General features: G+C 38.5%; 6 protein-coding genes across 10 annotated transcripts; 2 read left to right on the top strand and 4 right to left on the bottom strand.

Moving 5' to 3' along the window:
* Positions 1-4,090: 4,090 nt before the first annotated feature.
* LOC136748140 (ribonuclease P protein subunit p25-like protein) lies at positions 4,091-9,502 on the bottom strand. Its single transcript, XM_066701637.1, has one exon. It carries the CDS (start codon positions 8,078-8,080, stop codon positions 7,385-7,387), a length of 696 nt encoding a protein of 231 aa, XP_066557734.1. The 5' UTR covers positions 8,081-9,502; the 3' UTR covers positions 4,091-7,384.
* Positions 9,503-61,465: 51,963 nt separating this feature from the next.
* celf6 (CUGBP Elav-like family member 6) lies at positions 61,466-172,856 on the bottom strand. 2 transcript variants are annotated; one of them, XM_066701635.1, is made up of 13 exons: positions 172,287-172,856; positions 163,874-163,956; positions 98,153-98,201; positions 91,037-91,165; positions 87,183-87,262; positions 82,489-82,656; positions 81,704-81,851; positions 80,454-80,603; positions 79,540-79,602; positions 78,802-78,882; positions 77,515-77,658; positions 70,074-70,222; positions 61,466-63,204 (listed from the first exon to the last, which is right to left on the bottom strand). In XM_066701635.1, exons 1-12 carry the CDS (start codon positions 172,534-172,536, stop codon positions 70,095-70,097), a joined length of 1,473 nt encoding a protein of 490 aa, XP_066557732.1. In that variant the 5' UTR covers positions 172,537-172,856; the 3' UTR covers positions 61,466-63,204; positions 70,074-70,094. The 2 variants fall into 2 exon arrangements, with proteins under 2 accessions (XP_066557732.1, XP_066557733.1); XM_066701636.1 differs by having other exon boundaries at positions 91,037-91,162.
* A 30,274-nt stretch (positions 172,857-203,130) lies between these two features.
* Positions 203,131-224,560, bottom strand: LOC136748138 (protein mono-ADP-ribosyltransferase PARP6). 3 transcript variants are annotated; one of them, XM_066701631.1, is made up of 23 exons: positions 224,279-224,560; positions 220,653-220,816; positions 219,747-219,910; positions 218,787-218,881; positions 218,618-218,678; positions 218,280-218,370; positions 218,103-218,169; positions 217,444-217,593; positions 216,913-217,063; positions 216,020-216,151; positions 214,988-215,083; positions 214,141-214,233; positions 213,625-213,750; positions 213,456-213,521; positions 213,290-213,357; positions 212,988-213,036; positions 212,227-212,339; positions 211,465-211,537; positions 209,412-209,481; positions 208,390-208,469; positions 208,174-208,237; positions 207,769-207,853; positions 203,131-207,573 (listed from the first exon to the last, which is right to left on the bottom strand). In XM_066701631.1, the coding sequence occupies exons 3-23, from the start codon at positions 219,858-219,860 to the stop codon at positions 207,471-207,473; spliced, it is 1,947 nt and encodes a 648-aa protein (XP_066557728.1). In that variant the 5' UTR covers positions 219,861-219,910; positions 220,653-220,816; positions 224,279-224,560; the 3' UTR covers positions 203,131-207,470. The 3 variants fall into 3 exon arrangements, with proteins under 3 accessions (XP_066557728.1, XP_066557729.1, XP_066557731.1); XM_066701632.1 differs by having other exon boundaries at positions 219,747-219,824; XM_066701634.1 differs by lacking the exons at positions 203,131-207,573; positions 207,769-207,853; positions 208,174-208,237; positions 208,390-208,469; positions 209,412-209,481 and having other exon boundaries at positions 209,488-211,537.
* Positions 224,561-229,277: 4,717 nt separating this feature from the next.
* Positions 229,278-250,585, top strand: pkma (pyruvate kinase M1/2a). 2 transcript variants are annotated; one of them, XM_066701629.1, is made up of 11 exons: positions 229,278-229,383; positions 238,545-238,732; positions 239,181-239,272; positions 243,889-244,020; positions 244,446-244,632; positions 244,813-245,083; positions 245,208-245,358; positions 245,487-245,639; positions 246,598-246,764; positions 248,535-248,716; positions 248,942-250,585. In XM_066701629.1, exons 2-11 carry the CDS (start codon positions 238,570-238,572, stop codon positions 249,046-249,048), a joined length of 1,605 nt encoding a protein of 534 aa, XP_066557726.1. In that variant the 5' UTR covers positions 229,278-229,383; positions 238,545-238,569; the 3' UTR covers positions 249,049-250,585. The 2 variants fall into 2 exon arrangements, with proteins under 2 accessions (XP_066557726.1, XP_066557725.1); XM_066701628.1 differs by lacking the exon at positions 246,598-246,764 and adding an exon at positions 247,221-247,387 and having other exon boundaries at positions 229,279-229,383.
* Positions 250,586-252,018: 1,433 nt separating this feature from the next.
* On the bottom strand, positions 252,019-257,399 carry dhdh.2 (dihydrodiol dehydrogenase, tandem duplicate 2). The gene is made up of 7 exons (XM_066701630.1): positions 257,243-257,399; positions 256,122-256,233; positions 254,817-254,980; positions 254,136-254,388; positions 253,815-253,939; positions 253,092-253,242; positions 252,019-252,589 (listed from the first exon to the last, which is right to left on the bottom strand). The coding sequence occupies exons 1-7, from the start codon at positions 257,330-257,332 to the stop codon at positions 252,480-252,482; spliced, it is 1,005 nt and encodes a 334-aa protein (XP_066557727.1). The 5' UTR covers positions 257,333-257,399; the 3' UTR covers positions 252,019-252,479.
* On the top strand, positions 257,331-268,938 carry LOC136748794 (tubulin polyglutamylase ttll6). The gene is made up of 16 exons (XM_066702839.1): positions 257,331-257,402; positions 258,050-258,068; positions 258,255-258,369; positions 260,759-261,046; positions 261,158-261,198; positions 261,573-261,691; positions 262,161-262,291; positions 263,078-263,234; positions 263,900-264,043; positions 264,367-264,452; positions 264,641-264,866; positions 265,252-265,436; positions 267,125-267,313; positions 267,647-267,782; positions 267,967-268,182; positions 268,540-268,938. The coding sequence occupies exons 1-16, from the start codon at positions 257,331-257,333 to the stop codon at positions 268,936-268,938; spliced, it is 2,523 nt and encodes an 840-aa protein (XP_066558936.1).
* The last annotated feature ends 19,420 nt before the right edge of the window (positions 268,939-288,358 follow it).

Genomic DNA, 288,358 nt, shown 5'->3' with positions numbered 1-288,358 from the left:
ACATTCCCATAATTTATTTAATGAAGACATAAGTGGGTGACTTCGATTTGCTCCTAGCAGCAGGGGAAAATACAAAAAGGATAATGTCAACTGTAAAACTTACATTTTGTTATTTCTGAAAGCTTTTTGTTTCAAAGGGACAACCCCTCTTTATTAGAGTTCATTTTCAGTTGCATACATTTAAATTCTTCCTTCCTTGAAATAAATTAACTAGACATTTCCAATCCATTAACTTGAGAGTTGCTATAAAATAATTAATTCTGTCTTTCTTCCCTCATCTGTGAAAGTATATATCATATATTCGCAGTGCAGAAATCATCAGAATTGCGTATGTGATTTTGTGCATTATTTTGAAAGAAACAAAATCACAGTGCAAGAATTCGGTCATACAGATTGGGTTGCTGAGAGAACAATGCACTGCTGTGTCTATTTTTTTTTTTTGTCATCATCACTGAGCGTCTAGCTGTATGGTCATTCATTTACTATCACAATGTTCCCAACTTAAGATAAATTTTTTCCACTTTTCCCCAGAAATTTGAATAATGAATCATTGCCTCTTTCCATGTGAAAAAATAAGGAAAAAACTCTTTCCCCTGACGTACAAAGGCACAAAAGGAGGGCTTTGCACGTCATCAGTGTTTTGCGGGTTGAAAACATTGATGGAATAAATATTCAATTTAAAGGATTTTTAGATAAGGGGAGTTGAAAAATGGAGGCCGTGCCCAGTCCATAAGATAAGAGAGCAAAGAACCATCTGGCATGAGTGAGATAGTGAACTCCCAAATGCAACATTGAAGAGGTCTGGCTTTCATCTGCTGCGTATTAGAAAAAATAAAGTATGCTTACTTTTAAGATAAGTTTCAAATTAATTTACTTCTCTCATTTTAGCCTCTGTGGGTTAGTAGATATTAAAAGAAGAAGAAGAAGAGGAGGAGGAAATCTGATCAGAAAAAGGAGATGGAAGACTTTGAGGTTCATTCTGTTTGGATTGAAAGCAGAGGGACTGAGTGAGATTCCCTTAAAGAAATGTATGTGTGGAAAAATGTGGATTTTCTAAATCATATTAATTGATTTATTTTTCAATCAAATATATGTAATTTATTGAGATACTGTGAAATTGTCATTTTAAGCATTGGCCATATCTAAGCCCCATTGCTGTCATCTTTGAAGTCTAGGTTAACATGGGACTTGTTTGAATACACCTCCTATGAGTATATAAAAAAGCATACACACTTCACATAATCCACCACCACTGCACACCACAGAACTGAAGACTGCATACATGAAGATTAATACATTGTCAAGCCCTTTCCTTCTTCTTGCAGTGATAAATGTGGCCATACTGTGGGACATAAGTGACTTGTGTCTAGCTAGTTATAACCTTCAGTGATAAAACTTAGACCTGCAGAGTGATACAGGCTATATTCTGTGGAAATACCTGGATCCCTGAGCTCACTCTACCACATTAGGTATGGCTTTCGTTTGCCAATTCTGTGTAGCTAGCAGGAACTCGAAGATCAGAGATGGCATTGTGACAACACACAGCTTGATGTTTCTGTAGATTTCAGTAAAAAAATATGTAACTACAACATATATATAATATATTGTCTCTCCCTAGCAGCGTTCAGTGTGACGGATATCCTTAAAATCCAAATCCAGTCAAGATGTTTCTACCAACTGCGTGCCAAATTGTGTAAGTTATCACAGCTCCCTGCAGCATGGAAATGCAACCAATCAGTGTGGTTGAGTCCTCCTTTTTTCAGGAAAGACCCTTGCAGGGAACATAAATCAGCTATTTTGATCATATGCAAAAGCAGTCTGAGCACATCGGAGGAGATAATTCAATAAGCCAGGCGTGACCACTTCATCTTAACAGCTCAAAGTGCTTGAGTTTAACCTCGGTAGTCCCTGAACGGAGTACTCCATTGTATGCAGCAAACTTAATTACAATCTGCATCTCCCTTGAAATAAAGCCTTGGAGCTCTGGCAAAAATAGGCCGCAATCTGGAAATGGAGGGGCATTGTGTTCTTGCCTTGCCATCTTTACTGCCATTAGGATAGCTGAGGACTCTCATTTACCATCAGTATAAAACGCAGCAGAATGTACTGAGTAAGCTCTCGGGAATTGTAATAATTTTAAGGCCTGTCAGCTGTGGACAAATCTGTCCTTTGAAAATAAGGTTTTAATTTAAAAAGAAAAATATATTAATGAGCAAGTAGTGTAACATCTACTCTATGCACTATATATATATATATATATATATATATATATATATATATATATATATATATATGAATAATGCTTATAGTATGTAGTTAACAAAATTCAAATGCAATTTCCTAACTTGGCTTTTCATGTCTTTAAAAAAACATTGCAGTAGTGAACAGTAGGGGCCAGTAGAGAGCTGTTCTGCTGTTCAATGGACTTAATTCTCTTGGGCAGCAATCAAGGTCAAAAAATATATTACAAAGAGGAAATGGGAACAAGTGTCCTTACAATTAATTGAAACAAAGAAGTCTATTGATTTCCAAATCTGTACTGCTTAATCTATACATATTAATACACTAGAAATATATATTGGTTTTTGCATCCATCTTCTGTAATATTGGTTGGATTTCCTTTGGAGATCCTAAAATCAATTTGACGGCAGATTGTATTTATATAGACAAAACACTATTATGCAATTATATATATATATATATATATATATATATATATATATATATATATATATATATACATATATATTTTATATCATTAAAGATATACATATATAATGAAATATCTTTACAATTGACAGATTAAATAGAAGGCCAATTACATATTGTACAGTTGTTTAATTCTAATTTAAACATCCCTCGAAGGAAATGTACATTTTGACACTTTAATTCTGGAATTAGAGATGGCAATTAAATATCCTCCTGATTAACCTTGATTAAAGTTATGCATTAGCTCTGAGTTCTTTGAGAATGTAGCCTTAGTTTGTAACAAGAATCCCGATTTAAATGACACTGGTTTATGGTCCAAAATGTAAATAGTCCTCTTTGTTTTAATCAGCAAAGATGTTGCTTTCCTGGTAATCCTCTTCTCACTCTGCTTTATCTGTCCTTTTTCCAAGATGGGTTATTGAGCTGTCCTTGATTACCCTTTCTGCATTTTCCATTAAGGCGGAATGCTTAAAGCTTAATAAAGAATGCAGGTCGATTAAGGTATTAAAAAGCAATGTCTATGCAAACTGCATTGGACAATCTCAGGGCCAATGTATTGAAAGCAGCACTTAAGCTCAATCATCAATCCACACGCTCCGCCCTGCCCTGTCCCTCTTGCACAATATGAAAACAAACCTCCTTTTGTTCACTATTCAAAACTTTTAAGTGAAACTCTGATGTTAATAGGTCTGCAGCACAGTGATAATGCTGACATACCCTCATGTGTCTAGTGAAAAATACTCCCCCCCCTTCATTTTTCAGGCTATAATAGGATGATAATTAAATACTTGCACCGTATAAACTGTTAACATGCACAGCCTTCCAACTTTATTAGAGACCTGTCTGCACTATTGGATTTAGCAGTGATGTGAACTGCAGTTGAAAATGAGGCTGGTAATGTGATCCTTTAACAGCACAATGCAGCCAGCGGAAAAGTATTAGATTAAGGAAATGCAAAGCCATATTATTATACATCATCACACACTTGTGAGAGGCTGTCATAAATAAGTTGGAAGGCAACTGGGAAGTCATCAGAGTTTGCCAACACTGGTAAAACAGCAGGAAAGTGGTTGCCAAGAAAAATCCGTGGCAACGAACATTTACTTCAGAACAAGAGAGGGAAAAAACGCCTAGAGAGGCTTGTCCACTGTCTGCTGCCTGTGATAAGCAGGGAATCCTACACTGGGGAAGGATTAGAGAAATCTGGGACCCATCTTGATATTATTGCTTAAATACACAAGGCAATGTATGAGTTTATGCAGGCAAAAAACACATCCTATTGGATTCGTCGCTTAATTTAAATAATATTGATTAATGCTTGAATACCTTTTGTGGAGGATTTATTTGATGTACATTACTGGAAAATGACCCCATTCAGACATTTTGCACACCTAGGAGAGACATCCTTGACAAAACGTTAAAACATCTGATATACAGTATATGAAATGCATTACAAATCTAGCAGACGTGTAAAGCTTGTCGGAAGTATCAACCTCATGCATATTTAATATACAGTAGTGGCAAACAAGTGTGATCTGCTTGCCTTACAAGTGAAGTAAAATCAATTTCATCCCAAGTACATTTCCTGATTAATTTATTTTTTATAGAGAAGCCACAAGAAAATGTAATTTATTTGATCATGATATCAATAGATATCATCTGTAAGCCACCCAAAGCATCAAGGGATCACTGGCACTTGTAGTTGTTCATGAAGTGTTCATGAATTGTCTGGGACTTTGTGTATTATTATTCTCCTGTCAATTGGTAGCTCACCTCAGAACTAACCCTGCTACCCCAAACCATTCAGTCTTGGACTAAGAGAGTCCAACAAATAGTGTGCCTGGTTTTCTAATCTCCATGGAGACCACAAAACTTAATTAACATTTGATTCATGCCAGGGATAAATAGAGGTGCCCAGGGAAGTGGAGTGAATTAAAGTTAGTTTTCACTATCTTTCAAGGACAGGATGGATTTGAGCTGTGTTAAGGAAGGTTTCTTGGTAATATTGGAAATATTTTTTATGTTGACCTAAAAATACTAAAATTCAAAACATTTGTATGTGATTCACATATATAAATTTGAATGTGAGAAGAACTAAAGGTATTAACAGGCATAATCTTAAAAAAAGTGACAATTATGATGTTTTAATTGTCTCAGACCCAGATTAGCAAGAGTCTTGGATTATTCAATTACATTTTAGGTAGGGAAGTCCAAGTCTAGGGTTAATCGAGGTCTGCGAAACCATCTGATAATGCCCCTTTATCTGTGTTTTCTCTTCTTTGAGCACGTGCCGACAACTTCCAATGGGTTTTTGCGAGACTGAGATAGTGATCTCTATTGAGATGAAGCCAGGAAAGCTGAAAGTTGAACAAATCGACTGGAATCTCCAGAAATGTTTATTTGAATGGACATCAGATTATAAGATTACAATCCTAATATTAGTCAATTCTAGAAAAGTGGAACAGTTCTAGTATTTGACACTGGCAGCATTTATAGGCAAATTTAATTATGGTGATTGTCACACTATTATCGTGCATTCATTATGTGTCACACACAATTGACATAAGCAGCATCTCTAAATTAAGCCATAGGCTCTGTGCTTCACCATATTGTATTCCTTTCAGAAATCCTGAATCCTTTGGGTCTAGAGTCCACGATGTTTTGTTTGATTTTATTTGCTTTATCATACATTGCTTCAGGCAGTGTTGTGAATACACTGCCTAATCCTGGTTAGATTGATTAAACACCCCCCCCCCCGCCACCCCAACAACCATTAGTAAGCAGGAGGTTTACATAGGTCTAACACAGCCAATACTATCAATGGAAAGAGTTCAGTGCTGTTTTTTTTTTATATATGCTACTAGTATTACTACTACTAATTAAAATAATACATATATTAAAAACAATAGTTATTTCTACTAACTAAAAAATAGTTTTGACTGCAAACTCTGCATCCAGCGGACAGGGGACGGGACTCTTTCATCTCTGTCCAGTGTAACACCTCATGCAAACTCCTGATCATTATTTGAACTACATTCATCACGCTCAATTAGCTTCTAAAGATTTGTGAAGTGTTTTTTTCTAGCACAGAGAGGTTGGAAGTTAGTCTATAATGATTCAGATTATGTAGGCTACCAGCCTTTAATAATGTAGCCCATCTTCCAAATGCTAGCTAATTTATCCGCCTCAATTGACAAATACAAAAATGTTCGTTAAAGCGGTCTTTTATATGTAAGGGTTTAAACTATTAAGTCCTGTAGGCTTCTTGCTGTCAATTTTCTGTAAGGTTTTTAATTAATCATTAAACTGAAAGGTAAGACATAATAAACAAATTCTACACAGAATCAAAACTGATAGCTTTTCTACAATGCATTTTTAAAAATGTTTATTAAAAATGTTTTACATGCTAAATGAAATAATTATAATCTAAACAAATTGGTTTAATTTAAGAAACATTATGATTTTGCTTTCTTAATATTAGAAGTACACATATTCCTCAATACCTCAAGAGAACACCAGTCTTTATGTTAAGATAATTCCTGCAAATAAGAGGTTCAGTAAGATCCTTAGAGAAATGTGGATTCTCTTTACTTTTGACTTCTTTAAAGGGACATGTTTATCTGAAACTGAAAAAAACTGCTGCTAAAAAGATGTCATAGCCTCCTCTACTTTTATTATTAATACCAATCAGCACAAAAATCTCAGAATGCTTGATCAGAGAAAATGGAAATGAAAATAATAAAAGGAAATAGGTACATGCAATAGTGTAGTGAACACTCAAATTAATAGGACAATACCAGTTTCAATGTACATACGGACTGAATTTGTCAACATTACTTCTAATGTTTCTAGGATTTTTAATTTTACCATTAAAATATTTTTGTGATGTAATTATATTTCACTCCAAATTGATCTAAATTGAAGGCAGTTTTGAATATCAGTTAATTGTAGCACCCCATAATGTTTAAAATAAAAGGAGTGATATATGCAGTGATTCCTTCAAAGATAATAAAATATATATTTAAATGTATGAATGACAAACCATTTATACATAATTGTGTTTGTTTCATTATGATATAAAACACAGAACCTACCTTACACAATGGAAAATATTACATGTAAGCATGTTTAAAACAGTTGAGTCAGCTGAAATGTAGGCATGCTAGAGGTGGACTCTATCTGGAATCCTTGGCACAAGGAGATTTAGGAATCCATCTGGCATTTGTAAACTTATATGACCATACAAAGCAGGCTCCCAAAGCATGACAAACAACTATTAAGATCCTTAGATAACAACAAGAATATTATTAATACTCCTACAAAGCATTTAATACAATGGGAGGACAACAAGTACACTGTTCTTATTAAAATCCTACTCCTGGAAAATGTAACTGAATTCCATTGTTTCTGTATTGCAGCCTGTGCTCATGTACATGGTCATGCACTCTCCAGTCATATCCGCATTGTTGTTTGGGCACTAAGCAGGCTAGTCAATTTAGTTGATTCCTTGGTCGATGTGTTTGTTGGGTTCATCAGATCTTGTGCAGGGTATGACATGCTCCTTATAGGGTTCTCTGCCATTTCACTTTAAAGGTTAATTTTAAAGTTAACCATTGAGAGGTGAATTTATAATCCTATGGGATTATCAAGTGGAGTGTGTGTGACGCTTTCACCATCAGTCAGTCATGTACCTCGAAGGGTCTCCCTCCAAACTGAGTCTCTTGCTTTCCGGCTCATTGACATCTGCTAGAAAGCTGAGCGGACGCTTGCCGCATTGTGGGGAGGGGCTTTCAGTTCTGATCTCCTCCTGTTTGGTTTCCCAGAGGGTGCTTAGAGACTCTGGGGGCTGGTATCCATGTTCCTGGGGGTCCAGGGGGTCTTTGGAGAGCAAGATGCAGACAGAGGGCACATTTCTGTGGACGGTCATCTCTGAGGCCTGACCAGGCCCTTCCTCTTGGCTCTCCCACACCTCCTGAAGGCCTTTGTACCTCAGCTTTGTGATCTGGTGGAGCCCACCCATCTTGCGCTTCATGATCTCCACGCAGGTGATGGTCTTCGTGACGGCGCGGCCTGAGCCACTGAACATGATCTGCCGTGACCCTCCACTCTCCATCCGCGTCATGGCAAAACCCATCAAGTTGCGGATTTTGCTGCCCTCCTTCACCCGCATCTCCACCACATCAGGGGGAAGTCCTGGGAACGGTGAGGGGCTCTGCTCCTCTGTCTTGCACACTTTCTTAAAGTTCCCTGGTGCTAGTTTGCCTATTCCCCCAGGTGGCATGTAACCAAAGCTGCCTGTGGAAAGAGGATCTTTATTTGTCTTGATGGAGAGTGGTAGGATCACGTCAGGGGTTACGCTGACTTCCATCATTAATCGAGTATTTATGCTGTCTTGTCCTGTCTTTTCAGTCAATTTGACATATCCCCCCGGCACCTATGACAGTGTTGACAATTGGCAGCTCCCTTCCTGCAACTGACTACATACATTTTAGACCTCAAGCAGACTGCAGTCCTCAGGACTCCTTCTTGTACAACAGACTGATGCTAGGTGTGGAATTAAAAGGAGTCCTGAAAAAATTGCATTGCAGCATTGTAAAGTTTCCCACAGCCTTGCTGGTTATGTCTTTGGGATTTTTAATTCAACTCTTAATCTGTCTTTTGATTGTATGTTCTGTCCTCAATCATTGGTTTATGGAATCAGTCTCATTCGTGAAACACAATCAACAGAAACCCAGCACATAACAGGGTGATGCCAAATCCAAAACAGTCTGTGTAGAACAGCGAAGAGTGCAAGGAGTTAAAAAGAGAAACCTACGCTTTAAAGAGCAGACACTCAATGGACCTTAAATTTGCAGACAGTCGGCACTTTCTCAGGAACACAGCATGAAAGGACATTTCAGTACCCTGTAAAGAACAATGCTTGGTAAAACCAGAAAGCCGTTTTCTTCAGCATTGTCCATCTCTCTCTGATAATGAGTTTATCCATTTGAACCAGATATTTCAGAGATCAAAACTTTTAATGTCCTTTCGAAAAATGTCCCATTTCTAAGCAGAAGTATTATCCCAGGATTTCAAAACTGCAGGTTAGTTCACACAATCCTGAAGCACTTCTCAGTTTGGGACAGTCAATGTTAATTGTCTGCTACTCTTCTTCTGTCTTATCTTTTCAGGGACTTTACCAGGGAGCACCATTCCTCTGTGCCTTCTCTCTCATCCATCGGGCTCTCACTTTGGCTCCTGGAAGTTTCTCCTGCAGGGACATTGGAAGCTCCAAGTCACAGCTGAGGGCATGCTCCCTGCTTGTCTCCAGTGATGCTCTGTCTGTCTGATGTGCATTGCCACAAAGAAGCGCAAGGACAGCTGCCGGCTTGCAAATGCTATAGGAGGAGTGTCTGTGTGCCTCACAGACAGAGCGAGAGTGAAAGAGAGAGAGAGTTAGAGAGAGGGAGTGAAGGGGGGGACTGCCCTCTTAAAGGCACAGCATCTAAGTACTTTATCATAAATTCCAATACCAGCTCTCCAACCTACAGTGAAAATCATATGCAGTTATTTTTTTGAAAACAAATGTAATGCAACACACAGGGAAGAAATGCAGTTCTTACAGATTTGTATTCCATGTTTTTATCAATGGCTATCAAGAGATCCTTGGAATCTAGTAGGTGTCTTAATTATATACTTACTAGATTTGTTTGCTTTGTAATCACCCATATAGATGTACATATACAGAAGGAAGACTTAAAAAACTTGATATCAGTATATGTCCATAACTTTTCTAGTGTAATTCAAAGACATACCGTTGAATTGGTGAACACTTCTTTGTTAGCTTGATTTTTTCAATAAATCAGACCTTCAAAATGTATTCTTTTGTTCAACACCATGAAGCAGGGTGACGAATAACATAATTCCAGAAAAAACAGAACCAGTCAAAATGTCAAGAATGTATACAGCACTGTACTTAACTTTTTCACCTGCCAAATGTTTTTGTCCATTAGGATTTTAATGAAGTGCTATAATGTCACCCTCAGTTAAGCAATTAAGCAATTCCATTAATTTGGCTAGAGTGCTCCCTCTTTCCCTCTCTTGGATGGCAGTCAATTTATTTCATTAGAGGCATTATTTTGTTAGTGTTAGGCTGGTTAAAAAAAAAAGCATCCTGTATTAAAGGGACCTGGGAATGTAAAAAACAGGTGGTGATGTTAAAAATAATAATAGGAGACTGGTTTCTTTATTTCTCGCTCCCTGTACTGTAGGATGGGACTGTTTTTGCAGAAGGGCTGGTGTACAATGACACGTGAAGGACTGGGGCTGACTCTGCAGGAACCAGGGCCACCTTCTGCTGCTGACTCAGGGAACAAACCCTTTCATTAGCTTGCCTCTCACACAGGCTGCATAACCCTCATTTAAAAAGACAAATCTGCTGTTCTTGGAACCTGGCAGCATAGCCAACACGCAACTCCAAATTTCCTAGCCAGAGACAGTTAATGCAGGCTAATGGTTTAATTTACAGTACAAAGCTCTGTCACAATATTTCTGTAAGAACTTGTTGTCCCTAGGCCCCTTTCCAAACAACAGACAGTCTATGCATTATTTAAAGCTTTTAATCCCAGTGTAAAATTCATCCTGCTTTCTCTGAGTCCATGCAAATACCAGCTACTTTTTCCAATCTTTGTTAATGTGGAAAAAATACAAACTTTGTTTTGCTTTTCCATATCAATGTTACTGCTATAGATTTGTACCATAAAGAAGTCAAATTTACAAATGTGAACTCTGGTATGGCCTGATGTTAAGGAGCTTAAAAATTATATTAAATGTACTGTCATTTTTTAAATGCTGTAACATGCTCAGCAATTAGAGATTATACATAATAGTCCATTGTTATCTAATGTGAGGTAGCACCTCCTCTACAACAAAATACAGTTTAATATTTTTAGTTTTAACAACCAAAAACAACATATTTGCTGAGCTTTTTTTAGCACAATGGAGACAGATAAACTTGTCTAACCTGAATCACATATCCAGAAATTTTATACACCAAACAAAGCAGACTGAAATGTCTTTTGGTTTTATTTTGCTGTTCCATTCACTCTCTTCTAACAGTAAGCAGGTATCATCTGTATTCAAATCTCACCTGCATGCCTACAAGCATCTCTCCCATCTAAGCACAGAAGCTGAAAAATACAGAGAACAGTCGCCTCCTCTCCCAGCATGATTTAAGTTCCAGGAAGTGTTAATAAAAGTACCCAAACAATCAGGATTGTGTCAAAAGTGAGATTGCAGTGATGGGCCTATCTCTTCCAATAGATACAGTAGGTGATGCAGAAGCTTAGCTTTAAAATCCACCAAGTTGTCATGTTTAGGGCAGGAGAAATAAAGAGCTCAGCTATATGCCACTTTGTAACTTGGTAATTGTTGTTATGGTGGTCAGGTACCCTTGAAAATGAACATACACAATGCTTTTGAATGCTCAGGAATTAAATCTACTTCAGCAATATTACATAGACAACAATGACATGAGATATGTATACTGAACAAAAAAACAAAACATATTAATGATCAATAATAGAGATTATTATACAGGCGCACCTTGTCCTGGGGACAACTAAAGGCAGTTTTGTCACACAACACAATGCCACAGATATCTCAAATATTGGCATGCTTACTGCAGGACTGTCCACCAGAGCTGTTGCCAGTTAATTAATTAACTTATTTCTCTGACCTCACAATTGCAGACCACGTGCCACCAGAGCCAACTTCTTCACCTGGTTCTTCAGCCACCTGGTCATCTGATGAAACTGTGGGTTTGCACAACCAAAGAATTTGTCAGAAACCGTCTCAGGAAAGCTCATCTGTGGCTCGTCATCCTCACCAGAGTCTTGACTCGACTGCAGCTCTGGTGGACATTCCTGCAGTCAGCAGGCCATTCAAAATTTGAGACTTTAAATCCATAGATTAGATTAATGAATTTATTTCAATTTACTAATTTCCTTATATGAACTGTAATTCAGTCAAATCTTTGAAATTATGCATGTTGAGTTAATATTTTTGTTCAGTATATATTATGCAGATATGTTTTTGCCTGTGGTGGATAGGTACTAACATGATAAATACAAATAATACTTGGATTAAAAAAGTGAGAGCCTGGGGTGGAAGTACATTTAAACAGAATCAAAATACATAATTCCAAGGTGATTTAAATCACCATTCTGAACTCTGAATGGGATTCACTGGTAAGGAGGAGGCTGGGGTGGTGCATGTTTGCATGTGTTTTAATAGCTATACAGTCTCCTGAGCAAGAGAGTTCATGGCCATCGAAAAGCAGATCAGTGGTTTGCTGCTGTGAGATCCACACGAGAATAAGGTTGTGGAGACTGATAACAACTCGGTTCACTATGAAAACAGCCCAATCCATTTTATAGTGTCACCAACATGTAAGCGCCCGGGCAACAGTGCATTCTCCAAGAACAGCAGCACGTGCATGAGAGCAAGGGAATGAGGCTGATCAACGCGGGGTGAGCTGGCTGGCAGTCTGTTGTTTTTTTCTTTTAAATGCAGGGAGTTTGCAGGCTCCACTGCAGGAGACTGGAAACAAATGGTACTAATTTCCACACACAGAGGGAGAACACAGAAACAACCAAAGTGATAATTTTGCTGTTTGGAGAAATTACTCTCATCAGTCATGTGGAGATGCACAGCTGCCTTGAGGGGGTATCTGCTGATGCAACAGAAGAGATAGAGATAGACTGAAATACAGAGGGGGGAAAGAGAGAGAGAGGGAGGGAGGGGGGAGAAAAAGAGAGATGAAGAGGGAGGGGAGAGTGTGAGAATGAGGAAGAGTGAGAAAATTAAACAGTTGGGCTTCTGCACTTTAGTGTCGGTTTTCTTTATAGCATCTTCTTTTAATGTTAGTAGAACTAACAAAAGTGCTGCTGCCTACTGACAAGGAAGTATCTAAAACTCAGCAGAAATTATAATTGCCTGAGTTGAATTGACTTAAATCAAATCAAATGGTCTTTCCTTGTTTGTGCTATATCTCAGGTTTCTTGGTGTGTTTCGGAAACAAAATCTGTCATTTTCTCTGAAAAAATTTAACAAATTAAAACACAAGCAATCAGGAGTTGTGAATTAATTTTTTAAGTGGAACTAATGCCCTTTCCTCTTCAATTGTAATGCTGATAATCTACTGACTTCCACAGTAAGGAAAAAAACTATTTTTAAACCAGCCACCCACTCTCTGCGAATACTCTTTCTGAGACAGTTCTCCAGACTCATCTGCTATTTGTAGCGTCTTAGCAAATTTCCTGGTGTTGGGGATCATGTCAGTTCCTTCAACTAAAACCACAGATAATAATCCCAATTTATAAATCTGAACTATTGCTGTTGTAAAAGGAAGTAAGGAGTAAGTAATGTTTTTTTCCCCTAAATTCCTGAACTGTTTGATAGACAGGATGTAATGATGGTGACAATAAAAAATATTAAATAAATTAATAAAAGAAACAACACAACTGTAACCTTCTGAAATCAGAATCTTAAACATCTACTACATTACAGGTAAGCAGCCCTGCTTGGTTAATTGCTAAAAACAAGATTCATTTTCGTGGTTTCAGATTTGTTCATGGCCCTCTGACTGGTTTGGGCCCTAGTTGTACCAGCGCTTTGCTCAGTTCATATAAGCTGCAGTTTTACGGTCATCAAACACTGCTTGCCTCATGGCTGTCATTGCATTCAAAGTGATGCCTGTCAGTGCCATTGTGGTTCTGCTCCATAGATTCACAATCTGCTGCTGTGTGAAATAGGGCTACAGATAAATAAAACTGAGAATATCTGTAAAGCAACCAATCTTGACACGTATCAAAGAAGGGCGAAAGATTTAATTCATGGAAAAAGCTTTCAAAGAGTCGGTTTACTTTAAGGAAAACAAAAATGAAAGATTTGGCTACACTTCCTTGTGCAGCAGGTTTTTTGACTGGGCAGCTTTTGCAAAAAGTGTTCCTCTACCAATGGAACTTCAGTACAATCATTTAATACACCCAATAGTAGTAGCCTACACATGTATTCAGACACTTGATGAAGTGTAATTAAAGCTGCAATGTAGTATAACAGATCAAGATTTAAAAAAATCCAAAGTAGAAAATTTGTGCAAGCTAAATGATGGATACAGATGAAGGTACAAATGGTTTTGTAGGTACAAAAGGTTATTTTGACAGCATTATTTTATTTTATTTAGATTTTACATTAAAATTACATTTAAATAACATTAGGGTTACATTTTGGTCCAGGCTAGGGTTAGAGTTAGAGTCAATTTAACATTTACTTAAGCTTAGAGTTGCTTTTCTACTGAGATGTATCAGTTTTTTTTTTGTTTATTTGTATAGGCCTAGCTTTAAATTGTAATATTGACTAGGGTTGGGGTTCAGGCTGCTGTTAGGGCCTAAAATGTGGCAGGTAAGGTCCCTTCAACACTGCACTTCAGTATCTTAGTCCAGGATAAAGATTGTGAATTGTTGTTAATCTAATGTCATGCCATATCTGCCATAACTGAAGATTTGGATCTTTTAGAAGAAAATCCTAAATTCTGATTATTTAGTTTTCATTTGATTATTACATTTTTATTATTATCTTTATTTGTCTTCAGTGATGTGTCTGTTTATGCCCGAATGCACAGTGGTTGAGAGACATTGACCAAACTAACATGTTTTCCAAAAACAGGGGGTCACAATTAATTTATTGTTACAAAAATATCCCTTTGAACGCGTATTGAACAAGACTCTTGTCAGAATACTGCAATGCAGATGTGAAGCCAGGAGACACTTTCAGTGTTTGTAAAAGGACAGAAGTCATTGTATGTGTTTCCACATGAACATGTCCTGCATCACTAATCATCTAGGGACAAAAGAAAACTGCTTTGCTCATAGATCTTTAGAATCAGGAAGAAAAAAAAATGTGTTTTGTCTCCTTTACAAGTCAAGTACTGAAATAAAACGAATTACTCTGCCACTATAGCCACAAAAATTGTGAACGATAGTAAAATAAATACACATGTTAAGGTTTATTTTATAACATTTCAATTATTTAATTATTTCTGGTACATAAAAACAACCTGTGACTTTAATAACATAAGATTTCTAGAAGATATTTCTGCAGGTACAATAATTACACTCATAACAGGTAAGCAGACTGTACTTTAAGCATCAACTTATTTTCCTGTTGGCTGAAAGTAAATGTGCATACAGATATAGTGTTGAAGTAGTGTCAGTTAAAACGTCTCCTTGATATTGACTATAAAACTGCTGTATAATATGCATTCAAAGTTTTTAATCATATTAGCTAATTATGCACCATAATAATAAGAAAACACCACCTCTGCTTCTACTTAACTGAAAGAAATATGCCGGTGGCACACGCTAATAGCTTTTTAATGTTTTTTTTTTGTAATTATTATTAATTAAATAAGATTAATTGAGATTAACATGAAAAATATTACAATAATGTAATTCTGGGGCCAAAGCATTCATAAACTAGATAAAATAATATAATAGAAATAGTCACCAAATAGTTTATCCTAAGCAGGAGTGAATTAGATATAGTAAACCTATTTATAATAATGATTTAAAAAGCTTAAGCCACAACCTATTGACCTCAGAAATAACTCTTCAGGCAAGTTTTTATAACTCAGAATCCGGGGAAAGTGTGCCGGTCAAAGTGCTGGTTTGGCTGTGCAATAACACACTGATGAAAGGGCTGCGTATTGTGTGAGGAATCAATGAGGCAGAGTTGGAAAAGGGCAGTGAGGGTGACGTATGATGCCCTCTGGGCATTGGGGGGGGGTTCGCAGATGGTGACAATCATTTTGTGGTTCAATCCAATGATTTATAAACTCTCTCATGACGGGTCAGTGCCCCCGACAGCACAGCACGTTCAGCAACTCAAACGTTTAGGTGAAGGCAAATGTGTAAAGATGTTTCTATGCGTGCTTTTGAATCGCTTTGTTTGTGTGTCAGTATGTGTGTCCGTGTGGGAGGGGTGGGGACTGCGAGAAAAGGACTGTACAAAGTCAAACCCCCCACGGTGGCCATCAGGGTTGGAATATTGTTTGTTTGCTTTATTTAACAGACACTTCAGTTTCGTCCTTGCCTATGTCCGTAATGGTATGGTTAGAAGCTGATGTATCCATATCCTACTGTGCTCAACGGTTGTTTTAATGAAATTACAATAGAATTCCGTTTATGCATGAATCCCAAACTAATAGCTACATTAAGCAATATTTGCGGGGTTCTAAAGGGAAGATAAGTGAAAACACTGCTTCTTGGCCTTATTCTCCAATGTATCATTGAATCCAGTCCCTGTGAAAGGAGTGATACAGTTTAGGCTACAATGAGGCTCAGCTTCTGCAGCAGCTGATCCATGAGTTATCATTCCAGTGAATAGGACCTCATCAAGAAATCGCTGTTTCAATAGGCCAGACTGTAAAACCTGGCATTCTAGCTGACTGGTCATTATTCACAAATCTGAATGTTTAATCATTGGAAAATAACCCCTGAACATATAGTGTGCACAGTTCTGAAGGCCCTTCACGCAAATCTGAGGATTTCTGAAAAACATTATTATTTATTTTTGTGGAAACATTTTTAAAATTCTGCACCTGATTCACCCATTTCAACTGAAAGCAAGTGACTACACACCCCAAAATCTTCTAAGGCTTGTTTTACAATAGCTGATAATTGGTTGCAATAATTGCTGCAAGTTAATTGCCTGCAATTTTTCTGCTCTCTATGCATGGTAGCTTTGAAGAGCTCAGTAATTAGATCTAGGAAATTAGGTGGCAATTTTGAACAAGCAATTATTATAAAGCAAGAAGTAGCACTGCTATTTCCCTAGTGGTAAATAACCCCAAGATACTTATGCTCACCCACTTCAAGTTCTCATAGTTGTACGAAGGCTAAATCTTGGCCTGTTTTGCTGCTGATTACAGCTTTGCCCACCACTTATCTAATCACCATTAATCCCTATTGTTTTTAGTTTTTTTAGATATCTCAGAAAGAATAAACTATGTTAATAGTTTTTGCATATTCTCACTAACTAATGAATGTGATATCATCCCCTTTGAAAACAAATTGCAGTAAAGTAATAAGGTAAAGCAGTTGCATGGATTTAAAGTACAAGTAGCAACAAATGTCTTTATAAAATCTTTCACTTTCATTATTATTATTATTATTACTACTACCACTTAAAATCTGTTCAGCAGTGAAAAAACATTTAGAAATTTTATTTTTTATGTATACAGTTAGGTCCATAAATATTTGGACAGTGACACAATTGTCATCATTTTGGCTCTGTACACCACCACGATGGATTTGAAAGGAAACAATGAAGATGTGCTTTAAGTGATGTCTATGGGTTCCAGACTTCAGGCAGTCATTGACTGCAAAGGATTTGCAACCAAATATTGAAACTCACAGTTCAATTCATGAATATGTTAGTTTGTCCAAATACTTTTGAACCCCTAAAATTGGGGGGACCACATATACAAATTGGTGTAATTCCTACACTGTTCACCTGATTTGGATGTAACTACCCTCAAATTAAAGATGACAGTCTACACTTAAAGCATCTTGTTTGATTCCTTTCAAATCCATTGTGGCGTACAGAGACAAAATGATGACAATTGTGTCACTGTCCAAATATTTATGGACCTAATTGTATATACACAACTTGGTGACAATTCTTAAGGAAAAGTAAAGAAAGTAACAAGACAGATTAAATCTAAGATCTGTCATTAGACTGGGGAACGACAGGCTTTTAGACCACTTTCATTCAAAAGACACCTTCATAACGCTATAATCTCTGCCAGTCTCTCTGATATCATTGTTTACATTCTGGCAGGGGACTCCTCAGGAGACAAAATACTATAAAAGGGGAGAAAAAATGACATTGGAAATTCAACAGTCTTTTACTCCGAAGGTTTACAAATTCTCATCGGCTCTGAGGTAATCAGTTGCACGGGTTATGAGAGATTTAATTGACATTTCTCAATTCCCAAGCAGGCTGAGTAATGTAAATGACTATGACTATTTTATAGAAAAGGAATTCACGGAAAGTTTAGAGGTCAAAACTGAATTTTCAGAATACCCACCCCCATACACTATACACACAGAGAGAGAATAAGAAAAAGGTTTGCACTATCATGAAACTGTAGTATAATTTAAAATGTAGTGTTTGTCAAGAAAACCCACAAGATAAAGCAGCCATTTAACATACATGAAATGATCAAATCAAAGTAATCGCTAATGATACTGGTGAAGGAATCATCAGCTAGTTATTTAGTTTACATCTTCTTGTTTTTCAAGAGCTGTAACTGGTACCAAGGTTAACTGAAGGTCACAGCACAGATTAATATAAACCTGAAGAACAAGTCATAGGAGTTTTTAGAGCGTCAGTTTATTGAATGACCTACACGTCTCCTCTGAGGGCATTTTGCTGATGAAATCTAAAATCTTTTGGCTATTTTAATCAAGTGTTTCTGCTGTGATTACTATTGGAAACACATTTGTTGGAATTGCACCCTAAAAGGATCCATAAATTCATGTCAATTGCTACTTCAATCTTAATACAGACCTCTGAAAAGAAACCTACCAAGGCAGCACAACAGCAGAGAACAGGGACCAACTGTCATAAATGGTAAAACCTTGATTTTAAAAAGGATTTTGATAGGTCTTTGTGATATTCATATACAGTAGATATAGCTGGGGAAATATTACAAATTTAAATACTTTTGCCATCCATACATTTTTTTATTTCAGATTGGAAGAGAAGCCTACATACTGGTAAACACAAAGTCAGTCTAGTATCAATACATTTCCATCTTTTCATACTGCAGTCATTTTCTCTCTATGTTTTTCTTTCAAGCTCTATGCTGAAAGAAATACTTTTAGCCTCAAGCCTTCTCTTTCAGAATGACACACTCAAATAGAAAAAAGTATGAGAATGAAAGCAAGAAGAAAAAATAGGCCTGATTCTACAGACCCTAAAAATCTATATTCTAGACTAGTTTAACTATGCCTGCTGTCTCTTGTTTTGGGATTCCTGTAATAAGTTGATGGAAAACATTATTATTCACATACAACTGAACTCTGTGCATGGACCGATACATAATATGTGAAAGTTTCAATTCATGAACATGTCACAATTCCCCACCCTTAGGTTTCAGTGGAACAGGATTGTGAAGGTGTTTGTGAATGTAAAAATATCACCTACAGATGTAAATGGGTCACCCTCTCCTGATTTGAATAATATTGAATTCATAAGCATTCAAAACAGACTTTTCAAACAAAATCAAATTAATTAGTTTAACTGCACTTTAGAAAGCACATAATGCTAAATAAATGACACTAAGAGCAACCCATTAATCTGCTTCAGTCTTTTCTCTAAATGCTTTTCTGTCCCTATTCAGCCAACGGGTTTACAGAATTGCCACCCACAGTACCTTCACTTTGGTTCTTTTGAAATTTCTCGATAACAATTTGCAAGAGAAATACTTCCCAGTTTAGTCCCAGTTTGATGTGAGCACTTACACACAAAACAGGATTGTTGTTTTTGAATTCCTTTACAACCAAACTGTGAGAATGGTTTTGGAGGGCTGAATGTAGCACCTTAATAACAGACAATCTCCCTTTCACATACACTCAGGGAAGTCAACCTGGTAATTTAGCCCTTAATTAGACCCTGTTGTGCTGCTGTATCTATAAAAAAGCTGCCTTTCCAAGTAACCACCCAATCCCCTCACTGTGTAATTCACATTCTTACCAGCGAGCACTTTGCTGATATAGGGTTAATTAATCCTTTATCTTTTGGAGCAGAAGGAGGAAAATGTATCTATTCTTTGGGATAGATAGTACAGGAGTTGAGTCCATTTAAGCACTGAACTCAGTAATCTTGGTTCAATTCCAAATCATTATTTATGGCAAATAACAAATAACTGTAGTTAGCTCATCTTTAGACATTTTTGGAAATTGGTCAACTCTGTTTTCCAATAAACAAATCTCTATTCTGCTTTCTCTTGCTTTTGGACATTTCTATTATTTGCTGACAAATAACACAAACACACACACACACACACACACACACACAGACATATACAGGCTGAAATAAATGTATAATGAAAAGAAAGCCCTTTTTGCTTAAGTCATGCAAAAGATTGTGTTAACGGATCCAAAAAAAAAAAAAAAAGGTTCTTCCTTTGGTTTTGCAACAGAATACAGATCAGCTTTTAAATGGTGTTTTTCAGTGTGTCTTAATAACCTGCCCAACGCCTTTCAAAATGTATTCTTTAACCGCATGCTTATGGACAAAATGTAGAACAACATTTACATAAAATGGACAGGTCTACTTATTATTTTCCTCTTTTACAACTAAATAGACTTGTGTGATTTGACTGGGTAAATTCATCACACAGAAATGTTTTGGTTGTTATTGTTGATAATACTTTGTGCCAAAGCTCTTTAATATGTAACAGAATGCCCCCTGTACCACACACACAAAGACCCTTGCGCATTAGAACTGGTGTGAAGTCACGGCAGCTCTAATCACTAAGCTCTGATGAGAACGCAGCCACTGAGGGAAGCAGAGTTGCTTTGAGAGCAGAGCGCACGGCAGGGCACATTTGAATAGCTTTATTTAAAAGCTTTGAATTATGTTATTTAAAAAATGCTGATTGCTGGTTTAACCTCCCTGACACCGGAGCCGCTCTTGCATTAATAATCTCCAAGACGCACAGCGGCGGAGGGCTGTGTTCAACACTATCTGGCGAAAAGGCAGAGGAAGTGTGCCGGAAAATTACAGGAGAAAAACGATCTTCTCAGCTGCCAACCTCTCAGTGCGTGTGTGTGTGTGTGTGTGTGTGTGTGTGTGTGTGGTGTGTGTGTGGTGGTGGTGGTCAAAGCGAGACTCGATATTTCAATGTTGTACCAAAGCATATTACAACCATTCAATAGGCAAACAATTCTCACATTTTAAGGTTTCGTTACAGAATTATTCTCCATATTTTACATACAGACAACACTAACAAAAATACAGTGCCAACAACTATTTTGCATAAAATATTCACCATACTCTCAAATACTGGCATAGGTTGAGAAATGTATGATTTTTTACAATTTGTGTAAGTTCTAAATCATATTTAATTGAAAGGATATTAAGTATAAGGCCATTATATATGGACAAGTACATTATGGGCATTGAGTATATTGTCAATTAAATTCCAAGACTCTCATCTTAGATTAGTGCTTTGAGAAACTATTTTTATGGGTATATTTAGGTACCACAAGAATCATATAGGGAAAATTAAGAGAAAACACAATTATTCAGATCTAAGATAATAGGATGTCAACAACCCAACAAGAGCCAGGTGTGCTAAAATCAAGCTAATTTATTTATAATCACTAATGGGAAGTTCTTAACAATCCCAATGAAGTTTATAACTGGTCAGGACTTTAGCATATGAGAACATTTTGAAAAAGGAAACACTGCCAGATTTTCTAAGCGTGATATCAATTTGTATTAATATTATTAGTATTATATTAGTATTATTATTAGTAATGGCAAGCATTTGTGTGGATTATTCTGGACGTCTGTATGCATGTATTTGTTTATTTATTTCCATACAAATTGAACAAGATATATTTTCTTTTAAAGACATAAATAATCTTTATTTGTTAGATAATAAAAATATCCTGTCTAGGCAGAGCTGGCGGGAAAATTGTGATAACCAAGAATGTAATGTGGTAAATCTAAACAAGATAAAAATGTTTACTGAAAGATTCATGATTTTTCATGCACATAGCGATTCTCTCTTTAGGCTTTACCTGCTCAGATAAAAGTAATTTAGGGTTGCTATGTCAACCTGCACACAGTCCCACTATATATATACACCGATCAGCCATAACATTATGACCACCTGCCTAATATTGTGTAGGTCCCCCTTTTGCCGCCAAAACAGCCCTGACCCGTCGAGGCATGGACTCCACTAGACCTCTGAAGGTGTGCTGTGGTATCTGGCACCAAGACGTTAGCAGCAGATCCTTTACGTCCTGTAAGTTGCGAGGTGGGGCCTCCATGGATTGGACTTGCTTGTCCAGCACATCCCACAGATGCTCGTTTGGATTGAGATCTGGGGAATTTGGAGTCCAAGTCAACACCTTGAACTCGTGATTCATCAGACCAGGCCACCTTCTTCCATTGCTCCGTGGTCCAGTTCTGATGCTCACGTGCCCATTGTAGGTGCTTTCGGCAGTGGACAGGGGTCAGCATGGGCACCCTGACTGGTCTGCGGCTACGCAGCCCCATATGCAACAAACTGCGATGCACTGTGTGTTCTGACACCTTTCTATCAGAACCAGCATTAACTTTTTCAGCAATTTGAGCTACAGTAGCTCGTCTGTTGGATCGGACCACACGGGCCAGCCTTCGCTCCCCACATGCATCAATGAGCCTTGGCCGCCCATGACCCTGTCTCCGGTTCACCGCTTTTCCTTCCTTGGACCACTTTTGATAGGTACTGACCACTGCAGACCGGGAACACCCCACAAGAGCTGCAGTTTTGGAGATGCTCTGACCCAGTCGTTTAGCCATCACAATTTGGCCCTTGCCAGACTTGCTCAGATCCTTACGCTGCCCATTTTTCCTGCTTCTAACACATCAACTTTGAGGACAAAATGTTCACTTGCTGCCTAATATATCCCACCCACTGACAGGTGCCACGATAATGAGATTATCAGTGTTATTCACTTCACCTGTCAGTGGTCATAATGTTATGGCTGATCGGTGTACATACATAAATATCATGATTATGTTCTGATGGTATTTTTAAAATGGTTTAAAGATGTATTATTATTAATAGTAGAAGTAATAATACTACTACTCCTCACCAATCTTTAGTAATATCTGAATGGAATCCAATTCATGGCCAAAACAAAAGTACGTTTCTGCATCTTTCTTTAAAAAACAAAGTTGTCTAACACACTGAAAATAAGCTGATTATATAAAACTTACAAATTATTAAAATATTTGAAATGGAGGACAGTTTCATCTGTAAAGATTTTTTATAGATGTCTTGAAAAGCTCACCTCATGCAATTTGCATTTTCACAATTTTACAGGTGATTCTTTGGACTTCTTGTATACCAACTTTCACAAGTATTGCCTGTTGAAGTCCTGCAAACCACTTACTTATACGATCAGTGTTTGTGACTACAGATAACAGACATCTTCTATCAAGGGGGGCAGTTGGATTACAAAGCTCATTCACTAATCATTGAAGTATTTTACTTGCGGAGCTTTGGAATTAATTAAAATCCAGCTCAGGCCACACTTGAAGTATGCTGGTGTCAAGCGGTCTTCAGGCAACGTTTCTCACAATCTCACTTTTCAGCTCAAACTCAGGAGCCAGCTTTATTGGGAATAAGGCCCCGGTTCCTTTCAAAACCTGAACAGATGGCCCCTCCAGGGCAGCGATCAGGCACTCTGGCAGGCTATCGGAGGCAAGTTCACACTGCAACCTTCAACGCTGGGGATAGACAGAAGATCTCAGTTTTAAATGCTAGCCAATTATAATGATTATTTCATTCTTAGAAGATGCTCCTGGGTGGCTAACAGTTTACACAATAAAGATTTCAAAGCATTACAAAGCGCAGTAATACAATCCTTACAAAATACAGTGCTGATGGGATTAGGCTAGTGTATTAGAGTATTATAAATGGGATTAGAAAGGTACAGTCTGAACAGATGTGAGTAATCTCTGGAAGGTGATCATTTCACCACTTATCTACTGTGCACCTTACCCAAAAGTCTAACACTATAATTAGTAGTAGTTTGGTTTATGTAATACTGGTGTACAGCTAAAGTTTGACACTACCTGGCTTACTCTTGCCGTTATATCCTGGCGTAATTTTGTTCTCACTACCTTTTATTCTAGACAAGCAACAGAATTGGGCTTATGAAGAAATGCACACACCAGGGTCCATGGTCGAAGGAAAGTGAATGGTGAGGGAGGACTTACTCTCTCTGAAGTCTGCACTGCTTACACTTCAAATGGAAAGCATGAACATCACCTCACTTGGGAAATTTGTCATGTTTTAGATCACTGAAAGGTTATTTAGTGGCACTGCATTGTTTTATAAAAAGCAAGATTTCTATTTCAGTGATAATCAATAAGTTGGCAATGTCTGTGTACCTTCTACAGTGTTTAAGAATGCAAGATATTACCTGATATACACATGTATATTATGACATTCCCACAGTCATTGGTTATCATCTGGTGGGAAAAGTGCAAAGCAAAAAGTCTCAGCTAAAGCTGACCTCTTACTCAATGCCTGGCAGGCCTTTGTGCGAACATTCAGAGGTGACCATATCTTAAAAGAGCTTTAAAAAACAAGCAATTTAGGCTATGGTGTAAAATACAGGACTGGCTGGATCATTTCCACCAATGCAATACTATGAAATCCTTTTAAATTCAGTAGCATTCAAAAGTCCAAATAAAAGTGGTAAACTGTAGTGAAACCAAATATTACTCTTCAGAATAATTGGCAAATGTACTAGAATATTTTAAACCCATTTTACGTTACATGGTTTTATAAAAGCGAGTATCTCATTCGAATTGCGTTTTATACAAACAGTGACTCCTTATGTATCATTTGGACATGTTGACTGTGCTTGCCCAGTGTTGTGGGTCATGCACAGCTAGAGACCCCATTGCGCAGTTAGCTCAGATTGTGTGCGCGTCGCAAGCGTAAGGCCTCTCGCCTCAAATTTAGTTTCGGGTTCATTAACGATCTTTTCCATCCAGCTGCCTCTCGCTGGGAGAACGAGTACTATTGATCTGCACTTTGCTATGCTTAGCTAAACCCCTCTAATTGCTGTGTGTTCCTCTATTTTCTTTGACTAATAGAACTCAAGTTGTTAAAATTGATTAGACGGTGCAATGCGGGTGTGCCTGGAGGGGTGTTGGAGAAAATGTACTGAATAAAACTCTGTACGTGTCGTGTGTGGCATCAGTTGTGCCTGAACTAGGGAGAATATAATAAAGAGTTATGCGAGGTTGCCCCTTGTCTACTGAGCAAAAAGACAAATAATAACTTTTTGTAGGTGTTATGTTCAAGGTAGGCACATTTTGGCTTTTCCCTAAGAAGCAACCTATTCATATTAAGATGGCTATAAAGCATTTTCTATCATCATGTCTAGTGATAGTGCTTTGCATTTTAAACCCATGTTTCAAGCTGGAGATGTAGAACAACCCTTTATAAAACCATTTTTGAAGGGACTATGAGCGCGGCCCAGCTTTGATTCTTAAATAGGGTTGCCAGTCCCTGCAGGAATGAAAGATTAATCACCAGGACATTGCTGAAAGCAATGAAGGAGAAGAATCATTCGGAAGAAAGTAATCTAAACATTTATTGAACAGTGATTTAGATTTATCCTGTTATACGCTTATTTGTAGCTTTATACACAGGTATTTGAAATGTAAGACTAGCGTCTTCTGTCTGGCCATGCTTTGAGTGATTTTAAGGTTCAGACAGGGACTGGACTGGTTATTGTTATATTTAAATAAGCATATATGTAAAGCAGGATTTGATCTTATGGTTTGAATTGTGTTGCTTCCTAGTAATATTCTGACAAGTATATTAAAAGTATAAGCTCTATTTTGAACATTAATGTGTTTGAGGGTTCAGACCAAGTTTACAGTACAAGTGGAAAGAAAGCCCAGCCATTTAACTTATATCCTACTTCTTTGCCAAAGGGGGAAGATGATTAGTTTTCTGATGACAAACAAGGTTGTGGCAGAGAGAGGGAATGGTCTGTCAAGATGAAAGAGTAGCAAGAGACAAGTGTTTGTATTTTGGCGCTTTCAGGCACACCTGCACTGTTTTAATTTACTGGCCTGATCCAAGTCCAGCAGAGGTTCATGGTTCATGTTATTCCAGCCCATCTCTAACTTGTCAGATATACCATGATAAACAAACCCACAAGGCTTTAAAAAACAAGATTAAAATAAGTACAGTTAAGGCCAGTTTGCTTTTTGTTTGGAATTTGCACATGAGGTGAAAATAACTTTTAAAATTAGGATGCAAATCTACAGCTCAATATACATTTATATGTTTATCTTTTATGAGTTAAACTTAATCCATTTAAAACAAAACATTAAGCCTTTGCAAATGTAATTTATTAAGAAGCCAATTAAATATTCAGACATTGGTCTCTATTGTACTTTGGTATTCAGTGTAAGAGGTAATATTAGGTTTGTCACAAATTTGGTGGTGTGTGGATCAGGTGCTCAGAGGTGTGCCTGGCACGGTGGTTCGAAATTGAGTACAGTCTGACTGTACACTCTCCCCTGGCGAGTCTACTGCTGAAAAGGTGTCAGGTTCCTGCCCTAATTCATTCGGTAGATTCTTTTCTGACTTATCCTTTAAGAGTGATAGCACTGAGATTGGGGCCACAATGTCTTGTGCCTTGTCAGCAAAGAGCACCCATTTGGAAGAATGTTCAAAAGACATCGCTCTGATTCTTAACCTTTGTGGAGAAGGATGTGCGAGGCTGAGCAAAAATGTACCTTTTTCCTGTGCAGTGGTTGTTCTCACTGTTAACATTGTGACAGCTGAACAATGGACGTGCATTCACATTTAGCGCTTGGGTGGAAACCAATGGAATGGGATGTTCCAGTGTGTTGCATTCAACATCTTAAGTCTAAAACTGATATGCAGAGTGCCTTCATGCTAATAAATAGCTGAGACGAGAACAGGCTGAGGAAACGCCTGCCATCACAGAGCTGTGAGCCGTGGAGTACAGCATGATGACCTGCCTAAGGCTCTGCCAGTTCGATCGAAGGTTTTTCAGTGATTCAATTTATTTTATTCACACATTACACAGGACATGCCATCTCTTGCATACAAATGCATATTTAGTGTTGCAGGCTGTCCAGAATTAGTAAAAGGCAAATATTGCAGTTGTATTGCAGGCAATCAAGAGTGAATTTTCTGACTACAGCATCCTACATCAAGGTAGGAGAGCCCATAACCCATTTAAAATGCAGATCTCTGGTGCAGAAACTAATGACTGACCCATAATCCCAGTTGGTTGAACCTAGTCATCAGAGTATGATATCGGTCTTTTTGTTCTGTTCTTTTTATAATTTTCTGATGTCTGATTACTTGTATTTATCTTAAATTATTATTAATTTACTTGAATTATCTGTATGCAGCTGACAGTGGTGTCAGATAAAACTAAGAAATATCTGTTTGCTTCAGACAGCCAGCTGAATAATTACTTATCACAAAATGTGCGCGCATTTTTTACACAATGACACAATGAAACCTGACGCTCCATTTCTGAAAAATGTAACTTTTGATATCCAGAATTCACATCACATTGTTAATGAAAAAATTAAATGATTCATAGATGCAGTTTCATACCCTCTGTTTCAGAAATGGTGAGGTTTATAGTTATAGTCAGAGTTAAATTCAGTTGAAAGAACTCTGATCACCAGTTAATCAACTTTGGATAACAAACAATCTGCAATTAAGTTTCCCCTTTAATACCTCTATCAGCAATCTGTTAATTGCTACTCAACCTAACCCAACATTGCAAGCCTGCAGTGATCTGGGAGAGTAATATGCAAGATGGATGAAATAGGATGCTTCTTTTGTTTCTTATTTGACTGAAAATGCTTGGTTTAACCAGTTCTACAGTTTTGAACCTCTGCTGGGAGTTTTTCCAGCAACAGTAGGCGAGTGGTCTAGCCTGGATAAGGATCAGCAATCTGCTGCTGTAGGGCACAGCCTGTACTGTAGTTAGAGGCTGTTACTAGATAAACCACTCAACCCCACAAACTCACTTTCTGCAATAGCAATGATACTGCCAAAAGTTTCAGGGTGTTTTGTTCCAGATCCAACACATCCTAGAATTGACATCAAACCCCATTTATACTCTAGTTCTTCACTTCCATATGGTGGGATACATGTGATGTTGCTGCAGTTACCATTAACAAAATTGTTTACCAAATAAATCCTGCCCAGAAGTCTTCGCAGATGCTGTTATTTGCTAAAAATGCTTTCTCTGCATTGCCAATAAAGCAGAATCAGCAACAATAACGAAAACATAATACATATAGTACAATGTGTATCCACTAAGATATGACATAAAAGGGAATTGCAAATAGTAGAAACTAATTTTAATATATTTAGGCATAAAAACTAAAGGAAGTATCTCAGAAGGCCTATTATCCCAGATGTGTGGGGCTCATATGCAGAGAGCAGCTTGTTTGCCTATGTAACTAACATCTGCATCACAGGAACTCACTGAGCAAAGTTAATGCTATATATAAAAAAACAACTAGCCCTTGGGATCATACAGCTGGCAAGACATCTTCTTCCATGTGAAAATAATAGCAATAAATAGCCAAATACAAACTCTGAAATGTGTTCACTCATCCATCCAGTGTGACACAAGGGTCCATATGGGGGTTCAGAATAGAATGGGTGGACAATGTTTTGCTGTAACATCATGATACCAGATAATTTAAAATGATAATGTAAAGTGTGTATGTAAAATCATTCCTTCATAGCATTTTTATTTAAGTAATAAAGAGCAAAACAAGTGAATCTCAGTTTCAAGGGTTTAGCTGTCTTTAATGAATGTCGACAATGGAACAACATTAGCAAGGATTCATAATGGAAAGGAGAGAAAAACTTTTTTTGTCAACTCTTTCGGCTTGAGGCCTGTTCTCCCTGTGGAAGTAGGCTCCTTTGGGAAGATGTTTTCTCATACCCAACTTGTCAGTCGTAATCAGGTGAACTTAAAGAAATCAACAGTACAATCTGCATCTCAAAATAAAGAACATCATACTTCCAGGAACACAGATTATGAAATAAAGTCTGAATAGATTCTTAAACTTGATATTTTCTGCTACATCAAGGCATTCACAGACATTGTTTTGATCTGCTTAGAAGAAAGCCTAATTAATGATAATCAGTGAAGATGTTTATGTCTATGAACTTGATATATTACTTTGTTCTCTGCCTGCCAACTTTAAAAACCTGCTGATGAATAGCATTCTTTGCATGTACCTGATGCAATTTTATAAGGGGAATTGGCCTCAACGTATGTCTAAAGGAGACCAGGGTGCACACTGCCCCATTGAGACCAAAACTGTATGGATAAAGCAAAGGGTGTCTTTTATAGCATATGGACTGCAGAAACAGCACATCGGCAATAAGTAGACAATGGAGCTGGAATAATGCAGCTCAAGAAATGTTTTCAGCATCAAAACAAAATGAGGGCTAATGAAATAAATATAAAATCTATGTAGGGACAAAAGCCAAGATACAAACAGCAATACACTCAATTGATACAGTAGCCAGTTGATGACAACAGCAAAATGAGCTGCAACATTTCAATGCATATAGCTGAATGTATTTCACATTTAGTATTATATAGTGTGTGTGTGTGTGTGTGTTTGTATTTTGATTTACAAAGAAATAGATTTCAGAATGAGCCTGGATATGATGTCTGTACCCTACAGGTATTCATGTAGTATATTAAAATGAGTAACATAACCAAGGTCATAAAGACTGCATTTGAATGAATTCCAAAAAGCAACCCTCCACTATTGACTTAAAAAGCTTTTTAGAGATACACCAACACACAGCATATAATAAAAAATGTCCCCATCTCTCAATCCCAGTAAGAACTGGATGTTTTACTTGGAAGATAAAGTAATGAGAAAGTGTATACTTAAAAACTGACCTCTGTAACAGCTTAAGAGGCCATTAATCAAGGCTAATGTGTTGACATTTTCATTATAAAGCACAAGGAAGGTGGGGAATTGCTTTTAGGCTGACCTAGGTCACCCGAGATCAAATCCAATTGTGCAGTAAGAAAATGTTGCCATTACTTGTTGACCCCACAGTTTTCAATGTTACTGGACTAAAGCTGTTTTATATTAAGTATGGTTACGTCATTTAAATTGTTCACTTGCATTTCCCTGCTCCAGTAAGAACACAATGGAAACACTGAAGCTGACAGGCTTTCCTGAATCATCAGAAAACATACTACATAAAAACAGACAAAGTAGGGAGCACACTTGCCAGCAGAGATAATTATGGTTGATAGGTGAGGTTTAAATTCCTTATGAATAACCAAAGCAAAAAAATAATAATTTCAATTTCCACATATGTATGGTGTTTCAATACTAGTTTTACATTTCAAATTCCAACGCATTTCCTTGTCAGGCATGAGGAAATGCCTGAAATCCCTCCATCATAATGAACTCAAACACACATTTTTTCCCCTGATAGCAGATACAGAACTGATTAAGTGGATCTGGTGTAAAATGTTTGCACCATCTGTCACTGTCATTGTCTGTTTCTTATTTTTCTTATCTCACATCTCTTTGAATGAAATTAGTTATTATTGCACTGTACATCACAACGGGTTTTATCTTGTTACCCGTTTAAAAGTTCTCTTTGTTGCAGTAAATATTCTCATGTAAGATAGCAAGACAGTGTGGGAGAGTGAGGGAGAGAGGGAGAGAGACAGAAAGAGAGGGGGAGTGATAGAAAGATAGGAAGTGAGAGGTAATGTCTGTTTATTGCAGCACATATGGGAAATGAAAACTTGTTAATAAAGTGTCATTTTTTTAATGAGGAGAGATGATAAAATACAAATAAAAATACAGAAAATGAAGAACTGTACTATTTTACTAGAGAATCATGTGTCTGTATTTCTTATTACAAATGACATATAAACAAAAGAAGTGTTGGATGAGTTTGGAAGATGTCCCTACTCAATTTTGTTAACTAACCTGGCACCATTCAAATCTTTAAGCAGGGAATGGTTCACGTGATCATAGATTTTAACCTCCATTGAGACTAGGGGCCATGAAACTCCAAACCAACACAGAAACAAATCTTATGTCTCTCTATGCATCATGCAGAACCAGACAGAAAGCTTGCTTAGCATGATGCTTCTTACTTTTGAAGGACTTTTGTAGATGCAAATGGGCTTTTCTCATTCACAGCCATTTTCTGAGGCTGTTGTGATTCTTCAGTTCAGCAGCCCAGCCGAGTGTTTGTGTTGGAGCACAGGCCGCTCATGCTGATAACAGGTTAGATGTCATTCTGTGGGGAACAAAAAAAAGATTGTTTTCTTATCAGCAAAACAGCATAGCCCTTATTTAGCATATCGCTTCTCTCCCTCTCACACCATCCATAGTGTTGTCAGTTCAGGCCTACAGAATTTTCTTAGAGGTGACTGGAAAATAAAGTGGAATCCAGATTGTGATATGTTCATGGATTTAGAACCCACTTTATCACTATGATGGAGCAAGGCCCATCCCGTTGTTATGGCTGGAAAAAACATTGTCAACAAACAAAGGCTTACCTTGGGTGGGCTTGTGGCACAGCCATCTTGGGAAAGTAGAGGAGGAGGGGTTAGGATTTAGGTTATAAATTATATCACCTTTTATTATAAGTTTGTTATTTTCATTGGAAACCTATTTTTGTAATGTATGTTTGGAGGTTATATGATTTTTGTGTCACCCCTATTTTTCGAATGGTTGGATCTAGGAGGGCGGGGCTAAGCTTCCCAAAGTACAAAAGCTGGATGAAGGGCTGGATAAGGGAGAGCTGGGTGGAGGTTAACACCTGCCCATTTGTGGTCCTGGTTTGAGGATTCATGTGTTTTTAATTTTCTTTTTTTTTATGTCTACAATTATTTATCCTGTGTTTCCAGTTACTACACTTTGTTCCTGTATGTTTAGTTTTTGTCCGAAAGACAATAAATGTCCTTGTTTTTGGAGACTTGCTGCCCTTGGTCTTGCCGTCCGACGCCGGGACCACTACAATCACATTTTGTGAAGCTGGTCATTTTGTGTTCTTGTTTTAAAATTCCACCGCAGTCATTTAGCGACAGACCCCCAGCATCCTCATGTGGATTTAGTGACATTCACAATGACCGCACTTAGAAGCATTTAACATAGTTTTTAATGCTTTGCCATTCTTAATCCTATTATGTTTTTTCAATATTTTGTTGTGGATTATCATAGTCTTTCCAGCTGTGTCCTGTGTATCTCTGTGTAGAACACACAGAACAATTAATTTAAGGTATTTGAAAAAATAATGTTGACTGGTTGAAATATAATACTGATTTAGACCTTGCAAAATACGTTCTAGAGAAAAAAAAAATAATAATAATAAAAAAAAAATATATATATATATATGACTATAAGAGGATATTTAATGATTAATGCTATATATTGCATTAGGGGCTGAATCAATGCACTCGTTTGCACAATGCTGGCAAACGTACACATTATAGAGCATCAAAATAAATTAATCATATTTTTACATTTTTATGATAGTATAAATCTCTTTTTCTGAATTTTATTTGATTATCTTTTTTATTTTACTTCAGTTCCTTATCTTATGATAATGATTTTTATAGGTTTGTTCTACACAGATGAAAAGGCCCTTTCAGAATTTGGTCAAAATACATAGGATACATTTGTATTCAACTATTTTTTCATTTTTGTCTCTGTTTGGTAAAAAGCTCTCTGGGATTCCTCTGAACTATTTCAAGACCCCTCCTTAAATTTATGATTTTGGAAAAAAATACAAAATTGAACCCAGGATTCAAAACTCAGGTAAGGCACTGAACTTTTTTCCCTCTTTTTTTTAAATTTATTTTTTAATTCCAAAGTCATGTTTGGTGAAGCGTTTGCCATTTCAGTGACAATAAACAGCTGTTCTGTATTCCCTGCTGAGGCTGAGACAGTGATGCGAAACAAAACCCTGCCATCCCGACACCCATTTAGGAGGCAATTAGCATAAATTATGCAAATCATTGAGGATGATGGCATCACCAGGAAACCTGGGCAACTGCTTGTCAGTCGTAGAGGTTGGCTTGTTAAGCTCCAGCAAACCCAACGGTGTAATCAAAATCTGGGTACAACACAATTAATGCATTTTCTGCTAATTCAGAGTTTCTAATCCATACAACAATAGACAATAGACAGTCAACATAATGGCTACCTTATTCACGCTCATAAACATATGAAATACAGAGGATCTCGAGCAAGCTTTTGGGGCTGATCAGACAGATGGTAGAAATGTGCTCCAGGATGCATTCTTTCTCTTTTATAATGTACCCTGTACTGCTAAACATTAGCAGCACACTATCTTTCTGGATCTTCAGTGCTGTTTACCTAATTGATCTATTAGCTGCCTCATAAGACTTGCCCGTCACAATGATTCCATTTACTGAGTAAACTGATGCTCTCCTTAATTGTGTTTCCCAAAATATTTACTGACTTACACACTTCAAGAGATTCATCCTCAACAGACTAATTGACCATCCCTGCCTTGAATTCTAATGCATTTCTGTTGATGAGCAATTTGTTTATTTATTGTCCTCGGAGCTCGTATTTGAATCAAACAAACTGTGCTATACCTAATATAAATCTGGAGGCCAGATCAATTCAGACATAAGATACTATGACAAAAATGGGTCTAATGAGTTCTTTGGGGGACCATCTAAGGTAAATTCATGTAAGTCTTTAAAATTTAGTTATTTACAAGATTTATGAAGTCTTTGAAAGCTAATGGTTTTCAAAAGGCACATACAACCTGTAGGATTTCAGACCTCAAGGACTTAATGTAAACACCTGTAATGGATGAAAATTAACTATATATTTAACCCAGTAGGTGGCACTCTTTCTTCGTAATACATTTAATTGAATGTCTATGGATGCTTAAGGCCAGTATTTTACTACACTACATTTGAAATAAGAGTATGATGTCTATGAAAATACATTTTGTCACCCCAAAGGGTGATTTGGTATAATATTCGAGTTCCTTCTACCCCACAACAACCTTTTATTGAAATATATGCCCAGCCATTTTACAGAGTGTTAATAAGATTCTCTGAATGTCTTGAATGTATGAGTGCATAAGGGCTATTTTCAGTCTTCTCCAACAGTTGCTGTGCCATAAAATGTGGTCTGCACTGCCCCCCTGTGTTACACAAATACAAAAACAGTTTTCTGCTGAAGATCTGTTTACAGTTCTGAAATGGAACATCCTGTGTCTTGAGAACAGCTAGAAATAATGTATGTCCCATGCTGCAACCAAAATGTATTGTAACTCTTTCTTTAAAATATCTGTTACCATGGTCCATTATGTGAGAAACAAATGCTGACAACAAAACTAACTGCACAAACAACACAGTGGTAAATGAGTTGTGAACATGGCTATTATACCTGATTATCTAAGGAGAATTAACAAAACCAAAAAAAGTGACACAATAGCTCTTTCCCTGTAGTTGCAATGCTGTCATCACCCTAGCCAACAACCACTAACTACCACAATTATTATAGACAAGATATTCATTAATCTAAGAACAATTAAGTAATCTAAAATGGAATACAATGGCTAATGGTTGCACATTATTTCCTGGACTATGGTAATAAACTTATTACAAATTACTTTTACTATTTTTCTATGACAGTGACAGTTGCTACAAGCCCTGGCTTTACCCATTTTTAAAAATGTGTTTTTGAACTCCCCCTCACATTGTACGGTACCCCGGCTCAGGTTTTTCTTTTATGCAGCCACTAGATGGAGTGAAAGTATCAGAGTTGACTGTGCATTTAGGATGGGAATCTGAGGGAAGAAAAGCAAATGAAATACTCCACAGATTTATTATTATTATTATTATTATTATTATTATTATTATTATTATTATTATTATTATTATTAACTAATAATAATTAAAACCTCATAATATTTTTTTAGAAATTACAGTTGCAATTTCTAATACGGTTTAATTGGTTGGGTCCTCTGGTATAACAAGCTGTCACTTTTATTAGAATCTGTGTCTAATGCTGTGATGGGCCTCTATGGGGATTAATCCCTGCTTGAATGCAAAATAGTTTGAGCAGTATAAGAATCGATGGTGAGAAAATCCATCTTAGATGAGATTCTTAACTGATTTTACCCTCTTTCTGTTTGCCACTCATGCATATGACTCTGATCCAACAAGCAAAGGATTAGTACAGGGATGTTTTATTGCACGCTCATTATATCACAACTCAGAGTGCAGTCAACAGTCAACAGCTTCCTAGACGATCAAAAAAGCATACAAAAATGTAAAACATATCAGTAAATGTGAACACAAAGAAAGGTCCCTAACAACCTGAAGCCAAAGAGGCCGAGCAAGTCTAGGCCTGTTGAAATACTAGTCTGGGAGGCGTTTAAGCCAAAAAAATAAATAAAAGTCCTCTGTTGGAGTAATGTGGATAGAGCAAAAGGTGATAAAATTGGACTTTAAAATTCTCTTCACCCCAATTAATTTTTGGGCAGACTCTGTTTCAGGCCTTCTTTCAAGTTGATTCCATTAGTTATTTCATTGTGTTACATGCAGGCTCTGAAAGCTGCCTGCATTTGACCTTAGAGATGGCTTCAATTCACTGTGTGTGCTGTAATTCAAAGTGTCCAATAGCAGAAGCACTTGAAGCTTTGTGGCTGTGAAGAAATAAAATGTTATAGGTTGACTTTTTGTGTGTGTGAGTGTGTGCGCGCGCGTGTGTGTGTGTGTGTTGTCTTTGAAAAGAAACGAGAAATGTAAAGAAAAATCTTGTTTCTCACAATTTCTAAGGAATGGTAATTATATTTTTACTACATGTTTGAATATAACTGCAGCCCCCTAAAATGGAGCAAAATATGAAAAAAATGAGTATGTTTTACATTTGATATGACTCAAGGACATAGGATATAGAGGGATATAGAGGGAATGGAGGACTGTGGAAGCAGGGAAACAAATGCCTTGAAATAAGTATGTTGTGAGATAGCTAATAGTTATAGACCTGTATTGAAGCCTATTCAATCCAATCACAGGTTAGCCATTCATTATCTGAGGCAGTGGTGGGCCGATTGTTCAACAGACAACGCTCTGATCCTGAGCTGCAAATTGACAGAGCACAGGAATTAGGAGAGAGGCTCAATAATGTGTTTCGAAGACCTTTATGAAGCAGCAGTTTGATGTTGGACATTACAGCACCGAAAAACTGGGAGTTTTGAGTGGGTTTCCATAGCAGGCTGTTATTAACACAGCTTTGAGTGCGAAGCGATGGTTAGGGAATTACAGGCTTTCATAATGTCAGCACTGAAAGGACCGAGGATGTCAAGTTGTATGTGCTGCAATTTAGTTGGGAAGGGGGGTGTTGTCTAATGAGCCGGTTGTGTTCCTCATGGAACAAGCACCCTTTAACTTTGGAGAATGGCAGTAGGAGAGTAGGAGGGGGGAGGGATGGCGAACAGTTGGCTTTGCAGATGGGGGTGGGATTCATCATATGCAAGAAAGTGAATGCAATCTGAGCAGAACAGAGATGAAGCTATTGTTTCATAATTCCAGCCGTTTGTGCTACTGAAAGGCAGCTGTGGAGTCATTTTATTTTCTTTGCTTTAATGCAGATAATCAGGCACAGTGGGACACAGGGTGAGTCTTGTCACATGACCCTATCAGCATGCTCTTTACGCGTCACCCACACGAAGGGCTGACAGGGTTTGTCATCATTCATCTATCTCTTTCATCACATGCCATGGCAGCCTTCAAATATGTCACATTCTCCCCAGCTGTGAGGCAGACTGACACAAACCACCATCGGATTCACCTGATACGGCACTGGGACCAAAACTCAAGACTCCAGATGTGAGAGCCTGACAGGATTATGGATTTACATGAATTGTTTGTTGTGTAAAATATGAAGTTTCACTTCTTGTGATCTTTTTATGCTTTTTCTGAGGGATGTTTCTTTTGTTCTTTCAGCTTTTTTGCAAGGATTCCTATTCTCACCCTATTAAGATGAAAGAGAGGGAATTTGTGATGTGTTGCCCCAGACTTAGTGAATCTTTGTTGTCCTTTATCTGTCTGTCCAACCTGGCAAAAAACTAAGACCAATATTTATCTTGATCATTTCCCAATACCTATGGTTCAGAGCACCGAGAATACCAGAGTGCAGCATAACCTAACTCAGAAAGGTTGCTTTGCTCGATCAGCAAATTGGAAAAGGAAACAAACAAACAAACAAACACAAATAAATAAATGAACATCCAAGAATTAGCATACAAAATACAGATTTAAAACAAGTATGGAATCCATATTAAAAATACCCCACTTGCAAGCACTTGACCTTTGATATGATAGGAAGAAAAATAAATAACTGAATTAGCTTATCCTCATGGATTTGACCCATGTAAATGTTCTCTTCTAAACTGCTGTGTACTTAGCCTGATTGCATCCTAGTGGGGAGGGGAGGAAGATAGCAGGTGTTTGTACTTCACCATTTTAGCTGACATATCTCCTCTTGCGTGTTTTAATATTCTATTATGATTCATCTTTGTCATTCTCTATTGTTGCAGCTGCTTTCATAATTACACACTGGGCTAACTAACATTTCTAGAAGCAATTATTATTATTTCTTTTTTTTCTCAACTACTGTGACTGCTTCGGCAAGGAAAATCGAAATAATGACAACAGGAAAGTGAACACTTTTTGAAATTGTTTTCAACAGCAACTTCAGGTTGTACGGCTCTTACCTTGCCAAGGGGTTTGACTTCACAAGGGGCTCCTGAATGGTTAATGTAATTTACAAGCATATTCCATGTTAAGACTGAAAACAGAAATGAACAACACCCCTGCACATTGCAGCGTTCTTTCTAAAGGCAACTTGGATTTCAGAGATTTTGTGAACACAACTCCTGCATAATGAATCTGGAGAACCTAATGCTGTAAACTATATAATGCTCCAGTGAAACGTGAAATACATACATTCAGAGAGTATACATCCACTTGTGTCAATCCTAAATCAGCTCAATTAGTTTCATGACCAAGTCTGAACAACAGATCCCAGCGTTACATCTGATGTAACACCCTTTCCTTCAAAGCAGGATCGTTCTTTGTAACTTCTTGCTTTTAGTTTGAGATTACCTTTGATATTTCTTTGTAAGTTGCTTTCCACATTGGAGTGCAAATGGAGACTATTTTTCTTTTCCCTTCTTTGATAAAATCCTTTTTACACAGGGTATACATGCAACTAATGACATAAAAGACACAGAACAGTTTTCCATATAGCTTGTACTTATTAAACTTTATATTGTCTGCTATTTTATATAAATATATATTTATTTACAACATGGCAGGATTGTACAGTACGGTTTTGCTAGTTCTTGGCTAAGGAAAATAACAAAATTGTGCCAAAGGTTCTTTTGACAAAGAAAATGTGTTGTAACAGCATGTGAAGAAAACCTTGGAGGCCATTTGGAATGGTGCAGGACTTTCACTGTATTAAACAAACATGATTTTACTTATGAAAAGTAAAGCCATCACCCCGTATTTGTATATTTACACTGTACATTTATATGAATGTGAACAGTACTCCTGCTTGCCTAAAATAAACAAGAATATTAAAACTTATATAAAGATTCCAGAGTAGGGCTTTTACATGGATTGCAGCAGTATTCATTCATTCATTTATTTGTGTCAGTCCAAAAAAACAGATATGAAATCAACAGTCCTTATTGCCTACATTATTGAATGGTATGCGCACAAGAGAATTATTTGAAAGGTCAAGTACTGGAAGGACACTCGACGGCACATATGTTGTCAGAAATCAGACCTGTATGATTGTTTGTTTTCCCTTGAGTTTTAAACCAAAATGTGTGTTCAGTGGAGAAACAGACCAAACCTTGCTGTATTTCTCTCTTAAACACTGGATAAACAGAGATATGGCATTGAGGAGAAAAATAAAAATAAATTTAAATTCTGGCTCCAGGCATATTTTTATTTCTAAAAATCAATCTCATCTCTTTGTCTCCCTTGGCAACAGGTTATAATCCATGGTTACGGGGAGTGGTTGCTATGCACGTTGCTCAGATACAGGACCTGCTTTTCAGCCTAGCTACGTGGGAGGCTGCGGGGTCCTTCATGTTTCTGGAGAGCTTAGTGGCTTTCAGAAAAATAAAATGGAAAAACATGTAAAAAAAAACAAAAAACAGAACAAACACCTTTTGATAAAACATACACTAGATATGTCTTTAAAAGCCATTGCTGTGGTGATGTGTCAGCATAAAGACATTCACTTAAGAAAGGATGACTGCCTGTTCCTGCTACCATGCCTGAATCATTCTCTGATACCACAAGTGTGTTCCCATAGTTCTTCTGTATAGTCTGCATGAATATAATTTTAATTAATATTATATTTAGCTTGTTTCCTTTGCCGTTGCCTGCTCACCACTTTAGACACGGTAGGCCCTTGAAACACAAACACGTTCTAAAAATATCGAGAACATGGTACACTGTGTCCTCCACGAGTCATGTGGCCACAACAACAAGGATATGTAGTGACAGTAAAGTTACAGATGATCATCTTCAAGTGTTATCAGCGCTCTCTGAAAGCACTGCACTGGTCCTCAAATCTCACATACTGGCTAATTGGAAATGAAAATAATTGGGGAGGGATACAGACGGGTGACAAATTAAAGGAAATACCTGAATCAATGAGCAGAGGAACATAACGAATGCAGATGCCTCCAAAGAGGTGTACTGCATGATATAATTAAGCAATTAACATCCTACCATGCTCTGTTTCATGTATAAAAATGCTGAGCAGGCCCAGCTGACCTGAATTTTGGATCAAGATGGCAAGAGGAAAGAATCTAAGTGACTTTGAAAGAGGGGTTATTATTGGGGCGCAAATGGCATGAGCTTCAGTCACAAAGGCGGCTCAACTGGCTAGTGTTCTCGACAAGTGGGCGAGTGCATGTGTGGGACACCAAGAGAACGGTACAGGCCTGACTGCTTGACCCCTACAGTGAGGGGGTCCGGAGGCTCTGTTATGCTGTGGGGGGCATTTTCCGGGCATGGTTTGGGTCCACTTGTCCCCTTAGAGGGAAGGGTCACTGCAAATAATTACACCTTCCTATCCTGATGGGAGTGGTCTTTTCCAGGATGACAATGCCCCCATCCACAGGGCACGAGGTGAATCATATTCTATGGCCTTTGCAGTCATCAGATCTCAACCCAATTGAACACCTATGGGAGATTTTGGACCGAAGTGTTAGACAGCGCTCTCCACCACCATCATCAAAACACCAGCTGAGGGAATATCTTTTGGAAGAATGGTGTTCATCCCTCCAGCAGAGTTCAGACACTTGTAGAATCTGTGCCAAGAGCATTGAAGCTGTTCTGGTGGTGCCCAACACCTTACTGAGACGCTTTATGTTGGATCTTCCTTTAATTTGTCACCCGTCTATATATATGTCACTGTTTGTTATCACTTGTGGTATAAAATTGGTGGCTACTGTGCACAACACATTTCTCTCACTTTAGTTGTTGCTATTCTGTAAACAGAAAAACACATGAAACGCGTTTCCTAAGCTGTATCACTGAGTATCAAATATGTTATAGTCCGCCCAGTGGGCAATGTGGCATGCATTCAAGGTTACCTGTCATGCATTGCGAAAGGAGGCAGCAGACTCATGACATTGAATCACAAGTGGTAGACAGCATGAAAGATGTTTTCTTTATGCAATGCCAGTGAACCTTGCGCCGTCTTACACTAGAGATTCTGAAATGCGCCTGTCTGACTATGCAGAATTAATCTAAATGAGTTTTGATAATCCCAATGTGGAACACAATACTGGCTCATAGCTACAACCGTGAATTTATACCAGTATGTAGCAGGCCTAGGTGTGTCACAGCATGTTAGTACATTAAGGTCATGCACTCAATGTACTTTTAATGCAAAGCTGTGCCTTCACAATGGTATATAATTGTGTTTTACATTTTCTGAGGCAGCATGCTGTGTTTACATTATACTCTTCATGCTCCAGTACAAGGGCCACAGAATGAAAGAAAAGTTCAGGGCTCTGAGGTAGAGGGGTCAAGACGGAGAAAGAGTTCAGTTACTGTTACAGAATTACACAGATTGAGAAATTCTGTAAGGTACATCAGTTATTCCCAACCATCCCTGGGAGATTCTCATTTGCCATGATCAATGTGTCCCTTTAGCTGTGTGTGTGTGCTTTGTCTGTCTGACACTGTGATTTGTACTGGCTTAATCTCCCATCCCACCCCATTATTGCAGCTCTCTTAAACATGCCTCAAACAGATAGCGTCATTATTGGGTCTCATAGACATACAGAGAGCCATTCTATAGGATGGCCTTTAACCTTCGTATACTTCAGCATTCTTGAGAAGCGACATCTCATTTGTTTCTAAACCTTAGACTGCCGCTGAATAATGCAGAGAGAACCTTCAGCTTTCACATCCTTTCTCATGGTGGGGATGTCAGCCTGCACAGGAATTGCAAACATGTCACGATTTTGGTAAACTAAAGAGGACCGGAATTAAAGGCTTCCAGGACAGCAGCAACATTTCTTTGAAGGACTGCTCCTAAGCCTTGTTATGACACTTAATGTGTCCAACAGCTGACAGATCATTCCTGTGCTCCAGAAAGAACAAGTTCATGCAATTGTGGATATTATACTGTATACTCTAATATATACTGGTATATGTGTATATATTATTATTTAAGATAATATTGGACCACTCATTTTACTTTTCAAAAATCCTGACATATTTATTTATGTATTTATGTATTTATTTATTAGCAGATGTCCTTACCCAGGGGGCAACATGCTACTGGAAGGTACTTCTGATGCAAAATAGATCCTTTCAGCTTTTTGAGTATGGAGCTACCCCCTACCTCTTTTTAACATTGACTGATATGCATATCTTCTTTTTTGATGATACTATATTTGTTCTTTCTAAATTACCATAGTCATGGCTGTATCACCCTTATTGCCTTCCCCACTAGGGAGCTAATCCAAAATGGGATGCAAATATTGGAAAAATAAAAAATCTTGTACACCCTACTGTGTTGTACAGTGCAAAGGGCCCTTTTGATCTCTGCCTTAGCACAAATAACTCAAATTCTAAGAGCCCAAATGAAACAGCATAGGGAGAAACTTGATTTATGCAGCAGAGCAATGCCTGACAATGTCATTGTTACGCCTGTGCTCAGTTCCCATCGATTAATACTTAATTCGGTTCTGTTTACTGTTTAAAATCATCTCACTCTTCGTTCTGCGACCTTGGAGTACATGTGTTTGCTGAATAGGGAATGAAACAGTTCAAGCTAAATGACTTCATCTCTCCAATTATCCATCACTGATTGGTCCTCTAAAAATGGCCTGTAGGTCTTTACTCCTGACTCTCAGTCATGTTTCAGGAAGCTGTCAAGGAAAAGACACTACTTTTCATAGCATGACCTCCCATTGATTTGAATTCATCATGGACCCAAATATTTATTTTGGAATACCTCCCCACACTTCCTTTCATTGTTAAGGTGATACACATGACAATTTACAAATATTTAATAACCAAATTATGTACATTACTCCAACCAATAACAAAGCATTTATGTATGGAAACAAGTGAACAACTTTATTTAAATACATGCAGTTAACTATCGATTACTTCTTGGATATAGACACTTTCATAATACTCCATTCATATATTCCAAGCTATAACAAATGTATCAAGAATATTTTTATAGTTTAATCTCATGTAGACTGTATAGATGTAATGAATGAATAAATTGTTCCTACAAAGATCTGCCCAGTTCATTTGGACTATTCAGTTAATGTCTACACATCATTTTGATATTGTATTATACTGTGTACAATATCAAAATGACACTTGTCTCCAATGAATTATTGAGTAATGAAGTATAACAAAGGTATTAACGTATAAGTGGATCTTTCTTTTAACATATTCCATTAGCCTTTATTTATATGATTTCACTTTTTGGAAATAAAGACTAATTTCTAAAGTTTAAATTACTTATTTTTGTCTTGTATTTCTAAAAATAAGCAAAAATAACTATATATGAAAGAACAAGCATTAATTCTAACATTGTAAATTGCTTTAATTGGGCTGAATTATTTAGCAGAATGAGGACTTGTTCAGGCCATTGTTTCTGAGGGTGAAGTGGAGTGCTGTTCGTCGGAGTGATCTGCAATATGATTATGAACACTGCATTTGAAAGATGGTGTTTCAAAGTAAATACTTCACATTTTCTGTGCCAAATCGAAATTGGTTTGATGTTCATCATAGACGTCTTCAGGGAGCTGTGACTGTTTGCTGCAACCAGCTCCATCCATTGAAAAGTAATGATCATTAATCACGTTTCTCAGTCACTATTCATGCCAAGTGTCTTGTGGCCTCCTCCCAGCCTATCTGAGCTAAAAAGAAACATTGTATCAAATCATTAAAAGGACTGCAGTTCAGAAAATGTTGAGCGCTAAAAGGAGAAAATACGTACTTTCTTCCACACCACTAACAAACCTGCTTCACGCTCTAGGTGGCAGTATGACAATATAGGTTGGTGGGGTACAGGTTTTGGAAGACAATATTTTCCTGAAATGAAAATGCAAAAATGTGTAGCCTTATTACCTTAACTGATGTTTTTTTTGTTTTTTTTTGTAGGGGGGCAGGGGGTGGCTATGATAGGGGGATAGTGTGTAGGGGCGCAATCTGTTTCCATTTTCCTGACATTTTATTCAGTCTAATTAGGATTAAATGTAAAGCTGGAAAGGCAGGCTGTTCTGTTGGGCGCTGTGAAAGCCCCTGCCCCATTCCAGGGACATATTGAATGCAGTCGGTACTTACTGTGATAAATGTGCAAATATTTATTCATTACAATCTACATTCACCTCATACTTCCCTGCAAGTGACAGGGATTGATTCCTGGAAGGGATTTTATTGTGTGAGAATCAATTGCTGTGATTGGTATGGGAGTGTGCAAAAGCGCAACTGGGATGCTGTTTGTGTGTCTGCCAGTTTCTATAGCCCTTGCGAGTGTGGTGGGAGATGGGGAGATAATTTCTGGAGCTTTGTGTTAATATGTTGGGAGCTCTTTCGGGCCAGAATAACAGAGGTATTTTCTTTTTGTCCTTTTATATAACATTTTGCTTACAATCCTAAATCAAACTGCCTGTAGAGTCTGTCGCAAAGAAATCTCATAGACAAATACATTTGCATCTACATTGTGGCTGTACAAGTGGCTTTGTTTCCAGTAATTATATTAATTCTTACCTGGCCTTGGTTTGTTCATACTTTTTGTGGTTACCTTATTACTTATTACTAAAATTGATATAATTTCCTATTTTTCAGTTGGAAATTCAGGCTGAAACTGAGAGATATGGGACTTTACAAATCTGGGTGCATTTATAACAAGTTATGTGAACACTGTGATTTGATCATTGATCCAAATCCATATCACATAATTCTCCAAACAAGAGGCTTAACAGGTGTATTGTTGCATTTCCAAGTGACATAATAATTCTGTATTGATTTCCACTATGTTGTTTTTTAATATTACTGTCCTTCTCATTGAAAATATTAATTTTCTTGAAAAACACTGTATTATTCTGCCACTTTATATTATTACATAATACAGAAGGAATGATTAATTAGATCCAGCTAGAAAAGATTGCACCCCTAACTGGCTTCAGTTTTTAATTGAAGTATAATAAAATGCATCACTTATTGAGACCTCCACAATGACTTCATGCAAATCTTATGAATTCACATTTGCACATAATTGCTGCTGTTAAAAAATGCATTGATTTTACTGAAGCAACTTCAGCTCATATAAGTTTGTTCTCACTTGAGATTATTTGCAGAAAGCATCTGTCACTGTTTTAAGCTGGAGCCATATTCTTGTCAAATGTGATATAAGCTTCAAAGTTCTTAATTAATCCACTAATTAAGTGGACTACAGAATAACTTGAATTAATGGCAGAAAATCATATATCCAATTCGGTCACAGTAAAAGTCATATTTCTGATTTGTTCAAACTGGTGCAACCCAATTCAGACTGGATTGGTAAATATTGAGAGAAAATACCGAAAGTTAGCAGCTAACATTGTACATTTCTTGAAGTATAACCTTTAGTTTACAGAGAGCCATTGATGGCTATACATTAGACACGGCAGCTTACATATTAGTTTACATCTGTAGAAGTTCTCATTATATCACATGATTTTTGCGTATTCATTAAAAAAATGTGTAGTACTCTAAAAGGAGGGCTCACATAGAAAAAATAAACAGATATAGAAGACTATGCTGTATAAAGACTATAATGGCATAATACATAACACTGCTATTTTGAGGACAATATTATACTGTAACATATCAGCCCCCAGTCACCCATTGTTGGGCAGGGAGGCAGAACAGATGTAAAACAACTGCCGCCAGGAAAGGGTTAAAATCCCGTGTGAGTTCTTTCCTTCCTGTCGTCATAGCAACAGGTTAATAAGCAGGTTCTCACATCTTCCTGTGTTGCTGTGCAGGTTGCTAGGATACGCATGGCGTTTTTGAGCTGAGAGACTGAGAGGTGTAAACTTGTACTAATAATAAAAATGAACTTTAAAAAAAGAAAAAAATATCAGTAGATAATCTTTTGAAATAAACTTCTGAAAGTACGCCCCCAAAAGAATATACTGAAAATTGCTTTTAACTATTGTGTGGCTAATGACTGTTATTATTGTCAATGCTTCTTTGTGCACGAAATTCTGATTATATTGCAGACGTGCACAGAAAATAAAACGTGTTTACTAAACAGATTCTGTTATACTGATATGTCATCCTTACTTTTGGATATAGATTCACCAGCTTCCTAACTTAAAAAAGGCCAGCTCACTCTCAGAGAGGCAAGCGAAACAAATGCATTTCCACATTATAAAACACATCCTTGGGAAAAAAATGTATTGCTCCTTGGTTGCATCATTCAGCATTGAGACACGCATTTCTTTTGTTTCCATTGCTGAAATACCTTATTCCAAGTTCCTCCGAGACAGCAGTAGAAATTGCCAAAATTACTATATTATTGCATGCTATATATTTAAGGTATAGCCTAGATTTTATAGGAAATGTTTATTTCTTACATGGTGCTATGTATACACTAGTAAACCATTGGCTGAAAAAAAAGTTGTCTTTCGTAAAATTGGTCAGAAAATGTTTTAAAATTAAATATTCTCATGTGTATGGTTCTGCAACTACATTGATTTAAAAGATAAAACATTTTCATTTGCAGATTCTTCGGTTTGTAACTATACTTAAAAAATATGACCAACCACCGTTAATACTTTATATAGAATTTATGTTTAATCGTGGACGAAAAAAAGGAAAACACAATTTAGTTTAAGTGATGTTGTGTTCCCCGTACTGCTAGTCTTTGCTTCCTCCCTCTCTCTCTAAAGAACTCTGCTATGAACGGCTGGACAGAAAGACTGGCTTTCAAATCTCAATTTGCTCACCCTGTTCCAGTATTCAGAATCTGTGTACAGCAGAGGGATGCGTGTGTGTGTGTGTGTATGTGTGATTAGAGCTAGATAATTAGAGAATAATAGGGCTTCTGTATGATTTATGGGAATAGATTAAGTGTCAGAGCTGAAAAGTGGCAGGTTAAATCGCACTGACCCGCAAAATACCAACACAGATTTTATCACAGTGCTTCCTGAAGGCCAGGGAAAGTGCACTAGTCATCTGATCAAGCTGTCTACTAATGGAGTGTAGCTACGAGGACAGACCACTGTTTATACCTTGATATGCCAAAAAAAGTGATTTGGTTGCTGCTCAGACTAATGCTAGAAAGCCACACCCTGAAAGGAAAATTGGGTTTTTGTTGGAAGTGGTGTTCCTGAACCTAGAACCACTCTTCAGTCGGGAGCGGGGATTTCATAGACAACCTTTCTGCAAATTATTTACAATGTTGTTCTCGTTTTTGGAGCTCATTAACAACCAACACAGTGTCTGATTGAATTTAGATAGAGCTGCTTTTAAAGAACTGTTCAGAAATTAAGTGCTCTGCTGTAGCACATGTAAAAGCTGCATACACAAACATAATTGCTTGCAATTGTCTGAAAGCCCATTTGGAAAGTTAAAGGCACAGAGAGGTTGACCAGCATGATTTGTCTTTACTTCACTAAGTGTCAGAGGTACATTGGTAACTTTAAGTGGCAATACCATTTAGTGCCACATTATGTATCTGAGTCTGTTTTATTCAAATATATATATTTATATACATGTTTTTGCTCTGTTGATTCATTTTAAGTAATCATGTGTGTATTATTCAAGTAAGCTCCGTTTTAATATATGTTCATTATTTTGAAATTTTGGGATTTCTAAAATTTGACCAATGTTAGGAATGAAGTAATGAAGAAAAGGTTTTCTAAATATAGTCCACTCCATTTAAACTAATCTAAATTACTATATATTACCTCAAGAACTATAAAGGCCTTATGTGCGCTATGTTATGACTAAGGTACTGAGAAAATAATGTGATAATGAGCAATATGATTAATAGTTAATTAAAAAAAAACATATTCCTGTAGTCATAATGATTAAAGTCACTAGGAACTCCTATTATACACCGGCCATTTGCAGAGTTACTCTCTAGGCCATCAATACCAGCAAATTTGTAAATAGTGCTTTATTTGTGGTCTTTAGCAGAACCATAAGTGAAATTCACTTTAAATGCAGGCTGTTATTATAGAAGTTAATAGTCATAGAATTCTGCACAATTGCATCATTATAACCCTTTATGCTGCCTGTGTGGGAGCGAAGCATTAAATCAGCTTCAATCTATATCTGTGTGCCTCTTGGAGAGGAGGATAATACAATCTACATACAGAGAGTGAATACGCTGAGAACTCCCCAAGGTTCACATTGACTGCTCCAATGACATTTGGAAGAAAAGGTGAGAAAAATGCCACGGCAATCTACACAGATCAATTAAAAGCATTTGCGCTCGACTCGTAAATGTTTTATAGAGAGCCTCCTAGGGCTGGAATGCAAAGTAGAACCGAGGGTCCCTGTGTTTTATTTAAATTAGATCCATATACATTTGTTAACACATCAAAGTGAGGAATGAGACATAGCCTGTTCCATGGAGTGGTTTGAAGACGTCTACCACCCAACACCAAAAAGAGAAGGCAGCATTATAAAATATCCATTGAAAACAAGAAGGCTGTTGAGGTAGTTTAATATCACTTATTTGTAATGTCCCAGCAAATTGAGGAACAGTTGGAATTTTTCAACTTGCATCTCAGCCTAAAACAAGTTTGTTTTAATCAGGATTGTAAAATGTAATTGCTGATTGTCAAACATTAAATTGTAGTCCATTGTCAGTCCTATCAAATATATGGTAAGGTTAATTTCTAAAATATATTTTCAACATATAAAATAAATAAATGCAATACAGAATAAACTCGATTTAAAATTCATCCCATATATTTTAAATAGACCAAAATGGGGCAATTTTGGCATATGAAAAATATAAGCATCAGACATTTCTAAAGTATATTCCATATTGCAGGAACAGGAAATGAGGATCCTACCATTGTATTTACTGATGAGGATAATGTTGTTCCCTGCTAACATCAAAATAATACAAATAAATAAAATAATGACTGGTTTCTATAGGGTCAATATATATTACAATAGATTTTCCTCAAATACATATACGCTTACTGTGATGAGTTTAATTCTATGTACGTGCAAGAAGCACACTGTCCTTCTCTTCAGTGTCTTGTGAGAATCTGTAATTGCCAAGTTTAACTGATATCCCCCCAGTTCGAGGTGAACAAGGCCATGGAAGCAGGCACCAACCAGCTCCTACATCCAGTTTCTAGATTAAGGCATAAAACAAGCTGAAGTAAGTCTAGTGGAATTTCTCCAGACTGACACCCCATATAAAATTGTGTAACTTTATGATTGGTTGCCTCTTGCTTCTGCATTACTGCTTGCTCTAATAAGAAGGGAGAGGACTTCTATCTCCCTCTGTGAAACACCCCTTCTGGTGGGTAATATAATGAAAAAGCGTCAGAAAAAGCTTCTCTGTGCTCACAGTCTGAAGCGATCTTGCAGGATGAATGGCAAAAAGACACTGTTCTGTATGTCATGGTCTTTATAAAAGCAGAGGAAGTTGCTTGAGTGACAGCGTACAGTAGCCAATAGGCAGATTTTATATACAAAAATGTATTAATCATGATCCCTTGTTAATGACATTAGGCTCTCCCCCTTTGGTTAGTATCCAGGAAATCAACAGGCTCTTCAGGTCTTAACCAGATGTAGGCTCTCCGTATGAATTCATTTGAATATAAAGCTGATCGACTGAAACTCCTGATCCAAGAATTCTTTACAACAGTGTCCAGTTATATTTGTAAAGAAACGTTTGTAAAAGCATCTTTGCCTGACATAATCAACAATCACACATGCCAAATACGGAGCTTAGAAGGCCAGACTTGACATAAGAAAAGGTCATGGAGGATTGAAAACGTATTGCGACCTATATATATAGACACGGCACGCACATTTCAAGGCACTTTTGGAAACATATTTCAAGAAAAAACTAAGGGAATATTTGGTATTGTTTGTTTCCTCTTCCAGAAAGCGAAGGAAAAGAACTAGGAGTTGCGTGTCTCTCCTATCTAAGGCTTGTCAATGCTTCTTAATTTCCGTCAATATCTCGAGAGACTGAGCAGCCAACACCTGTGTGGTCACTATGGAAACGTAACCTTTGACAACAAAGGGTTCTGTAAGACATGATTCCCTGTATTTCTCTTTTGATTAGATATTGATTAGGCTTTTGTAATACGCAATGAAAGTGGTGCTGGGCAGCTTAGCGGCACATTGCTGACCCAGGTTAGATCAAAATGCCATTCTGTGCTGTTTGCTATAATATCAAAATTTACAATCGAGTGACTGTATCACTCACAATCTGGAAATAAAGTCACACAGGGATGAAAAAAAACAAAAACATTAATTAAACCAACTGCAAGGAATTACAACACATTTGACATTTAAAACATGGTGCCACTAACTTGTACCAGAGCTTGCCAAGATTTTATATTGTATTTAATTGGGTAAATACTGAATAATATGCTAATATGCAAGTTTTAAAAAGCAATGTCATGGCAACAAAAGGTGAATATTTGTAAAGGAGGTGTGGACTTTCTATAGGCACTATGAATATATATTGGACGCAAGACTGTGGAGAAGAATAAAAAATTAAAGAAGCATAAAAATCCAGACTTGTGAGTGCTTCAGTGTAGCTGTGAGACTCAGTACATCAGCAGTACATCAGCAGCAACAACAAGATGCATGTAAGTAAATATTGGAGATAGGACCTTCCACAACGTTGTTCGGCCCTTCTTCTCAGTTAGTTTTTGATTTTCTATTAATTCTCCTCCTTCACTGTCACGTGCAAGCTCTCTCTGCTAAAAGTGAACCCCTCCTAACACCCTTCCGTGCTTCATTCTTCTTCTTCTCCACTTTGCAATTCTGGAAGTACCTCAGGCTCATTATCAACTCAATCGCACTCACAGCAGCACAACAGGAGTGGAAGGTAAGGAGTCACCTGCATTCATATCCTCAAAGTGTGAGATTTTCATGGCATGCTAGCACTTGGCTCCCAAAGACAAAGTGCTGCAGAATTCATGCTCTAATTAACAGATGGCCCAGGTGACATACAGTTAAAACAGTTAAAAAGACATGAATACAAATAGTGGTAACCATGAACACATCAATACAGTTTCACCCAGCCTAACCAAGTGTCAGTGTGTCTCGGTTTCTTTTCCTGTTACTTTCTGTACCCCTCAACAAAAACCCCAGTCAACTGCTTCGCATAGTGTAAGTCAATTTAACAATCAATTACAGTATACTTATCTGTTATCTATAATGACATTCTATACCAGATTCTCAAGTCCTCTCTAATAAGAATATTTGTCAATTTCATTAGATTTAATCTTTAGATTTAATTTATGTCTAAAAATCTAAAGTTAAATATGATTGAGTCTCACTCCCCTAAATTAACTGAAACATTCAAAAAGGCACATACATTATTTCTATTTAGATTCAATACAATTTTGATTATAATAATTATAATAATAATGAAGACATGAAATATAACTTTTAAAATATCATTTTTTTCCCCCTGAATTGTTTTTCTGTTCTGCACAAAGATTCTTGTAAACCTTCACAGTTTTGTTAAACTAGTAGGGGCATTGAGTATTTTTGAAACACAAAACAACTTTCTTTTGTTTCCACTCCTTGAAAAGGACGTAACAGATTAAATATTGACTGTGAGGTTGTGGGTTACGTTGTGGAAACTACAGTGTGATCTCTGGGGTAATTGCAATGATCGACTGGGCAATAATTCACTCAGCTTCGCTTCAGGAATTATTCAGCCCATTGTCAGAAATTGCAGGCTGCCTTTGGGACAAAAGCATGCCACAATAGCCCACAAATCAAGTCAATATTTGAATAATAAGTGTCAGACAAGCAATGATCCCTGATGAACTTCACTATCAGCAAAAGTACTATTTTTGACCTTTAACTGGGATACAGATTCATAGACTATACATGTTTAACCTTCTAACCGAATCCTGTGTAGTTAAGAAGTAGGTAACATTAAATATCCAGGAAACATGATATAATGATAAACCCAGGTCAAATATAGAAGGGATATTCCATTCAGGTTGATGGACTGGCTAAATCATGGTGAATCTAGGCTTCCACATAATGTCTGTAATTGAGGAAATCAGTCTGAAACTTGGTAATTATTAAGTAAAGGTCTCACAATATTTCAGTTTATTTAATATAAATGTTCTGAAATTCTGCTTTCTATGCCTTCTAAAAAGTTTCTGTCTGTAAAAGTTTTACAAACTGGGAACTTGACTTCAGTCTTGCCAAGGCAGGAATGATAAGACTTCAAGAAAAGTGTGAGCTAGTTGCTGAAAAGCACCACATCCCTCCTGTTCCTCTAATCCCTGGGCTCATCAGCTCGTTAGGATGATTGACAGGACGTCCCAAGTGGGGATTAGTGCAGTGTGCCCCCCTCCTCCACAGTGTTGGTACACATTACTTCCTCTCCCTGCATTCCAGCCACACTGAGGATGATGGGATATTGATCGCCTGCAGGACAACAACTCACCTGCTAATTGAAAGGCCATTCAGGACCAGACAGGGGCTGTAAAACAGCAAAAACACTGCATTAAAAGCCCGCTGTGACAGCTCTTTAAATCTCACATCTTTGAGTGTAGATCTGTGAAAAAAGCATTTAAGATGGGGGTAAATGGTTTTTTGTTTATTTTTTGTCCAACAAGTTCTAAAACTTTTTGTATTCTTTCCTTTCCTTAAACATTTGCAATATATTTTTCAAAACTTTGTTTTTGTTGGTTGGGATTTTGGAAAAGAAGTAGAATTGAATTCATATGAATTTCTTGATGATCATTGCCCATTATTATTATTATTATTATTATTATTATTATTTATTAATTAGCAGACACCCTTATTCAGGGCGACTCTTCTAAAGTAAAGAAACCTCTTCTAACCACCAGCATAGAACAGCCTTTGAACATCTTCCCTCACGATACTTTACAGAAGGAGCAGCTGTGTGGATTGTTTGGGATGTGGACGGTGCTGAACATCTGAGACTGTGTGGGATCACATTCAATCCAGGTTAATCTCAGTATTATGAAATGAACACACATAGGTAACTTAATGCTAGCCTGAGTATTTATTTCAATTTTGTGATTCTCAATATATCAGTCATATATTTATAAAACAATTAAATAAATTCATAATGTTTATATTTATTCTGTACAAAGCCCTGGTTCAGCCACATTTTTCCTCCTCTTTCACTCAAACTGCTTTGAGGAATTTAGATCTAAACATTTTCACAGCTGTAAAACTTGAAACGATATTGCTTTACAAATAAATAAATAATCAAAATCAAATTACTTATCAGGTTACTTAGTAGATCCTATTGAAAGAGATGCAAGAATAACCTTTAATTAAGCCCTTTAGCTGAATTGTTTTGATACTACAATCATGGTATCTCATAAAACCATTAATATTACAAAGCAATGTTCTTAAAGCATGCATGTTTTGCTCAATTTAGAAGGCTTGTATATTTGATATAGGGTTTACCAATGTCAGGTTTCAGTCACTTCACTGAATAAATAGCAGATGCTTGTTGTCTTCAAAGCCTCATGTCTGGCAATGTTTAAAAGCCTTGGCTCTGGCTGCGTTTGTCCAGAAGCAGAGAAACAGAAAGAGGGAACAAAAAGAGAGACTGATGTTTCTTGTGAGTGAGTCAACACAAACTCCATTGTGCAGGCTATGCTCTGAATGGTCCATTATCTTCTGACTTCGGTTTAGGAAAAAATATAAATAAATAATAATAATAATATGATATATATAAATCATCAAACAACCTCAGATTCATTACAGGCACCCGATTCCCAAATCAGCTTGATAATCACACTGAGCAGCAGCTGATAATGAAGGATATGGAGAGATGTCAGAGTTGATTTGCTGTAACGGGTTGTGAAAGCGAGCAGGGCCGGTCCCTGTACCTCTCTGTCATCACAGCCGTCTTGAAATGACTGACACAGAGAGGACAGCACATCTGCTTTCATTTGGCAGGCTCACGAAAACCTTGAAACACAAAATCGAATGGAACGGTTTTCCTTAATTTTTTTTCTTCTCTCAGGGTGATGCTGCTTTTTTGTGTTGTTTGCTTTTCATATTCTCTGCTCATTACACACTGCTTATTGCCTGCACACACACACACATATATGTATATAGTATGGTATATCATAAGCCCTGATATTCCTTAGGGATTGGAGTTAGACAAGTCTGGCCTTTTTAATATCATCAAGAACTTTTCATCTTCTAATAAGACAGTTAATTACAGACAGCACTAAGTACTGTTGAGAGTCTTGAGTTGTTATAGCCCCAAAGTGATCCGAAGTGTTTGCTCCCCGCTGCCTGCTATGTGTACATTGATTCAGTTAATGGAGAATAAATAAATGAACAAACCCATTCTGTGTTCTACAGGACTGTGCTTTATTTTAGTCTAAGCAGAATATAATTAACTAGAGAACTACAGAGTTCAGGAACACTACAGGAAAAATCTTTCCAAATCAGAGGGTAAAACAGGCTCTTACCACCACTAGTTCAAATTACTGCTCTGTTTCAAGAAAAAAAAAAAGTTAATTTGTCGTCATTAAATAATAAAAAAGATATATATTTATATCATTTAACTCAAAAACATAAATAAATAAATACATTGATAAATAATGAACAGAATTTAATTTAAGACAGATTAATACGGGGTTTAAAAAAACAAATAACAAAAACAAACAACCAATAAAAAAACAAAGCTGGGATTGTTTTCTCTTGTTGGCGTCGATCTTCTATTCATATATTTTGGTCACAATTGTACCTTCTGTTGAGTCTGCTGTAATGGCCTAGTTTGAACCTGCTTATATATATATATATATATATATATATATATATATATATATATATATATATATATATATACATATTTGCATATCTGAACAACCTATCCTAAAATGGTCCTTATAAGTGTAAAAGGGGAAGATTTAGTGCAGTCTCACTTGGTGTATAGGACTAAGGCAGGGAATGACTTTGTAAATCATCAAATAAATGAAGATTTCCCTCAAAACAATACAGAACAAACAAACACAATATTCTCACCACAGCTGTGCCGAAGAGATATATTTGTATCAAGATGCCTTAGGGAAAAAAAAGATTACCTTTACAATTACCAGGTAGTTATAATTAGCTTTCTTTTGTAGGTTTTCAAATGTGCATATTAATTCAGAAGACCAAAATCTCAGTAATTTTGTTTTAATTGAAGGCTGACCTCATTTGTTTGTTTGCTTTGCTTTGCTTTGCTTTGCAATTACCACTAGTTGAGTTCACCAACCATGGAGGCCATATTAGCAAAAAAGCATTTTCATTGTCTTTGTTATTGGCACATCATCTTTAGAGGCAGGTAAAAACACTGGCAACGACAGTTAAAAATGAGTAACAAATAAAAACATCAAAGTAAAATGAGTTGAAATTCCTCATGGAATATGTAATGATAGGTACCTAATGACAGCTAAAAACATTTCTTACTGTGGTTAATTCAATCCAGTAGTAATCATGCCAAACAATAAGAAAAAATGATAAGGCATATTATGGTAAAATGATCATTCATACAAGATGACCATTGAAGGTTCATGATTGTTTTTAACTGTATTAAAAGTCTTTGAAAAGCCCTGGAACAATATTTAAGCATAACGTTGTCATTCCATTCAGAATTGTTTTCTTTTTGAACTATTTAATTATCATTTCAATACATCTTGATACGTCTTTTCTTAAAAAAAAATCCTCTCTCTGTATTATGGTCTCACCCATATAATTCACTCTTTTGTGAGAGCTAGCTGTCCAAATGCAAAACAACAAACCACTTAAACATTGCTGACAAGCTTTCAGAAAGGATTTTACTGCAATTATCCCTTTAATTGATATCGTCAATGAACAGAGTGACAGTGTTTATCCCAGCTTCGTTAAAAAAAGGAAAAAGAATAAAGAAAATCATTCATCACCATAAATATAAAATAATTTAGACATTGGCGCATCAATATACAAGAAATAAAATCATTTTCTCTATTAATGTTTTCCAATAAATTATTTCATAGTCTCCTCTTAAACTCAGTGAAATATATTAACTATTAATTTCTTTATTTTTTTTATTTTATGTATTTATTTTTTTTACTTTTTATTGTACGGTCTATAAAGAAAGTTGATAACAGAATTAAAAAATAAGCTATATTATATATACACAAGTACTGAAGTTGGCATAACCTGAAAAGCAGAGGCAGGCTGGCACACTGGCTGAAGATACTTTGTCTTTTTTTTCATGGCACACTAAAATAAATAGATGGGGGACCCAGTATCAGTCCAGATCTTAAATCCAGAGATTTTACATGGATACGTTTTGTACTTTAAACAGCTTCCTGCTTTTGGTTTGGAGGAAATGTATTTTCAGTTCATGCATGATTCCCTTTTAAATCACTGATTCTGAACTCCACTGCTTGACATCTGTAAATACACTGTACTGGCGACAATAGGATCACTGTACTCCTTTTATCTTTGCTCACGGGATATTTTGGCATGTGGTTTTCCATTGTCATGCAACGGCAAGGATGAAGTTATTATAAACATGTACAAATATATAATGGCATGGTTTCAATCAAATACTAAAGTATGGGTATTCGGGGTGGGGTGGGGCGGGTTATGGGGTGAATTATAATACTCAGCACAAACTAAACCAAGTGCCAAGTGAGAATAAATCATAAATTGGTGTCACCCAATACAAAACACAACGTTTACATGTTAGAATACTTTATATGTACCTGTGAAGAAAGCCTGTTCTATTGCTATTGTCTTGAAAAGTGACTCTCATACACAGGTTTGTTTCTGCCAATTCAGTCATGATCAAATGGACTGACTAAGTATTCAAATTGTCATATATATTTCTATAGATAGAGCCTTTTAATTGACTGAAAAGAAATCCCACTAGAATACTAGTGTATTTGCAGCAATGAATGACATATAATTAATGAATTACAGACCATATACGCGCTGGCTATTCTTTAATGAATTCATTAATAATTAGCAACAAGCCTTCAGTTGGGGTACAGTGCAATACTAAACTGAATACCTGTGTGGAGTTCATGACAGAGAAAACAAGGTTCAGTAAAATAGCCCTAAATCCTCCAAAACCCTCTCAGGATGTCTGATTCTCTGTGGCTACATTTCATTTGACTGCACTGCATTGCACACACACACACTTTCCAGTGCTGTTCTCCATAGTGTTTGCAACCTGCCCCTGTTTTTTTGTTTAGTTTTTTCAGAATATGAGAGAAAAAAAATCTTTGTTATCACTTGGATATCTATTTCTCTTTTCTTTCTAACACATGATTGTATATGATATATTATTTTCTTTATTTAAATGACAACCTGATCTGAAGAAATGCAAGTTACTGCAGCCTCATGAAGCAAGGCAATGGTACAAGTTACCTGACTCGTCTACTGAACCGCCAAGACTTTCTATCACAAGTATGTCTACACCACTCTGTGATTCTGGAGAAGATCAAAAGAGCTGTGGCCACCCTTCATAGCTCCTCAGGCTGCTGTAGTCTCATGTGATTTCATGACTGAAGGCGTAAGGAATCACTGAAGATGACTTTCAGAACCTTGGTCCAGTGCCAAAAAATCCCTCCCGATTTTCTGAGGAAGCTGAGGTTGAATTTCTGAAACAAGTCACCACTAATCGTGACATCATCGTGCGTATTGACACCCTGAGCATCGAAAGATTTGTGGAGTTTCAGATTAACACCCTCCTTCTCCACTCCCTGCCCTCTCCCCTATAACTTCTTCACTTTTGGTGTGATATTTGAATGATTTGGAAATACCTTGATAACATCAGTAAAACTCCTGGTGAACTACTAGCTAAGAAGCATTCATTTTTCCTACCTAAATTTCCTTTCAGGTTTTCTCATGGAGCAACATCGGCAATGAGGAAATAAGTTTGAGGAATCGTCCTGCAATTCCTAGGCAATCACATTAGAAATTCAAACCTTAATCCATATCCCTACCTTAGTGCACAAGATTGTATTAGCAAATGTATAGCTTTAGCTGTGTCATGTATACCAGTGCCACATTTCCCAAAATAATCAAGAGAAGCAAGCGTTCATTCCCGTGAAATAGTGCACCACTGTTTGTTGTCTATCCAGTAAAAGCAAATACTTTTGTATGTGTGTGCAAACCTAATGTAAATATACAGGCCCATGCAGACAAATTGTTGGTTTGGTTTCAAAACGGTATAATTCCACTTTATGTCATTACATTTCCATGTGGTTATTTGTTTTTGTATTGTAATGATCATCTAATTCTGGGCCTATAAAAGATGCACTTAATTATCCACTTTCTTTCTTCATACATCTACCCAGTGTCACCATTTTGTATAAAAAATGCTACTTTCATGTTTCAATTCATACTAAGCTTACTAAGGAGTGGCCTAATAGACAAAGCAAACAAGTGTCCAGTTAGTACTATAATCAACATTACCAACAAGAAAGTTGCTTCTGTCGGTTAGACTCAGAAAATGGCCCGATATTTTCAAATTACTTGCTTCCTAGAGTCCACATACTACCACTATGTTTCAAAGCAGTTCACCTGGTATAATTTGTCTCCTTTGGTACACACGTCACTTCAAAAATCTAACGGTAGAAGAATTGCATGGTTTGATCTCAAAGTCTGCCTAAGTCTTGACACATAAGGGTGGACCACAGATCTTAGTATAAGAGATGTTTCTATTTAAGTACAAACCAGATCTGCCTAATGACACCAAAGGCAGTAATTCTGTAGTGTCTCTGGGTCTCGTGACATTAAGTACTATGACTCTTTGTAGACATTATATAGACTCTTTCTGTACACATGTTGATAGGAGGTGAACCAGTTACAGTACGCCATGTTTCCATTGAATTACCAACCAGAACGGGTTTAAGAGCTGTGGTGTTTCCATTACCTATAAGTTTTAGATTGAACTTCGGCAAGCATAGGAAATGGCTTTGAAACAGGACTCTGATTTTCGTAATAGCGACAGATGTGAGTCTTGGGAGGACCACAAAGATGCATCTTCATTTGTTGTAATTAAAAACAAATAAACAAATCAAGAGATGACTATAGGTAGTGTAAACATGAATTGTAGGAGTGATCTGATGTCTGAGCTTCACATACATTTGTTTAACAATGCTTTCACAAACACCAGGGCCCAATGGAAACACAACTCAGTGGAACAGTATGCTTGAAAAGATCTGTCAGTCACACACCCAGCCCAGAGATTTGCAGCAACTATTTGATACCCTGAATACAGTGTAAAACTGTGGACACCTGCACCACATTGGCACAAATTTCCTTCATGTGCACAAGAAACAGTTATATTAAAAGAAACTTAGAACTTAAAAGGTCCATAGATATCTTAAATTGAACACCTTTTTTTCAACACTTCATAGCAATCTATATTTAAAAAAATCTACTTTCACATCTACCTTGAGAGTACAGTTCACAATATGTAGCTCCATATGAGTCTTAATTACTCCTTATTTAAATAATGCCTCTTTAGCAATACCTCCCTTATTAAAATGGTCAATATAATTTGGTCCTCCGGGTCACTTTATCAGACCCCCGGTGCAGTGGAATGGCTATTTTAGTAGACTTGTCTTATGCAAGCAGAAGTGAACTGTGCTCTACAGATAGCTTTTTCCATCAGTGCAAGGGTAGCATTTTTCACATCTTTGGGAACTGAAAAGACACAGAGATACAGTGAGAGGGACATTAAAAGGGCAGATGTCTACCCTTCGAAGACCCGATGACCTAAATCCATCCAAGCACTGTATGTTTGTGTTTTTCCACACATCCCCTTATTTTAAATAATTACTGTGCTTTACCATTATTTATTACAGATCCCTCCTGCTGTACAATACTCTGTGCTTTAACAGACATTTCTATGTTTTGAGAAGCATTCACAATAGGAAAATCAACCCAAAAAAAATGGTATTTGATGATAACAGCCTTTAAAGAAATTGTTGCGCCACATTTATATACAAAAGCTTTTAAACAAGGCTTAAGTTTTTAATTTGAACAAACCACCATCTAGTGAAAGTGATTTGTGTTTAATTGGAAACTACCCTACCTAGTTTTACTGCTTCCTATTGGATTGATTGAATCTCTGTGCAGTTATAGGACACTCTGTTCTGCATCTGGCAATTCAGGTGCAGCAGCTTTTGACTCACTCCCTACACAGCTGCTTCACGCGCCTCTGGGCAGATGCGAATGTACCTAGAAAAGTATTCACTGTAGGGAAGGGTTAATACAGAGGAAATTCTATTGAGCGAAAACAGACAGAAGAACAGGTTTACATGATACATTGTCACCAGAAACAAAAACACACACTGCCCAAAACAGGAGACAAGAATCCTGAATATACACAAATATTCAGAGGCTTTTAGAAGGAAAACATGGCGCGACACTTTCCTTAAGTGTAATGTATCCAGTATTTCCGTTAATCAACATATTTGCTGCACAATAATCTGCATTTCAAGATGTATGGCTTGGCTGTCATACACTGCCATGATGGCTGGGAATGTGTCTGTTCAGTTTAGAAAGAAGTCCCATAAGAAAACAAGAGCAGGCTCTGTAGCTATAAGGCAGCAGGTGTCTAATATAAACCAATTGATTTTCTATTAACTCAGCGGTGCCGTCCCAAAGGCTCTGGCAGCATCATGCATTTGTTTGAGTGAAAAGCTAAGGCTGCATATGAGCTTTCTTAAAAAGCTAGCGGTTTGGTCCTGGGGTGTCCTTGAAGGAGCCCCTTGAAGAAGAGTGAGGCATTGGGGTGGCTAGGGATGGAGGGTCAACATTCCTCCAGTTTGCTTAGTCCTCAAAGTTATTGACATCTGTTCATTCAGAATCCCCTTTTCCCCTGATTAATTAAAAAAGAAAAAAGAAAAACAAATAGTCTGCTTCCAGCTCCATTCCCTGTTCAAGCTGTTGCTGTGCTGGGTTAGCAGGAGAATGGTATGTGTTGGTGTGGAGTGGCTGCCATGTCCAACTTTGGAGTTGGCCGCCCTTCACAATGTGATTGCGGTTACAAATGGGAAGCTGTAGGGAAATGCTCTTGGAATTGTTCCAGTCTTGAGGAGATTTTGTGATTGGTTTGGTATTCAAACTTTTCTGTAACGAAATACTGCAAATAAATACAATAAAGTAAAATAAAACAGTTGGATAGTTTAGGTTGTATTTTTGGTGCCCATGTAATTCCATGACAACTCAGAATCCAAACATTCCACTGCCTCATAAATCTACATATTCTAGATAAATAATATATAATCATATAAATAAAGTATGTTTGGTTAGTATCTAAAGTTATAATAAAGGGCGAATGGTTTGCATATGTGCCATACCATAGAATCTCTTTGATATGTAGATAGGGTTTTGGCGTTATCTCATTATAAATTGCTAGCACAACTAAGGTGTTTATTTTGACCCTTTATAATATCTCAACCGCATGTCTCATTAACATTTGTGTCTTCTGATTTGTCATTACACACCTGTAGATGCAAATGTGCAAATTATTTTATTTTTTCAACCAAACTATTCCCATAATGGGTATAATCTAAATTCACCGATTCCAAAAACAGTAGCCTCACACAGATCAGCATTAAACATGTGTTTTCCCTCTGTACTCGTGGCTGTGCTTGCTAAGCAGCACGGTGGAGCTATTTGTAGACTGCACTCTGAGGTTACTGTGCATTGAATTAGTTTATGGTCTCAATCGTGACTTAAAGGTGAAATTAGGCCACATTTTAAACAAGCACCACACAAAGCAACCCAATATTTGGCACAATCTGAAACCCTCACTTTTGAGAATGAAAATAAGGTCCTTAGCAGTGCTCCTGGGCCCTATTTTAACAGTAGCCAGCAGTATTGCCCTTCATTTCTCATTACTAGACTTCCCACCAGTTGAAAAACATTCTTTCAGGGTAAGAATTGTAATTAAATATGAGATGGGCAAAACTGGCCAAGACTGTCTGCGCACTGCAGATTATATATATATAATATAATATTGCAATTTATAAAACACACACGCACACATATATATATATATATATATATATATATACATACATATATATATGTGTGTGTGTGTGTGTGTTTTATAAATAGCAATATTATATTTAAAGGTGTGGAAAGCAGGTTTGGAAGTAGGTTTAGTCTGCAACTCAGCTGATAGCAGAAAATATATTTGACACCAAAATCTTGATGGCATGGCAAGGAGTGTATAAGATTTCCCTCTCTGCTGTCACTCTATTCAGTGGTGCTTAGGTTTTATTTTATTTTTACAGGTTAATATGAGCTTGATGGATGTAATAGATAAAATTGTAATTCTGGAATTTACTCAAATTTTGCCCTGTGCTTTCATAGCATGAGTGCACATCCTAGAGATATTTAGATAGATAGATAGATAGATAGATAGATAGATAGATAGATAGATATGCTGAGTACTGAAATATACAATTCCCTCTGAATCTCACCCCACAGCCTCATGCCATAGTTTCACAAATCAAAACAGCCATACAGAAAGTGATTGCTCTGCCTTTGGTAGCCATAAAATCCTGCTTTTGCTTCGTTAAGCCAAGTTTCACACAAGTGGCAGCAGTCAATTTTCTGTCCTGTTCTTTTGGCAGTTTCAGTAGCTCTCAAGACACTCCTACCATCTTCTCGTTCCGTCCTTTAACTCTACACAATCTGCTTCAAAGGAATAAGCTGTGGACTGCATACTCTCTGTAGCAGTGCAAAACAAAACAAAAACATTATGTCCATTTCGCTTGGTCTCTTCAGTAGATTGTCGCTTGAACACAAGGGCTTTTTGGAAGCCCCCAAATCGCACCCTGCCCCGCGTAGGCATCAGTAGATATTTTTTTAGATTCTTTTTCAGTTCGTTTTTTTTTTTTAACACAGTTCCATTTGTTGTCGTCAGATAAACGAGATGAAATGTACAACGTCATGATTAGAAAGATATCCAGTGGCCAGGTTATAACACCCTAAACATAGGTTTTCAATTTCGTTTCTTGTCACTTCGTTCTTGTTTTTTTTTTTCTCCATAGTTCAAGAAATAATAATAATAAAAAAGGCCAGCAATTTGCAAGTCTACTTTTCTATTCTACATTACTAAACTATCTGGTTCAGCAGAATGGCTACCAGAACAAGTGTTTTCAGACACTTTTTTTTTGTAGATACTTAGGCCACTGGATATTATTTAAATGACTTATTTTTTAAACTACTATTAAATAGTAATACTTGCAGCTACAAGATAAGAGTTTTTTAAATATTTTTTTAAAAAAGCATTTAGTCCTTTGGTCCCTATTTTCTAAGGAATGATGCGTGTAAATAATCCTGGATTCTCCTCGTCCACAGTTACAGTCTTTTCAGGGCATGTCCTTGAGCCCTGTGACGAGGCGTGTCCAACCACCAGTGTAGGCACAAAAACCTAAAAGCCAGCTGGCTAATGTGTGTGTGTATGTGTATGTGTGTCTGTGTGTATGTCTGTTGTGTGTGTGCGTGTGTGCGTTTCTTCATGTTTGTGTATCTGTTTGCTTGTGTTTGGAGCATACACATCTTTAACGATTTCAAATGTTTCAGAAAACAGCAGCAAAATCTTGGTCTCGGCAAATCCTCTCCCACATTGCGAAAGCAGAACAGAAAAATAGAGGAGATTTTTTTTTTAAAGAAAAAGGAAAAAACAAAAACCTCTCTGTTCCTTTTCTCCGTCACCCAATCTCTTGGTTTCATTCCCGAATGAACAAGGGACCCCGATTCTCTCATGATATGTAGCAGAGCAAGAAGTCTTTGTACTGATACTGCACTTGTGGAAATAAGAGTTTGTCGCCCCTTCACCCTGCAAGAGAAAGAAGATCAGCTGTAAGATTGGCGCAGGCTACAGTCAATAAGGTGTCTCCAGGTAAAGCAAAAACAAAACACCAAAAGAACAAAAAAGAACAAAATATATACAAATTAATTAAATAAAACTCAGCAGATGGATGTACTGGGGTGTGTTTTACCATATGGAACAGACATGTATGCTTTAAAGGTCTTGGAAATACAAATTCAAACAGGGGTCATTTAAAGCGACTGTATTGTACGTCTTGGTTTACATTTAAAGAGGGCATCACTACTGTAAGATTTCCTTTCTCTGAGGTGAGTCCCGGAAAAACAGAAGGAGGGGGGAGGGACAGAATATGGAGACACAGGGAGGTACACAAGGTGAAAACAATAAAAATTAAAATTAAAACAGGAAAGAAATATTTTAGAATCACTCACTGACTTTCTGTACCGCTTTTTCTAAGGTGGTTTGTAAATTGTGTGCCATTATCACCTTTTGTAACCTATAAAAAATATTGGATAAAATAGAAGTTTCCTATTCCTATAGCAATTTTAGAATGCAAAGATAATACCATATAATTAAGATGTTTTTTTTTCCTAAAGGTTTCACTGCAATGCAACTACTTTTTATTTTCATATAGCACCATGGGATATACCATTTAGTTTTAAGTAACAAAAGTAACATGCTTTGAGCATTTTTTTTATCAATGCTTTGATACCATCTTTTTTATTTACAAAAACAAAGGTTATGATAATAGCGCAACACATTTCAAGACCCTAATAGTAAGAGAGTGTTTTTCAAACTTATAATTAATGTTTACTTAGATACTAAAGTTAACTAAGTTAACTTAAGATAAGATGTTCCTATTTTTGGGGGAAACATCTGGTTAAAAATAGATGTTCAATTGCTTTCCATTTTAACTATTTATGAATTATTTGATTGCTGCAGAGCTGGTTGTATAAAGTATGATTCTATGATAAAGTGTAGAAAACTAGTGAAAGAAGCATAGTTCTTCTGTATGTGTAAACAAAAAGTATTTTTTGGTCAAAAATGTATATACATACTTGGAAGGAGTTGTTTTGTTCAGCAGCATATATTTAGATTTAACCTGTTGGTGTTTAGCTTTTAATATAAATAGTATTATTCTTGGAAATGTAACATTTGTAACATTCATATTAATAATTGGTTATATGCAACAAAACCTCACATATAGTTCTATAGGCTGAAACTTGTAACACCTATATAAGATATGTTTTTCTATTTTTTCTAAACAGAATCTCGGTCAATATATATATATATACATATATATACATATGTATGTATATAATATATATATATATATATATATATATGCATATGTACAGTATGTATATGTGTGTGTATATATATATATATATATATATATATATATATATATATATATATGCATATGTATGTATGTGTGTATATATATATACACACGGTTAGAAAAAACACAGTCGCTTTAAAATACATCAGCTCCAAATTTCCAGGATTTACTTTAATGAGGCAGCTTTTTTTTCTTTAAGGAAAATCAAACAAAAATAAACAAACAAAAATATATACTTTTTTCCCCAAAAGAAATATAAAGAAAATAGATTTTCAACCACATATATGTTCATTTCATATGGGTATTGATTGAGTTTCCAGTGGTGCATGCTGAGTCACGTTGAAGGAGCATGCTCATTGCAAGTTTTCCAGCAAGTTAAGGCACACACCTGAAGTGTATCTATGAGAGAGACCAATACAAGAGAGGCACAGGAGAGACAGGCGAACCCCGATAGACTGGCACCCGTGCGGCCATCTAAAGAGTCCTCATGTCAAACTTTGCTACTAGAAGGACCGGCAGGGCTTTTAGGAAATGGGGGGGAAAGAGTTCAATGAGAATCACGCAGTCTTATCAGGGTTGGCCTGTAGGAACGTAAAAAAGTGTAACTTGCATGAAAAGGACCTTTTTCCGTGACAATCTGAATCAGGAGGCTATGCAGCGTTTGTGGAGAGCAGCCCTTCAAACTGCAGCTTTCACTAGAAAACAAACCTTTTCATTGTGCAATAGTGATATTCGTTCAAAGCGCATGAAGAACGGACATTTTCCATAAGCTATTATCTGTTTTTTTATGTATTTCCACAATGCAGGACCTAATGAAATTATCATTTAAGGTTTAAATGTTACAATACAAAATTCCAATATGCTATTCATATTCATTAATAAGAGATGAAAAATAATGTACAAGAATACCCAGTAAATATGTGAAGTGGATAGGCACTCGGTATACAGAGAATTCAAAAGGGTTTAATGTTTTTGATGGGTCACCTATTTATTGAATAGTCAATAAGTTGTTGAAGCCTAATTTTAGATTGTAGAAATGACATTTAGTAAATTAATACATTGTATCTTTAGTTTAATTCCACTTACTCCAATTCATTTACTTTCATTTGGTTAAAGCTTCCTGCAAGTATAAATGACTTAAATTACTTAATTTGTGTGAATGGTAAAATCCATGTGTAATTGTAACTACTGTTTTGAATACCCAGTGTGGGGCTGAGAACACTTCTATTACAGTATAGTTCTCAATTGTGATATAAGTGGATATTTTCATTACTTCCAGATAGAACACATTTTTGTGTTGTTTTTGGTCTATATTGGGGCACCTGCTTTCCCAATGTTGGTTATAAAAAATAAAATATTTCTGCTTCCACAAACATAAGACCATCTACAAATCCAAGAGCCATGTAAGAGCTGGCGAATGAAAAAGGTCCTTTTTTGCAAAGAATCAAATTCTTGAGCCAACAAAAGCGGGCATCAGCTCCTTACATAAACAATAACGTTAGTACAAATTATAAGAATTTAAAAGCACTTTGTTGGTATATATATATATATATATAAATATATAGTAAATAATATCCATACACATCGAAGTCCACAAAAATAAAAAAACACACAAAGATCACGTTACAACAGCAAAAAGGGTCAAAGTTCACGTCCGATCATGATCAACCAATCAGCACTTCAGATTTACTTACAACAGCTATCAACTATTAAGGCATTAATCAACTGCACTTCACAAATTGCCAAAAAATATATAGATAAATATATATAGAAACGAATCGACGTCACGTCATGCAACGCAGTCACAGTCCCGCCACATGACGTCATCCAAAATAAAATGACACCATGGGTTCAACTTACAGGTCTGGGAGTTTGTCCCCCATGACAGGTAGGGTTGCTAGACAACGGGAAGGCCATCTTGAGCTATGATTGGCCCTGCCTGGTTTGCAGGTGGTTGGGTGCAAAAGAAGAAAAGATGCGGTGGAATTTCTTTTCCTTATGTTGGGAATATAATCTGCATTTATCCCTTCCCCATTAGTCACAGTCTCTCCCCTTCCTCAGCTGACAAATCAAATGAAGGCGTTATTGTCATCGAAAATCATAAACAAGAAAAAACTGGCCAGTAATTAAAATTACTCTTAAGATTTAGAGGTCCCCATACACAGAAAAACATTGCATTCTTTAATTCTCATAACGGCATATGGTATTCATAATAAAATGACCCTAATGCTTCAGGTACCAATTAAAGGCATACCGAGATTGGAGGAAGGCAGCTGGTACAACATTTTATTTATTTATTTATTTATTTATTTATGTGCTGCTCTACTTCTCACATACATTAAGTAAGTACTTTGGGAATCAGTCCAGGCTCACTACAGGAAAACCCATAGGCAAAACAGTAATTACTTTTCTTAAAAAATCGACTTGCTCCTTCAGAGTTTACAGAGATGAGAAATGGAGCTGTTCTATGCTGCTGCTTCAGTTCAACTTTCTCCTGAGGAGATGGACATATTATGGCTTTTAACTCATAAAAGGACATGCATACACTCATTTTAGAATGCAGCTCCATATCCCTATAGCTGACATCTTTGAAATTCAATGCAATTGCCAATAAACATCCTTTGGGTGTCGCAATGTCATCATAAATGTCAGAAAGGATAGTTTTATCACTTTTTTTATGAACTACTTAATGAGACATAGCCCCGTTAATCACCTCTTAACAAGAATATGAGACGAAGATCGCCCAGCTACAAATATAAAAATATCTCCTCCCTTGTCAAGATAACAATTTTCCATTCTGATCTGATTGTAAACAGAGCAAAGGTAAGAGCAGAGCAATGTATGCCTATGTATGAAGACCTTTAAAAATTCATCAAAATGAAACACTAGCAGAGTTTAGTTGGCCTCTCTGCCTCCAAACCAGATGTTAGCTCAGTGCACAGAGCTTGTACTCATTAACTTCAAGGATGTTTTTCCAATGTCAGTTTGGATGAATCAAACTGATGACTCCAAGGCCTTAAAAGTAAGAAACATTTTAAAACTGTCAATGAAGGAAATACAAGAATCTGGTCAGCTATCCTGCATATGTACATGTTCAGTCATCCAAACCGACTTTAAAAAGCAAACAAAATATCAAACATATCTTCTTCAACTATACTGCCCCAACCCAATTCTCAGAGTTGTTTCCTCCAGTTTGATGTCAAATTATTGAAATTACACAAAACAAAACATGAATTGTCAAAAGTAATACAAAAACTTGAGGCATCTGAATATCATATAACAAATAACATACAGATCAACATGGTTAGCAGTTCTGACTACATACACTATTGTTGAGCTCTGACATGATACTTCATTCCTATGTTGAACAAACCTTTTCCTTAAGTCACTTGTCATAGCAGGTATTCTATGGTATGGACAAGAGTTCACTTCTTTCGTACTTGGTCAAGCCACAATAATATTTTACACAACCAACCAATAATTTTCTCTTACTAATATTATTTTAGAAATTTTAGAACTCAGGGAGGCCAAAGTGGTCTAATGAAATTTCATTAGCTTCGTTACACTCTGTTTTAATACAGGAAATAACCATGGCATTAAAACAAGAGAAACAACAGACATATAGCAAAGCAACTCTACTGGAGATTTCAAACGGGAGGAAAAAAACCTTTCAGAATCATAACTACTAACAGTCCTGGCCCCCTGATCTATTTTCCAGGTGAAACTGGTTGTCTGTCTACAGATGGTAACAATTCAGAGGGGACAGTTCTTCCTTTGCTCTCAAATCTCGTGCATGAAGTACATTTAATGATGAAACAGTGCTGAGATGCCATCCGCACTTCTCTGGGTCTTGTACCATAGTACTTTTAACTCCCTCTCCTCCAAGGATATTTCCCAACCATAACTGTGCAGTCTTGCCAAGTGTAGCTGTTGAAAAAGCTCTATAAAAAGACTTCAGTGCTACACCTTTTAGTTGATGGTTGTAGTTAGACCCCCCCCCCCCCCCCACGAACTGATTAAAAAAAAGATTAGATGACAAAAACAGACACTAAAAAGGACATTTAAACAACAGACAGGACCAGACTGGAGAAAAATGGAATGAACACACTTACACCCAGTAAAGTTCTTGACAGACACTGGGCTTTCGAAATGACCGGGAAAACCTCAAAACATTAAGGCTGGCTCTGTATCCAGCCCAAACGAAACAGCCTGGCCTGGCTCTTGTCGGTTATGTGTTTTGGGTTCTGATATGACTGTCCTCACACCCAAGCTGTGTGTTTCAGGATGCTTCCCTGTTTCGTTTAAAATTATCATGACACTTTCCACATGCTCTTCCCTATGTGGTATATATTGTGTTGCTAAGTGACACAAAAGCCCTTTCACTTTGCTGGGGACCCTATTTATTTATTTTATCCCCAAAAGCATCTGTAAGTGGTCAATCATTCAACTTATACCTGGTTTAAGTTATAAACATTACATTTTGATGCTAGACCACAGTTTATATTAATATATTAATATATAAGCATAGTCCTCTAGTGCCCTTGTTCACAATCCTACGTAAGTGCACACCTTTAACAGAGGATGTTTATTAATATCTCTTATCTCTGTAAGGAATTCAAAATACTCTTTAGAGACTCCTGTCAAAATGGAATTATACATCTTTAAAAATGCTTACAATTTCCTATATACTTAATACACAATCGGATGCATAAGCAGTTTATTGTAACAGTCAGCAGAATGTGTGATTATTCATAAACTGTAATAATAAATCATGCTCACAATACCTTCTTAGCAGTGGAACATTTTTTGAATAAAGTCCATGTAACTTGTTCAATTGGTCAGGCAAAAAGCCTTATGCCCATTAAATCAAACCTTGAGCCAAGCTGCCCATCACCATGTCAAACGTGGTGTTTGATGGAAGGATTGGGTTATCAAGAAGCATCTTGTTTTCTTCCTAATGGAAACCTGTTATCAAGTAGTGTCTTTGTAATATATGGGCAGAGAATTTAATCCAATCTGTTTGTGAATTGTATTGCTTGTGAGAGGAAATTATTATTATTATAAATGTCCGCCTGTTTATAACATGTTTATAACACATATAAATATAAAATGGCATAACTTTAGTCTCATTTTACTTTTGGGTGTGTAAGTACATTAACAAATACCTTGCATTCATGAATTAGATTACATTGTTATCATTTCACTTGTTTTTAACACTATTCTTAAAGCTACTCACTGCTCATTACTGTGGACATGCCAGTTTCATATTGGTATAAAAATGCTTTAGAGTATAGAAGTCATTATTTCTAAAATCGAATGTTACCAGCTTGATAATCGCCAACTGTCAAACCAGCAGCGCAGGCAGATGTTTAAATATTTGACAGCAGTTCAAGATCTGTATATTATTGTGGATGTTTTACAAGTCAGAGATTTTTGGTAATAGTTTGCTCAAAGAGCCTGTTTTTTATAAGCATGAGTTAAACCATAAGAGCCTTCTATTACTTGCTGCTAGAAGTCCCTTGGCTCGTGACCTTACCTGGTCTGAATGGCAGAGGGGTCAGTAAGGTCGGTTAGCATCCTTTGGCCTCTTAAGTTGTACCTTCAGCCTCTTCATTCCTATCTGAAAACCGTTCATAGCCTGGATGGCGGCCTGAGCACTCGATGGATTATCAAAGCTGACGAAGCCTGAAAGGAAGAAACGGCTGAAGCTGAGTGACGCCTTAATGGAAAAGATTGTTTCTTTTCTCATGTTCACCACTGACCCCAGCTAATCCAGTAGCAGAGATTAACTTTAACAGTACAACCAAGTGCTGCATTCCTTCAATAAAAGCTGTTAACTGATGAGACGCGTACACTGTAAGATATATGGTAACTCTATATACATAAAATTTTAAATAGGTCAATGTTCTTTTTTTACTTTTTTCTTTAGGAAGGACATAAAAGAATTGTTAATCACATTATACACTGCAGAATTATTAGGTTAAATGCATGCATTCAAATGTTCTATTTCTATATATAGTTAGGTCCATAAATATTTGGACAGTGACACAATTGTCATAATTTTGTCTCTGTACGCCACCACAATGGATTTGAAAGGAAACAATTGTAGACTTTCATCTTTAATTTGAGGGTAGTTACATCCAAATTGGGTGAACGGTGTAGGAATTACACCCATTTTTATATGTGGTCCCCCCAATTTTAGGGGTTCAAAAGTAATTGGACAAACTAACATAATCATTAATTAAATTGTGAGTTTCAATACTTGGTTGCAACCCATAGACATCACCAGATACTATGCCGGAACTAAGCAGGTACTACAGACAGCTGCAGTGCAGGCCTGGCAGAGCATCACCAGGGAAGAAACCCACCATCTGGTGATGTCTATGGCTTCCAGACTTCAGACACTCATTGACTGCAAAGGATTTGCAACCAAGTAGTGAAACTCACAATTTAATTCATGATTATGTTAGTTTGTCCAATTACTTTTGAGCCCCTAAAATTGGGAGGACCACATATAAAATGGCTGTAATTTGTGCACCAAATATTTATGGCATAACTGTAATTTTTCCCTAACGGCATTATTTTAATCACAACTCCTATAGAAAGAAACTTCTGTGGACACATATGACTGGGAGTATAAAATAATCTTCTGTGTCCCCTCAAGTACCATATGTCAATATAAATTAATGTGCAATTTCAACAGGGGCACTAAGGAGAAATCAATTAATATTTGCAGGTCAAAAGACAATTCCTTATGGAAGCACATATATAAGTCCTAAAATGATTCTCATTAGAGATTCCACGGCTTTCTACCTCCAACATCTGTCTACATGACCACGTGGTTGGTGCTGGTAGTCTAATTTTAGTTGAGTTTAACATTCTTATATTCCTGCACTACAAATGTGAGAATATTTAGTAATTCATTTTGGAAACCAAACACACATTCAATCAGAAATTAACAATAAGAGATTTTGAGGATCAAAAGCACAATGATCCTGTAGAAACAGTTTTCTGAAAGCCTGCAAACTGCAAGGGAGGAGTCAGCCTGTTTTTGGGGTTAAAGTAGTATTAGCGCAGTGCTTTTTCCATTCGGCTCAGTGATGGCTTGATGGCTGGCGATGCCGACGAAAAGCCTGGCTCTTGGCTCTAAGTTATTACCTGGGTGTCAGAGCAGAATCAACGAGAGCTTTCCGAGCCTCGACCGCCCGCTCTTATCAGACACCTCCGTGATTGACGGCTTGAATTTTCCGCCTGCCAACTGATTTGATCACGCCGCTACGGGTCCAATTTAATTTGGGGGGAGAGGGCAGGCTTTGTCAGCTCCTGAGAGATAAGACTTACGCTTTACAAACCTTTACACAAACTGCTGCAGAGAGCTGTCAAACACCGTGAATCCCCCCAGCTCTTGCTTTAATAAATTTCACCTTTCATTTACATGGCCTCCAAAAGGTTATTGTGGAAAAAAAGGGAGAATGAAAAAGAAAGAAAAGGAACCGTTGCAAAAAAAGCCATCTCTGCCAGCTCTTGCCCCTTCCATGGGTGCATCAGTGGATGCAATCCATTTCTATTTTATATGGGGCCTCTGCGAAGCAAGTACTACCACAAAGTATTTTAGAATAAAGCATGATACAACAGGGCAAATTAAAACTACACTAAAAACGGAAGACCAAATCAAGTAACCCTCATGGTTAAAAAATAAATGACCAGATACTAACTTCTCATAGACACAAAACTCAATTCAAAGCACTTTGAATTCTGTGTTTACATAAATCTTGTATAGTGTATGTCACCTTTTATCTCATGCCTACATTTACCTTTTAGCAGATGCTCTTATCCAGGGCAACTTACATTTGTACCCATTTATACAGCAGGGCATTTTTACTGGAGCAATCTAAGTGAAGTACCTTGCTCAAGGGTACAACAGCACTGCCCCACCTGCCACTTGAACTCACAATCTTCCAGTTACAAGTCCAGAGCCCTAACTACTACTCTACAGTGCTTGCCATAGGATATATACTCAAGAAACGCAATAAACAGGAGAACAAACTTTGTCAAACTTCATCATTCAACAAAACAATGTACTGTGTTCCATATTGAGAGAGGGAAAAAAAACACGGATCTAGTTGCAGAAGAAATTTAGAGATTCAGAAAATTATGTTTACTTATCTGCAGTAATCTTTGTTAGCAGAGGCTCTCCAAAGATAAACCTAAAGTATATTAAAAGACTGCAGATGAGATGACTTAATTTATTTATTCTGCAATAGCTGAATCGTGTGGACCTTTGAGATACATGAGCAACCAGTGTGGGAATGATTGTTCCCATCAGAGTGCAGTCTTGAGCGCTGTAAGTAAAAATGATTGTGATAAGATTTGAAAGTGATCTTTCTGATGCAAGAAAACTGAGGTTGAAGGGAGCATTAAGAAACAGAGCACCAAACTACATCTACCTTCAGTCAAAACAAATCTTGCAGGTATGGTTAACGGTACCTGTGTTCTCATTATGACAGCCACAATTGTCCAGTAGAATTACCCCTCAATGCAGATTTATTTCCATTCAGTCTCTTTCAATTAGACGTGTAGCCACACACTACTGAATTTTACTGATTTTAATTAAACCATTGTCTTTTTTAATCAAAGTGTAAATGCAGAATTTACTACTGAAAACAATGTCACCCATAAAGACCAGGCATCTGCTTTTATACAATGTACTATACATGCTGTGTTGTATTATAAAAGACAAGTCTCAACAAGGTGGGATGAAATTTCAGTTGGAAATGCTTAGTGACAAGCATGAAATTCAACCTTCATTCAGACTCAAGTTTCTCATCATTCTAATTATGGTTATCAGATCCAGAATGTCGTTGTCACCTCTTTGACTCCTGCAAGATTGCTAACAGCTGCATCAGCCAATCATGATTAATAATTTTGGGCTTTTGTACATCTTTGAGATAAAAAAGAACGCTTTAAAGTCTACTTAATTTGTTCCATAGAATGTGTTATTATGAATCATCTTACCAACAGCTGTTTGATTGGGTGAATATGTAGTGTGAATCCTATTTGCAGATTTAGGCTCAGAATACATATAGAACAAAACGTGCAGTTTGCTGGTTTTGTCTTTTACAAGTGAATGCTGATGGTTTTGTGGGAGAAAACAAAATGTATATTACTTTTTTTTTTCAGATATACTAAGCATAAGCACCGGAGGTATAATTTCCATCTCTGCTATAGATTGTAAGGTAATGTAATTCCAACCTAAAGTGTATTTGCCCATCTTAATTTGCACTGTGTAATGCCATGTAATGCATTAACATTAGAAAGTGATCCTGAGAGTTGATGAGAATGACCTCAGCAATGAGAGGGGAATCGTTTTTTCCAAGGCATGCAATTATTTTAATGAGATTTACTATTATTTACAGTGGCTGTGCTGGCATTAAATAGGCTGCACTGTGCAGATTTTGCATTATGACCTCTAGCGCATTGTTTCTTGGTACTTGGATTGTTTAATTAGTTTATATATTTTACATATATATATATATAATACAAACACACATGCACCCTATTTTTAAAATACACAATTATTCCAGTGGACTGACTGCTATAAAACCTGCATACCAGCATTGGAGAGAGGAAGACAGTGGTCACGCATCCTCTGAAATGTTTGTTATCAAGCAATCTACTTCTACTTCTTATGTAAAGCTACAGCACAAACAGAAGAGCCCAGGTCTCCATTGAGCCAATTCACTTCTTACTGATAACAGCATGAGATTACAGCCCTCCAGCCAATTGGTGCATGCCAAGTGGAGGAAACTAAAAATGTCAATAAAGTAAATCCAACCCAAGCTGAGCAGTCTGTGCTGTGGATATGGAAACATAATGAAATAATTCAAGTAATGACCTTATCTGCAGTACATCGCATCAGGTGTAGTGCAGGTTTCTCTGTTTGCTGGTTATGTTTTGTGTTAAATTATCTAACAAGACTTTGAGTGAGGCTGTTGACATGTACTGACAGAAGGCAAGAGAGGATCTGCAGCAAATAACCACAGCCCATCCTGTTATGCATGGGTATATGCTTTTCTTTGTTGTATTATGTCTAGCAGCCCTGCTAAAAAAAAGAGTGTTGCTATGGTAGACTACTACTTGTAAAAGACTGTCTCTTTATTAAACAAAAGGCAAAGATGTGTCAAAGATGTCCACTGGCAGTAAGGTGAATCTGGTGGAACAATGCGTTAGGCAATATGGCTATTGAAGCCATTCTGTGTGTATCACTGCTTTTTCAATAACAATTGAAATTAAATTATAAGATTTATTTTGACTTGAGGGTTTCCTACTATTGCTAGGAGCACAATGCCCCCACTGAGATAGACTCAGTCATTTCACAAGCTTTCGTCTTTTTCATGTAAAGGCTTTAATGAAAACAGTTATCAGACAAATAAATTACACTGGCAGCAGAACAAAGGTCACATTCTAGCAAAAGAGGCCACACTCACATTCAGTGTATCTAGTTAAAAACAAACACAAACTGTGTGCTGCTGTTATTTTGGTTATAAAACATATGGTTTTTAAACTCCCTTTAACAATAATGCCATCATGAAACAAAATGTTTAGTCAGAATATTTTAAATAGTCACGGATGAAGTACTGCAGGGGTTAAAAATGTCTTCTCTTATCGCTCTAGAGTCATGATGTAGGTCACATTACACGGGGCAATTTGATTTTAATTTCATAATTCCTGCAACAGGCACCTTAGGGCAGATACAAAGAGGGATAAAACATAAACCTAAAAACAGAGGTTAAGCAATTATTTTTTAAAACCAAGACCTTAATTGATGGAAGTAAAAATAAGCTTGAACTAGAACGCTAAAGGTATGTCTTAGTCCCTTCCCCACCATTCGATTGTTCTCTCAAATACATTTTTATTAACCTTTTAATGGGAGTACATACAGTACTATGCAAAAGTTTTAGGCAGCTGTAAAGAATGCTTTCAAAAATAGACATGTTAATAGATTATATTTATCAATTAACTAAATGCAAAGTGAGTGAACAGAAAAAAAATCTACACCAAATCCATATTTGGTGTGACCAAATCAATTCTTCTAGGTACACTTGCACAAAGTCAGGGATTTTGTAGGCATATAGTCAGGTGTATGATTAAACAATTATACCAAACAGGTGCTAATGATCATCAATCCAATATGTAGGTTGAAACACAATCATTAACTGAAACAGAAACAGCTGTGTAGGAGGAATAAGACTGCGTGAGGAACAGCCAAACTCAGCTAACAAGGTGAGGCTGCTGAAGACAGTTCACTGTCAAAAGTCATACACCATGGGAAGACTGAGCACAGCAACAAGACACAAGGTAGTTATACTGCATCAGCAAGGTCTCTCCCAGGCAGACATTTCAAGGCAGACAGGGGTTTCCAGATGTGCTGTCCAAGCTCTTTTAAAGAAGCACAAAGAAACGGGCAACATTGAGGACCGTAGACACAGTGGTCGGCCAAGGAAACTTTCTACAGCAGATGAAAGACACATCATGCTTACTTCCCTTCGCAATCGGAAGATGTCCAGCAGGGCCATCAGCTCAGAATTGGCAGAAAACAGTGGGACCCTGGTACACCCATCTACTGTCCAGAGAAGTCTGGTCAGAAGTGGCCTTCATGGAAGACTTGCGGCCAAAAAGACATACCTCCGACGTGGCAACAAGGCCAAGTGACTCAACTATGTATGAAAACACAGAAACTGGGGTACAGAAAAATGGCAGCAGGTGCTTTGAAATATCTGACTGTAGCAGAAGGCAGTTTGTTCGCCGAAGGGCTGGAGAGCGGTACACGAATGAGTGTCTGCAGGCAACAGTGAAGCATGGTGGAGGTTCCTTGCAAGTTTGGGGCTGCATTTCTGCAAATGGGGTTGGGGATTTGGTCAGAATGAATGGTCTCCTCAATTCTGAGAAGTACAGGCAGATACTAATCCATCATGCAATACCATCAGGGAGGCATCTGATTGGCCCCAAATTTATTCTGCAGCATGACAGCGACCCCAAACATACAGCGAAGTCATTAAGAACTATCTTCAGCGTAAAGAAGAACTAGGAGTCCTGGAAGTGATGGTATGGCCCCACAGAGCCCTGATCTCAACATCATCGAGTCTGTCTGGGATTACATGAAGAGAGAGAAGCAACTGAGGCTGCCTAAATCCACAGAAGAACTGTGGTTAGTTCTCCAAGATGTTTGGGCCAACCTACCTGCCGAGATCCTTCAAAAACTGTGTGCAAGTGTACTTGGAAGAATTGATGCTGTTTTGAAGGCAAAGGGTGGTCACACCAAATATGGATTTGATGTAGATTTTTCTTCTGTTGATTCACTTTGAATTTGGTTAATTGATAAATATAATCTAGTAACATGTCTATTTTTGAAAGTATTCTTACGTTACAGCATTTTTTCATACCTGCCTAAAACTTTTTACAGTACTGTGGGAATTAAAACACACACAGGAGTGTTTTCAAATTTAATGCAAACAGATATTGTTTTTTAATTGGATTCTATTAAAAATAAAACATTATTCAATAGTTTAAATTGTTCTCAGTTTCCCTTTTAACTTGCTATTTACCAAAGGTAGAGCTGGGCAAAGCTGAGGTAAGATTATATACCAACTGACAAATTATAACTTGCTCTATTTATCCTATTCTTAACATGTTGCAATATTAAAGCCTAAATGGCAGGATTGGGTCCCCAAAGCTAAACAGATCAATACTATCTGCTGATGAGGCTCGCCAGGGGCAAGGAGGGCTCATCCTGGCAGTTTGTTTGCAGGTCTTCATCTGCCTACAGTCCTATTCAACCACATGATGCAGGGTTGAATATTCTTAATGAAGAAATCGAAACCAAAAAATTCTAAAGGAACAATATTTTTCTAACTTTCTTGTATGTTTCTTCCCTGATTCTCTTCTCAAAAAGATTTTCAGCAGGAACTCTAACTCACCAAAGCATTTGCTCTGATTGGTGGCCCGGTCTACAAAGACTTTGGCCGAGATGACGTTGCCAAAAGGCAGGAACATTTGCATGAGCTCGGCGTCTCCAAACTCCTGGGGTAGATGATAAATAAACAGGTTGCAGCCCTCTGGTCCTAGAGAAATTTGGAAACACAAAATGGAGAGAGACGGACACAAAAATCATCCAGTCAACCGAGTTTAACAGTTTCTCAAATTCTCAAACTATGGGGTTGTCCAGGAAATCACAAACGGTAGTGCTTTACAGCACTGGTGTTTCAGCAAAGGCCCTCTTGCTGGGAAATGACCGGAACATATTGCAGGGTGGGGAAAGATGAAGTTTCCACTCTATGCAAGCATCAAGTTGTCTCTTGTAAGGAAGAACATGGCCCCTGTCATACTCAACACATCAAATTTGATGTCAGCACAGATAACTCTAAAACAAGTTTGTTGCTGCGTGTGTTTTTGCTTCATATCCACATATGCTCTAAAACAGCTTATCTCCTATTTGCACCCTGTACATTTACATTGGGAATCAAATTATCAACTCAAATGGACAGTATAGCTAGGTAATTCAACTACCAGCTAGATATCCTATTTACTGATAACAAGGAATATTTTATTAACATTTTTTTATCATTAGTAATTCTGTATACTGACCTCCAGTATCACTTTATTCAAACAAGGTTGTGCTGTGCATATTCAGTTTAACACTTTGGATAGTCTTACACATACTTCTCATTAAATCTTGCCATAATTGGCCTTTTGCTAGTCTACATAAGGACACAGGCAAAGTCAATGATTTTCTTTTTAATTTCATCTGTCTAATATGCCCCTCTAGCAGAGTTCCTTCAGCATAACAGTGAGATTCAACCACATTATGAATAAAGCCTTAATAACATTAAACAGTGTTCAAGGGATTGGGCAGCTATTGCGCTGCTAGGGGTTAGTGCCTTTCACCAGAAAATAATCAAATATCAGTGAAGCAGACAACTGCAGGATAAAAAGTGCTTGCTTACATGCTGTAAAAACTAAGATATCTCTTAATGTTTGTAGTTTATTTATGGATCTAGCGACGACCCATCCATTTAAAAAGTAAGCATTACACACAAACACTTGTTCTAAACTGAACTGTATTAATAACCAAGCAATTTCTCCTGTTTAGTATAAAATATCCCATAGTATTTACACCTCTCTCATGAATATTCCTTCCTTAATATCTACAGCAACATGTAGGAGGCCTATACTGAAGCCTCTGCTGTAGGCGGGGGCTTGCTTACCTTCCCTCTGTTGCTGAGGAATGATGGTTGGTTGCTGCGGAAACGCTTGACTGATTGGCGCATAGGCGGCTGGATAGGCTGCTGTTGCAAGGAAAAAAAAACAAGGAGGCCCTATTAGAAGCAGATGATTGCACCACCATTGTTAGTTAAATACTCAGCCTAAATTATTTATTTTGTTTTCTAAACTAGAATGAAAAGAATGTGTAGCAAAAAAGTAGCAAAATCACTTGACAATGAATGGTGTGATACTGACACTGTGGAGTGGAATCCCAGTGTAATTTCAGACCAGACAGCCAGGAACTGTTGGCATAATTTTGTTGGGCACCCAGTTTGGTTTGATTCTTGAGTGTAGTTTGTTGTGGACATAATTTGGATTCTTAGCTGGTAGCCAGACAGGCATCACTGTTGTAAAAAAACTTCTTTATCTAGTATAACCCAATAATTTAGTGCCCGTTTTAGTGGCCCGTCAAGTGGTGATGATTTATATACACATTACTACATCATACACATAAACCTGTGCTGAAGCAATTTTGTAAGGTACTCTCTAATGCCTTCACAAACGTCATGCCTTTAGACACCAGTGAGTATGAAAATGACCTAGATTTTGTGCAACTTTTCTGTTAAGCTTAAGAGTCAAAGCAGAGAAGCTGGACTGGTAAAGATTTGGGAGCTTGGGGGGGTGGGGGCAGGTGTGTGCGAGAGAAACGAGAGCAGGAAGGAGCAGGAACGTGAGGAGACCTGCGTAGTGTTGCACGCCAGCGTAAGCCTGCTGAAGAGGGTCAGCCACAGTGGGACTTTGTGCTGTGGAGACAAAACAGAGAAACAGAGAGGAAGAGAGAGAGAAACAAGGGATGTTGAGTGAGCAATGAGGCAACTACACAGATGGTGAGGGGATCAGGGGAGCCCGTCCCTACAGTAACTGCAGTCATGAGTATTTGGAAATCAGCCTTCAACAAATTAAATTTCTGCCTCCCACCTTTCAGCTGATTAAATGTATATTAGTACTCACAAATCACCCCAGGCATTTTCTTTTCTCCTGAATTTGTAATCAGCGTAAAAATAAAATACTGCTGTTAATTTGAATCAGGGTCACTTCGGTTTATATTCATGTGTATATTGTCGAGTGGGATTCAATTAAACCAGCCAGAGACGCACTTAAAACAAAATATGGAGAGAAAGAAACCCTGGGTCAAATAAAGATTATCCCAGTCTAGATTGTTGTTATCACACTTAAAAATTCATCAAAAGTGCACCTCTGAAGTTTGAATAAAATATTAATGATGTGGCACACTACTCTGTTGTTCATTATCACTGCGGCCATCTCTTATAATGGACGCATCATCACAGTTTCATTTCCAGCTGTATCACAGCGGTGTGGAAGGGAAGGGAAGCTAAAGACAGGTTTAACCAGCAAACACACCACCCCCTCCGCCCCTACAGCACCAAAGACTGAAAATAGACCAGCCCAAGGTTTAAGGGCATTCACAGCCTTCTGCAGTGAAACACTTTCTCTTTCTTGTGATGATCTCTAAAAAATAGGTTTTTAAGTGGACGTTCATGCAATGATTTACTGAGCGGAGATATATACTCAAGACATTATTTCTGTCTTAAAGACTGTAGAGGCACACACAGCACACAGTCAGTCTTCTCACCTGGATAAGGGTGAATCCCATTGGTGTAGATGGGCTCAGAGGCAGGCTGCCCATTGCTCTGGGGAGGCAGAGTGCTGAAACCATTTACCCCAATAGGTGTAGCTATGCTAGGCACGGCTGTCGCACTAATGCCTGGGGGAGTGCTGGTGCCTGAAACACAAAGACCATTGATTTGAACAGATACACAAATATTGCCTGAATGGCTTTCAGACACATGAGCTACACACAGGCGACTTAACAAACAGTTTCAAGTTCAATGTCAAATTTTATCAGATCCATTTATATTATACCACAGACACAACAAAAAACAAATACTTTCTTAATGAAAACTGAAAGGGGCTTTGCATTGACGTTCATTCTATCATCTGCACTGTATTTCTTTTTAACGGTGATTAGTTAAGAGAAATAATGCATGTGGGTTTCATGCCCCCCAGTAAATCAACAAGATGTATTTACTGGTTTCTCCAAAGAAAATAACACAACCAATGGATGTTTCTTTGTTCTGTCATTGTGAAAGGAGGAGTTTTGAAAACTTCAAGCCTGCAGGGTTTTTTTTTGGTTTACGCTGGTGAGCTGAGAACAACAGGTGTTCAGTTCTTGTCTGACTGCACTCCCATCCGCGGTTCTCACAGGCATGCCAGAGGAATGCAAGTGTCTCCCTCAAATTATTTTTTATAAAAAATGATTTCTTTTTTGGAAACTGTAGTCAGCATCTGGCCTTTTCTCCCATCACAGAGACGTGACTCAGCCATTGCCCCAGTACATGACAGACAAGACAAAATAATCGCAAGCAAGCAATCCTTTTAATGCCATGTCTGGGAGACTAACTTTTGCCTTTTGCTTACATCTGACTATGTCTTTTTCTTGCCTCCATTTAAATCAGCTACGTAAGACAGTTCGTGCTTTTTGGAAACACAAATATATACTTCATGATTTAATGATTTATTGGCATCACACAGCTTTGATTGGATAAAGTTCCTTATCAGAAATGTGTCTGAAAAGAAGAGGGTCCCAATTCACCTAAAAAACACCTAAAGGCTCTGAATTTAACAACAGCCACACTTTTCATAAACACCTATATGTAGGTAAGTATGAAGAACAAATGTAAAAGGCTGTTCAAGTGAAACAGTTCAGCACACACAGAACACAATAATAATAATGTCATCATGAGATATGTAGGCCTCAAATAAGAGAATAAAAACATTCCCCATTTCCTTTTGACTGTGTATATGGCCAGGGGGGCACCGCACCTGAGGACGGTGTCATGGGAGCTGCCACCAGGCCGTTGACGTTAAAAGCTGCCATTTGCTGCATCTGTGCTGCTGCAATCGCTGCCATGGGGTTGAGATAGGAACCCTGGGCAGCTGCCATGAGGGCTGCCTGCTGCTGCATAATCTGCTGTGGAGAGAGAATGAAGGCACTTTCACATTTCCATCAGCCATCACAACCAGCGTGGACGCGGCACCACAGACTCAGATTCTGCATTTGCCGTTGTCATTCTTGTAAATGGTTTTCTTTGTGTAGTGTGACCCAAACAGGCTACAACTCGAGTGTCTGAATGTATACTTAAGTTAAGATAACATTCCTATGCATTGCTAGTCCGTGATAATAATAGTGTTTGTCCTTGAGTGTTGTGCAGTGTAATTGTACAAAACAAAGGGAGGACCATTGAAGTGATGTGTATTCTCACCAAAGCCCTATAATTATGCACAAAGAAAACAAGTGAAATGGCTATATTCAATCAAACCTAAGCATTCTTGTTCTACTACATACAGCAACTGAACCTCATTAAGGCTTCCGAATATCAGGATAGGTTCGAATTTATTGTATTTACATCTCCCTGTGATAGAGACATTGACACGGTGCAGACAGCACCACTGGACGCTTCCCATCATCTGTTACACACAATCAAGCAGCCATTGGGACTTGAACATGTCCCCTGGCAGTTTTAAAGAGGAACAACCCGAGTGAAAACATTTGCAATTGTGGTCTGTGGCTGTGTGGAATGCAGAGGTATTTGTGGGGGTTTTCTCACCTGGTAAGGAGAAATATCACTTACAGCGTGAGTGTAAGCTCCATAGGCTCCAAACTGAATTGTCATGGGGCTGAATATCCCAAGCTGCCCTGCCATCTGGTGCATTCTCCGCAATGTCCGCTCCTTGTCAGTGTCTGCGAATTTCACCACAAGGCTTGAGGAGGCCCCCTGAAAAGACAAAACACAGCTGTAGGTCCATTTCTTACCCAGGACAGATCTTAAAGACTAGCAAGAATATGCTGTATAAATGTCAATCTACAAATTGATATTTATGCAGACACCACACCACCTAAATACCATAAAACAATCGTTAAGATTCTCTGTACATACCAATGCAAGGGAATATTAACAGTGGCTGTATGCAAACTCATTCCAGGAGATGGCACTTGCTATGGACGGACGTAAGTTTGTGAAGACAAATCTTCATATTTGTAGGGCATAAGGAAAAAAAATACTTTTGTCTCAAAGCCATATTCAATCAGGGATGTCAGGCAACAAATGCTTTTCCCTTCTGCTATCTGTAACACCTTCAGATGTCTGCCTAGCATGGAACGCCCCTCTGCTTTTTGGCACACGTCTGCCTCCATAGGTTAGAAAGAGTGATGAGCAATGTCAGCAGAAGCTATTCCCCTTTCAAACCAGCTTTGCTCTGCAATGTTACAAGGGACATCAGAGCAATACAGTCCCACCAGTGCTTCTGCATCAGCCTCAGGTATATTCCTTGTGACTATTAAGAAAATTATTGCACGAAACTTTGTATTTTCTTTGGCACATACAATTAACCCGTTCTTTTCAGGCTTTTCGGGTCATCGATGCCACCTGATCTCAAACACTGTCCTTGCACTCTATTATATGACTACGGGCACAAAGATTACTATGCAGCTGAGCCCAGCCTTACACTAGCTAATGAAGGCAGGACAAAAAAGAAAAACCCAGAAGACATATTGCGTGTGAATAGCAAGTTCACAAAATCAAACACACCCGTAGATAAGAAAAGAACTGGCTTGACAATTATCTGGCATTTGTGTCTCATACAGATATTGGCAGAGCGAGTTATAGTCTGCTTTCATTCCAGTAAGCATCTTGTCATTGCTGCAGAATGGGAAATTCAAAGTATTAGACCTAAGGACACATATGCATTACACAGGGACAGAGAGAAATGAGACTGGCGAGTTATTGTTGTGCTGCCAAGCAACAGTAGGCAAGTCAAGACACAGGGCTGGAAATGTACCAAAGGAAAACTTTCTTAGATATTTCTCAAGCTGTAATAACTACCAGTCAGACATGTTCTCCAAATATAATGAATATAAGTGCAAATCAAGCAAAAAATACTGTTTAAAAGGAATCACATTTATTGAAACGATTTTTTTTTTCATTAAAATGATCAATTTGTTTGAGGAAAAAGAAGGGAAAAAAATCTAAACAAGTGTCAGTGAAAAATGAACACTGCATGAGATGACATGTATACTGGTGTCCATAACCCCAAGTATGGATTTAGTAGGACAGCTCAGGAGAGAAACATTGCTGCTATTTGAAATCTTTGTTTCAATCAATATCAAGATACATAACATAACATAAGGTATGTTTCATAAGGGTTTTTTCAACTTTCCTTTGTGGCCTTTCTTAGTTTATTTCAGACCTTTTAGGGTCACTTGGCTTTTACACTTAATGAGGTCATCTCTGAGAAACATCTCCCCCAGCACCCACCTCTCCCTCAGTAGAACAGTTGGCATTTAGATCGCATTAAAGTTTCGTTTTTTATTATTTTTATATATATATAACACTCCAGCCCAGAACTGCAAAGGCCCAAGGCAACTTTAATCTTCTGAGGCATGGCTACTGACCCCTCACCACCTTTCCATTCCATGAGCAAGAAGCGTCAAGGGCAGGGAGGGAGCAGAAATCATTTTAGTAATCTTAGGTTTTACTGCAAGGGTGGTATCATAGCTTACCTTATGCATAAGCTATCACATAATTGAAAAAAATGCATGAGATTGAGGAGTGGAGGGATATCAATTAATAATATTGTATACAATATAAAGTATACAAGGCACTTAAATGATCTGTTACAGCTTGTTTGTCATCAAATAGCTTAACATTCTGCAAGACCTGACATTCTAGTCATGACCTGGTATTTAACAATTTTTTCAGAAACAATTGTGAGATTCGTAAGAAGTGGGAAAAAATGTTATCTAATTTATACATAAAAATGATGAAAAGCATTTGTTCATTTTTGCAAATTATAGCCAAGAGGAAGGAAGCCATTTTAAAGGCTTGATAAAAGTCTTTGGAAAATTCTCACTAGAATGGAAATGTTTAACCCCCGACTCAATACTCTCAGAGACTGGATAACAAATACAAAATCTAAAATGGGAATTAAATGTGCTTGTATTCATAATATTATGATTACTGTTGGTATTGGGGAGGCTGTACTAACTGTGGCCATTTAGGAAGTGAAGGAACATATTATTTATGAACTGGGTTGTAGTGCTCTCTTATTTTGTATTAATGCATCCCCTACTTCAAGTATTCTTAAGACTGACATTTTTCAACTAGATACCTTTTTCAGATTCATAAACACTCCTTCAAAATTAGCCTGCTGTGAAATAGTTTTACAAACCAGTTCCACAATGTATGTGATTATGAATTATGCAAACATTTAATAAACCCCAGTTTGGCTGTGTTCCATTTCCTATAGATAGATATCAAGAACACTTTCATGAGACAGCAGAGACATTAAAGATGTTCAAAGGTTTTTACTACAAATCCCCAACGATACATTTTCGTCTTCTTTCACATACAGAAATCCATTCAATGCAGTTACCAGAGCACCAAGAAATGGAGACAATTAATTTCTGTCCCTGGAAGAATCGTATAGTGGCTTTCCTTTTGGTTGTATCATTTAATTAATGTTTTTTATCCTTCAAAGGGGAATGTCACAGTAACGAGCAGAAAAGCATTGAGAATTATGGCCTGTATTTTTTGCCAATTAATTAGTCAAATTCCAGAAATGCATCCAAAATGTTGTCTTGCAGAGTAACTGCAGTCGTGAGGCTGCACATGAATGATGTGTGGGATGTAACTGAAGCCGGGAGTTGGTGCTGTCAAAAACATTTAATGCTACAAAAATCAGGCATTACTTTATGTGCTACCACACAACCCAACACAAAGCATGTCTAATTTAATTGCCCCCCCACTTCCCAGTTCACATTTCAAATTGAATCTTAACACTGTCACCCACATGAGAATGCTAGTCATGAATGAATATCCGCCAGTCTCATTGATTGTACTCCGAATTATTACTTTTATCCACGTAACTGAAGCAAGACATGATGCCAAGCTAGTGAATGCAAGTAAAAACATGCTCATCTCAGCTGTGGTCCTGGCTTCACTGCCACTTTCTCATTTGAAGCCACTGTGGTGCTCAAAGGCAATTCAATCTCAGTTGACTCCCCAGTTCATTCAATACTGGCGTCGAAGTAATACTGCCTGCGGTCTTCTCCTATAAGACTAGTAGTCCTTGGCTTAGAACAATCACGAAGTGTCACTACAATTCTGGCAATGATTCGACTCAAGTTAACTGATAACATCAGAAATGGTAAGACTTCATATCATGCACATGTGGGTGCTGGTAGGTTATGGATCTCATCAAGACATGTCTACAGTTCAATGTGGAGATTTGTTGAAAATGTCCAACATTCGTCATATGAAATAACTCCAGTTTATCTGCCCTATATGTACATGATGAACATAAATGCAGAATCCCTTTGGAACATAATATTTTTCAGGATTTTTTAAGACAATTATCAAATATCCCTAAAGCAAAATCTTCATCTACTATTAAGCTATTGATTACACAATTTGCAAAAAGGGACCGGAGTAAGATGGGTCAAAATGTCTCCACCATTCAGCAAACTTTTATATGTTCATTTAGTTAGTTTGCTAGTTTAGCAACAAATAGATTTTATTATTATTCATAGGGACCTCTGAATGCCAGCCAATGCAGATGCTTGCAAATTAAAATAAACACCTAATATTGCCTGTAAAGCCTATTTACATAGCATATTTGGCACAAGATAACATTAATTCTGCAACCTTCCCCTTGTTGCCTGTATCAGGGGGCATGTGGCAGTGGTATTATCCAAATTGACTTGGAATCACACTTTGTATCCAAACCTTGTTTGCTAAGTAATGAGTGGGGCCTCATTTATAAGAACTGATTTGGTGCTGGATTCAAATAACGGGACTAACAGATTAAAAATATATATAATTTATTAACCAGCAATGGATTGCTCCAGATACACCCCTGGCTTGTTCGTGGCTCCATATGTTCTGTGATATTGTCCATCTGAAGCCGGCTTACTTGGCTTGGACCATGACCAAGGACCAAGGATTTGGTCTTCCATTTTAGACTTAGCTTTAAGTGGCACACCAGTGATAAATTATTAAAGATGCAGCTGCATTTTACTTCATTTTATGGTTGTTGTGGAAGTGCTCTGCATGTGGTGTTGAATATGAATATGAATTCTTTATGACTAGGCAGTTGGAACAGTTAATTCTGTTTATAATAGAAGTTTTAGAATATCTCATTGTTTACTAGTGATCGCACTTTATACTATAGATAACTTTTTGTTGTTTGTAAGACATCCATCAAAAGTGGCAACACCAATATGTCATCAGCAGCTAACACTCACTGGCATAGTCTGTCCACCGTGCAGATTGTTGATGGCGGCCTGTGCTTCTGCATGGCTGGAGAACTTGACAAAGGCACAGCCTGTGAAAAACAGAAGGAAAGAAAATGAGTTAGACATGGACAGCATCCAATCTGTAAGTTTCCTAAAGCCATTGTCAATGTTAATAATGGTGCTTAATGACAACACTTCAGATAATGCTGTGTGGGTTTTGCCGAAAGATGGACAAAAGACATTTGTGTACAAGTGGTTGAGTATGTTTACTAATTTATGTGCATTTGTGCTTTTGTCCTTGTGTGTGTGTGAAACACATGCATCATCATCTGAAGGGGTTTTGCTGTTCTGGACCCTAAAAAAGCACAGGGACTCAACATTCTGGAAAAGGAAGAATCCAAAGCCAAAAAGGATTAATGAATTGTGAAGAATATATGTTTTTTAAGTTGACAGTACAAAACATTACATTTCTTTCAACTGGGAACCCATGGTTGTCAGCTTGGAATTCCAGCAAATACACGAATCCCAGCAGATCTTCCTGGTAGCGTTAAAACATGACTTCATTATCAAGACTTAAAAACCATCACTGTATCATATTCAACATGTTCTCACACCAATTAACTTTGTCAGCAGGTATAGCACTTAGACTACACTAGGGGGATCTGAGCAGCTGTCTCAGATAACTACACCACAGTCCTTAAACCTTTCAGTTAATTGAAAGTGTTAACATTATGAAATGTCACGATCAGATACCCATCAGGTCTGGACCATGCTAAAGAAGAAAGGTTCCGTGGCCCCTCTTTTTTTGAATGGAGAAAAGGCTTGAGACACTTTAGAAGACATACTCATTTCCTGGAGTGAGAAATTAATTGCGTCTAATTAATATTATGAAATTAGTGTTAATCGCTGAAGCTACCTCACTGTTTATTTCTTATTACTGAGGCTACCTACTGTTTATTAGTATTATTTATTTTAATTCTGAAAAAGCAAATGGTGTATACCAAAGCTTTTAATCCATTCAGCTCCTTCATAATCAAATTGAACTGATTAAATGTGATTGAATATCAATTAAGAAAAGAGCCGTCGGTGGGAAAAATCCTATTAGAAACCCCTGCTGTAAATATACGTCAAAGCAGGATTTAAAAAGCCCCAAATAATTGGGATTTATTATTTTTATATTTTTTTAACGAGGCCGTGAATTAAGTAAATGTCAATAAGACTCATGTGTCATATGGACTGTGGATAGGATACGACTCTCTGGAAACCACACTTTTGTGAGCATCACTTCCATCTGACAGACTGGCACAGCTTTATTCATTTCATTTTCTGTCAATCACAGCCAAATGTGAACTAGACCAAGATGGAAAAGAACGCTTAAAGGAAACTAAAGTGTGGATGAGCAAAAACAAATACATCAATAAATACAGATGGGCCCATGGCTTGAATTTTTCATTATTTTTTTTTTTATTATTTTGTTTCTCATTCCACTAGATTTAGATTTTTCTATTTGGAATTACTATTTGAAATCCAAACCTGTTCAGGCACAACCTATGCTCTGCAGGAGTTTGCAGCTGACTGGCCACACGAGAAGGTCCCTAGTGATTCAACCCACCTCAGTCTAGGCGGTGTTTGGACAACTCAGAGACCCAGAGAAACATTTGGACACATTTCTTCTCACTGTCATCTAGCTCACCCTACAGTCATCTAGTCAGATGTGAATAATTTATTTTACAACTGTGTATATATATACATATATATATACACACACACACACACACACACACACATTATATATATATATATATATATATATATATGATAGAGAGAGCGAGAGAGAGAGAGAGAGAGAGATACAGTTCTGTGCAAAAGTTTTAGGCAGGTGTGAAAAAATGCTGTAAAGTAAGAATGCTTTCAAAAATAGACATGTTACTAGATTATATTTATCAATTAACTAAATGCAAAGTGAGTGAACAGAAGAAAAATCTACATCAAATCCATATTTGGTGTGACCACCCTTTGCCTTCAAAACAGCATCAATTCTTCTAGGTACGCTTGCACACAGTTTTTGAAGGAACACGGCAGGTAGGTTGGCCCAAACATCTTGGAGAACTAACCACAGTTCTTCTGTGGATTTAGGCAGCCTCAGTTGTTTCTCTCTCTTCATGTAATCCCAGACAGACTCGATGATGTTGAGATCAGGGCTCTGTGGGGCCATACCATCACTTCCAGGACTCCTAGTTGCCTGCAGACACTCATTCGTGTACCGCTCTCCAGCCCTTCGGCGAACAAACTGCCTTCTGCTATAGCCAAATATTTCAAAGCACCTGCTGCCATTTTTCTGAACCCCAGTTCTTGTGTTTTCATGCATAGTTGAGTCACTTGGCCTTGTTGCCACGTCGGAGGTATGTCTTTTTGGCCGCAAGTCTTCCATGAAGGCCACTTCTGACCAGACTTCTCTGGACAGTAGATGGGTGTACCAGGGTCCCACTGTTTTCTGCCAATTCTGAGCTGATGGCCCTGCTGTACATCTTCCGATTGTGAAGGGAAGTAAGCATGATGTGTCTTTCATTTGCTGTAGAAAGTTTCCTTGGCCGACCACTGTGTCTACGGTCCTCAATGTTGCCCGTTTCTTTGTGCTTCTTTAAAAGAGCTTGGACAGCACATCTGGAAACCTCTGTCTGCCTTGAAATGTCTGCCTGGGAGAGACCTTGCTGATGCAGTATAACTACCTTGTGTCTTGTTGCTGTGCTCAGTCTTGCCATGCTGTATGACTTTTGTCAGTAAACTGTCTTCAGCAGCCTCACCTTGTTAGCAGAGTTTGGCTGTTCCTCACCCAGTTTTATTCCTCCTACACAGCTGTTTCTGTTTCAGTTAGTGATTGTGTTTCAACCTACATATTGAATTGATGATCATTAGCACCTGTTTGGTATAATTGTTTAATCATACACCTGACTATATGCCTACAAAATCCCTGACTTTGTGCAAGTGTACCTAGAAGAATTGATGCTGTTTTGAAGGCAAAGGGTGGTCACACCAAATATTGATTTGATGTAGATTTGTCTTCTATTCACTCACTTTGCATTTAGTTAATTGATAAATATAATCTATTAACATGTCTTTTTTTGAAAGCATTCCTACTTTACAGCATTCTTTCACACCTGCCTAAAACTTTTGCACAGAACTGTATATATATAAACTCCTAATTAAATTGATTTCATGGAGGATCAGACTGGATTTAGATGTTGATTACAAGTGAATAATTAAAAAAATGGCTCTGTATCCAAATTTACTTTATAAATGAGGATAAGTGGAGGCAAGAAGGCATTATAAAACTTTATGGGAAACTGACCATCTTTATTTGTTCATACTATGACATTACATACTGGTTGACAATACTCCTTGTTTAAAGCGGATCTTATTCCCTTTCCTAAGCATATCTCATTGCTTAGTTTCTTAGACACAAGAGATTTTCATAACAACATTACAGTCCCATCAAACTGCATTTTAATGTTTAAAATCAGCTTCTCTTAGCGGGTATATTATAATTCTTAACGTACTCTTTCTCTGCAAAATGCTAAAATAATACAAGACTATTCTGGTGAGGAGAGAGATGTATTTCAAAGAAACAGCAAAAGGACAGCAAAGAGTACAAGAATAAACCCCCGAAACAAAACGTATAATAAAAACATAATTAAGTGCGTCTGCCTTAGCAAATTAGCAAATTTCACACTGCAGGGGGAAAAAGCTGAGTGTACGTTTTAGGGGCCAGTCTGAAAGGCAGATCTGTTTCAGAGTGCTCCCCCTGGAGAGTACAGGGACAATGTTTTGTGCTGTGTGAAGGGATGGGTGAGTTTGGCGCTGACCCTTACTGGCCCCATCAGGCCCTCTAAGGATGGTACACTCCTCGATCTGGCCGAAGGGCTCAAACAGCCGCCGCACATCCTCCTCACTCTGCTGCTTCCCCAGCATTCCCACAAACAGCTTCCTGTCTTCTGAAAAAAACAAAGAAAAACAAAACAAAAAAAACAAGAGATACAGCTGATGGAACAGCTCAACGAGCTGGGAACTGCAGAATACATTTCGGCTCTTTGAAAAAATGTACACTGCTGATCTTTTTTGGTACTTTCTGATTTTCCCTTAGCGTCTTTCTCTTTCTATAGCCATTATGATATTTGTTTAAAACTGTCTTATTAATAACAGTGTAATTTATACATAAGTATTGTTATTTGTAATGAGTAACGAGGGGAAAGAACAGCTGTAAAAAAAACTCCGGAACCTAAAGTGTATCTCTTATATCACAGTTTTAAAGTTCAATTTAACTATGGAAAGGGGTTCATGCTGACCGGCCTTGAGACCATCGCCCACTCTAATGAGGAGTGGCACAGAAGTGCCCTTATGAGACATGGCATCGCTGCCTGCCAAGGGGCTGTGGCACAGAGATGAGCCTGCAAGTCTGCTTCCCTTCTGTGAGTAAACACAGATATTTCTACAGTCAGGAAGGATTATCTTTTTCATTAATCTCCTATAGTTGCCAGCACTGCCGAATTTCTCAGCCTCCTCCCTATTTATTTAATGCAACCATGAAATACTATGTCTTAAGAGAAACTACTACAATTTATAAGCAAGTGGCCAAGAGAGGAAAGGAGTACATTAGGAGTGACACTGTAGATCTTTATCTTGAGTTATTTGACTATAAGAGGGGAAGAGAGAGAAAGAGAAAGAGAGGGAGGGAGGGAGAGAGAAAAAGAGAGAGAGAGCACTGGGGGGCACAATAGAGTCAGGGAGAGAGAGAGAGAAAGAGAGAGAGAGAGAGAGAGAGAGAGAGAGAGAGAGAGAGAGAAGCACACAGGGACCAGGGGGAAGGGTGTAAAGAGACAGGGAGAGAGTGAGAGAGAGGGAGAGAGAAAGAAAGAGCATCACTAGGGTCTCAACAGATGTGCTGCCTCCTGTACTCACCAGACCCCATTAGAGGGCGGCTGTAATGTTTTGTGTCACTTGCTATGAAAATAAAACAAAGGAGCCAGTTACAAGCAGTATCAAAGGCACACTAATCTTTCTGTTTTCTCTCTCTAATGTTTATTTTAAATTTTTAAGATACCAAAAAAACATGTGTGTTTGTGTGTGTATGTGTTTGTATGGATGCGTGTGACACTGGCAGGTATAATCTCCCTCACAAACTGGACGGTTTCCAATTCTAGATGGTCGTTTAGTCACGCTTCATCTGCCAGGGCTGAAAATTAGCCAATTTTTCATCTTGTTCATTAGTGCTTATCTCCCCTCGTTAGGGGCACCCGAGAGGCCTAGCGCATTGACGGGAAGGGGCCCGCTGTGCGCCGTGGTTCCAGGGACCAGGCCTTAATTAAGCACTATGCTTAAAGAGGGGAGGCTCACACAGGGGAGCCATCTCTTCGTCACAGTGTGAGCAAGTCATAGCCTACCTGAACAGAGGGTAAACAGAGGCAAAGTGTTTGTGTAAAGGCTTAACCTGAATCTCCAGGAATTCAGGGCTCTGAGGAATCAACTGTCAAAACCTGGCAGAGCACTCTGAATGAAATGAAATGAAATGAAACATACTGCTGGCTTCCAAGACCCTAATTAGCCTAATCTTCGTCTCCTTTACTTTTACTTTCAGTTTAGTTTGGTCTCCTCATTTCAATAATCTGTCAGGTAGGTGGTGTTTGCCTTTCTACTCTGACGAGAGTAGGATGGAGAGGGATTAAAAGTTTTAAAAAATATATTTAAATCCAAGACGAAACAAGGCATTCTTAGTTTTAAAAGTGTGGGCGATTCCTGAACTTAACAGCAGTTATCACCAGAGAAAACAGACCTCTATCACTGCTGTGCATGAAGTTACAGACATTTCAAATTACAAATAAGGATCTAATCTAATTGGTCTTTGATTACCACCACTGAACTAATGATTCAAACAAACATTTACCAAACCTGTCCTCTGCAGTGATGACAAAACAAATAACACTATAGCCAGGAGTCCACTGGAGAGGAGCTTTAACATGTAGTGAGCTAACTTTGTTTTCTATGGAGGATACATTCAAAATTGAATTTAGAACCACTCTCGTTTCATTGCCTGAGTTAATGCTAATAACAGCGCACTCAATTGAAATACCCAGCTTCCTTTCTAGAGCCCTGTACCCTTCGTCCGGCATATAGATTACTATTAATTAGTGTACTTTACACCTGTCTCTTAAACAGCAGTTATTGAATTTGCGCATTTCTAAACTCTCCAAATGGCTTTGCTTTTGCCCATTCACATACTTTAAAGTGCATTTATGAATATGAATAAATGACTTCTAATGCACATAGTGAATAAAGATATGTTAAGCCTGGAGGAGAACGAGAGTTCTATTAAAACAAATCAATGAATACTGAGTTAAAACAGAATTATGTATTTCTCTCTAAGAGGGGAATTCCCTATGCCTTGGCCATCCATACATTTGAAATCCCCTAGATAGCTGCAATGTTTACGGCTGCACATTGCATGGAAGAATTAAAGGGGTATCAGAAAGGCTAGAAAGATTCTCCACCCTTTATGTAAAATAGGTGGTTAAGAAACACTCAATTTCGTAGACTTGAAACGCTTGGAAAAATATTGATTCGGGGTGTGAAAAGTAGTTGCGTCTATAATGGTTGTCAAAGCTTGTGTGCAGGGACTATGGGGGGCATTGAAACATTTGCCCAGTTATCCTGGGTACATTGAAAACTTTATTTTCAAGATTTAATTACAATAATGTGAACCACAGGGAATCCATAACAGTGTCCGGTTGACAAGTAAACTTATATGTTCACTTTGATATAGAGTAAGTTCCTCCCATGTTACAACAGTTCTGTTTATATACCTGTAACTAAAGAACGAAGTGTCTCAGGGTAAAGTTTACGTCTGCCTCATAACTCTCCGAAGCCTTCTCCTTCCTATGTCTTCTGCGAGTTGGATTTATTTCTTGACTCAAGGCAGGAAAAAAAAAAGTCAGGGAAATGAGCATCCTGTCAGTCTTGAGCCTTGTCCAAACTGAAATTGAGTGTTGATGGCCAGGTTTATGAATGCAAATAAAAGAAGATCAAAAAAGTGATATCAAAACAGTACTGACATCTGACAATTGCTTGTCTGAAAAAAGCCTTTTCATTCCAGCACCCAGTCTATTAAAAATTAATGGGTTTTGCTGAGATGGCATATGCTGTCAAGACTGATCCTTTTCTCATCTGAATTTATGTAAATAGAAATTTGGTTACAACTTATTTTTATTTTTATTATTATTGTTTTCTGTTTCCAGAAGAGTGTGGAAAAACAACAATTTATATTTGTGTGAAACTGAGTAGGTGTTTGTCTTTTGGTGTTAAAGTCAATTCAAACCATTTTGAAAGCTGCTGGAGTTATTGCATTTTCAGCCTAAACTATGCCTGCTTTACACCTTAGGTATTCCTTAATAAGCTTTGTTTTCAGTGCAGCAACATTCGCCTCAGTTGTATTCAGCTCAATGGTTCACCTGTAACATTATTTTTTACAACGCCACATTTTCACATTATTTATTCTCGCCATCCTTTGCACATCTGAAGGCTCTAATAAAGCAAAGACAGCTGTATTGGACAATCAAGATTTCTGATATGCTTCTGGATGCTTTTCAAAGGCTGAATAATCTCATTTCAACAGCAGCAATGTGGGGATGATACAGAGATGATCCCTCACTATAAACACGTTAAACTAGCATAACTAGTCTAGTCGGATCAATATAGTGTCTTACGGCCTTTGGTTTTATCTATTGCAGCAACAGAGTTGAACCCAATACAGCATTTCTACATTTCAGATATAACACATGATTCATGAGAAATGTAGCTAATCTTAAACTGCCAAACATATTTATTTATTTACATTCTTCGGGTCCTGATATGTGCGTTTTGATTAAATTGCATGGAAAGCAATATTTGCTACATGGGTTTGGTGACTCACAGAAAGCCTTCCATAGGACACCCCTATGCCTTTATTGCTCCTACCTGCTGGATAAGGGATGACAGCATAGCATAGGGCTGTGTCAATCCAACACCTTTCCTGAGATCCCTATTCAGGCCCACTGAAGATTTGCAAGGGCGAAACCAGACAAAAAGTCTTCTTCCAGAGGTTAAAAAGGAAAAGCCCCTGCAGAAATTCCAGCCCTTGATGGAAAGAAGGACTCATTGTTATCACAGCTAATGAAAGAGATTGGGGTTTGCGACCTGCCTGCCGTCTCTCTTCATCTCTCCGGTAATTGGATGTGTTCCATATTGTGCCAAACTCCGGCGGGAGGAGCGGGACAGAGCAAACAAACAGATTGTGTTTAGATAACGGCCATCTCCAATCAGAGATTATCAGGCTTGATCTTTTCCTCGCTGAGACACCAGCAGACAAGGTCAGAGGGAAGAAATTCCCAGTGGGGAGACGACGGCTCGACTCGCTTTTATTACCAAGCTTCTGCATGCATTCAGACTCGCCTGGCTCCCTCCTCAAAATCAGCTGCCAAGCCACCCCGTGTCCCTGCAGTTTTAATGCAGACAGATGCAGGGACATCCTGCACCTCAAGTGAGCATTGGCACAACAAACACATCTTTCTATTCTGAATAACCAACTAAAGTATACTGTGCAAAAATAGTTAGCTTTCCACTTGGGGTTGAAGGGACCTGATTATTGGCTAGGATTCAGAGCAGGGGACACAGGCAGTGTGGTGTAATGCAGGTGAGAGTGTGAGAGTGGGGAGAGTAATCTATTTACTGAATTCTGCCCTAACTAAGCAAATGAAAGAACAGGGTGGTAGCATTGGCAGTTATGGGACTAAGTTTGAAAAATGTATTTTGTCTCAGTCCTCAACAATGTATAATGGGAGTTCAAGCAGAGTAAGTGTGATTGTTAAACATAGTTCTGGTCTTGCACAGCACTTCCTGGCTCATAGTGTAATGATCTGCTTTGTGTAGAAGCACCTGCCAAACCAAGGGTAAGCAATTAGACACTTTTGTAGTTGTAAGATCAGTTTACTTTTGGAGGTATGTCCACAGTGCTTATTTTAAAATGTCAGGGTCCAGCTTATTATATATATTAATACATATACAATCTTAAATTCATGAATATTATTGTGTAAAAAACATGCAAAAATATTATTTAATTTTCTCAATGCCACGTTTTCTGACTATGCACTTACAGTAGCTTTAATCTGTGATTCATCAGGGTTGTGACAATGATTTTACAAAACTACTATGCTTTGCTTATTCATCATGGCTGCACACTTTTCTATACATCAATCATAATAAAAAGTATGACCGAAATAATTAAAATGTGGCAAGCAATCCATCAGTGTTCAGATTTCTGTGTAAGTCAGTAAGTTGGAGCTTCCAAAAAGCTGCTGAATGGACTTGATCAAGCTGAGGGAAGGAGTGGAGAAGGGAAGTAAAACAGTACCGTGCACATATCTGCAATGAGCCGGTGCACCACTGATTCACTTCCCCAGCGCAGCTCATTCAGCTGTAAATATTGCTTTTTAGTAGATACTTTTTGGCAGCCATGGAAATACCAGATAATGTCACACAGAACTTGTAATAGGAAAGACCAGAGGCAAGAAATTAAATACTCTTTTAGGTATTACACTGTATTGCTCACAGTACATCTACCACAGATGTTTTTTCACATTGTTTCTTAGTTAATAAGGCCCTATGATCTGGTTGTGGAAAATGTAAAGGAAAACAAGATGTTATATCTTGTGTCAAATAATGAATTTTCTTCTGGAAATGTTGTTTTTCTCTGTACAATATTTGCACATGTCTGGGCAGTCTTGTCTGTGCTGTTATATAGTTCAGTCTCCTGCCCCTTCCTCACAGCCCTCAACATCAGTCTGTCATGCACAGACAGTAAGACCCAAGACCCGCTTCAAGCTGAATGCAGTTTGTGTTTCCCCCCCTCCTATTTCTCTCTCCTGAAAAAAAAGTAGTAATTGATAGCAGGGCCCATCCATCCTTCTCTCTTAAACCCAATGTCCAATTTATCTCTGTAAAATGCAGACTGGCTCCAGCCCAAGCCTTGTCGGTCAGACTTTGCCTGTTTTTAGATGGCCATTAATTAAAGTGGCGCTGTGACAAAAATAGGATCTAAATGGGATTTGTGTGGTGAGGAAATCAGCTGCCAAATCCTAACCTTGCCGTGTAAATCACAATCAGGCCTCTTTACGAGGAGAGAAAGGGGGCAAGAAAGGACAGCTTCTGTGTCAATAAAAACCTCCGGAGTCCTCAGGCTCAAGACGGATCTTTGTCTCATTGAAATGTGTATAATATTTAAAGACCTTTTTTTAAACCAACATATGGCCACATATAAGCTTTTGGAAGCTGCAAGCTACATATTTCAGAGGTATAGTAGGAGATAAAGGAGTGACATCAATTACATGAAAACAAAATAGTTAGCATGTCAATATTGTCACTCACATTTGTATCTTTGTAGTTTCTTACTAACCCTGAGGTTTATTTCTGTCCACAAATGTAGAATGACAAAGTCTATTGTTAATTTAAACGTGCCTATAAGAGATTGTGTGGAAGGTAATAGTGGAACCTGAGGTCTTCCCTATACTGGGAACTCACACTATCATGGTCAAATGCTTGCTTACACAGCAATGCATGTCTGCTTAAGCAATACAATTAGAATAAAGGAGGGTGTAGGGTGGGGTGGGGTTTGTTCTTCAATCAATCAATCAAACAATGAATCAATCCTTGCCCTTTCAACAAAACTGCCCTCCCACCTCCACACTCACACACACACAAACACCATGTGTTTGTTTTGTGGAAACTGAACTGAGACAGACTAACTTCTTTCCTTTCTCATTAGATACAAACTTGAACTGAGGCCTGCAGAAATACATGTGAAAGGCACAAAAGACCTGAACAATACTTATTTATGCATGCAATTTAAAGGATATTTAAAAAATAGATCATAAAGAGAACTCAAAAAGGCTAATTACCTCCTCGCCCTTCACTATCTGCTGGTTTCACCTGGATCGGCCGGTTCATCTGAGGAAAGAAGAAGAGATGACACTGATCATTATTGACGCTTTCACATGGAAAACAGAGGTCGAACATTGTACTGCCATAGGCACAAACACAGAGTAAACTGTGTTGTGTGTTATAAGGTACAGAGCATACACAATTTTGCACTGGAAGCTCCCACAAGGCTTCCTATTTCTTTTGTGTTCCTGACTGCCACATGCAGATGAAATAATATGAAATATATTGCTTTCGTGTGAGCAGTGGACATTATTTTCCCATAATGCACAAGGAAGTGCATGTAGATACTGAAGATATTGATGATGTGATGAAAAATGATGAAAGATGGTGCCGAGATGTGAAATAAATAACCCCCCACTGAAAATACAGCTGTTAAAAAACAGGTGACAACCCTTTATATATTATCCTTTTGACAGGTTTGCCTCAAAATGTATAACAATGAAGGAGGCTAGTACAATACTCTACATAAATATTTGGCTAGACAGGAAAAAGGCATTTGAAACAACTGAAAACATATATATCACAAGGATCTGCTTAGTACATTTGAATAAAATATAGTTTATATATATATATATATATATATATATATATATATATATATAGTTTAAATATATTTCCATTTTAATAAGAAAAGTGTCAATACCAATTAACAACCTTTCAAAATATGTCTGCCTATTAATGGACTAGTATGCTTCAGTGGCAATGTCCTGGAGGCACATATATCCATATATGTAAATATATACAATAGCATGATATTAGGAATGTGCGTTGGGTTTTCTGCAACCTTTGTGTGTCCTGACAATGTGCATAGTCTCTCAGAGCTGAAGGTGGGGACATTCACCCCGCTGCAAGACAACAGGGGGATGAAGGGAAGCTCAACAGCCCTACTGTCCTACTGTGGCAGTGTGTCATTGTGCCTGGTGTCCGTCACCCTGCAGTGCTGAGCTCTCCTATGCCAACACAAATCTGTCAGAGCCATGCTGGAAGACCACAACCCCTTGCCCACAGAGCCCACCAGCAACTGACAACAGATGAGACCATGGCTAAATATAGATTTAAGACAGACACATATAGAAACGCGCACATACAGTGTTACTCACAGTGGCAAAGATACTCTGACACAGAGACAGAGAAAATGTTACGTGGTGAGACACATACTCACACACATTCACATCAAGGTCCTGATCTGGTCTGACACTTGTATACAAACACTCGATTTGGCAGAGTGACAGAGATTTTTAAAGCCTTGAAGGAACAGAACGCCCTCACTTTACACATATCAGCGCATTGTAGAGAATGTTGTATTTGTATGCATCTAATTTGGTTTAAAAAATGTTTTCATATTACTCTGGTCAGTATGGATCTGATAAACAAAAAGGGAAGAGACATAAAAAACAAATAACCACAAAAACGAAACACAACATTTTTTGTGCAACTGTAACTTGCTAAAATCAATATTATTATTTTTTTGTCAGCTGTGAACCTGGATCTAACTGGACTTGAGGGAAACTAAATCAAATCAAACAAGTGTACAAAAAGTGAATGCCAGAAAGTGCATGTGGTAGATCCTGGAGTTTTGCACATGAAAACCTGAAGAAAGGTTTTATTAAAGCTGCTTTGGCTCTTATTCGAATTACACTTATTGTCATGGTTTCTGCTCGGTTCGATTAAAGTGATATTAAACGGTTTCAACTGTAGATTGAAAATGGTACTGCTTTCGTATCAAACCTGCAGTTAGGTATATACTATGTGGCACCCTTACACGGCTCACACACCAAACAAACACTGGCAAACCTCTCACGGCCTGTTCCCGGACCCCATTAGCCCAGCCGTAGGGCACTCCAGTTCAACCAGTGGAGAGGTCCGAGTGTGAGAGGGGGGCAAGAGGAGGTCACAGATTTGTCCCAGTTCACGCGGCAGTCAGCTCTCTGGCTCTCTAATTAATAGCGTTCCAGCACAAGACTGGAGCGGCAGGCCATTAGTGGCCTCCAAGGCAACATTTCAACAGGAGTCATTAGGCAGCGGTTAATACACTGGAAGTTGCCTGGCAACCATGGAGAGGGCAGCTCCAGAGCAGCCAGCCTGTTGGTTTATGGGCCATTATCCAGTGAATTGGCACATTTTTTGTTCTCTGAGGTTACATCAAAAAAGTGGAATCATTAAATGGGTTTTAAACATATTCTTTTCTTCCCTCTGTCTTTCTTTGCAACTGTTTCTCGGATGAACTTCATTGACTTACACAGCTGCTAGCTGGAAAACGCCTTGCCCGACCGATTCCCATCTCAACTCGCACACTCTTCATCACTGTACTTGGGAACACATTTGCGGTTTCTTCTTCTCTAAAGTTAAAGAGCCTTTCTGGCTTTATCAAGTGTACTTGGAATGCATTTTCATTTTTGTAGGGCGTTTAATGACGAGCGATAACATATATATATGCACACCATGTACTTTACAGTATGCATGACAAACAGCCTGAATCCAGAGCTAATAAAATCCAGAGTCCAGAGCTCATAAAACGTATTGCATACAAATCATACCATGTACATTTACGCAGATGGTGACGTTTCAAATAACTTATTCATTTGAAGGACAGGGGAAAAGACGCTACATGTAATGAAGTGTTGTGCAAGGTATTGAATTATTCTGACAATAATGATCATTAACACTGTTGTTCTGAAAAGGCTGTCTGGATACACAACTGCAAACCTACTAATGTTTGAAAATCTTCTCAAAGGAAATCTGTAATGATTTACCCCGTCTGTGACCCAACACTAAACCACACTTGGCCGTCTTTCTAACACCTGAGCACTTGACATATAATGAAAACTTCTCACCACTAGACCCCTAGCTAGATTTTTCTAGTCAGTGGTGGTTATGGGAGTCTTCCAATCTGCACGCAGAAGAAGCCACACAGAGACTGGCTCGGGGCTCAGTAACAGCGGGTGGATCAAGTGACATTTTAATCCCTTATTACCGTGCAAAAGATTAGCTGTGGGATCAAGGAAAAGTTAATTATATGAATTTATCAGAGCCTAGAACGGCAGAGCCATCTCCCCTCAGGTTAGAAGATGTGCGGAGATTGACAGGGACTGGTGACATTTCCTCCATCAGGTGGGTATTACACACACACACACACCTCTCACACACATCCCCGCACACACACACACACATATATATACTAAAATTGAAATGTGCATTTTACAGTGCTTTGCTGCCCTGCAGATGCAGAGAAACAGGAGTAGGAAAGTCTTCCAAACAACCTCTCTCTCTCTCCGTCTCTGCTTCCTGAAGCCAATATGCTTCCCGCCGTATCTTCTTAATGGGATGATCAATTTTGACAAATTGGCAGCTTGCACAGTCGTGCCAGGGAATTCACAATCGAAGATGTGGACTGACCTGTCAGCTAGGCACAGCAGCTGTTGTTTCTACATTCAATTCACTATTTTTTTTTTAATCTCTGGAGGCCGATCTATATTTTTCATTCTTTTATGATAAATACACCTTCACTCTGGTCACTAGACAAAAAAAAGAAAAGGAAAACCTTTACATTTCTCAACCAGCCTAGTACTTCTAACACCAGGAATTGATAATGCTGAAGGGCAATGCAACAAGACAAGTTCAACACTGGACATTTGAAAAAAAAAAAAATTATATATATATATTCCTCAACATGTACAGTTAAATTGTAAAGGCTGGAATAGCTTATATGTTGGCAGAGATGTTCTCAGTTGGGTTTTCTTTTAGCTGGATGCTTTGGGGAAAAAAGTGAAGAAATTATGTGGAGAAAAATAATTTTAAAAACTCTCACTATCAACACATTCAGTCCTTTTATTACATGTAAATTGCTGCAGGTCTACAGCAATTTCTCTGCTCTTTACCTGATCATTAAAGTATTTATTAAAAGTATTAAAGTATTAAATTTAAAAACTGATAGTTAAAGTTTTAATTAGTAGTGTACTTGTATAGTAAACTGGTTTACAGTATAGGGTCTCTCCTTTTGACAGTGCAGGAGTCAGGTGTAGATTTGTATGTGCCTAGCTTGAAATTTTTATGCTGATTAGGATTGGGGTTCATGTTTGTGTCTGAAGTGTGGTAGGTTACCTATTGATACAATGTGTTATTGAGACAGGACTCGCATTGTGGAAATGCAATGAACTCAATGCATTGCACACCGGTTAGGAAACAGACAATTTCTCAGCATTGTGGAGTAGCAGTCAGGGCTCTGGGCTGCTGGTGTACCTTTTATTGAGGTACTTTACCTAGATTGCTCCAGTTAAAACACAGCTGTATAAATGGGTAATTGTATGTAAAAATAATGTGATATAATGTAACAATTGTAAGTCGCCCTGGCTAAGGGCGTCTGCTAAGAGATTTAAAATTGCAAAACACCACCAAATCAAAGTACAGAAATTGTCCCCAGTTCTAATCTCACTTTGTAAAGTGCTTTGAGATTATGCACACAGTTCCTATTGAAAATACAAAAACTGAAATGTATTCTCTATTGGTGGAGATTTTTTTTTTTTTTTAATTTTTAATTAAATATAAATAATATGTAAATGGTAGAAAGTCTAAGTGCCAGACTTTATTCTCATTTTAAAAAGTACTCAAACCAGGCAACAATTAAAGACACTTAATATCATTTGACTCATCTCCAAGTTCCACTGGAGAGTAAAAATGTGTGGAATCCATTCTCTGCCCTCATGTGAGCAACACAGACTCTCAGAGGATTTCAGAGAACTTGTATCATATAGGCCTACATCTTCACAAAACTATGACAAGGCCTGCTAGTGTTTAGAAACATTTTAAGAAAGGAATTCTCAATCATATTTACTGGGGATCCGCTAATTTTTCTAATTTGGCCAAAATAAGCCGTTTACAATTGTAAAGGTCGGTAACTGTTCTATTTCAAAGGTTATGTTTAGTGAGTTAAAAAGGCTTATAACACTGTTTTATTCCTTAAACAATGTTGAGCATTTTAATAGAATCAGAAAGATCTCTCTAAGGACTCTGCCCCCCCGTTCTTCAGTTAGAAAACCCTTGAATGTTTTCAGAAAGAACTAAATAATTACAGGAATACTTTCCAAGAAGCTTGAGTGATTAACATGGTAAAATAATCTCAGTATAATGTACTTAAATTTCAGTCCATTTTAGTTCCAGAAGGCCAGCTGTTCTAAAATTAGTCTCTCCACTTAAAGCAACAAACAGAAGAAGTGCTAGAAACATTTTGACAATCAGCAGCAATGTAAGGACCAACCACAACAATAAGACAATGTAATATAGAAGTATTTGTTTTCAGGTTCGAATTATGTGGTACTGAATTTTGACAAACCTGACACCTGACCGAAATATTCACATTACACATATTTGAAAGAATGAGGGTTGATTATGTGGTACACACCTGTACATTCTCTGAAAGCCCAGTGCCAGTCTATTATATATATATATATATATATATATATATATATATATATAATGACATTTTGGAGTCATCACTGTGAAGCTGAAACCTGTTTTTATTACTGTGTTGTTACATTGCCAAGAAACATGAGGACAGTGTTTTCCCACTGCCTGCTTGCCTTGATCTTCATGGAATTCCACCACAAACTATTACAAAAGAAGAAATTAAATTAAATTCAGAAATAAGAATGATATGTAGCATTAGGCACATATTTAACACACATTCAGTTATTCTCCCTTGCACAAATACATTCACGCATGCATATCATTCTTACATAGACTTGTATTCATATTAGAAATAATAATACTTGCTGATACATGGAATTTGGAAATTCCTATTATTCTTATCTAAGTTATACAATTCATATAAGGGAGTTCCACTTGGGTAATTTTGAGCTTTAACCTGTTTTAAATCAAAATTCATAAATACTAGTGGAGAATTAATTTTCTTCTCTCTTTTCTGAAGTGCTCCTGACAGAAGATTAAAAGGAAACATTTTTTTATTCTTGTTCATCTCATCATATGTGAAAGAGACTATAATCCGACCAGTGAGAAACTACATAGCAATAATAATCAGCAAAATCATAGTGCTTAGATTTGTCATCAGTTGGCCAAGTTCATGACTGACTGACAAAAGTTAAACAAACTCCATTACCAGAAACATAAATGACACTGAAAACAAAGAAGGACTTATATGTGAATGTAACTAGAGACATAGCATGCTTGTATTACTGCTTCACATTAAATTAAAGGAGTGCCAAAACCACAGACCGCCAATTACAAGCTACAATGGATTAACAAGAATCATGACTGCCACCTTTTGAGTGGGAAGAAATAGGACCCATTAGGATTGACAGACAATTTTCAGCATTTTTTTAATCAAAACTCCAGACATCTGTCCTTATAAATTCTTGCCAAACAAGGAAGGAAAATTCAACACATTCAGAACACTGAAGCAGTTTTCTATTTTTACCAGTCGCCCCTCCCCCATGTAAGGCAGGGAAGGCTGAAGAAACTCGGACAGAGGCGTTTGAGAAATTTTGCCGTCATGTTATCTCCTGGTTCATAAAACCCCTGTTTTTCCCAGCTGTGGATAGATCACCATATAGATCACCGCAGCGTGTGGCCGCCGCACTACATTAAGTTTATGGGCACTTTTTCTGGAGCGGGGAGAGCCGACACTGAGAGAGACGAGACTAACAAATTAGTCAAAGTGACAGGGAGCTTTATGATCCTCATTCTCCAAAGTGCTAATTCCAGCAGAACCCCAAAGGCATCGTTGGTTTGGCATAAGGGTGCCAAGTCTGTTTCCAGGCTACATCTCTATGAAAAAAAAAAAAAAAAAAAGGACGCAGGTAGAAACCAGAGCCCAGATTCATCAAGTGAAATCAGAAAATAAAGTTTGCACACCACTCCCACCAGTAGGCAAATGTATATCATTCACACATACTATTTTTGGACTGCTTAACAAAAACTTGTATATTTATATAGTCATGTATGTTTAGGGTTAGGCTCTGGTGATGTTTAATAGGGTATACTCGTGAAGGGATTGAGCTAATCATTGGATAATTGAGAAAATTATATATAATAATAATACAATTAAAGGATAAATGGTATTCAGATACCCCAAAGCATTATATTGTACGTCACACCTGTTTTTATACATAGACACAAAAGGAAGAAAAAATCGAACTTAAAATAAATCAAACTGTTTGACATTTCCCCAAACGTAACTGCCAATTCACAAATTTCACACTTGCCCGAGGCGGAATATCTCTTGTAAGTGACAGCCACTGGAGTATCCTAGCCTGGAAACTATCATTCCAGAGGGACAAAGCACAGACTCACATTATGGAGATTCATGATTCTTGATTAAATCAATCAGAGATCATTCTTTGAAGGTCTAAGCATGTCTGTGGCTAACTTGCTCCATAACAGGATAATCCAGAAGGAACAATAAGGACATATAACCACTCAAATATCACAACCTGAATTCACTGACATCTCTTCACCACCTATTAATAATATTAATACTGTCACATGCCATACCTCTGCGGATTTGCCAATGCATGTCAACTAATGTAAAGAGTGCTCATGCTTAGCAAAATACATATGATGACCGATTTTATAGTCGCAAATACGCGGTGCAATTCAAGCTTCTGAGAGAAGATCTGTATAATGATTTGAAGGCTGCCGTCACTGACCTGCCTTTCTGCATCATCCAATAACCGGGACAAGCTAATCAAGGTACTGCACCATCAGTCTGAAATGGGCAGAAATCGCCCATCTGTATCTGTTCCATGGAGGCACAAAGTACATCAGTCTCTGGTGAGATTTCTCCAGTACCTTTCAAGAACTGGGAATCAAAAGAAGGATCTGGCCCTGATCTTTCAATGAACATCAAAGGCTTTAATTTCACAGTAAAAACGGCAAGAAGCTGGCATTAAACCTCATTAAAACAAATAGTGTGCAGTGATTACTCACAAAAACGTCAAGAACATAGTGTAGCTAATAGAGATGACACATACAAGGGCTGATGCTGCGCAGCCTGCTTTAATCATGGTGCCTGATTGCTCCATTTCAGACTGCTATCAAAGGAGCACATTTGTGAGTTGAGCATGTTATAGTCCCCCGTCTGCCAATTCTCTGAAACAGAAGCTATGCGATCTCTCTTAGGAGCTGCGTACTTACCCTTATAAAGTGCAGATAGGTAGGTAGATAGATGGATTGATAGATAGATGGATGGATTTTTTTAGATTTCAAAATCTCCCTTCTTTCAAAATCTTAACAATACAAACGACGTGACATTTCACATTCCATTAGTATCACACCTTTAAGTACATAAACGACAATGCAAGTTAATGCATTATTATAATACAAATACAACTACTCCTCCATCACTGAGCACACCACCTCCTGTATTGCCCAAACCCTCTAAAACATATCCAACTGATGCACTAATTTATAATATGTAAACACCGATCTGGTTTGGGAGGAAACCAACGCATTAAAAATTGGCATCACATCACCTGTCAGCACCCCCTTCTTCCATTATGTCTGATTTTTAATATAGCCAGCTGGTCTGGATCCATGAGGAAATTAATGAGTTATGCAGGATATTTATTTTTACTATTGTACTTCACCCCGAATATAAAAACAGTCGAAGAAAAGCTTACCTTCAACCTTAAGATTTTTTTAACAGCAAAAGGCTGCAATCTAGCACAAAACAGGTAACAATGAAACATTGTTTCTCGACTATCAAATAAATCAACACCTATCCATACCACCCAGTTAAATAGAAAGGATATAGTGGCCTTCACAGTATGTAATACTCTTCATTGTAGATCTCCCACACATTTCTGTAGTGGTGGCCTATACAGAGACCTTCAGGCTGGAATAACGGCCTCATCTACCAGTTCATTTTCACGCCACTGAGTGTCAGGAACATCTTTTGAGTGTGTAATAAAGGCCCGTAACACACAAAAGGTACAAATCCCAACAGTGAATAGATTAAAATAAAAAAATCCTGCTGATCAGAAAGCCCCCTCCCTGAAAAAACAACACGCAGTTGCATTAAAACACACCAATCCACATGACTGACCTCACCTCCAACTGACCTGCCACAAACTCAAAGATTTTACACACTGTTTTATCCACATGCAAAAGGTTAGAATTAAAATCTAATTAAAACTATCAAAGTCAAGCACAGGACAGGCTAATGCTCGATTATAAATCATAATGACAGACAGAGACAGACAGACTGCACTGACTATACAAAACCTGGAGCACAGAATACTTTGGAGTTGAGTCCTTATATAATAGTGTCTGGAGCTGTCTAGATTTGAGTATTACTGTAGATAGAAATCTTCCATGCATCCTACAGACAATGAAGATATGTGTGGCGAAGACAACAAAGTAAAAAGGAATGCAAATACAATCAGCATAAAACAATGACTGGGCATGTTTATCACATTGGTGCTGATGCTGCTTTGCAGGGAAGCTTTCAATATATTAATAAGATGTGTTACACAAAATGAGCACCATTCATTAATTTTTATAGATACAGCAATGGATACCGATGAAAGTGAAATATTTTCCACTTTTATATGGAATGTCCTCTCAAATTACATTTTATCACTGTATTTGTACAGTTATGATCCAGTACATCTGCACATTCATAAATACAAGATATGTTTATTATGCTTGCAGTTACTTTGTGTTTTCTATTTGCAGGAATACACATGTAAAGAATTCTCCACTATCCTGTATGAAAGTTTAATGTTTCTGTGACATCGTGCATTTGATCACACATTTCTGAAAAAATATAATGCACAGGTAGAGAAGAAGCTGTGTAGGGAAGTGCTGGGTAGCTTTCAGGATTTGCTGAGAATCACTCATCCTGTGACATCAGTATCAAACATGCTGGATTGAAGAGGAAATCACCAGAGCTGCACATTTCAGAGTCAGAGTCAGAGTAGACACTTGCCTAAACAGACCTCCCACTTTGGCAAGGAAAGCATAAAGTGCATCTTTCCCCCAATCTCAGGGCAAACAAAAGCAAAATGCAGAATGAGAACAGCTAAACTGATGTACATAATCTGAATGATAATAAAATAAAAATCATGATAATGCACACGTCTAAATTTAGCAAAAATGACACAAGTAAAAGTCACAGAAATATGCTCACATTTCCCACGTTGACTCAAACAATGGTTCCCCTCTGGCCAAAAATAGGATTTATTGTAATTAATAACATTATCAAGCTATCATGCAATAACAATTAATTATGGATTTACTTGATCTATATACTCATATAAAGAAAGAAAAAGTAGTAAAAGAAAAAACACATATTTCTGATATTTCATAGAACAAAAGGAAAAAATCTTTCAAAAACTCAGTACTTACTTATCTCAGCCTTAATTAAACCTTACCTTGCACAATATACCCACTCCCCCATACAAAATTAAATGCTCCCTGTACGGGAATAGAAATCCTGTCTGCACCATTCCCACTGCTCCAACTTTGGCAGACAGAACTTATTTTCAGATTAAGCCATTATTGAGTGAACTGTGTGGCTGGATCATGAAAATGAAAAAGCCCTCTCTGATGCAACAGACAGAAAACAAATTATCTCTGTTCTGTGTGATTCTCTGTAAAGCATAAACACATTCTAAAGATCTGATTCTCTCTTGATCACTATTTCCCATGCTAAATACTACTAAAATGCTAAAAATACTTGCAAACAAAGAAGAAAGGATACAAATGAATGCATTTTTTGCCATTGTAAAGCCTTTTGGTCTAGGGCATTGGCAAACCATAATAGTACAATATTGACACAATGTTGTAAACTATACTCCCTACCATTATACCTGTCACTAAACTGTGATAGGCTTTTTGGGAAGTGGTAGTCTTTCTGGAAAAGAACAAATACATCTCTATACAAAGTAGCTCTTATCCAGTTGGACAGATAGTGCCAACCGGTACACTAGTAATGCCAGAAAAAGGGATCATCAAAGGGACCACACTCCAGTGTATCATATTAAAAAGAGCTGCATATTGAAAACCTCGGTTCTCAGAGCGCCCAGGAAGGATGACCACCTGGCAGGGCAACCATGACACATTTCTAAAGTTGCCCCTCAATTCAAATAAATTCACACTTAAATAAATAATTAAAACTCCACTAAACTGATGGATTTGTTCTGGTTTCTTAAGTACCATGAGGAATCACTTCAGTGCACATTAACAATTGTCATAAACACAACAGTTTCAAATATATATTTTAAGGCATAGAGCCACTATATATGTAAGTTGAGACACCAACATGATTGAATAATCAGATTTTTCTACTCTTCCATGGCAGGATTCCAACATTAAATTTGGATTGACTGAATAGTTTTAATTGGGGAGAGTCTGTTGAAACTACAATGATAAAAAACTAATAAAACAGTGTTAAGAAGGGTATGGTGCTTTAGACCATAAAAAAACTTTTCTACAAGTGGTCATTTTGCAATATAGCTGACAAATGGAGTCCTTTGATTAATCCCTGATGTTCTATATGCAAGCCGAGACCAAAACCAGACTCTTGAAGTACACATCTGTCAATTATAGAATTGTGCTGAAAGGGTTAACAGGAAACGTGTTCAATAATTGAATAAGCCTGCGTGCTCCAGCAGAAATCTGTAGTGACTGTTTGCACCTGGGGTGACAGTTAATTAGAGCTCAAGGTTCATCCCCGGGGAGTGTGGGCCTGTGATAAGGTGGTCTGCAGCTGTCTGTCATTCATCTCCTCTGGAGGTGGCTTGGTGACATTCACAGAGCGGCTACCCCACCAGGACAACAGCCCTTTTGACTGAGTCTCATTAGCCCTCCATTAATTATACATACGTAATCTTTAAATGTTTTGTTTACATTCATCAACAACAGTAGTCAACCACCATCATTTACCTATGCTTTATCCAAATCCATTAGTGGCTTTCTAGATAGCAGCTATTATTAATTAAATAGATAGTATTATTAAAAAAAAAACCAACGATATCTTAAGCGAAACATGGATTAAGGATCTGAATACAGCCTGGAAAGAACAAATAGCTACAGGAAATGCTATGATTTCTATTAAATTATCAACATTTCATTATAATTCAGGTATTATTTCCTTATACCCAGTGACAGCAGGGCCTATGGTTGTTGTAACTCAGGAAATTCCTTAATGCAATTCTCCAACTACTCCAGAGCTTAACGCACAAAAAACTGTTTTAGGAATCCTCTTGAGTGCTTTACCACATCAACATGTATTCAATCACATGACCCTCCATCCCCTGTCGCACAACTGGAGGGTGTGTGAAAAGAGTTAGTTTATTGTTACTAGTTGGTCAGTTTTATTGAACCACAGTTACTTAACAATGTTAGTAATCCACTTTCAATTTAATGGACAACAAGCATTTCTTTCATGGATGAAATCTGAATCTGTTGAGATTGAGCTGAACAACAAATCATGTGGTTATCTGGGCAATAGGTAAAAAACATAGCACTTATTTTGTAATATCTCAAGAGGCTGCTATTCAGTTGCTCATTTAGTTAGTTAGCGAACTTACTGAACTTAGTAAGTTACAATTAGCCTGGAGCTTGTAAAAAAATATTAAGCTTAAATAAATTAAGCAGCATAAACCTACAGTTTTGTGTGTCACACTTGTCATTCAATGCTTTTTCAACTGCCATCTTAAACATACGTCCCTTCGGGAATAGTAAATAACGCCTTGTAGGCAATATCAGCCAGCACAAGCTTCCTCCCCTGCTTAATGCCAAGCTAAAAAGGTGGTAGAATCTGAAATGCTTTCTTAGCCAACAGAACTTCGACTCATATGAAAACCCCATGGAAGAAAGAATAAAGCAAACAACCTCAAGGAAGTGGAATGTGATTTGAAGTTTAACAGTCCTTTGCAGCGATTATGCTTGCCTGAGAGGTAACAGTGACAGAAGGCTTCCCCAGTTGCTCAGGCCAGTGTTTTCAGAGAAAGAAAATTACTTGGCACCTCCAGCGGCCTTTGCTGTATTTAAAGTTTTTGCCCATATGCCTGTAGCAAAGGAAATGGTCCAGGTTTATTGTCAGTCATAAACCAGAGATTTATCAGTGAAATTGAATTAAACCTGAAAGGAAAAGAAAAAATGGAAAGAGAGAAAGCAATACATCTAAGTTACTCATTAATTGTATATTGTCGAGTTCAACTGCTTTTCTCAGGAGGGCCCCTTGGGACATACCCCTGCCTAATTAAGAGTTTACCTCTGCACACCGACTTTTATTCTAAGAGCAATGTTTGCTAAGGAATTTAAATGCAAACCAAATGCAGCCCCTAAGCTCAAATCTGGCTTCATTAACCTATAGAGTGGTGCTACCTGTAAGCTGGATGGTACAACAAGCCTAGAACTAATCTGTAAACATGACCTGATCTTTGGGTGAAGGTGCACTTTTAATAATTTATCAGGCTGGCATCTTGTAACGCGAAAAAGAAATAAAGCCGTGGAAACTTTCATTAAGCGTGCCTGGCTCGCTTCAAGCAGAGATTACTGAAGCTGAAGACCAGGGGTTATCCAATTACTGCCTCCCCAAACTCAGACTGAGGCCAAGGGGTCTGTTTTTATTCCTGCAGGCTGTGGCAGAGATGGCCTCCATGTTGGGTAAACGCTTCAGAAGAAAATTCCCCATTAACTCTTTCATTCCTGGAGGTTTCCGAAGAAGCCGTGTATTTCTCTTTTATGATAGAAGGCTCAGAGATGTATACGCAGGGCAATTAAAAGTAACTTCAACCTAAAAAAGGAAAACTTAAATAAGATCACTTGTAAATGCACATGTTTTCTATCCAAAATGGCAACAAAGAACTCTTTTGTTGTTGGTGGTGGTGTGTTTTGATTTGCAGGAAATGCTCCATGCTCCATTAATTCCGGGCCATGGAACAATTGTGATGACTTCAATCTCTATTTGACCTCAGGCAAAAATCTTCATCTTAGACCGCCAAAGTGATGCCAAGTGTAAATGAACAGTTGTCCAAAAAAACACACAAAACAAATACTGAATCTCTCAAATACTGTATGAATGTAAGAGATTCTACCCCAATGAAGATCTAGCTTGTATACTTCAATTTTTCAGCAGAACTGGCAGATTAAAGGCACAGAATGCAGTTTAGTTCTAAGAATGACGAAGCTTCAAAGGATTGCACAGTAATTCACATGAAAGCAAACATAAAAGCAAAATAAAGTCATAAATTTATGAAAACATACAAAGCCAAACAATTTTAAACAAAGGTCCTTCTAGGGTCTACAATGGGTTCTGCATGGCTCCAGCACTGCCATGCCAAGGATATGGCATACAATAGGTTAACCCCTCAATCCTTCAGCTCTTATCAGCACTCTAAGAGGGAAAATGTCATTCAGTGGGAGAGCCAAGTGAAGCTGCTTAACAGGCAGATTTATGCAAATACATGCTAATTTATGCAAGCGCAAGTCAGTGGCAGTGCCTAAGGCTCCTTTGATTGGCAGTTGCTGTTCTGCTCTGTGTACTTAGGAAGGACCATCGGCTGTGGCTTTTTCATGAAGTTGAGCACTGCTTCCTGTATACACTACAGATACACAAGACTTGCACATCATTTTTACACAGATACTTCTATATAATGCTTTTAGATTTGGATCATCACCCCCCCTGTAAGTCAATTTGGATAAAGGCAATAGCTTTAAAAAAAATAAATAAATCCATTGAGGCAACGATTTGAGCCCCACAGATATGTTTTTACGGATTTGAAAATGCATACACTTTACTGTGCATAGCTCCTACCTGAATAGTTCTTACGTTTCAGCGCATTCCCAGTTTGACTCTCATGCTGATAAAAAAAGTATAACAGTTTTGATATTCTATAGATGCAGCACTCAATGTCATAAACCCTACTCAATATGCTCAGAGCAGTCCATTTAGATTAATGTACTGACAGAGAAGTACGTTTCAGGTTGGAGCTTACTACATTAAAACAAAACAAAAAAATCTCTCCTCTCTTAACACCGAGAATAAATGTAAATGATTCAGCCATTCATTATTTGAACCACAAAAGCAGGATTGCACAATATACCGATATATCTCTGTTATACAAATATAAATAACAGCGCAGTGTTGCCACAGTAATTCAATGCCAACTACTGCGCAAGACTAAATTACCAGTTTACAAGGACACTTTTTTGCAGGGATTGGGTTAGTTATCTAGACCATAGCTTGCTCTGGTGCTGCATTTGCCCAGGTACGCACCTGTCTCCCAATGTAGGCACCTATTATTCTGCTCTTTAGAGATCAGCTCCTTAACAATCACAACTATAAAGAGATTATTTAAAAATATACATCTCTCGCTTGTAAGTTGTCCAGCAGAATGGCTTCACTTTTCAAAACTGACCACTTAAATAATGATGTTGTCAATTAAATAATTAAAGAGATGGTTTTGCCAAAATTCTGCAATCGGAGCAGACGGAAGTATCCAACAGATGCATCTCTCCTGTTCTTTTGTCTGAATGTCACAGACATTACATTGTACCCAATCTTCGGACGGTCAGCCACCATACACTTTCGATGTCTTGTCAGCTTGCTACATCTGAAATCTCTTACATTTGGAGAATGGCAAAGAACAGTTTCTGAAAACAAACGTGCATTTAAGTTTCAAGATGCTATATTTCAAGGTCCTTTTGTCCTCTTCCCATATACTATACTTGCTCAATCCCTGCCCCACACTTCGAGCAGAAGACAATGTTTTATGGTTTGGGAGTCTAATTCCACTCGTGGTTTCCCAGAAGCCCTGCTTTATCTAAACAGGTAATGGCTTTGCTGTCAGTGTTTTCCATAAATTATTTTAATGGTAAACACAGTAAAGATGTATCCTGCGTTTTTTATTGGTAGTGCCTGGTCCACATTTCGGTTGTCATCTTACATAAACTAAAGGCTTAATAAACTCCTTTTTACCCTGTATTACTAAAGATAAAATATGTTCCTATTGAGGGAAAATGTTTAATAAGCACGTTCTAAAATCAAATAACAAAGGTCCTACCATGAAACACCTGAAAATATGAGATGTCGTGCGGTTTCTTTTTGTTTTTTAATAATGCGCACACAAAAAATCATTCTCTCTTACACTCATTCAGCAATCCTTGATTTTTTCCCATCATTGCAACATAATGAATAATACATCTATTATTATATTATTACAAGAGATTTGTTACACATGAAACAGAATGCAATTTGCCATTTATCTCCAGACGCCATTTACACAGTGCATTACTAAGCCTGCTCGTGTCACGGAAGCAAAGAAGAGCTATGGATGCGAGCCCTTTTGTATAGCATGGCAGTCAGTCATCCTCGAATTGCAATTATTTTATGGTTATATTACTGAAGATTACTAAAAGCAACTTAGTCTGGAAATGAGATCTGGTTTAAACACTTACAGGCTTTTGTCTTTTCTGTCTTTTTTTATATAAGGATTATGTTTCATGACAAAACCTGCCCTCTCTATTTTGGGAAAGATTTTCCATCTTTTAAATTTAGGCTAACGGTTATTAATAACAATAATAATAATCATAAAAATAAAATAATTATAATAACCAAAATTCATACTGAACTAAAGAGAGTATTATTATTATTATTATTATCTCTTTAATTCAGTGTGCTTTTTTTTCTGGAAAAACCACTTGTTTTTTTACTTTTGAATGAATAAATCTATGGGTTTCACTGTGAGTTTCATGAGTATGTAAGAAACTTATGCCTTCAGGGAAACAGCAGTCAAAAAGAAAAATAATCAATTTGTCAGTAGGTGGAAGTAGAATAGATAAAAAGTAATAAGTGCCTTTATACATAAGAAAATAAGTTACAGAAAGAGACAGACATTTCTACGTTGCTATAGCTCCCACATATTTCTGGGTTGCTTTATTGATCTGTGACTAATTGGAAAACCATTAAAGTTTAAAAAATCCCTGCACATGAAGCAAACCGGAATATTGTGTGCTTCCAGATCTGCAGAATGGATTTTCATTTCCTTAATCAACTTTTGTAGGAATGAATGCAGATCAGCTCAAGAGAGACTAAGTAGATGAAACCCATATGACAGTGAATGGCAGGATGTTTGGGTTATTAATACCATGAGAACTGCAGTTCCAGCAGCATCAAGGCCGCTGTGCATTGTGGTGTTCTGTCCAGCCTGTATCTGCACCACCAATTTACACAATTCATTGCTGTTCTTGCCCAGTTTCATAAGTAAAGTGTCAGGCGGTAGAACTGCCAGCAGTCAACACAAAAACTTTTTTTGGCTTGAAACAGCAGGACTTGAACTAAAGGAGCTCATATTTTCTGTAAAATGTATAATACATTTTACAATTAAAAAGCAAAACAAACATACAAAACCAAAAATTGCATAACAACACTGCTATAAAATGTAGATGTTCCCTCCTGGGAAATAAAAGCTGGCTGCTGGTTGAAACTCAGAGCAGTGATGAATGCTTTGTAAACATGACCAAAACTAGTATCATGACTCTATTCTTTAAAGTCATACACAAACATTTATGAAATAATAGAAGAAAATTAAATTTGCCTAGATTGTCCAGTACTGTGTATGGGGTGCATCCACAGGCTCACAATACACTATGCACAAATATTAATTGGAGACATAGTATTTGTATACACACCACACTGTATAAGAATATGAGGGAATTCATTCGAAGGAGGCATTCATTAGCAAAAAAAAAAGTTTCTATTTCCCCAATACATAGTACACAATAGTTGTAGCCTACTATACCAACTTTAATAATTACCTTTTTCAATTTTTTTAGATTGATCAACAAATTCATAGTAGTAGACATTTCACTTTACAGAGAGAGGAAAAACAGATATAAATAATGTTTACAGGTGCACCGGGACAACGATGCTCTAGATACAGTAAACAGCTTTATAAGATAATCTCCAGTCTGCAGCATGTTCATCAATGGTCCTGTCTTCATCAACTCGTACCTGCTGAAATAAAGTGTCCTTGTCCAGTAATGTTGATGTTGTTTGTCTGCTGTCAGTGATAGACAGCAGCTATGCTTAAGTACTTTTCTTTTTTTCCCTCTAGTAATATGTTCCCTTAATAGTCAATCAGACCTTGTATCTGCTTTCACAGCCTAGCCTAACAACATGCAATATGGATGAATAATGCAAGGCTTAGTCACTGGTTCCTTTTGAAAAACATTGCAGTTAACACTAGATATTTATGGAGAGATAAGGATTACACAAATCTCCCAAGATAAATTTCATTCTTATTGCAGTGCAGCAAAATTCATTCCATATTTTCTGAGGTTCAAAAACTGCGCATACACTGCTAAAGCGCAATTTAACAGTAAACAGTGACTCTAGAATTTGCTGTTCCTTGAATTAACCTAAAACACCAAGCCTCTTTCACCACAAAAATGATAATCACCTCACGGAGACAACATGGAGGGCCATGTTAATGAATGGGTCTTTGTCATGTTCTCTTCACTTCCTTTAAGAAATAACAAGACCATCTTTACAATGGGGACCTATGTGTCATATCTCTATCTTACAGATGTGCATCCCTCCAAATCTCATCTGTTCACACATTTCCTATAACATACCAAGCTGTTGAAGGTATTGAATATATATATATATATATATATATATATATACAGTGAGGGAAAAAAGTATTTGATCCCCTGCTGATTTTGTACGTTTGCCCACTGACAAAGATCAGTCTATAATTTTAATGGTAGGTGTATTTTAACAGTGAGAGACAAAATAACAACAAAAAAATCCAGAAAAACGCATTTCAAAAAAGTTATAAATTGATTTGCATGTTAATGAGGGAAATAAATATTTGATCCCCTATCAATCAGCAAGATTTCTGGCTCCCAGGTGTCTTTTATACAGGTAACGAGCTGAGATTAGGAGCACTCTCTTAAAGGGAGTGCTCCTAATCTCAGCTCGTTACCTGTATAAAAGACACCTGTCCACAGAAGCAACATGGCCAAGACCAAAGAGCTGTCCACCATGGCCAAGACCAAAGAGCTGTCCAAGGATGTCAGGGACAAGATTGTAGACCTACACAAGGCTGGAATGGGCTACAAGACCATCGCCAAGCAGCTGGGTGAGAAGGTGACAACAGTTGGTGCGATTATTCGCAAATGGAAGAAACACAAAATAACTGTCAGTCTCCCTCGGTCTGGGGCTCCATGCAAGATCTCACCTCGTGGAGTTTCAATGATCATGAGAACGGTGAGGAATCAGCCCAGAACTACACGGGAGGATCTTGTTAATGATGTCAAGGCAGCTGGGACCATAGTCACCAAGAAAACAATTGGTAACACACTACGCCGTGAAGGACTGAAATCCTGCAGCGCCCGCAAGGTCCCCCTGCTCAAGAAAGCACATGTACAGGCCCATCTGAAGTTTGTCAACATCTGAATGATTCAGAAGAGAACTGGGTGAAAGTGTTGTGGTCAGATGAGACCAAAATCGAGCTCTTTGGCATCAACTCAACTCGATGTGTTTGGAGGAGGAGGAATGACCGCAAGAACACCATCCCCACCGTCAAACATGGAGGTGAAAACATTATGCTTTGGGGGTGTTTTTCTGCTAAAGGGACAGGACAACTGCACCGCATCAAAGAGACAATGGATGGGGCCATGTACCATCAAATCTTGGGTGAGAACCTCCTTCACTCAGCCAGGGCATTGAAAATGGGTCGTGGATGGGTATTCCAGCATGACAATGACCCAAAACACACAGCCAAGGCAACAAAGGAGTGGCTCAAGAAGAAGCACATTAAGGTCCTGGAGTGGCCTAGCCAGTCTCCAGACCTTAATCCCATAGAAAATCTGTGGAGGGAGCTGAAGGTTCGAGTTGCCAAACGTCAGCCTCGAAACCTTAATGACTTGGAGAGGATCTGCAAAGAGGAGTGGGACAAAATCCCTCCTGAGATGTGTGCAAACCTGGTGGCCGACTACAAGAAACGTCTGACCTCTGTGATTGCCAACGAGGGTTTTGCCACCAAGTACTAAGTCAAAGGGGTCAAATACTTATTTCCCTCATTAACATGCAAATCAATTTATAACTTTTTTGAAATGCTATTCTGTTATTCTGTCTCTCACTGTTAAAATACACCTACCATTAAAATTATAGACTGATCATTTCTTTGTCAGTGGGCAAACGTACAGAATCAGCAGGGGATCAAATACTTTTTATATATATATATATATATATATATATATATATATATATATATATATATATATACACTCACCTAAAGGATTATTAGGAACACCTGTTCAATTTCTCATTAATGCAATTATCTAACCAACCAATCACATGGCAGTTGCTTCAATGCATTTAGGGGTGTGGTCCTGGTCAAGACAATCTCCTGAACTCCAAACTGAATGTCTGAATGGGAAAGAAAGGTGATTTAAGCAATTTTGAGCGTGGCATGGTTGTTGGTGCCAGACGGGCCGGTCTGAGTATTTCACAATCTGCTTAGTTACTGGGATTTTCACGCACAACCATTTCTAAGGTTTACAAAGAATGGTGTGAAAATGGAAAAAAATCCAGTATGCGGCAGTCCTGTGGGCGAAAATGCCTTGTTCATGCTAGAGGTCAGAGGAGAATGGGCCGACTGATTCAAGCTGATAGAAGAGCAACTTTGACTGAAATAACCACTCGTTACAACCGAGGTATGCAGCAAAGCATTTGTGAAGCCACAACACGTACAACCTTGAGGCGGATGGGCTACAACAGCAGAAGACCCCACCAGGTACCACTCATCTCCACTACAAATAGGAAAAAGAGGCTACAATTTGCACAAGCTCACCAAAATTGGACAGTTGAAGACTGGAAAAATGTTGCCTGGTCTGATGAGTCTCGATTTCTGTTGAGACATTCAGATGGTAGAGTCAGAATTTGGCGTAAACAGAATGAGAACATGGATCCATCATGCCTTGTTACCACTGTGCAGGCTGGTGGTGGTGGTGTAATGGTGTGGGGGATGTTTTCTTGGCACACTTTAGGCCCCTTAGTGCCAATTGGGCATCGTTTAAATGTCACGGCCTACCTGAGCATTGTTTCTGACCATGTCCATCCCTTTATGACCACCATGTACCCATCCTCTGATGGCTACTTCCAGCAGGATAATGCACCATGTCACAAAGGTCGAATCATTTCAAATTGGTTTCTTGAACATGACAATGAGTTCACTGTACTAAACTGGCCCCCACAGTCACCAGATCTCAACCCAATAGAGCATCTTTGGGATGTGGTGGAACGGGAGCTTCGTGCCCTGGATGTGCATCCCACAAATCTCCATCAACTGCAAGATGCTATCCTATCAATATGGGCCAACATTTCTAAAGAATGCTTTCAGCACCTTGTTGAATCAATGCCACGTAGAATTAAGGCAGTTCTGAAGGCGAAAGGGGGTCAAACACAGTATTAGTATGGTGTTCCTAATAATCCTTTAGGTGAGTGTATATATATATAAAATCAAACTTGTGTCTGGGGCCTCTACAAAGTAAATTAAATATTTTTTCTGTGACAGATGTCATCAAAGCTCAGTACACCACAGTGTGCCAGGTTTGTTTCTATATCTTAGCACTAACCTCGTTTACCTCAGAGACTCAAACTACACCCAGATCATGGGATATGAAGGGCTGAGAAAAATGTGCGTCTTCTGTTTAAAAGGGAGAGCTATCTTCTGCTCCACTGCATCTGCCAGTGTAATGGAAAAGAGCCGCTGCTCACTTAACTACATACTGATTGACCTGCTTATGCCTAACTGTATTTGGATATGTTACAGGTATAGTCTCCTGGCAAGGACTACAGCTCTTCATTCTTGCTCGTCATTCCCACCGATTGATTTCACATTTGGTCTAGCGGTTTGTTTCTCCAGCCAGTTCTTGGTCATCAGTTGCAGAAGCTGTTTTTTCAAAATGTTACTGAGCTGTGAAAAAACGCTTTTACTCCCTAGTACAGTTTCCACAAACCCACAGTGGTTTATCACTCGTAGCATATGCATTGAGATTCTATCAGGATTTGGTATTGAATAAAGCAACTCACTCTGCAAGATTATCACCAGGAGAGATTAAGATCTTTGTCTTGCAGTAACAGTCAAAGGGACGTGCACTGTGCCACCTTTAAAAAAAAGATCAGACCTTTTGGAGATGTGTGCAGCACTGCACATGGTAGTCCTTTGGAATTAATTGCATCATTGGCCTGTCTCTAATTCAATTAAGTGCAAAATTTGCATATCTTCTCATCAGAAAAAAACAAGTATTTAACTGGTGGGGCAGAAATCCAAAGTCTTATTTGTTTAATGTAACACAGATGAAAAAGCCCTCACAAGTTTCAAATGTCGTATCATGCCAAGGCATTTCAAGGTAGATTGGAAAGATCTTAAATAAACAACCAAAGTACAAATATATTAACTTTAGCTTAAAATAACGTGGGGTCAACAGTGACAATGAGTCTGTTTAATTTGTTCTGGTAGGGGCTGTGTATCGGCAGTGGCATGAGAGCATTTATGATACATCTTTACCTATTTTAATGTTAAACAATCTGGATTCAGAGTTTATACTGATGTTAGTACTGACGAAGCAATGTTTTCTGACAATATTGGAATAATGTAATTTGGATAATATAATTTGCAAAATGGATAATGTAATTTTATGGACGCATTCCCAATGGACAACTGGTTTATGGAAGTTGCCCAAAAGATGGCAGCCAGTACATGTCCAGCATCATTAGATTACACATATCCTTCACAACCAATGATAAGAGAAGCATTTTGGAGGTTTTATGTAGGTTGAGTACAGTAAGCTTGCTCAGATTGGAATTCTATAAAAATATAAAAGATTGAACAAGCATGTAAATTATAAACAAAGAAAATCAAAATCACTTAACCAGACATCAATCTCTGAAATCTGAAAGATCCTTGAGAAGCTACACTGGCTAGCAGTGAAGTTTTCTCACACTCCCATTTGAACAGTGTGCAGTGCTCCATAGTAATGTATTTTTATTCTTTGTAAATGTATTCATACAGCAGTTGTCCACCGAGATTAAGTATCTCATTGGTGCGGCTGCCCCACTGGCAGCACGAGGTCATAGTTTCTGGTAACGAAGAAGCACAACACAAGAAAGAACAGACAATAAATCACACTTCATCCTGACGAAATGGTAAGAATGAATCCTGGGACCAAGCGCTTGGTATATTGTGTTTTTAAATAAGTAGAGTTGACCTTAGAGGAGCATAAATACACATCGAAATGCGGAGGAGCTCTGAATAAAGATCACTTTGTGCGCTCACAGCTATGTAGCCAAGTCTTCTCTTGATTTAATTTTTCTACTGGAAAACCCAAAGGATGCGTTTGTGAAAATCACTATTTGCATTAAATAGAAATATATTATACATATAAATTATACAATACCCTCTTCAAAATTATTTGAATCATATATTTAAAGTTTGCCCTGAATTTTTTATCAAGAGTTTTTTCTTTGTTCTGTGAAAACTTTCCCAAAAATGCAAGGCTTTCTGAACAATTATAGCACTAGTGGGAATTCACAAAGCCTGTGTTTCTCTGCTTGTACAGCATGCTTTTCAAAAACAGAAAAGGTGCAGAAATACAAACAAGAACTGATTAAATATCCTGAATGATGTCCAAGAAATAATACTGAAACAACATCACCTAAAATACACCATTTTGTCAGATATGTTGATTGTCCATACTCATCTGTAAACTGTAATTTCGAATGAAGGTCATGTCAGCTTCTGTAATTGCAGAGAGTGTTGTCAGCACCCATGCTTTCACTCTGCATGTACAATGGGCAAAGAACGGATTTGATATGAACACAAACCAACACTGCGCCTCAAACGCCTCCCCTGGGGGCTTCTGCATTTGATCACAGGCCTATAGGACCACTCACCCAGCCAAATCCTGTCTGACAACTACAGAGCAATGCTGATTCGTCACCACGGACTGATCCCACTCTAGTCCACACAAGCAGATGCTTTTACTAGGTCAAACGGTTTGATAGGAACAAATACGACTAAGCATTGAATCACTTTGTATCCTGATAAGCCAAACTACAAGTCTAGGTATGCGTCCCAAAAGTAAAATTAAACAAATTTACACCTGAAAAATAACAAAATAAAAGTTATATTTACATTTTTGTTATTTAAATTCAATAGCAAACTCATTCGTTTTAGCCACACAATCATATCTGTCTGTAGTTATAAAGCACATATTTACAATTGCTTGAGAAAAAAAGAAAATGTATTTGATATAGTTAATCTGGATATAAATATTCAATGAAAATAGGCCAGTTTGTAGTTTTTGTGTCCTTAGAATTCAATGTTTCCAAAAAGGTCATAATACTTAAAACCTCACACTTGCACAGACCTCAGACACTGGGGTCCTTCCCCTGATGCTTTATTAGATAATGGACTGTCCTCCCACAAGGTGTAAAGACTGTTGTATTGATTTAAACACAGCACCCACTACTGCCCATCCCAGATCCTTTATAATTATCAAACATGGGAAAAAAAGGCGGAAATATTAAAAGGAACGTCACAAATGTCATACCTGTCACAAATGAGACAAAAAAGAAAGAGAAAGAGAATAATGCTGGACTGTAATTTGTAGAAAGTGTCACCAGTCTGTTGCCATCTTTAATCCACAATCTCATTCACAGAGTCAGAATCACACAGATACAGGCCTACACAGCACTGCAATGGAGAACCTGTTATTAAAAGGCGAACCAAAGAAAGAATGTTTTCTAAGTAGTAAACCTCACGTGTTGAAGACCACTGTAGTTATTTATGCTAATTTCACCTGTATACCTGAAAATAAAACAAAAGACAAACCTGGGAGCTGTTCTGTTCAATTAGCATTAGTAGACATACATCATTGCACTTTACTAAGGTAGGAATACAACTCAGAAAGTAACATGTAACACAACTACAAATTAGATGAATGAGTCACTGTGAGAAGACCACACTTCACTGATAAAATGTACCCAATTAGTTCAATCTGTCTAATAGAGGATGAATCAAAGGTTTTCACTAGTAGTGGCAGTATTAAGACTTCTGATTGGCTGAAAGAAACGCCTTGAGAAAAGACAGTGGTGACCCATTTAACTGATTGATTTTGTCTTTTCCTAAATGCAGATTTCCCTCCCGCCCCCATTTGTTCTAAGCCATGTAACATAAAAGTTACAAAAACAATTACTTAAATGTGGAATCCAGAAAGTGGTTGCAGTACACCTGCTGTGTTGCTTCAAAAAAAAAAAAAAAAAAAGCAAATGCCACTTTCTCCTGTCAAGGTTGTTTTTGCATTGTTATATTTAGATGGCAGAAACAAAAAAGGTAAATTTCCCAAGATAAGCAAACAGTGAAGGCTTGTGCTTTTGATGGACACTGCTTAATGAGACTTTCAACAGAAATATGTTTTTCTTTAAATAAAAACAAATAATAATAATATATTCATTATCTCCTTCCCAGCTTTTGAAAATCCAGCACATATTAAAATCATATATTTTGTATGGCTTCACAATATTAACCTTTTTTTCTGTTTAGCAAAAGAGAAATTACTAATGACATTTTTAAATCAATGTGCTTTCTCTCAATTGTTCTGCTGCTTCAGGCGATACTGAAATCCACAATAGGAACCTCAGGAAGAGAACGACTGTAAACCTGAAGAATGGCACTGGCGAGAAAAGCAGCTTCTCTTTGTAGTTTGAAGTAGTAAGTAGGTGCTTTCCTTCCAGGCAGGTTAATAATTGCACACATGCTCGATATGTATTAAAACTGGGACATCTCCCTACAGGGACCAACCACACAAGCCAACAATAATAGAGCCGAGCAAATTCCCTCCGTCCGCTTATTAAAGTTTACCATTGTAAATTTAAACAGGACTCCTGCAATTTACCCTGTTCGAGCGCAGTGTTTACTGTGCATCTTTAACATACAGGTTCTGCTTTGATAATTTCCCAAGAGACACTTTTTTCAAGGGGTGGGGAGGGGGAAGATAAAAAAAAAAACATGATCTGAGAAGAAGTTGTATTGTGTCTTTCACCATGATGCCACAGACTTTTCTGGACTTCTTGCTGTGATTGTGTTTCTCTCGTTTCATATCTTACAGTGTGTTCCCTAAAAGATTTCTGGGTACCTTGTGCGTGTTCAAGAGTGTTTGAGCATTAGTATTTGTCACGTTTACCAACATTGCAGCAAAAACACATCTGAAAAGATTCCTCACAAATGAATCTGAGGAAGTGTTTTGGGAAATTATATCAGTGTTGCACAGGCTTCATTGCACACTGGTTCTATCAAAGTCTTCTGAATACAGTATGAAGCAGATTTGTATCCCCAGGTCAGTAATAATGTTTGTTAGATTATGAAGCAGACGGTGACAGTTCCAAACAGCACAATACACTATAACAAGGTGACATCATTTCCCAATAAAGAGATATCAGTTCTCGTCAGCTAGTCCCTTTAGCTCACCGCATACAGTGCACAGTTGCTAAGCAGATGAATGCTTCGTAGTGGGAATGAAGGAAACATCAATGTGCAACCTCAACACAGATGTGTGACAAACATTATTGGAGGTAGAAAAGAGAGTTTAAGACTAGAGGACCATAAATCTGGATTAGATAAAGTAGGCTATACTGTTTTGCTTTAATATATATATATATATATATATTTTTTTATTTAATTTTTTTTGAAAACTCTTGTTTTAGAGAGATTCATGATTTATAGTCATAGAAAGTGAGCACAAACACAAATGTATTTCCAGAACTGTAGGTTGCTTGATTACAGTAATTAAATACTTTTTTTTCTCATTTCTTTTGTATCTCATATTTAAGGGTTGTCTTCCTTTTGCCTGGCTAAACAGCCTGTATCAATTCCCAGCATGGGAAAATAGTTTCTCTGCTACCAGAATTCTCACACTATAATTATGTTTACATTAATTTCAGAACATAGGCAGTTTTGTCTTTTCTCCGGAATGCAAATTAATTCACACAGCCGCTTACATGACAAATTGCGGGCGATTTTTATGTATTTATTTATTTATCTATCCATCTCAGCCTGCTCAATACCTGGCTAATTAATATGCGGCTAAGTTAATCAACACCTAAATGACTTCAAATCCAAATGATTACAAGCATTTTAGCAGCTCGGAATGCAAAGTTGCTTAATGCAAGCAACATAGAGATCTAAACGTGCTTGCCTGACTTTCTGTCTCGAATTCTGATCTGCATACACATCTCGAATGAAAGCATCTATTATTTTTGTATTTTCTATGCAAGTAGTGTTTTCTCAATAAGAGACTGATGTGACAAGATACAGCCGAGACCATGAAGGGCAACAGCATTTCAAAAAGGGCTCTCCTCAGATCATGACATGTCAGACACATTCGGGTGGAGCTCCTCTGTAGTCTGCCGTATCAAACAAAGCCGACATTTTGTATCTAGACTAATGTGTACATTCGATTCATTTATTTAATCTCATTCTAAGTATGCCATATGACTTTAAAGCTCTGTGTTTTGTGAGATTTTGGCTGAAGCTGGACATTACACCTCTTAGAGTTTTCAGTCTTTACTCTCTGTGAACCTCAGGTACTTTTATATGTTGTCCAATACTGTGTTGTGTTGTGTGCTGAAATCAGCTGCTTGTATGTGGTTATAGAGTCTCTGTAGATACCAAATAGACAAATTGCAGCAACATACACTATACATGATTTTCGAGACACTGCATCTTCAATACTGCAAATGCTTTATGCTTTACTAGTCCTTAAAAACAGACAGAAAGCAAACAGGCAGGGTTTAAGAGGTCTCCAACAAGCCCAAGACAATTTACCTTCCCAGCCTGTTGCCACTGACAACACAGGAGGGAGGGAAGTGAATGTTTAGTGTCCCGATGTGTATGTATATATGTGTGTGTGTGTGTGTGTGTGTGTGTGTCATACAGCCCAGCTTCTTGAGAGGTGCACAAATTTAATTACTCCTCAGGCATAGAGAGGGGCTGTGCAGGGAGAGACTGAGCAAAATGGAAACAGACAAATGCGACAAGGCGAGAGAGTCCGCCTGCAGTCCACAGCCTCTCGGAGCATTTTCTCCCATCAATAAGGCAGCCCAGCTGGCCTCAGTGGAGGTGGTAGCCTGTGTATGTGTGTGTGTGTGTGTGTGTGTGTGTGTGTGTGTGTGTGGTCATGTTCATATTTGTATTTGAGCGCGTTATGTTGACAGTGTGCTACAGTACTATCGGGGAAGGCAGCTTGAAGCAACATGTTTGTCAGGTAGAATACACCTTGTCTTTAGAGCCAATCAAGTCACCATTTGTCTGTACAAGCAGTACGTTTGGGTCATAGTAATATTAAAGGAAACAAATATAAAGGATTTGGCCAGCAGCAGCGGATGTTATTGTTGCTTTCATTCTATCAACCTTTCTTTCTTTCCAATAGTGGGAGATTTGCCTCAATTAAAAATCAATCCCCTCCAACAAACATGAGTGTTTTCACCAATACTGAGAAACAGTGCTGCCACAGTCCTACATGTGTATTAAATTGAGCAAATAGCCGGTGGCATACACACAACCAAATCAAATTCAAATCCAACAAAGATACATGGATTGAAGACTTGAACCCACCTGACCTCTTTCTATTAACTCCATCCTTTCAACAAACCACAGAGCTGATGTTCATGTGGCACATCAATGTAATCGGATACACCTTGGTGACCTCCTGCTCCTGTAAGCTTCTGTCAATAAAACCTGCCTTAGTTTTATTTTCACTTTTCCGGACATTTCATTTTAAGCCTCTTCCACATTTGTGCCTTGTAAAAAGTATAGCTGCACCGTCTTTTAAGCTAGAGTAGAAACTCAGGTTACATTGTGTTTAAGATATTCATTTACCATTTTAATAAGGTCTCTTTCCCTCCCTGCATGCTGCCTTGAAAAGCATTTGGTTGGGGCTGGCAGAATATCAGATTTTTGCCAACAAAATTGCCCTTTGCCATTCACCATAATTACATTTACCCCTGGGGAAAACAGCTAACAAAAATGGTCCATTACATGCCACTGTATGATTCTTGGTGGCTGGGGGGCGGTGGAGTGGGGTGGGGGTGAAGATAGATATTATTTTTTTTATTACTGCCTATAAAAAGGAACAATCACATAATTACAGCGAATCTGTTCAGAGAATTGTACAGTGATAAGTGTCCTCTCTAAGGGTCCCTTTCAATGCTAGCAACAGTCATAAATGGCCACAGTCACGAACCAAGAAATCAGGCCCTGTAATCAATCACACAAACATTGTGACAATAAGAATCATGTCATCGACAAAGACAACAAGTCGCATTCCCAGCTGAGACCCATTTGTCACAAAGATCACTGAATGTCACTGCTGATGAGAAAGACCCTCTTCCTGCTTCAATCATTAGATGATTTCTGAATGATAAGAAATATTCGCTTGTTGTGTCCCCAGAAAACAGAAATTGCTGTGCTGTATTCATGAGCATTTTAATAGCAACAGATTAACAAGGAAAGCTTTGGCAGAAACAGAAAAACAAAGAAGCAAACTCAAGTAAGCCTGTAGAAAGACTGAATTCAACCCCTTGGGGACTAGCTTTTAGAATATGTCATCTTTTCAGAATAAAAGTGGTCTAAATTAGAATGCATGCTAAAAGTGTTGTAAAACAGACACATTTTTTGTGAAAAGTGAAAATGATGATAAAAATGGGAGGTTTCTAGTAAATTGCTACAGGGAGATCCATGCGTAGATAACAAGTGAATATTTATCTAGAGCTGCATGATAATAAGGAAGAACAAATATAAGCTAGTAGGCTGCTAAGGATATTTCACAGTATTGCATCAGCGCAAGTTTCCAACCCATATGCTCATTAATAGATGTGGGCTGCAGCTTGTCTACCTTTTGTGTAATCGACAACAAAGCTGTCTATCTTAAACTGAAAAAATAAATAGAGCAAGATGTATAAAGACATACGCACGTATACATATATATTTACACAGATAGACAGGTAGAGAGATCAATATATAGATTCACTTTGTAAAATGGTATCAAAATCCAAATGGCACCATCGGCCCGATGGATTGAGTGTAGGATTCATTGTTGTAGCATGAGACATCTTAAGTCTTGTCCCAATTCTGACATCTTTAGTGGATTTCCATAAGTCCTTGCCAATCCACTCCATATCTCCACAACACAAGCACACCACTATCAAAAATAACCCCAATGCAGTCTGCTTCACAACTAAATGAGATCAGATACAAGTGTTTGAGAGGTTTCTCTCTGTATCATGAAACAATAATAGAAATCTGGTGAATTTTTTTAACAGCACAACAAGATTACCTGCAGTTGGCTGCTGTTCGTCAGGCTCCTCAGACACATTAGTCAGAAAGGACACAAGCTATTAAGCTGATGACATAGCCCAAAGTGGCACGATCCAAGCTTTTTCATGCAACGTAAAGGACAGGATGACAAATACTTTTTGCATGATTTCAGGTCCTCCGAAGTGTGCCAAGCTCATTAAAATAATTGATGAGCATTATTATCATAAAGAGAAGAAAAATGTGAAAACTCAGTGATGAGAGAAATAATTCAGAGACTCAATACATTTGAGTGTATAAGCAGTTTCTGGTGTGACCTTTTTTCCCTCCCATCTCATTGACATTAGGACATACCTCCAACCCCCTCCCAAAAATAAAGGGGAAAATAGAAAGCATTGAAACTACCCTAAAATCTCTAAGGACTCACTGATGTGGATGGTCTGCTTAATTGTACTTTGAGATTGAAAGACACTCCACTGTTTTCTATTTGTAAAGTGAAACAGATTTCACTTGCTGAAATTCAGTCAAACTCAAAAACACATTTTAAAGCACTGGATTTCTTATGCAATATTACTTCCCTCATTAACTTTATTCATTTTTTTGTTTGTTTTGGTGGTGTTATTCTAAATTAATAAGCTGTAATTATGCACCACTAAAAAGTAATATTGATAATATTAATATCGGTATCCACAGTAAGGAATGGTTTTAATAGATATACGTTAGATCTGAAAATGTAAATTAAAATGTACATAAAATGTACTCTATCACATAACCTTTAGAATGGTATACTTCTTTCTCTCTCTTCCTCTGTTTTTCTCTCTCTTTCTCACCATGTCTGTTTCTCTCAGGATTTGCAGCTGTTTGCATTGTTAGCATGTCTTTTAAGTCATTTATTTGCTTGGTGTAGACCCACTGGCATCTCGATGTAAAAATAATATATTTTGCATTGTTCAGAATTAGATTACATAATGCAAAAAATAACACTTTTCAATGTAAAGGGTATAAAATGATAATGCAGCATTAATGATGTTCTACAAAATATATAATGAGATAGGAGATGTCTACTGCAAAGGAAAGAGTGCTTGTGTTGAAAATGTTTGCTGTACCTAGAGACTTTAAACATATATCTAATAGCAAAGGTTGTGAAAGTAACTTCATAAGATAAAATATTTTTGTGTGATTTGGGTTTAAACAAAAGGCACTGGAAATTTCAGCAGCAACACTAATGGCCAGGGATGTAATGAGAAGGAAATTCTCCACTGAAGCAGTCTGTTGGGTCTGTCACAGTCCCTGAGCAGAAGGCCAGAAAGGGTGGAACAAAGCAGAAAGAGAAAAAACAAAAACAACAAAAAAAAAAACCTTTCCCGATAGATGAAAGGATGTGGCCAGTGGCAATAATGTGAGTATCTGTCATTTGGACACTTGCAATCATTTTTTCCCGTGACGGAGGGCAGTGGCGGATTTATTTGTGTGGAAAGGTCTAGAATCGGAGGGTAAATAGTGCCAAGTTCTGGGGACAGGGAGGTGCTCACTGCTGGCCTGTGGATGAAAAGTAATTTACTGTCCAGCGCTGTCTGACGAATGGCTCCATAGTGGAGGGCAGGGCAGGGGAGAGACTGTTTGACATAAACAAAAGGAATGTTTCTGTCTTTATGTCATTTGCAGTTGATATATTTAGAACTGATTATGTGATATCAGCATACTAAGAAGAGGCGGCACGCTATAGGATTTTGCAGCTGGCAAAATCCCTGGTCTTTGATATACTGTAACTGGCACGACAAAAAATAAAGATCAGTACTCATCATATTTCAGTCCTATTTGAAATATATTAATTGATACAGAAACATCCCATCCTGTTTTCAAGTTGAGTGCAAGGCAGCTCTCCTTTAGATCTCTGCTAACAAGAGCCCCCAATTCCAGTCAATCTGGCCAACTCCCCATTGATTTGTTTGGAGGAATTGTGATTATAGAATAAATTGAAATCACCATGCTTCACTTGGGACGGCTGACAGTTTCAACACAAAGGTGTACAACAAATCATTCCATAGCTAACAGTTTCTGAAAGGGGGGGTCAAGTAACTGAACTGGTCAACAAATTATCTTGTCCAAAAAGCACTGCTTACAGTTTGCTTAAAAATAAAAAAGCAGAGCAATGGGAAAAAGCTCATATGCTGTGCAGATAAACATAAAGCTACCATTTGCAGGGCTATTTACATACCATGTTTCTCAAACCTGCCACGCGTATAAACACTTCTCATTAGTTCGAATAACACAATGCATCTTGTTTTCCCTTCACTTTGTATTTGAGGTATATGCTCATTTGCACAGTTTCCTTTCAGACAACTCAGTTATGTCACAGCCTGTAGACCATTTCGAAATCCCTTTAGCAGGCAATGCTGACTTTCACAGAACTTCAATAGCAGGGATATTGTCTAACATAAAATAATCTCATTGAATAAAGAGGCAAACAAACATAAAATGTAAAAAATGCTAATAAATATAATGATCTGGTCATAATAAGTGGAAAGGTGTTTAAGTATTTATAGTGTGGATATGTCTTTTATTATATAAGAATATGATACCTACAGCCTATTTTGGACGCTCGCAAAGCACTACTGGAGCTTCTAAGCTCCAATATGTGAAATTACTACGAAAAGGCAGTAAAAGGCAGCTCTGCCATGAGCTTTCAAAGAAGAGCAACCAGAATAATTCCGGGACTCAAAGGGTATGTCATACACAGAAAGGTTAAAAGAACACGATCTATTTGACCTGGAAGACTTTGTGGGGATTTGATTCAAGGTATTCAGAATCCTCAAAGGAACTGACAAAGGGAACTAGAAAAATGAGAACACTAGGAGCAGAGGACATAAATGGACATCAGGTACAACTGTCCCGAGAGCACAGAAATGGCTCCTATATGTAAAGAGGTGTGATTGTTTAGAAAACAAACACCTAAACATGATGTGGAAGACATTTAATTGGGATCTCTCAGGAACCAGCTCAATGAGGTTCCTGGATCAATGTGCTTACAAACTAAAATACAAGAGCAAACCTTTATGATGTTCTTAATTTCTAAAATTAATAGGTACATATTTTAATGTAGTAATGCTATTATATCTGTGAATTTAATCTGGAATTGCATCATAAAGTGAGAGTAATGCTGAACATTAAGATGACTGTTCATATCTTGCCTAACAAGGTGACTTATGGTATATGGCTCAGGTTATGATGCATCGGTCAGAATTTAATGCCCTGACAGATTACATTGTTGGAAAAGCTGCCACTCCTAACTCTAACTGATTACTTATATAACTGGAATGCTCTGAATAAATAGGCTAGACGAATACAGCCTAAGAAATCAATTAAACTATCACATAATCACCTGCCTCAGGTGTTGAGTTAATAGGTTACAGACAGATACTATTTTAGAAAGCACCGTTTCTTTAAGAACACCAAAAACAATGAATGGTTCGTGCACATAGAATAATCAGAAGAAGAAAGCGTATAAATATAACGTTTTTTATTTTATTTCAAGGAAGAGATTTGTTATAATATTGCATTGTTACAGTTCTGGTTGGTGGGCACTAACTTAATTAAGCTGTGCTTAACAACTCAACAAGTTAAGAGATGTAATATGAAACGTTTAGTATTGTTCTGTAAGCCAATTTAATAGTACCAGTATAATACAGTGTTGCCCACACAGAACCAGTACACATTTGTTAGTGAGAAGGACAAACATATTCAGAGATATTATCTTCATGGTGGGAGGTTGTCTTCAACTCAACATACAAATACAATTATGTTGTTATGTGCTTTTTTGTTTTTGTTTAAGGGACTAAAAAAAGGAAGGAAATAAAGGTCAGAGGTCAGAGATAAACACTTCTCTTTCCCTGGAAGAAAGAGTCCAAAAAAGTAGCAAGAGAATCAGAGAAAGTAGATTAAGTAGATTTAGATTTACGCGTGTGTGCAAAAGATGGGAAACGAGTGAAAATGAGAAAGAAAAATTGCCAATTAGTACGAAGCCAGCAGGTGCACCTTTTCCTGTGCTATTTCCAACCTGTCTCTGGCAGCTTCCTGGCATTGCAGCATCAGGGCCATCGTTATATGTGCATTAAGTGCAGGGAGGTTTCCATGGCAACCGCCTGGCACGCTCCGTCTCCAGGGAAACAAAAATGTCACAGCCTGAGTGCATGTCTCACCGAGAGGAGGGGGGGAGAGGGCTTATCTCTCCAAATCTGTTTATACTCTTTATTTATTTATTTACTTATGAATTTGATTCCACCCAAGATCTGTAGTTGCTTGTATCAAATTACATCACCTCAGATGCAATTCTGAACTCAATGCTTGCAGTTACTGACACGATTGAAAGAGCTTGTAAACACAGACTGCTTGTTTGTTAAATACATTTGCTTGTCCCCCGTGCTAAAGAAGCAAATCCAGAATAGATGAAGACAACAAAAACAACAACAACAACAACAACAACAACAACAAGAACAACAACAACAACAACACTACTACTATAGTATTTAAAATAAAAATAGTTGTGACAACTCCAGTGAAATACAATGCTGAATCAACAGCCAAGGGGTGAAGAGTTGTCCTTCATTCAAAAGTAGGGCATGAGAGCTCAGTCACAAAGAGGCAAGATTACAGGAATACATTCTGCAGTATTTTAAACAGAACGTAGACAGAGGATTACTCTTACGGTTTATATCTTGAAATTTCAAGGGTAAATCAGAGCACACAGTCAAACACTGATGCTAAAAAGCAGCTCATAGAATCTATGGTTAAAATGTAAAAAACCTCCAAACGGTGAAATCCAGTTCGATGTAGCTGCAAGATATTAATGGTAAACAAATGTGGGGGGAAAAAAACACAATGTAAGTTTACAGAAGATCAACTTGGTTAGTAAACATAAACCAAGAAAAAGTTAAGTTAAATATATATAGAAAAATGCACTATGATAAGCTTAAATCAGGGATACGGATGACTAGGGTTTGGGGCTTAAACTGTGGTACACAGCCTACTTATTGGGTACAACTGTGAATTGTGTAAAGCCTCTCCATTCACTGAATGAAATATGCAACAAAGTATCATAGTTCAGTATTAAGAATCTGAATAGTATTTAGTCTAGGTGTTAGGCTAATTAATTGTCATAACTGTATTGACTGAAGATTCAGGGTTTTAGGTTGTTGTTATTTTGTGGCTTCCCACTCACATGTTCAAACAGCATTATTGCTATTATATTTTACATCCACATTCAACTAATTCCTTACAATTCAAATAATAAAAAAATGAATTGCTTAGCATCTTACCAGGCTCCCTTGCAGTACCTTAAACTCATCATATTTTGCCTGGCTTGGAAAGATCATAGTTAACTCCGGTGAAGTTTATCCCCACTAATCTTCCTTCTGCTATTTTAAATGTGTATGATCGGTATTAGCTAAATCCTGGATAATTTATTACTGTTCAGCAATGAAACTTTAAAGCAAAATATTATTTTTATTGATCAAACCTTGTACACTCAAATTAAATGGAGATTTATGGCTCAGTTGAACGCAAATCGAAGCACAAGAATGAATGAGAGGAGGCTCTTCGGCCTATTGAGCACGACTGGATATAGGTACAAAATTGATCATAAAGAGGTTTCTTGGAAGATCTTGTTGAACCATCCACAGCATGACGAGGTTGTTTGATTAAATACATCCTCTGCCTTGTAAAGGAGGCCTACCCTCAATGTACTTGCACTTCATTTCCAGGCATGCCCTCTGGCCTGGTCTGTGTGATGATCCTGAAGCAGAGGGCAGGATTAATTTTGACAAGACATTATATTATTATCCTTGAAGCTCTGGCCATTCAAGGGTAATTTTAATATAAACATAGAAAAAAGAAAAGGAAAAAGACAGTGAAATAATATGATTTCACGCATAAAGATTCAATATGCTATTTATTCAGCTGGTCAACACAGCGTGCTCTGTGTAGAAAGGGCACTGTCAAGGCTTAAGGCACTCATTTCATACATTTATATTTCTGTGCTGGAAACACACCCTTTTAAATAAAAAGCACTTTCAACTGGTTAGAAAATAATTAATATATAGATAGATATTGATAAATTGTATATATATATGTATATATATATATATATATATATATATATATATATATATATATACAATTTATCAATATCTATCTATATATTAATATATTAATATATATATAAATATTGCATAATATTCAAGAAAACGTAAGGTTAACTGTTTATTTGGAAGTTAAAAATAATAGTTATAACAAGAAAGGTGTGGCATTTTGACGCTCAGCCAGTGATTGATTTGGGAGTACATGATTGTGTCGGTTCAGGGTATGAATTTGAACTTCTAAATTGCATATTACTGAGCTTTACCCTCTAGAAAACGTATTAACATAAATGGCACCTGATTGCCAAACCATTAAGTCACCATTGATTCATCTCTTCTACTGATGTATTTATGGACTCAAAAGCAGGTGCTTAAGTATCCCTCCAAGTCTCCAGCCAGGGTTAATCAGGACACACAAATGTTTTCCTTTATAGTTGCTGCTCTAGTTGTTTGATATATGCCACATATTACAGGCATGGGCATTTTTTTATATTATTTATTTTTTTGCCATCTGGACCAATTGACCTTTAAAACCGGCTGGTCTGATGCAAATAGGTCATTTGAACTGCCGGCAAAGTCACAGTCGAAAGTCCCCCTGTATCAGACCGAGGTGTAATAACATCTACAAGTGAGCGGAGGAGGAATTGTGAAATTGGCCATTTTGTCCTGTGGTTCCCATTCATGACAAATGAGGCAAATAACCATCTACTAGTATACACGTTAAAAAACTACTATAAAAAAATACTACTGTGGCTACTACTACTATAAAAATGATTGTTATTATAATTATTAAAGAAGATGAATGTTTAACTTTAATAATATTTAAAAACATACACTACATAGGCCTATATACAGTATAGCAAGATGAAAGATCCATACTTTTTTTTGGTCAGCAAAAGCAGAGCAACAGTTTGACATTTTTAAAGCACAAATATCTATATATTTATAAAAATGAGTCCCTTATGTATAATGTATAAAATAAAGAAAAGGTCCCCCTTAGTATTTCCCTACTGGTAACCAGCTTTGTCACCAATGTCAATATGTGGTATAAGAGGACCAACAGCTAGTACCATAGAGTTCCATATTGCACCACTAACTAAACATGAAAATCATTTAATTGATGTCAGCACAGTCCCGGCAGCACCAAAGCTTAAGTTACGGGTTATACAGTTTTTCCTTCCACCACGCTATTCTTGAAATCCTAATGTGTTGCCCATAAGGAATGATTTTATTGTGTAAAATGAGTAAAAGTCATATTTTTCTACAGCTACAGTAAGACAGTGTTCTTTATTTGATGCTTTTTGTATGCGTTTTCAAAAAAAGGGATGATAGATTGCCATGTAATACGTGATGACTCCCATTACGAACTTTGGCAAGTTGTTTAAAAAGACATACATGTCTATCCTGAGATGCTGTTACACTGAATGACGGGACTCTGAGAGAGTGGAAAAAGACAAATAGGAACGAGCAAGATAAATCGGAGTCCTTCTTTTCTGCATTTATTATGTGGACATTGTTTTCAGGTGAGAAATAACAGTCTATTAAAAAGACAGTGCACGAATATTTAAAAAATTGCAGATAAGTTATATACAAAATATGAGCAGCGTGAATATTACAATGGAAAAATATAGAGCTCAGCTACAACGAGGATCACAAGACTGCAATTCTTGAGGCGAAGTACAGGAGGACAACCATCTTCAGAGAGTTCATTCCATTGGTCCTATTCTCCATTATTTTAGTTTTATTTCTGTGAATTCCAGCAGTTGAAAGACAGACCAGTAAATACAATACTGTATGCATTCTTAGGTCTGGACATTATTTAGGCATGTCAGAGCAGATGCCTCCCTGATCTTGAGGGGAAAATGCAGTTGTGATAAAAATAGCGCCCAATCACAAACCTAAACTTAACCTTTTTGCTTCCAGAGGGGATATGTCAAGGAAAATAAATAAATCACTGTTTCCTCAAGCATATAATTATACTGAGAGTGAGATTCTGCGATATGACAGTGCTGGAGAGAGGAAATGAGTCTATCTAGTCATTATGGAAAGGTCATCGAGAGCCCTGCCATCATTATTTAAATACCCAGAGTATAGAAGAGAAGACAGAAAAAAAATAAAGACGAGAACCATATACACACAATAACAACAAGACAAAGCCAAAATTTCTATCCCACTAGCAGTTCTGTCCCTGTCTTCTTTGAAATCGAATCAAAGTATTTTTATATATAACAGTCGCTCGTTAAAATTTCAAGGGACTCCACTAGCTGTTTATAGGGCTCACTGTGACAGAAAATTATCTAAAAGTCTTATGGGATGGGAACCCGATATAACATCCCCAAGGGTGGCGGCTGTTTCATGTGACAGAAACAAATCATCCTAATCACACATTACAGCATCACAGTCTGAGGCCACCAGTAGTGTGTAAAGACAAGGAAATCAGAAGCCTGCGTAAAAATAATAGCATTTAAAAATCAAATCAGTATATTCAAAATGCTTATAGTTTTAACAGAGTTGTAATGTATTCTAATACAGATGGACAAACTATGTTGTTATTACAGGCTACAAGCTTTAAAAATATGTAACTGAGAATTTTTTATGACTTTCTGCTTGCGTTATTGAAACGGAAGAATAATAGATTTTAACCTCGAGGTACATTCAAACAAAAGGGCCATTTCCCTTCCTCCCACACTGTAGGCTACGATACAATGCAATTCGGTGCAAAACGTAAAAATCACACTGGTTCAGTGTTTGCTTTGTTTATTAAGAACCTCTAAACAATTCCCTTTCGAAAGCAATGTTTGAAAGTCTCCTGAGTTTCTGTGTCCACTTGAAGCTGTGTGTGCTGCCGTGCTTTGAAATCTATTCTCAGGAGTGGTTCCACTGAGGGAAAACTTTATTTTATATTTTATTTTTTGTCTCCTTATCTTGTTTTGAGACACTTACAAATCATAGCCCTTACAGAATCACAAAAAAGGAGGATTCCATTTTCAAATAAGGAGCTAAACTACAGAAGGATAAGTAGTGCAGCTTGTTAATATGAGCTTTCTTCTTTCTTGTCTATTTACATGGGACATTACGCAGCCTCCTTTGAGTGAAATGGGATACATCTAGAAGTCTCATAACTGAACTGGCTGGGAAAATTATTATTGCTTCTGAATGTGTTTGACAAAATCTAATAACACTTTTATTTGCATGAATGTTAATTGAAACAGAATCTCGTTTAGAAATTAACCATGTTCATATTTTATGTATGGTGTTCATCTTGGAATTTTATTTTATTTTATTTTTCCTCAGAAAGGAGGCTTACTCTTTAGAATTGCTGGATAATGACATACAATTATGCTCAGTAGATGCTCCATTCAGACGGAGTGATTTTCTGTGATAAAGCCCCATGCAATGGATCAATACTTCTTAGTGTATGTCTGTTTGTAAAGCAATGGAAAAAAACACAAGTCTCACCTTATCCAGCATAGATAACCACTCACCCCCAAACATGCAAACCCAACTAAAATATAAAATAAAATAAATAAGATAGCATTTACATTATGCTCAAGGGATGGTACTACAGACAATCGGGTCCAGTCCTCCCAATATGTTCCAGAAAACTCAATAATATCTATACACATTAAAGCTAAGACTTAGTACAGCTTCCAATAAACAAGGACAGTCAATGCCACAATGGGAATTTTCTTTACTTGCCCAACAAGCAGCAGTTCATAATATTATATACTTTCCCCAGATTTTAAAAACAGAACAAAATCTATCCTGGATCAGCCCATACCTAGCAATAATGACACTGGCTGCAAACCGAAATGGAAACATTGCTGACTGGCATTGTTCTCTCAGGCCCTTACAGGATGACACATTGATGCACAAAGGGTTACAAAGAGCCATTTTCTGGGCTATCTGTCTAATACATTTTACGAGCTTGAAATTACAGAAGGAAATGGAAACACTAGTTTTAGTTTGTTGTTTTTTTCATTCAAGTGCTTTCCGCCTGACTAAAATTCATATTTATGCTAATGTCTGCATCTCTCGCACAGAAACTGCAAGACAGGGTAGAATTAATGATATTGCATTGAAGGTAATATTTGCTGCGTTTCATTAGTCGGTATATCTTTAATTTCCAATAAACACGGTAATTAGGGTAGATATCCGCGGAGACAGGCCGTCGTTCCTCTCTGCCTCAATAACAGCTGTAACCAAATCTGCACAGAGGTAATACCAGTCAAGGAGGGCTTTCAGCTTAACCAAATCCTCCTGCAGATGGGGAAAGGCCAGAATTCAATTATATGGAAATGAAACCCACAACAGATATGAGTTATGCCTTCCGAAACGTATGAGCAGCTGCTGGTAAGACCTGAAATGAAAGTCCAAACCTGTTCTGTCACAGAGCAGCAAGCTGGTTAGATGCACAAAGCCTGCCAGAAGAAAAATGTATTTCTTTTTATCCATTTTCCAAATGTACATCCCCATACATGCTTTCACCACAGAATGGGTAGATCTTCCAGGACACTACAAAAAGACATGTCCAAAAATAACAAACAATCACTTTTCTGCTCATTTCTAAACATTAAAAGGTGAATACAATGATACCTCAAAACCATCTTTAAATATTCCAGTGTTCTTACTTTATTCTCAATAAGGCATTTTATTAAGCGATTGGTAGAGATTTTCTAAACACTGTGCCAGAAACGTCCTCAACAGAATAATCTGAACCCAAATAATAGCAAAAAGCTCCCCAGGGAAAAAGAAAGAAAAAAAGCGCCTCAAATCATGTGACACTGATTGAATCTTTTCATCATATATCTTTGTAAGCTTCCTTCATATCTCATGATGTTCAAGCAATTTGTCTTTCTAGATGAAAAACAAAATTATGTAAATCACGAAAATCATCTTCATGATGTCTGCCCGGTGATGCGGTTAAAATCAGTGACTTTATAAGGAGAGTGAATTGAATGTGATTTGCTTAAGCAGATGCCGTGTAAAAGTCCTGGATGTCAATGGACCCGCAATTATGCATTATTGGTTTAAACAGGACGCTTGTAGGAACGCAAATCACTTTGTAACCTCAGCTCATGAACACGTCCTCCTAAAGTAAAACGCCGCAAGGATGCTCTAAACAGTTGGGGTTTGATAAAGAAGAACCTGGGAATCTGGCGAGGGGTTAGTGCTGGTGCGTGGGCTCCTGCCTGCCGATATAGGAACACGGCCAATCTTCCTCCCTCTTTGATGGGATGGCAACAGCAGCCGCAGATCAGAGTTTTCTGCCTCGCAGACACAGATTAGCCTGAGATCAAAGAGAGATGTGTTGAACAGCAGACTCTTATCTCCACTGCGAGATTCCATTTCTCCTCTGACAGACGCCCAACCTGAGGGAGCTGGCTGTTAAAGGTCAGATATATACTAGCTGATTATAGAAGAGGGTCCCTTTTTATTTCCCAAAGCAATAGCCTCCTACATGTTTTGGGGCAGCGTATCTGCAAAATAGGTTATTGAACCCTACTGCTATACTTTCAGCCATCAGGGATGACCTCCTTAGTTACTTATCTGTAAACTGGCTACCTCTGCCTTGATGTAAGGTGAGAAATGATATCCCTTATGGGTCTACTAAGAGAATTTGGTGACATCAGTGAATCAGAAAAGGATTTTAAAATACCTGTAAAGCCCTTGCCTTTATTTTTAGCATTCGGCAGCTTCTTTTCCATTATCAAAATAAGATTTGAAAACTCTTTGGCATGGCTATTAGAAACTTAATCCAACCATCTCTCTCTAAAACTATTTGTAATCGCTTGTTTAAATTGAGCAGGTGGGGAACAACAAAGCATCAAATCCAATGTGACCAGCCATGCTTTACCGCTTTGGTTTTCTCATTTCTTCTTTTTCTTCTTCTTTTTGATTAAACACACAAGTAAGCCTGCAAAGATCTTCACTTAAACCAGGCACTGTAGCTGTAGACCTAACTATGTCACAATCCATGACCTCAAATAAGAGGTCATTGGTGGTGTCAAGTGAAATAAAATTAATCTCAGCTCCAGTTCCCCCCAGATGAGTTTTAGGTCTCAGTTTATGTATCTATTTTACCTCTTTCTCTATATATATTTATGTTTTTTCCAGTTTAAATTTTAGTTCTAGCATTTTTTTCATTGTTGCCATATTCCTTTCACTTCACCATCTGTGTTATTTGTTCTGCTCTCCCAGTTACTACAATTCATTATTATAGTTCATTGAGAATATACTTTTTCTATCATATTTTGCTTCTTAAACAAGCAACCAGAGAGAGAGAGAGACAAATTAAAAGTCTCAGAATAACAATACCTTTAATTCTTAAGCTTTTAAATTGCCCACCCAAGGATCTAAGATTGCATTACATTCCCAATTAAAGTTTAGATGTGACATAGTGTTACATAGAAATCCCATTACACACCGATATAAAAAATACACAGTGGGGTCTAAAACTCAATGGAAATTACCTTTACCAATGTGCAAATCATCAAGTATCAATTAAAGCACAAATCCACTGAAATATCTGCCAATCTGATAGATAAGTGTCTGAGGCTAGAACATGTTGAAAAAAAAGGGGGGGTCATGAAAACCTATTTTATGATTATAATTATTTATTTATTAGCAGATGCCCTTATCCATGGCGAGCTTTGCAACCGATTGATTATTTAGGCTGATGTATGTAGAGTTATGTACATTTTCAGCTGTGGGCCATATTTACAAAGTATTCAGAGTAGCACAGTTATTAGTTACCCCCAGTTTGTATGACAAGAAGGAAAACAGGCTTCAAATGTAATAGAACAAGCAAGAGACATCTAATGCAAATGTAGATGTACTGCAGGCCCTCTGGAGTATTACACCCTCCTAGATTAAGCATACGTTTTCTTTTTATGAAACAGCTGGTGTGAACTTTGCATAGCTGCATATGCTTTGCAAAGGTGGCATGGAGATTTATGCACCTATAGCCATCCCATTAGGGTTTAATTGAAATAATTTTCCCATAACCCCTGCTGTGAGCTCAGCTACTTGTAGTTACCAGGGCATTGTTTGAAATGGGAAATTCGATTTATTGATGTATTTGTTTATTTTATTTGTTTTTGGGGGGGGGGGATTTCACACAATCCTTTCTGTATTACCCAACGAGCGCCAAAAGAAAATATAAATCTGAGTAATACAATGTAAAAGTACAAACAAAGGTGTTAAAGGTTCTTTATTTTATTTCTTGATAATAATTTCCCAAGTGCACCACCTTTCATCTTAAGATGTTCCCTAAAGGGGCCCAATTGTGCTGATTTGTACTAAAACCCATTGGAAGCTACCACCAAACCAAACTAATTTTGTTTGTTACATAAGCCAATGTTAACCTTTCCCAAGGAGTCTCATAACTGTGGGGCCAGCTGGCAGTCTTAATTGGAGATGAGCTCTGCTCCTCCCCTTATAGCGCAACTAAATGATTTTAGTTTACAGAAATTTGGTTTCCACCCCCCGCCCCCAAACAGTGCCACTGCCTGCCTTCCCATACCCCTCTAAAGATTATGAAGGATGAGCTCCCCGACCTCAAAGATTCAAAGGCACAGTGAGCAATATGAATATTACTACTACAAATAATACACTTATTTCTATAAGGAAAGAATAACAAAGACAAAACTAAATAAAACCTGACAAGAGAAGCCATAGACAACTGGGTTAAACTGTCAAATAAAACACCACGGACATCAATAGGCTATTTGGATACAATTCCATAGTCCAATAAAACAACTCTGTAATGCATGTACATATATATGTAATAAATGTTGTAATAAATATAATAAACCTAAAACTATCAGGCTTTCTTGGCCTTAGAAATGTCAAAGTAAATAAGAGGTAATTCCTGGATCCCAGTGTGGAGCAGATTCAATAAATAGCAACTGAAGGTTGTAACAGGTAATACATAAAATAACAAATGGCTACATATAATCTATAGGATGCACTCTCTTCTATTTAATGAATTTATGGAAAAAATCCATTTGCTTCTTTTCCGTTATTAGTTATAATGTGGAATTTGAGGAGACACTTGGAGGCACAGCTTTAACTGGCATTAAGTGGACAAGACAAGCTGACTTTGCTCATGTTTAAATACATCACACACTCAGATCTCAATTTTACAAAGAAAGGTCATCCTTTAATGGTAAGGTATACATTAGTCCCTTTTGGGAGGTTGCTCTTTTGTTCATGAATCATTTACCTATTGGACTGCCTGCAGATATTCCATTTATGTTGCACTGTTTAAAGCACACATGCTGATGTTGTTAGAAGGAAAGTATTATGAATGCAATATTTTCACATTTGCAATGACATGCCTGATTTTACTTCTTAGTGATGTGAGATTCAGGATGCATTTTTGCCTAAAACCCTCAGAAAGCTCCTCAGTGGTATTAAAACTGAAACCATGACAGATTTTCATTCTTTAAATAACAAAAACCATACTGAGAATCCAAACTTTTGGCAGCTTCAAAAGGGTAGCTTTTTGTAAAAATGCTTTTGTAAATAACCAATCCTAACTATCAATTGTGGAAAGATTTCTCTAAGATGTATCAGAGGAAATAAGGAAGAAATACACCAATGTTGTACATATTTTGTCATTCCATTGACGGAGTAGAGAACAGCCTATTCTAGAGAGAAATGCTAGGGAAATTGGGATTTTTGGACTCGGTGTGAAAGATTAGTTGTAGATCAAGCACAAACACTTTACCATATTTACGATGACACAGGTGGCACAAAGGCAGAGTAGCACCCCAGGCTGAAAGTGAGGAGGGAGTTAAAACCTCCAAGTGCCCACACCTGACAGTCAAGACACCTCTGTCTATTGAGCCTGACTAAATCATTAGTTCTGGATCAAATAATCAGCTTCAAAGCCAGTCAGCAGCTGCCTGACATTGTCATCCTGACAATCGCTTATTCCATCACCTTCGAATCTGTCATCTCCGAGGCTGTCAAATTACTGTCAGGGGAAGAGGAGGGGGGAGACGGTGGTGGTGAGAGCGTGGGGGGGGGGGGTGATGGGGGGTGTTGTATTCCCAACATGCATCACTCTGAATGCTCCCACTGCATTGCACAGCAACACGGCACCTGCTGGCAAAGAAGTGCAAGACATTCTTTCAGGTAATATCCTTGTTCAGGTCTGTCCTGTATTCTTTCAGTTTGACCAGGATTCACCCTGCGTTCATTATTTTGGACTTCAGGATGGTGGCAGGATACTGTGCCACAGTTTGTGATGTCACTTGTGTATAATTGATGATTCAATCTTCTTTAATAATGGTACCCTGCTTCATTATTATAATGTATTCTTAACAGTTTCTATCTGGGAATTTTAGTTAGGGGCTAATAAGTGAATGTCTTTCAAATAATGTCTTCAGAAGTCCAGAATCTTCTACAATATTGTGTTTGTCATAGAAGGATCCAATTAAATCAGACATTGAACTCTAGTAAGCTTGAATCCTAAGCAATAGTTCCTTTTTTCCTTCTAGTTTGAAGTCTATCACATTGTAATTGGGTCGTGGAGTTGCTTTTTTTGCAGAGATTGTTAAACCTGTGAATTAAAGCAGCATCTGGTTATATTTGTAGTCAAATACACATAAACCCGCGGTGCAAGTTTCATCGCTAGCTCTACTTAAACGATGTTGTTGACTAAACAGGAAGCAACTGTTGAAGCAGCACTTCAATCATCAATCCAGGTGATGTGCCTAGCTCGGTGTGATATAGTGTATTTACATGCTGTGGCAGTGACTTCAATCAATCTGAAAAAGTGGTTTATGGAATTCATTCATGTGGATATAGCAATAAGGCATATAATGCAGGTATCCACAGAAATTCATTCCATAAATTTGGCATACTCCCATCTGCAGATTTACCCAGATTACTGACCATTAGAACAATCATGGCTGCCAGTTGATCATGGTCTAGGAAACTCTGAATACGTTTTCACAACATGGTCCATTTGCTTACAGTCATTGCTCTCTGCCTGAAACAATGCCTCCTATTTTTAATTCTTCAATCAGCTTCAACACCACAGCCCACATTCATAAAAAGCAGAGAGAAACATCTCATGTGAAATTCCTCGTGAACAACAACATCACATGTATTGCCATCCTGCAGTACTCACCGAAACGCCAAACTAACAAAAAGAACATTCATAGAACAATAACGGAGTAACAGTCTAATTCTGCTGCTGCTTGCCTTGAATTGCAGTTTGTTGGTGTGTTTCATTAAAGTAAACAAAGATATGAATGAAAGGTGTCAATTTACAATGGAAATCTCCCTGCTTACAAATGCATCACACATCACAACTAACCAACTAACTAAATAAATAAATAAATAAAAAGCTACCAATGTGGAGGAAAGTGCTGCATTGATGAAAGGAAGAGATTTGACTTTCCTACCTCTAAGGGGTGATTTCTTAATGAAAGCAATAGCTTGCAACTGGTCTAGGTACCCGATGGCACTTTCTGAAGAATTAAGCTTAATTGCAGTTGGATGGCAGGTGCACCTGCACTGTGTAGATGAGTGATTTGATAATTGGCTGAAGAATTAGAGGAATCTTTCTGTGCTCAAGCTGAAGCATACATGCACCGGCTGCCAGAATGACTTTTTTTAATGCCTTTTTAATACTTCTGTTGCCTTTTAATTGCAATCAGGCCTTCAAGGCATTACCGTTCTGTTCCTCCTTTGCTGATGAAGGACAACTTTTTTGTCCATTGTAAGCTTAACTTGTCTTGATACTTACAGAGCATCAAGGGAAAGAATCAGATGAAACACAAGGTTTAGTCAAGCAAAATTAAAGTAACTATTATTACTGTAAATCAGCCTTCACATCAAAGGCCTTTGGTTGTTTAAAAATGATCAACAGATTTATGAACTGTCAATTTCATTCAACAAGACTAATCTTAAGTTTAAAGCTCCTTGAACATGTTGTCATGTTTTTGTTTTCATACAAATGAAAGGGGATGTGTAGGATATTGCAAAGTACACAGCCCTGAAGAACAACCATGATTATGGTCCTGACAGTGGCTTGCATGTAGGAGACTGTAGGGTTTTATTCCCAGCTCCAACTGCCAGCCCCCTCCACCATAAAAATATAATCTTTCTAATAATTGGCAAAGAATGAAAGCCAATGTGGTCATGTGGTTAAATGTGCAAGGAGGCCTTGTTCTTGTGTTCAGGTTAGAGGGATTGAGAGAGAAGAGGTGTGGTTAACAGGATAACCCAGACGGAATTGTGGGTAGTATTGTCAAATAGTTAGAGGTCAAAACATTGTTTCAGAAAAACGATGTGAATATTGTGGACTATAACTATATATATAACTATATATAGAGGTGTATGTATGTATAGTATAAATATATATAGAAGAAAGGAGAATGTGTTATAATGACTTGCCTTTTCAATTCGCTTTGTAGAGTAGCTTTCAAATCTCATAAGAGGTCTCTCTACCAAAGCATTAGTCATGGTAGTTTAAAAAAAAATGCAATAGAGTATCTCCTAATTAATCAACAAAAATATTTTTGCCATGCTTTAGCAGTTCCAGCAGCCATGGTATAAATAACCCAGAGGTAGCAAGAGAGAGGCTTAAAACCCAGATAAAGGCTTTACTTCAATTATCGACTGTAACAGGAGGTTGGTGTGATGAAGCTGGAGAAGGAGGTGCTGCTTTGAATTCCATTCACGCCTCAGGTAATTTGTCAGCGTTGGAGAATGCTGTAATAGTCCAGTAATGGCAATGCTTTGAAGAAGCGCAGCTTTCCCTGACACCGGGGGAAAAAAACAAACGTGAAAAATGCCTCACGATGGATCCTGAAGGAGCCATACATTCTCATTAGTCCCCATCTCCCAGCACCTTTCTCAGGCATGAAAAGACATCACATTTTAACAGCTATTATGACATCAAAATCCTTTCAGTTTGCACACTACCGAGACAAACACACACATACACACACACAACACTTCTCCAAACAAGACCAAGGAGACAGCCTGACACAGTTATTCCTCAAATACCATACTATGCTATATTTAATGTGAACTAAAAGCCTGATGTATCACTTTCTAGTCCATATTGTAAGATATGTTTAAATAATACTTCTCAAATGTACTGCCATGCACAATAAATGTATACCTTTCAATACAGAAGAACATACATGGACAGTTAAGGTAATATCCGGTTGTCAAATGATTCCCCTTATTAAGTAGAAATCAAATGTGTTTTGGTTTGTTACATTTTATTTGTTTTGGTCTTTGCTCTTTTTTCCTTGTTGCTACACATGCTTACTGGGTATATCCATCAAAGTAAGTTTTTTATATGACAAGCAATGGGATCCACAGAGTGTATTTGTACAGAGTTGTCCTTTTATATATCAAGTGGGGTTTTGTTCATTAAAGCCTCATTTTCATTTACTTCCTTTCATTTGGCTGCAATATTATTCTGATCATCTCCTGGCTGTTGCCCAGTCACACTAAATTACTAGACTTGGCCAGGGCTACAGAAAGGGTGATTTTGTTTGATAGGGAGAGATTATCAGTGAGTGCTGATCCATCTAACTATCTGATGCTCTAACTATCTCATCAAGACAGAGAAATGTACACTGTGTAGCTGCACTGGAAGGCCAGTCAATGATCAATAGGCAGGCTAGGTAGTGCAGTGGTTAAGAATAAGAACTTGTTAACAGAAGGTTCCTACCTGAAGCTGTGTGCTATCCTGAGCAAGTGACTCTACCTTGAGTTCTGTCCTTGTGATGAATCTCAGTTAAGAATAAAGATTCTGAACATTATGTAGGTCAATTATTTGTTATCCCTGTATGAGCAGAAGATTTAGGAGGTGGGGGGGTGGGGATCATGATTCGAAAAAGAAAACTCAAAATTGAAAATATGGCAATGGTATCTTTAAATTAGGGATATGGATGAAGGTAGAAATGGTTTTACGGATACATTAACGTTGTTTTAAGAATAATTTAGCTAAATATTACACCGAAATTCATTTTATTGATTAAATGAAGGTTACATTTTGTTCTGACCTAGAGTTAAGGTCAGAGAACACAGGAAATGTAGGCTTCTGTTCAGATTACGATTGCATTTCTATTATATGTATATGTATGTGGCCCTAGCTTCAAATTTTATTGTTGGCTTCAGGTTGTTGTTAGGGAATCTATTGATGTTGTATGATGGTATATCTCGTCAAGTCTCTCAGTTTGGCACTACAGTACGGTGTCACCGTTCAGAAGAATGATTGTAAATATTTTGGGAGTATTAGGCTAATTCAAAATAATGATTACAAAAAAAATTAAATTGTTTTAAATTATGGCAGTGACGGTAGAAATGCTTCTGAGTATCTTAACTGCTATTCATTTTAGAAACACATCACATTCATGGGGACAAGAAAAAGACAAACAACAGGAATATAGAGTACAATGTCAGGGACACTTTTAAACCTTATATGCACCAGAGCAAACTGTTCTCCTGAATCCCTGCTTGCTTTACAAAAAGAGAAAATGCTTATTCGGTCTCGGTGAGAAGTTGACTCTCAGTCGCTGATGTTTGGCCTTCAGTCTCACTATTTTAGCACCAAAACGACATGGCTACAAGAATACAATTCACTCTTATGCCAACATAAATAGTATATAGTTTTTACACATATACACCGATCAGCCATAAAATTATGACCACTGACAGGTGAAGTGAATAACACTGATAATCCCGTTATCATGGCACCTGTCAGTGGGTGGGATATATTAGGCAGCAAGTGAACATTTTGTCCTCAAAGTTAATGTGTTAGAAGCAGGAAAAATGGGCAAGCGTAAGGATCTGAGCGACTTTGACAAGGGCCAAATTGTGATGGCTAGATGACTGGGTCAGAGCATCTCCAAAACTGCAGCTCTTGTGGGGTGTTCCCGGTCTGCAGTGGTCAGTACCTATCAAAAGTGGTCCAAGGAAGGAAAAGCGGTGAACCGGCGACAGGGCATTGGGCGGCCAAGGCTCATTGATGCACCTCGGGAGTGAAGGCTGGCCCGTGTGGTCCGATCCAACAGACGAGCTACTGTAGCTCAAATTGCTGAAAAAGTGAATGCTGGTTCTGATAGAAAGGTGTCAGAACACACAGTGCATCGCAGTTTGTTGCGTATGGGACTGCGTAGCCGCAGACCAGTCAGGGTGCCCATGCTGACCCCTGTCCACTGCCGAAAGCGCCTACAATGGGCACGTGAGCATCAGAACTGGACCACGGAGCAATGGAAGACGCTGGCCTGGTCTGATGAATCACGAGTTCAAGGTGTTGACTTGGCCTCCAAATTCCCCAGATCTCAATCCAATCGAGCATCTGTGGGATGTGCTGGACAAACAAGTCCGATCTATGTAGGACCCACCACGCAACTTATAGGACTTAAAGGATCTGCTGCTAACGTCTTAGTGCCAGATACCACAGCACACCTTCAGAGGTCTAGTGGAGTCCATGCCTCGACGGGTCAGGGCTGTTTTGGGACCTACACAATATTAGGCAGGTGGTCATAATGTTATGGCTGATCGGTGTATGTACAACACAAAAAGTGTGTTCCTTGAAGGCCTCCATTGCCCCTCCCTCTTGCCCCCTCAGTAGGCATTTTCATCCTATCTCGCAGTGGCGGATCGCAGCCGCTGCCACAGGCCCTGATAACCTAATCATCTCCCTCTGTCATTATCATCATAGCCACCATCAGCACTGTGTAAATATGCAGCCATCCCCTCCTGCGGGGCGCGCGTGTCTCTCCGTTTGCTATGCATGAATGTGCAGTGTGGTTGCCGTGGAAACTGAGGCTGCCCGGGCTGCCTGCTACACTCCTCCCTACCACATGCGCGCACACACGGCGCCAGCACACCAGGCCGGGCCCGCTCAGCTGCTCCCTCACAGACCACAAGAAAGTCTTTGTCCTCTTCACACTTAGCGTACCATATGCATAAAGTGGCTCCAATATGTTTTCACACAAGCAATGAATAACCTGTAGTAATGTGTGTGGAGAAGTAACAGTATGCATTATATATTGAGTTTCATGCTTTAATGTGATCGGTGTACCCCAAAACAACAACGCTTCTGATTTTTTGTCTCAAGAAAATTATTACTTTAACTACTAAAGAACCAGGCTGGGATTTTGGTAGCAAGCCTACTAATTTGTGTCAGTGACAATTGTGTAACATGTTTGGATCACTTATGGTGGCAAGTGCTTAAATTATTTACTTAACCAGAACCAGAAGAACTGATACATGAGGAGCATGGTCAGATTTTTTAGTCAGGTGTAAAGGTAATTTTTAATATTTATAAATCCCCTACTTTTTTTTTTTGTCTTGTTTGTTTAATTAATGACTACAGACAACAAACCATCACCGAAATCGTGTGGCGACATTTGAAGTTCTTAATGAACACAACAGACCAGATGGATTAATTTAGGAAAGCGGAGATGTTATTCATTTGAACAAAATGATTTGACCACATTCAGACTTGTGTGATTAAACGCCGGCTTTGTTGCCGTTTTCACAACTGAGTGCATCTTCAAATTGAAGTAAAGCAGCTGAAAAGTGTGGCAGATTTTCTCTCACAGCACGAAGAGCTTGCTTTATGCAGGTGCATTACAGCCTGGAAATGGGTTGTATTTTTTTTTTCCATTTCATGTATCCTGCCATTTCAAATTGTACTGTAAGCATTCTTTATGATTCTCTTCAGTTGGTGTAGTTCGTATTGTTACTCACCACGCCACCTTGCTAACTATTCCAGACAAAACAGCTGTCGGTGTGTCAGAGGGCATGTTCACAGACGATTTCACGCTAAGAATCACACGGCTTGAATTGCGGCTTTAAAAATACACTGCTGGTCCCAGTCAAATTTGCCCTCACTGCAATCTTTACACAATGTCACCAAGTAAAGATTAATATAAAAAGACGCCTTCTGTACATACACCACAATAGCATTTAAAGCATGGTCACACAGGGGAAAGAGTCAACATTATTTTCTTTCTTTTAAACCTTTGCAGTCATGGTTAAATTTAGCAATGCCCAAAACTAGAAACATTCCTTTTCATACAACATTTCAGCTGCGCCCGTCAAAAATCACAACAAAGCTTATTAGTTTGCGCCGTGGTAATCCCATTAGAAGCAACGCTGTTCTAATCGGAATCATCTCATGGTGGAGTACAAAGCTTGGAGGTACTATCGGCTGTGCTAATAGAGCTGAGCCACACAGACGACCCACAGAGACTGTGCATTCAAACCACAGACACATTTGAGACTCCATATTGCTGCCTTGAGATGCCTCTGACATAAATAGTGCTTTATCAGACAAAACATACAATGATGGAATGTCAGAAGTATTTCAGGGATGGGCAGTTTGACAAAGAAAAATAGCACCAAAAGCATGCAATCAACTGAGGGGAGAGCTACGAAAATATGGAAAAGTGGTGAATTCAAATACTACTGCCCTCTCACTTAGGCGAATACTTCTCACCGATGCACAATGCAAAAAGCTTAATTAAGGCCGATGTTATTAGGGGATATTTATCGAGATGCCTCAGTACTCCAGACAAGTTGTTTGAAAACGATAGCTGAAGGGAAATGAAAGGAACTACACACAGAAAGAGTTGAGATATTGAGCCACCCAGGACAGCTACACCTATTTCACAGAGATGCATTTTCCATTTAACTTTAAAACACTGAATGGATATACATGATTGGTGAGCAGAGATCTTTCCTTGCAATTGTTGCCAACGACCTACACACACACACACACATACACTCTCCCAGCGTCAGATTGTGCGTCTCTTCCTCCAAGCCTTGCTGCCTTTGTGCAGTAGTAATCTGTTTCTTATCTCCAGCAGCAGCTCTGCTCAGATTCCCGCTCTGGACTGTCTTATCTCTCATCACTGTCAATCAGCACAGATCAGCCAATGCTACTGAACAACAGCACCTGTCTCACAAACCCCCTGGCCTGTCCAGCCCTCTCCAGAGCTCGGCGCCGGAGTGTGATGCTGTATGGCAGCAGTGGGTATTCCTCTTGCACAATAAACACTGCAACACATACACAGCACATCATTGGTCCAGTCCACAGTGGGCTGCGACACAACAGGTGAAAAGTAACTATAGCATCTGGCTTTATATCCTTTCTGCCCCAAGAGGCTGGAACAAAGCTTGGAGACTGTGAACCATCGCACCCAAAAGGACGAATGTAAACAAAGTCATAGAATAAGATAAGTCACACAGTCACGCACCTTTTGAGGGGGAAACAGCTCTTGCCAAGTGTAAAGGCAAACCCATTTCGGTAGCTCTAGTCCTTTTGTCTTTGTCTCGCTCTCTGGGTTTGTTTTCGAATTGTTTAATTTGTAGCAGGGGTAGATCTATGCAGCCTTGTCAATATGAAGGACAGAATTCGGAGACCTGTTTAAAAACGAATTGCCATTATGATGACATTAAAGTAGTATTATGGCAGCAGGAACAGGATGAGAAGCCTTATACAGTGATTGTTTGCTGCATTGATACTTCAAAATATCTGCATTTCTGTGTTGCAGTATTACTGTTTCTCATACAGATTGTGGCCTTAGCTTTCTGAAGTGCTTTTCGAAATCGGGTTTAATACCCAACAGTATATGAAGAAGTGTTCATGTTCATGGTAGTGCAGGCCAATGATGTGTTAATAAAGGGAATGACTTGTGGTATCCACTTGCTAGAGATCACATTATGATGTGCTGGTTGCCAGGGTGATGTTAAGGCTTCTCGTTAGGCAAGCTCGTCTCTTAGTCAATCAGATTTTTAAGGAGCGTAGGGATTTAATAAACAAATTATAGGCAAATTATATCATTACTAAACTGAATGGAATGAGCTGGAATTATTTACGGGTTGGTCAGGGAAAAAAAAGGAAAAGAAGGGGAGAAAGTCAAAAATTAGAATTCTCCTTATCTCCAGCAGGGTATAAGAGCAAAGACAGGGCTGTCTCTCAACCGGCGCCGGATTAATGGCTTGGTCGTGTGCTTGTCTCCCCTTCTCCCAGGTCAGCGCAGGAAAGGGGGTTGCGAAACAGTGTGAATTACAATTGACCATTCCAACATTAAAGCTAGAAATGGGGCGGGGGGTGGGGGTGGTATTTTGAAATGTGAATAAAATGAAAGACAGACAGGGAAGGATAAGTCTCTTTTCACTCAATTTGAAAATATTGCAATACCATATGAGGTGGGCTACCATGGAGCGGACTAAAGATTTATGTCACCAAATTTAGCCTGACTTCTCTTGATCCCAGTTTCTTAATCAGTTTGTTAATAAGACATCGACCATTCTGCACAAAGAGAATTCAACTGGTTAGAGAGAAGGGATGAACAACAGAGAATAGGTCCCTTGCACAGCTTGATGTCACAAAAAGCACCAATACCAAAGTGCAAGTCAGTAAAGGGAAAGCACATATGTGCACATATTACGACCTTATTCATTTTACTGTCATTTGTTTTTTAAAGGGAATGTTTATTTACACACTACGGACCGAAATTTCAAAAGCTCCCTCTGAGGGAGGGTTCCATAATTGCCGCAAAATCACTTTCTGCAGGTTTAATATTAAGGCGAAAGTGCTTTTATGTTAGGGCAGGTGTGCTGTAAATCCCTAATGTTAAAGTAATTGTAGATAATGGAGTTTAAAGGACAGCTGCTTGAGGCGAGCTAGCCGCCTGATGTGGGTTTAAGTGGGATTTGGGTGAAGATTTACTGCAGAAGAAGAAGGGATCTGCAAAAAGAGGAAATTCTTTAACACCAGAGACGGCAGCTTTAATAGGGGCACGGAAATGAGGCGAAGTGGAGGGCCTGTGTAATCTGTACGGTCGGGGCTTTTAATGAAAACAAAATGGTTTTATTTACTGAGGCAGGGAGGCAGTTACAGGGGGTGATTTTTCTTTGAGAATAGAACAATAAAGGAGCGCCAAAGACTAGGAAGGGGGGAGGGGGGTGTAGAATAAGTACAGAATTAATGAAGAAAAGGGAGTACATGAGAGAGAAAAAAGGAAAGGATAATGCAGTGGCTGACTTTGTAAGAGAAGAAGACAAAAGAAGGGAGTTGGGGAGAAAAAGGAAATCAGTTGGAATTAGCAACAAAAAGGAATCAGAAGCAAAATGGAAAGACAAAGAAGGAAAAAGGAAGACATTGGGGGGAGATAAAAGAGAAGGAAACCCCAAGAGAAAGAAAGTGTGATAGATTGGAAGAGAGCAAGAGAGAAGAGCCAGACAACAAATACAGAATAAGTCCATGAGATGATAGAAGAGAGGGAGAAAGAAAGCAAGAAAAGGCAAAAGAGAGAAAAGACTGAAAGGAAGAAAAATAAAGATTCTCCAGGCTTTTCCTGCTTTTAACTCATTCCCTATCCAGCATAAACTTCACAGCACCTTGTGTCAATCCCCATAAAGCGCCCAATGCAATATCAGCTTGTTCACCCTGCAAGGCAGTCTGACTTTATGAGGTGTGGAAGGTTGGCTTTTCATTCCCATACCTCCTTTAATGATACAGTTTAAATGTAAGAGCCGAGACTCAATCTGCTTTCGCCAAGGACTTGGCACCTCTCCCCCGAGGCACGCTGCTCCTGGGCTCAGGGATATATATGTTTATAGCCATCTTTTATTGGAGTTCTGAGAGCAGACTGTAGTTTGCAGTGCAGTGATTGCAGCAGCTGCAAGGTGAGCTTTGGTCTTCATAAAAAGCGCTCCAGGCTTTCCCATAAGGAACAATAAAGACATTTCTTATGTATGAGATACATTTACAATATACAGACACTCACCGCCTGAATTTCAGAAGTTTGTAACCGAGTGTAAATATGTATTCTGTTTTTGCTTGTTAAAAAGGCAGAAGAGGTTGCTCTTGTGTGTCCCTGCATCTGTCTAATCTTTTCAAATGTCTAACATGCAAATGGTAGCCCCACTAAGCCCCAATAGTAATACAAATAATTATAAAAAAAATGTAAATCAACCACAATACATGTGCTACATAAGTAAGTAAATAAGTAATAACTGCATCCTTAGTACTGCAAGATACAGGTGTGTATTAAATCATTCTGGTATTTCTCTAATATCCCATGGTAAAAACGCAGCTGTCATAATGTAGGTTACACACCAGGCTTTTCTGTAGTAAACTATAATTCATATCTGATGACATTTCTACTGTTTTTGCTATATTTCACTGAAGGAATTATAATAAAGGTAAAAAACTAGAGAACTATTTTGTTATTATGGTGTATGTAACAGTTGGTGCTTTTGTTTGTTTGTGTCCTACTATGGTTTTAGGTAAAACCACTGTTGAACTGTGAGTCAGTGTGCTGTTTCTGACAGGCTTCTGTCAGTAATTGCATCTGGCCTGTTGAAAAGCTGTTCTTCTCTGCAGAGGGACTGGCGCAACAGTCACTTTCCCCCCCCATTTTCATCTACTGCTGACAGGAGCCTGTTCCCAGTCCAGTTATCTCTCATTATCCATAAGGTCAAGACAAGTCTGGTAGGGGGAGCAGCTGCCGAGTGTCATAGCAGAAGGTGACACTTGCCATTATACACACCCGCGTCTCGCGTCTCATTAATCAAGCGCTGTTCAGCACAAAAAACAAACAAAAAACACCTCTTACCACCCCCCCAAAAAAGCCCAACCATCAGCAAATATTTGACTGAAGCTTCAAAACCTTTTTAAGTAACAGCAGCTTTTGTTCCGTATTTCTCTATCTCGCTCTCTCTCCCTCACATGTAAAAACAGGCCTCTGATCCCAGGGATTGCCTATCTTTAAGTAAAAATCAAATTTTTTCTCATTCTGCTGTTCTAGCCTGTAAATTCAAGGTTGTTCCATTTTACAGACAGACACAGAGTACACAGTGCTATAAAATCTGCATTTTCTTCCCTCCACAGTAGTTTAATACTCAGCTCCTGTGACCTCTGGGGTGGGCGAGGATAAAGCAGTGCTCAGCCCACTCCTCATTTTATGCATTTTTCCATTTATTTATATGTCAAGTTGTTTTCATTTTGCTCTGAATTCGAGTTCTCCCTCTCTGGTCCTGTGCAGTGCAAAGCTGGTATAAATAACTAATTAGATCATTTAATTCAATTTACCAGTGAGGAACAGCCACTCAATGATCAGTGCAGGTGAGGGGGTGCATAGAGCCGTAAACCATGCTATGGTAGTTTATACTATTGCACTTAAATAATTAACTAAAATGTCATAAAGGATGTGTGTTTATAAACTGTGGTATGATTCATTCACATGATTTGGTAAATATTTCCATATGCCTCCAGTACTTTGACAGATAAAAGTTCCACTTAATATAAGCCCTGAACCTCTTTACACTTTACCTCCAGATATCTCCCCTACTTCTTAGCCATATGCTAGGAGTATGAATTGCCAACCGGGATATTACTTTAAAATGACACTTCAGGATTCTGAAAGCATCCATCACATACCTGTCTTTGGCTAAAGAAGGTCAGCTCTCCAGCTTCAAATCTAATACATACCTTTCAGTCCTGGTTTTAAGTCAGAAAGATATTTGTTCTCGGTTGTGGGAGTGCAGCCCTGCTCTGCGGAGTCTGTTTCTTTGATTATTTCTCCAATGGGATTCAGTGTTCGCGCTTCAGCATACCCGTCCCCTTCAACGTCACTTGCAATATTTTATGCCCGTCTGCCAGGAGGCGGCCAGGGGCGACTCAGGCTGCCCTTCTTTGACGCACCATTCAAGCGCATTTTCCTCACTGCCGTCTTTATCCATTTCACTGAACCAGCGATGCTAACAATCCTGTCATCACATTTACCAGTCATGCCTCATTACAGTTAGGGAAGTAGATAAATTAGACTAGAAATCCATGAAAAGAACAGTCTTTGGGCTCAATCTGACAGATACAAAGAGCACACCGATCTGATTTACTAACTGCAGACCAGTGGCCACACTGCAGGCAACTCGAAGTGAAACCTTCCCAAACTGAGAGGAGTGCATTTGTTCAACGTTGCTGCTATTTAAACAGAAGCCCTATCTTTGTGTATTCGTTAAAGGCCATTAGGTTACTTATTTACTAACACAAAAGCATTTCGCCATGAATCTCTCAAAGCCGGGTATTACACGCAAAAAGTGAAAACAATAGATCTCTCACGCCTTTTGGTCACGACAGTTATGTAACCCCATTTTCATGTATAATTATTGTTTAAACTCAATAATTAAAATTGTACTATATGTGTACATAAATATGAACTAAAATGTTACAATAAAACAAGGAAATATTAACGTACAATACTGTAATTAAGTATTACTATACTCACCAATGAAAGGTGCTGATGGCACAGCATGCATAAGTTGAAAATGTGCATTGGACAAGGGTCTGGGTACAGAGGCGGTGCTAGACCCTATTTAGGGGGGCCTCGGCCTGTATTTTCTCTCAGCCCCCCTAAAAATAATAGAATCCAAGAATGAAGAAGTAAATCCGCAAAACACCATCAGCACCCCGTCAGGAACAAATCCCGTTCCTGGACACCATTTCGCAGTCCCCCTAAAACTTAGAAACCTCCCCGATTGCGTGTGCAGTCTTGTGTTTTGAATACACGTGAAAACCAATCTGTACTTATCAGCAAAGAATTGAAAGAAATCAGTTTTTGTGTTAGGCAAGCAGACATCTTTCTTATGAGATGACCACAGGTCTTATAAAGACACAATAAAACATACAGCTAGAAGAAATATTCAAACGTTTAAGATGCATTGGTGTTGGGTGTAACTAAAGATCCATGGGGTTCCAAGATAATCCTGCTAACATTTCAGTGTTTAAACTCAAAAACTCTATTGGATTATCCATTTTGCACTGGTCAATGGAAATGTTGTGTGAACCTGCAATATCCCACTGCAATATGTTTTTATATATATATATATATTTATTTATTTATTATGGCCAATATAATTATTGTATTTTAGGTTGTCATCTGTGTTCTGTTGTTTTCCATCCAAAGCAAAGCTGGAAATATTTATGTAGACTGATTTATTTTTTTCAAATCCCTTATGATTTAGAAAACTTCAGTCGAATTTAATCTCCTATCTCTTTGTTGAAACCTGATTAAATTTAGTTGCCTCAGTGTTGTAGCTCCTATCTTTCAAGGGGATACATCTATTTTTTTCTTCCTTGTTTCTTGTTTCTTTTTCTGAACTACCTCAAAAGCTTTTTCTATGCAGCAATGAATACAGAAGGCAATACTCCTGGTGCATCCTTAGTATGACTACCTTTCATTCTGAATCTACAGAGAAGCTTTATAAGAGAAATTCAGTCTTTGAAAGAACTTTGCTCATTTAGGTGAATTAAATATGTTTTTGTTATGTAAGTTTGCAGTATTTTTAAATATATAAAGTATAAAACCTCTCAGTACTTATTTTAGCAATAGCAAAAACATATAAATACATATATATATATACAGTCTGGAGATATTGTTAGATGTGTCACCATAAATTAGACTTGCTGTATTGAGCATGTATTGTTTTAAAACACATTTTTAGAGTCATTGATAGACTGATTGATTGACTGATTGATTGATTTTTAAGCATAATGTGTTGCTTCATACTGGCCTCAGTTATCTAAACCCTCATTATTTATTTGAAGTGTAATATATGTAAACAAAATGTAATATATTTAACTTAAACCAATATTGTAATATAAAATATGTATTGTAAGGCAGATTTCTATTTCACAGAATAAGTGTCCAAAAAAGTGCTTTTTGCCCCCTTCTGCAAAGAACAACCTGTAATGTATGCACTGGAACAGAAAGCCAGCAGAATTCCCTCACATGCGCCACAAGCCTCCTTTCTCATATCAAGAATGGCCGGGCACTGAGGTTTGATAAATCTAGCATGGAGGAGAAATTGACCAGCAACACAACGTAATTTCTCCTTAAAAAATTACCCGGCCCTGTATTGTTTCAGTAATTAGTTTAAGGCTCCTAGTTCCTCTCATTGAGTGGACCTTGCAAATCTATTTAGGAGCTCTGTGTGCCCTCTACGTCTCACTTCCCTGGTGATAAGGTGTGGTGACGCAGCCCTCCTGAGTCTTGTCTGGAATTTTAATAGCTCTACAGCTTGCTGCAGCTCTCTAAAACATAAATAATTAGAAGAAGAAGAAGAAGAAGAAGAAGAAGAAAACAAAGAAGAGGCTCTATTCTTTCTCCTGAGATTGTCTTTTCTGTGTACAGAACAGTATTGCAATATTTACAGTACTTTTATGTTGTCTGGTGGTCATGTACTCATGAAAAGTGACTCATGGGGGGGGGGGGAATCGATTGCTTTGTCTTACAGTCGCCCTGTAGTGTTTAGTTTTCCTCAAATCTCTCTGCATGTGCAGCCGAGGTTTCTGCTCAGCGGCTCGCTGTGATGTCGAGAGGAAAGGAGCTTTTCCCAAACAGAGAGAGCAGCTGAATTAGCTCCCACTCATCCCAGGTGTACTCACAATGGAAACGATGGCAATGAACAAATGGAGTCTGTTCACTGAGCTTCCATTCAGGAGTTGTTAAAAAAATGTGTGTTCATTTTCTCATTTTGCTAATTAAAGCTCGGGTTGATGATCCTCCTCTTCAATCACAAATAAAGAGACTAATTTTACTCTACAGTGAATTGCAGACAATGTTCATTACTATTTTTTTCTGAAGCAGTCCATTTTTATTGTAAAAGCTTTGTGAAGAGCATAATAAAACCATCCTTCTAGAAAGTGTGATGGCTAATTTTTGTTATAAAGCTGAACGTACTGTTACTAAGAGGCATTGTTATATGTCCTCCTAAGGGAACCTAGAAAATTGTGAAATTGTTATAATGAATGAATAAAATGAACAAATAGGGGTAGTTATTTTGTTACTTCTAAATTAGGCATATGTGGTTTGTGGCTATACAAAATGACATGAAAAGTCAATGTAAGAATACTTATCAGAGCCACTTGTTCTGTGTCCTCATTACAGTGATTCAGTGGTTTGTTTTGTTTCTCTACTCCAGAAAAGTTTTGCTCCAAGATTTAGTGAAAGTCTTGAACTCATCCATCTAAGTTTATGCAGAACTGTTTTGAGATGCAATCTCCAGGAAGATTTTTTAGCAATGATGGCATCTCCACTTCACTGACCAGGTATTAATAAAGTGGTCAGGTGCTGTTCAAGCAACTCAAATGGAAATAAAAATCCGTATCTCTCCTCAGACACTGAATAAATGACAAACGCAAGGCTGTGGCAGCACCTCTGTGCTCAGTCAGACATCAGGAAAAGCTCTGGCTTATGTTCTTTAGGACTTTAATTGGCTTCTTGGCTCGTACAGCACCAATTAGGAGGCCTGTTACATCCGTACCCGTGGAACTAATTGGCCTGAGTGAAGCAGGACTTGTTGCCTTGCAAAATGTTTTATTTAAAGATGAATTCTTTAGCCCACAAACTGGCATATTAAAATGTCATGTGACTCACACAGAGATGCAAAACAGACTCACAGCTGGTTTCCATGGGCTGAGTACACACTGCTGGTCAGGATAAGGCAGTGTAAGAGAGGTGGGGGGAGGTGTTTGGTATAGGATGGGAAGAGATGACACTCATTAACTGGAAAAATAAAGCATTGTGATATTCAATCAGGGATCATAGGAGGCCTGATTTGGAATGTTGAATTGTATTAAGGTTCTTGTTCTGGATATTAAGTATAGCTTTAATTTATTTAACATCATATAATACTTTTGCAACACACGTGGGTGCAGAGGTAGAAAGAAACAGTAATTATACTATGTAGTTCTTATAATGAAGGTTATAGTAATACAAATTGTTTGCCTTGAACAGGTTAAATATTGTCCTAATCCTGTATTACCCAACTGTTTCAACAGCATCAGTAACCATGCAATTCTACCTTTCATATTAAAATAATGAATGAGACCTGTTCTTTAAGTTAGAGAATTCAGTGTTGCAAATCTAGCTTTCTTAAGCCTTTAATGATGTCAAGATGGGCTCCTTTTTTGGCTATTAATCAAGTCTCAGAAGAACCTTCAGTTTTTGATCACAGCATTTCAAGCATTCAATTGGATGTGCATATCATTCAACAGCTGAAACATTTTCCACTACCCGGGAGGGCAAAACAACATAATTGATTTTCAAATGACTGTTCGGAAAGGAAGCCTTCATTTTAACCGTGAAGCTCTGCACACATGGCCCAGAGAAGACCAGCACTCATCAGTCCAAATAGGATATAGTATGATGAGAATGCAAGATGTATTTCACTTTACATTGCCTTAATTCTCCTAAAAGATCAAAAAGAGTTTTTCTCTCCACAGTTATAAGATTTACTGACTCTTGGAATGAAACTGCTCCTTCATCTATCATGTAGGTCACATATGTTTGGTTAATGTGGCTGCAGATCTGACATATGGGAGAATCTGCTAACTAGCGATATCAGCGATGCACAATAAAGCTGGAGACAGCAGGGGCCTGCCCAGCACAACCAGGGTCCTTCTGGGGCCATCAGGCTGTGTTATGGTTCATAAGTGAAACATAGTGAAGTTGTTTGATTGGTTAACTGTTGCTTTGTTTATTTATGTATTTATCTTCCAGCCCAGGCACTGTTTTTATAGTAGTCTGCCTTCCATTCCTTTGTTTAAATTGTCTACATACACTACTTCAGACACTTGCAACAGCACATTTGCAGTATGAATGTATTCTATATACTTTTGTTCTGAGAGAGAGAAAACCAAAAAAAAAATCATATGATATATTAATATAAATTGGTACAGGCCCTGACCGGGGAGTGAATGAAGAATTGTTTAATGTGAGATCGTTATCAGGCTGTATTTCATAATACTCTGATACCAATGGGGACGGATGACATAAGCCGCAATGCAGAGCAAGGAACAAACTTTGGAAATGTAATAGATTTGCCTTCACCTCACCCCCATTGTAACTGATGAATGGAGAAAATGGAGTTTCATTATTTAGCGAATGCAAGTCATATGGATGAAGATGACTTTTCCCAGAAGTGCCCACACAGCATTCCTTATCTGACACAACATAGTCGGTGTATACAGGTGTAATGAGAGTGTGCAAAAAAATAGGACCGTATATTAAAATGTATATTTTGTTTGCTATTTGTTTGTTGTGTTATTATCCTCACTAAAATGCAGCAGCAACCCTATGAAAAGCATTTTTGTGGATGTTTTTTATTACTTCTTTTTCCTTGTCATTGTCAGTGCTTTGTGCATGCTTTATCATTTGTGTTTTGTTGTTGTTGTACAGCACTTTGAGATGACAGCTTTTATAGGTGCTATACAACAATAGTTTATTATTATTATTATTATTATTATTATTATTATTATTATTATTATTATTACACACTGCTTTTAACCATTTGCTTTGTTTCTCCTGTGAGTTCACGAAAAAAGTTAGCTGTAGTATGAGGCCCCTTAATCAAGTTCAATCCTGTTCATGCTTGAGAATGTGGTACTCACAGAAGCTGACAAGCACCGTCTGCAGCGAGACACAGAGCCAGAAGGTGCCATGAGTTTCCTCTGGAAGTCTTTGAAATTGCATTTCAATCCTGACCTGAGCAAACCTTGCCAGTCAGATCTGAGCCCTTGCAAAGTGAGAGCACCATACTGCACTAATCTGTGCACAAAGCTTTTGTGTTGAGCACTAATGGGTACTTGAGCCTAAACTTGAATTGGTATTTGTTTCCAGTTTAAACACATGAAAACAGAGATTGAAAGCGAAGGAAATGTGAAAGCTGCTGATTTGCTTGAGTTGAATCTGAAGACTAACAATAACACACAATTCACTGAAACTTTAGATCTGATACATTAAACGTGATACCTTTTTCTAGAGATGTCCAGTTTTGCTGACACACAGGAATTATCTGAGGCTGATGATGTCATCACAGATTGTGTGATGAATGTGTTCCATGTATATATTGCTTGTAAGGTTGTTTCTTCTTTGACATGTCTCAATTATTTGTGCATCCCTAATTATATATGTCTGGAGAATAAAATATTGAAAGACCTGGGCTGGGCTGGGCACCATACCCAACTAATGAAGCCAGAGACATAATTTAACATTCAAAATAGCTGGTGTATGCTCCAATTAGTTGAATGTAGAAATTGCAGATAGAAGAATATTTTCATCAGTGGCCACAATGAGAATTAGGAAACATTACCATTTTTATTAAGAACTGTGTATGTGTAAATTTGTATGAAATTAATCAAATAAAACACACTTTATTCTGGAGAAAGCAGCCTAGCACATAATATTATATTATATAGCTCACATTCACTCAAAATGAAAACAAATAGAAAACTGGCTTCTCTAACAGGCCTCTGGGTGACAGAAAGTCTCTCTGCATAGACCTTTCACAAGACCAATAAGCTATGAATATATATATATATATATATATATATATATATATATATATATATATATATATATATATATATATATATATATACACAACTCAGAGAACTAAAGCTTCTATTATGTTCTCATTCCCTGCACTGAAATTTGCTTTAAAATCAAGCCAGGAGCTTTTCAAAGCTCTCATGTCCTCACAGAGACTGCCCTTCCTATTTCCTTACATAGATCACTGCCAAAGGCGACTAAATAATTGTCTTAATTGATTGAAAGCCACCTGCCACTTAAACCCTTCCTCATGGCTATGTTTCATTTAAGCAGGTGTATAAGCTGCCTCCCTGTGAGAACAGCAACCTATCTCAGCCTATCTCTTTTGGCTTCTGTCTGCAGTGTTCTGTCGAAGAGAGAAATGGAACTGGAGCAGTCTCAAGTATAGCCCATCTTCTGACTATCTCATATGTCACCGAACAAACACCTAAGTAGACAACAGCCAAGATGTATGTCACTGATAATGAGCTTGGTTTAGTTTCCTAGAGTTTTCAAGCACTGAATGGTTTAAGGTTCACATCAGGCTGGCTGAATGCTTCCTGAGACAAAAAGCTTTTTGACCTCTTCAACCAGAAACAGAAAACTCAACACTAAATACCACTGAAAACCAATCTGATTTTGGAGGCCTAGTGAATTAAACTGCAATATACAAGAACATGATGAGGACCTACAATTCTTGCAAATAGCTGGGAATGCTACTTACAGTTAATATTTTGTTCTGTGGAGGCCAGTAATCACACCCTAGCTCAGATCAGAATAGCCAGAAGCAAGATGTTAAGCAGAGAAAACACGTCACTTACCCCTGGCAGAGTCTTCTGCTCGTGCAAAGCACTCTGAGCCTTCAGCGCAGACTCCCTGGCACAGTATGTTAGAAAGGCACATCCTGAAAACAGAATGGTAGAAAGAGAAAGAGAAAAAGAGAGAGGGAGAGAGTGGGGGGGATAGTTATGTTTAGTTTTGTCTTTGTGAAAAAGTCTAGAGAAGGCTTTGTTTATGTCAGGGTTACAAGAAAGGCTTTAGAGAAGAAAAGGACAACATTGTTTTCCATGCTAACATTTATCAAAATGGATCTTAACAAACTTCTCTACCCTATTTTGGATGTAGTAGACACACTGAAGTAAATTATTTCAGAGCTAAATAGACATCTATAAACCCAGCGGAATATAATGCCAAACTATTGGCAAGATATTGCAAGCAATATTCTGATTCATATTACATATTAAAAAATAAGCTGTATATGCTTATTATTTAGTATTAATACGAAATTGCTTTCTGGATCAATTCATGATATAAATAAGAGTTTGGGTTTAAAATCCAAACAATTACAAAGGACTAGGCACTATGGACTGCACAGTTTTGGTCTAATAGAACTGAGATTTCATGAATCATCCTTTTATGGTTATTGGATGTTTCCTATTAGTAGAGGTAAAACCAAATTGTGGAGGACACTTATCTGCTGGCAGGCTATGGCCAGCTCAGGATTGATGGAATAAGTGCTGGTATTTGGGTCTCTCAATCTCTCACCTCACAGTGCCTCAGAAGGCCTCATATTAAAACATGCCACCCTTTCCAAGAAGCTGCCAACCCAAAGTAAACCTCTGGAGAAAACCCACTGTCAGTGACGGCTGTGTTATTGATGACAGAGTCTCTGCACTTGGGAAGACTGTGGCTTATAGATTTCTGATGGTATTTCATCAAGAGGGGTGCTGTCATTGGCACTAATATCACAGTGCTGTTTTGCAGGCACCTATACTTCCTCTCATGATTAATTACTGTTCATGCCAGCCTTGTTCCTATCGACAACACCATATGGACAATGGGATTACAAAGGGCATTTGTGCCATGCCTTCTTAGCACTTCTAAATGTTACCCATGAAGGAAAGAAAAAAGAAAAAAGCAAGAAAGGAGAAAGCATACAAACTTGACTGCAAGCATGGTATGCAAATTTTTTGAATTATATTTTCATGACTAGCTTAAGCATTTAGTACAATTTATTTTCATTTAAATCTCTGTGGTGATATTTATTGTCATCACATTATTTGCAAAGTCTGTGAAGTCCTTTGTCCAGAAGGCCTTCCTAAATCCAAATTCAATTTGCAAAATTTAGCCAAGAGCTTTCAGGGGAACAAACCATTAAAAGTAAAAGAGAAAAACAGAATGTTACAATTTCATTTTCTTCTCCTGGTACATTTAGTATTCAAAAACAGTGAGGCAAAATGACATTGACTGCAGTCTGACACATTACCTGGAGGTACTATGAAAGCTGCCTCTCTCAGATCTGCTAACAAGCACACTTCAGTCCTGACCTGAATACCCCCTGTCAAGTCAGTTCTGGGCCATTCAGAGGAAAGGCTGCCAGTTTCTCAATGCCATCTGACAAAGCAGAAATGTGAAAAAGCTGTCATAGGCCAGGTGTTAATATCTGCTGGGACAGAAATTTGAAAACATGTTCCCAAACGACTGTTAAGAAAAGAGCAATTCCATTTTGAAACGGTCGATTACTTAATCTTGATTATTGAAATTGGAAGGGAAAATGTTGGAATTGTGAGGATGATCATGGCAATTATGACAATGCACGTGATTCGCTAGTCAACTCTCATCCTAGTTGCACTGTAAGAGGTACAATGGTAACAGGAAGATGTTATATTTGAATGGCAATATGCAACAGTCCTCTGCCAACCTTCAACCTTCCACTGTTAATGTATCTGTTCCAGCTATTTGCTTTTCAGTTGTTTTCCTCACTAAAAATATTTTGGAAACTGTTTGTGAAGTTAAAAGTTATCTTGATGGGCTATTGATAAATAATCCTGATCCCTCTACAGAAAAGTCTGTAAACACCACAAGAGAGAGTACAGTGCAGGTCAAATGCCACAGATGCTAATGGATTTGTACCATTTCCATGTGTTCAAAAACAGCTTGGTACTTTCCTTTCTTTTTAGTATTATTTTCTATCAGTATGAGAAGCTGTGTAAGTCCTATTATTTCAATGTCAAGCATATGATTTTTGATTTGGTCTGATTTATAATGATCACAGGAAGATGATCAATAAAGTATTGTCTAAACCTAAATGTAGTGCTTGTCATTAATATGATCACTTTCTCCAAACAGCACACAAAGGATATCTCACTTCTGACCTCATGACATCTCTGCCATTTTACCTTTCACTCCAATAAAGCAGAGAGATTGGGGTGTAGCGGTCTAATCCTCTGAGCTATAGACCTGGGACCAAATCTGGCTCAGCTGGCTGGTGAAAAAGGTTTACTGCTGTGGCACAACCCACTTAACAAGCCACTACAGATTTTTGAGATCCAACTCCCAGATTGTATATACAAATGATGAAAATGACCTTATGGATAAATCTAAGAAAAGTGCATCCTGTGAAATGGCATAAACATTAACATTTGTATGCAGTCCTGATAGAAAGATAAATAGATTTGCTCCTGATTTTCTAATGTGGAAAGACGATCCTTCTAATTAATTGTTGTAGGTTGTTTGGTGGAGGGGGTCTGTACTATTTTATTAAACCTTAAAATAAATCTAAAATGTATTACAGAAGAAAAACAAATCTCCCACAGTATGGAATTCTATGTCACTCCCCAATGAATATCAACCTCATACACTTACCATCCCCAACCCAAATTCCCCTTTATCACCCCACTTGACACAAGAGGCCAGTGCTTTATCTAAATCTCTGTCAAATCAAAAAGGAGCTCTGCAACACAGCATTTAACAAACCAGACTGTAATAGAATTAGATTTTTAATGACTTGTAGCCATGGAGACAAATGAATGAGTATAATATCATATACCTTTGTGCATTAGTAGATTTCCATGAGTTCTTTCTGTATGTTATATTCAGCTCTACGGGTTCAGGGTAAGGTCTTAATTAAGGACTTTTTGAGGTCTTTGGCATCAAGGCATGAATATATATATATATATATAGTTTTGCACACAGCGTTATATGCTTTGTGCTGATATATTAATAATACTGCATGTGGGAAGGACAGCAGACTCTATTTTCTGATATTTAGTGAAATCTTTTTAAAGGTATTTTTTTTAAAACACCCTCCCAAAGCACTCACAATCTCACTTAATTTTTTCATAATTGAGCTGATAAGGCAAATCTTTTAATATGCAAATGCAGCTCAAAGGAGCGTCTTATTCCTTCCTATCTTTATTTTTCATTGTAAGGGAATCAGCCAAAATCTCTTCTCAATCACTTGCAAATGGAGCAATTTCTTAAAAGGAATAAATATGCAGCATTGTCCCAAATGACTCGCTCAGAGAGAACCAAACTACTGTTGTTATTGTTTTTTTAATTTCAGGAACAAAATTATGTAAAACATAATAATACCATACGATATGCATTACAGTTACTATCAACTATATAGGAGAACTGTGCATAGACCCCTAGTTTAAAAAAAATAATCTGTGAATGGATTGTCAGCTGTCACACATAGACACACCGAAACCAAATAGAATTATAATAGGGGTGGAATTATAAAAAGCCAGTTTTAGGCCAGTACAATATCATGTTATGGTCACTAAAGTTCACTTCTTTTAATAAAGGCATGCTGTCTGTTAGTCAAATAGATGCCTAAGTTGCACTTGCATTGCCTCTGCATAGGAAATCATAAGAAGATTAATGCATCTGTGTCTGCTGGTGTCTGAATACAGTATTCTGGTATTACAGGATTTAATCAAATGATAGTAGAGAGTCTGCAGTTAAACCACCCTTTGTTGTTAGCACTCCCAAAGACTGCCCTCTATTTGAAGAAACGGGGAAAAAAGGCATATGATTCATAGTGCAACTAAAGCATGACTGGACATTTTTTCTTCCATTCCCTTCACTCGATCAAGTGTATTTATGAGATATGCTAAACCATCTTCCTGGAAAATAGATGTGCTATGAAACTGCCAATATTGTATTCGCATAACGCTGATATATTTCTCTTTTGGGAATTTTTTGAACTATAAGCCAACTTTTTCATTTTGATACAGTGAGCAAATTGTGGCTGAGATTTCAGGCCTATGCCATGGATCACCTGTTGTCCATTCTTTGTAGCTGAAGCGTATACATTTATATTAATATTTTATATTTAAGCATATTTATTAATGAATCACAGAACGTTGTTTCTAATGTCTTGACTGATATACTGTATGTGTGTATATATTTTTTTTTAAGGATGTTTGTGGTATCTTGCATAGGAAACTCATAAAGTGGAAATTATGTTGACCAAGATTTAAAGTTTTGTTTACCTTATTCATATATTTTCTAAAAATCATTATTTGACATGGGTTTCATGGGTTGCAATGGAAAGTGGTCAAAAGTGCATTAGAAATGATAAGGCAGAACATATGTACTTCAATCATATAATGACGCAGAGATAACGATGGATGAATGACTACAACCAAAAGGGAAGTGATAAAGACACTTAATTACAATCCACTGCCAGCATGCTTTTAGTCCTCTTTCTAATTGATCCATTGTCTCGGTAAACAGAGTGAGTTTTATTTTTAAAACAGGACAAGTCTCTTGCTGTTGATTCGATCAATTCGTTAACAACGTATTCTTTAAAAAAAAAAAATCATTCATAAAAATATTAACAGCTTTATTGGCGTATCCAATACTATACGTTGTTTTTGAACATTTGTTTTTCCTCACAGCAGTCTTTGATCATAATGTTTTTTGTTTCCAAATTAAACAGCAAATCACCACGAAGAAAACCCTCTGAATCACCCACTTCAAATATATGTATAGAGCTAATGTTCTGCTTTTTCATGTGGTGTTTTTACATTATGTATTTATTTTAAATGCAGATATAACACTGTAGAGCGTACTTAAATATGTTATAATGATACAAGGCCTCTCCCACAGTGTAACAGCGTGCCAACAAAAATGAACACGGTGCATTGCGCTTTTATTTCAGTTCTTGTTTACTTCCTGGCTTGTCCTACCTACACCAAAGCATCATATACTTCTGTGTTCATTTTATGTAGTTAATTTAAACAATGTATTAAAAAGGCCTATGTCCATACTTTTTGGTCAGCAATAATCGTGCGACAGTTTGCTATTTGACTAAAGCAAATGCGTCCATATTTTTGAATGACTCCCTTATGTGGAATATAGTTTCATGTTGGCAGGGAAAAAACGCCCCCGGTAGCACAACGTCTCTCTTTGCTGGATGTGATCACCTCTTGCCACCGAGATGAATACATGTTATGGGAGGATCAACAGCTTGCACAGTGGAGTTCCCCCATGTAATTCTACCTACTGCATCCTCAACCACATCTGTTAATGTACAACCAGGGAAAGTGAAGAAATATTATTACAAGGGTGGAACGTATATCATCCAAGAGAATAGTACATCTGTTGGATTCAGCTTCAAATCACAGACATCCAAAGGCAGCAAATGACCTCAAATACATAGAATACTATGGGCACAAACAGAGCAAATATAAAATAGGAAGCGCAGCTGATGAAGTAGCCTGGCCGCTTGTGTGGCTGCTGTCTTGACACGGTTCGTCTGCCTCTCCACGCTGTATACATCCCCAGGTCCGAAGCCCATTCAATGTAAACTAGTTGTTTTAATTCTATACTACGCATTAGCTGGTGGACCCACGGGGCCCGACTGTTACTCAGTGATTAGCAAAGTCTGCTCTTCAGAAAGCGCTTTCCTGAGTGCGGTAATTGATGTGTGAGAGACGGCTCAGTCGGCTAATCTGCTGTAGTGATCGTCCTCTCTCAATACATTCAACCCGCTAGCGTGCCTGTTGGTTTAACCACCAAATTGGAACTACACAAATAAGCTCAGCACAACAAAAGTAAATTATTCCACAGAAAAGGGTAGAATTCATCATCACAGCACATGTGTAACAAAACGTGTTTGTATACCTATTAATGCAGCTGATTGAGCCCGACTGATTAAAATATGGAGATCTTTGCATACAGTCTCAATAAAGTCTGAGGTTCCATTCATTTATAAACAATTCAGGCTAAGTATATTTACTAGGTATTGCCTAAATGTTAGTTCCGAAAAAACAGTTCTGAACCTATAGGAATATGGTGTTTATAATAGTCCTCAGTGCTATTTGTTGGTGTGTAGTCTCTAACAAAATAGCCTACAAATATACACTTAAAATGTTACAATAACGAGTTTAATTGGGGCCCGTGTGTGTCTTAAAGCACCTTGATCTTTAATATGTAAATTTAGTTTGAAATGAATAGGTGCTTTGGCCACGTGAACAAATCGATTCCGTATAGACTTCATAGGCATGAAATTGCCACTGTTTTTCCGTCTGAGAGTGTGTTCATTTATCAGATTCAGTTATTCAGAATATATATATATAATGTGCAGTCACAATTGAAATTATTGTTATGCTGATGTATTTATTTTTTTGTTTTTTTGCATTTTATATACATTCGCCTTTACTATAATATAATATAATAAAAAAACACTGTAAATGGACTTGGAACAGACTTGATTTTAATGTTTTATATTTTATGATAACAAGTGCTTGATGAGTGTGATATGTATGTAAAGATATCGACATAAGGTAAAGCATACCTTTTTATTTATATATTATGATTCGCTTACTTGACAAAACATTTATGAAAAATTGTTATTTGAACACGAGACAACTCATCCTAATCACTTTGGTAACCATGGCATTGCTTTAAAGCTGTATATTGTATGACGAAGAAAAAAAAAAGTTTGGAGAGTAACAATATAGGCTATTATGCGATATTATTCGTAAACTCCTTGCACAAGCACAGGTACACACACACGTGCGTACTCTATTAACACATAATGATAGACATTGATACAAAATGTGTGTGTGTGTGTGTGTGTATGTGTGTGTGTGTGTGTGTGTGCATTTAATAATTTCATTTCCCATTAAATTATCACTGCCTCTGAGTAAATACAAAATCGCTTTCCATATGTGTCAACCAGGCAATTGCCTACATTTTCTATCAAAATGTATTTATGTATCTCTGTATTTATTGTTTGCATATGAGAAAACTATAATATTTAATATAATTTTGTCATATAGAAAGTTACATCTGCAAGGTACTTTTCTACCGGTCAGGTAAAGACAAAGGTGGCCAGTTTTTTTGAGATCGGTTCTATGCTTGTTGAAGCACTGGTGAAAGCAATACCTTTGTCAACCATTGTCTTAACGTTAAAAAATCATTAGTTCATTCTTGTTATAGTGTGCATTATACGTGAAACACAACTTGGACATTTTTATATATCAATTACTCGTATTTAAAATGAACACACGACATCCTGTCCAGTATTTCTGTATTTTGAATATCTGTTTACATTGCAATCCCGAAAGATCTGTTTTGGATTTGGATGTGTGTCTTTGTAAATAATACTTTAATATGTTGTGTAGCATTTTGCACACAGAGTGTATTTGTGATTGTCCTTGTATTTCAACACTGTGTCTGTTAAAATCTACAAAAAAAAAACTATAACTATACTCAGTAACATGTAAAGAAAAAACACAGTAGGATTTATTTTAATACATCGGCATTTAGAAAAACTATTAACAAAATGTTAATTAACCTCACTCCTAAATATGAATGATTTATATACACTATACTACACACTATTTCTAGACACTAGACCCATGGTTCTGCAGTAACCAATGTATACCGACCAATATATATATATATATATATATATATATATATATATATATATATATATATATATATATATATATATATATATATATATATATTAGTATTAGTAATATATTCACTTGATTCTAATAGCCTTTCCAAGTTCACTTCTACTCCTTTAGAACTACTTTAGCTCTCTATCAATCTTAACATTGAGAAAGACGAGTCTCCTTAAACTGAAACTTCGGTTCAACTTAACCGATGATTGTATCCCAAACTGCAGACCTACGATCTTATGCGCTCCCTTTTGAGCGAGATTTAACTTAATCAATCGCAGTCAGTTTTATAATTTCTCCAAGTAAGAACGTATACATATAAAACATATAAACGAGGTTCCAATGTAAACACTCGCCAAAGAAAAACATTCAAGCGGGTTTGGGTTTGTCTCCCAATATACCCAACCTTGGATCTCTGCGCTCACATTCATTTTCACCGGCGAGACTGTATTCGGGAAGCGGCCCCGATCATCGCCAACCTGATTTATTGTTCCAAAAGTATGATCTTAGGGGCTATATGACCGACCTTTATGCATCCCCGTGAACCTGTCTTTCAGCACGGTGAGTTCATAGATCTTGCCGAATTCCTCAAACAGGGGCTTAAGGTCTTTCTCCTCCAGGTTCCTGGGGATCTGCCCGATGAAGAGCTTGATGGCATCGTGGTCCTTCATGGGGATGGTGTTCTGCCCGATGCTCAGCCCGTTCATCCTGCCGGAGCTGTTCGTGGTGCTGAAGCCATTCTCTTGCTGCACTCCGTTCGCAGTGACTGTAGCCATCTTTTTCCAATGGGCCGGCTGTGCTCTCTCTCTCTCTCTCTCTCTCTCTCTCTCTCTCCCTCTCTCTCACTCTCACTCTCTCTCTCTCTCTTTCTCTCTGCCTCTCGTTCTTACACTCTCGCTCTCTCTCGCTCTCTCTCTCACACTCTCTCTCTCTTCCTCTCCTGTATTTCTCTCTCTCTCTCTCTCTCTCTCTCTCTCTCTCTCTCTCTCCCTCCCTTGGTCCTTTCAATTTCGCCTTATTTATCTTTTATATTTTCCTTCCCTCTCGTTCTCTCGCTCGGTTTCTTTCTCCGTGTCAGCTGCCACTCTGCCTTATGACGTCAGCTCACGGGCTCTTGCCTAGACCCCCAGCCTATTTGCATAATAAGCTCGACCGAGCCAATCAGAAAAGACAACGGCCAGAGGCCCAAGGGGTGGAGGGTTACATCCAAACATTTGTGTAGAGGAGAGAATCGGGCGTTTACATTGAAGTGAAAACGAAATCACGTTTCTTGTACAAGGTTTTACCTCTGGAAAGAGGTGAAATGCACCATACCACTCAAGTACTTAATATTTAAAAGCCATCATACTAACTATCCATGCATGCAATCTAATATATATATATATATATATATATATATATATATATATATATATATATATATATATATATATATGTTTGTATATGTATATATGCTGCTTATACATAAATATACACATACATGTTACAAAAAAGTGAAGATATATTTGAAGTATACCATACAAGTATTCTAGATTCAGATTTACAAATCTCTATTACCAAGTGAAGCAGACTACATGGCTGATTTCACCATATGATGTATCTCCTTTTTTCTAGCACATATTTAAGGTTCAACTGAAGTATTTGCAATTAGTAAATACATGTCCAATTTGATATCGTTTTCAGTGTGAATGTGTATGCCATCACTGATTATGGATTATGGTGTTATTGGCTCACACATATAATTATGACATACAAATATAATGAATTAAAACAATCGGAATAGTTATTCCTGACCCTCACGGAAAGTGGTGCTTGAAAAACAATGGCTTTCTGCTACAATAGCCAGGGCATTTGGAGACTTTATTACATTTTGATATCAGCTCCAGTCCTGGAGCCACCGCTCTCCACTTGTTGCTGACCGTGGTGCTGACTCGCTCACAGCCGTAGACAGGAATGGGAGTCGAAAGGAAAATATCCAGAGTAGGATATCAAAGAAAAAGTAAAGACTTCAGCAGGCTGCCCCCCGACCCGTATAACCAGTGGTGTAGCTTGACGTTTATGCAGGGAGGAAAGCAAGTTAAAAAACAAACAAACGGAGAATTAACTGATTCAAGATGGAAAATTAATTGCATTGTACAAGAAGTTCAGAACTGTGACACTCTGTAATAAGGTGCACAAGTTTTAACACCAACATGAAAGATAATGTAAACACAAATGGAGCGCACATGTATATATAATAAGGCAACATGTGCCTGGAGCCTGGAATGGATGTATTCCCAGGACCATTATACATTTAAAGAGACTGTAACACGTTATCTTCAGATATTAGGGAAATTCACTATATGAATTGTCATTTGTCTAGCACAAAAGCTGTGGGAGGAATAATAATAATAATAATTCTGCAAGTGAACAGTACTCTATGTCATTCACATTAAAACTCCTGGACAGGCAACACAGGTGTCAAAGAGGACAATAGCATGTTGTAGAGGACAAATGTGATTCATAGGCTGTAATAGCATGTCATAGAGAGACAAAAGCATGCATAGGGGGAAAAGGTGTTTTGTAGGGGAGAAACGTGCGGCCTCATCTACACAGTGTTCTGTGAGTATGTGTTTGTCCATCAGTGTGCTTGTATGTAGGCTTCCATTTTGTGAATAGACACTGGACCTCCACCTTGCCAGAATGCAATGTGTGTTGGCTTACTCTGCATTACTGTTGCCTTCCAGTCATGATTGTTGTTATGCAATCTGTTACAAAAAGCCAGCGCTGTAGCTGGAGATGGAGTGGAGGATAAGCATGAAGTCATAAGGAATGGACAGAGGTGCTGTATATGAGTGTTGAGTAATTATATATAAATTATAGATTTTGTTTTGATGCAGTTGAATGTCCATAACAAATATACTGGTTATGGAATCTTACGCAGAGGTAGAAAATTAGAAGTATACCACACTACACTGTATTATATTTTTACTACATTACAGCACACTGCACTTTACCATGTTTCACTACTGTATACCTCACTATACTTTACTCTATTTTTACCCTTGTACACCATACACTTTACCATGTTTTTTTTTTTTTTTAACAGTACATCACATTACATTTTACTGTGTCTTGAATTTTGTCACATTTCCAGCCATGGAGGCAATATACATATCAATGCACACATTCCCTTTTAATTTTACAGAATAAAAGTAATTTAACTCATTACACCTAAGTGGAAGATCTATTCGTTTCCAAAATGATAATCACCCTACTGTCACCACAATATAGTTTATGTTTCTGTTGTAATACATGTATTACTTATTGTTGATGTTGTTGCTGTTGTTAATTGTAACCATACATATATACACTGCTCAGAATAATTAAGGGAACTCTTAAATCACACATCAGATCTCAATTAACAAAATATATTAAAGATCAAAATATTTACTGTACATTGTATAATTCGTTGAGAACAAAATTACATAACCAAAATCACCAACCGATTGAACGCTACATTCAAACTCACACCGAAAATCAAAGTAAACAATTGAAATCACAGGCTTTTCCAACTTGCGTGAATTTTATCACGGCAACTCATAATGTGACTCAGTAGTGTGTATGGCCCCCACATGCCTGTATGTACATTGTACTGTATGTACAATGTCTGGGCATGCTCCTGATGAGACGGCAGATGGTGTTGTGGGGGATCTCCTCCCAGACCTGGATCAGGGCATCAGTGAGCTCCTGAACAGTCTGTGGCATCTGCGTCGGATGCACTGATACATAACATCCCAAAGGTTCTCAATTGGATTCAGGTCTGGGGAACGTGAGGGCCAGTGAATGGCATCAATGCCTTCGTCATCCAGGAACTGCCTACATACTCTGGCCACATGAGGCCGGGCATTGTCCTGCACCAGGAGGAACCCAGGGCCCACTGCACCAGCGGTGGGTCTGAGGATTTCATCCCGGTACCTAACAGCAGTCAGGGTACCGTTGGCTAGCACGTGGAGGTCTGTGCGACCCTCCAAGGATATGCCACCCCAGAACATCACTGACCCACCGCCAAACCGGTCATGCTGGATGATGTTGCAGGCAGCATAACGTTCACCACAGCATCTCCAAGACACTTTCAGGTGTGTCACATGTGCTTAGTGTGAACCTGCTCTCATCTGTGAAGAGAACGGGGCACCAATGGCGGACCTGCCAACTCTGGTGTTCTCTGGTGAATGCCAATCGAGCTGCATGGTGCTGGGCTGTGAGCACAGGTCCCACTAGAGGACGTCGGGCCCTCATGCCACCCTCATGGAGTCTGTTTCTGACAGTTTGGTCAGAAACATGCACATCAGTAGCCCGCTGAAGGTAATTTTGTAGGGCTCTGGCAGTGCTTCTCCTGTTCCTCCTCGCACAGAGGAGCAGATATCGATCCTGCTGCTGGGTTGATGCTCTTCTACGGCCCTGTCCAGCTCTCCTCGTGTAACGGCCCATCTCTTGGTATCTCTTCCATGCTCTTGAGACTGTACTGGGAGACACAGCACACCTTCTTGCGACGGCATGTATGGATGTGCCATCCTGGAGGAGCTGGACTACCTGTGCAACCTGAATGGGCTGCAGGTACCGCCTCTTGCTACCAGTAGTGACAAGGACACTAGCAAAACACAAAACTAGAGAAGAATCAGTCAGGAAGGATAAGGAGAGAGCAATTGTCTGTGGCCAACACCTGCAAAACCATTCCCTTGTTGGGGGTTTTCTTGCTGTTGCCTCTCCGGTGCACCTGTTGTCACTTTCATTTGCACCAAAACAGGTGACATAGATTCACAATCGCTTAGGCTTCCTAACTGGACAGATTGATATCCCTGCAGTTTAATTGACTTGATACTGTGATGATTATGTGTTCCCTTCATTTTTCTGAGCAGTCTATAACACAGTATCCATACCACCTTCAATACTATTTTAAAGAATTACCACATGCACATGTTGTCAGTGTTTGTTCCTGTCTATTCTTATATATATGGTCTTTGCTCCAGGTAGGTGTGAACAGGTCCAGATCATTGTGTTAATTTCTCTGAACTTTCTCCTGATGAATCTGTATCCAAAGGCCTCTTATAATATTATTATATTTAAACTTGCTTTAATTTAAGCAGTAGAAATTATTATTTTATTTTATTTTATTATTATATTATTAGTTTTAATTTAAATACTTATATATATATATATAGGCCCTTGCTTCCCACACAAAGATCATTATTTGCACTCTGATCTGAGACATGACAAGTCATATTTAATGGGAGAGTAGGGTTGACTTCACAAATTGCAAGAAAAATGTTATTTATTGGTATTACAAGTTATGTAATAAATGCACAATAAAGTATGCACAATGAAAACATCCATCCATCCATCCATCCATCCATCTTCGAAACCACTTATACAATGAAAACATTTCAGTGCTGAAATATTTTATTTTTTAAAGAAAGCTGGTTTCCAGTTCAAGTTATACGATATCTTGCCAGTCAATGAGGCTCCCTAATAAGAAAATAAATATGTTTTAAAGCTAAATTTAAATCACACATATTGTACATCCAAAGACTTTAGCTTGAAAGCATAATGTACTTGTTCAGACCATGAAATATATTAATTCTATAAAGGTTTGACAAATGTAGTTTTAGTACAGTTATTTGTCATGTGATTTTTCAATTGGCATTTTTCTTAAGGTATCTTTATTGCACTGCCATATACATTTCATAATGTCTGTATTGGTAATTCTTCTTCTTCTTCATATAATAATAATAATAATAATAATAATAATAATAATAATAATACATATTATTATTATTATTATTATTATTATTATTATTATTATTATTATTATTATTATTATTATTATTGTTGTTGTTGTTATTATTATCATCATCACCATTAGTAATAGAATAAGCAGTGGTAGTAGTAGTAGTATTTTAATTTGCTTAAAACTGTTTAAATAATGTATAAGTTAATTTCAGTCTTACTGCTAACTTTGCTAAAAGGAAGTGGTATTATATGTCGTTAGAAGGGGGTGTCACCCATGGTGAGAGGTTGGCACAATGGGCATATGGAAGATGCCATACCAGCATGCTGGACTATTCCCTACTGCGTGTCTGAACTCCTCTCCCAGAATACAGTGCTGAGATACGGCTCACCGTTACTATACACTTTCAACACTTTCATCAGTAGTTATGAACCACAGCAAGAAGATAATGCCTAAGGCCATGGTAAAACTGCTTCCTGCTTGACCCCCGCACCCTTTTTGTTCAAATAAATCACCCTGTGTCAGAGGATTAGCTCCACGAAATTGGCTTATTGACGGATACCTTAAATTAAACTTGATATTTATGATGTTATATTGTAAAGCGAACAGCTGACATGGCTGGAGGTACACACTAAAATTGCACTGTGATAAAGGTGTCCTCTAGGGCTTAATTTGGAGACCTTTATTGTTCTCGGTGCTGGTAAATGCCTGTGTGCACATCCCCTCATGGTACGCTGATTATTAACAGCTATCAGTGCTCACTGAATCAAAACAAGATTTTGAAATATATTTAGGTCTTCGAAAGTATCCATTTACAAGTGAGTCCTGCAAAAAAAAAAAAAAAAAAAAAAACTTGCCTTTTTATGCTAAATTAAATACTGGGATATCTGCCATAATGCACTTATTATTATTATTATTATTATTATTATTATTATTATTATTATTATTATTATTATTATTATTATTATTATTAATAATAATAATAATAATAATAATAATAATAATAATAATAATAATGCACTTTTGAGCATAAATGTAGCATTTTGGTTCCTTAAAACCAAACAATAACCTTTCAGACATGAGTTGCAGATACTGTCTTACTTATAAATAGAGCAGAATATATTCTGCATTCCTCAGCAGGGATCTTCTATTGCATTTCTTGTAACTTATATGTAAATGTTTTTGGTTTTTGTTTGTTCGTTTGTTTATTAAATTTCCATGGACATGTGTCTTTACTATGCAGTTTTGACTGGGTAAAGGAGGCTAAATAGTTTTAAAGTTGAAAACAATAAAGTATCAGTAATTATTTCTTATAACTTTCTTATTTATTTCATAAATGAATTCTGTTTAACACCCACATCTTTAAACAATTATGAAAATTCCCATTAGTGATAGTAAAAATAAAAAAACGGTTTAACAGCTTTTAGGACATGAGAGACATGAGGCATGAGACATGAGGACATGAGGTTAAAAAACCTGTATGAATAGCAATAACTAATAGCTTGCTTTTTAATTACTACATTCAGTAGTTCAGACAACCCCAATAGATTGAAGTAGCAGATGATAAATAGAGTTTAGTTTGGCCTAGACTCACTCAACTAAGGGAACGATGACCTGACCATTGGAACCCCCACTCCCCCCCAACTTTGCTGCTTCAAAAGTGGTGTTTGGGATGGAGGAGGGATGCAAAGTGAAGAATGCTGGGATAGTGTATGTGCTACTATATATATGTATTTGTGACCAAGACAAGAAAATATTTACTTTCAATACATGTGACAAGTGCAAGGTATTATTTGAAACTATCCAGTAACAAGATTTTTCCCATTAAATATACATTTTTCAGTTTGTGTTTAAAGACTAATTTATGCATGGGAAAGCTTACTGTAATGCAGACAGCGAAAAACATTTGCTTAACTAAATAAACTAATCAAAGTAATTACGTAAATGAAATGCAAGTTAGACCAGAGAATACATGCTATTTTGCTTTAATAGATGTGACTGTGTGGATATTATCAATATTGAAATGTAATCTAAAATCTGTTAAATACCCTGTATCAAGATATATCTATTCCTGTGTATGATGGGCTTCTTGCAGTCATATGGACTGAGCACAATGGAGTAAGGACCACTATACTGGGTCAAACTGCAAAAACAGGGATGAATAGCATGTACGTATGTGTTCAAGATAGTGTGTAATGTAATATATGTATGTATTATTATTAGTAGTAGTAATTGTATACTATATTATCTTACATCTTAAGAAACCTCTTCCAGTCCAGTCTCTGTAGTGTGTAGTTTTCTGATCTTGAGTGGAGCTTACACTAAGCTTCAAACAAACAAATAAATAAATAAATAAATAGCAAATAGCAAGACCACAATTTAGCTAACAGCTTTTGACTGTGCTGTCTGAGTTGAAAAGAACCCAACTCTGCTTGTTGAATACTTTGATTTGAGCTTTGCAGGTTTTCATGGGGTGTGAAGTTCAGTCTGTAATAAAAGCACTTTTAATTATTGAGCTTGTTTGCTCATTTATTGAGGATGAATCAAAATCTTTCCCTTGGCTCTGAGCATCCAAGAATAGGCTTTACGTGGGAGGGAAGCTGAAAAAAGAAAAGGTGGTAAGAAGAGAAGAAAATTATTATATATATGTGTGTGTGTGTGTGTGTTTGTGTATGTGTGTGTGTAGCTGTTAGGAAGCTTAACAAGAAGGGGTCAGTATATTTGTAAAATTTAAGAATGTCAGTTGTGTTGTGTTCTCCTCTTCCTCTGTTTTATTTAATGCACCTGAAGCAATGTGTAAAAGAAAACAAAGGATTCTATCTTTTATGGAAATTAAAAGCTGTATATTGAAGCTCAAGAAACATCTTGAGGCCTTCATCCAGCAGTGGATCGATATAGGCTGATGATACACTCACCTAAAGGATTATTAGGAACACCATACTAATACTGTGTTTGACCCCCTTTCGCCTTCAGAACTGCCTTAATTCTACGTGGCATTGATTCAACAAGGTGCTGAAAGCATTCTTTAGAAATATTGATAGGATAGCATCTTGCAGTTGATGGAGATTTGTGGGATGCACATCCAGGGCACGAAGCTCCCGTTCCACCACATCCCAAAGATGCTCTATTGGGTTGAGATCTGGTGACTGTGGGGGCCAGTTTAGTACAGTGAACTCATTGTCATATTCAAGAAACCAATTTGAAATGGTTTGACCTTTGTGACATGGTGCATTATCCTGCTGGAAGTAGCCATCAGAGGATGGGTACATGGTGGTCATAAAGGGATGGACATGGTCAGAAACAATGCTCAGGTAGGCCGTGGCATTTAAACGATGCCCAATTGGCACTAAGGGGCCTAAAGTGTGCCAAGAAAACATCCCCCACACCATTACACCACCACCACCAGCCTGCACAGTGGTAACAAGGCATGATGGATCCATGTTCTCATTCTGTTTACGCCAAATTCTGACTCTACCATCTGAATGTCTCAACAGAAATCGAGACTCATCAGACCAGGCAACATTTTTCCAGTCTTCAACTGTCCAATTTTGCTGAGCTTGTGCAAATTGTAGCCTCTTTTTCCTATTTGTAGTGGAGATGAGTGGTACCCGGTGGGGTCTTCTGCTGTTGTAGCCCATCCGCCTCAAGGTTGTACGTGTTGTGGCTTCACAAATGCTTTGCTGCATACCTCGGTTGTAACGAGTGGTTATTTCAGTCAAAGTTGCTCTTCTATCAGCTTGAATCAGTCGGCCCATTCTCCTCTGACCTCTAGCATCAACAAGGCATTTTCGCCCACAGGACTGCCGCATACTGGATGTTTTTCACTTTTCACACCATTCTTTGTAAACCCTAGAAATGGTTGTGCGTGAAAATCCCAGTAACTGAGCAGATTGTGAAATACTCAGACCGGCCCGTCTGGCACCAACAACCATGCCACGCTCAAAATTGCTTAAATCACCTTTCTTTCCCATTCAGACATTCAGTTTGGAGTTCAGGAGATTGTCTTGACCAGGACCACACCCCCAAATGCATTGAAGCAACTGCCATGTGATTGGTTGGTTAGATAATTGCATTAATGAGAAATTGAACAGGTGTTCCTAATAATCCTTTAGGTGAGTGTATATATATATATATATATATATATATATATATATATACAGACTGGTGACAAATTAAAGGAAATACCTGAATAAATGAGTGAAGGAACATAACGAATGCAGATGCCTCCAAACAGGTGTACTGCATGATACAATTAAGCAATTAACATCCTAGCATGCTCTGTGGCATGTATAAAAAAGTTGAGCAGGGCCAGTTGACCTTGATTTTGGATCAAGACAGCAAGAGGAAAGGATCTAAGTGACTTTGAAAGAGGGGTCATTATTGGGGCACGAATGGCAGGAGCTTAAGTCACAAAGACTGCCCAACTGGCTAGTGTTTCAATAGGAACAGTGACTACAGTTACATCTGCATTTAGATCTATGGGAAAGACATTGGAAATTGTGGTCCAAAGTGCATATTCGATGACCGTGATGCTCGTGCATTACTGCGATATGTAAGGAAAAACAGAAGAGCAACTCTGTCCCAGGTGACTGAGAATGTCAATGCAGGACGTGATCAGACTGTCAGCAAGAACAGTCCGTCGAGAACGACACAGAGAGGGATAGTGTAGTAGGATTGCAGGGCAGAAACCCCTCAATACAAAGGCAAATGCACATTTGAGATTTCAGTGGTGCAGTGGTTAGCACTGTTGCCTCATAGCTCTGGGGTCCCAGGTTCAAGTCCCAGCTTGGGGGGGGGCTGTCTGTGTGGAGTTTGCATGTTTTCCCTGTGTCTGTGTGGGTTTTCTCTGGGCATTCTGGTTTACTTACTTGCTCTGTGTGTGTTGCCCAGTGATGGACTGGCATCCTGTCCTGGGTGTATTTCTGAGTTGTGGATTAGCTCCAGCTTCCCCACAACCCTCAACCCACATAAGCAGTTTCATTGATAGATATATTTTCTAAAAGCTCCTCCAGTGAAGGTGAAAGCAGTAATTCCTGATTCAATATAGGTTCATAAAGACACGCAGTTCCAAATTAGAGTAGTATAATTATTAATTACTTTATGAGAAACAAAATAATTATTTTAATAATGGTAAGCAAGAGAGGCTTTCACCTTATTGCTTTCACCTTCACCTTCACCAGAAGAACTCTTAGAGTAACTTTTTCCTAGGACATGGTACCCCAAATTTGCTAAGTGTATATCAGATATTTTTTAACGCACCAGCACATTCATTAACGTTAAATATATTGTTATAGGGAGAGCTCCCCCCCTGTCACATGGACTTGTTAATTGACTGACATTGCTGCCTCATGTATGGTTGGCCAATCAGTTAATTATCCCCCTTGGTGGCACAATGCCCATTCTATGGAGCATCTGTGACCAATAGGAGACAGTGGGCCAATACAGCCTATAAGCAGGTGCTGCTAGGATGCTGAAGGTACTGAGGATAATAAGCATTTGACTTCAAGCTGTAGTTTCTTAATGAAAGTAGAATGCTGTACTTTTAAATACAAATGTCCGGATTCCACATTTATCACTGATGCACATCTTATCTTTGAGATATCTCCTTCAGCCATTATTAATCTGTACAAGGAGTGATGATCAGATGGTGTGCTCTTCATATCGACCCTGACTTGAATTGGCCATAACTGTCTCCGTATGAAGAATTTAGTCTGTTCTTCACCACAGTACAAGCATATAAGAACATTCCCTAGGTAGGCTGTTTTCATTTAAAAGGAAAGAAGCAATAGCAGATGTTGACAGTGTCTCCTTTAACTATGATTGATTAAACATGGCATTGATTGTTAATTAAAACAGGAGAGATATGCTTACCACTAAAATGTGCTCTCCTTTATTTGCATCAAGTTTTCATGGCGTCCTCTCCTGTGAGTCCTGATGGATCTGACATCCATGGCAGACCACTGACAAAATGATATCTGTCAAATGTCAAATGTACCTATCTAGCAGGCCGAGTGTAGCCTATCTCTATATTGCCTTAGAGGTCTGTACTGCATTTACTCCCTCTTTCCCATTGTTCTGAGTGTATCAGTGCTGATGGCAGAACCACTTGCTTACAGCTCTCATTCAAGCGCATATATTCTGGGCCCCCTCTTTTTCATTCACCTGTTTCATTACAATGTCTTCTCCCTGTCTAATTAACCTTGCATGGTCTTCCACTCATCTGCATAGATAAAAAACTGCTTTTTGACAGTCCAGAGTCTGGTAACATTTACAAGAAACAAACAACTTCAATTCACTTACCAGTTGCACAATTGACAAATCACTCAGTTCTAACCTTAGCCTGGGTCCAAACCCCATTGACAGTCGTTTCATTGTTTAGGATGAGGTTATTAATTAGGAGGCAGCTCCGAAGGGTACTTAGCAGCTTGATAAAGTGAAGGAATATTTTCAGGCTGTTGTATTAAAGCTCTGTGCAATAACAGTATCTGCTACAAGGGGTATGCTAATGGATGATCCAGAATTAATCAAACCAAGAAGAACAATTGAAAATGGAGATGTCCCAAGAAAGAGAAAAAAGAAAAAACATTCCTCTGAGACTTGAAAGTGCCCCTAATTGATACAGATTGAAACACAGCAATAGATAAGGAGTAAATCTATTCAGAACCATAATTTCTTCATTGTGATGGAAGAAGTTTAACCTTTTTGTTGGAAGTACATATCGTGTTTTTAAAATGTGGAGTACAATGTCTTGGGGGGTACTATCTTTGTAAAAAAATAAGTAAGGAAAATATAACATACATATATAAGTAAGAACTAAAGAAACTAATAAAAATACACATATAACTGTAAATAAAGCACCAAAAATAAGGCTGTTTGGAGTTCTGTTTATCACCAACTGGCACACAATGAGTTGTATGCATCAAATGTAGTGGAAGTGTCTTAATTATCACCCTACCAAGGATAAACACATAATCTTGCCGGAACTGTGCTTCCTGACACTTTTAATGTCTTCCTTACAACATAATGAGTGAAAGGGACACTGATATGGGTTAATAACAATATCTTGACAGTATTTCTTAATTGGTCGTAAGACAAGTGATTAATTAACAACAACATTGTGGGAAGGAGAAATATGGGGAATTAACAAGCAGTTATTTTCCTGCACCCATTGTTGAAAGGGAAACATACTTAACTTTGGCTAAAGCGGGAAGTCAAATTTAAAGGAAACCCTGGGGGATGTGGGTTCAGATCAAGGCTTTGCTAACAGTTGACTGTGTTGCAAAGATCCCTGGGGGACATGCAGGATGGGACAAGCACTGCCAGAGTCAGAGGGGGAAATGTTTGACATACCCGACACCAAAGACTCCATAGAGAGATCGGTGTCCATCCCTTTTGCTCATGGTCCCAGACTTCCAGTGTAAAACAAGTGGATTCCTTGACAATGCATATGTCTCAATGGACATGTAGTTTATTGTTTAAACCTGTCCTGTTAAACTGGATTGAACATTACTATGGTATTGCCAAATTACAGGTATAAAAGGCATACAGAATAAATGCACATGTAACTTATCAGAAAAAGATACAGTACGTCAATGTTAAAACAATAAAGGTTAAAATAAACAGCATGAGAAGGTGTGGGGGTTTGTCCAATATGTCCTTATGATAAGTTTGGCATTTTTATTTTTCTATGGTGTCATTACCTTTCTCAAATGCTCACTATGACATGACATCAATCAGCATTGTGCTTCATTCAGTCCTGCCTCTTCCCAATCAAGGAAACTGCTCCTATAACTGGGATTTTTCACCGATCTTTCAAAAGTTGCTACATGACTTTAATTTAGTCCTCTAGCCACAAGACAACAATGTGTTATCCACAGTAACACAGTAATTAGCAATCACTAAACAATTATCCCATTACTGTATGTTCAACATTTAGTGATTATCCTATTATTATATACTACATATTTGCATTTTAATTAATGTAACACCTTCGATGACAGTGGCATTTATTTAATCAGTACATTGCTGTTTGTACATGTAGCTTTATTGCTAATAATTAAGAAACTTTTATCAAATGTGGGGTGGCACTGTCATTGTATCTCAACTCATTATGTTGCAACTATATTCAAGATGCAGAAACTGTTTTAGGATTAAGTATTTTATTTCCTGGTTCTTTGCTATTATCATATTTAGCTTGTTGTAGTAGTAATCTAAGAAGACATGTCTTCTTTACATGAATATGTTCATGGTGTAAATCAGTAGAATATTGATACAAGTTGCTGGATCAAATAAATGCTGCTTTTATTACAATACTAAGAATTTACTGAACTGTAAATGTGCCTATTATTAATTGTATCCTCAATTACCTTCCTTTATCCTCAATTGTTCCCGTTAATCAATACAAATATAATGTGGCTCCTGCAAAGCTCTCTTTTTCATTTATTTTGCCTTATCAGTAATTGTAAAGCTTGACCACTGAGATAAGATAAAGGGATGAGATAAGACTATCTATCTAACCCAAGCAGCACAAACAAGGTGAAAATTCCTGATCTGGTAATGTGTAGCCAGTACTATTGTGGAGGTTACAGATCTGTTTTTTGTTTTTGGGGCACCCCAACAGAAAAGCAGATTTGAATTTTTGAGAACACAAACCAATTATACCTGTCGGCAAGCCTGACAATTTAATTTATACTTAAAAAATATTAAAACCAGTTTAAAGTTACACCAAGTAATTTAACAATCTGACACTACGTTAATGGAGTTATATGTACAGGGGACCATTAATCAATCAAATACCATGTACCTTTGGGGGTAATGTTTTTGACTCACTGATTTCTAGTCCATGACGTAAATATAGCTTCTATGATGTCCAGGCTGGAAAACCTTGCTTATCTGCTGTGTTATATATCTATTTTTTTATGTTTTAGAATTAATATTTCAGTTCTTCTCAAATGGGATTTCATGAACCCTAGAGGCACATGCGTGAGATGGGATTTGTAACCAATCATCGAGTTCACAAAGTCTTTAGATGTTTTCATTATTTATGACATAAAGGACCCTGCACTGACAGTTTTTTTCTGTTTTTATGTGTTCAAGATTCTCTGAAGAGTGGTGGTGGTCTGTAGGGGGGTGTATGGTCACCTTCAGTGGATAATTCTTTTTAGAGTAGGGTTTGAATTAACCACACAAAATAGTTTAGAAGAGATTAGTCTGGCCACCTGGCTACGGACTTCCTTGACCCTGAGGTAAAAATGTTTTACCAGTGTAGATGGTAAGCCTTGGTTAGTGGCCATAGCTGATATTCTCTTTTGCCTGTAACAGTGAAAAATCAAACAAATCTCACCAGCGAGCCTCAAGTTCAGTGCCACAACTCTGGGAACTTAAATGCTTTTAAGATCATTGGAATGAAAAATAATATTGTAGTCATGCCCTCGGGGAGTCAATAGCTTGTCTGAGATTTGATTGTGACTCTGAGGACACGACTGGGTCAAAAGTGAGGGGTAAATTGTGATTTAATGTTGTGATTATGTGAGGCTGATGCTAAGGACCACGCCGATTCGGAGCAAGATGAATGGTCAACCTGCAAGCTTTACATCTGTCTATCAAATCATTCAGCATAAACGAGCACCAGCTGCTATTGAGTACTGTTTATGCTACTACTAATGTGTATCCTTGAACTCAGTACATGTACTTATAAATGTGTGTATGGGAGCGATCTGGGACTGTAATGTTAAGGGTAGGGTTCTGTGTGTTGGGGGGCAGATCATTTGGGGATTTAAATTATAGAGTGGAGAATTATTGTAGCTTCCAGGGGAACAGTGGGGGTGCCATGATGCGGGGGAGCCATTCACGGGGACAGGGAGATAGGGGTGCCCCGGTTCCCTTGGGGGAGATGTATTTAAAGCTGTCTGTAAATAAAAACTGTTTTCTGCACCTCCAGTTCACTTTCTGTATTATTTGTTGTTTTTGTAACCAGTGAATCCAGCTAGCTAGTGCTAGTATTTATAGTAATAGTATTTATATTCTGTAAACTGTAAAGCCAATCAAAAGTGAATGCAATATACTACATTATATAATGTCTCTTATGGAAAACAAATATCATGCTTCACAGAATTAATAGAGAAAATAAAAACAAATGTTAATCTTACAGGACTGGTGCCTAACAATACTTTACAAGCATTATATTGAATTTAGTTTTTAACACATCATTATATTTATTGATAAAATATTTAATAGCTTAAACAATACCTTATAGACACTCAGATTAGGTCAAATATATTTCTACAGCTAACAGAGTGTTGGGCTTTGAAGGCCCTACATACCCTGTCTAGTGCCCTCCTAAAGGCCAGAAATGACTCCAGCATAGATGTGCCTGTTACATTGGTGGAGAAGAAATTCAGCAGCACAGATTTTCCAAATAATTTTAAATTCCCCTCCTGACAAATTGAAACGCAGGCTGTCAGAGTCTGTTTATTGTTTCAACCACTCCTTGAACATGCATTGTCAAAACAATGACAATTTTGTGAATTAATTGTTGGCTTGTGAAGAAAATATAAGTTGTCAGGCAATGCATCAACAGAAATAAATAAATAACTGTAATCATATTTCGGGAAAAGAAATTAAAGAAATTAATCAAAGGGATAAATGTGGGTGGAAGACCCAGACCCATGTGACTAATCATTTTAGTACACTGGGCATGATGTCAGTTTGTTTGGTTTACTCTGTCTATCTTTAGAAAGGTAACAGGAGTCTGTCCTTTAACTGGAGGGTTTTGGGACTCTAATATTTTAGTTGGCCTCTTTAATCGATCATCTGCTAATTTGAGGAATTAAGTAAATAATTACTTCTACTAAGTAGTTAAGAACTCAAGGTGGGATAAAATAGATGCCACTAGTTGAAAAAAATGTTTTATCGACCCACCCCCCTCTGTCTGTGAGTTTTGGGCAAGTCTCTGGAGATTACCTGTAATAGGATAGTTAAAGAAAAAAACTATCATGCAGGTTTTAATCAGTTTATTTTAATACACATTTTTGCACCAACTCAAGAATTCAATCAGCTTTTTAAATCGCATACCATTATCTCTCCACAGCAGCAAATTACTGTTGACTCTGCTAAATTAGACAAAATGCATTAAAACAAAACTGATTATGGCCTCTTTTGTACGAGGGGAACGCAGGAAAGTATTAAAAAGCAAACATATCGCTTTTGATTACACTCCCCAGGGGGGGTGGAGGGAGCTGGAGCGGGTCTGTGAGAGCACTGATTAGCTTGGCTCGCAAGTACCACCGCGGTAATGAGAAAAAGTTGATTTATTTTAAAGGGGGAGGTTTGGCCGTTTAACATTGCATCGGTGTGATTTAATGATAAAATGATTAACTTGGGTCCTGATCGGGTCTGCATGTTGATCGGGCTTTTGCTACATTGACATGCTGAAGCGGGACAGCGTGACTCTTTTCTTTTTAGATTTGGTCATTTTCAAGACGGACTTTGAAAGGTTATTATGTATAGCAGTGACGAGCGGTCATAGTAATAAGCGGCGCTTGGCCAGAAGCAATTAAAATGACGAGAGAATGTAGCCTGCATAATATCAATTTAATTTATATTATTATTCTTATCACTTTATTTTATTATCACTATATTTATCATCACTATATTTCATGTCATTTTAGTACGTTTCCTTCTGCCCCCTTTATTTTCTCTTCAAAGAACAAAGACCTCCTTTCACTTTGCGATCACGGCACTATAGTCTAACGTGGCTGGGGTTTATTTGCATCGCGCATGCGCTCTGTGTGTGTTCCAGTGAAATTTGTGTCACATGTGCGCATCAGCTCCCACAACTGGCGGGAAAACTGCGCATTGAACCGCTTGCGCCACGCATGCGCACTGTCAACTATTCAATCATAAGATGGAGCCGCAGGTAAGTCTGACCAACTAAACAGCTTTCAAGTGAAGGTGAGGTAACGAAATCCATGTGCCAGTTTCATTCGTTGCATTTTGCGCACGTCCCGAATTTAGTATTGTCTCAAGCATGCAGCACTATCAAATAATGGTTTGTATTTTTATTTTCTACTTTATGTGGCCTAGCCTCGTTTGTTTAGTACAGCTGCAAGACGCACCAAGGTTCTGGATGATGTGGTTAAGAGACATTTCTCCAGCCACCCCTACGTGGTGGAATTATGTGTCCCGTCTGGTGAACACGGCTAAAGTAAAGCTCTCCATGAGTCTCTAATCCAACTGTTCCATCACATCAAAAGTAACCTGTAGCAATGGAATGAAAAATACATTCTTTCAGTGGTGGGTTTTACATCATTTTGCAGATGATTCCAAATTCCACTTTCTCTTGGAGGAACTTCTATGACAGAGTAATTTACAAAGATATAGTAGAAAGTGGTGCCGATTTGAGTGTCTGTTCTGGCCAGCTGAGGTCTCATAAACTTGCGTGTTGACCTGCATAGGGGGTTCCAACAATGCCCTATCTGCCACTGTGCCAGTGTGGCCCAGTAAATACATTTGTTATTTTACTGGTCTTTTAATAAGCATTGCATTCTGTCCATTGGTTAGCAGTACACATTGATGCTGCATGTTAATGCTGAATTTATGATGTTCAGTACTTGTATTTGAAAAACTCCATTAAGATGGAAAAACAAAATTTGTTCCCCTCCAGAAAAACAGTTCTGTGGGAGAACATGCATTTCATCCGCATCATGTTCTCTCCAGTGTCAGCAACTGAGCAAATACATCTGTTAAGACAAATAAGTTTAAATTAATTTTACACGCTGAGTATCTCTGATATTTTGGATCGTGATAAGAAGTGTGAACTATCTGAAGAGTCTCAGGATTCTGTGGCCATGGTATCCCTAATCCTAACTGTATATTATGGTGTGAGCATAAATCTGTGAGTAAAAGATCATATCGTTCGGAAGAATCAAAGCATGCTTTATCCATGTAGCGGGATGGTCACAGTACCATGAATTTCCTTGAAATTGGTCATCAAAGTGTATCGAGAGCCGTTATCAAAAATTTGAAATGATTCAAGGAAAGCATGACTCCAAAACAGTGGTGATATGCCAAGACAAAACACCATTGAGCAAGCTTGAAAGGCACAGCAGACATCCGATATAAACACAGCCCAGCAGCACATTTGCAAACTACAGCCTGCAGTGTATGAAGGCCATGACAGATTTGCAAATGCCACAATGGGATATCAGATACTTTTTGATTCTTATCTCTTAAATATTGCATTATTCCTAATTCACTAAGATTGGCTTAAATTCTGTTTTCATCAAAGACAAATTAAAAGTTTGGTGTGTTTGTTTAATTTGTAGTCATGGCAAGAGCCTATGAAGGTCTTGTATAGAAAATAAGTTAAGAGTTGATGATGAGATGTTGAGTTTTGACTGTCCTAGACAGTAGGTTCGTGTTCTTTAAAACAGTGACAGTTGCCATACGTTAAGTACAAGATAATAGTACACGTATTAAAACTGGCAAAATATTACAATTATTTTATTGATCTTGTTTGTAATAGAAGCCATGTATCTGCACTGTTTTGGTCTTGTTTGTCTGGTTCCTCATAATCACCGGGTCCTAGTCTATTGACTGAACTCGTGCACATGCCACATCCCACAATACTATCTCCACCTAGTGACTAACTTGAAAACAGCTTCTCCTTAGGCCTGAGGAAAAAAAACAAGATTTATACATGAGCTCAACATGTTACCTTAAGGCCTGCATTAAAAGCTTCTAAAGCATTTTGCACTGGTGTAATATCTGTATCATTTGTGGTTGACTTAAACATTAATTTTGCTAACATTCCTAAATGCTATGGGACCATTTTATTTCTACATAATACAGTTGAATCTTCATGAATGCAGTACCTCATCTAAATACATATTCACTCAGTGCCATCGTATTGATCTAGATTACCTTATACAGAAGGAGAATTTTTTCCAGTTCATAAATTCCCCTGCTAAGTTTTTTATTTCCCTCATCTTTGTTACATTTTAAATTAGGTCAAATATGGTTCCAGAGGATGGGCTGGGTATGTAGCTACAGGTTAAAAAAAAGACATACCAAGCAAGCTGATTGAGCTGCAATAGGTCAAAACACTTAATAATTACAATTATTGTCCACACTTTCGCTGAGAGGAAATGTATGTGACGTGGAAGTGTATTTGTTATTTATTTCCTTTTTAACCTCATGAAAACAGACATTAATGACATCAATGTTTTCATGATTATAAGGCTTTTTACAAAAACAAGTTTATCATGGCATGTAGAAATATATGTTAACTTGTGACTTACATATAATGCTTTATGGAGAATTTGTCATAAAAAGATTATACTGTCATCTAAAACTTTGGAGGAGGTAAGATCTTCCTCATTCTAGATTACAAAAGGAACTCGCGTCTGTGTTATGACAAGAGCACATTAAGCTTGGGTTTAGTAGTGGTTTGTAAAATGTATTGCCTGGAGGCAGTAAAGAAGCAAAGTGGTGTAGATGTATAGATTTAACATCTGAAGCAGCCCTTGGGCTCTCCTGAGATCTTGAAAAGCCACAGAGCAGGTTATGTCTCAGTGCTGTGCAACCCTTCCATGATTGATGTCCCTCCAGAGAGGAACATAAAAGCTCCTGAGATGTGGTTCCATATCCAAAACAACATAGCATTACTGAATATTGCATAAATGAAGTTGTAGATGTTTAAACAATGTCTGTTAATGGCTATTCTGCAATGCCACGGGGATAGGAAAGGTTAGTTTTGAAATGGCTCACTTTTGAAACTGATCTTCTCATGTTAAGATTTTTGTAAAGATATTTTGGGATACCATGGTCTCAGGGTATTTCTGCAACACAAAGTAACCTACTCCTATTTTAAACATGTTGCTTTCTAAAACTGGAGAAAAGTGATTGAACAGACTTGTTCTTTTAATAACGCATTAGAGATTTACAGCTATAGCCCAAGGTTTACATGCTCAACCAATTATTGTCCTCATTCTTACTAAACAAAACCATAATGAGAAACAGAAGCCAAGAACACAACTATATGAAATGATATGACACAGCATAATAATAAAATGTATTATCATTTCTACAAGGACCAATTCTTCTCAAGGCAGACATAAGTAACATAAGGCAAAACATAAGTAGTGTAACAGCAAAATCAGTAGGTAGATGTCAGCATAATTGAATGTAGCTATAGGGAATCATATTCCAGAAAGCTATAACATGCATTTCTGGCAAACTAAGAAGTCCACAACAACAAGCCATGCAACCTGCAGGATTTGGGAGGATTCTCCAGAGAGGAGTGCTCAAATATGGCTCCTGAGAAGTTGACTGACCTCATAATAGGCTGCAGGAAGCACCTCCATGCGCTTCTATAAAGAGAATAAATAATGAAAATGCTTGGCCCAAGCAGCAACCACTCCCTGACTACAGCTCCCCATTAGAGGGTGACTTCTCTACAGTAAGTGTCATTCACATGGCAAAACCAAATAAGTTGGCCTGCTGAAGGTATGCTTAACTAGAGGATCAAAGCTTGTGAAATTGTTCAGGGTCCACTGGAGCAGCGCATCTTGTCTGATCGTCAGCCCCTGCCATGCTCATGTCTCCTGGAGGAAAATCTTCATTGTTTCTGGCATCTTCATCTGAGCTTGACAGATGGATCACTTTCCTATACAATTCTCTGGAGGGGTTCAGCAGCTGTACAAATATGCCTGGCAGCCATTCCTATTCTCCATGTGCTGCTCCAGCATCAACAGCAAATATTTTAGTTGCTACAACTGCGGCACTTTCCGTGTGGCTAAGAAATTAGGCTTTTCATAAACAAGAAAGGAAGCTGTTTATATAAATGGGGGAGACTATTATATCCCTATGGAAAATCTAATCGTTTTGCAATATGTAACCTACTGGTTAAAGCTGGCTGTGGTTGATATTATATAAATTACAAATAATATAAATATGTATTTATTTATTTTTGTGGGTTTATCAATGTTTTCATGATTATAAGGCTTTTTACAAAAACAAGTTTATCATGGCATGTAGAAATATATGTTCACTTGTGACTTACATATAATGCTTTATGGAGAATTTGTCATAAAAAGATTATACTGTCATCTAAAACTTTGGTGTACATATCCAGTATTTACTTTTCCTTTTAGTCTGGCTATAACAGATATTAAGTGACTTTAATAAATAAATAAATACAAATATATAATATTGCATTTACCTGAAATATGGTAATTATTATGTATATTATATTATGTAATCAAATGTATATATGTAGGTATGTATTTCTCACAAAAAAATACAACACAAGAAACACTTTGATAGGGTATACTACCACATAAATTTGCCCTTCAGATGACAAGTAAGGAAATGGATACATGAAATTGTACATTTCCTTGCCTAAGAAGTCCAGCAGCATTGTGAGGAACCACTTCAGTTTAATAGGAAAGACAGGCATGCTTGTTTCTGAACGTCAAACTTGATTTCAGCATGACAGTGACAGCTCAGATGGTGCAGGGGAAGTAAAATGAACTGGCAAAATCCAGACGTCAGGAGACCCTGCTGTCAAACTGTCAAGGGTTTTTTGACCAGTCCTGCAATCTCATGGAACTCCAGCAGAATGTTTAAAGTGCACCAGCACAACAGCTTATGGTGTCAGTCTGGCCATACTCCCTGAAAACACACGCCTGATTAGACCTCCTGGCAGTACTATTAACAGCCCAAGGCAAAACAAGGGCAAGCGTGCTCAAGTAGTCTGCTTTAAATTTTCCCATGTGTGGACTTTGCATAGAATACATATGAATTGTTTAGACACAAGATTCAAACTGCCGAAGAGTGTGTTTCAGAATCCCTCATTGGAATGGATGGGATAGTCAGGTTCTTAGAGCCCAGCTAATAGGGTGAGAACCCAGGTTTGTTTCCTGTGCCTCGGCCTATAATTGACAGAAGACAAAGCAGTTGTTACTGACAAGATGATGAAAGATTTTCAGGAGCTGCCATTTGCATTCTGATTTTACTCCTGAATGTGCAACTCTTATTGCCCATGGGTTTGTCTAGAGTGAGGAATATGGTTTAGGACATCTACTGCATACTGAAACTAAGAGCAAGTCCTATACAACATTCTTTTGGTGTTTAAGCATGCCCACGATGACAACTGAAAACCTCACCTTCAATTCTACTGCTATAATTGAAAAAATCCCTTTACTACTAAGATCTGCACTTTCCCAATTTATAATAGTATAAATTGGTTCACAAAATACAATTGGTTAATACAGAAGGTAATAGTGAAGTCTCCTTTGTTAGCAATTAAAATAATTCCATGAGTAAAAGCTTGTTAGCAATTAAAATAATTCCATGAGTAAAAGCTCTATTTTTCTTCCCTCAGTTAAAATAGACATTAATACAAAAGAACAGTGCATCAGATTGGCAATAGTAACTTTGTGCAATAAAATGACCACTCTAAAGACAGAGCAGAGATGGATATATCTCTTCCCACTCAAGGGCCGAAACAGACCAGCCATGCTCTTTAAGCCCCTTCTGTCCCCCGCTGTGTGAATGCAAATGATCTAATTTGTCCCATTTACAATAAAAAAATTGAAATTTATAGATGCTATCAATTAATCACCTCAGCTCTAATTACAATCCAATTAACCTTTCTCTTGCAGTGGTGTACCACAGGAGCAATGTGTGTCCCAATTCCATGCCTCCTCAATCATAGTGAAGAGAGAGAACAATAAAGAGAGAGAAGTTGAAAAAGAACAGAGAAAGTCTGAAGTAAATCTTATTCTCTGCTGCACTCTCCCTCTGCGCTTTTTGCACAGAGCCTCTCATTGACTCTTCTGCAGTGTAGATATACTCCACTAAACCCCGGAGGAGCACATTCGCATATTGTAGTGAACTCTTGTTATGCCAGTGAACAGAACCATGCTGAGATCAGTTGGTGAGGGAAGCGAGGAGAGAGGGACCCCTGCAGGGCAGACGCAGCAGTGCGCCCAAGGGAAATGAGGACAAAGGAACCCATATCAGACTCACAGGAGGTCAAGATATTTTACAGGAGTAACATGCTCACTGGTCCTGAAATCCTGAGTATGAGTCTGTGTGGCCTGCACTTAGTGCCTTTCCTGGAGACTCATAATCCCGAGAAAGGAAACCACTTTATTACTGACAAGGCCCAAAGGTCTCGATTCAAATAAAATGTAGATTCAGTTCAGATTCATTCAGTGATACTGTGCTGTCTCATGCAGACATTTCACACAGCAAATCATTCCTGACATGCTTTCACTCCAAACATGGAGTGCATAATCTTCGCACAGACACGCATCATATTCCAGGTTTTCTCCCACTCCCAAGCCCTCTGGGAAGATTAATTAGTCAGAATTCATAGGAAAATAGGAAGAAAAAACGAAGGTAGAGGCCTCAAAGCTTCAATCGTAGTCGAAATTAGTCTTGTGTTTGAACATTTCTTAATTAAAACAAAAATGGGGGAAAAGAAACAGGGAGTGAGATTTAATTTGCATTTGGGCTTACAGATGGTTGAATGTATTAGACAAGCAGATATCTTTTGATCTTCATAGAGGCCCAAGACAAACATGTATCGTTTGCCGTCACAGAGGCATCAAAGGTGTCGTCTCCTAACTGGTGATGCCCCACAGAGCTGCTTCTCTCGTTGACCTTTCAAAATGGTGGCACTGAGCATTGGCATCGGCTTGTCTGTCAGGCGAAACTGCTGATTAAAATGGTAACTCTCCTGAAGGGGGCTATAATCTTCTCCGTGGTAGAAACCGGGCTTTAAAAGGAAGACATTGAGCCGTCAGTTTATTGATTATTATTTTAATAAAGGGCTCATGTATTCAGTGAATGTGAAAAGGTGAGGTGAAATGGCAGTTGGAACCATCATTGGGGACCAGAAGTGCCCTTTCAGTTCTTGTTATGTATGTATGTATGTATGTATGTATGTATGTATGTATGTATGTTTTTATTTATATTGACTTTGTGACCCCATTTTGTTATTATTAGGGGGTGGTTGTGGTGTTTTTTTTATCTTGCTTTTTTTCTAAGTACATACAAAAATCTTAAATTAACCACTTAGACAACCTGCAAACCAAATATCTCAGTCATTTGGTATAAATTGTTAGCCTTTTCATCTCTTGGCAGAGTATATTAAAGTGAGGGGAGTGGACTGTATGCCATGGGAATATTCATTTTTTCAAAGCAAGTCTGGTGACTCTGTTGGTCAATCATATCTTATATGTTTATGGAAGGGCAACTAAAAGGCCAGGATTTACAGAGCTGTGTCACAGGGGGCTTTTAATGCAGTGTTTTTGCTGTTTTACAGACCCTGTCAGGGCCTGAATAGCCTTTCAATTAGCAGGTGAGTCGTTGTCCTGCAGGCGATCAATATCCCATCATCCTCAGTGTGGCTGGAATGCAGGGAGAGGAAGTAATGTGTACCAACACTGTGGAGGAGGGGGGCACACTGCACTAATCCCCACTTGGGACGTCCTGTCAATTATCCTAACAAGCTGATGAGCCCAGGGATTAGAGGAACAGGAGGAAAGTGGCGTGTTTTACTGCACCTAGCTCACACCTTTAATAGAAAATTACTGCCTGGCTGGCCACCAGTCAGCCTCCCCACTCAATGAAAAGTTACGACTAGAGATTTGCCTATCAACATGGAAAGCTGCATTACAGATTACAGCACATTAACCTGTAATTATCTAACACTGTCACTCCTTCCAGCATCAAAACTCCCAGCCATTATGAAATTCCAGTTGTTCTGAAAACTGTTCTTAATGTAACAGAGTGCACTAATGGTGTGATTGTGCTGCAGCCAGGCTATTGTAATCTGTGTAAATCAAGCAGAGAGTGCTTTGGTACTTAGTGTCATTATTAAATTCTCCAATGAGATCATTTAACTTATGCCTGTTGTTCCTATGAAAATAGTCTTGTTTCTTCAGGTTTTTAAGCAATATGGTGAGCACTAGCCTCATATACAGTGAGGGGAAAAGGTATTTGATCCCCTGCTGATTTTGTACATTTGCCCACTGACAAATAAATGATCAGTCTATAATTTTAATTGTAGGTGTATTTTAACAGTGAGAGACAGAATAACAACAAAAAAAATCCAGAAAAACGCATTTCAAAAAAGTTATAAATTGATTTGCATGTTATTGAGGGAAATAAGTATTTAATCCCCTATCAATCAGCAAGATTTCTGGCTCCCAGGTGTCTTTTATACAGGTAACGAGCTGAGATTAGGAGCACTCTCTTAAAGGGAGTGTTCCTAATCTCAGCTCGTTACCTGTATAAAAGACACCTGTCCACAGAAGCAATCAATCAATCAGATTACAAACTCTCCACCATGGCCAAGACCAAAGAGCTGTCCAAGGATGTCAGGGACAAGATTGTAGACCTACACAAGGCTGGAATGGGCTACAAGACCATCGCCAAGCAGCTTGGTGAGAAGGTGACAACAGTTGGTGCGATTATTCGGGATTTTGTCCCACTCCTCTTTGCAGATCCTCTCCAAGTCATTAAGGTTTCAAGGCTGACGTTTGGCAACTCGAACCTTCAGCTCCCTCCACAGATTTTCTTCCTCACTGTATATATATCATCCTTCCATCTCCTTACTACTATGATATATTTATGTTTAAGATTATATATATCAATAATGACAAAATTGAATCCAAGGTTCTGCCAAAGCATAGTCTGTTGCAAGGTCTTCACAGTGTTGTGAACAAGTGTGTACTTCAGCCATCAAAGGTTAATCAAATGGCAAACATTCAAAGAAGGCCTTTTTGTTTACTGAGCCATCCCAGAAATGTGAAAAAGGTGAAGAAATGGAGTTTGGGAGATGCCAGGTCTAAGAAAGGTCAACCTCAAGGAGTTACTCTTACTTGCTTCTACTGGGCTTCCCGCAAGGCTCAAGTCACAGAACGAGGAGGCTGTACTTTCACAGATCTCATTTCAAAGGCACCATCAAAGAGGCAGAGAAATGTCAACGCTGCAGGAGGGGACTGGCTCTGAATGTCACTCTCTCTCAGGTCACCCTACAGTGCTCTAACCTTGGGGGTTAGAAGCAGGAGAGGAGACAAAGAAACACAGAGAAAGGGACAGAAAACAACCAAAAGGAAATAAATAGGAGCGAGACAGAGAAAGATCTAGGGAAGGACACAACAAAAAGTGATGCAAAAAAGGACCGAAAGGCACCAAGGACAGAGTTAGGATGGAGGCGATAAAGAGTGAGTTAGAAAACGTGAGTCTAAATGTGTCTAGTTCCTTCCTATAACAATTGTAGTGGCCTCAAAAATATTTTTAGTAGCATTAACCAGCTACTGGAAAATAAGAGGTGTTGTACAGATGTTGTTTTTTTCTGTATGTATGATGTGATATTATTTATAGTCTGCCATTTGGTGTGAAAAATAGCTTTTGGTCCAAAGTCAGCAATTGTGAATTAATTTGTTTCCTCGTGTCTGTAATCAGAGCCTGACATTGTTGTATCTAACGCATGCAATCTGCTGCAAGACAAAAGAACACAAATTGTTCATCAATCACTAATCTTCTGGATGCAGGACGGATGTGTATCTGAAATCTGGGTGGTTCTGTGTATCCCAGGCATATTAAATACATTTGAATTGATAAATCATTTGCACAGCAACATAGGCGGCACAAAAATGATTCAGTCCAACAACCAAACCAAAATATAATTCTTTAAGAACTATGATGTATCCTGAACACCAATCATATATTTAAATGTATTTCTTGTTAAAATAGATTGGTCTTCATAACAGAGTAAAATTGTGCTTCAGAGTCATACCAAAATCCAATATGGTCGACTGAATGAGCAGACTGACTGTTAAGGCAACACAGGGGGTTAACTGGCTGCGACACCTGACACTTTAAAATGTAGTGCCTCCCTGGAGCTGTTTATTTCTAGGGCTGTTGAGCCACACAGAGATTCACTGCAAGCCAATGAGGAGCTGATGGAGATTACTGGAGCGTAATTGAATTTGTGAGCACTGAAAAATTTCCCTTCCCCTCACAAGGTAGGACAAACAAGAAGTCAGAGCTCAGGGGAAATTTAGTAAAAAATAATCCATGAGAGGGTGTGTATGGGGGGGTGAGGTTTGGGAGGCATGGACAGCAGCATGGCAACAAATAAAGATGGAATTGAAAGCCCAGGTCTGTATTAGGTAGTTGTGTCGCAGGTCTGCCTTGATAGATTTCCATTTAAATACACTGAGACAAAAATTGGTGGAAGAGATTTACAGCTGGCAGACACCAAGGGAGGTCAGAGCATTTTAACCTCCAAGCTCTGGGAGGCCAGGGAGTCACAGTCAAGGCCAGCACTGTGAGACAGGGTGACGGGAAACTGCGTCACCTCTGAGAGGCCCGTGATTGAGAGAGAGTTCCAGAAAGAATGGCAATTCATTAGCGTAGAGGGCGAGTTTTGAGAACGCCGGAATTGGAAATGTAACAAGTCTGATTGGAACCAGGGAAAGAAAATAAAAAAACAGTGGGTGTTCTTGTTGTAAGCAACAACTGGGTCCCAATTTAAGTGCTTTCTTTTTCCATTCTTCTCATCCAGACACTGACACTGCTTTAAACCAGGCATAAATGAGGCTTTTAATAAGATAGACAGAGCGCATTATTTCAATGTTTGATGCCTCTTTAAGATGCAATGCTGCAAGTGACAGTTTGAAGCAAGATGTGATTTTACCTCCTTGAGGAAACAAGAAATAGGTAAATGCTGTCAAGTTGCTAAACAAAAGTAGCATTGAGACCTATACCCTTCAACAGGGGCTGTACGCCTTTATATAAAAGGAGTATATCCACTTTATAAAAATAATGTAAATACACTATGTATAAAATAAAGTAAAACATGCTCTAAACCTGATGCTGTGAGCAAGATGCAGGTGTCACATCCACTCAACCACAAAAGTGCTTTAAATTCATGAATCTGAATGAAGTGCAAGGAGTTTTACTGAGAGAGATTGGCCAACATCAGACATCCCCAGGGAGGATATGACGCAATGCAGATGATCCTGAATTGCTGCAGCTTTCGATATGGGGGATTTAATAGCACTGTTTTTTTAGTTTTTTTTTTTTTTTAAAGCATTGTCAGTTTTAAACAAGACATATTATTTAAACGATTGTTGTAAACATCACTTAGCAGATGGAATTATACCCTGCAGATGGAAACCGCGTCCATGCAAATGTGGCCACAGACCAATCTTAAATGATAATTAAGACTTAGGGGGTAAATGACAAAGCCATTTGTGTCAGAATATGGCATTCCTGGTGTATTCTAAACAGCACAGAAACTCATGTTACAAAACATTAACTGCACAGCTGCTGAATTTATTTTTGCAGCCTTTCTCGTGTTCCAAATTGAGGATGTATAATTTGGATTTGTCACAAAACCAGGTATTATTCTGTTTTCCCTTTTCTAAAGTTTTGTCTTATGTCTAGTGAATAGAATAAATGAATATAACAACAGCATTTTTATCAACCGTGATCTTTTATTTTTAATATATATATATATATATATATATATATATATATATATATATATATATATATATTTCAAAGCTTGTCAACTTTCTCTTCTTAGCAAATTGCTCACACTTTTAATTTGAATGTCTACATGTATTTAAATTCCTTAGAAGGGAGTTTTAATTAAAGAAGAAAAATACTTTGATCAGTTTAGTACCTTGGTAATTAATCAGAAAAGAAAAGATGTCTACCCTGGACAACAAATCAGCACAGATGGAGATATTATGGAAGATATCAAAAGAAGAGTGAAAATGGGATGGAGTGAATTTGGAAAAAACAACATGCTGTTGAAAGGAAATCTACCCATTTGCCTGAAGAGAAAAGTATTTGATCAATGCATACTACCAGTGCTCATTTATGGCTGTGAAACCTGGTCACATAATGCAAAAATGATACAGAAAGTGTGGACAACACAAAGAAGCATGGATAGATGTATGCTTGGAATAACAAGAGCTGAATTGATCAAACACAAATATTATAATGGCAATAGGTCGGACACATTTCAAGAAGAACAGATCAAAGATGGTCAAAGGAAGCTATCAAATGGATCCCAAGATATGCAAAAAGACCTAGAAGACCACATAGAAGATGGGAAGATGAAATAATAAACTTTTCAGGTGTGACATAGAAAAGGGAAACTGTAGATCTAAGTAACTGGAAACATCTTGGGGAGGTCTTTATCCACCTCAATTTCCAACTCTTGATCAGTAAAAAATAATAATACAAATAACAATAATAATCCTTGAGGGCCGGATTTGGACTGGTTCACAGAGTTCACATGAAAATTTTAAATTAGTATGACATTTAATATGATGTGAACTTAAAGCAGCCTTTCACTTGTTCATTTGTTTGATATGTCATGAATGATGATAAGACATTATCATTTTTTTCCCCACGTCTAACATCTTGTGTTGTGTTTTCCTTTGTTTTGTGTTTGAAGAAAATCTCCTTTAAAATATTTATCTCACAGGTATTTACAGTTTTCTGCTATTCTTTTGCCCCAAGCATACATTTTGTTTTTAATTAAATAAATAGCCCATTTGAATCTGTAGAATTACTTTTAAGGAAACACAAAATCTATTCCACAAAAATCAAAGCATAGATAAGCAGTGTTTTGCATGCTCTGGAAATATGAACTCTAATCTGATAATCTATTTGAAATATTGTGGTCTCTCTCTTTTTGTTTCAAAATCGGGAAAGTGGGTTATTTGCTGAAAAACATAGAAAATACTGAATCTATTTAATAATACAACAGCGCCCCTTTGTGGATCATAGTTCTAGGGCTACGTGGAGGACCAAGAAAAGAAAACAGCTGTGTTTTTGTATTTTGTTTAATATTTTCTAATGCAAGGAAACATCTAATTAAACCAGACACAATAATAGTGGCTGTATATGATTTATTTTCCTGAAGTGCTATTCTATTTGTTCTCAAAGTGTTTTATTAGAAAATGTAAGTAGCATTACATAAATATATGGGCTAGATCTGAAGCAAAACAGCAATACAAATATAAGTTCACAAAAAACACCAAAAATATCAATATCAATAGCATTTGCACTGTATCAAGACTGATTAAACCCTAAACACAGAATATATTGGCAATCTATTTATTTATCTATCAACAAGCCATACTTTTGCTGGTTATGTAGGTGACTCTACTTAATCAATTAATCAATACCTTAAACAAATGGTAATTGTGAACTTCTAAGCCCCATGTAAGTGAATCAAACTTTGAATATGTGAAAATCTGGAAAATCTCCAGGTTGAGGATTAGCCACCCCTGCTATAGTGTATAAAACACCAGGGTGACAAGAAAGCTGTGAGGGTCAGGACTGTTCCTTGGTAAAGTTGCACAGATCAGCGAATTAGCTTAAAATGGATCGCCAAGCTTATTTATTATAACAGGGTTTATTTAGCATATAATCATTAAAGGGATAAACATTTCCCAACACAAAACTATAACTGTGTTTCTGTCTTTCCTGAAATGTTCCTTTGCCAGATTTTCATTGAAGATGTGCAAAAAATACATTCAAAAGGGGACAAGCTGCATACAATTGTGCAAAATCTGTCGTTTATTTTGTTACTTTCATTCACGCACAGCAATGACAAGGACAAGAGAACGGCGTTCATTAATACAGAAGTACCATACATGTCACCATTGGATAAAGTCATTCACAGTCCAAGCTCACAACATCAACAAAAAAGGAAGCTAGAGAAGGAAATGTCTGCACATCCCCCACCCCCCAACAGTGACGCAGAGTATGGAGTACACGTCTATACGAATGTCTGTACAACTTTTAAAATGAATAATTGCAAGAACTCTCACTTGTAACAACTTCAAATCCAAGTCAAATGATACAATTTTACATAAACAATAAAATTAATAAAACAAAATCTCTTGGCTCAATTTTCTTCAGGTTGAAAATGCTTTGTACTGATTGTTAACAATCCAAGACCAATTCAAACAACACCAGAATCACCTTACATGCCTTGTATAGACCGTGGATTCGATATCTTTAAAACAATAAAAGATTTCAAAGGCCTGTGCATATATCTAGAGTAATGTAATGACTTGATGTACTTAGGGATTTCATAACTCCAAAGCTTTCTTTTCAAGAAGGCAGAAAAGTAATTGGTATTTATTTTCCCAAAATAAATACATTTGCAGTGAAAGGTGGTAAAAAAAAGAAAGAAAAGAAAAAAGGAGAACCATAACATCCCTTAATTTATGCCTCAGTGTTCTTACAACACTTCAGATCTGTAACTTTAGGGTCTAGAAAGTAATTATCTAACCTCAGTTTATGAGAATCTTAGGTGAAAACTGTGCACAATAAAAAGCCGTATCACAGTGCAAAACCTAAATGAATCAATTAAATCAAGAGTATGGTTTCCCTTAGTATACATTTCAAATGTCAGTGATTTGTTTTGAAACACAGCTGATAAAAATACAGTTAGGTCCATAAATATTTGGAAAGTGACACAATTGTCATCATTTTGGCTCTGTACACCACCACAATAGATTTGGATTTGGACAATGGTAGTTACATCCAAATTGGTTGAATGGTGTAGGAATTACACCCATTTTTATATGTGGTCCCCCCAATTTTAGGGGCTCAAAAGCATTTGGACAAACTAACATAATCATGAATTAAACTGTGAGTTTCAATACTTGGTTGCAAATCCTTTGCAGTCAATGACTGTCTGAAGTTTGGAACCCATAGACATCACCAGATGCTGGCTTTCTTCCCTGGTGATGCTCTGCCAGGCCTGCACTGCAGCTGTCTGTAGTACCTGCTTGTTCTTGGGGTGTTTTGCCTTCAGTTTTGCCTTCAGCAAGTGAAATGCATGGATTCAGGTCAGGTGATTGACTTGGCCATTGCATTGCACATTCCACTTCTTCACCTTAAAAAAATCTTGGGTTGCTTTCGCAGTATGCTTCGAGTCATTGTCCTTCTGCACTGTGAAGCGCTGTCCAATGAGTTTTGAAGCATTTGGCTGAATCTGAGCAGATAATATAACCCTAAACACCTCAGAATTCATCCTGCTGCTTTTGTCAGCAGTCACATCATCAAGGTGTTCCGGTGTCTTTAGTATTTACTACTTTCAGTATAGTATTTTTAATGTTACTGAACACCGGGGTATATTCATCAAGGGGTTACACGATTTGCAATTTCTGAAATGTTTTCTGTATTGAATAACATGCAAATTAAAGGTAATGCATACATCAATGCACATACTGCTGATGAGTAAGGTGCTAGGAAGGTTAACGTATCATGCAAGCACAATCAATAAAAATAAATAAAACCATGATTGCTGTTCTAGATAACTTATTTTATACTTCAATGGGATATTTTATTTTGTTTATATGGATTATCTAAAAAAACCAAAAAAAAAGCTAATGTGACGATATTATTAAATTATGTAAATTATCACCATTGAAGCTTTGAACCTTCGTTCGGTAATATGTCTGAGCCTTCAGAGGTAAAAATGTATAGCAACGCCCCTGGTATAGAATAATGTTAGTACCTATTGTTTTTATGTTTGTTTTGGGGGTGATTCTAAGATACTTAATTTTTTCTCAAAGTCAAAGGTTTTTTTTAGAAATTCTGCCTCAAACACAAAAATGAAAGTAACAGTAACCTTGCATCAGCCCAGTCACATGTATAAATTCCAGAACTTGCTGCTTAATGTGCCAGGCTGCAGGGCCCTGTTAGTGCACTAATGTGTTATGATGTTATCCTATAGGATAAATTAGAAGGGACAGTAAATTAGGGTGACAGAGCATAAGAGAACACTGGGGACTTTTCATGCCATGAAAATAGTAGTTTAGTGTGTATTATAGTTTTACTACCTTCAGATCCTACTTTCTTCATATTTCATAGTATGCTATACATAAAAATGTGTTGGTTACTTAGGCTGCTATTAAACATGCAAACTAAACGTTCTAGGGGAGAAAACAAAAAGTACTTTTATAAGACTTCTCAATGTTGACTAGGAGGAAATGTAGAGGGGAAGCTATTTAGCATCACACTAAACTACAAAATCCACTAGTGATTCAGTAATGTACAACACTGAAATATTTCCCCATGCCATTAATTTATATCTTACAAGAGCACATAACTGACATGACATAATACCAATTAAAAAAAGGACAAAGCAACAACAGAGGTCTATGCAGAAAGCATACAATAATGCACTTATGAATTATGAACTTAAAATACAACAAAGTGCAAGGAATGGAAACTAAATCTTTAATGTCATTAAGCTCTGTGTTTGATTTATCTCTAGTTTTTCCCCCGTTTATTTTGTTTAAATAAATGAAGGAATCTGATAGAAAAACGCAGCTCTTCACTTCCTGGTAGCCCAGTCTTTCTTATGTACAAGAAGGATAAACAAATCTAATTAAAGTAGAAGAAAGAAATAGAAGAATGATGCTCATTCTCTATAAGGACATTTTGTAAGCACTCTATGGTCAACTCCAGTATTGTTTTTTCTACTCTGTTCTCTGGCTGTGTTCTCTACTGCTTATTTTAAGGCTTTTTTTCACACAAAACCTGTTTGGAGTTTTATGTAATTAGTCACAAAAATGTATTGAAATAATTTGAAATTTAAAATAATTTGAAAGGGACATTACAATAATGGGCACCAATTCTTAATGAATTGATGTATGAATAGCATTGTACATTAATGCATTAAGAATTGGTGCCCAATTTTGTAAATTGTGACCATCAAATGAAAAATCTGCTTGACTTATGATTTATGCAAGAGGATGTAGAAATAAATACATATTACTTTAAAAATATTACTAAATAAAATTGTTTTCTTTTCTGAAATTAAATAACTTTATGTTTAACTATTGCATTAGAATTTCAAGCTGCTTTCTGTTCATCTGCCCATAAGTGAAAATAATACTGAATTTGTCAAAGCAATTGTGTGTAAATAGTGATATCAAAGGTTATTAATTACAGCTGGTTGTATTTTGGACAAAACATTAAATTATATACATAAGAAAAACAATCCACCTAAATAAAATATTTCCCAAACAAAATGAAAATATTCACGTCAATTAAAGTTTAAATCTTAATATCATGTTTTTGTTACAATGCATATCCCATAACAAAGTTAATCAAAGAAGGATAAATTCTGAGTTTGTTTTTAAAGTTTGTTCTGAACCAAGCATGCCTTATAAATTGTGTTGTTTAATGTCTAGTATGTGTCCTTCAGTTTAAAAAATGAAAGGCGACAGTAAGGAGATTTCAATCAGAGAAAATAGATGACAGAACAGTCTTGTCTCGTCTTGACAATCATCACATTCACAAAACCTGAAAAATGGCCAAACAAAATGAAACACAACAACAACTGTATAAAATGCTTTTCCAACTTAAGTACGCACTGTAGGGGTGCCTGTCTTCTAAGGGTCAGTCTTTGTTTTTCTGGCTCATTTTGGACTTGTTCTTCTTTCCTTCCCTCTACCTCTCTAACTTCATAGGAAGTCAGTGAATTGTGTTTTGTTTACAGTTTCATAGCCCCATTCATCAAGGCTTTGTAACAACATGTTACATTCACAGCCTCCTCAGGGGGTGAACCAGCCATTTCCATGTGGAAATTTCCATAGTTTGAGAGCTCTTGTATTTTAGCTCTGTTCCAGGGGAAACAAAATTAGTCAACGTTTGAAACCAACATGAGGACAGATGACAAAGGCTTTCTGTGATGAAAGAAAGGACAAATGTTCCAAGAGATCTCTTTCTCTCCAGAGTCTGCAGGCTGGGATGGAAATGGGTTTGTTGTGCTCAAGCCATTCATTACAGAGCCTGAGACATGAAACAGTTGCCTCCTTAGGCTTTCTGTTGCATTTTCAATACCTCCAATTCCCCCTCTCCTGTCTCCTCTCAGCTGGAGTAAATCTGAGTTCCAATCACCCGCATGATTTCCTTCTGGATTTTAGGCTCCTGAGTGTTGATATTGGCATCTCCTACTTGGCCATCTTCATACCTGTGAAGCAAAATGGAGGAGAATCAGTTCATGTCCACCCAGAGGAATCTGCTGTTTCTAAACTCCAGGTTCCCTTGGTGTTTCCAAGGCCCAGTCAAATTGTAAGACGCCACAGTGAAACTTATTCTAGCCACATCACTGCATCAAACTACCTTTTTGTCCCACAAGTCCACCCTGCCCATAGGAAACACTCACACAAAGAAGAATCGAGTGCAGACATGATCCGACACTGGGCACACCCAGATGTTTCCATGTTTCTGAAGGTCTTTTGATGTTATGACTGAGAACAGAAAGCAATCACTCCGTTATTTCGAACATGTATCCAGAGGAGGGTCTTCTTGCAGAGCAAAAGTAAAGGGTCATGAAAGCCATAACTTGGTGAAATGAAATACATATTTAAAAATGAAAACCAAATGGGAACCAAATGAAAACCTTTTCAAACTCTTTGGATGATGTGATATTTGTGGCCCAAACCAGCTATAGTACAAAAATGCAAGATAAACTTCTCATTAAATGAATTAACAGAAAATGTTTAACTAAATATGACAACAAATTAATTTTAAATGTAGCTAAATATATATATATTCATAGATTTTTTACCTTCACAAAGTGCTATACAGTTTAAATTCCGACTCTGAAGAAATCTTGATTGAATTGGCCGACTCTGAAATGACAGCAACAAAGGTGCAGTTGAAATTAGATAACAATGTTGGACAGTAATAGCCAGCATGGTCTTGAGCCTGAAGCAAAGGGAGTTGGAGACGGTAAGCTGGAGGACAGGGAGTGCAGACTTCTGCCTGAGCCTGGGGTGAGTACCTGTGGAATGGTGTTCATCCGATTGTAGCGCTGGACCAGCTCATCTTTCGTGGGCATTCGGTGCTGTCCCTTCCCCATGCCTACACAGGGTCAAACACAACATACTCAGGGCCTGCTCAGGACAGAGGAGGCTGGTGCTTTGATTGCCAGCCAGTAACACATTGAGATGGTCCTGGTGCAGTGTTAAAGTATAATCTTGTTACCACCATCTACTAAGACTGAATGGGATCAGAACGTTTGAACTTGATTTTTAAATTAATTATTTTAGGTTTAAGCTGTAGCACTACCAGAAAACAATCAATGAGCTTGTGTTGGCAGATTCATACTCATACATATTTACTGTGAGATAACACCACGCATAGTGTTCAAAGCATGATGGAAGGCTGGATGCTTGGCATTGGACACTAGACTGACTTATGAACAGGGAGTTCAGAATTTTGCAACACCATCGGAGAGATCCAATGTAATCGGCAGGACATCAAACTCCATTGAAAGAGAGCTGAAACACTCAAACGGAGGGTGGAAAAGGAACTCCTATTTGGATGGAACGCTCACATTGTGAGACGAATCCACATGAATGACACAGACATTACAGCCCACCTCAGAATGCTACTCAAGTCAGACATAGAGACAGGACAGCGCATAGACTGGAGTGGAGCTGTACTAATTCCTCAGCGTATTCAGTGATCTCTTCATTGCACACTGTGAGACATTCTGTTTCTCCTGAGGCTTGATGACCAAAGGCCCATTTTATCAGTGTCATCTTTTCCAATTTGCTTCTTTTGGATCACACACACACAAACATGAATACACTGCTCTGCATTCAAAATACCAAAAGAAATTTAAAAACAGAGTAAGGAGAAAACTTGCATGGATAGAATTTGACTAACAGGGTCTGTCCATTCTAATCTGTGGCTGCGCTGTCTCTAATAAAAAAAAGGAAAAAAGAGAGAGAAGACACGAACACACCAGCAATGAAGCAGAAATTGTGTGCAGGAAGACCAGGCAAAATGTGTGCCTACCTGAGTATCCAAAGGAAATGCTGGAGATGGGGCTGAGATAGATCCCCTTTCCGTATGCTGCCCCATGCAGCTTGCATTGAAAAGAGTATTGTGAGAATCACAAAGACAGACCAGATACCACAGAATGGAGGGGAGGGAGGTGGTGATGCTGCAAGGACCCATGTCATAGGGATGGAATGGGGAGCTCCCATTGTGTCTGCTTAAACCACAGTGCTTAGTGGACTTCTCGTACAACTTCTCATTGATATGTGATTTCCTGAGGGTAGGCCATGCTCCCCATTTTGGCTACATGCCCTACTAAAAAGCTAAGATCTTCTTTATGACGTGGCAGAAATATGTAAAAAGATGACAGAGCCTTGCTTAAAGGCAGAAGACCCATGGTTCAACATGGAAGAGACTGATTTGAAAATGAAGGCATGGATGGAAAAGGGAAGCATAGAACGACACTTTGGAAAATGGAAGCCAGTTGTGTGCAGCACCAGGGTTGAAGAGGGAAATAGTGAAAGTGAAAAAGGAGCATGCTTTGGTGACATGGGCATGAAAGATGGGTCAATGAAGGCAGCAGGGCCAAGGAGGTATATTGAAGGAGCTTAAAAGGTGCTTGCATTAGAGGTGGATAGGCACAGAAAGAAACCTTGTTGGTAATAAGACAGAGGAATCATGGGTGAAATGGACGGGTCATGGTGAAAGAACAAGGAACCATGTGAAGAGAATGCAGATTAAAAATGGAAGGGCTGTGTGAGGAAACATTTTGTTTTGAGGTTAAACTAAATAATGGTGAATGTTATTGAATAGAAAGAAGAGGGCTATGTCAAAGGGTTGAATCACACAGTTTAAAATTAAGAGATTCTGTAGAGATGCGGATGGACTCTGTTGGAAGTGAAGGTATAAATGTTAAATTAAGAAAGTGGAGTTAAAAGGCAAGTGCTTAATACGGAATGATACACTGACCATTTCAGCATTAGTTAAAATCGGAAATTTGATGAAGGACAACCTTTTATAAGGGCATAGTAAGCATTTAAATACTATAACGGTGTGAAAGGATTACATTCTAGATCATTCTGCTTTCAACTTCTTCTTTGAATACTCAGATTTTAGAATTCCCAACATATTTAGCTATTTAGCAAAACTGCAAGGAAAGCAACCCTGTATCAACATTGTACTACAAATTATTTGGTATTCAGATTATATTTGACAGCATAATATTAGACACTAATGGATTATGTAAACCTTTATCTGATCCTAATCCATAATTTGTTTTTCATTGGGAGAGGAACATTTGTTTTAGTTTTACTTGTGTAATTACAGTCAAGTAATGTCAAGATGTAGTGGTATGTTGTGTTGTGTATCAGGGTATCTAGTTGTAAAAGCGCAAATGAGAATTTCGAAATATTAGTAACATATGTTAGTAACCCCTAATGATTAAACATAAAAAGAAAAGGAAGAAGAAACTGAACATATGCACACAATTTGTCTAATCTGTTCTCTTGGGAAATGTCTTCCATTTTTGGTTTTCAGTTGTAAAAAAACACGTGTGTCCATTCCACGAGAGTAAAAACATGCTTGATGACAACGTACTGACCTTTTTGTGTTTTCTCGAGCAAACATTGGTCTCCCACAACAATCCCCTTGCCACTGGCCTTAGGAGACCACTGGGCTTACTGTCTACAAGCCTGAGCTCCACTAAAATTAGGCTTCTGTGACAAATAAACCTGAAGGCAGCTCTACAAACTGAAGCTGAGGGTTAGTGACATATCAGGCACCTAGTGGTCCACCCTTGCCAGAGCAAGGCTGACAGATAACCCAGGCGCCCAATGGACACCACAGTCCTCCTCCTCATCGGACAGGGAGAAACATGGTGTCCATTGCTGTCAGGCCAGTAAGGCTGGGTGACATATGCCGGGTTACCAGTAGGCCTTGCAGAAACCCACTGCAATGAGGAGGAACATGGCATCCGTTACTGTCAAAATGGAGCAGCTGGACAACAGGCCTGGGTTAAGGGCAGGCGTTGTCCAGAAGAGGGTGCGTCTTTCTAGCTGCGAGAGCTACATACCTGCAGTTTGGTATAAGAAGCATTGACTAGTCCATTTCTCAGAATGGAGTGCCAGTTCTCTATATGGGAACCACTAGAGCAGGTGCAGAAAGGAAAAGAAACAGAGAAGCTGTGAAATACAGATCAGGTCCTGGAGAAGGTCTTGTCCAGGGATTTCAGGCTCTACGTCAGGTTCAGCTACAGCATAAACACTATTCAGACTTTCCTTCTTTGTAACTGGCAAATAACCTATTACAAATATATATTTTTTGGTAGTCTATATACTGAGTAATCAGTAAAAATTGTCCTTCCATTTGAGACAGTCTAGACCACTGTAATTAAACACATCAAAGACCTTTTTCATGACCGGCAATTACACATGCCTTCCCCAGAGGCACCTTCTGAACTAATTTATGGACTACTGTTATATTATTATTATTATTATTATTATTATTATTATTATTATTATTATTATTATTATTATTATTATTATTATATCTTGGCAGACGCCCTCATCCAGGGCGACTTACAATATACATACCATATATATGATATGGTATTGTAGGACACTGGCTGTAACAGCATGTGATTCCATCCAGGAGAATGACGGAGGATGTCCATCGCTAATGTTTGCCTACACTAATAAACTACACGAACTGCATGATTATGGACTTTGAGGAGTCTGCCATCTTTGTTGTTCTTGCTTGTTGGTGTGGTTTTCCAGCATGTCTTACAGTGGGAGCTCTGTTAATGGGACTCTGTCCTGTCACAGATGAAACTCACTGAAAGGCGAAGGTGCTACCATAGAGCTTCTTGGCAGTGCGAAAGCGGGCCTCCTTGGCTGGTGGGCTACTAAGCAACAGGAACTGGTGGGATGTGTGCATGAACTTGAGTTGCTACAGAGGAACAGAATACAACTACTGTTACAAATCAATGCACAAGACACTCATTTAATCTGTACAATAAATAAGAAATAGTCTGAAGTCAAGAGGTGGAGAAATTTAGCTGACTTAGAAAGATACCACAAAGAGGCCAAAGAGACCACAATCTGAGTGTCAAGGACCAATCAGGTAGTGTCAGAGCAGTAGAAGAAAGATCAAACAGTATCTGCAAGATAGCTGCAAGAAGTTAGTTTAGAGATTAACCTAGGTTTAACTGTACATACAAATATGTGTCAATTAGTGTTTGGGTTGCATTTGTACTGGCTGAACTCTGATGCATTGAGTTGGGGTTATGGTGTGGCTTTTGTCATGGGTATGTTAGCACTCATCCCAACAATAAGCCACATTAAACCCTAAATTGAAACATGTCTATGTCTGCTCAGTTTAGTTAATCACCTTTTACACTAGCATCCAACCATGATTTGAAGTTACAATTTATCAATTGACACAAACTAACAATAGAGTTAAGATAGTCAAAAGGCATATTAATCTGGGTGTTGTGTGCATAACATTGTGAAGAGATATTGTCACCCAAATATGATCCAACAGTGGCATGGCAGTATAGATTCATATCCCCCGAAAACAACAGAAAGAGTTACATACCCTGCTTAAGGGCAGCTTGACGATGTGAGATCTGTTGCTTGATATAATCCTGAAACAATGGAAATATAAAAGTGGATTTGTCAAAAGGTCTATATTACAAATCTCAGATTAGTCACTGCACTTTGAAGATGGACATGTTTAAATCGGACATGACACATTTAATTGCCTTTCAAATTCAGTCTTTTGTGTATGGTATGCTTTTATTATTCTTGATGGATTTCTGTTTTTTTTTTTGTTTGCATGTTTTGCTTCTGTGCTTGGATACATATTTGGCAGGATGTTGACTGCTGTTTTCTACTCACCACTGGAGCAGAGGGTGAGCTAATGGGTCAAGCTTGTCCATCTGCTTCTTTATCTCTAAGTAAGATCCCTAAAGAGAAAGGTTAATCCAATTACTCAACAACAAGTTCTACCCTTAATCTTGATAATTGAATGACTTTTAAATTAACATTCTTAGTTCCTTATTACCTGTGTCATCTCCCGAATGGACATCACACTGTCCAGAGCCTTCTGCAGTCTCTCATAGTTCTTCTTCTGCAGCAAGAGGATCAAGAGTATGCAGGAGCAGGCATTAGTCTTTGAGATGTTATATAAATTAAAGAGAGCCCGAAATGTAAATGACGAAAGAAAGACATACCTTGGGGTTAAAAGCCAGAGTCTTGGGGTCATTGGGGTCAACTACAGAGGGGTAGGGCTCAAAGATGATGCTCTTCCTGGGTGACTCCAGGGCTGCTCTACACATGGCCACCAAAAGATCAACCACCTGGGAAGACAACATTTCTCACCATGTCATTATCTGATACAATGTATTATGATTTCTAGTAAAAACTGGTTCTTTTCTACACTGACATGAAATCGCTGATGTCTACTAACTAGACAAGACAGCTCAAGACCATTCTTTAATGTATTCTAGGCTGTGTTCATTTTCTTTTAAACAATATACATGTCTTCTAACTTTTCTCAAAGCATTTTCTGCCTTGCTTCATTTGAGGTAGCTATTTTAGTTTTCTTTGGAGATGTTGGGGGGTAAATCCTCCGTTTTAAACTTAAGAAAGGTTGGCAACCTAAAAATCAATCAAAAATGCTTAGCGGTTTTCAGTATTTTGGATATTTCTGTATGAAATGTTCTGATGAAGTTTTAAGGTTGGGTCACCTCTGCTCCCGTGGCAACTTCCTCTGCTGCTCCGGACATGACACCAAGCGTGTAGAAAGAGAAGACACACAGCTCTCTGGTGCACACTGCCGGCTGCAGACAGACAGACACACAGAGACAGAGTCAGACTTTCAACCCTAACGTGAGCAGCATCAACAGTTTGGCTACATATTCAATCTATTTTTTTTTTCTAATTATTCTAAGTATAATACTTTTTTACACACACATAAGAAAATCATTCATAGGTCATAATGACAAGTTAGGCTACAGTTTGAATTGACTGGATTGGTTCTGACATTACCTTTATAGCATAGTAATTAAACAAATACCTCCGTGTCTATGAGCAATACTATATTATATAAATCATGATTGGGTACTTGACATGAGCAGAATTTTCCTGGTATGTGATTAACAGAGTACATATGTTGTATAATATGAGACTCAAGCAATAATTCTCCTTACTGCTTAAATTCCCATTTTCTACGATTCTGGCAAAAACTAAAATATTGGAAAATCTTCCCAGATTCCCAGGATATGTGTGGAACTAGTTTGATTCAATGCAGACACAAATATACTCTCACACAGTTCAATTATGCTTCTTTAGAAGCATTTATTTCCTGGAACCTGTATTTGGTATCGCAAATAACAAGGTAGGGTGAAACAAAACCAGAGAATCACAAGGAAGGCATGAATTTGTATGTGATTTAAGTAGTCTTGATGATACCAACTTGGCCTTTTATTTATCAGTTGATTTAAACTTGAGAGATTATGGAATTAACTTGAATTCCTTTTTAGGAAGATAGATAGGGCTATTTTATTTTGTTTTATTTTGTTTTGTTTTATTTACCTTCAACATGGATCCATTCTGAAAGACATGCTGTTCATCACAGACCACACAGTACTCGTTTAGAGTAGGAATCCGCTGCTCAGAGTATTTCATTATCTGCAAAGAGAAAATTGATTCTTGCCTGTCTGTTTGCATTATGTCCAGGGAGAACAAAGCTCTCTGACTAAACAGACTTATTCTGTTATCCTTTTACCCGGAGTATGTGCTCTGCAACACATTTCATTGCTGACTTGCAGTGGCTCCTAATCAAACCGGTTCTGTTTATTTGTGAACATTTTGTTCATATACATAGTTTCACTTTATTTATTCTGATGTGACGGAATTGTGGTGTCAGTTAGGCTGAATTTGTGCTGCTGTAGTTTGTGAGACTTCTTAGTAGAGGCAAGGATGTAAATGACAATGTGTCCAATTGTTATCCAGGTCCATAAACAAATTGATTTATTGATTAGGTAGCATCTTGCAAAATTGACTAATTATTCTTGTGATCTAAAACAGTTGTTCTCCACCATGGTCTTTTTTATCATTTTGTTTCTCTGGTATTTTAGAGGTTAGCTGGAACAAAGACATATGTGAAAATAAGAATAATTAGTATGTATTCCTTTCATGGTATATTGGTCATCCAACTCCAATCCACTGTAATAATAATTCAGATGAGACTTAAGTAAGGCTACAGTAGTACTTACAACCATTATAATAATAACAAATACTTACAATATAATTATTTCAAACAAATATATTTTTAATTCACCCCATATATATATATATAATAAACAATATTTCATCACTGAACTACATCTCAGCCATTACTCACACTGTTGAAGTTCATCAGAGGGTAAAAACTGAATCCTTTTCAGTTCCCCCTTTTTCAATAAGAAATCTGGCAAGAGCTACAGAAGCATGTTACAACCAAATGTCTCCAAGTGGCTTGATAGAAAAATCGCAAACCCCAACAACATAACAATAATGTAAACTATATTTAGAAAAAAGGAAGTGATTCTATGCTCGACCTGGCTGGGGGGGGGGGGGTCTTACCTGTACTAGGAAGCCATACTCCAAGGTTGGGATATTCTTGCAGTGGCCCCCCGCCTGGGATGAGAAAAACAATTCAATCAGCTGCTTCGTGGTAATCTGCGCTGGAGGCCTGGCCGCTGGGACAGCCACACTCTGATGGGTCAAGTGGAAACAAGGGCATTATGGGAAAGGTGCCAGTCAGACTGGATGTGGGGGGAGGGAGTTGATAGAGGAGAAAACAGTTTGCAAAAAGTAATGTCCACCTTGAAATGTGTTTTCCCTGAGAAGCAATGCAGCTCTGCTCACAAACTATTTAAATGCTTTTGGTTCCTAACAAACACTATGCAATGACATTTGTGGGAGGATTACTGACAAATAGGTGTAGAGTACAATATATTAAAGTTGACCTCATATGCAGCTTAGCTGTCTAGATATCCTTGTACACCATTATCACACATATGTATAGTTTTGGTATCTAAGAAATATAATAACAATATTAAATGTTAAAGCCAAATTAAAAAAATAAAAATAAAACATTTAAAAATAAAGAACACACTTTAAGTGCACCAGTATTCTTAAATACTTTGGGTTTTGTTTTGTTTTTAAACTTAAGTATTTTAAATATAAAATATTCTCAGTAGTACAGAAAATTTAAACATTTAAGGTAACATAAATGAAAAAGGAAGTGCAGTATGTGACTGATTATTTAGTTATCTATATCAGGGATGGCCAAACCTGGTCGCCAATGACTATAGTCCAGCAGATTCCGGGGGAAAGGTTTAATTGGCTAATTTAGCAAATAATTAGTTCAATAATGTCATAAAAGGTCAGTTGGAATATAAAGAAGGGGGACCGAAGCTGGCCACTCCTAATGTATATTATGTGGGAGTTATGTGAGTGCTGTGGAGGCTGACCTGGCTGTTGGGAGGATAGCTAAAGAGCTCCCCCTTGGGGTTCTTCATGGTGCAGGAAATGGAGCGGTTCATCAACCGAGTCACACGCAGCTCCGGTACACCCAGCTTCCCCTTTAGCACCGAGTCCTGGATCAGGGGGAAACTGGGAGACCTGCCAAGATAAGGAGACAGAGACAGTGAGGCACACTACATAACAGTACTGAGTGTTCTTCTGAATGTCATTCTATGAAAAGGTTTACCACAATTACTACTGAATGAAGTCTTGACATTGTGATGCATTCTTGTTTTATACACCTGTATTTGTGCCTTACTTTAGACTTTCTTTGAAAAAGTACAGAGAACACTACCACACAAACAAGGAGAAACAATTTCTAAAAGGGACCTATCACACAGTGTTTACTTTACATTCTTCTGGTCTCCAGATGTATGCAACAGTGGTGCACCACCAGCTAACAATGGCAGGTGGGACATATTAAGTAGAAGTAACACACGAGGACCCAAGGTCAAAGTTTGAGTCTGATCACTATTTACTTGGGGATGGGAGAGAAGATGCTCAGGCCAGCGCGGAATTTCTTGATGGTGCCACCGGCCTTGAACCAGCTGTGCCGCTTCTCCTGCTGGGCCTTCAGGAACTCATTACTCAGGTGCTTCCATTGCTGAGATGTGAACATGCTGAGGATCCTGGGAAACACAGGAGACACCCATTAGCCCTGGAATATCAAATGTTTTGATCTCTGAAGGAGGAAAAGCACTAGATATCATCCAGCCTGTGCTGCTAACTCATCTTCTGTGTATTTTAATAATTTAATAGTATGTTTCATTATGTTTCCAAACAAGAAATACAGAATAGGACTGAATGTATGTGGGAAGGGACCATGTGAATCCCTGGAAAGATATTTCATACTGTCAAGCTCAGAGTATCAGATCTCTCTAGCATAGACAAAAGGTGTGAAGTCTGAAGTTTTCTGAATTTTTTTTTTTTTTAATTTGAATGCATTTCTTTATCAGTATTATAGTTTACAATATATGTGCGGGATGTACACTGTTTGTGCTAAGTGTTTTACCTTATAAGCTACTTGATAAGCTTCATGACCTGAAATAACTAGTTTAATAATTATGCTGTTCTTCAGCTCCTATTTCTCCTTAACCTGTCTGTTTTTGCTCTGGTCCCAGGACCTGGAATGGCTTACTTCTTTAGCTGCAGCCCCAAACTGAAACCTTCTTTATTTGAAGGCTGGAACACTTCCACCGAAGGCTCTGTTAACCAAACACAGCAGAGATGTTACAATGTTAGCAGCATCCAGTTTTATACATTTGAAAACATAAGAAAATTCATATGTATATAACCCTGGGAGGCAGCTGCTCACCTGGTCCATCCAGGTATTGGGACAGGGAGAAGCGGAGGCGAAGGACAATCGGTTCTGTCCGAATCACCTTCCACGCAGTCGCCACCTCCTCCTGCAGGCAGAGGACAGAGTTATGAACACACAAACATACTACGCAGCAGAATAGGAAGGTTACAGAGATAGATATTAAGAATGATTTAACCCCCTGACTATGGGTTTCCGACTGAACTGACTGCTGATCAGGTTGCAATCAGAAGGGACTCAGATGGAGCAACAATAATTCAGCATGCTGCATGGACACAAATCTCATCCTTAAGGCTTCTGTATTGAGGCTTCTGCAAACATTAAAATACACTTACATCCAGGAAACCGATGTTAATTTGCAGGTCAATGTCCACATCGTCAATGGTGCCATACTCCCTATCAAAGTAAAAGGGAGCACAAAAGAAGTCAGAAAATTACAAATATACTGATTTCATCTTATTATACAGCACTAATGAGGAGGATATGGCGAAGACAACCTGATACCTGACAGAGACAGCACTGTCTGTGTAAATGTCCTTCACGGCCTCAATGTCGGCGTCCAGCTGTGGGTGACGATAGAGGTCAGCTGCACAGCTTCCCTGTGAACACAGAACAGAACTGTAGAGGAGGTACGACAGCGAAGGATTGTGAAAAATATGGGTGTCACAGCCAAAAACATGGAACTAAAAGTTAATCGAAACAATATCATATTGTATTAAAATGAGAAACAGTTATATTTGGCGTAGAGGGTGTACAATTCATGGGTGCAACTATTGGTCAGCATACAAGGATATGGCTCCAAAATCTTTTTTCAAAAAGTGGCAAAATTGCACAAACAAAAAAGCTTGTATCTGGTTCAGGGTGAGCCTTACAGCTTGAAGAAGGCAGCTAATCCCAAAAGGTAACAGAACATGTATGAAACATACCACCTAATGCCATTCTTAGTAAAGTTATGAAAGAAAGCATTGGGCCTAACAACCTATTTATAACTCCCACAAATGGGCTGCAAATAAAAAAATGCATTTCTAAATGTTTTAGATTTCTTAAATTCCACCAAACTATCTAGTATGTTCTGCCTTGAGATGAGGGCATTCTAAGGATACTGTAGATGACACATACTTGTTCATGCACTTTGTCTAAGAATACACTCTAATTCTGACACAATATGGAGGACTCCAGAACTATATGAGATTAGCAGAGAAAAACATCATGTGGATTGGGAATTTAGATAGAAAGTAAAATGTGTTATTATTAGAATTTTCTCTTTTAAATTTAACTACATAAACTTAAGAAATCCAGTTACATATTGGGTTTGAAATATTATATTTGATTTTCCAGAATTTCATATCATAGAGATATTCTAGAATGTTCTTTATACATTTCTAAGGAATTTCTCTGGAGATGTCATGAACATTATTAATGGCAGTTGCATGCAGTTTTTAATGGCAGAGAAGCAGACATTACCTGGATCCCATAGAGGAATTCTTCTGAGTCATTGTCTCCATCAGATTCCTCGTCGGTCCAGTACTGGCCTTTGACGTCCTGCAGACAGAGAGATTGACAGGGCAGCCTCAGCATTGAGAATTGAAGCCCGAGTCTCTACCCTCTCACTGTCTTCAGCAACCAATCTGTATGACCAAGGGTTACAACAGGGCAGGAGTTTGGTACCATCCAGACACAAGCAAGCTGACATCATCAAAACTCAAAACATTCAGCAATTCAAAAACAACTAAGAATCCTTAACAAACATTTCAAGTTTTAACTTTAATGGGATATTGTCATACCTTTAATCCCACAAACTTCTGGTCTAGCACCCATATCATAATTGACATTTTACAGAGGCATGGCAATGTAATGCAACTTGTGCCACATAACGTTCTGTTTCTGAGGGTTTTAGACATGTAAATAATGTGAAGTCTTCTTTAAATTTGAATCAAGTAATCTCTAGCAATATTGCATTAGGTTTGGAGGCTGCCATGTGAACAAAATACTGGGACTAAATCTGTTTATGAGATTAATTGTATTACTTTCTTTCACTAATTTTCATTGGCAGCTTTTACTACAATAAATGGAATTCTGCATTACAAATACATGGTAGTAAAGTATTTTATATATCAAATATAAAATGAAATGATTGGCATTATGTATCCATGAGCTTTGTGTCATGCTATGCTGTTTGTCCCATTTTCATTCTAATTTGTTTACATTTTCCAGCAAAGCACAATGCAAATCATCACAAAATGGAGCCAGTTCATGAATGTAGTAGCTGATCTGTTAAACTCATGTTTAAAGCAAGCTATTCTTATCCATACCTTTCCCACAATGTATGAGCTCAAATCATAGTGTATATAAACTGATGATGGAGCTTACCATTGGATCTGAAAATTCATTGGTGTTGCTCAGTTGCTCAGTTGCTTCAGACTGTGTTGTTCGAGTAGGGCAGTGATACTGGCAATCTGCAGGCTTGGCATCAACTGAGCAGGCTGTTATTGCACTCTGCTGTTTCCCTGGCAACCTCTCCCTCACAGCAACTCCTTCAGCCGATTAAAACGGGGAAAAGTATAAAAAAACAAAAAACCTTATAGAGAAAAACCTTATATAGAGAGCCTTATAAGTATACCCTGACAGCAATGTAGCAAGTCGGAGAGAGTCAGTGGCATCAAAAGACAGAAAATAATAGGAAGTAGGGAGGACATAATATTCGTGCATCAAAACAAAGTACTTGGTTTTAACCTGAAACTTAATGGTTTTAAACTTGGGATTTAAAACAAAACTAATAAAATAAATTGAAAAATGGCTTAAATGGTAAAATACATTATACATCAGACTAGTCACACCTTTGATCAGTGTTTGGGAACTTATGTATTAAACATGATTTTCATTATCATATAAATATATAAATGGAGACTGTGTTTCTATTTGCTTATAGAAGCTAATGTTTTATTAGTTAATTAATGATAAATATGCATATTTGTATATTAACCTAATTTATAATGTTAATTTGTAAGTTATAGGCTGGTAGCCTGGAAGTTTAAAATGTGAAAATAATCATAACAATTTGTATTCTGGCTGTATGTGATAACTAAAGCTGGCTGTGGCACTAAATGGGCCCCACTGGATTGGTCAGGATATGGTATTGTATCTATCCTTTTATTTAAAACTTCACTGGGCTCTTTCTGTTCTGCACTACAGTATGATTATCCAGGCAAGCATATTCTTTTGAAGATATGCACATGTATGCCCTGCTGAGCTGTAATCTTGACTCAACTCTAAATCATAATAACAAACTGGGGACAAAAAAGGGAAAAATATAATGGACATATTTTATTCACTTTATATGAATTCGAATACGTACTCTAATACATAAAAGACTGACAACACATACTTTACATAACCCTTCTCACTGAATGATTAGTGTAGAGCTAAAGCCCACACAAAATGACATTTGAAGAAACCTACTGACTTCTATGAGAAACCTAGTTATATTCCTATGTGATGAATGCAGTGCTGACGGAAGTGAAGGACCAGCATGTTGCTAAGATACAGAAGTAGAGAGGAAGGTGATACCAAAAAAAAAGACAGGAGAATTACAGAGTATTTATGTATTACTTTATCTATATATCTGTTTTTACATACCCCCTATAGAAATATTGTAAATAAAAATACAATCAATTTATTTGTATAGTGTCATTTGCAGGGTAACCACAGAGCGCTTTATAGATTGATAGACTGACAAAATGTTGCAGTTCTGATTTTTTTTACATAATACACTGTTTAAAGGGAGCTCCTTCTCTTTGGAATTGTCTACTGAGTTAATATGTTAGGAAAGAAGGAATGGCTATAGCTGTTTAACAAATATGTAAATAAAAGAGGACAATTATATTCGCCTTCAGTATGATAGGAATATACAGTATGGAGAGGTAGTGAAATAGAGGGGGAAATTAATATCAGAAAGAGTAATTTCTTTAAAATTCCCCTGGCACTATTCTGTCTGGTTCCATCTAACATCTGAAATAGTGTCTAGATACACTGGGGTAAAGTTCCTTCAGTTTAAATCCAGAGCTTACTTTTGAAAGCTCTAGGTCATGTGACTCTATGTAATACATGTAATCTAAGCATATACATACATAGCAGTTATAAATAGGGGGGTCAATTAAATGTGATTGTGTGATAACCAGAAGTATGATGATGAAAATATGCTGTAATGGGGCAACTTATAGAAAACAGTGTAATTTTAAAATAGCAATGGATTTAATTATATTATTTTTCTATCAAAATGTTTTTTCTCTGACCCCTACCACAGATATGACAATCCATATAATGTGACCAAGAGACCGAATTAATAATTAATGGATGAACTTCATCTCCAGACAGAGGTGGAACAATCTACATTCCAGCTGAAATCAAAGCATTAAAAGATGCACTCACTGGTTCAAAGACCAATTTCACGTTATTTCTTACATGCAACTACATGCATTTCTATTAAAAACCTTTTAACAAATTAGTTCTCTGTACTTCTTATCTAGTCTGAATTTAGTAAAATACAGACATCTTCTTAAACAGTTGAAGCACACTACAGTATTAAGCAAGTATTTAGCATTAATTTTGTAATTATGCTAATTGTAATTTTTAGGAGCACATATTTCCTTTTATTTAACATGTGCTTGAAAGTAGCATTCTTTTTGTCTTTCACCAAACATGGGGGGAAGTGGAATATATCAAATCCCAGAATAACACTGAAACTCCAATAATTTAACCATATAATAATAACCACAAATAATTTTAAATAGGTTTGTTTTAAACTAATATGTATTCATAGAAATGAATACTGACAATCATAACAGACAAGATGGATCAGCCATTTACTTGAATGAACTACCATCCAAACAGATGCTGTTTCTAAAGGAGTGGTATGGAAAACCCTGTACCAACATATATATATATATATATATATATATATATATATATATATATATATATATATATATATATATATAGCTTGCAGCACAAACAGCAATTATTCACTTTGAGACATGCCTGAATTCATATGTCTGAACTGAAGTCCTATTCTCGCCCTATTTTTCAAAGGCATGGAATGCCAGCTCAAGACTAGATATTTGTGTCTAGATTCAAAAGACTGTGCTTTTCTTTTGACAGTATATCATAGAAGTAAAATAGTAACAACTACATTTACACACGCACATTTATATATTATATAGTAACACTGATATATATATCATACTCATACTAGTATGACATTTCGGTTTGAAAAATAGATGATAGATAGAAATAGATAGAGAACTCTACTTCACCCCACCCCCACCCTTGTCCTTTTTTTACATAATCATGGATTCGTGGCTCTGTATATGGCTCTGATATTCTCAAAGCTCCGGCTGCTATGTTGTGAGATTCTGTCATGCAGTATCTCACAGTCCTTTGCTGCTGCCTGGCATTTGTCAATAAAAAGCCTGCCTCATTTGTCTTCCCCACTGCTTCTGCTCTCTGGCTGTCCGTGAGTGGAGCTCAGTCCACTGCTGCTGAGCCATTTTGTTTCATCCAGTGTATCTACCTCAAGGGCTGGGCAAAATAGCACAGCTTAAAATCAGCAGAGAAGGTTTTCTTTCTCTCCAATCTTCTATTTGTGTACATATCTTCTGACAATGCAGAACCATTCCTAAAGAGAGCATTCATTATGTATCTGCTTCATGTGTGTGTATATATATATATATATATATATATATATATATATATATACAGAGAGAGAGAGATATCAACATACCACCCAATAACCTCACCCCCAACATCACCAGTTCTCACCCACTCATACCCATCCCTCCCTCCTACATACTCCCCCCTTCATTCTGTGGGCCTAACACTGTCCACAAGCACACTCCCTTCACAACAGCTATGGTGAGCTATGGAAACATAATCTGTACAAAAACCCATACGAAAACAAAAACCACACTCCCGGTCCCCATCCCCAAGATCACACTTACCCTTCACATGAGATGGAGAAGATGATACTGTGTTCTTCTTTTTTTATTTATTTATTTTCTATTTTCACGACACCGAGCACCGGGCTTTGTTTCACCGATGTGTTCCAAAAAAAAAAAAGGACAGTGCTAGCTAGAATACAATTTATTCGTTCTTCCTCTCTATCTCTATCTGTACCTCTCAGTCTCTGTCTGCCTAGCTGTGAGTCTGTTTATCTATTGCAGATCTCTGCTCCTTCTGCTGTCTTATTTTTGCCTGACAACACAGCCTGCTGTGGGCATGCTCAGTGCATCCCAGCTACTGCACGGATCACGTGACTTCCAGCTGACTGGGCCACTGGCAGGCTGAGAGCAGGCTAGCAGCTCCTGAAAGGAGGCTGGGCCGAGAACACTATCAGGCAGCCAGGAGAGGCTAACCTTCTGGCTGGAGGGAAGGACTGTGGTCGTCCTTCTCCTTTGCTTTGAGATACTGCTGTTCCACAGTGCACCACAAAGGGCCATGTAGGGCTGTGAATACCCAGGCCTGTCCAGACTAATTACCATGCCTAAAGGAGGTCATTGTGACTCTCTAATTACCACAATCCCTGTCAGACCCCCCCCCCCGCCCCCCCAGTAATATCCTGTTGAACCCTAGCAAAAGCAGAGTAAGACTTTCTGTGTGTCAGAAACTTGACCTCCTCATTTGACTTTACAGAGGCTGATCCAGTATTAATACATTTTTCAGGAGGGGAGGCAGTCTTAACCTGCTGGCTGCAACCGTTTATACATGCATTGACATGATAATACTTTTTTTGTCATGTCCGTCTTGAAGACACCCTAGTTGAATGCCAAAATTAGAATGAAGCAATTCAAAGAAATGTGTACTTTACTTATTTTCCAATTATGTGATTTCAAGTCGACACAAATGTGTAGTCTCTACATAAATCCAACTGAACATATAAAAGCATATGAGACCAGGATGAAGTTAAGTAACAGTCAAAGGTGTGCTACATGATATTATGCTGTTGCTTATCTTCAGTTTATTGTTTATGTGCTATAGTTGATTAAAATGCATGGGTCAGAAGCTTCAAGCAGAAGTGAGAAAACAAAATATATGCTGCACTCTATAAAGGCCAATTTATTTATTTTGGGAGGTTGACAATATTGTCCAATTCTGCTTTTGCAGCAACTGTTTTTGATGAAGCAGTATGCCTTTACATCATGAAATGGAATTAACAATAAAGAACCTGGTAGAATATAAATTAGAGGATATTCCAAAACATGAGAGAGTTAATATGAACTTCTCATTTTGGGTGTCAGATCAGTGCACAGTGCAGTTTTTATTCCTTGTGCTAAAAATGAGAATTGTGATGCATTTTCATTTTCTTTTAAAACTTCCATCTGTGTGTCTGAGGGTGTACAAAGTGTTCTGTTTTCCCTGATTTGTTTCCTCCACCAAAATATACTATGGCAGTTTCCCTGCATCAATTCGCAATCTCTTCAGGTGTACCTCTGAAGGAAGACCCTGTGTTGTTTATGTATCTGTAAGGTGGAAATAGACAACAGTATCCAAAGCCATGTTAGCATACAAATAATTTTAACAAATTCTTATTGCACATCTGGAATTACTTTATCTGTAATAATAATAATAATAATAATAATAATAATAATAATAATAATAATAATAATAATAATAATAATTGTCAGACAGGAACAGATTTGTCTGACACTGCTTCAAACTATCGGTGTCCCTATGGCTGCACTGTGTCCTTAATCAGTGTTTACCCTCATTAACTCTAATCTGCCGGACAGGAGCCCTAACAGATTAAATGAGTTTCTACACGGTGGGATCAAATGCATGTTAAAGGTGTGGCTGGATGAAGTTTTCTTCACTTCATAAGTGCCCAGTCTTGGGGTAGAAACCATTTTGCACACTGAGTATCTAAAAGTTGTCCCGTCCTGGGTGTATTCCTGCCTTCCGTCCTATGCCTGCCGGGATCGGCTCTGGCTTCCCCGTGACCCTCACCAGGATAAGCGGTTTCGAAAATGGATGGGTGGATGGATGGAACTAAAAGTGTTCCCCAATAATCTCCCATCTGCACCAGCAAACTCTACTATGATGTTAAGACCACACTAGAGAAGTTCAGGCGTTTCCCAAAATTGAAGAGGCTGCCCCCAACTATTCTAAGCCAGAAGAGACTTCTATTTTTTGTTTCACATTTGTTCAGAATTTGGCCGAAAGCAGCAGCTAGGATGTATGGCTAGATTTTTAATACGATTGACTTTAAAGACCCTCCTGTCACTAAAGACATTGAATTGAAATGAAGGTATGTCATGATGAAATAAATCACCTGGATTTTTTTTTTCTTTCTCACTGAGGGACAGGAGATTAAGTGCTTAGTGAAATGCCATGGGCATGGCCGAGACATGAAATTGAAGATGGTTTGATTGGTTCACAGGTATGCCCATCAACTTTCAAAGGGGTGAGGAGGGGGCATTGGCTACAGTGAGCTAAGCTGGACAGTATAAGGTGACAGGGAAGGAGGGTCAGTGGGGACAGGGCTAAACGCAGGACACCATGGGCAGTGGCAGCAGCACTGATAACAGGTGAGAGAGGGGAGAGGAGGAGAAATAGGGGGTTGCATGAACCAAAGAGACTCAGTATGCAAATTGAAGCGTACAGGGCAGAACATCCAGACTATGCAAGTGTCTGCTTAAAGTGAGCTAAAATAAATATTAAAAAAATGCACATTTCTATTTCATTATACTTCATTCTTCATCAAGTGAAACTTTTAGCAAGAGATCAAATGACAGGTAATTCATTTATGTTGTATAAAGTAACATTTTATCATTTTTGGACGCTGAGGTGGTTATGACACTTGTTTCAGCATCAATACTAAGCATATCTTTGTGATGTATCAGGAGTTTTACTATTAGAACAAAGGGATGAAATGAGGTGTTCTATAAAATGAAAGCCAATTCCACAGTGCAAAACAGTGCTGAGAGACTTCAATTTGATAGCACTGTGTTTTATAGAGTTTTATATATTGCGAACAGGCTACAGATCGAATACATGCTATTATGAGTTGTCTTGTAGGATAATCTTTAAGATTTACAATATGACTATAATGGATATTGTGTTGATGGTGACTTTCTGAGTGTGTTATCATTTTAGTTTATTAATAAACAGAAAACATGTTTTACATGAAAACATGAATATGCTGTGTATGTGTGTGTGTGGGTATCTGTGTGTGCTTCCCTGCGATGGACTGGCGTCCCAGGTGTACAATGGCTTGCAGCCTGTGTCTGTCAGGTTAGGCTCCAGCTCATCATGACCCTGTAGTTGAATTACTTCAAAATGGATGGATCATTTCTTTAACATGTTGCCTTGTGTAAGTTTAACTTTGGATATTTTGGCGCCATCTACGGGACAGATATGGCATTCATATTCCAGGCATTTTTTTAACTACCTATACAATTTCTCAACACAAGAGATTGCTGTTGGTCCACATCACAGGCCCCTCAAAATCCAATAAGAAGGGAAAAATAGGTCTGAAAATCCTAATTATACCCTACCGTGAAAATAATCTATTTTAAGTCATACTACTTTTTTAAAGCCCATTATGCCATATAGTTCTTTACCCTTGAGTGATGTCATAAATAATTTCAGTATTGGGCCTTTATCTTGGGAATACAGGGTAAAATAGAAAACCTACTCAGAGTTATGAAGTTATTATTTCCTATATTATCAGCCTTGTTCTACTCAGAATCAGATGTGTTTTTCATCTTCATCTGTTATAGTCATCACCAACATGGAAAAAATAATAGAAAATACATATTTTGTGAAAAAGAGGGTGGCAGTAAGGCTGAAAGAGGTTATGAAACAGGGGAGACTTTGCAGGGCAACTATCCTTTTGAACCATTATGTGTATTTCACTGCCATACCAGTTGCTCAGTAATCCTTTTAGAAACAGTAAATTGGCATAGAGAAGCATCTAAACACTAAGACTAAGATGTTATTATTATTATTATTATTAGTAGTAGTAGTAGTAGTAGTAGTAGTAGTAGTAGTAGTAGTAGTAGTAGTAGTAGTATATGCACTCCAGCACCACCCAACACTTAAAGTTAGTTTTGAACCCCTCATTTTAGGGTGTGATAAAGTTTTTATTTATGTGTTCTGTTATATATATATATATATATATATATATATATATATATATATATATATATATATATATATATATATATATATATGTGTGTGTGTGTGTGTGTGTGTGTGTGTGTGTGTAAACTGTACTTTTAGTATAAAGTATAGTTTTCTTAACTTTACTTTTTTGTCATAAGGGAATGCCTGCAGATTCAACGGGACAAATCCATTTGAAAAGGGCAGAGAAATCACACGCTGGCATTGCCTCTAACGCCGGGCACTGTGTACGTGCATCTTGGTGCATTCACAGTGTGATGCTTCCACATGTCATGATGGAAACTAGCACCAGCATGTAGAACAGTGCCCCCAGACGGTGTTTCTAATTTATTATATGTATGTGTGTGGTTTTCTTCTTTTTAAAATCCTTTCCAGTTTGTTACATGATTGTGACACCGATAACTATATTCATCAGGAAATTACACAATTTCGATTTAAAACAATACCTATATTATTGTTATTATTATTATTATTATTATTATTATTATTATTATTATTATTATTATAAGTGCACACTCACTACAAGCTGCTATAATTGATCTCTAAATCAATTCCTGCCGCAGCCTTTCAGTTACGTGATCACCCCATGCGTCAGTATCCCAGCGTGGCCCACTGATTGGCTCCGGAGAAACCGCAGCACAACTCCCTGCAGTGTAACCTTCTTCGATGGTATATGGTTTTATTTGAGGACAAACGTGTACGTCGTGTTCATTTTAAATATTGTATACCTCTGTGCAGATCTGTTAAAATATTTGTGACATTTAGTTTAAACGGCGGATGATAGGGTTTTTTAATACAAGGTCTATTTTGTGCTCGGAACGATACTGAAAGCTGACTCCGGAAAGGAGTGCCGGTTGGTTAAAAGTATCACCTTGAGCCGGTGCTGGAGTGTGCGGTAGTCTTCGCAAGTGCTCGTCTAGAGAAGGTGAGTGAATGCGCTGGGAAAGCACTCCCCAATGGCCGGACCGACGAGTTTATCCTGTAAAGGCTAATTTATGTGTATGAACGCGGATTTGAATATGGGGCTGTCAGTTCGTAACGAGGGCTCGAGTGTTGCAGCTCCATGGGTGTGTTTTGTTGCACAGTGGGAGTGCCCTAATTGTAACGTTGTGCTCTTCTATTTAAGTCAAACTTCTGATTTAATTTATAACCACTTGTTATTTGTAATTGATGCATGTATGACCCCCTCAACTTAATTTCCGATTCGACTTGACGTGGATTTCTTCTTCCTCCGGTATTTTCTTCTTCCTAGTTGGTGTGTAAGGTGTCGCATCATTTAATTCAGTCTGCTGTGCGTTCAGGCTTTAGTCCTGTATTGGTCAGATGACAATTAATTTAATTTAATTAAGCCCTTGCATATCCTAACTGCAACAGGGAAGTAGTTTTCTTGTGACCCTCACACTTTTCCTGTTTCTTAAAGTAGCCAAGTCTGACATGTGCAGTACTATGTGCACCTTCTTTATTAGCAGACGCCCTTGTCTTTGCATTCATATTTTTCACGTTGATCGGTTGTAGTACAGTTGCTTCTGTCAGACATGAGAAGGGGGTCAGTTAATCCATATGCAGGTTTCTATAGATTTTCCTCTACGTCCAGATAAAATAATCGTCCTTTGGGGGGAGAAAGATGACGCAGCTGAGCGATGCTGGCGCTAGCAGCCGAGTCGTACTGCGATACTACACTCGGGCCTACTTCTCCCCTTCTTCCTTCCAACGCAATCTCGATTCAGTAACACCCGTTTGTTCCAGAAAAGTCTTTGTAAACCATGTATTCAAGCTTTTTTTGTGGTGAAATCTATACACTATGAGCTTTAATGCATGGTTTTGAGTACTTTATTCTGCAGGAGCTGTGTTGGATGTGATGCTCGTTTCAGTCATAAGGGGGATTAAGCCGGTTATTCGTGACGTCTGTATAGCTGTTGGCATTCTGACCTTCATGACTTTCAAATCGTATTGAGCATCAGCCTGACTTTTGACATGTAGCCTGTACGGTCTTTATAATGTATATACGTTGTTGGGGAGCTGCAGTGTTTTTCCTTTTTAACTCAATTGGAAGGTGCAAGCAAACCATGCACAAGTTAATCAAGTTAAACCATGATTATTTTAAGCTTTGTTCCATTAAGATCAAATTCAAGAGAAACATTGGAACATCTCCAGAAATAAGACCAGCACAGCAGCTGTTATGCATGCCATTGCTGCAGAAGTCCCTGGGCAAGGATGGCAGATGATCTGTTCAAGGAATGTAAAATGTTCTTCTAATTGTATTGGTTAAGGTGTGCTCATTGCTATGCACTGTTCTGACTTTAACATTTAACTTAATTTTTATGTGCATTTGTCAGGGGAAACTGGTTTGCCTTTAGTTCAGAAAGCCAAATCGGCTAAGTTTAGGAAAATATAGGTCCTATTGCACCAGTTTGTGCGTGTTCAGGGGCACCACTGCATTGCTGCTCCTGCAGTGGGTCAATCTATAAAATCCACTGCAATGCTGTGCAGGCCTGTTAAGAGTGGTCTGGATGGTTTTCAAGGTTATACTATCTTCATAAAAGATGTCCAATGGCACTTCATAAGGATGTGGAAACTCTCAAATTTCTGCCACTCTAAAGTCTTTAGAGCTGTTAAGATGTATGCATTTCAGGTTTTCCATTTACTTGTGGAGTTGCTTGTTAATGTAGCATCGTGTTCCCGGTCTACATGATTGATGGGTAAAGCGATGGTTTGTCTATCCTCATAGCCTTTCATTGGGCAAGTTGAATTCCATACCTGGATCTCCTGACTCTCAGACCCCTCCTCCCTTCCTCTGTGCCAATCCTGCAGAATCTGGTGGCACACAGCCAGCATAGACTTTATGCTAGATGTGCCTGCCTCCTGGCCCTAGTAGTCTTTAATTTTAGACTTCCTTGCATGCTTTATTTTTGAGTTAGGATAGGAACTTTTTTTTGGGGGGGGGGGCGGGGGGATCAACTTAGATGTGCTATATTATAAAGCCAACTCTTCCCCAGAGAATGGTACAGGTAAAACATTACCAATTTATGGCTGTAATTTAGGTTGGGAAACCCTTAAGAAATTCAACCAGTCATTTTTCCAGATTTGTGCATATAAATCCCTCCTACAGCTCTCATTATGAAGATTTAGAATAGTTAGTGGTGGTGGTTTTCCCTGTCTCTCCTCTCCAGTGTGGGTGTTAATTTGTTTAAACCATTTCTGCTAGAAAGTATTTGAAAGTAAATACTTGTCTTCCTCAATGTAGGAGGAGAGCAGTATGTCTCTAACCTTGAAAATGAATTAGGCCTACTGATTACTCTACTTCTGAAGGAGGCTTTTATATGGTCCACTTCCAGAATGTTTTTGTATTTCTGCAATGTTTTGATGGTATTTAGGAAATTAATGCAAAGTCATAAAACTACTTCACCCCCCCTCAAATAACGTCCGTTTATACAGTAAATGTATTTAATAGCCATTTGCAGAATTTCAGCAGGTATATTTTCGTATCCGTTAATGTGCATACCTGGTTATCAAGGCTGGCATTCTCTCTCCAAATAGTTCATAGGTTTCCAACCATGTAGGCCTTGCCACCTTCCCCAGAGGACACCACAAAGGATTTTCTAAAAGATGAGTAAGCATGAAAGTAATTACCACCTGTGACTGAGTATTGGTTTGTATCCTTCAGCTTTTCCATTACTCACTTCACAAACATACTCAAAAAGGAAATTCTGAATGTGTGGGGAAGTTCTAACCATACTCTGCTTCTTATTCATGAAGCCCCCAAAAGGAGTTAGTTGAATGAATTGAGATGTTAACATTGTAACTATGACTAATGTTTTCTTTACCAGACTTAAGGGTTAGAAAATTGTATTTGTATTTGATTTAAACATTTTTTTTTTTTTTTTTTTTCTAGTACTAAATGACACAGTCTTGGTTGTAGACGAGCCACAGCTCGTATGACTCGAACCCCTCCCTTTTTCTGGATTTCCCTTTTCTCTAACTTGCTCTTTGATGGCTTTCATACTCATTTTATTTGGAAATAATTATGAAGTGAGAAACTTAAAACTGGCATTCTTTGAAACGTCTGTTTTTCAAAGCCAGGAAATCAAACCTGCCTTTCACTAGTGGATATTTTTTTCAGTTTTGAATACTAAGGTCAGTGCAAACCTCAGATTTATAGTGGGGCTACACCCTTCAATCTTTATCAGTTTTAAACTACATTTCAGATTACTTTACATGAGTATGTGAACTAGCCATGTAGTAGCACACTATGCTATATTATGCACCATTATTTACCATTTAGTAACAAAATGGTAATGGTAATAACTTTGGGCTTGTTTTAAATTGTCAGCAGTTTCTCATGGGCAGCTTGAGTATTTCTGAACTGTGGAAACTACCACATTGCTTTTAATTTGTTTTAGATTTTTTTTTTTTTGTTTGTTTGGCTTTTATTGCAACTTTTTAATATTTGTGATAGAATTACAGCAAAGTTTGAAAAGTAAAATGGTTAGATGTGTGGCTTAGGCTACATGTTTTTTTTCATGCTGTCATGACTGAGGTGAAGGATTAGCATAATCCTCAAATGGAGCTATTTTAGAAGGCATGGTTTTATTTCTGGTAGCTTGTAGTAACTGCTATGAAGGCTGCTGTTAATGGTGTGTTCTTACAGCTCTCATAGGGGGTGTTAGTTGGAGGCTGCCTTTTTTTTTTTTTTCTATTGTCCTCCTCTCCTGTGTAGCGATACCCCATACTAGGGTTTCTGGGTAAGGCCTTTGCAATAAAATGCCTGAACTGCTTCAGGAGGAACAACTGCACTTTCCGGTATTTGATGTTCAAGCTAGGGTCAAATAAACCTTCTCTGTTGAAATTGGATGCAAGGTGAGTGTAGCTTTAGTGCTTTAGAAATTGATTAGTGGGTATGTTGCTCCTCTTTCTGAATTTTAATTTCTCCACTTTTGAGATTTAAGTATTTTAAAACAATTTAAAAGACTGCTGCTGTACATGCATGATTTCAAGGCACCTGACCTTGAAATTATCATTCCTTCAGATCAGTGCTTATCTGATTTTAAGCCTATTGCAGTTCACGCATGTCCATCACAGGGGACAGTCTATTTTAAAGCAAGGGAGATGTCTTGTTGTAAGGCTGTTGCGGCCTTTTAGTTCAGCACTACTGCTGTTTTTTTGCCTGTAGTTTGTAGCCTGACCTCTTGGCCAAAACTCTTAACATTAAAGCGGGGCACCAAAGTAAATGATCGTTCAGCCTACTTTGTCCCTTTTACTGTAGATCAAATGAAAATAATCATTCATTTTCCCTCCCTAGTATATTGAATGTGCTGAATGACACTGCTTCCAGAAGTCACTTTGCCTTTTGTGTGTGGAAACCCCTAGCTGTCCTAGAAATAATTCTTGTTCACTATTTTATTTTTCTCTGGTGATTTGGAGATAAGAGAAGTGCAATGGGGAAGTAAAAATGGGTTTTGTAAGAATGGAAGACAGTGGCTCAACAGATCACTTGATATCCACTCGTGGGTATATAGATCCTGGCACAGTCTAATGGAGCCGTTGTTCCACCCAAGAGTGCTGATCTAAAGGCCCCCATCTGCTCACGTGTTACTGTATCTGCTATTGATGCATTCAGCATTATATACAATGGTATTAGTATTTGAGAACAACTTGTAGCTTGTAACTGTAGTCTATCTGTATTCTGTTGCCCTGGACAAGGGCATCTGCTAATAAATAAATGATGTTTTGGTGATTTGTGGCTGCTGCAGACTGACTCCTGTTCAGTACATCCTTCTGTGGTGCTGGGGCAGTATCCAGTCTGTGCATCAATGTAAAGACCGTCTTGATGACTTGTGCCGCATGGGCTGTTGTCAGAGCAGTGCTGCAGCAGGGTGTCAGGCCACTGAGCTGCTGATTCAGATTCCAGCGCTGGCTGCAGCAGCCCTGAGACTCTGGACATCATACAGAGTGCTAACCCTATACCACCTTTTTAATTATAATTCAAATGTAGTCTACATCCTTGCATCACATCCCACATTGTGAGCAATGTTCCTACATGCCCAAACAGTCCCTTTATCCCCCGACTGATTTATGTGAACTTCTGATCATTAAATAAAGCTTTTAAATATGTTGGACAGTCTTTCAGATCCAGTATCTGGATGTTTATGTAAGAATGGCAATAAACTGATATGCACAACTTGTTTGCAGCAAATACAGTACTGTGCAAAAGTTTATGGCAAGTGTGAAAATGCTGTAAAGTAAGTGCTTTCAAAAATAGACATGTTAATAGATTATATTTATCAATTAACTAAATGCAAAGTGAGTGATCAAAATAAAAATATACATGAAATCCATATTTGGTGTGAACACCCTTTCCCTTCAAAACCGCATCAATTTGTCTAGGTACAATTGCACACAGTTTTTGAAGGAACTCGGCAGATAGGTTGGCCCAGACTTCTTGCAGAACTAACCACAGTTCTTCTGTGGATTTAGGCAGCTTCAGTTGCTTCTCTCTTCATGTAATCCCAAACAGACTCAATGTTGATCAGGGCTCTGGGGGGGCCCTACCATCACTTCCAGGACTCCTGGTTTTTCTTTACGCTGAAGATAGTTTTTAATGACTTGCTGTATGTTTGGGGTCGTTGTCGTGCTGCAGAATAAATTTGGGGCCAATCGGATGCCTATCTGATGGTATTGCATGATGGATAAGTAACTACCTGTACTTCTCAGCATTGAGGAGACCATTAATTCTGCCCAAATCCCCAACTCCATTTGCAGAAATGTAGCCCCAAACTTGCAAGGAACCTCTCAGCATGCTTCACTGCTGCCTGCAGAGACTCATTCGTCTACCGCTCTCCAGCCCTTCGGCGAACAAACTCCCTTCTGCTACAGCCAGATATTTCAAATTTTGACTCGGTCTAGAGCACCTGCTGCCATTTCTCTGCACCCCAGTTCTTGTGTTTGTGTGCATAGTTGAGTCACTTGGCCATGTTGCCATGTATGAGGTATGACTTTTTGGCTACAAGCCCTTCATGGAAGACACTTCTGACCAGATTTTTCCGGACAGTAGATGGGTGTACCAGGGTCCCACTGTTTTCGGCCAATTCTGAGCTGATGGCACTGCTGGACATCTTCCAATTGCGAAGGGAAGTAAGCATGATGTGTCTTTCATCTACTGCAGTAAGTTTCCTTGACCGACCACTGTGTATACGGTCCTCAACGTTGCCCGTTTCTTTGTGCTTCTTCAAAAGAGCTTGGACAGCACATCTGGAAACCCCTGTCTGCCTTGAAATTTCTGCCTGGGAGAGACCTTGCTGATGCAGTATAACTACCTTGTCTTGTTGCTGCGCTCAGTCTTGCCATGGTGTGAGACTTGACAGTAAACTTTCTTCAGCAACCTCACCTCATTGGCTGTTCCTCACCCAGTTTTATTCCTCCTACACAGCTGTTTCGGTTTCAGTTAATGATTTTCAACCTATATATTGAATTGATGATCATTCGTGCCTGTTTGGTATAATTGTTTAATCGTACACCTGACTATATGCCTACAAAATCCCTGACTTTGTGCAAGTGTACCTAGAAGAATTGATGCAAAAGGTGGTCACACCAAATATGGGTTTGATGTAGATTTTTCTGTTCACTCACTTTGCATTTAGTTAATTGATAAATATAATCTATTATCATGTCTATTTTTGAAAGCACTTGCTTTACAGCATTTGTTCACACCTGCCTAAAATGTTTGCAAAGTACTGTATATATGCAGAAATGCAGAGGCCTTTGAATTTGTGTTCTCCAGCTCCTCTGTTTTGAAGGATGCATAGGCCACAACTTTGCTTTTAGAGAAGCAGTACCAATTTTAGGTGATCTGCTTTTCCACAGACTTGATTTTAAAAGAGTTTTAATACCTGCCTTGAAGGTGTTATCTTGTAGAATTGCCGAGTACCATTTTGACACTCCAGCTTCTGATGCAGCACCTCTGCTTGCATTTTGGTTCTGATCATAAGTCTTCCTATACAGATGGTGTGCAAATCATCTGATGCCTGTAGATTCTTAGTCATTGCATGGACACTTCTCAGAGATGACCTTGAATAAATGGACATAGAATGCATATCTTGTTGTAGCGCAGACCTGAATAGTTTGACAATTTGCTCCCTTCACACATGCTTTTCTGGTCCTTCAGTAAAGGCCTTTAGTCTACACATTGACTTATCCAGTGCTAGGAGAAACCGAAGTGGAAATCCTTTGCAGAATAAATACTTGGCGATTGTGTTCGACAGCACAGGGAGTTCTGCAATACAGTAATTTATGCAATTTTTTTAAAACCTGTTAGTTTGCTAGATTATGCAATAATGAATTCCAATGTAAACGGTAAAACCACAGCCTGTTGCAGTGATTCCAATGAAATTCAGGTTGTGACTGAAGGGAAGTGCATTTTTCTGCTTTTACCATTTTATGCTCTGTATCCTTGAGTGCTAATTTCTTGCATCTTTACAGTGATAGACCTTTCTACAACACTTGAGAGCACGTACAAGTGAGAATCAGTAGGTGACAAAGTACATAAGAACAAATCACTGCTGGTTCTTTAGTGACCATTTTTAAAGTTTCTTTAGACTTTTCTTCATTAAAATGTTTTGTCTGCAGTAGACCACTAGGGTCTTGTCAGACCTTTTTGCCATTTCTCATAACTATTGCAAACTGAATAAATGTGCAGTGTATAGTCCTGCTGAATGATGGTCTATTGTCCGTTACTTGTATGACTTGAACATCCCGCCACTGCAAGATGTTGAGGTTCTTTGACCCAACCTTGATATAACTTTTTCTTCCCCTTTTTGAAAATAGAGTAGATGTCTAGGGATTAGTTTTGTTTTAGTACAGAAATTACTTCTGTTCTTTATTGAGATTTGTGTTCTTGAATATGGACATTTACTGGTTGGAGTATAGACTAATTGGGCCAAAAACGCACTTTTAAAACTCCAGGTCTTGTGGTTACTTTTTCCCCTTCCCCCTTCTGCATCCTTCCCTTTTATCACTTCTTGTGATGTTCACAGCATCCTGTCGAAATCAACTTCATGAACAGATCTATAAAATAGTGCAAATAAAGGCAGTGTTATCATCCGGAAGTCTATTGCTGGGCTGTACTGTGTGAGTACACTGTAGTGCAATTGGGTGGTTAGGTTGACTCATTGGAGGGGGAGACTGCACGTAGAGGGCTAGGGCCAGCTTCCTCACACTTCCTCTTGTGAGAACTGGGACTCTGCTTCCTCTTGCAGCGTTCCACGTGCTTATTCACATGTGGTAACAGATTCTGTGATTTCACATCTCTGAAGTCTCGACTCTTCACTGGATTTGCTATAGGGTTATAGGGTAAGATCAAAGATTTGAGAAATGGCAATTGCTAACATTTGAGTAAACAAGTTTTGTGAAAGTTTCCTTGAGGGTATATGGATTGAAAAAATTATGGATGCACATGACTTTTGTACATTAGAGCTCTACACTAGTAAACTATTTTTGGTATTCCATATGGAGTAGTCCAAAACTTGTTTAGCTCATGTTAAATGTATGACTTGTGGCCTGTCTTTAAATTCTGTATGAGTGCTAATGTCTTTCATAGTTTGAACTTTGTGTCCATGAACTTAAAGAATTCTTTAAGGCAAAAATAATTTCAGTGCTGGTTTAATTGTCAATTTGACTGAGAATTTTCCAGGCTTGCTGAATTTAGATTAATCTAGCCTATATTTCATTAAATACTGCACGCCCTCCATCTATGAAATGCAAGATGTTAAATGATTACATGTTGTGTGGGTTTGAATTGATAATGAGAACTTAAACTCACCTGTACGGTTTTCAAATTACATCCGCACTCATCCATGCAGTGTAACAAGGCTGGTTTCATGTGTGCATTAGCCTACTTTAAGTCTCGTGAATGCAGAAAACCTCACAAAACGCCTTGATAGACTTGAGCTGAAACCTTATTTGGCTTGTGTAGTCTTTCATTTATATGGCTGAACACTTGAAGAGATTTAGTAATTTTGCACATTTGGTGGTTACTTGTACAATTCCTTCAGCAGACGGTTAAATTTATGAAGCTTTTAATTTGTGTTGCAGGACAATTCCAGCAGTGACCACCAACATGCCGACTTCAAAGACCCAGGCCCATGACATGGGCACTGCATTCATCCAAACGCAGCAGCTCAACGCGGCCATGGCTGACACGTTCTTGGAACATCTGTGTCTGCTGGACATCGACTCCGAGCCCACCACTGCCCGCAACACTGGCATCATCTGCACCATTGGTCAGTGATTCCCCTGGCCTACACTGTGTGATTTGACCTATGTTTTCTTTCGTTTTTAAGCATAATACCAACTTCCTAAATGTTAGCACTACATTGCAGCAAGGAAGTGTTATATGGAACCCATCCTTAGTGTGATGTAAATGTCTAAACGGTTTAATCTGCTGTGTGATAATCACAGCAGAGGGGCACAGGGTGGATGGAGGGTAATCGTTAGTCATCTCCCCCCCTGCTAAGTTATGTTGTAATTGTTTCTGAGACTTGTGATGTTAGTCAAGGCGACAAGTTGAGATGGCTATTGAAACGGAAGCGTACCTATTCAGAGCCATTGTGAAAATTCTGCAGTAAATGGTTAAGTTAACTGTAAAAGACCGTTAATACTTTTTCCTGGCCTAGGCTTCCATGAAATTGTTGAACTAATTTATTCCATCTTGCTTCTCTACGTGTGCAGGCCCTGTCTCTCGGTCTGTTGAGACTCTGAAGGAAATGATCAAGTCGGGAATGAACGTGGCACGGATGAACTTCTCTCATGGCACTCATGAGGTAGGCCTTGTGATGTGTTCATTAATACAATTATTTTGCAGCCCCAGTAATATTGAAGGTTTTGCATGAAGACTTCGGGGCATGATCTATATTTAAAGCTCGCATGCATCTGGTTCCAGCTTTTTCCTCTCCTCCTCCTCCCCCCCCCTTCTATTTAAAAATGATGTATAAATCTAAACTAAAATTCAACAGGAAATTAATGTATTCTCCCAAGGTTTACTACTGTGAAGTGTCCCCATCCCCGAGTTTCCTTACTGTGCAGCACCAGCCTGCAGTGCTCCTGGCAGGTCATGCCCTTCGTGGTGACATTCTTGCTGTACACCCAAAGGTCATCCCTATAAATGGAAGTCTTCTGTCACCTCCCCTTAAGTCTTGTAGTGTCTGACTGGAGACTTCTTGTAGTATAATTTTGACAAGGGAAATTGTCCAAGCAAACTCAAGATTTGATCTTCTACAATAGCCAGACCTTAATTTTAGTTATAAACCCCTGCATACCTGAAGGTGTACAGGAACACACTGCAGGTTGAAATGATTGTTGAACTAAAGGGACCAGATTTCTCCTGTGTTTGTGGCATTGCATAAAGACTTTAGGGTAAAAATATGCATTACTTATTATAGTATAAGTTTTTACCTACTTGCTATAAATGTTTTCCTATTGGATTATGGAAGGTTCATCCCATTTTTCTGTATATGTATCCTTCTCTCTTGGAACACTAAGGCTGGTCTGTTCTGAATTACCAAAGGTCTCTTACAATGTTGGCATTTTAGGAGGAGAGGGCAAAGGCTGTCAGCATTCATTCAGAAGGGCAAAGGAAACTTAATCTCTCTGACTTGCCCTCAGTGCTATAAATACTTTCTCTGACTCCCAGCTTTCCATATATATCTCTACAGTGTGTGGGATAGGGAAGATGACTGATCTCAGTCACTCGGCCTGATTAATGCTTTCTCTGAGAGGTTAAGGTCAGTTTCAAAGCCTTATGGGAAAGTAGACCTTCCCCTATGTTGTCTTGGGGCCAGCAGGAAGGACTTTCACACTGGGATTGGCATGCTGTACAGGACAATAACCCTGCGTGTCACAGTTGTATTTGTAGTTAATTCAGCTTTTATAGTAAACCAAGGCTTTGTTGGCATTTTTTCCTTGTTTTCTTTAAGCTATTATTGCCCATATCCAATCACACTTCATTTGAAGGACATTTTTTGTTCAGTGTAGTTCACAAATCGGAGGACAAAGGATGTTTTCAAGTGACACAGAACCTATTATGATTACTGGCTTGTTCCCAGTTGCACCGTACGTGTATGAGTACGAGTTTGAAGTCTGATGCTGTGGGAAGCCTATTCATCCTCATCTTAGGTACATCCGTTTTCCAGTTAGATACTATTCCATTATACTTGCAGAAATTCAGTATTTGATTTATAATAACAATGACTGGTATATCTGTTGGTAGCAATCGATTTGTGATGGTTTTAATTTGGTATACAGATGGTAGAAATGGTCTAATGGTAGCATTAAGGTTATTTAGAGGGTGTTAATTTAGTATTGATCAAATTACTTACCACTTTACTGGCAACACTTATCAAAATTAGACATTTTTCAATTTAGGGTTGCTTTCTACTGACTTAAAATGTGGGCTTAGCTTGAAGTTTTGGTGTCTACTAGGGTAGGGTGTTCAGTCTGTTAGGTCGTAAAATGGGGTAGTTATCCTACTGATTTTAATAAATTAAGTCTCTCCATTGGGTATTGCAGTTCAGAACATTCAGATTTGTATCCCTGTATGTATCGAAGTTGTGTGTAATGTATGCTACCTATTGATGTAATATAACTACTGACATTCTTTGGGGCACTCCAATACTCTGTAATCTAGTTAACTGCAATTAGTTTCTCATGTGGCACAACTCTTAATGCCTGAAGGCACCTGTTTGAAAAGTCTAGCTTCAGAGACCTGTGGCCTTTCCCAGCTGCTCTGCTCAAGAGGGGTTAAACGGAACAGATTGGGTGAATGGTGCTCTTTTTATTTCTGCCCATAAGGGAATCCTCTTTTTAGTTTTAGTTTGGTAATTGCATTGCGTGATCTACCTTGTGGCTTCATAAGCAATCTATATGAACTGTTCTTCAAACGGCGAGCGTTATGATATTTTCAATCACTGTGAATAAGACCTTATCTGGGTCAACTACTAGGGATACATAGGGTTAAGCTCTGGAAAGCCTTTCTTGCTTACCCAACTTCTTTTCTCTCTAACCCAGCTCTAGATTTGTTCTACAGCTTAAGGTACATAATCCGATAAGAGAATACTGCATTCTTGCAACTTTAAGCCCATTTTCCAATTAGTCTTCACAGACATTAGGTGGCATGAAGGCATCCATAAAGGGAGAGGGAAAAAAATTCTGTAAGTTACTGGCTTGTTTATTCTCTGAATGGGTTTCCTAATTTTTGGAAATTTACTTTTAAAGTAATAGAAATTTGGTTTAAAATAAACCTTGAACCATTATAAACTTTATTTCTGCTGAGTTTTCCAGGTTAGAGCAATATGTAGCTCTGCTGCCACCTGTTGGAATAAAATGTAGTAAAGGGCAAGTGAGATGCAAAATCCTTGCACACGCATGTTGATCACAAGGAATCCATTAATAGTGGAAATGTAAGGTTGCACACTCAAATGGTACTTTACATCTACTATTCAGATTAGTATTTCTCATGTTGATGGTTCTGTGGCCTTGAACATCAGATGTCTATGAACTTCCACACTTTGTAATCAAGACTGTCTTAATTTGAGCTACTAATGCCTAGGTCACAATACACAATTTTAAGCCCGATTTGGCCCTCCTGACAAATCTGCACTGATCATCACGACAAGCAGCAAGGTCGGGGCGCGTCCCTGCTACTGATGGTTGTGTAGTGTGAGGCGGTCCACAATGCAGTCCCTTCCACTCCGATCCGATCGTAAGCTAGTCGAAGCCCCCAAGATTTTATTAAACATTTAATATTTACAGCTGAATTGGCACTGATCATGTAGGGTGATTGTGATCAGTGTTGCATGGAAACCAGCAACAGCCAATGAGAGTTGAGCTGATTGAAGAAAATAAAAGGGAAGACTAAGCCTGATGGGAGAATAAGCGTATTAAAATACTTCAAATTCCAATGGTGGTTTCGGGGCAGGTTATTTGAAAATACTGTAATGCAGGGAAAATATTTTCAAATACCAATTTGTAATTTACCCAGGTCTGCACATACTGTGGGATGGATATAGCCGGTGACTGTTGCTCACCTCCAGCTCTCGCACAGAGTATACAGTCTATTGCCCTCTCCTCCCCAGCCATGTCTTCACACGCATCCTCTTTTCTCCTTTTTGTGTTTGTTCCTGACTAACACAAACTGCAACAGTGGCTTGAGGTTGTGTTCTTGTGCAGAAATCCACTGATCCCATTGGTGGAGCAATGCAGAACTGAAGACTTCTGTATTACACAAACGTGACCTGTAAATGTCCAGGTCCATGTTTACCTCTTCTCTGGATGGATCACATGCGTTTCCACAAGATCTGGGGAGTTTAGAGGTTGTCTGAGATCCCCACGACAAAGGATTTCAGATCAGTCGAAGTTTGACCCCCTCTACTTAAGCGATCGTGTTGTGTGCACTCAATGACGCAAAATACTTAAATTCTGTGCAAAATAGTCATTTAAGCGTGAGCTGCCCACGGTTCTCAAAATTGGGTTGGATTGTAGAAATCATGTATTGACCCCAGCTTAAGTGCCAGCTAATCAATGCACATTGGTTGTCTGTGAATGCCAGCAGTTAAATCTGGACTTTGTCTTCTGCCTTGTTTAGTCTCCACAATGGGTACAATTTGTGTCTCTAAAACCAATTTATTTTAATTTATTTTGGCAATATTCAATGGATAGTTTTAATTGAAGACAAAACGAATAGCCTTTCTATAGCTTAATTTTGCAACCGTAAATCAGTTGAACCTGAACCATATGTGAATCAGTTTACATATTGGACCCTTTGTCTAAAGTTTCGCTTGGTTAGTCATGGCTTTGCTAGCCTCTTTGCATACAGCTTATGAATCCTTTCAAAGTAACCGCAACTGCAAGTCATGGTTGTCTAGTAAACCTGGTGTCAGTTTGAACATACTTGTTGCAAATGGAAATATTGAATTGCGGCTCCTTTTGTCAAAACTGTCTAGGAAAAACGCTTCCTCCAGTATAGATTAAAGTTTTTTTTTTCCAAACTTATGGTTCAGTCAAATCATTGCTATAAGTTTAATGTCAATGGAACTTAAACTTAATTGGTTTGTTTAAATTACTCCATTTCTTAGCAGACACTCTTATCCAGGGTGACTTACGATTGTTACAATACATTTTTACTTTACCAATTTATACAGCTGAGCATTTACTGGATCAATCTAGGTAAAGTACCTGGGATTGAACCCATGACCCTCTGCTCCAGAGTTGTGTGTGTGTGTGTGTGTGTCTTTTCCTTGTACAGTGCTTTTGGAAGACACCCTTCAACTACTAAGTTTACAGAATTCACTAAACTGTTTGAAGTAGATGCATTTTTAGATTGATTTGTACAAACTATCCACTTCAAGTGTGTGAGCTGATCTCGGCTGTTTCCCTCTTGCAGTACCATGCAGACACCATCAAGAATGTGCGAGAAGCCACGGAGAGCTTTGCTGCTAATCCCATCCTCTACAGACCAGTTGCTGTGGCTCTGGACACTAAGGGACCTGAGATCAGAACTGGCCTCATCAAGGGAGTGAGTAGTAACAGCCCCAAGAAATCCTCTTCACACCCTTGTGCCATATGCTGGTTAGAGTAATTCAAGACCGCAAATCAATCCTCTTGATCCAGTCTCCCTATCAGTTTGGCTGTCACTAATTCAACAAATGAATACAGTTTCCCATATTCATAAATGTGTAATAAAGATGGGGTTCATTCTTGCCTTTTTAAGTGTACGTAATAGACCTTGGAGTATAAGGTGAGCTTAATTTGGTTCTGCTCTATATTCTAGAATAAAATGCTTTTTGAACAGAAGTTAAAATGTAAATGGTTTACTTGCTTTGCCCAGTAACTTTTGAGACCTTAAATGATAAAAAGATAAATGCATGCAGTGGAGTAAGTTTACAAATGTGTGGAGCAGGAGGGCAGAGTCTGTTTTCTGATTGACATTCTCCCCTGCAGAGTGGAACTGCTGAGGTCGAGCTGAAGAAAGGAGAGATGCTGAAGGTGACCCTTGATGATGCCTTCAAGGAGAAGTGTGATGAGACCATTATGTGGCTCGACTACAAGAACCTGCCCAAGGTGGTTGAGGTGGGCAGCAAGATCTATGTGGATGATGGGCTCATCTCCCTGTTGGTCAAAGAGATTGGTAAGCATTTCTTGTCCCGTTTCCTTTTCTAAATTAATCCAGACTAAGCATTCAGATTTTAATGTGAAAATTGTCAATATTTCACCCCCCTGTGCAATTACAATATTGGAATAATTTTGCTTGGTAGGTATAAGAGTTGAGATCAAGATGACATCTGCCTTTTTTTGTCTTTGCTGGCAGGATCTAACTACTGCATGTGTGAGGTGGAGAATGGTGGCTCTCTGGGCAGCAAGAAGGGAGTGAACCTGCCCGGGGCTGCAGTGGACCTGCCGGCCGTCTCGGAGAAGGACGTCCAAGATCTGGAGTTTGGTGTGGAGCAGAATGTAGACATTGTGTTTGCATCCTTCATCCGTAAGGCTGCTGATGTTCATGCTGTGAGGAAAGTGCTGGGAGAGAAGGGCAAGAATATCAAGATCATCAGCAAGATTGAGAACCACGAGGGTGTGCGCAGGTGAACAAACTGGGATGGTCCTTTGTCTGAGCCTGAAACTTAATGTTGAATTAGATCGTTTTTTGTTGAGGATTCCAGGTTCTTGAAGAATATTTGGGAATGACCTGTTCCTTCGGTTTGGTAGGTTTGATGAAATCCTGGAAGCCAGTGATGGAATCATGGTTGCCCGTGGAGATCTGGGCATTGAGATTCCTGCCGAAAAAGTCTTCCTTGCACAGAAGATGATGATTGGCCGCTGCAACCGAGCTGGGAAACCAGTCATCTGTGCCACTCAGGTACCTACATAGCCCACAATGAGGGGCAACTGATTTTGCTAGGCATGAATCTCAACACTACAGTCCAAGACTTAATGTAAAATGTCCAGCTAGTTTGAAGTCCTTTAACCCATATGGTTTGCTTTTAGATGCTGGAGAGCATGATTAAGAAGCCCCGCCCCACCCGTGCGGAGGGCAGTGATGTGGCCAATGCAGTGCTGGATGGAGCAGACTGCATCATGCTAAGTGGAGAGACCGCCAAGGGAGACTACCCCCTCGAGGCTGTGCGCATGCAGCACATGGTAAGTGTTGTACATCACACCATCACTTCAGACAGTTATTTGTAATCTTGGGAATTTTTAGAGAATAGCCCAGATGTGAAAGTGAAGTGACTTGATTGGCATATTTATTCCTTACTGCTTAAATTAGGCCCTTTTATCTGGGCAGTTGCCTGTTTAAGGGAATTGTATCACTTCTGGCACAGTGACTGTTTTGCACACGTAGACTGGCCATAATTATACTACTGACCATTGCACTCTCCACATAGCCAACATATGACGTGTATGCTTAAAACCTGGTAAATCTAGCCTAGTACCAAAACAAGTTTGAGTTTGGAATAAACCTTTTGGGTATCTGATCTCCTTCTCGAACACCTCTGCCTTTAAGGTGCTTGCTGTATTCAGTAATGATTGGTTTGAGCTCTGCACTAATCCAGGTTCACTGCTTGACTGACAGGCTGAATTCTCTAGCTAGCAACACTTAATTTTAGAGGTAGATATTGGCTGCATAGAGCTTTAAAACTGACATTCTGAAATCTTTAACTTCATGGCTTTGGGGCTTACTAACAATCCAGAATAATATATTGAACTTGCGCACCTTCATATCCTTTCTGGCATGTCTGCAGTTTGGATCACAATTGAAATGTTTTAAAGATTTTGTGAATGTGTTGGTTGGAAGTTAAGTAAAATAAATGGAGGTCCTATCATGTATAGGATCTCTCGCAAACCTCAGTTTCTGACCCTTCTCAAAATCTTTCATGCTTTCCGTAAAGCAAATGTGGGGGAAGTTCATAAAACATGATTTTATTCAGTTAATCACAAATTCACTCCTCTCCCCCTTGTTTGCTCCCACTGCCTGCTTTTTAACGTTCTTCTCCCACAAACTAAACGGTACTAAAATGCTGTGCTTTCCTCTTCCTTTTTTTGCCTCCTGCCTGTCTTTCTCTGCTTCCTCACCACTTCGCCTGTGCCTTGATGGCAGATTGCTCGAGAGGCCGAAGCAGCTATATTCCACCATCAGGTGTTTGCTGATCTTCGCCGCATAACGCCGCACTCCAATGACCCCACCGAGGCTATTGCCATCGGCGCTGTTGAGGCTTCCTTTAAGATCTTAGCTTCAGCTTTCTTAGTTCTGACCGGGTCTGGCAGGTAGGCAGTCAGAAGGAACTGGCACCCCCTTCATCTCCTTGTCCAATCGCCTTCAAAGTAACCAAGCCATACATGTGTATACACCGTGCTACTTTCAGACCCCTAATTATGTGCTCTTAGTGGGGTTTTTTTTTTTTTTAGGCAGCCTGGTTGCTTTTAAAGCTTTTGTTGAAGAGATGAAGGTTGGCTTTCAGTTAATATATGATTTATCCAGCCTGGTGAACAGGGGAGGCTCTAAGGGAATTGCTATGATGGTGTAGATTGTGACATGGTGGAAAATTTGAAAATGTCAAAGTTCTTTTGTGCGTGTGAGTTCATTATATTTAAGCCGCCATCGCAGCCTTGAACTGCTTTGCCATTTTCAACCTCTGTCCATGTCGCAATGTATGCAATGCTGTGGGAGAGCCCAGGAGAGTTCTAACTAACCCCCTCACCTGCGGGCACTGGTGGCTGCAGATTGCTCGGGAAGCGGAGGCAGCCGTGTTCCACCGGCAGCTGTTCGAGGAGCTGCGCCGCCTTTCCCCCCTGACTCGTGATCCCACTGAAGCCGCTGCCATTGGCGCTGTAGAGTCTGCCTTCAAGTGCTGTGCCAGTGCCCTCATTGTGCTCACCAAGTCTGGCAGGTAAGGGGGAGTTTCATCTCACTTAGGATCTGTAAGGTAGGATGTGTCCAGTACATTCATACTGGGAGCCCATCTTGAAGTTTGGCGTTTTGAAAGAAGGTAAGTGGCTTATTTTCACGGATTTCAAGGAGTAAAGCAAATTACATAGAAAAATCAGGACTGCTGTAGTTCGACCCAATCTGGGGCAACTGCAGAGCAAGAAAGTCTTAGAATGGTTTATTTTGGTTAAGAGACTGAAATCATTCCAATTGGTCTTTTTAAAAAATCAAATGTAAGTTTAATGGCCGCAGAATGGTGGTTTAAAACATTAACACTTAAAATGCTGAATTTAAATTGGCATTGAATTCCATCAGGGATGTTTTTGCCAAATAAACCTTCAAAGGCTGCTTTCACAGTCATGAACACCCAAGCAATTTTTTTTTTTTTTTAAGATGAAAGTAGCATACTGTAACGCATTATAAACTTTGAAGCAGCATTAGTCACTTAATTGCATATTACTTTCATTGTTTAATCAAACTTTTTTTAATTCTTGACCTTCACTCTTCCAAATTTAAGCAATTGGACAATTACCCCCTCCTCCCTTTTAATACTTTTGAAATGGTCACTTTACCAGTCTTTCAGTGTTGTGCTCTTTAACAGTGTATATTGACACTGACCTCCTGATTGAGTCCTGGCCCTTGACATTTGAGGTGGTATTTTCAGTTGTGCTAGAGCTGTATGGACATGCACCATATTGCAACTTTATTTGGATTACTGCCCCCACCTGTTATTTGAATAACTTATTTGCCTTGCATTACATTTTGTATACTTTTTTTTTTTCTCTCCCCTCAATGTCAGACTATGGACTAAGCTATGTGTGCTCATCCAGTGTCAACCATGAGCTTCCAAAATAAGGGAAACTGCTTGCCCACTACCATGTACTCTATATTGGATTATCAATCCAATTGCATTTCTAAAGCAATGCAGGACCAGTAGGGCTTCTCACAGAAAGGGTATATACAATGTATACCGTGATAATGATAATCGCTGTGCAGGGCTAAACCAGTTTACTGCCTATAACTGAAAGCTCCCACTGGAACGCTGGTAATTTTGGACACATCTGTGATCATCGGACATAGTGAGTGAACCTCTTGTCTTCTGCATTTAGGTCCGCCCACCTGATCTCCAAGTACCGCCCCCGCGCCCCAATAATCGCTGTGACCCGTAACGGGCAGACGGCCCGCCAGGCTCACCTGTACCGCGGCGTGTTCCCCGTGCTCTTCACTCAACCTGCCCATGAAGTGTGGGCTGAGGATGTTGACCTGCGTGTCAACTTTGCTATGGAGATTGGTAAGTATCCTGAAACTGCTTGGCTCTTCCTTTACTCATCTGTAGTTCATAATAATCTCCTTAATGTCCACCTCAATGACTGAGTGTTGCTCAGTTTGCATCTGCACTTCCAATCCATAAAATAGATCTTAATGCTAGGCAATGAACATGTTGCATATTTTTAACTATAGCATTTGTTTTGAAATGCCAGTGTTGATTTTTCTCCTCTCCCATTTTGTATTCTAGGCAAGACTCGAGGGTTCTTCAAGAGTGGCGATATGGTCATTGTGCTGACTGGGTGGCGCCCAGGTTCTGGTTACACCAACACCATGCGTGTTGTCCCTGTAGCCTAAACTGAGGGACTGCACTGCTCCCTTCTCTTGCAGCAGCTTGTGAGGCCCCAGTCCTTTCATTTCCTACTGTTCTGTCATGTCATGCTCACCCACTCCTTACAGTTAAGTTCTTTTGATCTAGATAAAAACACCACCAGGCCTTTTGAGGCTTGTGCATTTAAACTGTTTCTGGCCAAAACCCCTCCACCATTTTGTTTTTCTCATCTATGCTAGTCAACCAGGGCACTTGTACTTGTTGCCAGAACCTATAATATTTATTAAAATAAACTTTATCTAGAACACAAATGCAATTTGCTGGGCTTCTGTTTTGGAAAGCAGTTAGGCTGCTGAGGAACAAGGCTCAGGCACCTGGTTAGACCAAAAAAAAATAGTATAAATTTCTCATGATTTCACTGACTGGTGTAACTGTCATATAGAGTTTAACAACCGGTTTACCAATGAACAAATGATGGCTCTTGGAATAAGGGATATGATCAGTGTTGGACAGACCACTAAATAAAACTCCTTTCTCATTAGAGGATTACTACTTTGATTTTTAAAGGATTTGTGACCTATATGAATGTTCCTTGTTTCCAGCTGGGTCTCTCTGTCTAGTCTTGCATTAAAACAGTTGCCTGGGCCTCCTTGCTTACAGTAGTGTTACTCCGTGTCTTGTGTATCTGGCGTCTTCTGTACTGTATTTAAATGCTGCACTCCACTTACTGTAATCTTGCATTGTTTTACATTGTGGCAATTAAGACAGTGGGCTACCAATAACTATATATTTTTAAGATAAATATTTAATCTTGGACGGCTGAATTGCAGTGGTTTGACTGAAATATTTGAGAAGGGGAAGTAGGAGCCCTGTAAATTCTGTAAATAGCCATTTTGTTTTCCCAAAGGATACTTCTCTGTTTTGAAAGCTTCAGTTGTGGGTTTATTCCACAGGGGGGCAGCAGTGACCAGCTTCACAGTTGAGCTGGTGTGGTGTGTGCAATTTTCTCCGTAAGCTTGCTGTAAACCATGGGCTCTTGTGGGGGTCTCGAGTCAACTGAACTTGGTTTCACTTAATGATCCTTTATAAATCTGATCTGGTTAAAGCCAAGAGCCATGAAAAACTAAGCTTATGGTTTGTGATTTTGCTTAACCCTGGAAAAAGGTTTTCAGCCTGTTCTGAGAACCACTTTAAAGTCGCAAAATAGTTAATATGAATGTTAGTCTGCCCTTTGTTGGAGTGCCTGTGGCCTTGGGTACTAAACTTGGGTCAGCACTTTAAGGGTTTCTATAAGGGGATGGTCTTTGCCTTCCCTCTCACCATCCTCTCCCCTGTCAGCTATTTTCAGGTGGAGCACTTGCAATTCTTCCTGTGCTAGAGCCTACACTGGTGTCCTGTCTCGGAGTGATTTAGATCTGTTTTTGTGTGTTCTGCTGTTCTCTGCTAGCTTTCTGATTTGTGGTAACGGTTAAAAATCAATATGGGGAAAAATGTAGAAACCTCTGGTGTATTGAGTTGTCCTGCTTGACTGTGGATTTTCCACCAATAAAGATGAGCACCTGATGACTTGTGGTCTTTTTGTGTGTGTGTGCGTGTATATATACAATGTATTATATATTCCACTACATGTTCTTTGCATTGTATATGTAAGGAAAGCGCAAACTTGGTCATCTTGAAACTAAGATTTATGGATTGGTGTAACATTTAATCGGGTTTCATAATCCCTACTGACTGTATGTGATTAGACCTAATTGCCTATTTAATCCTTGTTCCAGGAAGATGATCAGACTGCCTATAATAGTGATTATTGATCTCACCTGGCACATCTGCTGTGCTTCATGCTCATCTGTAGTTATGAAGTTATAATTCTCCATGGAAGCAGGTGTGCAAACTTCATAGATGAGTCATACTCCTTTTGTCGTTCCTCCATAAACTCTTTAAATCGAATGTTTAGTGCAAAAGTTTCAATTTTTATTTTCTACAGTTCCTTCATTTTTGCAAATTGAGGTCTCATGCAGTGCAGGACTGCAAACTTTTTCATTTCCTCCTAGGATACACTTGCTTAAAGTTCAGTGACTTTAAATCTTTTTACCCATCTCTAAAGAGAATGTATAAAGTTTCAACCGGTCCATGTGTAACGGACATTGCCAATGTGAGGTGTGTGTATATATAGGGACTTCAACAATGCACAAAGAACTGAAACCAGATCAAGGGAAGCATTTAAAAAAAAAAAAAAAAAAATGGCACTGATTTTGATTGCTCCATCAATGTCTAATGTAATGGTTTAGGCTTGTTTGAGAACTCCTATACCATTTTTACATATTTTTACATTTTTGCGTCCTTCACAGTATGATATAATATGAGGAGTTATTGGGACTTTAGTGAGATGTTTTTGAGGTTGTGAATTACTTTTTGTGGAAAGGAAAATATTTTCCACTTGTGGATCCTGTACAAACCCATTTCCCCCTTTGTTTCAGGGAGAGGTTGTTGGAATGATGCGCCATGCAGCAAGAGGCCGCTTTGTCCGTGAATACAACAGTCATTTGAAAAATCTGCAGTGTGATCAGTAAAAGTTGAATCGGCCATTGTCTGCCTTCCTTTCATTTCAATCTGGCATTCTGTCTGTGGGGCTCCCCTATCAGTGGAGGGGTAGTTTTAAAACCACATCTGCTTGTGCTGTTTTTGCCTGATAATGAATTGTCTGATGAACAGTCCATACAGACCCCTCCAAGGCTCTTTGCAGGTCTGCTTTTAGCTTTGAAGTAGATTGCCTTAAGAGCAGATAAGAATGGGACAAACTTCACAGAGAATACAGCTTCAGGAAGAGATGTTATTAGGTAGGCTTCTACATCATTCAGGTTCAAGTTGTGACTTGAGAAATATGGTAAATCACAAATTAATAACCATTAGTGCAATCATTACTTTGCTCCAAATTGACCTGTATTCCCCCACTTAAAAAAAAAAAAATCAATGAATTTGCAAATGATCACAAACAGTAATTTTCTCTCTTGGTTTATTAGTATGCAACACCCATTATCAACAGATGGGAAAACACCTGCTTTGCATCTCCTATCGATTGACAAAATTGTTTTAAACTCCACCACCCTTGCCAACCTACTGATTCCATGATCTCATGTTCATAAATACATGTGATGCCATCTAGCAACTATTGAGGAAAGATGACATGGGGGGGTAAGCGTTATAAACTCTGAACTTTGATAAAACCTCTGGGCTTTGCACAACATTTTGACACTGTTCACAATGAACTAAGACACCCCTCTAAATGAGAAACATAATGAAGACTATATGCCTGTAGAGGAATAAAGGGCATTCGAGTGATTTCACTATACTGTGAAAAGGTATGTGTGACTGAAAATGACCACTGCCTAGTGTCTTGTATTTAAAAATAAATAAAAATGGAGAGCAGCTGTGGCAAGGGGTGTGTAGCATCCCAGGCTCAGACAGAATCCTGCCTGTACACAACCCCCACTTGGCGCCTCGATTCGTCCAGGATCTCCATGAGCAGAGTCGAGTCAGCCAGCGTCATCCGAGGGCTCTCCTTCAGGCCTGCGGAAGCATATCTTTCATGGACATTGCGCACAAACCACAGACGGGCATCTCCTAACATACATCACCTAGGGATCCTCCGTCTCTCCTGAGATGTTCAGCTGGGTATTAAATAGGTTTAATCTTACCTGATAAAATCACAAATCAAATGACTTCAATACTCAGCTGCACTACTTGACCTTGGTTTCCTCAACTTTAAATTGTTGAAATAATAAATCTAGTTTAATGATGTCAATCAATCATAGCCAGATCCAATCTACCCGAGTGTTGGATGTACCCTGGCCCTCTAGGATCACACTAGTTTTTCCAAGGTTTAATCAGCTGTGTTTTTATAGACTAGCCACATTGACTATCACTGATTCAACCCAGAGCAGGCTGCCAAAGATGTAAGCTAATCTAGTAGTATCTGAAGTTGAAGTTAATAATTCTCATGTCCTGCATTTCATGAAAAGGTAAACTTTCCTGAGAGTGAATATATCATTAGGGCTGATGGCCACTGTACCTTTCAGAAGACACTGACGGACTTCTTCAGCCTCATAGCGCAGGCCAGTGCTGTTGAGAAAGTTCAGGGGCAGAGAAGGCTTGGGCAGTGGGTACTCGGTCTCTTCACCGTTCACAATCAAAGACGTGGGGCTCCACATGTGCTCAGGGATCTAAGGGACAACCAGAGAGCTTTAAAATTAAATCAGCACTACCTGACAGGAATCATGGGTCAAAAACTCCAAACTGCAAATTGCAAATAAATGACCTTTTTATTCCTGTCCCTTACAAAGTTGAGTGATATTTAACTGCAAAGCATGCGTTTTGTTCTCTTCAAACTGAATGTCACTCAAGTTGCTTGGAGACTTCTGCTTGTTTGGCAAAACCATTTATGTGTCAGCAAGAATGAAAAATAGTGAATCAGTTGTGGTTCTGTACTTTAGTTATTTGTGGATTCTGAGTATAGCTGGACTCTAGAGCCCACATTCCCACATATTCACACCTGAACATATATCAGTCACATGTCCATTAATCCACTGCATTGTTTCTTTCCTATTCTGTTTACATTGTACTAGATCCATAGAAAATCCTCACATACTGCTCAGCAATTGCTATTGAACACTGAATTATTATTGCTCAAACAAAACATGCAAGTATGTTCTGGATGGGTGCATTCAAATAAAATGTGCTTCTTCGATACTGTACTATCAATGCGTCTCCATTCATACGTAAAGTATCAACCTACCTTGATGGTCCCTTTTGTGCCTACAATGGTGGCATCATTGGGCAGCAGTACAGCAATGGAACAGGTGCATATGGCAAGTCTATTCTTGGAATACTTCAGAACCACAGTCATCGCTTCATCAACACCTGAAACATGCTGGTGTTAGTGGCTAACACCCCACAGTGCCTCGAAGAATTATTCAGACATGGCTACAATTGCTACTTGATGGAAAGGTTGTATGTGAACACTACAGTGGAAAAACAAAACTGCTTATTCAGTATATGGATATTCCAAGCTCAGCGAGACCCCAGTGTGAACACAGTTTGGGAACTTTAGGCCTACCTGTATCCAGACAGACTCCTGTGGCCGTGACCGACTCGGGTTTCTCTCCGCTGAACACCATGCACACAAACTGCAAGCAGTACACCCCGATATCCATCAGAGCACTGCCCCCAAGTTCCTTCTCCACAGTCCGAGGAACGTGCAGCAGGGGAACCCCAAAATCAACCTTCACCACTTTCACTTCTCCTATCGCTTCCTGGGCCAGCAGATTACTGATCTGGATGGAGGCGGGGAAGTACCGTGTCCACACCGCCTGGTGGAGAAGAAAAACATCTCTACTACAGAGTCATGTGTTTCAGTCTATGCTGGGAAAGTTTTATTTTACTAGAAAAGCATAAATCCACAGAGTCCTGTTTTTTACTGGAAGAAATGGTGAAGCGAAATGAGGATCACTTGTTCGTGCTGTGCTTGAGTGCTGAGAAGTTTCCATTCCTTGAGTAACAAAGCTAGCCAGAGAGGAGATACTAGTTATCAACTATAATAAATATTCTGCCATTCATAAACTGCACTTCAGTGGACCTGTGTGCACACTGCATGGTCCACTTCAGAAAAATGTTGCACCTTTTTCAAACAGTTCCCTAGATTATTCTGTATTACCAATAATAGGAGGGAAATACTTCACTTGGAACAAATAATTACCAGACATGATCAATCTGCTTTTACTGCTCACTGCAGGTTTACCTCCATCAAAAACACATTGTTCTCCTTCGCTGCTGCTATGAGCTGCTGCAGTTCTCGGGAATTCATGGCGATGGGTTTCTCACACAACACGTTCCTCTTGCACTTCAGGAATAACAGGCCCACTTTGACGTGCTGCGGATGAATCGTCCCGATGTAAAGCACATCTGCCGAGACACAGGTTCTTAGATTAGCGGCCTTATTGAAACTGAGCTGGCGCTTCCTGGACACGCCACTGGGGGAAAGACGACATTCACAATGATCTGCAATCCACTTAATCCGCCTCATGGCAGAATTTCACAAGAGGGAATTGGATTCTGATAACTGAAACGCCGTCCTTTATACATATCAAGTATATCAAATTGCACCACAGCCTTTCCACTGTTTAACCTATATTTGACAACCAGACTGACAGAAAAGCCTCCTCACTTAGAAAAATACATACTTGTGGGAGAATTTACTTTTATTATGTTCTGTATATTATTTCTATATTATTAATTGTTTCATGTTGTTATAGTATTAATTGTTTCAGCTTTGTCTATGCAGCACTCATCTGTTTGTATTAACCCCTTTTTGGGAGCTACTTTGATTGTTGTTTTGCTAAAACAATTTTGATCTGTAGCTTCTAGCCAAACTAAGGAAGCTACACACATCAACCAAGCTCATGTTGCCTCCACCTTGAGGTTCATTGTTTCTTGAATCGTATACAGTTATTGTCTTTTGAATACTTAATCAACGACTATTGGTATGCATAGGGTAACTTGAGCTCCTCCGACTGGTTTGAGCTCATACAACTGGATTTGATTGAGAAGACTGTAACCTATTGTCTATCAAAACATACAAAAGGTCTTCTTCCAACTCACATCAGTTCTTTTCCTCCTCATGTGAGAGGAGGGCTCCGGGTTAACCTGTATTTATGTTTTCAGCAATAAACTTATTACTTCTTCATCTGTGTATCCTGGGATTTACTAAAACCACTACATACTTAAAAAAAGATGATGAATGAATTACTTAACATAAATCAATTCATATATTATAAAACAGAGAAAACACACTTGGATGAATGGAATGCTGTTGGGAAGTCGTTTTTTAAAATCATATGAAGAATGCTACTTGTGCTATGAATAATATGTGGGGACTGTAATGGAGTAATTTTACATCCCTGGATATCTCCTTGCATAATACAATCAACATTCAAAATTACTCCTAAGGTGACTTTAACCTTGCCTGTGTGGCCATGCGTTCTTCCCAGTGCAGAAATCTACACGGGGCAGTATTGGCCATTCACAAACACTAGCAGGTCTTTACCAATATCATGGTCATTGGCCAGTTCCTCATAGCTCCCGTAGGCTCTCTCGATGCCATGCCTCTGGGAGAACTCCTTGGCACGCTGAAGGTCTCTGGATGCCACTGCCACAACCTGAGAAAGTCAAATGCACCTATTTAATGACATGTTGTGAGGTAATGTAGGAGGTGTATAATATATAGTTATTCTCCTTTTCAAATAATACATTAGTGGACCTAGAGTACTGCCTTAATGATGGCAAAACGCACTACCACAAAGAATGAATGCCTCAGTTATTTTGCCTTTTTTATTATCATTGGGGGGTGTTCTGCAGAGGTCAAATGTTACAATGGTATAATGTTAAAACTAAACCATACCCCTGAACTGCATTCGTGCATCATCTAAATATAGAGCTAGTGTGTGGAGACGTATTTGATTTCAGTACTTTCTACAAAAAAAAATGTGTTTAGATTGCAGAGATGGGGCAACCTTTTTAGGTGACATGGGCAACGACATGCACATTATGTATTATACAATGAATATTAAACAACTCTGGGACAATACGCATTGAGTGTAGCGAGAGTAGTTGGAAATATTAGATAACTGAAACGGATTTAATTAAATTAAAGCACACCTTATGTCGCCTACTGTAAGAGCCAGCTAATCGTAGAGCATTGCTGTCCTGTGCAGAGGAATTACACCCTGACATCACTGAGTAATGTTACCCCGGCGAAATATAAATCGTACAGTACTAACTAGCAGCAATGAACGACATCACATTTCTAACTTTAAAAGCAATTAATGTACTTTTAGCGGTTAAGCAAAGGTACAGTGTCAGCTCATACAACGAAGCATGCAGTGCATTATGCGAATTCAAACGTATTGGACACACAGCGACACGTAGAGGCTACAGTCAATTGGTTGCGTGTGTCATTTAAAAGTTAATATTATGATTTTGAAAGCACAAGATTGAGATTTACTATCTTCTCAAAATCCCCCTAAACTCAATGCCTGTCAAACGCACCTCAAAGTTTAAATAAATAATGTCAAGCATGTATTATGCACGTAGTTGTATTGAATCCAGTTTCCCTAAACAAAGTATTTGATACTGCTTTCCGCAAGACTATTCAATGTCCTCCTCTACCTGGTGGTCCTCTGGGGGCAGCGTTTTCAGAGCCACGGTGAAGTCGTTGCTGATCCGTCCGGCCCCACAGATCCCCCACCTGGTCGCCATGATCGCAGCGCAGCAGAGCCGCAATGGCCGGCCTGAGGGACCAGCACGTCTCCGCCGGCGAGCTGCTGCCGTCAGCGATACAGCACAGGGCCGGCAGGGGGAGCCACAGCGCACACGCCTCCCACAAGGGAAAATATTGTGATTGCATCGAGTCTGAAACCCCGAATGCAAAAGCGTTTCAGTCAATAAATACATACGATACAAAGAGTGCAATACACAGCCATTTACAGAAAGTGTAATAACAATACATAAACCTATTACACTGATGCATGTAAACTCGGCAAAAAAAGAAACCTCCTCTCACTTTCAACTGCTTTTATTTTCAGCAATCTTAACACGTGTAAATATTTGTATGAACATAAGATTCAGACATAAACTGACAAGTTTCACATACATGTGACTAACAGAAATGGAATAATGTGTCCCTGAACAAAGGGGGGGTCAAAATCAAAAGTAACACTGAGTATCTGGTGTGGCCACCAGCTGCATTAAGTCCTGCAGTGCATCTCCTCCTCATGGACTGCACCAGATGTGCCAGTTCTTGCTGTGAGATGTTACCCCACTCTTCCACCAAGACACTTGCAAGTTCCCAGACATTTCTGGGGGGAATGGCCCTGGCCCTCACCCTCCGATCCAGCAGGTCCCAGACGTGCTCAATGGGATTGAGATCCGGGCTCTTCGCTGGCCGTGGCAGACACTAACACTCCTGTCTTGCAGGAAATCACGTCCAGCGAAGGTGGGTTTGTGCCCATAGGCGACGTTGTTGCCGGTGATGTCTGGTGAGGACCTGCTATACAACAGGCCTGCAAGCCCTCAGTCCAGCCTCTCTCAGCCTATCGTGGACAGTCTGAGCACTGATGGAGGGATTGTGTGTTCCTGGTGTAACTCGGGCAGTTGTCGTCATCCTGTACCTGTCCCGCAGGTGTGATATTCGGATGGACCGATCCTGTGCAGGTGGTGTTACATGTGGTCTGCCACTGCAAGGACGATCAGCTGTCCTTCCTGTCTCCCTGTAGCACTGTCTTAGACATCTCACAGTACGGACATTGCAATTTATTGCCCTGGCCACACCTGCAGTCCTCATGCCTCCTTGCAGCATGCCTAAAGCACGTTCACGCAGGTGAGCAGGGACCCTGAGTATCTTTTGGTGTTTTTCAGAGTCAGTAGAAAGGTCTCTTTAGTGTCCTAAGTTTTTATAACTGTGACCTTAATTGCCTACATCTGTAAGCTGTCAGTGTCTTAACGACCGTTCCACAGGTGCATGTTCATTAATTGTTTATGGTTCATTGAACAAGCATGGAAAACATTGTTTAAACCCTTTACAATAAAGATCTGTAAGGTTATTTGGATTTTTACAAAATTATCTTTAAAATACAGTGTACTGAAAAAGGGACGTTTCTTTTCTTGCTGAGTATATTACTATTACTAAGCTGACCCACATGTTTTGACTTTAATCATTGGTAACAACTAGTGATAGAACTGGTCCAGGGGTTAACAACTGTCTCCATGGAATTACAGAATTACATTTAAATTTATTTAAGAATGACCAAAATATCAGTAGTACAATTAATATAAAATACAAAGCATACATTCTGTAACAACTGCAGACATTAGTCAGGTGTGCTAATGCGAAGGGAGCTGAGAATAAATCACAAAAAACAATAGTTCTAACAATGTATAAGCAAATAATTGTACCTTTGCTTGTCAAAATGTATCAAAAAACAGGTCTTCCAGCACATTTTGAATACAAAATGCTGAATACAATATAACTAGTCAAACAGTTACATAAAATGGGAATGTTTAAAACCAACAAATGAAGAATAAGAGAGGCTTATCTCGGCACCTTGGCACCCAGGGGCAGCAACCCCAGCACAGCACTGCCACAACAAGTTACCTGCTGAAGATCAAGACAGAAAATAAATACTGAAATATACCCAGACAGACATCTTTGTATCCTCCTGTGTGTTTTGTGTCCCTAGATTATGTAAGCCTATGATTTTAATGTAACTGATTTCTGTAATACCAGGTAAGTTACTATATTGCATTTTCCCTGTAGCCCTGAATACAGCCTATATATTATTACTAGCTGCCATTGACCCACTTAGACGAATTACCCTCTGCCGTCACGGGGTTATATTCCATTCATGATCATGACGTGCTTTCATATGCTATGTAACACATAACACGTATCTATAATTTTACTATTTTAGTTACCATACCTGTTATTATACTACAGCGACTAACCCATTCACTGTTGCATAGTATTAATGATGCTTCTTCCTAACCTACAGTAATGCATGTCCAATAAAATCTCACGCAGGAAGCACTGTCGCATGCAGACAAAGCATCCTCTTCATTTCAAATCTATGTTTTATGATGTGACTTGGGACTATTGATGAAGCTGCATAAAAGCATTCATAATAAAGTCAAAAGAAACCACCAGCAGGGGGAGACAGAGTCGCTGTTTTGTGTGCTTTTGTTGTGTTCACGGCTCTAGTGCCAGTCAGGGAATACACAACCCGGCACACACGCAGTCAACACACATATGTGCACATACTGAACTAAAGCAAGACACATGTTGATGTTTTTTACCATTAAATATTTAGTATTTTTGATCATTTGGGAGGCGAATGGGCTGAGCGCCACCTTCTTGCATTGCGGTCTCCAAGGTGACGATGTGTGTTCATGTTGACATCCTGCAGGGGAGCCGGGGGGTCAGTAGCTGTGTTTTGTGCAACATACCAGTAATATATGTAAAATGCATGCATGCCCGAGTATGTCTTTTCGATTAGAGCATTGAAAAAAACATATTGAGTTTCTCTGGGAGAAAATAAGGCGAGGTCTAAGCAGGTGAGACCCGGTTATCTAAACTTCCTCGGTAAATAGTATCTACACGTGTATTATGTGTCATCTTTGCATAGGCCTTGTGTATTAGATTTGATAATGACTGTTTAATTCACATTTCGCAGCACTGAGTTTTAGAACACGATCATTTATTTGGTTATGAAATTGCATTTGTGATTTTAAATGATCTGAATATACTTTGCGTGTGACATAACTTTTTGCATACATTATATTATTGAATTATTGTATGGGGGCATATGCATTGAGTTACCATTATCATTCCTGCAAGACACTTTGTAATGCTTTGAATGTATCATGTGTAAACTGTAAATCATAATATAATAATAATAATAATAATAATAATAATAATAATAATAATTCCTGTTAGCATCAACCCAGTGCAATAATCCAGAGTATGATCCAGGTCTAATTTAAGCACTTTCATTTTAAAACACACTTTTCAAATTTGGCATTTTACATTATGGAAGTAATTTCATATTAATGTTAACTTTAACTCCCTGTTCCTCAGATGTGAGCTTGATTGTCCTTTTAAGAATTAAGAATTGTTCTCTGCTGTTCCAGAATGAATGCAGAGTCAGAGGAAGAGAGTGAACTGGGAGAGGAGGATGAAGGCCCGTTGAGCCAGGAGGCACAGGGGGAGAGGTTGAGAGATCCTACAGAGGGGGTTCTCAGGGGACCCACCAGAGGAGAAAGGCAGGTGGACTCCAGTAGGGGAGAAAGTGTTGGAGAAAGGAGTGCGGAGCGGAGGAAGGCAAGCAGTGGGAAAGAAACAAAGCAAACGCCAGTCAAGAAAACCAAAGGAGCGAGCAGCTCAGACATACACAAGAAAAAGAAGAGGAAGAAATCGAGGTAAAACATGAGCTTTTGCAGGATTTCTCAAAGTAACCAAAGAGAAAATTAATAATCAAATCAGCAGTAGATTTAGAATCAAATACATTTTTATGTATTTATTTATTTTAGATTTCTGGGGATAAATCTGACTAACTGCAAGTATGAGAGCGGTAAGAAAATGTCATTGTTTCTTCAGACTCACAACGGACAATTTGTTCTTGGTTATGCATGAAATGCTGTGTGGGGTCTCACTTTAAGTAGGATCTGGAGTCCCCAGCTGACCTTGAGCTCATGTATAAGGTAACTGAACACAGTATACTGCAGGGGATTATGGCAGTTATAAAGACAGAGTTTTACCATTTTAATCTCAGATTGGGATTGTGTGGTGGGAACGTTTTGGGGGATTGTGCCATTCTTACACATTGTCTATAAATCACACAGGGACGTTTCTTTATTTGTTGAGTCAAGCTTTCAGGGACTTACCCAAAGTTTTAGTGTGTCTTCTGTTGAGCACTGTAGACGTTTGCCACTTGTATGTTGCCAGTGAGGAGAGCAGCACAGGCAGTGGGTCTGAGAGAGGTGAGTGAGGACGAGGAATGGATCCTTTACTGGACCGACTTCTCCGTCTCCATGGAGCGGATCATGGACATGAAGAGCTACCAGGTAGGAGAAACAGAGCTGTGGTCTTCACATGGGATAGGTTATTCAAAATCTGGCACTGAATAACATTTCACACTTGCAAGTGTGTAAGTAAAACAATATTTGGTACAAATATAGTACTATAGATGTGAGTGATAGGTTATGCAAATAATCAGCAAAGTAAACATTTCAGTTGCCAGCTTTAGCTAACAAGCTTTAACCAGGGAAATACAGTGGAACTATTTATTTTGGCAGTATGTCAGAATAAAGGTATCTTCTATAGTTAGAATATGTGCCTTGTCTGAGTGAATAAAATAATTATATCGGTTTTAAGATTATGGTTATTATGATTAGGCCTATTATTATTATTATTATTATTATTATTATTATTATTATTATTATTATTATTATTATTATTATTATTGTATAGTGGTGTATAATAGAAACATAGAAAAAAATTGTATCTACAATGCAAGTACCTTTCTTTCATTAGAGAATTAACCATTTCCCTGGAATGAATGAGATCTGCCGAAAGGATCTGCTGGCTAGAAATATGAACCGGATGCTGAAACTTTTCCCAAAAGACTACGTCATCTTTCCAAAAACCTGGTGCCTGCCTTCAGAGTAAGTCGTCAAGATAATATTTAACAAATACAGCCTTTAATTGTATACAACATAGGGCAACCAACAACAGCAAAGCAACCTACTTCGGTCAATAGTTCAATGGTAAAGTAAAGACTAGGTGTGCATAGACAACAATCTGCTTAACATCCGCACAAAGAATAATTATCCAAGCTGTGCACAAAAGGCTCCCAATGATCTATAGGCCTGTAAAGAAATGCTCCTACTGTGGAAAATGATCTATCTTTGCAGATAATTATAGTTTATCAGTGTTCAAAGAGAGTGTGGTAGACTTGTGAAGACTGAGAGGCATGCAGTAGCAGCAGTGTGGGTGAACAGAGCATTATAATGCAAAGGATTATCATCCTCATTGAGCTCCCCAGCCTCATTCACAGCCCGTCACCAATGGGTCTGACATCTGCAACGTATTCTAAAGAAGAAGAATGTATGCTAAGCTTGAGTGAATATTTAATTAATCTGTATTATCAGCAGTACTGGTGCAGCACAATCATTTCCAGCTAAAAAATATTAAATCTGCTTTGACATGCCAAAAAAAAAATAGATGAGGAAAAAAAGAGTTCTGAATTATTTTGCCAAATCTAGAGATAATCCATTTTGACTCCAATTGATGCAGCAGATGGAAAAGGAAGATAGTTTTTTGTTTTTAAATGAATGCCTTCTAATAATAATAACAATAATAATGATAGAATAAATTAGTAATACAAAAATATATCGGAAATTCGTTAAGAAAATCAGATGTGGTTCCAGATTGCTCTTTGTATTTTGCAGTTACATTGATTTTCAGGCATATTGTCGGACAAAGAAGAACAAGACGTTCATTTGTAAGCCAGACAGTGGCTGTCAGGGTAAAGGGATCTACATCACGCGCAACCTTCGGGACATCAGCCCCGACGAGCACATCATCTGTCAGAACTACATCTCCAAGGTAACTGCCCATCTCCAGGGTAACCATCTGTCTGCAGTCTGACTTGGCAGCATCGCCGGCTTTTCCATGTTGTGAGGGTGAGGATGAAATATATGTACATAAAAAGACTCTGAAAACCAAAGCTGTGATTAAGGGAGCACCTGTGATCTTCTTGAGTCAGCATTTAAAAAAAAATGTTGAGATTTAATGAAGACATCTGCAAAGAGTTTCATTTCAAGAAGGCAAGAAACATACCTACAGCAAGATTGCTCACTAATTGATTTGAGGTTTTCCTGGCTTTTATTACTGGTTCTTCCCAACAGCAATATTTAAACTGAATTATTATGGGGCAGTTGGCATTAATGTCACATGATCAAGACAGGGGAGCTTATAGTGCTTTTTGGCTATTCCAAATCATTATGCAGGATGACTTACAATTGTTACAATATGTCACTTTATTTTTACATTTGTACCCATTTTTACAGCTGGGCATTTACTGGAGCAATCTAGGTAAAGTACCTTGCTCAAGGGTACAACAGCAGTGTCCCTACCTGTGGATTGAACCCACAACCTTCTAAGCCAGAGTCCAGAGCCTTAAGCACCAGTCCACACTGCTGCCCAAGTAGTCTTTAAGCTGTTAATCTTGCTGACAAATCAAAAAGTATTACCCTTTATCTGTCCTGCAGCCTTTCATCATTGATGGGTATAAGTTTGACCTGCGTCTGTACGTGCTTGTGACCTCCTGCGACCCTCTGCGAGTGTTCCTGTACCGGGACGGGCTGATGCGCTTTGCCACCTCCAGATACAGCCCCCCCCACAGCAGGAACCTGGTAACAAGCCTCCTCACCCACGTTTGCATTTGGTGCATTTTCAAATAAATATTTCTGATACAGTCCCCTCGACATCCAACACATCATATCATATATCAAACAAATGCACAGAGACATATCTGCCTTTAGATTGAATCCAACACAGAAAAGAGACAGTGTGCCTGCCAAAATTGTTAGAAATATGGTAACTAACATGGGGCTTTCTGAATAAACATTTATGAACGTGTACATTTCTGTATTGATGTCTAATGACTGGGAAGTAAAGAATACAATTTCTGCTGTCTGCTCATTCTCTCCCTCTCTCTTTCCATTTCTGAATCAAGGACGATGTTTGCATGCATCTGACGAATTACGCCATCAACAAGCACAATGATAACTTCATCCGAGATGAGGAGATGGGCAGCAAGAGGTGAGCATTTTTAAAAGAAGGCTTCACAGTCCTTTACTAAAATACATAATCTTAAAATAAATACATACATTTTAAATATGCATGTTTTTTTGCTATTTTTCTTCTTGTGAATGTGTACAGTGTGAGCAGCCATAAGTTTGCTTTCAAGTGACAAAAGCCAACTGTCTTTGCCCACCTGGTCAATCTAGAAAGCTGTCAACATTTAAGTCCTGGTTAGAGCACCATGAATACGATGCAAAGGGACTGTGGAGTGAAATGGAGGACGTGATCATCAAGACCCTGATCTCTGCCCACCCCACCCTGAAGCACAACTACCACACAGGCTTCCCCAATCATCTGGGGCCCAGCTCCTGCTTTGAAATCCTGGGCTTTGACATCCTGCTGGACAGCAAGCTCAAGCCCTGGTTACTAGAGGTATGGCACACTCTGGGCTGTCCGGAGTCAGGAACACCCCCAGCTGCCTGACAGGGAAGATAATACAGAGATGCTGTATCATCTGTGACAGACCCAGAGATTTTCAGATGCTTGTGTTTTGTTTTGAAATAAATTGTAGTTTGTGTGTTTACATTTTTTGACAAAGGGCAGTTGTTAAGGGCTTGTAATTTTGTTCTGTATTGGTTTTTGCTATACGCTACTCTGGCAAGTTGTGTCCTCTCAGTTGTTTTTCCAATCACCATACAGGATGTCAACTGTCTGTAACTTCAGAAAAACAAAAATCAGGTTTAAATGCTTGTTAGACTCAACATCTGACCTCTTCCTCTTCCAAAGGGAGTTCATATCTCTGTCCTTGGTCTGGCAGGTGAACCACTCTCCCAGCTTCACCACGGACTCGGCGCTGGACTGCGAGGTGAAGGGGGCCCTGCTCACGGACACGCTGCAGCTACTCAACCTGGGGATCGGTGACAGCCTCCGTGTCCTGGAGGAGGACAAGCGCCGGGCCAAGGAGCGCCTGCTGCAAACACAACAGCCAACCCACACGTCTAGGTACAAAGCAGCTATTCAGAGCACTACAACTATGCTGACACTAAAACTAACATTAAACTCTGCTTCCTTATGCTCCTGTGTACTTATGTTTTGTCAGCACTTCTATTATGTTCCTGCCACTTCTATGTCTGCCCCTCCCTTAAGCACATACCTCGGATTTAACTTTATAATCTGCACTTATTAGCTCTCTATAATAGGGTGTGTGTGTGTGCTTATTGTATTTTGGACTGATTTTATGGATGCCCTTTTGTAATGCATTCAAATTTTTCTTGTGTAAACTGTAAGTCGGATAAGTACGGAAGCGTATTAGGGCCACGTAGGGAGTGTTTTTGTTTTTTTTCTCTCTCAAAGCACGAGGAGGTTATATTCTGAGAAAAAAGTCTGAATTTCTGAGATTAAAGTCAGAATTTCCAAGATTCCAAGTTAATATTAACAAGTTATATTTTGGAATTTGATTTAGTAATAAGGAAATTCCTTGGCTGTTGGCACAAAATCACCATATTATTACAGGTATTTGAACTTCGAAGAGACGTTGTCGCGAACTGGGCCTTTTCAGAAGGAGAAACCATTCGGATTTAAATTACATTACATTATTTGTCAATTTAGCAGACACTCTTATCCAGGGCGACTTACATTTGTACCCCTTTATACAGCTGGGCATTTTACTGGAGCAATCTAATTGAAGTACCTTGCTCAAGGGTACAATAGCACTGCCCCACCCGGGATTTGAACTCATAACCCTAACCAATACTCCACAGTGCTGCCAGAATGAAGTAGCCTTTGTGCAGGAGGAACTATTGAGTAATGGCCAGGTGCAAGGTTATCGCTGGGTGCATCTTGGGCTATTCAAAGGGGATTCATCTCAGACATTCTGACTTTATTCTCAGAATTTACCACCCCATGAGGCGTAGATCATGCGTCTCCATTGGTCCACTAGGTTTGAGTGACGCTTCTTCCTAACCCAATCAGTGAGCAGGTGAGCTGGTCTGACACGTCACCACTATGCAACAAATATTTTACTTTACCACTGATTGTACCCACATGATTGTACCTACATGTCTACTGATTGTAGTGGGGTGCAACTACATGGCTTCAGAATTTATTATTTACAAAGCATGTTTTAATGAAAGTTATAGACAATCACTTTCTACATATTGCATATTTGTTTATTTTATATAGCGTTTTTTCTCATCTTTATCAATGGTGCCAGTAATTTTGGAGGTGACTGTATATTTACAGTATATACACCGATCAGCCATATTGAATATGATGTCCCTCCATTTGCCTCTTCCTAAATTATGTGAGTTCCATCAGTCTGGCACTGTGTTATCTGAGGAGCTGAATTAAAGTGCTTGTGCAGGTTACATTAATATGAACATGATATTAAATATTTTACTCTGAATACATAGCAGGTGAATCCTGTGTTTTGTTAAAAAAAAGAAAGAAAAGATCCCAGTATCATAACCAAAGGGAGTCACTCCAGTGCTCTCGCTTTAAAATTATTCACTTTTTTATTTTTGCTCTCAACATCCATTTTTTCTCAACGTTATTTTTCTCATTTACAATATATTTTATTTTGAATTTGTTACTTAAGGCGCTAATTTGATCCCATATATCTGTGTGAGGGCAGAGATTTGAGTAACCCTGGCTCTGGCTGTGTATTGTTGCTGTTCCCCTCTTGACCACAGGAGGGAGCACTTCCTTCACACTCAGGCCTCGTGGCTGGCCCAGCTGGAGAAGCACGAACAGGAGCACGGCGGCGGATTTCAAAGAATTTATCCTTCAGCAGACTTTGACAAATACAACAAGTTCTTCCAGCACAGTGGCTCCCTCTTCCAGGAAACAGTGGCCTCTAAAGCCAGGGAGGAGTGTGCCAGGTAAACAGTGAATGGATTTAGACTAATTGGAGCAATACGTGTACATTACAGGACACCTGATATACACTCATTTCCATGTAATGTCAATCATACTTGTTGCTGTAGGTTATATTTCCTGTTCTGTAGTAAGTATTAAGTGCAGACAGAAGAAACAGTTATAAACCACAGTTATCCGGAAACCTGTCAGAGCACAGAAACTGTCAACAGTTCATTATACACAGTCCATTGGTATGGGTGGAATACAGAAAATAATATGTGTCAATAGAAGTAGAATTGTAAAATACATTCACTTCAGAAGAGGAAGGTTTTTTTTTCTTCCTGTGCCCCCCTCAGGAAGATGCTGGAGGAGCTGCATATGAAGAAGGAGCAGGTCAGACGGCCACCGCAGCCAGGGAAGAGGGGCAGCCGGGGGGAGTCCTCTGAGAAAGCCCTCCATCCCAGGAGCTCACGACACCCAGCTCCCTCTGTTGTGAGTGAAGAATCAATGAATATGAGATCTGCTGCAAAGTTTTGAAGAGGCCATTACACCCATTTTGATCGTCTGGTTGTTTTGCAGCCTATTGATGATATTACTATAAATCTGTACCCGATCTGTGAAAGTGCATGTTATTTGTATTATTTATTTGATCTATTCCTCGCTTAATGAACGACAGAGCTGGAGTGGCGTTTGGTGGGACTCCTACCAGCCCGGGCTGATCATGGAGGAGGAGGAGGCAGAGCGGCTGTGTGGCCTGGAGCAGCGGGATGATCTGCTGAGAGGGCTGGGAGTGGTGGAGTTGGTCTGCCGCCTGATGGAGGGAGGAAATGCAAGCAGTGCAGCTCAGCACGTTGCCCGCCACTACCGCCTGGATAGCCGGTGCAGAGGGAGGGTGAGTCCTACAGCCAGTCTATACACCTGTGTGGCACAAGTAGCGGTTACTTTTATAACATACTGCATTTGCCATGTGATGTTTGGCTAATATGAAACATGTAAAATAGGGTATTTGCATAATGCAGACGAAGCTTTGCAAACATCATTATGTACCTTGAGGTTGTGGTACAGCACGGAGCTGCAATGCTTAGTTAACTAAGTTATGCAAACACAACAGTACAAACTGCAGAAAACAATTCTACGGATATATTGACTTTGTTAGAGAAGGACATCCTACTGTGCATTTGTATTGTAAACTCTTATAAACACTGCTAAGGTAAGCTGTTAACAGTACACCCTCTGCTTCTCTTTGCAGGGGTCATTGAAACAGCATGGCTTCTCTCCTCCTCTGAGGGCCCCAGCTCTTACAGCTCCCTCCAGACCCGCTGTTCCTTATCCTGTCTACCTGCAGCCTCTTTCCAGTGGCTTCCCCCGCCCAACTCTGGCCAGCCAGGCCCTGTTGTCAGGCCTAGCCAAGCTGGGCCAGAGGCGCCTGTACAAGCCTTCGCCATGGAGTGGAGAGCGAGATCCCAGTCTGCTGTCTGTAGGAGTGGCCAAGTTGGGCTTTTCCGAGCAGACGGACAGACACCATAGGGGCAGAGGCCAACTGTGTAAGAGCTGTGATTCTCAACCCCATCTCCTGCATCTGCCATGTAGGGTGACCCTGTCAAATCTTTCTAAACACAGTTCAATGGTGCAGTTTCAAACTTGTTGAAATGAAATGTGAAATGTGTCAAAGAGAAGTAGAGCTTCATTATAATTTAGTTTAGTCATATGTGCTCTCAAACAACTTTCCCGTAAACAACAAATTTATATTTACTCCTGTAGTCTTTTGAATTTATATTTTGTTTTCATAGTCCCTGGATCCTGTTTTGCCACAATTCTTATTTTACATTAGACACAGTTTTTTTGTTTTCGTTTGTTTGTTGGTATTGACAGCCGTTTTCAGGTGTCAGGTGTCCTGTCTTTCTGACTTGGTGTTTACGGTTGTTTTTCTGCAGCTGGCTTTGTGAGGAGGCCGGGTTCCATGGCGGGGTCCGTGTCCTGCTCTGTGGGCCTGTACCGCACCAGACTCGGCCCCCAAGCCCCAGCCCCAGCCCCAGCCCCAGCCCGAGCCCCAGCCCGCTGCCCTGACCTCTCCATGTTGTCAGCCAGTCTGGAGGAAGTGGAGGCCCCCTTCACAAGGTGGGAGCATCTCTTCATACCTGTCTATCTGTTTTTTGTTTTTGTTTTTAATCTAACATCAAAATCACTACAGAAAATTTAAAGTTTCTGTTTATCAAACTGATAGCATTAAAAAATAACCTCCTAAAGTATTTCTAGTAATTGATTGAAAACTGTACATACAATGTATCCCCTGTTCTTTCTTATAGCAGTAGTGTAAATGATTGCTTTTAATTGTCTCATCAAATCTACAGGAGGTTAAATTGACTGCAGAACTGTCACTGTGTCCTGTTATTTGCGAAGATGCATAGGAGCTGTGGTCCAGGATTGTATTTTGGGGACTACGATTGAATTCAGAGTGAAGACATTGTGGACACATTTGCCTGCACTTCATTAGTCCCTGACACAGGCCAACAATACATTGCCAAAGGATCAAGTGCGGTTCTCACATTTTATAAGCTAAATATGATTTCATTTTTTTTCACACAATAAATGATTGCACCTTATGAAAAATGTTTTTAAAAAATTAAAATTAAATATATAGATATATATGTTTACACCTCTATAGTTTTGGGGATCTACAAATCTAGGCTTTCCCCTTAAAGATATGCTATTAGCCTATTACTGTGGTACTATAACAGCATACAGTGAGGGAAAAAAGTATTTGATCCCCTGCTTATTTTGTACGTTTGCCCACTGACAAAGAAATGATCAGTCTATAATTTTAATGGTAGGTGTATTTTAACAGTGAGAGACAGAATAACAACAAAAAATCCAGAAAAACGCATTTCAAAAAAGTTATAAATTGATTTGCATGTTAATGAGGGAAATAAGTATTTGACCCCTTCGACTTAGTACTTGGTGGCAAAACCCTTGTTGGCAATCAAAGAGGTCAGACGTTTCTTGTAGTTGGCCACCAGGTTTGCACACATCTCAGGAGGGATTTTGTCCCACTCCTCTTTGCAGATCCTCTCCAAGTCATTAAGGTTTCGAGGCTGACGTTTAGCAACTTGAACCTTCAGCTCCCTCCACAGATTTTCTATGGGATTAACGTCTGGAGACTGGCTAGGCCACTCCAGGACCTTAATGTGCTTCTTCTTGAGCCACTCCTTTGTTGCCTTGGCTGTGTGTTTTGGGTCATTGTCATGCTGGAATACCCATCCACGACCCATTTTCAATGCCCTGGCTGAGGGAAGGAGGTTCTCACCCAAGATTTGACGGTACATGGCCCCGTCCATCATCCCTTTGATGCGTTGCAGTTGTCCTGTGCCCTTAGCAGAAAAACACCCCCAAAGCATAATGTTTCCACCTCCATGTTTGACGGTGGGGATGGTGTTCTTGGGGTCATTCCTCCTCCTCCAAACACGGTGAGTTGAGTTGATGCCAAAGAGCTTGATTTTGGTCTCATCTGACCACAACACTTTCACCCAGTTCTCTTCTGAATCATTCAGATGTTCATTGGCAAACTTCAGACGGGCCTGTACATGTGCTTTCTTGAGCAGGGGGACCTTGCGGGCGCGGCAGGATTTCAGTCCTTCACGGCGTAGTGTGTTACCAATTGTTTTCTTGGTGACTATGGTCCCAGCTGCCTTGAGATCATTAACAAGATCCTCCCGTGTAGTTCTGGGCTGATTCCTCACCGGTCTCATGATCATTGAAACTCCACGAGGCGAGATCTTGCATGGAGCCCCAGACCGAGGGAGACTGACAGTTATTTTGTGTTTCTTCCATTTGCGAATAATCACACCAACTGTTGTCACCTTCTCACCCAGCTGCTTGGCGATGGTCTTGTAGCCCATTCCAGCCTTGTGTAGGTCTACAATCTTGTCCCTGACATCCTTGGACAGCTCTTTGGTCTTGGCCATGGTGGAGAGTTTGGAATCTGATTGATTGATTGCTTCTGTGGACAGGTGTCTTTTATACAGGTAACGAGCTGAGATTAGGAGCTCTCCCTTTAAGAGAGGGCTCCTAATCTCAGTTCGTTACCTGTATAAAAGACACCTGGGAGCTAGAAATCTTGCTGATTGATAGGGGATCAAATACTTATTTCACTCATTAACATGCAAATCAATTTATAACTTTTTTGAAATGCGTTTTTCTGGATTTTTTGTTGTTATTCTGTCTCTCACTGTTAAAATACATCTACCATTAAAATTATAGACTGATCATTTCTTTGTCAGTGGGCAAACGTACAAAATCAGCAGGGGATCAAATACTTTTTTCCCTCACTGTATATACCCTGTGGGTTTTTGTGCAATGTTAATCTATTAAAATGCCGTCTGCTCTGAGGATAGTAAACAAACTGCCCTACCTCACAGTGGAGAGAGCTGGTCACACACACTTTTTCACAATTTTAAAATATTTTTTGCCAAAAGGAATGGGAACTTTCATAACATATTTTATTTTTTTAACTTGCATTTGTCAGATTTATGAATCACTACAATTACTGGAATATAATGCATATATTCATATATATACTATGCTTATATATATATATATATATATATATATATACACACACACAGCGCCTTGAGTCTACACCCCCTTTCAAAATGTTCACCTTTTGTTGCCTTATAGGCTGGAATTAAATGCATTCAAATCATTTTTTCATTTGTCTACACATATTACCCCACAACTAATATTCAAATTTTTTTAGAAAATGTATTAAAAAGAAAAACTTTAATAGCTTGATTGAATAAGTCTATACCCCACTTGTAAAAGTTCAGGTGTAACCAATCACCTTCAAAATCACACCTCAATTTAAGTGGCCTCCACCTGTGTTAAATTGTAGTGATTCACATGATTTCAGGATTAATTCAGCAGTTCCTGTAGGTCCCTCTGCTGATTAATGTGTTTAAAAGCAAAGACTCAGCCATGAATACCAAGGAGCTTTTAAAAGAATGCCGGCATAAAGTTGTTGAAAGGAGCAGAGCAGGGGATGGGTATAAAAAAAATATCAAAAGCCTTGAATGTCCCTTGGAGCACTGTCAATATTAGGAACTTGAAAAAGTTTTAACAATTTTTTAAAGTAGAATGGTCAAATAATGGAAAATATCGCAAAATACAGGTGATGCCAGACTATTGTGTAAGATTCGACAGGTGTTGTCTGACTATTTAGGATACTGCAGTTTGGAATTTGCTTAATAAGGTTTCACACAAACAATACCTACTGTTTTCATTGTAACCTGACTATGAGAATAAGAGTTTCCTTGAGCATTCATGTCTGACTACTACTATTACTAATCATAACAATATTAATTACAAGAACAACAACTGTAGAATAGATAAGAATAATTGTTTGGATAATAGGAAATCCCAAATCTTTCATACAACTTGCTAGCACAGTCTAAAGGGTGGCAAAATAAGCAGTACTTACAATATATTATTAAATAATTGTCTTTAATTCAGTTGAGCATATATTAATACATTCCTGAGTATGTATTAAGCCTTTCTAAGCACTGTTCCTCAAGTGAAGCATCTCTTATATAGACATAGTGAACATTTTATCAACCCTCTTCACATAAGGATTGCAGAGATGTTGCTCAACCAGAACCTCCAGCCCTGGTAAAAAATAAGTAGACTTTAATTACATTCTGCACTGGGAGTGGTTAAGAGATGTCACTCATCAGAATAATACCATTGTGACAAGGAAGCAGCAAACAATTTAAACTGTCTTTAAGTATTTAAGTTTTCATTTAAACCTGTCAAGTCAGTGAAACAACCAAACATTCAGAGTATTAGAAACATGAAATAAATACAAATCTATTTTTATGCATATCTATAATGAGCCGCCAGGTCGTCTCATATCTGCTTTATCTTCTTTCCATTATGAAAAGACACAACTTAAGCTGTTTGTTACATTCTTGCATGTTTATGAAATCATGTTTAGCACAAGGATTTTCAGATTCTATATATAGAACCTACAGGGTCTTGTGATTTATGTCTGAAATGCATTAATTAATAAGGGATAACATTTTGCAGTATTTAGTTTCAAGTCTTTAGTATTCTGTTGTTGTTTGTAACCACACTCTTTGTTTGCATCAATGCTTTCTTTTTCATTTTCCACCTGGCTTTCATCAGGTGACATCGCTTTCACCCCTGAACTGTTTCTCTCTGCCTCCCTGTCTGCAGTATCTGGTAGTCGTAACATTAACTTTTGTTGCCATCCGATCTGAACTGATCTGTAAATGTTTCTGTCATATTCTGAGATTTCAGTTTTAGTTTCTTTGTGTTTCAAAGTAAAATCAAACTGAACAAGAGTTTTTTGTTTTGTTTTGTTTTTTGACAGTAAATATGCTTTTGACGATAATGATGTGGAGGGAAATATTGATTTTTAATGTGATTAACTTTCAATATTATTTCCGAATAAGTTCCCAAATCACATGTAATTTGTAATATTAAAACACAGACATCAGATTTTGTTGCACTGTATATATGCTGTGCAGTGGGGGGGAAGGTAAATCCAGACTTAACTGTTTTCCTGGTGTTATTGGTGTGTGCAGGGTTCAGTTATAAAGTTCCTTCACAGACACATGTACAAATATCATTGGATCTGCTGCGTATGACTGTTCTTATCAGTAGATCACCACAATCTGCAACACAATTTCAGAGGTCACAGTCAAAAAAGCATGCTGTTTTAGTTATAGATAACCAACAACTGTCTCGGCATCTTATCAACCATCACGCGTTCTGTGCAGCTGAAGCAGGCTTTCCGGTTTTCAAATATTTGTATTTCTTTGTAAGATCAGGGTTGGGTCTTCTTCTAGCTGAACTAGTTTTGGTCTCATGGAAATCACAAGCACCTCAATCGGATGATCCAAAATGCTTTTTCACTGAAAGAATTAGCATTTTAAAATACCAAATTAATTTAGTTTTACAGTGATAGTTTGAATAAATTACCTTAAGTGTGAATTAACGTTAAGCTTAAGCATCAAATTAGGGTGAAATATTTGTTTGGGTTAAAGTTTCTGATAAATGTAGGCTTCCATTAGGGTGTATATTGTTTTTCTAATGCGTCAAGAAGGACAAAGTTTTGGAATTCTGGATATTGTTAGAACTTATACATTTTACTGCTTGTAAGTCAGAATAGAATTGAACATGGAAATGAAGTGTATGTGAATTTGGGATGGGTGTGATTTTTCTGGTCAGAATAGGATTATAGTCTGCAGATATATTTCTTATCTATTTGTATTTCACCTCAAACATTATTATTTCTATTTAGACTAATTATTTCACTGTTTTGTCATGGGCGGGGCGTGGAGGGCAGTTTAGCATTTAATTGATTACACTTGATTTATTATGATTTATTTCACTTATTTAATTAATGTGTGCACTTATTCTTTTTCTAATCATGGTTGTTTTTTTATCACTTATGAAGTGTGTTTCTTTACTTCTTTATATTATTGTTTACTTTTCTTTCGGTATTATTGGCTTTAATTGCCAAGTGCATGCTGCCAGCTACATTCTCGCCTGGACTTACCTGCATGTCTTCTCATTGATTGCCTTCACCTGCACCCCTACCTCTTTGTTTTGGTACTTTAGCGCAGAGACAGTGTCATTCAAGAGCAACCAACTGACTGAGCGCACGGAGAGGGGATACAGGCCCCCCAGGCCCCACGGAGAGGGGATACAGACCCCCCAACCCCCCGACCCCCAAATTAGAAGGCACAGGGCTGGAGCAAAGTAGACCGGCAGAGGCAGAGAAAGATGTGGAGAATGGCAAAGACCTCCCCAGAAAAAGGATTACAAAAGAAACCTTTGGGGACAGATGAAGGAGTAAGAGGCTTAAATCGTGGAGACGACAGAAGTCTACGGAGCATTAAGTATTCTGCTTTGTTTCTCAGTGAAGGATATAGTTAGAAGAAAATTAGCATACACAATAAATCTTAAATCTTCTTTATTGAGACCTGTTGGACAGTTATCTCCTCTTGCTGTTTACCTGGACGGAGAAGGGTCCCTGTGCTGGCTTAAGGAAACTGTCTTAGGGGTTCCCTTCTTCATAGTCCTTGCAGATCCGTGTCTCCAAATAAAACGGAGAAAGAGTGAACAATTGCATTGGACTTGTGCAATTTAAGACTTAATATTAATGCTTGTTTCTTACCTGCAGCCTGGTTGAGGTCCCAGTTGGCCGACGAGGCTTGTGTAATCTCCTCCAAGAAGAAGGGGGAATTCATCTTGCGCAATTGCACTTTTCTATGATTGCATTAAGAGATTGTAACTTAATGGTTGCTGCTGTTGGTATTTTAGAATAAGGAAATTAGGTTTTACTTAACATGGTTCCTTTCTTTATTATTTCTTGTGTTATTTCGGGTAGGGTTTTTATTAGTTTAATTGAAGTTTATTAAAGACAATTTTAAATTAGGTTTTATACATTTAGTTTCCCAATTCCTTACCTATTGTGTTCCCTGCTATGGAACAGTCTTTGTGCCCTGTCCTAGCTGTATAAGAAATACATTATCATTGTTGAAAAACTTGCCTTTTTGTGTGGTGTTCTGGGGTCCAGTTGAGCCTGCCCGGGAAGAGAATTAGCATGTTTGAACGAGGTCCTCTCTCATCCAACAAAAGAGGTGGTGTGGTTGCGCAGTGTGTCGCCCTAATCACCCAGTAGGTGGTGACACACTTTTGGTGTAATGTTGGCAGGACCCCAGACACCACACATGGACGGGCAAGTTCTGCAAGCCCCAGAGGTAGTTTGCCCAGTAATGGGCACGGTTATGATGCCATGGTTTGTGGGGGTCCAATGGATCCCCAGATTCAAAGGGGAAGAAGGAGAAAAATATGTGGAATAGAAGGAGCAGGTTCAGGCAATGCTAAGAACGGGGTCGGCCCAGGAGGAGTACACGCTGCATGACCAGTACATTGCAGGGTTGTTGGTGGGTCCTCTGAAGCAAGAGCTCCTTCGACTGGTTCGCTGGGATCCAGGGATGTCCTTCAACCATGTGCAGAAGGAGGCGCAGGCCTTGGAGACAGAAGGCTGGGGAGAAAGCAAGGAAGTGACCTTTCAAGCTGTGGCCACTGCCCCTATTGAACAGAAGCCCCCCGCAACTCCAACCTCATGGAGAGCCGCCTGGAGGGCCGAATTGTGAGAGGAATTGCAGCAGCAGGTGCAGGAGTTTGGCCACCTCTTGAAAGGGGAATTGGGTCGACCTGGTCCTGCGGAAGCCTTAGAGCAGAATACAGCAGATAGAGGTGGTCAGGTGGAAGATGGATGATATTGGCCACGTATGGAGCCCCGTTGGTTGAGGCAAGGACAGCCTATATGCCTCTAGTGTGGGCAAGAGGGGCATGTGTGTTGGCATTGCCCTGTGCGCCGAAGTAGTGAGCAGGCATTAAATTCCTATCCCCGACAACTGTAGGGCACGTGGACAGGGGTCCAGCGAGAGTTAACTTAACTCCAGCATAGCACTGAATCTGCATTGTTGAAGGTCACTAATTATATTTTTCTCTCCATGGATTCAGTTTCACCTGTCGTTTTGGTTTTATTAGATCTTAGTGCCGCATTTGACACTATTGACCATAATATTCTTCTCAATCATTTAGAATGTATGGTTGGCATTCAGGGTATGGCCCTCCAGTGGTTTTCCTCCTATCTAAAAGAAAGGATGTTCTCTGTAAATGTAGGTCATTCTTTTTCTATGTCGGCTCAGTTACAGTGTGGTGTCCCTCAAGGGTCGATTCTAGGACCTTTGTTATTTTCACTGTATATGCTTCCTCTGAGCTCTATTTTTCTGAAGTATAGCATATCTTATCACTGTTATGCTGATGATTCCCAATTTTATTTCCCAGTGAGTGTAGACTCGTGTAGAATTGTTCATTTGAAAACGCCATAAATTGTTTCAAAGATATTAAACTTTGGCTGGCAAACAATTTCTTACAATTAAATTAAACCAAAACTGAAGTTTTGATTTTAGGTTCCACTATGTCCTTTTTACCTGGCTTGGTTGCCCAGTTAGTTTCTCTGTCGTCGAATGTACAAGATCATGTGAGGAGTCTTGGAGTGATTTTAGATTCCTCGTTACTTTTTAATAAACAGATCAGTGCTGTTGTTAAGGGTAGTTTTTTTTCACTTGAGATCTATTGCAAAAAGATTGTAAAGTCTTTCCTATAAAGACTTGGAAATTGTGATCCACGCACTTATTACATCAAGGTTAGACTATTGTAATTCACTGTACATTGGTCTGCCCCAAACTGTGTTATCCCACCACAACTAGTTGAATATGCGGCAGCTAGGCTTTTAACAGGGTCAAGAAAGAGGGATCACATTTCCCCTGTCTTAGCATCTCTACACTGGCTTCCAGTGAAATTTAGGGTTGATTTTAAAATTTTGATGGCATGATCTGGTCCCGCGCCCCAATATATCAGTGACCTTTTACACCCTTATTCCCCCATCAGAGTGCTTAGGTCTTCTGATCAACTTTTATTAAGGGTCTCTCATTGTCGCTATAGATCTAAGGGCGATCGTGCCTTTTCTGTGATAGGTCCTAATCTCTGGAACAGTCTCCCTTTCCATGTGAGGTCAGCTTCATCATTAGCTGTAGCTTTTGAATAGATTAGTGAATATTTCGAAATTGATAAAAAAAAAAATCTTAACTAAGTTAATTTGTTTTTATACTACTCTGTTATTTTGTTTATTTGATCTGTAAAGCACTTTGGGTCAACTTCTATTGTTTTTAAATGTGCTCTATAAATAAAGGTTGACTTGACTTGACTTGACTTGACTTGACGTGGTGGGGGACTGTCCATGGGCTGATGGTAAAAGGGGTCTGCCTACCTTGCGTGTTGGATATAGGCTCGCAAGTGACTCTATTCAGTGGGACCTTTTGGACTTTGAGATTGGGGGGGTGATCGTGCTGCAAAAGGGGGCTGTCATCGTAGCTGATAGAAATATCAGTTCCACTGAGGGAATATTGTGATGAACGTGATCAACCCTGTTTGGAAACAGCTGTTTGAAGGCCAGACGACCCAGTGGGCTAAGTTCCGGGTGGCAGCTGGAAGGACTGAGACATGGGAGCAGGCATTCGTGGTGTGTCAGCAGTGGGGACGGTTTGATTGACTTGTCAGGCCCCCATAAAGATTCCTCTTTGTAGCGAGATGGTGATGTGGGCTCATGTCGCCGAATTTTCCCATGGGCGGAACACTGCGTCTTGATTGAGGCACTGGACGACATGCAGGAGTGGCAAGTGGAGCGGACGGTGGCATGGGTTTGCCAGGGTAAGGTTCCCATAAAACTACTTAATCTTTGTACTTACCCCATAGATGTACCCCAGCACCGGCCACTTGCCCTACTGTCCTGCATTGGCCCAATGACGATACATGAAGAACGTGAGGTAGTGTTCCACTACCAATCTCCTGACGTAGTGTAAGTGGACATGTCCCCAGTCTGCTCCACTAAGATGGCGGGCCAGGTGGAGTGGGTCTGAGGAGCTGAGGGGTTGTCAGCTGAACAGCAGGACTGCCTCAAAATGTTATATGGAAGTGACATTGTGTATTTGCTGCTCGTGACGAGTACTTCGGCTGAACAGAGTCCGTATATCATCACATTCCAACGAGAGCTGCCCCCCCAGTCCGATTCAAATCGGGCTGTATGACTTTGAGAGGGTGCTGTTTGGCCTATGTAATGCTCCAGCTACTTTTCAGCACCTGATACAACGGTGCCTAGGAGATCAGGTGAATACATTTATCTTGATGATATTATAGTCTATTCGCTTGATTTTGATGTACACTTGTCTCAGCTAGTACAGGTCTTTTAGACACTCCATGAATATGGGTTAAAGTTGCAGCCCCGAAAGTGCCGTCTGCTGCAGAAGGGGGTGGGGTACCTTGGTCATAGGTTGAGTAAGGCGGAGGTGGCCCCTGACCCAGAGAAGATCGTGGTCATAGAGAATTGGGTTGTTCCCGGGACTCTGCAGTAGTTGCAGTCTTTTCTGGGTTTCGTGGGATATTATCGGCATTTCATCCCCGCCTTTGCCAAGATCGCTGCCACTCTACATGGGTTGTTGGTTGGAGCAAACCCTTAAAGAAAAACCTGGGGGGGGATAGTGGGTAGTATGATGGAATTGGTAGGTGATCTTACACTTCATGAAGAGTTCCCTTGGGCTCAATGGCAGCACGAAGACCTGGCGCTCCGAGAAGTTTGGGTGTGGTTAGAGAAGAATCAGTAACCCCCAAAAGATGTTTCTCGGGCGTGGCCCCCAGAGGCTCGGCAGTTGTTGCACAAGTGGTCCCAGTTGCAGTTGTATGAGGGCTGATTGGTGGGTAAATTAGTAGGTTCACTGATGGGTGGACAGGTTCGGGAGATTGTGGAACCCAGAGCAAAGGGGAGGCAGGTGTGGGTCCAGTACCATGAGGCCTCTGGTCATGCTAGCAGCACTCGTACACTCTCTGTATTGCGGGAGAGATTTCTAGTATGGGATGGGCGAGGATTCGAAGCGCTGGGTGGGGGTGTACCCTCAGTGCTCCTGGGCAAAAGCGTGACTGGAACCTGGGGGGCCCCCACTGTCTCCATTAAAAATTCCTACCCATTGGAGGTAGTTGCCCTTGATCATTTGTCCTTGGGATGCCCTGATTACTACCCTTACATGTTGGTGATGGTGGACTTATTCTCTCGCTTTGCGTGGGCGGTGCCAGTGCGGGATCAGACTGCCCCCACCACAGTAAAAGCCTTGTGGAAGGCTGTTATACAGCCATTTGGCTGCCCAGAATGCCTACATAGTGATTGAGGGGCCAGTTTTGAGTCAAAGCTGATGGCTGATCTGGCCAATATGTATGGCATATGAAAGAGCAGGACCACTCCCTACCATCCACAGGGCAATTGGGCCTGCAAGTGGATGAATCAGACCCTTCTCTCCTTGCTGGGGGCATTGGGGGGAGCCGAACAGAGTAGGTGGCCTGGTGACCCCCCCCCCCCATGAGGCCATGAGGCGACGGGTTATTCGCCTTTTTATCTGATGTTTGGTCGGTAGGCCGCCTCCCTGTGGATGTAGCAACTGGGGTCTTATCATCAATGACACCCCAGACATTAGAGGTGTGGGTAGCCAGACATCATCAGAAGCTGAGCATCGCCTACCTGAGTGCGGCTAAGAAGGCTGGATGGCGGCAAAAACAAGAAGGGTGCCATTGTAACCCCCTTTTGCCATCTTCATTCGGAATTTCCTTTGCAGGGCCCAGGGCAAGTTTACGGGATGGGGGCCCAGTGTACCAGCTACACCTGGAGGATAGGGAGGGTCCTGTTTGTACGATTCACCGGCATCACTTGAGGTCTTGCCAGGCTTGGGGGGCGATAGATGAGGGAACTATTCCACCAGCCACCCAGGACAGTATAGGACCAAGGGAGTACAACTTTAGAAGTACAAAAGCATGTTCAGAGAAGATTACTAACATAAGCTCAGCGTTAATGCACAAGGCAGTTGGGTGGGGTTTTCTATGACAAAGAAATTGAATCAATTCTGAAGGGAGAAAGATCTCAACTAGTAGCAGGACCCTAAGGTCAACAAGGAAAGTGTTCAACTAATTTCCCTTTCAGTGATATTGTGTGTGTGTGTGTCCATATGTGTTAGGGAGGCATGGTGAGAAAGTTTTTAAACTTTTAGAAAGCTTTTAGAGGACTGCACAGTGTTCTTAAGAGACATAAGGGATTTGGAAGACAACAGGTTCTGTCTTTTAGAAAAATAATTGAGAAATTGTACAACACCACGCCTCACAATAGTTCCTCACATGCAGAAGATGTGCATTGGATGTGATGCATGATGTCATGTTCAGGGGTCTGCATGTGTTATCTGTATGTATGTTTGGGGTTCCAAAGCAATTTGTTCAGTATTCTCAAAGAAGTCTATATACAGTATACATACTGTAACAATTTGGGGGGTTCTGGCAGGGACAGGGACTCAAACCCCATTCTCCCACTTTATTCAAGACAACTCAGGAACACATACACACACAACAGTCTCGGCAATGGCTTTTATAGCCTAAGTCCAGGTTAGAGGGAACTTCGTATGGATCAATCACGGCCTCTCTCAGGAGTGCGCTACCATTGTTCCAGACCCCGACCAACGGGAGCTCGAATCAGAACAGCAGGGAAAGCAGGGGAGGGGAGAGAGAGAGACATAACTGCAGCACAACATCAATACAGCAATTAGAAACATGGCGCCAGCTGTTACAATACATATATATTTATACTTTATATAAATACTCTCTCTGATACATATTCTTATCCTACGTATTTGTAATTGCAAAAAGTGAATTATTCGTTTGGTAAAGAAATATCATATGTATAAGCATACACAATGGTATGTGCTGGGTTTTGTAATTTTGTGTACACTGTAACCATTTATTAATGTACATTGTTTAATTGCAATATTCATTTAGGTCAGTCCAAGGGGTTAAAACCCCTTTGTTTTTAACACAGTGACCATTCACTTCAAATGTATTAACGTATGTTCATTTAAAATAATCTAGTAATTGAACAACTTTTTTATTTTTCTAGTGGACTAGGGATATGTAGTGAATTTCACACATTCAAAACTTTGTATCCAACATGACAGTGCCTATAACCAAAATATTTCCACTTCTCATAGCTTTACTGTTTCAAAACTTGGTTGAATAAAAATACAAATAAAAAATCCTAATACTTCTGCAGTTACAATGTGAAACAGCTTCTAGTCAGCAAATATAGCTGTGGAAAGAGATCTAAAATAAAATCAGTTCTGTGTCTGTAAAATGTTTTATGCAAACTCACGGCTCACCTCTCTTCACCCATTCTGCATCTTATGGTTTACTGATGCACAGGTCACATGGTTAATGAAATCTGCAGCATCTTGATTCCAAAAAGTCACATGATTACCAATGATGAGCCACGTGCTGAAAAAATGCATTGGAATGCTGAGGCTCAGATTAAAATCTAAAGTTGTACTACCAGTAACTGAGATGGCTGGTGATTGTTGTATCAGAGAGTCTCTTTAGGTAGACCATCGTATCCGGTGACAACTGCCACTTCTGAGTTTTAACGGTGAATTCATTGGGGACTGTAGAGTCCAATCCGAGATCCACAAACTTTATTGCTAGTTTGGTATGTGTAGTCAGTGGAGGCAAGCATGGTTGTGTGTCTCCTGAGCTTTGTTGTCTCTTTGTGTTCCTCTCCTCCTTAAGCCTTTGTACACCTTTCTGGCAGAGCTGCCATCAGATTGAGTGGTCAGCAGTAGTGTCCTTCAGGTCTGTGGGGTTAATATTACACTTCTTCATTGATGTTTTCAACTGGTCCTTATAACACTTCTTCAACCCCCCTACAGACTGCCAAGATGTAGCTGGCCTTACATGATCTTGAGACAGCCTAATGAGCCAGCGCAGTTGGTGTTGATTGATCTTTGCCTCAGTGCTATTGCAGTTGGTCTTAGCAAGTATTTCAGTATGGGGCACACGGTTGCTCCAGATGATTCCTAAGATGCACTGCAGGCATCTTACAACCCCAATTCCAAAAAAGTTGGGACAGTATGGAAAATGCAAAAAAACAAACAAAAAGAGTCATTTGAAAATTCAATTCACCCTGTACTTTATTGAAAACACATTATTAACACATTATTTGATGTTTTACTTTTACTGAAAATATACACTCATTTCAAATCTGATGACTGCAACACACTCCAAAAAAGTTGGGACAGTCAACTGTTTACCTCTGTGTAACATCACCTTTTCTTTTAATAACACTTATTAAGTGTTTGGGCACTGAAGACACCAGTTGGTTAAGTTTATCAAGAGGAATTTTCCCCATTCATCCATTATGCATTTCTTCAGCTGCACAACTGTACGGGGCCTTTGTTGCCTTATTTTGCGCTTCATAATGGGCCACACATTCTCAATCGGAGACAGGTCAGGACTGCAGGCAGGCCATGCTAGCACCCGCACTCTCTGCTTATGCAACCATGCGCTTGTAATCTGGGCAGAATGTGGTTTGGCGATGTCCTGCTGGAAAATGCAGGGACGTCCCTGGAAAAGACGACATCTGTATGGCAGCATATGTTGCTCCAAAATATGTACATATCTTTCTGCATTAATGGTGCCCTCACAGATGTGCAAGTTACCCATGCCATGGGCACTGACACACACCCATACCATGACAGACACTGGCTTTTGGACCTGACGCTGATAACAGCTTGGATGGTCCTTTTCCTCTTTGGCCTGGAGAACACGACGTCTGTTTTGTCCAAAAACTATTTGAAATGTTGACCTGTCAGATCACAAAACACGATTCCAGTGCTACTGTCCATCTCAGATGAGACCGAGCCCAGAGAAGTTGGCGGTGCTTCTGGACAGTGTTGATGTATGGCTTCTGCTTTGCATAGTAAAACCTTAACTTGCATCTGTGGATGCAGCGGCAAATGGTTTTAACTGACAAAGGTTAACCAAAGTATTCCTGAGCCCAAGTCAGGATATCCATTACAGACTCATGATGGTTTTTAAGACAGTAACGTCTGAGGGATCAGAAGTGATTTTCAGCCTTGCCCTTTGTGCACCGAGATTTGACCGGAATCCTTGAATCTTTTAATTATATTGTGCACTGTAGAAGGTGAAATGCCCAAAATCCTACCAATCTTTGGGGAATGTTGTTCTCAAAGTGTTGGATTATTCGCTGACGCATCTGTTGGCAGATTGGCGAGCCTCGACCCATTCTTGCTCTTGAAGGACTAGGCCTTTTTTGGAGGCTCCTTATATACTATGATTACACGATTGCCTCACCTATTCACATCACCTTCTTATTTCAACTTGTCACATCGCTATTAGTCCTAAATTGCTGCTGTCCCAACTTTTTTGGAATGTGTTGCATGCATCAATTTCAAAATAAAGGTTTGCCTTCAAAAAACTATGCAGTTGATTAGGTAAAACATCAGATACCTTGTCTTTATACATTTTTTGTTTAAATACAAGTCAAAGTACATTTACAAATCACTCCTCTTTGTTTTTATTAGCATTTTCCATACTGTCCCAACTTTTTCGGAATTGGGGTTGTATATGGAATCGTTCGAACTGCTTGATGTGGCGACTGTAGGTGACCCACAGCTGTAAAGAAGTGTAGTGATGCACACGCCTTGATAGACGGTGACTTTGGTGCGGAGGTGGAGATCCTTGTTTTGGAAGACTGTGCATCTAAGTTTTCTGAAGGCAGCTGAGGCTTGTATATTCCTGTTTTGAATTTTGTGGTTGATATTTCAGTCCCCTGATACTGCCCAGGTTTTTGAATGGTGGGACTATTGCCATTGGTTTGTGTTCAGTGGTGAAGACAGGCATAGACATTGGCAGACCACCTCTCTTTTGGTCATGTTAACAGACAGACCCATACTGCTTTAGGACCTCAAAGTTACTGCCAGGATGGACTGAAGATCTTCCAGAGTATTCAGCCACAAGAACTGCAGCTCAAGAACCCACACCATCGAAACCTTGGTGTTTGCTTGGAGCCTACTGATGTTTTAGAGATTTAACATCCAGTCTAAAAGCAACAGCCAGAAGGGATATTCCCCGGCTGTTGCCGCAGATGGACTTGTTCTTATAGATGGCAACAATTTTTGCATCTTGACATTGTGGTACGATCTCCCAGTCCCAGACCTCAGTGATGTACTGGTGGAGCGGATGGTTGAGGCCTTGGCTGGGTAGATGATGGAATGATCTCCAGCATTTAGTGATCTATGTATTGAAGAGTGCTGGTTAGGTTGGGCTTAAAAATCATCAGTCCACCTTAATATAGAATCTGGTTTTGGTCCTTCAAGAGAGTTATGCCATGTTTTAAAGGGGGTGATGGAGCAGTTTCTAGGACCATTGATGGTTTTCACAGAGTTGTTGAAGTTGTGTTTGTTGTGATATTGTGTTTATCAGCATAAGTTTGGATTTCCTGTGCCTTCCATCACCACTCTTTCTGTAGAGCCAGTAAGGTTTCTTGCACTTCCTTGTGTGATGCTCGCCATTGCTGCCAAAGGGTAACAGACATATGGTTTTTGAAAGTAGCCCTATGTGCTTTGTGCATATTGTCCAGTAAGGTTGTGATGGTGTCCGAGTTCTCATCAAACCAATCATGATGTTGCCTGCTTCTATAGCAGGAAAATGACTCGATTTGATTGCAAAAAGCCACATGATTACCAATGATGAGCCACGTGCTGAAAAAATTCATTGGAATGCTGAGGCTCAGATTAAAATCTAAGTTTATACTACCAGAAATGGAGATGGCTGATGGTTATGACATCAGAGAGTTCACTGTCAGTTTAACAGTTTTGCAGAATTCAATCACAGGGGTCAGGAAGAAGTTATCAATAAATCTTTAATTAAAACAAATTGGAAATTATAAAGACTATGTGTTGGAATGACACATGTATTCACCTGCACTGTAGCACTAGGTGGAGTGTTGACAGGGCTGTTTGCACAAATGTATAAATCAATCAAGAGGTTCACCTGTTTACTTTTCCTTTTTTACAAATGTTGAATGTTCAGATTTTGCTTTTGTTATGCAATGCATTTTTCTACACTCTTGGCAATTATGCATAGTATATATAGCTGGACAACACACATATAATGTGATGAAAACCCACTGCAAGTGTACATCTTAATTTTATTTGTCTGTCAACTCTGTATGGGGAATGTACAATTGCATTCATAAGTATTATTATTATTGTTTGTTATTTTAATTTTACAATTGCATTCTAAATGTACACGGAACTCTGTATGTAACAACATGCAATACAAATTACATCCATGGCAGCAAATAAGGTAAGGATTACAATACATTTAAAAAGTAAGCTCGTAGACCGGGAAAATTAAGTACAGATGCTTTTGATCTGCTCTGTAATAGTGAGCATTGCAATGTGCTGCTTACTTGAGGGAGGTTGGCTTATAATGTTTTACAAGAGGCCAAGCAGAGAGTTGGATGATAGTGTGTACAGATGCTGCATTACTCAAAGATATTTGATTCCAGGTTATCCGTCATTTCTAGGACACTCTTTAGCATTGAAGATTGTAAATTCCATGAGTTTTAGAGATTCTTTTCTACCACATGACCTGTCACAGTAACAGCCTTTGTCACATAAATGAACTTGTGATTTGTTAGACTGACTGCATTCCTGAGATTGGCTAAATTATCTTATCTGATTGGATTACATAACATTACTGGGCCTTAGGCAACAAAAAGGATCTTGTGATTTTGTAAAGCATAGGTAAAAATAATGGTGATGAGAAAGGTGTGTCATACAAAGTATCACGCACTCAAATATGCTTATGTATGTAATTGTAACCTGTCATTATGTATTTATGTCTGTGTGTGTGTGTGTGTGTTTGGGAGTGTTTGTGTGTGGGTGTGGCATGAACCACTAAGAAGATGATTAAGGTTGGATGATTAATTGAACTGCGCTTCTCTTTCCTCCAGACAAGACCTGTCTTACCATGGCAGGGAAACCTGTTCTTCACCTGTTCTTGGCTTTGATATGAACTTTGCTTCAGACTGAGATGTTGGAAAGTCAAATAAATACCTCACCAGAGCTCCTGTTTAAATCTTGCTAAAGCCAATTACATGGCGATAGGGCTGGGCGATATGACTTAAAAATAATATCTCAATATTTTTAGAAGTTTGGACGATACACGATATATCTCGATATTTCTTCGTTTTATCCAATCAAGCCACAAAATAAGACCAAAGACATTCAAACTACAATTATTTCGTTAATCCTCCAATAAGCAAAACTAACAAATACTACATGCAGGCTGTCATGGTAAATATATGCAGAATGCAACACATTACAGGGCAAGTATTGTGTGATTACTATTACGTGTGTTATGTTGTTATGGGATATATATATTTACACACACATACATACATATATATATATATATATATAAAGTTTAAAAATAGCTGGCGTTGCAATAGTTTTAATCAATCTTAAATGCGGGTGCCTTATCCCTGGGATTTTATATAGAACAATTATCCGGTCAAGGAAGGACAGCAGCTCCCGTCTAAAAACAGTCCATATTCACCGATGTCTCAAAAATTATTTATTAGAGAAAAAGTGAACATCATAATGCTTACGCGTTTCGACTTATCTTCCTCAGAGCACATATATACATATACACAGTATGATTTACTGTCACATAACAACAATAACACAAGTCATGTAATCACGCAACACATGCGCTGTAAAGGTACAGATTCAGGTAGATTTAGCACAGCCGGGTTTATAGTGGCGCATTAACATCTGCTGGACAGAGACATTTCTTCACTGACTGTCGCGTCTCGATTCTACTTACAAGTACAGTACGTTGTTAATACAAAATAGTTATAATTATTATTATAATACAACTGTTGAACCACTTCACCATCTTAATAAAAAGAAAATTATACTTTCTGCATGTGTTTGCATTGCTTTCCAATTCATTAAAATGCAAACAAACGTTATTATTAATTTTATACAAATGATATCAGTCTAAATTAGCGGGGGTGGGGGTGCCTGCAGATCGAGTTCAGCCCGGCGACGAGAGCGGGGCGGACCGAGTGCGCTTGCGCATTAAAGTGTCTCTTGGTTGTGTTGGTTATTGTGTGTCAGTTCACTCTCCTCCATGTCTGTCTGTTTCTGATGCTCATTTCAGCAGCATCCGACACGTGTGGAAGAACCGGGAAGAACGCAAAGCGTCCTAATGACGAAAAATACTGCCGTAAAGATTGCAATTTGCGACACGACGATATAAACGATATAGCATAATATGAAATGATAGACGTTTTTCTATCGTCATACGATATATATCGTCATATCGCACAGCCCTACATGGAGACCAAAGCTACTCCCCAAGAGTTATTTTTTTCATTAATATTTTTTAAATTTCAAGGCCAATACATATCTCACTTCTGAGCCATATCCTAGATCAGCAATGTGGGGTTACTAAACCCAGAGAAAAGCTCTCTATCTGGTAAATGGTTGCAAAATGATTGTTAGTTGCAGACTTACAATGAG

Source organism: Amia ocellicauda, chromosome 4 (assembly GCF_036373705.1).
Source record: "Amia ocellicauda isolate fAmiCal2 chromosome 4, fAmiCal2.hap1, whole genome shotgun sequence".
NCBI classification, from domain to species: Eukaryota; Metazoa; Chordata; class Actinopteri; order Amiiformes; family Amiidae; genus Amia; species Amia ocellicauda.
This window is presented reverse-complemented; position numbering and strand designations above follow the sequence as displayed.

Bases quoted from the DNA above. Each gene is read 5' to 3' on its own strand.
- LOC136748140 (XM_066701637.1), bottom strand. From the start codon at position 8,080: ATGATGGAAGTCAGCGTAACCCCTGACGTGATCCTACCACTCTCCATC.
- celf6 (XM_066701635.1), bottom strand. From the start codon at position 172,536: ATGGCTACAGTCACTGCGAACGGAGTGCAGCAAGAGAATGGCTTCAGC. The intron at 87,263-91,036 runs GTCAGCGCCAAA...TGTTTTTCACAG, and splicing joins GCCTGATGGGGCCAGTAAGG to GCTGTGCCTTTGTCAAGTTC. The intron at 70,223-77,514 runs GTGAGTTAGAGT...TCTTCCTTTCAG, and splicing joins CAATCAGAGCAAATGCTTTG to GCTTCGTCAGCTTTGATAAT.
- LOC136748138 (XM_066701631.1), bottom strand. From the start codon at position 219,860: ATGCTGAGGCTGCCCTGTCAATCTCTCTGTCTGCAGGACGTCAAAGGC. The intron at 218,371-218,617 runs GTAAGTGTATTT...CTCTGCCTGCAG, and splicing joins TTAACATCGGTTTCCTGGAT to GAGGAGGTGGCGACTGCGTG. The intron at 213,522-213,624 runs GTATGTCTTTCT...CTCTTGCTGCAG, and splicing joins CTCTGGCTTTTAACCCCAAG to AAGAAGAACTATGAGAGACT.
- pkma (XM_066701629.1), top strand. From the start codon at position 238,570: ATGCCGACTTCAAAGACCCAGGCCCATGACATGGGCACTGCATTCATC. The intron at 239,273-243,888 runs GTAGGCCTTGTG...TCCCTCTTGCAG, and splicing joins TCTCTCATGGCACTCATGAG to TACCATGCAGACACCATCAA. The intron at 245,359-245,486 runs GTACCTACATAG...GTTTGCTTTTAG, and splicing joins CAGTCATCTGTGCCACTCAG to ATGCTGGAGAGCATGATTAA.
- LOC136748794 (XM_066702839.1), top strand. From the start codon at position 257,331: ATGATCGCAGCGCAGCAGAGCCGCAATGGCCGGCCTGAGGGACCAGCA. The intron at 261,047-261,157 runs GTAAAACATGAG...TATTTATTTTAG, and splicing joins AAGAAGAGGAAGAAATCGAG to ATTTCTGGGGATAAATCTGA. The intron at 262,292-263,077 runs GTAAGTCGTCAA...TGTATTTTGCAG, and splicing joins ACCTGGTGCCTGCCTTCAGA to TTACATTGATTTTCAGGCAT.
- dhdh.2 (XM_066701630.1), bottom strand. From the start codon at position 257,332: ATGGCGACCAGGTGGGGGATCTGTGGGGCCGGACGGATCAGCAACGAC. The intron at 254,981-256,121 runs GTAAAGACCTGC...GTGTCTCGGCAG, and splicing joins GGCCAATGACCATGATATTG to ATGTGCTTTACATCGGGACG. The intron at 254,389-254,816 runs GTAAACCTGCAG...CTTCTCCACCAG, and splicing joins ACAATGTGTTTTTGATGGAG to GCGGTGTGGACACGGTACTT.